The 288,358-nt window shown below is 44.3% G+C and overlaps 2 protein-coding genes across 5 annotated transcripts; both read left to right on the top strand.

Annotated features, from left to right (window-relative positions):
- The first annotated feature begins 40,572 nt into the window (after nucleotides 1-40,572).
- On the top strand, nucleotides 40,573-102,142 carry LOC140190222 (proton-coupled zinc antiporter SLC30A2-like). The gene is given in 8 exon segments (XM_072247112.1): nucleotides 40,573-40,694; nucleotides 51,623-51,789; nucleotides 67,648-67,794; nucleotides 70,195-70,348; nucleotides 71,956-72,142; nucleotides 85,639-85,744; nucleotides 91,662-91,796; nucleotides 101,997-102,142. Coding segments are annotated over 8 exon segments (1,164 nt in total).
- Nucleotides 102,143-149,819: 47,677 nt separating this feature from the next.
- On the top strand, nucleotides 149,820-287,718 carry LOC140195036 (mediator of RNA polymerase II transcription subunit 30-like). Of its 4 annotated transcripts, XR_011885345.1 has the most exons (7): nucleotides 149,823-150,048; nucleotides 185,302-185,499; nucleotides 217,467-217,625; nucleotides 238,956-239,066; nucleotides 270,694-270,821; nucleotides 276,384-276,545; nucleotides 287,132-287,718. XR_011885345.1 is itself a non-coding variant. In XM_072252642.1 (6 exons), exons 2-5 carry the CDS (start codon nucleotides 185,329-185,331, stop codon nucleotides 270,787-270,789), a joined length of 537 nt encoding a protein of 178 aa, XP_072108743.1. In that variant the 5' UTR covers nucleotides 149,823-150,048; nucleotides 185,302-185,328; the 3' UTR covers nucleotides 270,790-270,821; nucleotides 287,132-287,715. The 4 variants fall into 4 exon arrangements, 3 of the variants coding, with proteins under 3 accessions (XP_072108752.1, XP_072108743.1, XP_072108729.1); XM_072252642.1 differs by lacking the exon at nucleotides 276,384-276,545 and having other exon boundaries at nucleotides 287,132-287,715; XM_072252651.1 differs by lacking the exons at nucleotides 276,384-276,545; nucleotides 287,132-287,718 and having other exon boundaries at nucleotides 149,820-150,048; nucleotides 238,956-239,057; nucleotides 270,694-273,035.
- The last annotated feature ends 640 nt before the right edge of the window (nucleotides 287,719-288,358 follow it).

The following is a 288,358-nucleotide window of genomic DNA, read 5'->3' as shown; positions in this document are numbered from 1 at the left end:
ACTATATTCTCCCATCATATTTGACCTACCAAAATGAACCATCTCACACTTATCTGAGTTGAACTCCATCTGCCACTTCTCAGCCCAGTTTTGCATCCTATCAATGTCCTACTGTAACCTCTGACAACCCTCCACACTTTTTATACTCCTCAAGCACCTTATTTACTCCCTGCTTCCTATACATGTCATACAACTCTCTCTTCTTTATCAGAGTTGCAATATCCCTTGAGAACCAAGGTTCCTTATTCCTATTCACTTTGCCTTTAATCCTGACAGGAACATACAAATGCTGCACTCTCAAAATTTCTCGTTTGAAGGCTTCCCACCTACTGATCACATCCTTGCCAGAGAACAACCTGTCCCAATCCACGTTTTTGAGATCCTTTCTCATTTCTTCAAATTTGGCCTTCTTCCAGTTCAGAACCTCAACCCTAGGACCAGATCTATCCTTGTCCATGATCAAGTTGAAACTAATGGTGTTATGATAACTGGAACCAAAGTGCTCCCCTACACAGACTTCCGTCACTTGTCCTAACTCGTTTCCTAACAGGAGATTCAATATTGCATCCCCTCTAGTTGGTCCCTCTATATATTGATTTAGAAAACTTTCCTGAACACATTTTACAAACTCTAAACCATCTAGACCCCTAATAGTATGGGAGTCCCAATCAATATATGGAAAATTAAAATCCCCTACTACCACAACTTTATGTTTCCTGCAGTTGCCTGCTATCTCTCTGCAGATTTGCTCTTCCAATTCTCGTTGACTATTGGGTGGTCTGTAATACAATCCCACTAATGTGGCCATACCTTTTCTGTTTCTCAGCTCCACCCATAAGGACTCAGTAGACAAGCCCTCTAATCTGTCCTGCCTGAGCACTGCTGTAATATTTTCCCTAACAAGCAATGCTACTCCCCCACCTTTCATTCCTCTGCCTCGATCACATCTGAAACATCGAAACCCTGGAATATTAAGCTGCCAGTCCTGCCCCTCCTGTAGCCAAGTTTCACTAATTGCTATAACGTCGTAATTCCACGTGTCAATCCACGCCCTCAACTCATCCGCCTTCCCCGCAATACTCCTAGCATTGAAATATATACACCTCAGAAGATTTTTACCACCACTCACAACCTTTCTATTAGCAGATTTGCTTGAACTTTTAACAACATTTATTTTCACCCCAGCCACACTGTCAGCTCTGGCACTCTGGTTCCCATCTCCCTGCAAATCTAGTTTAAAGCCTCCCCAATAGCACTAACAAACCTCCCTGAAAGGATATTGGTCCCCCTGTAGTTCAAGTGTAACCCGTCTCTCTTGTACAGGTCCCACCTGCCCCAGAAGAGGTCCCAATGATCCTGAAATCTGAACCCCTGCCCCCTACACCAGTTCCTCAGCCACCTGTTCATCCTCCAGAGCATCCTATTCCTACCCTCACTGGCACCTAGCACAGGTAGCAATCCTGAGATTACCACCCTCGAGGTCCTGCTTTTCAACTTCCTACCAAGCTCTCTATACTCACTCTCCAGGACCTCCTCACTCTTCCTTGCTATGTCATTGGTACCGATGTGCACCACGACATCTGGCTGATCACCCTCCCACTTCAGAATGTCATGCAATCGATCAGAGACGTCCTTGATCCTGGCACCCGGGAGGCAACAGACCATCCTGGATTCTCTGTCACAACCACAGAACCTCCCATCTGCACCTCTAACTATCGAGTCCCCTATCACTACCGCTCTCCTCTTCTCCCCCCTCCCTTCTGCACTGCAGAGCCAGACTCAGTGCCAGAGATCCGGCTACTGCAGTTTGTCCCAGGTAAGTCATCCCCCCCCAACAGTATCCAATGTGGTATACTTGTTCTTGAGGGGAATGGCCACAGGGGAACCCTGCTCTGCCTGCCCTTTCCTCTTCCCTCGCCTGACAGTGACCCAATTTCCTGTCCTCTGCTCCTTTGGCGTAACTACCTCCCTGTAGCTACTATCCATAATCTCCTCATTCTCCCGAATGATCCGCAGGTCATCCAGCTCCTGCTCCAGTTCCCTAACGCGGTTTGTTAGGAGCTGCAGCTGGATGCACTTCTTGCAGGAGCCGTTGTCAGGGACACCGGAGGGCTCCCTGACTTCCCACATCCTGCAAGAGGAGCATTCCTACATCCTGCCTGGCATTCTCTCTACTCTAAACAATCTAAACAAAAAAAACTTACCGGAACCTACCCTGGCCTCTGCCTGTTCTCGCCGAAGCCTGTTGAGCCAAAGCCGTCCCACTCTGACTCAGTCCACTCCGACGATGGCCGCTACAACATTTATATATATATTTTTTCTTTTTATTTCTTTTTTTTTCTTTATGACTAATTTTATTATGAGTTAGGAAGTCTATTATACCTATGTTACTTAAAATCCTTTCTGTATATGCTTATTAAGATTATTCCAATCTCTTTGTATCAACTTTGTTATTGAGTTTATAATTTTGAAAATTAATGAAAAGATTGAAAGACTATATGTTAGTGACAAAAAGCTGTATATATATAAAAAAGCTGTATGTGTATATATATAATATGCACATACCTGAACAGCTATTGAAAGAATATCTATGAAGAAAAGGTTGTAAAATCCTTAAATATTACATCGATACCTACTTTTAATCAGCCCTTGATTAATTATTTAAAACAAATCACCATTGGTGGTGATTAAATGTGTCTGTAGCCACTAGAAATCATGCCTGCTCTGCTTTGCCAACATTCCTTCTTTAGAATGTTCTGCCTGTTGATGTGTGACAGAGGGAAGGAATGGGTGAAAAAGTCTGGCAAAGTGACTCCGAGCATGTGAAAATACTCTGTCTATTAAACATACGCATTCTGAGTCTGCCATGGCTGCATTCTGCACTGGGCTCCTAGATACCAGCATGAAGCTCTATGAATCGCTTGATAATCAATCGGTCAAAAGAGTGTATTTCCATTTGTAAAGATTTCGAGACGTAGTTGAAGTCGCTGACAAAAGTCTCTTTGTATAGAAATTTTGTGGAACTGCTATGAACATAAAGCTGTTACCAATGAAATGCAGAATCAGCAGAGCAGATTAATTTATCAGGCTGCAATAGCCCTATGAAGTAGGTCACTGTATGACAGTCATTTATATAAATTAATTGATCAATATTCACTCCAACCCTTGAGCTGAGGCTGTTACAGGCGCACACACGCTGAGGCTTTCTGCGTTCACAATTTTCTTTCTTGCCACTTTGCTTTGAGTTCAATGCCAAAGTTCTGCCCTTCTTTGACACGTCAACATCAAACTACACAAAAATAATCAAGTCTTCACTGAACTTTTTACCCTGTTATCAGTAGTACTGCGGTTTGGTGGGGGCAGGGAGCGAGTAGCTGGAGGGCATGGGGGGTGGGAGCATCAAGGGACAAAACACAAGAGATCCTACAGATGCCAGAATTCTGGAGCAAACACACACAAAATACTAAACTCAGCCTGACCTGCTGAGGTCCTCCAGCACTTCGTGTGTGTTGAACACAGGACAGATCTGCAGCCCCTACCTCTACCATCAATACTTTATCATTTCCTGTCAGACTCACCCGTACAGACACTACTGTGCCCAGTGTCACATTATGGATAGACAATCAATCTATGTATATAGGTTATCTTATCTATTTATATTTATTGTATGTTTTTATTACTGTGCTCTTTATCTTACTGTGTTTTTTTGTGTTGCATCAGATGCTGTTCATTGACTTTAGTTCGGCATTCAATACTGTGATCCCCTCCAAGCTGATCACCAAAATTCGCCGCTTGGTATCAGTATATCCCTCTGCAATTGGACCTTGGACTTTCTGACTAACAGACCCCAATCAGTTAAGTTAGACAACCTCTCCCCCTCCACTCTCACCCTGAACACCAACGTGCCTCAAGGCTGTGTGCTGAGCGCTCTTCTGTACTCCCTTTTCACCTGTGACTGCGTTCCTGTACACAGTTCTAACTCCATAATCAAGTTCGTAGACGACACCACGGTGGTGGCCTGATCAGAGGGGATGATGAGACGGCCTACAGGGACGAGGTCCAGCACCTGGCTGTGTGGTGTGCCGACAAAAACCTGGCCTTTAACACCCAGAAGACCAAGGAGATCATTGTGGTCTTCAGGCATGCCAGGAGTCACACTCACGTCCCCATCTACATCAACGGAACTGTAGTGGAGCGTGTATCAAGCTTCAAATTCCTTGGTGTCCACATTTCCGAGGATCTCACCTGGTCCCCGAATTCCTCCATCCTGATCAAAAAGGCGCAATAGCGCCTTTATTTCCTGTGGAGCGTGAAGAAAGCTCACCTCTGTCCCGGGATACTGACGGACTTTTACCACTGTACCATTGAGAGCATACTCACCAACTGCATCTCAGTGTGGTATGGCAATTGTCCTGTATTGGACCGCAAAACACTCCAGAGTGTGGTGAAAACTGCCCAGTGGATTATCGGCACCCAATTGCCCACCATTGAGAACATCTACAAAAATGCTGCCTGGGCAGGGCGAAAAGCATTATCAGGGATGCATCTCACCCTAAGCATGGACTTTTTACTCTCCTCCCATCCGGTAGGCGCTACAGGAGCCTCCGCTCCCGCACCAGCAGGCACAGGAAGAGCTTCTTCCTTGAGGCTGTGAGGCTGTGACCCTGCTGAACCTCACATCACAGCGCTAAACAGTATTGCATCCGTATTGTACTGTCTCAGTACTTTTATATTTGTGTGCTGTAGCACTTTTTTTATTCGCAGTTATTTTGTCAATAACACTATTCTTTGCATTTCTGGTCAGATGCTAACTGCATTTCATTGGCTTTGTATCTGTACTCGGCACAATGACAATAAAGTTGAATCTAATCTAATCTGAAGTAAAAATTATTTCATTCTCCTTTACATTTAAGTATTGGAAATGATATTAAACAATCATGAACAGGAACATAGAACATAGTACAGGCCCTTCAGCCCACAATGTTGTGCTGACCTGTTAACCTACTCCATGAATAATCAAACCCTTCCCTTCCTCATAGTCCTCTATTTCCCACCCAGGATCAATAAGGTATTTCTTCTTCTTCTTATTATTATTATCATCATTATTCTTTAATCCATGTACTTATCTAAGAGTCTCTTAAATGTCCGAAATTATTTACCTCTACTACCACACCAGTAGCATGTTCCATGCACCCATGACTCTCTACCTGTGACATCCCCCCTATACTTGTCTCCCAACACCTTAAAGTCATGGCCCTTTGTATTAGGGATTTCCACCCTGGGAAAAAAGTCTCTGGGTGTCCCCTTGATCTATGCCTCTTATTACCTTGTACACCTTTATCAAGTCAGTTCTCCTCCTCATTCTCTCCAAAGAGAAAAGCTCTAGATCACTCAACCTACCCTCATCTGACGTTCTTTCTAGTCCAGGCAGCATCCTGGTAAATCAACACTCACAACACGCTGGAGGAACTCAGCAGGTCGGGCAGCATCCGCGGAAACGATCAGTCGACGTTTCGGGCCGGAGCCCTTCATCAGGACTGTAGGGGGAGGAGGCAGAGGCCCTATAAAGAAGGTGGGGGGAGGGTGGGAAGGAGAAGGCTGGAGGGTTCCAGGTGAAAAACCAGTAAGGGGAAAGATAAAGGATTGGGGGAGGGGAGGCAGGGAGGTGATAGACAGGAAAGATGAAGAAGGAATAGGGGAAAACACAATGGATAGTAGAAGGAGGCGGAACCATGAGGGAGGTGATAGGCAGCTGGAGGAGGGGGCAGAGTGACATAGGGATAGGGGAAAGGAGGGGGAGGGAATTACTGGAAGCTGGAGAATTCTATGTTCATACCAAGGGGCTGGAGACTATCCAGATGGTATACGAGGTGTTGCCCCCTCCAACCTGAGTTTAGCCTCATCATGGCTGTAGAGGAGGCCATGTATGGACATATCCAAATGGGAATGGGAAGCAGAGTTGAAGTGGGTGGCTACTAGGAGATCCCGTCTGTTGTGGCGGATGGAGCAGAGGTGCTCAACGAAGTGGTCCCCCAATCTGTGTCGGGTTTCACCGATGTAGAGGAAGCCACACCGGGAGCACTGGATGCTTCCCATTCCCATTCGGATATGTCCATACATGGCCTCTTCTACTGCCATGATGAGGCTAAACTCAGGTTGGAGGAGCAACACCTCATTTACCTTCTAGGTAGTCTCCAGCCCCTTGGTATGAACATAGAATTCTCCAACTTCCGGTAATTCCCTCCCCCTCCCTTCTCCTATCCCTATGTCACTCTGCCCCTTCCCCCAGCTGCCTATCACCTCCCTCATGGTTCCGCCTCCTTCTACTACCCATTGTGTTTTCCCCTATTCCTCCTTCACCTTTCCTGTCTATCACCTCCCTGACTCCCCTCCCCCAATCCTTTATCTTTCCCCTTACTGGTTTTTCACCTGGAACCTACCAGCCTTCTCCTTCCCACCCTCCCCCCACCTTCTTTATAGGGCCTCTGTCCCTTCCCTCTTCAGTCCTGACGAAGGGTTCCGACCCGAGACGTTGACTGATCGTTTCCACAGATGCTGCCCGACCTGCTGAGTTCCTCCAGCGTGTTGTGAGTGTTGCTTTGACCCCAGCATCTGCAGAGTATTTTGTGTTTACGATCCTGGTAAATCTCCTCTACACCCTCCCTAAAGCTTCCACATCCTTCCTATAATGAGGTGATGGGACACGATGTCACCTTTACCTCTATGATGCCATCTATCACAGTGGAAAATAAGCTTAAAGAAATTGACAGCAATTAGGGGTCAGTGGGTACTCAGGATATTCAGAAAATCCCTACATCTTCCCACCTGTAAATCTCTGGACCCTGTAGCAGGATTGGATTTTTAATGGATTGAATCCCCAACAAATAAAAATCACCCTATACTGTAGGAACATAAAGAAATGTTACGAATTTTCTTGTGTTGCTGCCTTCCGCTTTTTAAAGATCAGCTTTATTTGCCACATGCACATCAAAACGCACAGGAAATGCATCGTTTGCGTCTGGTGAGGGCAGCCGGTAAATGTTGTCACGCTTCCGGAACAATGCCCACAACTCACGAACCCTAACCTGTACGTCTTTGGAATGTGGGAGGAAACTGGAGCATCTGGAAGAAACCCACATGGTCAAAGGGAGAACGTACAAGCTTCCTACGGATAGTGACAGGAATTAAGTTCCAATCAGAGATCGCTGGCAACGTAAAGCGATTTTGCTAACTGCTAAGCTACCATGCCACATGTTATTAGCTTTTAACTTTAACGTTTGGAGGAGGGAGGAGAAGATGGTGGCGTGACGCAGCGCGCGTAGCCTTTCCGGTGAAATAATATCGTATTTGTAAGTAGGATGCCGTGCACAATCCTAATTTGATGGAGACAGCCGTGAGAGCACGGAGGAACATCTGGAGTAACTTCTGAAATGCCTGGTTTGCTGCCGCTGCTACTGTGCGATCGAGAATCTCCGGAGGGAAGGCCCCAAAATCCTCGGCTTTGCCTGCTGCTGGCGACTGGGGTGGGGGTTGAAGCGTTCAGCAGAGATGGTGCTCGGTGCTCGGTGTCGGAGGGCTGGTCGGAGCTCGAAATTTTCGGACGACTCAGAGTCGGACTGTGGTCGGGTATGGCAGGGAGAGCTTTCTTCCTTCTCCCTTCTGCGTGAGATGTGGGACATTCGAGAGACTTTGAACTTTCTTACCGTGCTCACGGCCTGTTCTTTATCAAGTTACAGTATTGCTTGCACTGTTGTAACTTTATGTTATAATTATGTGGTTTTTGTCAGTTTTTCAGTCTTGTGTTTCTGTGATATCACACCGGAGGAATATTGTATCATTTCTTTATGCATGCATTACTAAATGACAATAAAAGAGGACTGCGTGTCCTCATAACCTAATCTAATCTAATCTTCTGTAATTACTGCTTCCATGTTGTCAATCTTGCCTCTCAGGTGGTTCTTGCATTACAGGATGGTGCTTCAACTGCATCGTTTTTGAATAACATTTTATTTGTATCGGTTATCCTGAGTGTCAAGATCTCAGAGGAGCCTTCCTGGGTCCAACACGTTGATGTAATCATGAAGGTACACTTATTCATTAGGAGTTTGAGGAGATTTGGTATGTCACCAAAGAGTCTGGCAAATTCTGCAGATGCATCGTGGAGAACAATCTGCCTGGTTTCATCACCATTTATAATGGAGGCTGGGGTGTATGGGGTGTCAGGGAGGGGTAGCACCTCTGGTGGGGGAACATGCCGCGTCCTTTTCAAGGCAGTTAGCCCACCTTTGGTCCCCACCTGGCACTCAGCTCTCACCTGTGGCTCCTCGTAGCTGTTTGCATGCGACAGTGGCCACACCCCGGGCAATGGCTTCGACAAGCCGGCTAAACCAGGTGAGGGTAGCCGACAGGTCTCAAACCCTCGGTGAGATAGGGAGTTGTCTATCCCAGCATGTGACGACAGACTCCGGCGGATTGAGTGGACGAGACCAATGGAAGGTCCAACGGTCAAGAAGGCAGTCTCTGCAAGCGTCATGGAACGTGTAGAGCAGGACTAGACACAGAAGATGTCCCGGTCATCCACTGCATCTAGACCCATCTCCAGCTGTCTCGACTCTGTCTTGCCACTGGATCCAGACGGGAATTGGGAAGAGAGAGTGAGGCTGACACTGCGCAATTCTCCCTCACTTAAATCCAGATCAAGCGCTAGTCTCAACACCGTCATAAAAGCCAGCTGGTAGTGCAGTGACATCAGTGCTGGACTCCGGGAGTGAAGGTTCCCGAGTTTGAATCCAGTCGAGCCTGTGGAATGTGAGGGTTTTCTCCCACAGTCCAAAGATGTACTGTCCCATGATCCGGATGTTTGGGGGTTGCTGGGGCAGTGTGGCTCGAAGAGCCTGCTCTGCGCTGTATCACCAAATAAATAAAACCCTCCCCACCATCGAGAACAGCTTCACGAGGCCTTCCTCAAGAAGGCAGCATCCATTATTAAGGGCCCTCACCATCTTGTTCCCACCATTATGGGTGGGGCTGGTACAGGAGCCTGAAGGTCTACACTCAGTATTTTAAGAACAGCTTCTTTCCCTCCACCACCAGATCTCTGAATGGACCATGAACTCATGAACATGAGATCGCAGTGAAGTCTGTGCCTCCTCCTCCTCGATGGAGACTGCAGCTCGACACCATCTTGAGTTCACTATATGAGAACGTGCCAGTTGCCTCTGGTGCACGGGCCGCCAGCGCTACAAGAGAAAGGGCGTGTCTTGCGAGCAGGCTTTGGCAAGGATGTCGTCGAGCAGCACATTCTGCAGGAGTCTGAGACTTCACGAACCCAAGGGAGGCATGTGGCAAGTGAGGAGAAAACTAATCTTCCGTTGTGCAATTCACAGTAATTTATGGAGTAAAATAGTACAAGATAGAAAAAAAGAGCACCGTTTAAAGAGATCAGAATACTGTAGCATCTAATCTCAGAATCCGGTTCGTTATCCCAGACAAATGATGTGAAATTTGTAGCATTGTGGCAGCGGTACAATGTAATACATAAGAAGTTACTTTGGGTTACAATAAGAAATATAATAATTAATAAATAATGCAAGATAGTGAGGGAGTGTTCATGATTCACGGAACATTCAGAAATCTGATGGCGGAGGCAAAGAGGCAGTTCCTAAAACGTTGAGCGTGTGTCTTTCGGCTCCTGTACCTCCTCGCTGATGGTAGTGATGGGAAGAGGGCGTGTTATGGATGGTATGGGTCCAAAAGGCTGCATAAGCTTTCACCAAACGAATCGGTGCACCAACATCCCAACACTGCACACGCTTGCCCCAAACAGTTCGGTGCACGAACGCCCAAACGCTGCACTCTAACACTGCATGCCTCGGCCCAAACAATTCCAGGGCATGGGTATCTTAAAGCTGTGTACACGTGCCCCAAAATATTCCAGTGCACCGGACTCCTAACGCTGTGCACACGTCACACTATGGTACTCCGGCCTCCTAGCATTTACACATGCCATGAAAGGGGAGAGGGGATAGAGAAAGGGAAAGGGAGGAGAGGAAGGGGAGAGGGGGTAAAAAGGGGAGGGGGGAGGGAAGCGGGGACAGGAGGAAGTGGAGCTAAGATGGTGTGAGAGTGGTGTAGATGGTGAGAGAGGGGAATAGAAGGGCAGGAGGGAGAAAGAGGGGATAGATGGGGATAGAAGGAGGACTAGTGGGAGAGGGGGGTGAGAGGGGAGTGGGAGAGGGTAGAGAGAAGAGGGGGGAAAGTGGGGCTAAGATGGGGCGAGTGCGGTAGATTGGGAAGGGATGATGGGGAAGAGGGGCGTGTGGGAGAATGGGAAAAGGGTGAGGGGGATTGTGGGGAGAGGAGGGAAGGGGGGTAGTGGGTGGAAGTGCAAAGGGGAGAGGGTGAGGGCATGTGGTGAGGGAGGAAGAGGGGGCAGATGGGAAGAGAGCAGTGGAGGGGGATTTGCGGGAGAGAGTGGGTGAGAATGGTAGAATGCAAATGATGGTGAGAGGGGACAATGGGGAGTGGGGAAGGGTTGAAAAGGGAGAAAAGGGTGAGAGAGAAAGAGAAGGGGAAGAGTGTGGAAAATGGGAAGAATGTGGGAAAGAGGGGAGTGGGGAGGGGGGAAATAGGGAAGAGGCTGAAGAGGGGAAGGGGAAGAGGGGAGGGGGACAGGGCTAAGAGGGTTGTGAGGGGGAGAAGGGGAAGAGGGAAGAAGGGGAAGAGAGAGGGGAGGGTGGAGGGGCAAGAGGGGAACACGGATAGAGGCAAAGAGGAAGAGATGGGAGAGAGGAGGAAGACTGTGGGAGAGCAGTGGAAAGTTGAGGAGTGGGTGAGAGGGTGGAAAAGAGTGGGGTAACTATCGAGGTGGGGAAGGGGGAGAGAGGGAGAGACGGGCAGAGGGAGCAAAGGAGGGAAGTGGGGTGAAGGAGGGATAGAAACATAGAAACAGAGAAAACCTACAGCACAATACAGGCCCTTCAGCCCACAAAGTAGTGCCGAGCATGTCCCTACCTTAGAAATTACTAGACTTACCCATAGCCCTCTATTTTTCTAAGCTCCATGCACCTATCCAAAAGTCTCTTAAAAGACCCTATCGTATTGTAGGTGGGGAAAGGGGAAGAGGTGGGGTAGGAGGAAGAGGGAGGAAGAGGTTGGGAGACAGGGTAATAGGGGAAGTGGGGCGGGGCAGAGTGGGAATGAGTGAGAAGAGAGGACTCCTCCCACTGTCCAAAGACGTATCATTGGTAGGTTAATTGGTCATTGTAAATTGTCTCGTGATTTGGCTCGGGTTAAATTGGGGGATTGCTGCGCAGCAAAGCTTGAAGGGTCAGAAGGGCCTATCTGGTGCTGTAGCTCTAATAAATAAATAAATAAACAAACAAACAAATGAGACCCTGCTGGTCTCCTTGGCTGCGTAAATCTAGGGAAGACACACTCTGGTCCCGCCAAACCTGTGAAATTGTGTTGGCTCTCCCACCCCAAACCCCGGTTTGTGTGGATGCTGTGTAATTTGCTACCCTGTTACAACCCAGTGCCAAGAAATAACAGACAGCACACTGCATAAGATTAAAGGAATTATATTTATGAGTCTTAACTAAATGGTTAGTAAAGGAAAGAAAGAAAAAATAAGAAGAGCCCATTATAGTTAATGTGCATCAGTTGGAGCTCAGGTCTCAGTTGATCTCACTGTCCGGCTCCATTGAATCATAATGTCCCCACCGGGTCGTATCCCTCGACCAGTTCTCTCCAGCGTCTTCCCTCTTCATCTCCCGCCGAACAAAGGAGCCAGCTCACATTCCAAAGCACCTGCTACCTCCAACCACAACCCAAACAGTGCTTCTACAGCAAGACCATTACGTTAGCAATGAACCCCTTGCCAGGGGGTTACACAAACCAACATTCAGAACTGAAGATGACAAAAGTGAGTTCACAGCCATGATGCCGGTCAGCCCTGCAGCCGGTCCAGGAGCCCGTTGGTTGCAGGCCACAGCTTCAGTTCAGTGCGGAGACGAGTAACCCTCGCCGAGCAGTGAGCTGGTCTGAAACAGAGTGCTGATACTTCCAGTTCAAGGCAATGTACAGGGCGTGAGATATTTTCACAATGACAGTTTTCATAACTTCGATTCATCTTGAGTTGCTTTTGTTTCACTTGTTGTCTCTAATATTCTGCTCAAATCAGAGGGAACAGGTTTGGAGACTGGCACGGAGAGAGGCCTTAGAGTGATGAAATAGATTGCAAACAATTTCTGTTTGGGAAATAAAGCAAGTAATCCAAGTGATGTAATTAAAAGCAAACCGATGAAAGATCCCAGAACAGCCATCAATCTCTGAATTCCAGCTTCCGGGCTGAACTCAGCAGGTCAGGCAGCGTCTATGGAGGGGAATAAACAGCCAATGTTTTGGTTGGAAACCCTCCATCAGGTCCTGAAACAGCGACTATTTTTTTCTCTCCATCGGTGCTGCCTGACTTGTTGAGTTCCAGAATCAGATCAGGTTTAATATCACCAGCCTGTGTTGTGATGTTTGCAGCATCAGTACAACGCAATACATCATAGAAGATAAAATGTGAATTACAGTATGTGTGTTTATATATATATGTGTGTGTGTGTATATATATATATAATGGTTACATTAAATAAGTAGCGCAAGAATAGGAATTAAAAAAGTAGTGTTCATGGGTTCAATGTCCATTCAGAAGTCAGATGGCAGAGGGAAAGCTGTTCCTGAATCATTGAGTGTGTGCCTTCAGGCTCCTGTACCTCCTTCCTGATGGTAGCAATGAGAAAAAGGTATGACCTGGCTGATGGGAGTCCTTAATGATAGTGCCCCCTTTTTGAGGCATCACTCCTTGAGGGTGTCCTGGATGCTACGGGGACTAGTGCCCTTTGATGGAGATGACTGAGTTCTTCAGCATTTTGTGTGTGTTGCTTAAGATTTCTGGCATCTGCAAAACCTCTTATCAGGCAGAACTTGCAGATTGAGTAGTGCCAGGTGAAGATTGATTATTGAGCACCATCTAGTGGTTGCATGCACTGCAGTTAATAAAATGTGCTGTTTGGGCAAAAATGGTTCAAAAAATGAAGCCAATGATTTCTCTGATTTCATGGCTTCTTGCATATTGTCACAGTGGAATCTTAGCAATATAAAGCTACAACAATGTAACAAAATTATCAGAACCATTGTGATAGGCTACCAGCTAGAGAAATCAAAGTAAAGAAAACTGACTTGTTAAAACCAAATGGAAAACCTCAATATTTACAACATTACTCAAATATTAATGAAAGGAGTATGCCTTGTGTACCTGTGGGCCAGGTAATGGTGCATGGATCAGACTAGTTTCGGTACATTTATGTTTATTTCATTTTTTTTGTCCATAAAGTGTTATGCTTTGTAACTCCAGAACATAAAACTAATCAAAAGAAAAACACAGAGCAGGGATGCATATCTACTTCACTTTTTACTCTAGTGAGGCACACACTAATGACATGGTGGTGTAATGACATATGCCATTCACATACTTCTACATATAACTGTAATGAATTATTTAAACAAAGAAAGCTCGATCAAACAATATATTTCGTCGTGTTGGTGGCTATCCCTTGAGGTCGAGGATGATGGTCTTCGTCCTGTTGATCTACTTATGGGCTCTCAAGTGGCTTATGAGTCCAATCTTGGCTTTGAAAGTTCTTCCGTATTCAGGACAGGTAATTCCAGATGGCAGATCGGGCTTTGGTTGTTGCTGCCTCTCTTTCCATTTTCTTCTCTTTTCTTCTAATTCTGCACATCTGTTGGCTTCAAAAGTTGCTGATTCTTCTCGGATGATGACTTGCTAGAGTTTCCTGTCCTTGGCATTGGTTTCCCAATTGTTGATGTCGATGTTACATTTCTTCATGTTGGCTTTTAAGACGTCTTTGATTCCCTTCTGTTGTCCGCCTCTTTTACGTTTGCCTTCTTTAAACTGGGAGTAGAAGATTTGTTTCAGCAGACATTCGTCTTTCATCCGAACAACATGACCGCTCCATCTTAGTTGGTTCTTGATGACGTAGGCTTCAATGTTTGTTGTTTTTGCTTCATTTAGCACGCTGACGTTGGTTCTTCTATCTTCCCAGCTGATATTTAAGATGTTTTGAAGACAGCTTTGACAGAACTTTTCAAGTGCCTTCAGATGTCGTCGGTATGTTGTCCAGGTTTCTGATGCATACAGGAGCATTGGGATCACCACTGCTTTGTACACTAACATTTTGGTGTCTGTTCGGATGTCATGATCATGAAAGACTCTTGTTTGGAGATGTCCAGAAGCTGTTCGAGCGCATTTAAGACGATGTTGGGTCTCGTCATTAAGATTGACATTGGAGGAGAGGTGACTTCCAATATACGGAAAGTGGTCCACGTTTCCCAGGGTTGTTTTGCCAAGTTGAATTGATGGTTCTATCTGATTTGTCTCAGTTGGTGATGGTTGGTAGATGATCTGGGTCTTCTTGGAATTGATGGTAAGTCCAAGTCTCGTGTGTGCACGGTTGAAGGCAGTCAGAATCTGTTGTAGGTGGTTTTCTGAGAGAGCTGCAATACTGTTGTCATCTGCGTTTTGGAACTTGATGAGGGAACCCGTGGATGTCTTGTTTTTGGACTTGAGATGGGCAAGATTGAGAAGTCTGCCATCTGTTCTGCAGACAATTTTGATTCCTGGGGGTAGGTCGTCCTTGATGATGTGGATGATTGCCGCAGTGAAGACGGTGAACAATGTTGGGGAAATCATGCATCCCTGTTTTACTTCTGATCTAACTTGAAGAGGCTCACAGTTACTGTTGCTGACCATGACTGTGGCAAGCATGCCGTCGTGGAGGAGTCTCAGGATTCAAACGTACTTTTCAGGGCATCCATAAATGGATAGGACATCCCATGGGAGTTCCCTTGATACCGAGTCAAAGGCTTTAGTGAGGTCGATGAATGCCATGTACAAAGGTTGAAGTTGTTCACGACATTTTTCTTGTAGCTGTCGCATTGTGAAGATCATGTTGATTGCTCCATGTGATGGTCTAAAACCAGCTTGTGCCTGCGGAAGGATCTTCTCGGCTAAAGGCTTGAGCCAATTGTTCATGATGCGGGTGAGGATCTTTCCTGCTGTTGCTAACAGGGAAATTCCACGATAATTTCCGCATTCGGATCGATCGCCTTTCCTTTTGTAGATGGTAATGATTGCTGAGTCTCTAAAGTCTGCTGGTACATCTTCATTTATCCAGATCTTGATGAGAAGTTGATGCAGTTGGTAATGAAGCGAGTTACCTCCAATTTTGTAGACCTCAGCTGGTATTCCATCGAGTCCACCGGCCTTGTTGTTTTTCAAGGTTTTGATGGCTTCCTTGACTTTTTCAAGTGTTGGTATTTTGCTTAGGGAGTCACCAACAGGCTGTTTTGGAATGTTGTTAATCACTTTCCTGTCAAATGAGATGGTTTGATTTAGAAGATCTTCAAAGAGTTCCCTCCATCTAGAATTGATGTCAGCATTGATCTTCAGGATGGTTGAACCATTTTTGCTTTTGAGAGGGGCTTGACCGTGGGCCGAAAATAGCTTTAGTTGTGTTGAAAAAGCCTTGAGTGTCGTTGGCATCTGCTAGTTGTTGGATTCCCTGAGCTTTCTTCCTCCACCATTGCTTTTTCAAGTTTCGGGTGCTCTTCTGGACTGCCGCATTGCATTCTTGATAGCGTTTCCTTTTGGTAGCCGATTGTTGGTCATTTTGTAAGGTGATGAAAGCTTTTCTCCTTTCATCGATGAGTTCTTGGAGTAGTTTATCATTTTCATCGAACCAATCCTGATGTTTTTTCGTCTTGAACCCAATAGTTTCTTTGCAGGAGGTGATGATAGTGTTCTTCAATTGATTCCAGTGTTCTTCTACAGATGGTGGGATTTGTTGAGGCAGTTGTCCTTGAAGATTTTGTTGGAACTTCTGTACATGATTGATGTCTTGAAAGATGTCAACATTGAATTTCTTAATAGTGTTCTGATTTTGGTGTTTCCTTTTGGGCCAAATCTTCATTCTCATGGTGGACGAGATGAGTCGATGGTCTGTCCAGCACTCGTCGACACCAGTAACAACTCTTGTTATCAGTACATCTTATTGGTCCCAAGATCGTACGATGATGTAGTTGATAAGGTGCCAGTGTTTGGAGCATGGATGCTGCCAGGAGACATTGTGCCTGTTTTTCTGGCGAAATAGGGTGTTTATAATCACCAGGTTGCGTTCAGCACATTTGGTGAGGAAGAGTGTTCCATTGGCGTTGACCTTGCCAACTTGCTTATTATTCCAGTCCAGAGCCGATGATAGTTACAATATTACAGAAATATTAAATATGCAACACAAAGATGCTGATAGTTGAAGCTAACATCAAATTCACCTCAAGCTCCTTATGAAATATAGCCTATGATGTCTTCATGATTACATTACTAATATGATTACATTATTATTAGCCCAGGACTAATCCTCAGAGATGTTGATGCCCAAGAACTTGAAGATGTCCATCCTTTCCACCGCTGACCTCTCTATGAAGACAGGTCCCGACTTCCCCTTTCTGAAGTCTGAGGATCAGATCTTGGGGTCCGAGGCCATAGGACACTCAAAGCTGCTGCTTCAGGACTGGAGAAGGGGGAAGATGCCAGAATAAAAAGATGGGGCAAGGGGAAGGAGGGTAGCTGGAAGGCGACAGGTGAAGCCAGGTGATCCTCCACACTGCCAAGAGTCTTATCATTAATACTATATTCTGCCATCATATTTGACCTACCAAAATGAACCACCTCACACTTCTCTGGGTTGAACTCCATCTGCCACTTCTTGGCCTAATTTTGCATCCTATCAATGTCCCGCTGTAATCTCTGACAGCCCTCCACACTATCCACAACACCTCCAACCTTTGTGTCATCAGATTTACTAACCCATCCCTCCACTTCCTCATCCAGGTCATTTATAAGAATCACGGTCCCAGAACAGATCCCTGAGGCACACCACTGGTCACTGACCACTATGCAGAATATGACCCGTCTACAACCACTCTTTGCCTTCTGTGGGCAAGCCAGTTCTGGATCCACAAAGCGATGTCCCCTTGGATCCCATGCTTCCTTACTTTCTCAATAAGTCTTGCATGGGGTACCTTATCAAATGCCTTGCTGAAATCCATATACACTACATCTACTGCTCTTCCTTCAGCAATGTGTTTAGTCACATCCTCAAAAAATTCAATCAGGCTCGTAAGGCATGACCTGCCCTTGACAAAGCCATGCTGACTATTCCTAATCATATCATACCTCTTCAAATATTCATAAATCCTGCCTCTCAGGATCTTCTCTATCAACTTACCAACCACTGAAGTAAGACTCACTGGTCTATAATTTCCTGGGCTACCTCTACTCCCTTTCTTGAATAATGGAACAACATCCGCAACCCTCCAATCCTCCAGAACCTCTCCCATCCCCTTTGATGATGCAAAGATCATTGCCAGAGGCTCAGCAATCTTCTCCCTCACCTCCCACAGCAGCCTGGGGTATATCTCGTCTGGTCCTGGTGACTTATTCAACCTGATGTTTTCCAAAAGCTCCAGCACATCTTCTTTTTATATGACAAGCCATTCAATCCTGGAATCATTTTCGTGAATCTCCTTTAGGCCCTCTCCAATGTCAGCACATCCTTTTTAAGATAAGGGGCCCAAAGATGCTCAGTTTTCCAAGTGAGGCCTCGTCAGTGTTTTATAAAGTCTCAACATTACATCTTAGCTTTTATATTCTAGTCCTCTTGAACATGCACATGCATATTTGCAAATTAATAATTAACATTTCATGTCAATTTAGCTGTGCCCACCCATGGAATGAATTGGGCAATAAAAAGAACAAGAAATTGAACACATTGTTCTGTGTTTTTTTTTGCTTTCATGAGGTACTAAGTGCAAAATATTGTACAACAGCTAAATATAGTACAGTCTTTATTCCAGCCTTTTCAATAATCAGAATGAGGAAAGTCAACTTTGAACACCAAAGAAATTAGGCCAGCTGCTCGGACTCTTTGAGAATATGGAATGGACTTTCATATATCAATCTGCGCAGCAATATATTGAACCACTCCTGATGAAGGGTCTCAGCCGGAAATATCAACTCAGTAGGTCAGGCAGCATCTATGGAAATGACGTTTTGGGGCAAGACCCTTCTTCAGGACTGGAGAAGGGGAAAGATGCCAGAATAAAAAGATGGGGCAAAGGGAAGGAGGGTAGCTGGAAGGTGACAGGTGAAGCCAGGTGAGTGGGAAAGGTCAAGGTCTGGAGAAGGAGGAATTCGATCGGAGAGGAGAGTGGACCATTGGAGAAAGGGAAGGAGGAAGGGACCCAGGGGTGGAGTGATAGGCAGTTGAGAAAAAGTAAAAGTTCAGAGTAGGGAATAGAGGATTGGGGGCATGGGGTGGAATATTTTTTTACTGGAGGGAGAAATCAAGGTTGGATGCTACCCAGATGGAAGGTAAGGTGTTGCTCCTCCACCTTATGGGTGGTCTCATCTTGGCACAAGATGAGGCCATGGACTGACATGTCGGTATGGGAATAGGAAGCGGAATTAAAATGTTTGGCCATCGGGAAGTCCTGCTTGTGGCAAATGGAATGGAGGTGCTTGACGAATGGTCCCCCAATTTACAACGTGTCTCACCGATGTAGAGGAGGTTGCAATGGGACCATTTTAAACTCGATTCTAGTAAACATATCAGTGTACGAGATGATAAGAAGCATAGATCCAATGGATAGTCAGAGACTTCTTTCCCAGGGTGGAAATGGCTAATATGAGGAGGTATAATTTTGAGGTGATCGGAGGGGATGTCAGAGGTAGGTGGGTGCATGGAATGCCCTCTCAAGGTAGTGGTAGAGGCAGATACAGTGAGAGAATATAAGAAACTCTTAGATAAACACATGGGGGCTAAAATAATGGAGGACTATGTAGGAAGGAGGGGTGGTGCCACGGTAGCGTAGCAGTCAGCGTAACGATGTTACAGCTTGGGGCATTCTGGAGTTTGGAGTTCAATTCTGGTGCTACTCTGTAAGGAGACTCTGTGCGTCCTCCCTGTGGGATGCATGGGCTTTCTCCAGGTCCTCCGGTTCCCTCCCACAGTCCAAACCCTGCTGGGTAGGTTCATTGGTCATTGTAAATTAATCGAGCTTGTTGGAGGGTTGCTGGGGCAGCGTAGCTCAAAGGTCCTGCAGGGCCTACTCATTAAATAAATAAATTAATGTACTTATAAATTAATGATAATAGGTGAAGAGACAGTACTGTGTTGCCATGCCCTATGTTCCATGGATCATGGGAAGCAGAGGGGTGACCTTATAAGGTGAATGGTCACAGTTCTTTTCCCGGGGTAAGGAAGTCAAAAACTAGAGACCATAGTTTTAGAACCGCCTCGGAGCTAGATCTTGGCACATGTGACAATAATAAACCAATGCCAATTAGATCAAATATCATTCTTCTAATCTCCTAAATTGATATATGCCTCTGATTAACCTCTCTCCATTGCAGGAATTAATCTGGTAAATTGAACAGAGGTGGTCTTTAGGGATTAAAAATGACCAACGTATTAACCATGAGAAAATTGTTAATCCACTACAATTTGGACATGGAATGAGCAGAGATTGCTCTTATCAGTGTGATAGTATTGGGTTTGCTATCTGTGAAGTTCTGAACTTGAAAGTACACCTTAAGCCCCATCTGGTATAGATAGCTACAGGTAGACTCTCTAAAAGGAGGTTATACAGTAGCCACAAACACTTCAAAGGTGAGTTCACTTCCCTGTTTATCGTCCTTGGTGAGTTTAGCTGCCATTGATAAAGTTTAAGGGAATGGGGGATTCTCAGATCCCTGTAAACAATAGATTAAGTACTGACTATGTCTGTGACTGCAGTGTGTTTGAATAATGTCTCACAGTTGCCTTCTTTGGAGCAAGATAATTAAAGTTTGCCCAGATCCACATCAGACGTCTCTGGGCTTTTCACACCTTTTGATTTTGACGAAAAGCAGTACCTGATGGAAATTAGACAGAACATTCCTTTCTTAATTAAAGCATAAATTTGACGGATGTTCTTAACTTTGTGATTAAGTTGTGGCTCCAGCAAACCAGGTAGGACATTCCTTTCTTTCATTAAGGTGGCTGGAGTGTCTGACAAATTGATTGTAGTTTTGTATCAATAATCCATTGACTTGACTGGAATAGTTATCAAACTGATTGTTCTTTTGTATCGGTGGCCTTATAACTTCTGACAATTCTGACATCGGGCAGTGAACTTGTAGAACCGCCAGGGAGATGAGAACGGGTCTCTCCCTGATGTCGAGTCCAAATTCACTTGCCGGCTGAGCTCGAAGAAATAAACGGGTGAAAAGATAAGTAATGATCTTTTTGTGCTGTCATTATTTGATCTACCAAAGTTATGTTTACACCAATACCTGCTATTTGAGCAGTCAGCCTCCCTCTCTACCAAGGAGGAGATACCTCCAGCTAACAAACTATTTTAATTCATTTATTTTTAGTGACGGACATTTAAATTTAGATACAATACTTAACTCACTTTTAAAATTCACAGAGGATTTCTATCAAAAAGAAAGATTTCCAAATTGCAAACAATTTCCAAAACACAGGTAAAATCTCTATAAGCTAAAAAGACATACCAACAGTTTGCAGACAAATGAATCATCTATTATAGAAATTGAAGGCAGAGGAATGGATTCTAGTCGTTCCACCTTTCTGTCATTCTTCTTGTTGTCCCTTGACCATTCCTAACAAGCCTGACTGCTCTCTAACATTTATACTGTTTTTTGCTACTTGATGACTTCACGTTCATACAATATTTTTTAGTTACATTTGTCAGGCCATCTGAATGCACTGTTTAATTAAATGGAAGTAGACCCCATTGTTTTCCCTAGATTAAATAATGGGCCAACCAAGACCCTATAGTTCACCTGTTTACAAGAGGCTGAGCAACAACTATTGTTTGGAAGTTTAACTTGCTCAGAACCAACTTTTTGACCCTTGTAAGTGTCAGCTGCAGTGTTAGATTCAAAGATACAAAGTACATTTATTATCAAAGTATGTATGCAGTATACAACCCCAAGATTTGTCTTCCCACAAAGAGCTGAGATTGGTAAAAAGGCCACTCCCCCCCCCCATGCCCTGGAGTGTGAATATCCATCAGATTAGGATGAAATATCAACTGTTTATTCCTCTCTATACATCAGTGGTTCTCTGCTTCAGCAGGTTTGTGTTGAACTTGACTGGAACTAAGATACTGAAGGCAGAACTGATGTCAATAAATAGTAATCAGATGTTGGTACTGTCCAAATGCCCTTAGGGAGAGTGTGTCTGCTGTGGACCTGTTTTGGCTGTAGGCAAAGTGCAGTGGGTCAAGGCTACCTGTCTGGAAAACCTCTTTAAAATTGTGAGAGACAATGGGCACCAATCAATCATCTTCCTGCCTTCCTGTGATGTCACACATTGATTATTTCTCCCTTACTTTTCAAACTTTTGCTTTGGGTTACTGCTGTTGGAGCCCCTCAGTAACTCAATCCCACTTTTCCCCTTAAAATGTTACCTTTCTCTTACTTCACACAGTTCACAAAGCACAGCCCCTCCCAGCTGTGTTCCTGCTTTACCCCGTACAATTGGACTGTGTGTATGTTGATCTGTCTAGCTCTGCTTGTACATCCTGTCCCTTTCCTTGTGTTGCTCTGTTATTTGTGCACGACATGATTCCAGCTGAGCCTGATCCTTCATTTTCTCCTATAATTACACATCTAGCCCCCCTGGCCAGACTCAGGGTCGCTCGGCTCGCTGTCGTCTAGGGAAACAGCCCTCGGCCCCGCCAAACTGGGTAATAAGTTTCTGTGGATGCTGTGTGATGTACACCACCCTGCCCAAATAACAGACAAATAAAAGGCGCCACACTTATCGAAGTTCAATCTCTTCGTGCACAAACATTTGGAGCTCGGGACCCTGCTTCTTCACCCTGCGATACCCTCGGACCACCTCAACCGGCCGCCTGGGACCAACAATGGTGGTCGACCAGACACTCCACACGAGTCCATCTCCATCTCCTCTCCTCGCCGAACTCCCTGGATCTCGGACTCCTGCTCGGGGTCTGACCCTGTTAGCAGACTCACAGCGCCTTGTCCATCCTCTGTCTCTCTCTCCCGCCTTCTCCCCAAAAACCCGCGCATCACACTAACTTACAGACACACAGGAAGAATAACATCTATCCCAATTGATTTGTTCACCCTCTTATCAGTAACATAATCAAAATAAACTGCTAGCAGGAGGACTTTCTCAGCAGTTAACATAACAAATAAGCCATTTCAATTATAACATAACAAAGAAGCCATTTTAATTAGACTACGCAGTAACATAAAAGAAGAAACCCCTTACACACACAACGTAAAACATCTGTTGCCTCAACCCCACTACTCTTTGATTCCCTTTTCCATCATTCTTCCTGACTCCAGGCATTAACCTACCTGGTTTGTCCAGTCCAGCTTTCTCTCGCTGATGAATTATATGTTTACTCACAGAGTTTTCACCTTCACACAAATGAACTCATTATACCTGCCACTAATTCCTTTATTGCCCCTCCTGACCTTGGTTCTAAGGTTTGGGTTCACACACACACAGAGTTACAAGAATCACCCTTTGTAATAATAGACAATAGGTGCAGGAGTAGGCCATTTGGCCCTTCGAGCCAGCACCATCATTCACTGTAATCATGGCTGATCATCCACTAGCAGTATCCAGTTCCTGCCTTATCCCCATAACCTTTGATTCCACTATCTTTAAGAGCTCTATCCATCTCTTTCTTGAAAGCATCCAGAGACTTGGCCTCCACAGCCTTCTGGGGCAGAGCATTCCATATATCCACCACTCTCTGGGTGAAAAAGTTTTTCCTCAACTCCGTTCTAAATGGCCTACCCCTTATTCTTAAACTGTGGCCTCTGGTTCTGGACTCACCCATCAGCAGGAACATGCTTCCTGCCTCTAGCGTGTCCAATCCCTTAATAATCTTACATGTTTCAATAAGATCCCCTCTTAGCCTTCTAAATTTTAGAGTATACAAGCCCAGTCACTCTAATCTTTCGACATATGTCAGTCCCGCCACCCTGGGAATTAACCTTGTGAACCTACACTGCACTCCCTCAACAGCTAGAATGTCCTTCCTCAAATTTGGAGACCAAAACTGCACATAGTACTCCAGGTGTGGTCTCACCAGGGCCCTGTACAGCTGCAGAAAGACCTCTTTGCTCTTATACTCAATTCCCCTTGTTATGAAGGCCAGCATGCCATTAGCCTTCTTCACTGCCTGCTGTACCTGCATGCTTGCTTTCAGTGACTGATGTACAAGAACACCTAGATCTCATTGTGCTTCCCCTTTTCCTAACTTGACTCCATTTAGATAATAATCTGCCTTCCCGTTCTTACCACCAAAGTGGATAACCTCACATTTATCCACATTAAACTGCATCTGCCGTGCATCTGCCCACTCACCCAGCCTGTCCAAGTCACCCTGCATTCTCATAACATCCTCCTCACATTTCACACCACCACCCAGCTTTGTGTCATCGGCAAATTTGCTAATGTTACTTTTAATTCCCTCATCTAAATCATTATTATATATTGTAAACAGCTGCAGTCCCAGCACTGAACCCTGCGGTACCCCACTGGTCACCGCCTGCCATTCTGAAAGGGACCCGTTAATCGCTACTCTTTGTTTTCTGTCAGCCAGCCAATTTTCAATCCATGTCAGTACTCTGCCCCCAATACCATGTGCCCTAATTTTGCCCACTAATCTCCTATGTGGGACATTATCAAAGGCTTTCTGAAAGTCCAGGTACACTATATCCACTGGCTCTCCCTTGTCCATTTTCATAGTTACATCCTCAAAAAATTCCAGAAGATTAGTCAAGCACTATTTCCCCTTCGTAAATCCATGCTGACTCGGACCAATCCTGTTACTACTATCCAGATGTGTCATAATGATCAGTGAAGCACAGAGAATCTGTATTTATTGACAAGTACTTTTATTGTCGCAACTAAACAGCACGTAGGTTTCACAAACTGTCTCCATGTGCACCCCACTAGATTCCCTGACCTTCCATGAGCAGTCAGTGAAAAGAAGAAGTATTACCCGGGAAATGAGTCTATGCTGGCCAGGCGTTCCTCATGGTCCCGATCTCCATGTGTCTGTGGGGACCTCCTTATTCACGATAGTTTGCTGGAGAGTTATCGCCCCTATGTGTTTGGAGCTCCTGACTCTTATCGTGTTCCTCGTCAATTGAACTGGTGGATCTCCATTTCATTGGCTCGAGGTCACCTGACCTACCTGGGTCACCTTTTCACTGGTCATTGTAGAGGGCTACAACCAACATTGTTTTATAGTTCTGCCTGCGCCCCCCCCCCCCACCCCAGCCTTGTGTATTTGTGTCTTTCAACTCTGACTGGTCCAAACCAGTTAAATGAGGCAACCCAGACAGAGTCCAATGAGATTACAGATTGTTTCTTCGGTAGGCCTGGCATTTATATAATAAGTAGATACTCATCTGAGAATAGTCTCAGGTTTAGCAGGTTATTACCTGAAGTTCATCGGGTTCCACATTCAGTTGCTCTGATTAGATTATCCAAGAGAAAGGATCAGTTCAGAGTCCACAAAATGGGGGGAAACAGAAACAACTGGTTTGTCTGCTTCCCCTGTCTGTGATTAGACTGCAGTTTCTTCTGGCCAACAACACACACACACACACACACACACACACACACACACAATTTTACAAACACACTTCTATGAAGGTATTGTGAACAAGTGTACACCGCACCTCCCGATATCCAAACCAGTAGGACAGTCATCCTGTCACGCTGAATTTTCCTGGAAGCTGATCTGTTTGCCTGTACACCCAGATACAGACTTTATATCTGCCTCTTCCTACGTCCACTCTGTTCTCATTTACTGTGTATGCCACAAACCCATGGTCATTGGATCAAAATGATCCAATTGCAGGGGCAAATTTCAAAAGAGTTAGTTATGTTACAGTGAAGATTCATAAACTGACCACAGTATTTGTAAATTGAGGACTTAAGGTATTGTGTTGACGTCATGTCTCCTGATTTAAGGAAGGATGTAATTATATTCACCTTAGTAAAATCACCCCTTCATTCTCCTAAGCTCCAATGTAGGTAATCCAAAGCTGCTCATTATTTCCTTAAGACATGGGAGCAGAATTAGGCTATTCAGCCCATTGAATCTGCTCCACCATTCTATCATGGCTGATTTATTATCTCTCTTAACTCCATTCTCCCGCTGTCTCCCTGTAATTTTTCACGTCCTGACTAATCAAGAAAGGTATCAACCTCCGCTTTAAATATGCCCAATGACTTGGCCTCCACGGTCACCAGTGGCAATGAATTCCACAGATTCACCACCCTCTGGCTAAAGAAATTCCTCCTCATCTCTTTTCTAAAGGGATGTTCCTCTATTCTGAGGGGGTACCCTCTGGTCCTAGACTCCCCTGCTGTAGGAAACAGCCTCTCCACATCCACTCTATCTAGGTCTCCTTGTTCTACAATACTCTGCAGGGTCCTACCACTCACTGTGAAAGTTCTTCCACCCTTTGTCTTCGCAAATGCAACATCTCAGACTTATCTGAATTAATTCCATATGTTAACCAGCTGTTCAAGATTTTTCTGTAGATCCTTATATCCATCTTCACTGTTAATGATATCACCTATTTTAGTGACATCTGCTATCTTACTAACCATGCCCTGCACCCAAGTCATTGATATAGATGTAATAGCTTCGCCATAATATTCACTGCTGAGGTAACGGTTTCTCTGTAGCAGCAATGTTTGGGTTATGGCTGAAGATAACAGGACTCTACTATGCATGTTAACCAATTGGGGATTGTTGTTTTGTCTTGGGTATCTGGAAGGATATTGTTTTCGCGGTCTTTTGTGAGGAGAGATGAAGAGGGAAGGCACGTGTGGTGAGAGCTGGTAGACCACCGGATGGAGTTAACTGGAATCTGAGGGTCCAAAGGTCGGTGACGTTCGGAGGAGACCAATGGTGGAAGAATGAATTCTGAGTGAGCTCCAGTGTGACTTTGACTAGACTTGGGCCCTTTGTTCTGTTTATTTTCATTACTAACCTTATATTCAGATTAAAATTAATAAAGTTCTATCATTTAATTGCATATGGTGTACTGTCTGATATTTTGTGTTGGGGGTTTGTAACTGGGGAGTACATTACACAGCATCCACACAAACGTGATTACCCAGCTTGGTGGGGCGGAAGGCTGTTTCCCCTAGACGAACACGAGCTGGGCGAGCCTGAGGGTTACAATTGTGGGGGCTCATCCGGGATTGCCAGTAATTACTGTGTGTGTGTTGAGTGGGGTGGATATTCGTACCCCAGATGAATTGTTAATTCAATTTTTGAGTATGGTTAAAGCTGTTGGCAAAGTTGAAATCGTAGTGTGAAAGTTTGATAAAATGGCGGGCTCAGACCTTGTTTTAGTTCAGACTAGCGCTGACATAACGGCAGTGGGACTGCCAGCATCTATCAGTGCCCCAGGTGAGGCGGGGCCTTGGCCTGTCCATACTGTCAGGGAGGAGGAGAAGGGAGCCCAGCAGGCTGGGTCACTAGCCGAGTTGCCCGCAGTTGGGGGCGGAGATTTCAGAGACAGGGTTCTATCATTTCTGAGGAGTGAGGGGAAAGAGTGGTCGGATTTGGAAAGTTTAATTAGTCCCCGTTCCCCAGAGAAGAGTGTGGGTTCTGAGTTGGCAACAGCCCTTACCTCTCTGGTGAATAAGTGGCCCAGTGCACAGGCAGCAGGTCCTCACCGGAAGCTGAGAATTTTCTCTGGAATTACGTCCTTCCCCGAGGGGGAAGAGGAGCATGAGACGTGGGTGGAGAAGACCTTTCAGTTGTTAGATGAGTGCCAGTGCTCTGATGACGAAAAGCGACAGAGATTGTTTGAAAGTTTGAAGGAGTTGGCGGCTGATGTAGTAAGAGGCGTGACCATTAACCAGCCCTCTGCTCCCCTTGCTGAGTACCTAGACACATTAGAGAACGCTTTTGGTATGACAGGGAGCCCACTGGAGCTCCTGGTGGGGTTTCAAAACATGCATCAGGAGAACGGGGAAAAGCTTTCCGAGTACCTTTATCGGCTGGAGAGGCAGCTAAATTGTTTGCGGCGCTGGGGGGTTATTCAGACGGCTGAGGTGCATAAGTTAAGGATGGACCAGATAGCCAAGGGCACCCAGACCCAGGACATGATTGCTTGGGGTCTCCAACTGTCCCGTAAAATGCGCCTCCTTCCTCCTTCATTTGTTCAGCTGATCAGAGAGGTGCGGGAGGAGGAGAACGTGTGGGGACCATGAGAGGACTCCGTCAGCAGGGTACAGTCCTTGGTAGTAGCCCCTTGTGGTGAAGTGACCGGGGCCAGCCCAAACCGGGAAATGTAAAGGAGATGGTGGCAGAGCTGAGAATTGAGATGTCCTGGGTGTTAACAGCGAGTGTGGACCCCCTGTATGATAAGACTGGTAGAGAGGGCCCCCCCATAAGGGGACGGACTACGCAGAAGGCTGCGGGTGGCTGGGGTTCTGCGAGAAGAGGGGCGGCCGGTAGCGTGTGCTATAACTGTGGGAAGAGGGACACTTCCGGCGGGAATGCGAGTGGCAGGAAGCCCCTCGGAGAGCGAGCCCCCGGGTATCTAAGCAGGGAGGGGTGCTGGGAAACCCAGTGAGGAAACGGTCTGGTGTCTCTGAGGGAACACGTTCCCAGCAATGTTCCAAGGAACTCCCGAAAGCAAAAGACCCTATTCCTGAAGGCTTAGTGGGACCATGCTCCAGTGTGTCACTACGGATAGAAGGATTATATGCTAAAGCCATACTCGACACCGAATCGCAGGTCACGTTACTGTACTGTTCGTTTTACAACCGGTATCTGAAGCATTTACCCTTGACACCATTCAGCGCATTGGAGATTTGGGGTCTCAGTCTGGTGATTATCCATACGACGGTTATTTGTCAGCGAAACTGGAGTTCTCGGAGGCCGATGTGGGAGTGTCTGAGGTTCTTGATACATTAGTACTGGTTTGTCCGGACCCTGTTGAGATGGGCGGAGTTTCAATTCTGGTGGGGACCAACACCCCTCTTGTGAGGTCTCATGGGGGCCTGCAAGGAGAAGGCGGGTGAGAGCTTTTTGGGGACAATGTCCGTGCATCCGGTGTTTCGGGCTGCTTTTGAGAAGTGTGTGGCCGCACTGGGCTGGGTACCAAATTTAAACGAGGGACTGTGTGGTTCACCCAGTCGAAGCCAATGGTGGTACTGCCCGAGGAAGTAGCGAGAGTGATGGGGACCCCCAAATTTCCAGGAGTGCCTGAGGGTGAAGCCCTCTTAGTGGACGCTCCGGAAGACCTCGAAGGGGAGTCGAGATTTCCGGCTGGGGTTCTGGTGAGGTCCGAATTGCAGAAGCCCTCGGTTGTACAGGTGAGCAGGATGGCAGTGATTGTCAGGAAAACTACGAAGAGGGAGGTCACCTTCAAGCGGGGGATGCCCCTGGCGCATTTGTTCCCAGTGACGGTAATGTCAAGTGCCCCCGTGACGACCGCAGGGGGGAAACTATTGGAAAAGGGGGGAAAGTTGACTGCTGAGTCATTCAACTTCGGGGACTCCCCAGTGCCACTGGGTTGGAAAAGGAGGTTGGTAGAGAAGATGTTGAAGCTGGAAGGTGTCTTTTCCATTGGTGAGTTTGATGTGGGTTGTTCCAAGAGCACTCGTCACACTATCTCGGTGACCGAGGGCACCCCATTTAGAGAGAGGTCACGGTGACTGGCCCCTGCAGACGTGGAAGATGTGCGGCAGCATTTGTGTAAGTTGAAGGAAGCTGGGATCATCACCGAGTCCCGAAGTCCCTATGCGTCTCCAATAGTAGTGGCCTGGAAGAAGAACGGGAAGATATGCATGTGTCTGGATTATAGGACCCTGAACAGAAGTATCGGAGGATTGTGTTGAAGTCACTTCATGATGACTCTGCACATTTGGGGGTGGAAAAGACCTATGGATTGCTCAGAGAATGGTTTTACTGGCCCCGAATGAAGTTGGAGGTTGAAGAATACTGCAAGTCGTGCATTCGCTGCATATGGTGGAAGACACTGCCTACGCGGGCAGCTCCTTTGTCCCACTTGCAGAGTGCAGGGCCCCTGGACCTGGTGTGTATGGATTTCCTGTCCGTAGAACCCGATGCCAGCATCACGGCGAATGTCTTAGTTATCATGGACCACTACACCAGATATGCTCAGGCTTTTCCTACCAAGGACCAGAGGGTGACTACGGTGGCAAAACTGTTATGAGAGAAGTATTTTGTTCATTATGGCTTTCCCAGGTGGATACATAGTGACCTGGGATGGGACTTCGAGAGCAAACTCACCTCTGAGTTACTGGGCATTCTTGGAGTTGAGAAATTGAGGGCCACGCCCTACCACCCGCAGGGCGATCCCCAGCCTGAGAGGTTTAATCGGACCTTGCTAGACATGCTCGGGACCCTGGAGATCAGCAAGAAGAGCAGGTGGAGTCAACATATTGGGCATCTGTTTCACTGTTACAACTATACTCGAAATGAAGCTACTGAGTACTCGCCATATTATCTGATGTTTGGGCGCGAGGCGAAGTTGCCCATTGACCTTCGTTTTGGGACTGATGAGGGTGACTTACCACCAAAGCCTTATCTGAAGTATGTGTCTGATATGAGGGGAGAGCTGAAAAGGGCTTTTGAATTGGCTGGGGTCGCAGCAGCCAAGCAGAATCAAGGAAATAAGAGGAGATATGATCAAAAAGTGAGGTTCTTCCAACTCCTGCCGGGAGACCAAGTCCTCACAAGGAATTTGGGGCTACCTGGAAAGCACAAGTTGGCTGACCACTGGGTGGCCACACTCTATGTGGTGGAGAGTCAGATGCCCAACCTACCAGTTTTCCGGGTGAAACCAGAGGAGGGGAATGGGTCTGTCAAGATTCTCCATCAGAATCACCTGTTGCCCCCGGGACAAGAGGTGCAGGTAGGCCCAGAGCCCGACTTGGAGCCGACACCTAGTAAGAGCATCTGCGAAAACGCAGGGTGACTGCAGGGCCCACAGTGGGAGAGGCTGGGCAGGGTCCCGCCCATGAGAGAGATACTGATTCGGAGGATGATGGTCTGGATGTGTGGTACACGCTGCCTTTCGCTAACTCCCCATTGATTGAGGAAGAGACTCCTGGCCCTTCTCCTACTGAGTCAGGTGAAGTGAGCGGGGGGGCGGCTATCTGTGGGCAGCCTGGGTTACAGCAGGACCCTGAAGGAGAGGAAGCGGGGCCTGGACACGGGACAGGGGGCTCCGAGTTGCAGGGGGACACGAGTGATAGATCGGGGGAGGACTCACCAAGTAGACCCGAACTATCCCCAGTAGCATCTGAGCCTGAAGAGTTAGGTGAGAATGTACAGAGGTCTCAGAGAATTAGGAGACCACTGGATAGGTTGGCCTATGTAGCGCCTGGAGAACAGGGCGTGATCTCTACTGTTTTGGAGAGCTATGTCACTGCTTTTTGCACCTGGATTGGGCTTTGTGTTTTGCAGGAAGGGTTGGCAAATTATCTCAATATCATGAGGACATGACCAAATTTGGTGGGGGGGGGGAGAGTGTAACGTGTTGTAAGGTGTCACTGCTAATGTAATGGCTTCTCTGTAATGTTCACTGCTGAGGTAACGGTTTCTCTGTAACAGCAATGTTTGGGTTATGGTTGGAGATAACAGGACTGTGGTTATGCATGTTAGCCGATTGGAGATTGTTGTTTTGTCTTGTGTATCTGGAAGGATATTGTTTTCGCAGTCTTTTGTCGAGAAGAGATGAAGAGCGAAGACGTGTGTGGAGAGAGCTGGTAGACCACCGGACGGAGTGGACTGGGATCTGAGGGTCTGAAGGTCGGCGACGCTTGGAGATCAATGGTGGAAGAATGACTACTGAGTGAGCTTCAACGTGACTTGGGCCCTTTTTTTGTTTATTTTCATTACTAACCGTATATTCAGATTAAGATTTATAAAGTTCAATCATTTAATTGCATATGATGTACTGTCTGATACTTTGCGTTGTGGCGTTGTAACTGGGGGTACATTACACAGCATCCACACAAACACTACTACTCAGTTTGGCATGGCCGAAGGCTGTTTCCCCTAGACGAACGTGAGCTGGGCAAGCCTGAGGGTTACATAGACAACAAATTGCACTAACCATGGGGAACACCAGTAGTTATGGGCTTATGGGCCTCCTACTCCGAGAAACAGTCTTCCACCATCACCCTCTGCTTCCTGCCATCAAGTTAGCTCCGTACCCAAAAAAAATATATCCGCGGCAGCACGGCACCCTAGAGGCTAGTCGTACCAATGACCTGAGTTCAATTCCCACCACTGCCTGTACCATGTGGGTTTCCTCTGGGTGCTCTGGTTTCCTCCCTCGGTTCAAAGACTGAGCAGTTGGTAGGTTCATTGGTTGTTGTAAATTGTCCTGTGATTAGGCTAGGATTAAATCGGGGGATTGCTGGGTGGCGTGGCTCAAAGGGCTGTTACACACTGTATCTCAATAAAATTAAAAAATTAAAATAAAAAGAGCTCAATCTCTCTGAATCCCATGTGATTCTACTTTCCTAAGCTGTCTAACAAAGTTCAAACTAAATTTATTACCAAAGTACACAGAGTATATGTCACCATGTACTACCCAGAGAGTCATTGTTTTGCAGGACAAGATCAATGAAACACCACACACAAGTGAAGGCTAGCAAGCAACCAATGTGCAAAAGAAGACAAACTGTGACAACCACATGGAACCTTATCAAAGGCCTGACTGAAGTCCATATGGTTCACATCTACCATCCTGCCCTGATCAACCTCCTTAGTTACTTCAAAAAACTCAATCAGATATGACCTCCCATGCTCAAAATCATGCAGATCATGTCTAATCAACACCTGTCTTTCCAAATGTCTGCATATCATATTCCTCAGGATCCAATCTAATAACTTAACCACCACGGATATTGGTCAAGTGTTCGAAGTTTTTCTATACAGCTCGGTTTAAATAAAGGTACAACATTAGTTACCCTCTGGTCTTCCATCACTTCACTTGTCACTCACGGTGAAGCAAATACCTCAGCAATTTCTTCTCTGGCTTCCCACAGAGTTCTTGGGTATATTACCTGATCAGATCCTGGAGGTTTACCTACATTCATACATTTTAAGATATTCAGTGCCTCTTCCGCTGTAACACAGATTATCCCCATGACTTCTTCACTAAGATCCAAAGTCTTTATGTCTTTCTTACACTTAAAACAGAGGACAAATGCTCATTATCCACTTTTTCCATCTCTGGTAATTCCACACAAAGACATTAATTTTCATCTTTGAGTTCCTTGTTTTCTCCTTAATTATTCTTTTCCCTTTAATATCCTTAAAAAATCACTTTTGATTCACCTTAATCTTCTCTGCCAACGCTATCTCATGCTGCCTTAGAGTCATAAAGTGAAAGGTAGAAAAGCAGGTCGTTCGGCCCACATAGTCCATGCTCAATTATTAATCTGCCTAGTTCCATCTGCCTGTACCCGGACCATAGCCCTCCGTACCCCTCCCATCCATGTACATCCAAGCTTCTCTTAAATGTTGAATTCAAACCCACATCCATCACTACCGCTGGCAGCTCGTTCCACACTCTCACCACCCTCTGAGTGAAGAAGTTCCCTCTCATGTTCCCCTTAAACATTTCATCTTTCACCCTTTACCCATGACCTCTAGTTCCAGTTTTACCCAACCTCAGTTCGAAAAGTCTCCTTGCTTTTACCCTCCCTAAACCCGTCATAATTTTGTATACCTCCCTGTGCCATGAACTAGTGAGGGTAAGAAGAGGAGGATATGGCAAATGAATAAGTGGTGGAAATGTTAGTGTAGGCGGCATGGATTCATATTCGTGGACCATTGGGATCTCCTTGGGTTCTCCATTGGGCTTCATTACCCAGGACATGTCCTCTTCTCATTGCTACCATCAAGGAGGAGGTACAAGAGCCTGAAGACGCACATTCAACATTTTAGAATCAGCTTCTTCTGCACCATCATTAGATTTCTGAATGGACAATGAACCCATATCACTCTATTTGTTTCTAACTTTGTTCTCTTTTTGCACTACTTAGAGCCTCAGGGCCCATGACACTATTTTCAGGAACAGTTATTACCCCTCAGCCATCAGGCTCTTGAACCAGAGAAGTTAACTGCACTCAGCTTCACCACCCCATCACTGACCTGTTCCCGCAACCTATGGATGGATTCACTTTCAAGGACTCTTCATCTCATTTATTGATTTTTAAAAAATTTGCACAATTTGTTGTCTTTTGCACATTTAGTCATTCACCTGTCCTGTTGGATGTGGTCTTTCAACAATTCTATCGAGTTTCTTGGATCTACCGTGTATTCCGTAAAAGAACAAATTTGAGGGCTGTATATGGTGAGAGATATATATACTTAGATAATAAACTTACTTTGTACTTTACTTATTTAATTATATGTGTGCACGCGCGTGCGTGTGTGTGTGTGTGTGTGTGTGTGTGTGTGTGTGTGTGTGTGTGAGAATGTACAGCTGAATCTGAATCTGAGCAAGAAAAGACCATTGGATTAAATTGCAATCTGAATGCAAGAAGACTAATAAGTAAGGCAGATAAATTCACAGTGTGTATAGTTACCTTGGACTAGGATATTATAGCCATTACAGAAACATAACTAAGGACTTGTTACAGGAGGTGTAAGTGAGAAAGAGGTAGATGAAAGCAAGGATGGGGATGGCTCCTCCCACCTCCTTCAAACCAAAGCTGTAGCCATGGTTCCTCACTTTGGTCCCAGCTACGCCTGCCTGCTTCTCAGCAATGGGGAACAGTCCATGTTAGACAGATAGATAGATAGATAGACTTTATTAATCCCAAGGGAGATTTGGTTTTGTTACAGCCGCACCAACCAAGAATAGAGCGTTCCAGCCTACAGCACTATAGCTTCCTAGCTTTTCCTGCGCTACATCGACAGCTGCTTTGGTGCTGCTTCCTGCACTCAGGCTGAGCCTTTCAACTTCATCAACTTCGCCTCCAACTTCCACTCTGCCCTCAAATTTACTTAGTCAATTTCTGACACCTCCCTCCCCTTTCTTGATCTCTCCGTCTCCATCTCTGGACACAGTCTATCTACTGATATCTTTTATAAACCCACTGATTCTCACAGCTACCTGGACTATACCTCTTCCCATCCCATCACTTGTAAAAAAATGTCATCCCCTTCTCTCAGTTCCCTTGTCTCTGCCACATCTGCTCTCAGGATGATGCTTTTTATTCCAGATCAAAGGAGATGCCTTCCTTCTTCGAAGATAGGGACTTTCCTTCCTCCACTATCAACACTGCCCTCACCTGCGTCTCTTCCATTTCACACACATCTGCCCTCACCCCCATCTTCCCGCCACCTCACCAAGGACAGGGTTCCTCTTGACCTCACCTACTACCCCACCAGCCTCTGCATCCAACACATAATTCTCTAAAACTTCCGCTATTGTCAACGGGGTTCCACCACCAAACACATCTTTCCCTCCCCTGCACTTTACACTTTCTGCAGGAATCGCTCCCTTGCCCACTCATCCCTTCCCACTGATCTCCCTCCTGGTACTTATCCCTGCAAGCAGACCAGGTGCCACACCTGCCCCTACACCTCCTCCCTCACGAACATTCAGGGCCCCAAGCAGCCCTTCCAGGTGAGGAGACACTTCACCTGTGAGTCTGTTGTGGTCATATACTCTATTTGCTGCTCCTTTTGTGGCCTCCTGTATACCAGTGAGACCTGACGTAGATGAGGAGGCTGCTTCAGCGAGCCCCTACGCTCCGTCCACCAGAAAAAGCAGGACCTCCCAGTGGCCACCCATTTCAATCCTTCGTCCCATTCTAATTCTGACATGTCAGTCCATGGCCTCCTTTAGTGTTGCGATGAGGCCACACTCAAGTTGGAAGAGCAACACCTTGCGTTCCGTCTGGGTAGCCTCCAATCGATGGCATGAACATCGATTTCAAAACTTGCAGTAATTGCACCCCCCCCCCCACCATTCCCCATTCCTGTTTCCCTCTCTCACTTTATCTCCTTACCTGCCCATCACCTCCCTCTGGTGCTCCTCCACCTTCCCCTTCTTCCATGGTCTTCTAACCTCTCCTATCAGATTCCCCCTTCTCCATCACTTTATCTTGTTCACCAATCAACTTCCCAGTTCTTTACTTCACTCCTCCCCCCTCCCAGTTTCACCAATCACCTACCACCTTGTACTTCTTTCTCCCCTCTCCATCTCTTGCTTTGAATTTTCATCTTTTTCTCAGCCCTGAAGAAGGGTCTCGGCCCAAAACGTCGGCTGTTTATTCATTTCTATAGATACTGCCTGGCCTGCAGAGTTCTTCCGCATTTTGTGTGTGTCGCCATGGGGAGCTGCATTTCTGATTCAGGAGAACATCACTGCAGTAGCTCAAGGTGAAATTACAAAGCAATCATCCAGTCATGCTTTACGGGTGGAGTTGAGAAATAAGAAGATTATACTTTAGTTCCCTAGTGGAGGACTGTGCTTGCCTAATTTCAATGGCAATTAGAGGAACAAATATGCAGGCAGATTACAGAAAGTTGCAAGAATATTAGAGTTGTCATCGTAAGGGATTTTAACTTTCCTAATATAGACTGGGACTGCAATAGTATTAAGATGGGATGGAATTTGTTAAGTATGTTCAGGAAAGTTTCTTCACTCAATATATTGAAGGCACTACGAGGGAGAGAGAAACATTTAACCTACTGTTGGGAAATGGAGGTGATAATAGGGGAGCACCTTGGGTCCACCACTATTCGTTTTACATTAGTTACGGAAAGGGACATATTTGGTCCGCATGTTATTTCTCTAAACTGGGCATCGCAAATTTTGATGATGCTAATTAGGACCGAGTAAAAATTGATTAGAGTAGGTTGCTAGCAGGCAACGGGACATCTGACTTTTAAAAGTGAGATATTGAGAGTTCAAGATCTACATGTCCTGTTAGATTGCAAGGCAGGGCTGGCAATGGTAGGGAACCCTGAATGACAAGGGACATTTAGACTCTGGGTCAGGATAAAAGGTGTCATCAGTCAGGTACAGGCAGCTGGGATCAATTGAAAAATCTCTTACTAGCTCTTCCTTCAGTTAGTCCTGACAAAGGGTCTCGCCCGAAACGTCGACTGTACCTCTTCCTAGAGATGCTGCCTGGCCTGCTGCGTTCACCAGCAACTTTGATGTGTGTTGCTTGAATTGCCAGCATCTGCAGAATTCCTTGTGTTTGGGATCAGTTGAATTCCAGGAGGCGGTTAGGGGTTGCGGGACTGTCACATAAAGGAAATCAGAAGGACAAAAGGACCTGGCAGGTGTGGATAGGGACAGGGTGTTTTCTGGCAAAGGTGTACTTGGTAAGTGGGAGGTCTTCAAAATTGAAATTTTGGGAGTACAGAGTTTGTAATGCTCCTGTCAGAATAAAATGCAAGGATAACAGGTTTTGGGAACCTTGGTTTTTGAGAGATAGTGAAGTTAGCAGGTAGAGGCAGCTTGGAACAAATTGGGTATTTGAGGAGTACAGTATAAGAAATGAAACAGAACACTTGAGAAAGAAATCAGGAGGGATAAAACAAGGCACGAAGTTGCTCCAGCAGACAAGGTGAAGGAGAATCCTCAGGGCTTCTACGGGTATATTAGGAGCAAGGGACAAAATTGGTGGTCGGGAAGGTCAGTGTGGTCATTGAGGCATGGAGCCAAAGGGGTGGGGGAGATCTGAAATGGATTGCTTGTATCCTTGTTTGCTCTGGAGACGGACACAGGGTCTAGAGAAGTGAAACAAAGCAACAGTGAGGTCATGCGCTGTATGGATTACAGAGGAGGGGGTGTTTGCTGTCATGAGGCAAATTAATATGGATAAATCTCCAGGGCCTGACAAAGTGTTCCCTTGGACCTTGCGGGAGGCTAGCAGGGGCTGAGGCAGAGATATTTAAAATGTCTTTAACAACAGGTGAGGTGCCAGAGGATTGGAGCATAGCTAATGTCATTTCATTGATTAAGAAAGGTTTTAAGAATAAGTCAGAAAATTATAGGTCAGTGAGCCTGACATCAGTAGTGGGTAAATTATTGGCAGTTATTCTAAGTGACCTGATATATAAATATTTGGCTAGACAGGGAGTGATTCACGATAGTCTACATGGAATTAGAAACATAGAAAACCTACAGCACAATACAGGCCCTTCGGCCCACAATGCTGTGCCGAACATGTACTTACTTTAGAAATTACCCAGGGTTACCCATTGTGTGTGGTAGGTCATGTCTAACTAACTTCATAAAATTCATTGAAGAGGTTACCAAGAAAGTTGATGAAGGACAGCCATTACGTGTTGTCTACATGGACTTTACATTCCCATGTAGGACCTCCTTTGACAAGGTCCCACATGGGAGGCCGGTGAAGAAGGCTCAGTTGCTTGGCATTCAGGATAAGGTAGTAAATTGGATTAGACATTGGCTTTGTGGGAGAAGCCAGAGAGTGGTAGTAGATGGCTGTCTCTCAGACTGAAGACCTGTGACTAGTGGTGTGCAGCAGGGATCGACCCTGGCTCCATTGCTGTTTGCTATCTACAGTATATCAGTGTTCTGGATAACAATGTAGTAAACTGGATCAGCCAAGTTGTGAATGATACCAAGATTGGGGGCATACTGGACAGTGAGAAAGGCTCTCAAAACTTGCAGTGGGATCTGGACGAGCTTGAAAAAAGGGCTGAAAATGGCAGAAGGAATACAATGCCGACAAGTGTGAGGTGTTGCCCCTTGGGAGGACAACTAAGGTAGGTCTTACATGTGAGTGGCAGGTCACTGAGGAGGGTGATAGAACAGAGGGATACATATCCATAATTCCTTGAAAGTAACGTCAGAGTGTCATGAAGAGAGCTTATGGTACATTGGCCTTCATAATTCAAAGTATTGAGTACAGGAGTTGGGATATTGTGTTGAAATTGATTAACACATTAGTGAAGTCCAATTTGGAGTATTTGGACACCAGACCTAACCAGTTCCCCTCCACCACCACTCTCTGCCTAATGGAACGTTCTCATTGACAATAATTTCTCCTTTGGCCGCTCCCACTTCCTTCAAACAAAGGGTGAATCCATGGGTGCTCACCTGGGTCGAAGCTATGCCTGCCTGTTTGTCGGCTACGAGGAACAGTCTATGTTCCAAGCCTGCACTGGTGACCGTCCCACACTTTTCCTGCGCTACATCAATGACTGCATTGGTGCTGCTTCCTGTGAACTCATCGACTTCATCCACTTTGTCTCCAACTTCCACCCTGCCCTCAAACTCACCTGGCCCTTTTCCAACCCCTCCCTTCCCTTTCTCGATCTCACTGTTTCGATCTCCGGAGACAGCTTATCCACCGATGTCTATTACACACTCACGGACTCTCATGGCTATCTAGACTACACTTCGTCCCACCCTACTACTTGTAAAAACCCCATCCCCTTTTTCTCGACTCCTCTGTCTCCGCCGCATCTGCTGTCAGGATGAGGCTTTTCATTCTAGAACGAAGGGGCTTCCCTTCCTCAACCATCAACGCTGCCCTCAGCCGCACCTCTTCCATTTCATGCACTTTTGCTTTTACCCCATCCTCCCACCACCCTACCAGGGATAGGGTTCCTCTTCTTCTCATCTACCACCCCTCCAGCCTCCGTGTCCAGCACATAATTCTTCGAAACTTCTGCCGTCTCTAACAGGATCCCACCACCAAGCACATCTTTCCCACCCCCCACCTTCTGCTTTCCGTAGGGATCGCTCTCTACGCGACTCCCTTGTCCATTTGTCCCTCCCCACTAATCTCCCTCCTGGCACCTCCATGCAAGCGGAACAAGTGCTACACCAGCACCTACACCTCCTCCCTCACTACCGTCCGGGGTCCTAAACAGTCCTTCCAGGTGAGACGACACTTCACCTGTGAGTCTACTGGGGTCATTTACTGTGTTCGGTGCTCCCGGTGTGGCCTCCTGGATATCGGTGAGACCTGACGTAGACTGGGAGACCGCTTCGCCGAGCATCCGCCAGAACAAGCGGGATCCCCCAGTGGCCACCTATTTTAATTCCACTTCCCATTCCCATTTGAATATGTCCATCTATGGCCTCCTCCACTGTCGTGATGAGGTCACACGTAGTTCGGAGGAACAGTACCTTACATTCCGTTTGCGTAGCCTCCAACCTCGATTTCTCAAACTTCCGATAATGGCCCCCAACACCCTCTCCATTTCCCATCAGGCAGAATAATGGTTCAGCATGACTAGATGGGCTGAAGAGCCTTTTTCTCTGCTGTAGTGTTATTTGACTGAATGAGTAGCCTGGAGATCAGCACCCTCGAGGTCAGACAGCATCTATAGAGAGGAATAAGCAGTCGATGTTTTGAGCCCAGATTCTCCATCTCGACTGAAGGGTGCTGATAAAGGGTCTCGGCCTGAAATATGACCGTTTATTCCTCTCCACAGATGTTGCCTGGCCTGCTGAGATCCTCCACCATTTTGTCTGTATTGCTCCGGATTTCCCACAAGCTTCTGCGTCTTTAACTTCTTTTCTAACTCCTCATATTCAACCTGTGGGACCTCATCCCTTGGTCTATCTGTGACATTTGTGCCAGCGTGCACAATGACTTATGGGTGCCAGCCCTTCTCCCCTTTGACAATGTTCTGAAATTAAAAGATATATATATTTTGAACCCGTGACTCAAGACGGCGTAAATGCTGGAATCTGCCGGAGAGACTCCGCCGGTCTGGTAGTATCTGGTGGGGGAGTGATGTGCTCGTATGTTGGGGTGGGGAGGGGATGTAGGAATTGTCGACATTTCGCGTCGAAACCCTGAGTCGGGACTGTCCGAGGCTCTCGATCCGAAACGCGAACAATTCTGTCCCGCCACCTTCACAGACGTTGCCGGTCCCGCCAGCAGGTTGCTCGCTGTGTACAGGTTTTTTGAGCTTTGATAAGTATATAAACCAAGCTGAGAAGAAATGTGATGAACACGGGGGAGAATAAACGGGGAGGAAGAGAATGTCAGCTTTAATCGGCGTGTAATTCGATCTGTCTTTCTTGTACAAAACAGCCTTGAAAATTTCCGAATTAGGTTTTGCACACCGTCGCCCAGAACTTGGAGTTTTTTCTCTCCTCGCTTGGCGTTGCGCTCAGCGCCATTCGGGCTCCTCACACATATACATACACACACACACACACACAACTAGCTCACTAACGAGCCTCGGAGGATCGAGAAAACTCACCTGAACATAGTAAGAAAGCCGAACAGTTCCCCCCACATCCCCCTGGCAGATTCGAAGTAAAGTTCCGAAAGATAGCGACCGGCAGCGGGGCAACGTCGGGGAGAAGATACTTCGCGTTCGGTTCATTTCGATGCTGAGTTAGCGGCGATGGATTGATTCGCTGCGATGAACCCTAACAGTTTAAAACTGATGTTCACCAAAAAGAACGGGGAGAAAACTCAGCTGGTGATGGACGTGCCGAGCAATAAGTATACCTCAGCGCAAGAAAGGTAAGTTTTACACCTTCCCCTCTGCCATTCTTTCGGTACTTTTGCCGGAGTCGCCGCTGAGAGGGTACTCCCGAGGTGGGTGGGTTTGGCGGCATTTCAGCAGGAAGCTGTGCAGTCTGCCCCTGCGAGCGGACACAAGTGGCTACTGCGCTCGGCTTCAACTGAATGCGAGTGTTTCACTGCCTCCGTTCAACATTGGTGTGCTGGGGACGGGTGTGTGGAGACGGAGCCAAAGAATAGATCGACCCATTCTGTAAGAAACCGACAATAACCCCGGGGAGATTCGGGAGCCTAAAACTAAACCCTGAAGTCACAGATCAAGACTCTGAAGCGTTGACGCGAGGGGACGTCTGCAGAATGGGTGGTGATCGGGGTTCAGTCAAATTGGATCTCTTTCCTGCGAATAAACGACTTTAGATTGGGCGCGGATGCGGATCGCCGCCTGATTTGTTGTTCGGTGTAGCCAGACAAAGAGAGCTTCAGGACCAAACACAATCCCAATTTGTCCGCGTGGGACCTCTGCTTTTGGATGCAGATCCAGATGGGTGGGTTGGTAAACTTGCGGATGACACAAGAATTGGTGGAGTTGAGGATAGTGTAGAAGACTGCTGAAGAATACAGCACGAAACCGATCAGTTGCGGATATGGGCTGAGAAATGGCAGTTGAAGTTTAACCCAGGTAGATGTGAGGTGTTGCACTGTGGTAGGGTAAAGGCAAGGAGACAGTACACTATTAAGGGCAGGGTCCTTAACTGTGATGCTGAGCAGAGAGATCTCGGGATCCAAGTTCATAGCTCCTTGAAAGTGGCGGCACAGGTCGGTAAGGTCGTTAAGAAGACTTATGGAATGTTTGAACTCTATGTCGAGGCACAGAGTTCAAAAGTCAGGAGGTTACATTGTAACTTTATATAAAACTGGTCAGGCCACATCTGGACTGTTACATACTGTTCTGGTTGCCCCACTGTAGGAAGGATGTTGGGGCTTTGGAGAGGGTGCAGAAGAGGTTTACCTGGTTTAGAGGGCAGGTGCTATCACTAGAGGCTGGATAAACTTGGGTTGTTTTCTCTGGAGCAGCAGAGGCTGAGGGATTTATAAAATTATGAGAGGCATAGAGAGAGTGGACTGAGAGTATCTGTTTCCCAGGGTCGAAATGTCAAACACCAGAGGGCATACGTTGAAGGTGAGAGGGGGTAGGTTTAAGGGGGATATGAGGGGTAAGCTTTTTTACTCAGAGAGTGGTGGATGCCTGGAGGGAGAGGCAAATACATTAGAGGCTTTTGAGAGATAATTGGATAGGCAGGTGGATGTAAGGAAGATTGAGGGATAGGAACATGGTGGAGGTAGGTGGGATTAGTGTTTGGGTGTTTTTGATTTGCTTTTTGGCTGGTTTGGCACAACATGGTGGGCTGAATGGCCTGTTCTGTGTTCTATATCTGCCACCTCAGGGGTCACTGCCCTCCCAGTACTTGGTCAAGTTACATCAGCGGCCCAGGGCACTGAAGGAACAGCACCAAAAAAGTGCTTTACAGTGCCACCTGTAAGATTGGGGTTCGATTCCCACTGGTGCTTGCGAGAAGTTCATGTTCTCTCCGTGACTGCATGTGCTTCCTCCAGGCGCTCCAATTTCCTCCCACAATCCAAAGATGTCCGAGTAAGGGTTAGGAACTTGTGGAAATGCTATGTTGGTGCCGGAAACATTGTGACACTTGCCCCCAGTACATCATGGACTGTGTTGATCGATGACGAAAGCAACGTGTACTTTGTTGTATATGTGACAAATCAAGCTCATCTTCTCTTCAAATCTTCTAAATTCATTGGCAGACCAGGCAAGCCAACGTCAGTGGACTCTCCCAGGCCAACATCAATGATCAACGGTCCTGGTGGTTAGATTACATAGATTAGTAAATTGTGGGCATACTGTGTTGACACTTGCAGGCTGCTTCGGACTGTGTTGGTTGTTGACGCAAACCATTATTCACTGTATGGCTTGGTATTTCAATGTGTCAGCTAAGACCTTAAGACACAGGAGCAGAATGAGGCCATCAGCCACAAAACAAAGAAACCCAAAGAACCCATTCAAAAAAAGACCCAATGTGCAGAGAGGAAAAAAAGCAAATTGTGCAAACAATATAAGTAAGCAAATAGCATTCGGAATTGAAGTTCATAAAAGTGATTCAACAGCCAATTCAGAAGCCGGTTCCACTGTGGCCACAGCCACAGTTCGGAGCAGGGTCGAGTAAAGCTCGTGGAGCAGCAAGCTGAACCGGCCCAGCCGTGACACTGTGTATTTTCAATATTTCGATGCACACGTGGCAAATAAAGCTGATCTTTATCACTGGAGTTTATTTATAATAAAATAAGTAACTGGGTTGGAGAATCAGGTTTATTACCACTGACATATGTCGTGAAATTGCAGTAGCAGTACATTGCAATACATAAAACATTACTACAAGTTACAGTTAGAAAGATATCAAAATAAATAAGTAGTGCAAAAAGAGCAAAATAGTGAGGTATTATTGATGGGCTCATTTTTTATTGATTTATTGATACACTGATTGATTTATTGAATTTATTGATTCTGTAACCTATTCATGGGACAACTTACAATAACTAATTAACCTACCCAGTACATCTTCGGACTATGGGAGGAAACCAGAGAACTGGGGAAGATGCACGCGTTCCACAGGGTGGACGTACAGAGACTCCTTACAGAACGGTGCCTGAATTGCATTCCAAACTCCGGAATGCCCCAAGCTGTAATAGTGTCACACTAATGGCGACGCTACTCAGAAATTTTATGACAGAGGGGAAGAAGACATTCTGAAGATATTAAGGTTGTGTCTTGCTCCCTGATGGTAGCAATGAGGGCATGTCCTGGGTGGTGGGAATCCTTAATGACGTACATGATAGGTTAATTATCGGGGTTGAGTTATGAGAAGAGATTGGAAATACCGGGTCAGTTTACCATGGGCAGAACAGGTTGAGAGGTGACACACACAAAACGCTGGAGGAACTCAGCAGTTCATATAGAATCTATAGAAATGAATAAACAGTCGATGTTTCAGGCCAAGATCATTTTCAGGACTGGAAAAGGAAGGGGGAAGATGCCAGAAGAAAAAGGTGTGGGGGGATTGGAAAGAGGCTAGCTGGAAGGTGATAGGAGAAGCCAGGTGGGTGGGAAAGGTCAAGGCATGGGGAGGAAGGAATCTGATAGGACAGGAGAATGGACCATAGGAGAAAGGGAAAGAGGAGGGGGACGTGGGGGAGATGATAGGCAGGTGAGGAGAAGAGGTAAGAGGCAAGAATAAGGAATAGAAGAAGAGGGAAGTGGTGAGGAAAAAAAAGAAAAAAATTTACTGGAAGGAGAAATCGATGTTAATACCATCAGGTTGGAGGCTACCCAGACAGAATATGACGTGTTGCTCTTCCACCCTCATCATGTCAAAAGAGGAGACCATGGACCAACTTATTGGAACGAGAATGTGTTTAGAAATTAAAAATGCTATCACGATGGAAGTGCACAATATTATGAGATGTGGTAATAGGTTGGATAGCCAGAGTTTGCTTCCTATTTTAGGAGTGTCTAGAATGAGTGTCCTTAGGTTGAATGTGAGAGGGAGGAGAGTTTTCTCCAGGTCCTCCAGTTTCCTCCCATAGTCCGAAGACATGTCTGTTAGTAGGTTAATCGCTCATTGCAAATTGTCCCGTGATTATGCTGTGGTTAAACCTGGGGTAAATCAAGATTGCTTGTTCATGTGGCTTGAAGAGCTGAAAAGGCCTATTCGCTGCTGTATCAGAATCAGAATCAGGTTTATTATCACCGGCGTGTGTCAAGAAATTTGTTAACTTAGCAGCAGCAGTTCAATGCAATACATGATAATATAGAAATTAAAAATATATAAGTCAATTACAGTAAGTACATATACGTATATTAAATAAATTAAAAATAGTGCTAAAACAGAAATAAAATAATAACAGTGAGGTAGTGTTCAATGTCCATTTAGGAGTCGTATGGCAGAGGGAAGAAGCTGTTCCTGTATCGCTGAGTGTGTTCCTTCAGGCTTCTGTACCTCCTTCCTGATGGTAACAATGAGAAGAGGGCATGTCCTGGGCGATGGGGGTCCTTAACAAAGGACGTCGCCTTTCTGAGGTACCGCTCCTTGAAGATGTCTTGGATACTGCGGAGGCTTGTACCCAAGAAGGAGTTGACTAATTTTAACTTATTAAAATTAATAATAAATTATTAATTACATAAGTTTCTGTAGCTTCTTTTGGTTCTGTACAGTAGAACACCCACCCCAGACCAGACAGCTATGCAGCCTGTCAGAATGCTCTTCACAGTTTCAGTGTTTTAGATAACACCTCAAATCTCTTCAAACTCCAAATTAAATATAGCCGCTGTCTTGCTTTCTTTATAGCTGCTATATGTTGGGACCATGTTAGATCCTCAGAGGCCTTAACACTCAGGAAATCTCTAAAAAAAAATAAATAAAGTTCCTTCCCGTGCCTTGTTTGGTGCTTCTGGCAGCAACCTTGCCACTTTAGCGTTTGTCTGTTTTACGAGGCCAATTTGCCAGCTCGATGCTCAACAGCAGCACAGATGGAAGGCGTGCAAGGGGTCGGCCAGATTCGAACCCGGGACCACTTGTTCCGAAGTCTGGGCGCGGGTGCCGTTACACCACCGGCACAGCCAAAATAAAAGAAGTTACCTAATCTTCAGCCCTGACTTCTGCATTCCAACGCACACTTGTGGAGATCACAGGTGGGTTGATAGCAGGCAGAGGATAGGAGGCAGCCACCTGCAGAACTGCTGACCACGGCTAAATGCAATTATCTTTGACACAGTTCGAGTATTCTGCTCCCTGCGAATCAGGTACAAAGGAACATAAACGGCTTGCTTTCGTGTGTGAGAAAAGGCCACCTGTTCAGCCAGTTGGCATGACAGTATTGCTGTTGACTCATTAAGTCCAAAAGCAACACCTAAGGCGGTTGGGCTTGGCTGTCCAGTGAGATCAAAGTTTAACTGTTTCACACTATCACCGTATCTAGGAGAAAAGTACTTTTTACTAAATACGCAGTTACTCAGTTTTTCACTGGAAAGACTGAGGAAAAAGACTTAAAAGTTCAAGTTTGAGATGTAAGAAGCAAATTATTTAGCAGAGAGGGTGGAGGAGGGAATAGGTGGGAAAAAAAAGAAATTTCTCTGTGACAAACAAGAGAAAGTCTGCAGAGGCTGGAAACCCGAGCAACACACACAAAATGCTGGAGGAACTCAGCAGGCCCGGCAGCATCTATGGAAAAAAGAGCTGCCGACGTTTTGGAGCGAAATTTCTCTGTGAGGTGAGACTGGACAACCTGCCGTGGCAGATAAAATCAGATTAAGCTCCTTTGATTGCGTAAGATGGCACTGATGGTGGGGCCAGGGAAGATTTAAACAAATGGGAAAACTTGGCCAAAGGAGGGATATCTGAGGGGTAAATACAAGAAGGCTTTTTTCCAGTGACAGACTAGAACTAAAGGTCAAAGCTGAAAGGTGAAATACAATGCCTATAAAAAATACTTAACCCCCCCCAGAAGTTTTCATGTTTTATTGTTTTACAACATTGAATCACAGTGGATTTGATTTGTTTTTTTTGTCACTGATCAACAGAAAAAGACTTTCATGTCAAAGTGAAAACAGATCTCTACAAAGTGATCTAAATTAATTACAAATATAATACAAAAATAATTGATCGCACAAGTATTCACCCCCCCCCCCCTTAATATGACACACTAAATTATCACTGGTGCAGCCAATATATTTTAGAAGTCGTATAATTAGTTAAATGGAGATCTATGCACAGTCAAGTTCTTTCAATTGATTGTGGTAAAAATACACCTGTATCTGGAAGGTCCAACTGCTGGTGAGTCAGTATCCTGGCAAAGTACATCATGACGACAAAGAACATGCCAAGTAACTCTGCAAAAAGGTTATTGAAAAGCACAAGTCAGTCGATGGATACAAGAAAATCTCCAAGTTACTGAATATCCCTTGGGGTACAGTTAAGTCAACCATCAAGAAATGGAAAGAATATGGCACAGCTGTAAAGCCAAACACCGCACATCATCGAAAACACACCAGCCCTATCGTGATGTATGTTGGTGGCTGCATCATACTGTGGGGATGCTTCACTGCAGCAGGCCCTGGAAGGCTTGTGAAGGTAGAGGGTAAAATGAATGCAGCAAAATACAGGGAAATCCTGGAGGAAAACCTGATGCAGTCTGCACGAGAACTGTGACTTGGGAGAAGACTTATTTTCCAGCAAGACAATGACTCCAAGCATAAAGCCAAAACTACACAGGAATGCTTTTTAGACAACGAAGTTAATGTCCTGGAGTGGCCAAGTTAGAGTCCGGACCTCAATCCAATTGAGAATTTGTTGCTGGACTTGAAAAGGGGTGTTCACTCATGATCTCCATGCAAACTGACAGAACTTAAGCGGTTTTGTAAAGAAGAATGGGGAAAATTGCAGTGGCCAGATGAGCAAAGCTGAGAGAGACCTATCCACACAGAGTCAAGGCTGTAATTGCTGCCAAAGGTGCATCCACTTGAAGGGGGTGAATATTTATGCAATCAATTATTTTGTGTTTTACATTTGTAACTAATCTGTTTCACTTTGACATGAAAGAGTCTTTCAGTTGATCAGCGTCAAAAAAAGCCAAATTAAGTGCACATTGATTCAATGTTGTAAAACAATTAAACATGAAGACTTCCAAGGGAGGTGATTACTTTTTATATTTAAGGGGATCATGAGAGAGAATTTCTTCATTCAGAGGCTGGTGAGAGTGTGGAATAGGCTGCCATCAGAATTGGTGTATGCGGGGTCAATCTCAACCTTTAATAGATGGGAGGAGTATGGTGTGGTTGCACGTCTATGGGACTAGACAGACTAATAGTTCAGCATGAACTAGATGGGCTGAAAGGCCTGTTTCTGTGGTAAAGTGCTTTCTGACTCTCTGACTAATTGACGGAAGGCAAAGATGCCCATTTGTCTCAGGTATTACGGTTGCCAAGGATGAGTTCGGCTGATGGCACCTGTTCCTGTGTGATGAAACTCAATGGCTCCATCAGAAGCCATCTTGGTCACTAGGTAACTGAATGAATGTGGGAGCTGGAACCATTCTCAGCAGCTTAGCTTTCTGCTTGCTATGCCATTGGTGTTTAAGGCAGCAATGAAGATCCTCCATCTCTGGCGGTGTTCAGGTCTTCCTTCATCATGCCAGTAGTTTCCACTCTGTTTTCATTACTGTCAGTCATGCAAGTCCCGGGTGTAGACTCTGGAATACCATCACACTCAGTTGTAGAAGGATTTTTCATTGCTGTTTCCATAACTGATTTATTTTACCAGTCAGGGTTGTTAGCCCTACACTGAGTCCTTGAACTGAACTCCCGAACCTAGAGAACTAATGGACCTCTTTTAGTTTGGTCTCTACCCTTTGACCTGTTTGGCATGGGTGACCCTACCAAGAGCAGAAACACAAAACCCTGACTCCAGCCAACATAGCTCTCCAGATCATTGAGGCACGCAAGCCTCCAAACCACAAAAAGGTTGTGGTCCGCCTGGAGGATTCTCAGCAGAGACAGTGCCAATTATACAAGGGTAGACATTTAAGGTGATGGGCTAAAGACCCAGAGGCAATATGGGGAAAAATGTTCTTTTACACAATGCATGGTTTGTCTTTGGAACATTATGAAACATTTAAAGCGGAAGTTATAAAACATTTCAGGGTTTTTAGGATAGGGCAATGGTGCGGCAGCTGTTGGATAACTCCTGAACAATCTAATGCAGATTTAAAGGGCTGAAAAGGCATACAGGAGTGAGTTAGATCAGCTCGTTGAGTGGTGTCACAGCAACAATATTGCACTCGAAGTCAGTAAGACCAAAAAATTGGTTGTGGATTTCAGAAAGGGTAAGATGAGGGAACACACACCAGTCTTCATTGAGGAATGAGGAGTGGAGAGAGAGGGAGCAATTTCAAGTTCGTGGGTGTCAACATCTCTGAGGATCTCTCCTGGGACCAACACATTAGATTATGAAGACACGCAGTCCTCTTTTATTGTCATTTAGTAATGCATGCATTAAGAAATGATACACTGTTCCTCTGGTGTGATATCACAGAAACACAGGACAGACCAAGACAGAAAAACTGACAAAAACCACATAGTTATAACATATAGTTACAACAGTGCAAGCAATACCGTAACTTGATGAAGAACAGGCCATGGGCATGGTTAAAAAAGTTCAAAGTCTCTTGAAAGTCCCATCATCTCACACAGACGGGAGGAGGAAGAAAACTCTCCCTGCCATGAGCTTCCAGCGCCGCAAACTTGCCGATGCAGCATCCTGGAAGCACCCAACCACAGTCCGACTCTGAGTTGTCCGAAAACTTCGAGCCTCCGACCAGCCCTCTGACACTGAGCACCGGGCACCATTTCTGCCGATCGCTTCGACCCCAGCCCCGGCCGCCAGCAACAGGAAAAGCCAAGGATTTGGGGCCTTCCCTCTGGAGATTCTTGATCACACAGTAGCAGTGGCAGTGAACTGGGCATTTCAGAAGTTTCTCCAGATGTTCCTCCGTGCTTCTCACGTCTGTCTCCATTAAATCAGAATTGTATTTCATTCAAAGCTTGAGAAGATTTGATATGTCACCAAGGACACTTGCAAATTTCTACAGATGTACCGTGGAGAGCGTTCTGACTGGCTGCATCACCGTCTGGTGTGTGAGGGTTGGGGCACTGCACAGGATTGAAATAATTTGCAGAAAACTGTGAACTGTGTCAGCTCCATCATGGGCTCCAGCCTCCTCAGCATCCTGGACATCCTCAAGGAGCGATGCCTCAAAACATAGCATCCATCACTAAGGAGTCCCATCACCCAGGATATGCCCTCTTCTCATTGCTACCATCAAGGAGGAGGTACAGGAGACTCCAGCAATATTCCCTACATGATAATCGTACGTAATCATAATGATTCCAACTCCTAAGAGCAGCCTTTCATCCTTGGTTGCCCCTAAGAGAAAAGCCTTAGTCAGCTCAACCTTTCCTCATAAATACTCTTTGATCTAGGCAGCATCCTTGTAAGTCACCTCCATATCCTCCCTAAGCCTTCCACATCTTTCATATAATGAGATGAACAGAACCTGAACACAATACTCTAAGTGTGATCCAACCAGAGTTTTATCGAGCTGTAATGTTACTTTGTGGCTCTTGAATTCAATCCCCTGATTCATGAAGGCCAGGACATCATACGCCTTCTTGACAATCCTATCAACTTGTGCGGCAAATTTGAGGGATCTATGGACCTGGACCCCAAGATCATTAAATATCTAATCTGACATTTTTGACATCTCTGTCTGTTGCTGTTCTTAGGAGTTGGAATCATTATGGCTATGTATAATTATCATGTAGGGAACATTGCTAGAGGAACAGGCTCAGTCTTTAGAGTGCTATGTGATGCCGCTGTAAACTAGAAGATAAAACTCAAGAGCTCAAATTTTAAAGTACATTTATTATCAAAGTATGTACACTTTATACAACCTTGAGGTTCATCCCCTTACAGGCAGCCACAAAACAAAGAAACCCAATAGAACCAATTAAAAGAAGACATCCAATATGAAACATCCAATATGTAGAGAAAAAGTAAAAGTCAATGGGGGTGAAGTTGATTTGAATGGGAAGGAGGGAGGAGGGAACGCTGACTCAGACCATGGAGGCCTGCGTCGGACATTTTCGTGCCTTTACAAGGCACAGATTGGAAGTCTGTGTGGGGCACCACTCCTCGCACAGACACTAGAGCAATGTGTGGTTAAGTGCCTTGCTCAAGGACACAAACACGCTGCCACAGCTGAGGCTCGAACTAGCGACCTTCAGATCACTAGATGAACGCCTTAACCACTTGGCCATGCGTCCAACATGGGAAGGGAGTATAAAGTAATCATCCTTCACATATTAACATTCAATGCCAAACTTCAGACACCAGTACCAACTACTAATTCAGAATTTACTGTGGTGATCGGTGAAATATTGTTTCTGCCATTACATAGTGAAAACAAGACTATTAAATAGTTCCCTGGTAAGGTAAGTTGCATTCCTTACCCAAAATCTACCTCGTTATGATATTGCACCTTATTGTTTACTTGTTCCGCACTTCGTCTTACACTTTATTCTGCATTGTTGTTGTTTTACCGTGTTCTACCTCCATGCACTGTGTATGAACAGTATGCAAGATAAGCTATTCACTGTATTTTGGAACAAAAAAAAACAATTCAAATTCCAGTTCCAGGCTGCAGGACTCAATGACTCTATGACTGACGGACCACACGAAAAAGATTGAAGCATTCTGATTAATTAGTCCCTGCTCACTGACCGATGCCTTAACAAAACTGGCCATAAGATGTACTAGACAACTCACCAAGGCTTGTCAACACCACCTCCTGGTCTAGTGACCACCGCCCCTGTGATATGTCTCTCACTGAACGAGATGGTGAGCATATTACATGAAATTTCATTACAATAGTGCAATATGTAGACGCTCCTTCACACATTATGTGATGGCCTCTTTCTTATGCAGCCTCCTACCCCATCCACAGACAGCCCTTCTTCTAATTGCACTGCCCTTTCTCTTCAAGGCCTGATCTCTTTCCCCAGCCACATCGTACTCACCCCTCACTGATCCTGTTGCCTTTGGGCCTAGGTGTGGGTACCTGGTTGGTTGGTTCCCTGAGCCTTCCAGATTCTGCTGCCAGATTTTGGTGCTGGCTGCTCCCTCTACTGACAACCTAGCACCGAGAGGGATTGGTGGATCAGTGATTCATTGCTTCCACACCCCAGCTGGTGTGAATCAACAGGGATGCTATCTAACTCCTTGCTGACCTGTGACTTCCCACAGCTGGTCGCCTCAACCACTCAGTGCTGTCGTCAGCTCCCCCGCCATCTCTCATTGCCACTACAAGAGCAACGCTCACGAGCGGAGACAGGTTGAGCAGAAGCAAGCTAAAAGGAGGCTGATCATAGCCTTGGTCATCTGCACCCTCTTCATGGTCGGAGAGGTGGTTGGTGAGTACTAATCTTTCCATAAACTTCACACTGGGCGTAGGCCCAATGGGCAGTGAGGAAGACTATCATAGCTTGCAAAGGGATCTGGGCCAGCTGGAAAAATGGGCTAAAAAATGGCAGATGGAATTCAATGCAGACATGTGATGTGTTGCACTTTGGTAGGACAAGCCAGGGTAGGACTTACACAGTGAACAGTATGGTACTGCGGTAGGACAGAGAGATTGGAATGGTACCTGGTGTGGAGGGCCATGTTCCATGTGTGAATCGATAGAACTAGGCAGAAAGATAGTTTGGCATGGACTAGATCAGCAGTCCCCAACCACCGGGCCACAAAGCATGTGCTTCCGGGCCGTGAGGAAACGATATGAGTCAGCTGCACCTTTCCTCATTCCCTGTCACGCACTGTTGAATTTGAACATAGGGTTGCCAACTGTCCCGTATTTGCCGGGACATCCCGTATATTGGGCAAAATTGGTTTGTCCCATACGGGACCGCCCTTGTCCCGTATTTCCCCCGCTAAGGTAGAGCGTTCTGTGAAACCTTTCGTGCCGAAATGGCGTGAAGCGAAGAAGCAATTACCATTAATTTATATGGGAAAAATTTTTGAGCATTCTCAGACCCAAAAAATAACCTAACAGATCATACCAAGTAACACAAAAAACTGAAAATAAATAACACTAACCTCTAGTAAAAGCAGGAATGATATGATAAATACACAGCCTATATAAAGTAGAAATAATGTATGTACAGTATAGTCGGGAAGACGAAAGCAAAACCTATTTGTGGGGAAAAAATCGGCACGTACGTGCATGCACACATCATATGCACACGTCACGCATGTGCACACAGGTGCCTGCACAAGGCTTCATGGTTATGGTAGTCTTTCCTGGGGTAAAGTGTCTTGGGACTTGACTGCTACTTTTGTCCCTTATTTGGGAGTGAGAAAGTTGGCAACCCTAACTGTAAAAGACATGTTGAGGTGAGTTTAACCCGACTTGAACACCATCCTCTCCCCCTAGTCAGCTGGTCTGCAAGAATATTGTCAATATTAAACCGGTCTGTGGTGCAAATAAGTTTGGGGACCCCTGGACTAGATGGACCAAAGGGCCTGTTTCTGTGCTGTAGTGCTCTGTGACTCAGTAACTATCTGCTGCCTTATATCAAGGTGGGTATCTACTGACACTAGAAGGGGGGAGGTTCAAGTTATAGCACCAAATGGGGCCATATATGGGCATGTACAGTAATCTGCAATTCTTGTTCAACTCCATTTCGTCGATTAAAGCTTCGATTGTTCGCAATCAAAGCAATGAGAGAAATTGATACATCAAGGTGCATGTGGACGGTGAGCACTGGCTGCTCGTCTTTTGATCACTCGCTGCCGGAGAGGGAAAGGCTTGCCACTGTGCCTGGAGAGTGTTACCCAGGTTTTCTGCATTTTGGATGTGGACCTGGACTATAGACTTTTTTTTTCCAGTCTTATAGTTTTTTATGTTCTGTGTTTTTTGCCCAATCTTTCTCAGTTTTATTTGTGCAGAGAGATTTGGGGATTGATGTGCCTATTCAGCTTCATTTGTTTTTTTTTGTGTGGGAGGAGTTATTAGGGATTGATGCAGCTGTTCTTTTTTAGTGCGGGAAAGGGGGAATTTGGGGGATGGCGATTGTGCTGCCTTTCTTTGCTTCCTTGGTTTCATGGCTACCCAGAAAAGAATTTCAGGTTTGTATACTTTGATAATAAATGAACTTTTGAACCTTTGAACTTGAGGGACACAGAGAGTGAGTTTGTAAATCTGGCGGGAGCAAAGGATGTTGGGAATAATGAGGGTGGAGCACCGCAGGAGGAGTGTGGAACAGGTGTCGGAGAAGGAGTGCTGGGGCAGTGGTGGTGTTGGTGTAGACACACCCAGCCCTGCGACATCAGGCAAAGTCATTCGGTTCCAAACAATTTGTTACTGATGACTATAGAAAGTCTCTCTGGTGCTTCCCACTCCCTCCCCTCTCCCTTCCCCTTTTCCCAACCACGATTCCCCTACCCCTGCTCCCTTCCCACTCTCAGTCACAATAGAGACCCATGTCAGAATCAGGTTTGTCATCATTCACATATGTCATGAAATTTGCGGCAGCAGTACAGTGCAATACATACATAAAGTCCTGTGCAAAAGTCTTAGGCACCCTAGCTATATATATGTGCCCAAGACACTCTATCTAAGCACGATACTCTATCTAGTCTGTCCACTCTCCTTTTCATGATGAGTTGCGAAGTGATGTTGAAGAGTTGAGATGTTATCTTGAAGTTGAATAAGACTTTGGTGAAGTCAAATTTGGAGTATTGTGTACAGGTCTGGTCACCTACCTATAGAAAAGATATAAGTAAGATTGAAAGAGAATCTTTACAAGAATGTTGCTGGAACTTGAGGACCTGAGTTATAGGGAAAGGTTGAATAGATTAGGACCTTATTCCCTAGAGTGTAGGAGAATGAGGGGGGATTTGATAGAAGTATACAAAATTACAAAGGGTATAGATAGGGTAAATGCAAATACATTGAAGCTGAGTGAGACTGGAACTAGAGGTCATGGGTTAAGAATGAAAGGAGAATATTTAAAGTCAACTTAAGGGGGAACTTTGCAACTTGAGGGGGAACTAACAAGGCATTTGATAAGGTACCCCATGCAAGGCTTATTGAGAAAGTAAGGAGGCATGGGATCCAAGGGGACATTGCTTTGTGGATCCAGAACTGGCTTGCCCACAGAAGGCAAAGTGTGGTTGAAGACAGGTCATATTCTGCGTGGAGGTCGGTGACCAGTGGTATGCTTCAGGGATCTGTTCTGGGACCCCTACTCTTTGCGATTTTTATAAATGACCTGGATGAAGAAGTGGAGGGATGGGTTAGTAAATTTGCTGATGACACAAAGATTGGGGGTGTTGTAGTTAGTGTGGAGGGCTGTCAAAGGTTACAGCGGGACATTGATAGGATGCAAACCTGGGCTGAGAGGTGGCAGATGGAGTTCAACCTAGATAATTGTGAGGTGGTTCATTTTGGTAGGTCAAGTATGATGGCAGAATATAGCATTAATGGTAAGACTCTTGGCAGTGTGGAGGATCAGTGGGATCTTGGGGTCTGAGTCCATAGGACACTCAAAGCTGCTAGCAAGTTGACTCTGTGGTTAAGAAGGCATACGGTGCATTGGCCTTCATCAATCGTGGGATTGAGTTTAAGAGCCGAGAGGTAATGTTGCAGCTATATAGGACCCTGGTCAGACTCCACTTGGAGTACTGTGCTCAGTTCTGGTCGCCTCACTACAGAAAGTACGTGGAAACCATAGAAAGGATGGAGAGGAGATGTACAAGGATGTTGCCTGGATTGGGGAGCATGCCTTATGAGAATAGGTTGAGTGAACTCAGCCTTTTTTCCTTGGAGCGACAGAGGATGAAAGGTGACCTGATAGAGGTGTACAAAATAATGAGAGGCATTGATCATGTGGATAGTCAGAGGCTTTTTCCCCAGGGCTGAAATGGCTAGCACAAGAGGGCATAGTTTTAAGGTGCTTGGAAGTGGGTACAGAGGAGATGTCAGGGGTAAGTTTTTTACGCAGAATGGTGAGTGCATGGAATGGGCTGTGGGCAGCGGTGGTAGAGGCGGAAATGATAGGGTCTTTTAAGAGACTCCTGGATGGATACTTGGAGTTCAGAAAAATAGAGGGTTATGGGTAAGCCTACGAAGGGTGATTGATAAGTTCGTGGCCTAAGTAGAAGGAGTCAATTTTAGAAACCCTAGTACATTTATGTTTCAGCATAGTCCCCTCCTACATTTACACACTTAGTCCAGTGGTCGTGGAGCATACGGATCCCTTCTTTGTAGAAGTCGGCGTCTTGGACCTCCAGGAAGTGGTCCACAGCAGGGCTGATTGATAAGTTTGTGACCTAAGGTAGAAGGAGATGAGTTATTAACTTCAAACTTCCTGCATAATCACTCAAAGAGTTGAACTGCACATACATGTAATGAGAGCTGTATAACTCATCTCCCTCTACCTTAGGCCACAAACATATCAATCACCACTGCTGTGGACCACTTTCTGGAGGTCCAAGACGCCGACTTCTACAAAGAAGGGATCTGTATGCTCCACGACCACTGGACCAAGTGTATAAATGTAGGAGGGGACTATGTTGAAAAATAAATGTGCTAAGTTTTCTAAAATTGACTCCTCCTACCTTAGGCCACGAACTTATAAATCACCCCTCGCAGGTAGCTCTAAGGTAAGGACATTTTCGGCACAGCTTTGTGGGCCGAAGGGCCTGTATTGTGTTGTAGGTTTTCTATGTTTCTATGTAACCTGTTCACTCAGAGGGTGGTGAAAGTGTGGAACGAACTGCAAGTGTGAAGTGGTGGATGCGGGTTCGTTTAAGAGAAGGGTGGATAAGTACACGGATGAGAGGAGTATGGAGAGCTATGGTCCACATGCAGATGGAGGGAGCATGGTAGACTAACAGCTTGTATGTGCTCGGTGTGTCAAAGGGCCTGTTTCTGTGCTGCCGTGTTCTATGACTCCATGACAATGAAGCTTGGATCGAATCTGGATGGCCAGCTGATATCCTATTGGGACTTGCCAACTGTGCAGCTGGATGAAGTCTCTGGGATGGGCAAGCTGAGTAACCTGATAATCAGGATATTGCCTCTATGCAGTGACCTTGTCCAGGTCAGACAGCACAGGTAGCTTTGGCAGATAGGACGTGTTACAGGTTGGGAGTGCAGTGGTTGAACTTAGATGTGCACACCTTTGTGAAGGGGAAAGAAGGGAAGCTGCCCAAGAAAACATTCGTACATTGAAATAGTCTGGTCATCCTTGATGTAGATGGGTTTGGTCATGGGGCCTGCCTTAAAGTCTTTGTTCAATACATTTTTGACCCCATGGTGCTACAAGTATGAGCTGATCACGCTGCGACAAGATCTATGAAATCTGGGATGAAAGTGGGACATTTCTGTTCAATCTAAAGCTTTGCTGGGCTGAATGGTAGGTACAGAGGGGGTGGCAAATGGAGGGCTGGTTCTAGCAGGCTAGTAATAGGGCTTTTCTGAATATGCAGAATTCATTTGGGGATGGGTGCAATTTGCAGGTGATGCAAAACTTAGAGGTGTAGTAATCTTGATGACGGGGAAAATTCCAGAGACAGAACTAAATGTCATTTGGACAAAATTAGATTCACTTAAGGAAACCAACATGGATTTCTTCGAGCCATATTTTGCCGAACAAACTTGATCACATTGTTTGAAGAAGGTACAATGGAGTACAATGAGATATGTAATGAAGGGACCTCCTAAAGGAGAGGGTCCAGAGGAGGTTCACGAGAATGACCCCAGGGATGAAGAGGTTAATGCATGAGGTGCATTTCACGCCTCTAGTCCTGTACTCACTGGAGTTTAGAAGAATGAAGGGGAATCTTGTTGAAACTTATCGAATAATGAAAGGCCTTAATGAAGTGGATGTAGAGAGGATATTTCCTACAGTGGGAGAGTCTGGGACCAGAGGGCTCAACCTCAATAGAACAGGGGTCCAATAGCCCCTCGGTTAATGGGAAGGGTCCTTGGTATAAAACAGGTTGGGAACCTCTGAAATAGGACATCCCTTAAAGGAGGAATGCCTTTAGCCAGAGGGTGGTGAATCCGTGGAATTTGTTACACAGATGGTTGTCAAGGCAACGACATTGGGTATATTTAAAGGGGAGGTTGATAGGTTCTTGATTAGTTAGGGAGTCAAAGGTTATGGGGAGAAGGCAGAAAAAAAGGGGTAAAGAGGAACAATAGATCAGCCATGATGGAATGGCAAAGTAGAAAGCTCTAATTGTGCTCCTATGTCTAATGGTTTTACGTCATTTGAGAAGATGTCACATAATAGGCTTAGCATCAAGCTTGAAGGCCAAGGAATAAAGGGACTGTATTAGCAAAGACAGAGAATTGCCCAAGTAACAGGAAATGGTGACCACTGCCTAAGCATTTCACCTTTCACTAAAGCTTTGCTGGGCTGAATGGTAGGTACAGAAGGGGTGGCAAATGGAGGGCTGATCTAGCAGACTAGTAATAGGGCTTTTCTGAATATGCAGAATTCATTTGGGGATGGGTGCAATTTGCAAGTGATGCAAAACTTAGAGGTGTAGTAAGCTGTGTGAAGCACATTAATAACCTTAGAAGAAATATGGACAGGTAGGGGAATGGGCAGGTAGAAGGCAGATAAAATTTTAATGATGAGGAATGTGATGTATTACATTTTGATAGAAAGGATGAAACATGGCAATGTAAATGAAGGTGTAAGTCACAGATGTTAACATGTAAACATCAAAGAACGAGGGTTCCCTTCCTCCACCATTGATGCTGCCCTTACCCACATCTCCTCCACTTCCCCAACATCCGCACTCACCACATCTTCCCGCCACCTTAACAGTGATAGAGTTTCTCTTGTCCTTACCTACCACCCCATGAACTTCCACAAACAACACGTCATTCTCCGCAACTTCTGTCATCTTCAAAGGGATCCTACCACCAAATATATCTTTACTTACTCCCCATCTCTGCTTTCGGCAATGATTGGTCCCTCCATGATTCCTTTGTCTGTTTGTCCCTCCCCATTAGTCTCCCTCTGGGCAATTATCCCTGCAAGCAGCCTAATTGCTACACTTGCTCATTCACCTCCTCCCTCACCTCCACTCAGGGCCCCAAACAGTCCTTCCAGGTGAGACAGCACTTTGCCTGTGAATCTACTGGGATTGTCTATTGTGCTCCGCATGTGGTCTTCACTACGTTGGTGAGACCTGACATAAATTTGGGGACTGCTTCGTAGAGCACCTCAGCTCCATCAGCCAAAAGCGGAACTTGCCAGTGGCAGTGGCCAAAGATTTTTGTTCCCATTCCCATTCTGACATGTCCATGACCTCCCTTTGTGCCATGATGAGGCCACCCTCAACGTGGAGGAGCCACACCTTATGAACACCTAAAAGAACACTGGCAGGGATGACAGCAGAACAGCAATGGCTGGAATTTCTGGAAGCAATTCGGAAGGCACTGGATATATACATCCAAAAGAGGAAGACATATTCTAAAGGCAGGATAACATAACCATGGATAACAAGAGAAGTCAATGCCAACATAAAAGCCAAAGAATGAGCATATAATAGAACAAATATTAATGGGAAGTTAGAGGGTCTCAAAGCTTTTAAAAAATGACAGGAGACAACTAAAAAAAATGTCATTAAGGTAAGGATGGAATACGAAAATAAGCTAGCCAATAATACTAAAGAGGATACCAAAACTTTCTTCAGATACATAAAGTATAACAGAGAGGCAAGAGTGGATATCGGACCACTGGGAAACAATGCTGGAGAAGTAGTAATGGGGGACGAGGAAATGGTGGACGAACTGAACAAGTATTTTGCATCAGCCTTCACTGTGGGAGACACTAGCTGTATGGTGGAAGTTCCAGGTGTCAGGGGACATAAAGTATGTGAAGTTACCTTTACTAGGGAAAAGGTGGTCTGAAGGTAGATAAGTAAACTGGACCAGATGGAATGCACCCCAGGGTTCTGAAAGAGGTGGCTGAAGAGATAATGGAGGCATTAGTAATGATCTTTCAAGAATCACTAGATTGTGGAATGGTTCCAGAAGACTGGAAAACTGCAAATGTCACTCCACTCTTCAAGAAGGGAGAGAGGCAGAAGAAAGGAAACTGTAGCCCAGTTAGTCTGAATTCAGTGGTTGGGAAGATATTGGAGTCAATTAAGGATGAGGTCTTAGAGTACTTGGATGCACATGATAAAAAGCCCAAAGTCAGCATGGTTTCCCCAAGGGAAAATCTTGCCTGACAAGTCTGTTAGAATTCTTAGAAGAATTAACAAATAGGGTAGACAAAGGAGATTCAGTTGATGTTGTGTACTTGGAATTTCAGAAGGCTTTTGACAAGGTGCTACACGTGAGGTTGCTTAACAAACTACGAGCCCATGGTATTACAGGAAGGATGATAGCATGGATAGGGGAATGGCTGACAGGCAGGAGGTAAAGAAGGGGAATAAAGGGAGCCTTTTTTGGTCAGCTGCCGGTGACGAGTGGTGTTCCACAGGGGTCTGTGTTCGGATCAATTCTTTTTACAGATTGATGATCTGGATGATTGATGGCTTTGTTGCAAAGTTTGCAGATGATAAGAAGATGGGTGGAGGGGCAGGTAGTTTTGAGGAAATAGAGAGGCTACAGTAGGACTTAGACAGATTGGGAGAATGGGCAAAGAAGTGGCAGATGGAATGCGGTGTCAGAAGTATATGATCATGCACTTTGGTAGAAGAACTGAAAGGGTCGACTATTTTCTAAATGGAGGGAAATGTAGAAATCTGAGGCACAAAGGCATTTGGGAGCGCTTATGTAGGAGACCCTAAAGGTTAATTTGCAGGTTGAGTCTGTGGTGAGGAAGGCAAATGCAACGTTAGCATTCATTTCAAGAGGACTTGAATATGAAAGAAAGGATGTAATGCCGAGACTTCATAAAACACTGGTGAGGTCTCACTTGGAATATTGTGAGTAGTTTTGGGTCCCCTATCTTAGAAAGGATGTGCTGAAACTGGAGAGAGATCAAAGGAGGTTCATTAAAATGATTCCAGGATTGAATGGCTTGTCATATGAAGAGCATTTGATGGCTCTGGGCCTGTATTCACTGGAATTTAGAAGAATGAGTGGTGTTCTTTTTGAAACCTATTGAATGGTGAAAGCCCTTGATAGACTGGATGTGGGGAGGATGTTTCCTATGGTGGGAGAGTCAAAGACCAAGGACATAGCCTCAGAATAGAGGGGCGTCCTTTTGGAACGGTGATGAGGAGGAACTTCTTTAGCCAGAAAGTAGTGAAACAGGGAAATTCGTTGCCACAGGCAGCTGTGGAGGCCAAGTATTTATGTATATGTAAGGCAGAGGTTGATAGAGTCTTGATTGGTTGGGGCATGAAGAGATACGGGGGGGGGGCGGAAAATCAGAGATTGGAGCTGGGAGGAAAAATGGATTAGCCATGATGGAATGGTGCAGCAGATTCGATGGGCCAAATGGGTTAATTCTGCTCCTATAGCTTATGGTCTTAACTATATTGCGTCCAGGTAGCCTTCATCTGATGGAATGGATATTGATTTTTTATTCTGGTAAAAAAAGATTCCCTCCCCCTCCCCTCTTCTTCTATTCCCCACTCTGGCCTCTTACCTTTTCTCACCTGCCTATCATCTCCTCCCTGGATCCCCTCCTCCTTCTCTTTCTCTCATGGTCCACTTTCCTCTCCTATCAGAGTCCTTCTTCTCCAGCCCTTTATCTTTTCTATGCACCCAGCATCACCCAGTTCCTTCCAGCTGCTCCCCCTTCCCCTTCCCCCACCTTTTTTTCTGGCATCTTCCCCCTTCCTTTCCAGTCCTGAGGAAGTGTCTCAGCCTGAAACATTGGAACTGTTTATTCGTTTCCATAGATGCTGCCTGAGCTGCTGAGTTCCTCCAGCATTTTCTTTCTTTCTTTTCAAGTCTTTTAATAAATTTTCAAAATTATAAACATAACAATAATATTGATAAACAGAGAATGGGATTACATTATTAATAGCTAACACTTGCAAATATAAAATTGCTGATAATACAAGTATATTAGATCACCCCAACTCTAACTATAATTGAACATGGTAAAAGATAAATGGCAAAAAAAACAAAAAAAAAACACCAAACTAGAAAAGAAAAAAAAAACACACTAAATTGAGCTAAGCAAAACTAAAGTGAACAAAACTAAAACAAAGTTGGGCTAACCTATTACATTGGATACAATCATTGATGTCGTTAACTCCTCTATCCGTATATTTTTAGTTAAAAAAAGGATTCGACAAAGGTCAAACTACATCATATGAAAATGTTGAATAAATGGTCTTCAAATTTAACCGGAGGATCAGAGGTGCCACTTCTGATTGTCTCTAAATTTATACAAGATATAGTTTGAGAAAACCATTGAAATGTAGTAGGAGGATTGACCTCTTTCCAATTCAGTAAGATAGATCTTCTAGCCATTAATGTAAGGAATGCAATCATCCGGCAGGCTGAAGGGGATAGTTCCATCATCGGTAATCCAAAAATTGCAGTAATAGGGTGAGGTTGTAAATCAATACACAAAACTGTAGAAATAATATCGAATATATCTTTCCAATATTTATCCAAAAAAGGGTAAGATCAGAACATAGAAACATAGAAACATAGAAAATAGGTGCAGGAGTAGGCCATTCGGCCCTTCGAGCCTGCACCGCCATTTATTATGATCATGGCTGATCATCCAACTCAGAACCCAGCCCCAGCCTTCCCTCCATACCCCCTGACCCCCGTAGCCACAAGGGCCATATCTAACTCCCTCTTATATATAGCCAATGAACTGGCCTCAACTGTTTCCTGTGGCAGAGAATTCCACAGATTCACCACTCTCTGTGTGAAAAAGTTTTTCCTAATCTCGGTCCTAAAAGGCTTCCCCTCTATCCTCAAACTGTGGCCCCTCGTTCTGGACTTCCCCAACATCGGGAACAATCTTCCTGCATCTAGCCTGTCCAATCCCTTTAGGATCTTATACGTTTCAATCAGATCCCCCCTCAATCTTCTAAATTCCAACGAGTACAAGCCCAGTTCATCCAGTCTTTCTTCATATGAAAGTCCTGCCATCCCAGGAATCAACCTGGTGAACCTTCTTTGTACTCCCTCTATGGCAAGGATGTCTTTCCTCAGATTAGGGGACCAAAACTGCATACAATACTCCAGGTGTGGTCTCACCAAGGCCTTGTACAACTGCAGTAGTACCTCCCTGCTCCTGTACTCGAATCCTCTTGCTATAAATGCCAGCATACCATTCGCCTTTTTCACCGCCTGCTGTACCTGCATGCCCACTTTCAATGACTGGTGTATAATGACACCCAGGCCTCGTTGCACCTCCCCTTTTCCTAATCAGCCACCATTCAGATAATAATCTGTTTTCCTATTTTTGCCACCAAAGTGGATAACTTCACATTTATCCACATTAAATTGCATCTGCCATGAATTTGCCCACTCACCCAACCTATCCAAGTCACCCTGCATCCTCTTAGCATCCTCCTCACAGCTAACACTGCCACCCAGCTTCGTGTCATCCGCAAACTTGGAGATGTTGCATTTAATTCCCTCATCCAAGTCATTAATATATATTGTAAACAACTGGGGTCCCAGCACTGAGCCTTGCAGTACCCCACTAGTCACCGCCTGCCATTCTGAAAAGGTCCCGTTTATTCCCACTCTTTGCTTCCTGTCTGCTAACCAACTCTCCACCCACACCAATACCTTACCCCCAATACCGTGTGCTTTAAGTTTTCACACTAATCTCCTGTGTGGGACCTTGTCAAAAGCCTTCTGAAAATCCAAATATACCACATTCACTGTTTCTCCCCTATCCACTCTACTAGTTACATCCTCAAAAAATTCTGAGATTCGTCAGACATGATTTTCCTTTCACAAATCCATGCTGACTTTGTCCGATCATTTCACAGCTTTCCAAATGTGCTGTCAACATATGAGTCAAGGAAACAACTTCAGAATGACATCTATTGCAAATAGGGCTTATATGAGAATAAAATCGAGCTAATTTATCTTTAGACATATGAGCCCTATGTACCACATTAAATTGTATCAATGTATGTTTAGCACATAAAGAGAACAGGTTAACTAATTGAGATTTTTTCCCATTTTTCTGTAGGTAAATGAAGTTGAAATTCCCTTTCCCATTCAGTCTTAATTTTATCAGATATACCTGAATTTATTTTCATAATCAAATCATAAATGATTGCTATTAAACCCTTCTGATAAGGATTTAATCCTAACATTTTTTTCCGTGATATCAAATGGATATGAAGTTGGAAACGTAGGTAGCTTAGTATTTAAAAAATTTCTAATTTGTAAATATCTGAAAAAATCAGATTTAGGCAAATTATATTTATTAGATAACTGTTCAAAAGACATAAAGCAGCTATCCAAAAATGAATCACGAAAGCTTAATATACCCTTCATTTTCCATACCGAATAACAGATGGTTGAAAGAAAAAGTTAGATATAATAGGGCTTGATAAAATAAATTGGTTCAAACCAAAAAATTTATGAAATTAAAACCATATTCATACTGTATGTTTAATTATTGGATTAATCATTTGTTTATTTAATTTAGAAAGAACAAATGGAAGAGAAGTCCCTAAAATGGAGGTCAGAGAAAACCCTTGCACGGATTTACATTCCAGGTTTACCCATTGTGGGGTTAAAGTTATATCCAAATCTTGTGTCCAAAATATTAAATATCAAATATTAATTGTCCAATAGTAAAATCTAAAATTCGGCAATGCTAAACCACCATCCTTTTTAAACTTATGTAAATATTTTTTTACTTAATCTAAGGTTTTTATTTTGCCATATATATGAAGAAATTTAAGAATCTAAAGTATCAACAAAGGATTTAGAAAAGAAAATTGGTAATGCTTGAAACAAATATAAAAATTTAGGTAGGACAATCATCTTAATAGCATTAATTCGACCAAGCGTTGATAGAAACAATGGGGACCATTTAATAAACAATTGTTTAACCTGATCAATTAAAGGTAAAAAATTATGCTTAAAGCATTTTGTATGTTTTGTAATGTAAACCAAGGGAACCCTTCTAAATGGGATACAGACAGATGTGTGGTATGTGTTGAAAGAGCCAGGGTGGGTTGAGAAGGTGATTAAGCTGCACATGGGATCTAGTAATTTATAGAAAGAGACATAGTACAAGAGTAGGCAAATCATAATAACCCTCCATAAAACACCAGCTTGATCAGGCTGGGAATATTGGGTACCGAGCTCAAGCAAACAGGTAACAGATTAGGCAAGGATGCGGAAGAAATTCACCAAAATGATTCCAGGAGTTTAGATTTCTAGAGGGTTTTAAGCAGTATTTGAGGAACATGACTTCAATCTTTCCAGTGTTCAGTTGTAGAAAGGCCCGTTCACTCAGGTACACCCACAACATGCTGGAGGAACTCAGCAGGTGAAGCAGTGTCTATGGAAATTAACAAACAGTTGATGTTTTGGGTCGAGACCCTGGTGAAAGGTCTCTGCCCGAAATGTCGACAGTTTATTCATTTCTATAGATGCTATTTATTCATTTCTGACCTGCTGGGTTTCTCCAGCATCTTGTGCACGTTGCTCTGTGTTTCCAACATCTGTAGTATCTCTTGCGTTTAGGTGTCAGGTAAATGGTATTAGAATTCCAGACAGTGGAAAGATGGAGATTTGTTATGGTGAGTTAGATCAAGTATCAACAGTCTCAGGTGAACCCAATATGGTCATATCTTATGGAGGTATAGAAAATTATGAGAGATATCGATTGGGTGACATTTTCACCTCAGTTTGGGTGAGATTAGAACTAGAGGTCATAGTTTATGTGTGAAAGGTGAAATATTTAAGGGGAATCTAAGAGAGAACCTCTTTACTCAGAGGGTGGTGACAGCGTGGAATGAGCTGCCAGTGGAGATGGTAGATGTTGGTGCAATTGTAACTTTCAAAGAAATTTATATACAGTACTGCCCAAGTCTTAGGCACATATATGTATATAGCTAGGGTGCCCAAGACTTTTGTATAATACTGTAGTAATGTTATATATTGTACTGCACTGCTGCCACAAAAAAGCAAAACTTCATGGCATATGTACGTGATGATTCTGAAACGGGTCTCTGTTGTGGACTGAGAGTGGGAAGGGGGCAGGAAGAGGGGAATCATGGTTGGGAAAAGGAGAAGGGAGAGGAGAGGGAGTGGGAAGCACCAGAGAGACATCCTGTAATGATCAATAAACCAGTTGTTTGGAATCAAATGACCTTGCCTGGTGTCTCAGGGCTGGGTGTGTCTGCACCCACACCACCTCCTGCGCCGCCCCCTGGAACTCTTTCTCTGCCAACCATTCCACATCCCTCCCACGGTGCTCTACCCTCGCCATTCCCAACATCCTTTGCTCCCTCCAGATTTACAAACTCGCTCTCTGCTCCATGTTGACTAATACAAAAGACTTAGGTACCCTAGCTATATATATGTGCCTAATCCTTTTGTGTAGTTATGTAAGTACATGGATGGAAGGAGTTTGGAGGGCTATGGTCTAGGTGCAGGTAGATGGGACCAGGTAGAAAAATCAGGTAAGCACAGATTAGATGGGCCAAAGAGCCTGTCTTTGTGCTGGAGTGCTTTATGACTCAGTGATGCTCCTGATGCGGTATGGCCATGTCTCCTCCTGTTGCTGTAGTCTATCCTCTCTCACATGATGTTCTTTTCCACCTGGTATACATCAACTGCTTGAATTGTTTCAGATCTGGTAGCTGTGTTTTGCCTTCCCTCCCCTAAGCTACTCTGTAAAATGTATCACTTTGACTAACCTATTGGGGATCGCCATATGAAATTTTGTTTAAGTTTCATTTACAAATGCTCCTGTGAAACTATCTTGAACGCGTCTCTTCACTTCAGCTGCTAAAAATGTAAGTGTTGTAAACGATGAATAAAATAATGTACTATATCTGCTGTAGTAGCATCAGCACTGGACTTCAGGGTGAATGGTCCTGAGTTCGAATCCAGCCAGCTCCTTGCACGCTTTCCATCCATGCTGGATTGAGAGTCGAGTCAGCAACTCAGCCCTGTTTTAAAAAAAGACAAAATGCTAAAGAAATTGCAAGGTATCTGCCCGATGCGCCACAAGGAGCAGGAAGGAATAACAAAGTAATATATAGAACATAGAACAGAGAAAACTCTAGCACAGTGCTTTTAAGCTACTCTACTTACCTTCTGCCTAAATGCCACAGGCATTTAGGGCAGCAATGAAGGTCCACCATCTCTGTCTGTACAGAAGGATTCTTCATTGCTGTTTCCATAGCAGGACTTTCCATGCATTCACCACTTTCTAAATCCACTCCTCTGACATTCCCTCTATACTTTCCTCCGATCACCTTAACATTATCCCCCTGCATATTAGCTATTTCCGCCCTGGGAAAAAGTCTCTGACTGTCAACTCAATCTCTGTCTCTTATCATCTTGTACAATTCTCTCAGGTCACATCTCGTCCTCCTTCACTCCAAAGAGAAAAGCCCTAGCTTGCTCAACCTACCCTCATGAGACATGCTCTCTAATCTAGGTGGCATCCTTGTAAGTCTCCTCTGCACCCTCTCTAAGTCTTGCACATCGTTCCTATAGTGAGGCAGTCAGAATTCAACACAATATTCCAAGTGTGTTCTAACCAGGGTTTTATAGACCTACAACACTACCCTGAGTATCTTGAACTCATTCCTTCAGCTAATGAAGACCAACACGCCATACACCTTCTTAACCACCCTATCAACTTGTACAACAGCTTCGAGAGATCTATAGATTTGAACCCCAAGAACCCTCCGCTCCTCCACACCGCACAGATCCTTGCCATTAATCCTGCATTCTGCCTTCAAGTTTGACCTTCCAGACTGAATCACTTCACACTTCTCCGGATTGAACTCCACCTGCCTCTTCACAGCCCAGTTCTACATCCAATCAGTGTCCCGTTGTAACCTATGATGACCTTCTACACTGTCCACAACCCCACCGACCTTTGTGTCATCTGCAAACTTACAAACCCACGCTTCCAATTCCTCATTCAGCTCATTTATAAAAATCACAAAGAGCAGGGGTCCCAGAACAGATCCCAGCGGAACACCACTGGAAGCTACAAGTAAGTTAAGTCTGGTATTTACCTGATGGTGATGATTTTTGTTGAGTCCACGTGGGACATGGCATTGTCTGACAAACCTTTCCCTTCCTTTTGCTCTCGAAGGTGGATATCTGGCAGGGAGCTTGGCTGTCATGAGTGATGCAGCACATCTTCTAGCAGACATCACGAGTTTTCTGATTAACCTGTGCTCATTATGGTTATCCTCAAGACCGGCCACCAAGAGATTAAATTTTGGATGGTACAGAGCAGGTAGGAGTTTCAGAAGAAAATGCAGCTTTCCCTGTACTTCAATTGAAGCATTTGCAAAACTAAAAAACAAAGATCACTTCTTTTTTGAAATTTTCCAAAAATAAATGAAATGGAATGATTTTTATTTATTGACATATAGCGAGGAATAGGCCCATCCGATCCTGTGAGCCATTCCACCCGATTTAACCCTAGCCTAATCGCTGGACAATTTACAATGACCAATTAACCTACCAACTGGTGCATCTTTGGGCTGTGGGGGAAAACCAGAGCACACAGACAAAACTCACAGGGAGAATCTACAAACTTCTTGTAGGGCAGCGGTGGGAATTGAACCCAGGTCATCTGCACTGTAAAGGGTTGTGCTAACCACTGCGCTGCCGTGCCACCCTGATATGTTGATTTAAGGATGTTAAAGGTTATGGGGAGAAGGCAGGAAGAATGTTGTTGATGCAATGGTGAGTAGAAGTCTCAATGGGCTGAATGGCCTGATTATGCTCCTACGACTTATGGTCTTATTGTGGCCACATGAGCTAAAACTGTGAAGCAAAAGTATACCCAGATTATTTATTTTTTAGTGTGACAAATAGTATTAGCTTAACCACAAATTATACAGCCTGACTTTCCTTATTTTTACTTCATAAAAGCATGTGTTATACAGTACTGTGCAAAAGTCTTGAGCACATGTGTATAACTAGGGTGCCAAAGACTTTTGCACAGTACTGTAGTAACTTTATGTGTTGCACTGTACTGCTGCCACAAAAAAAAAATCATGATATATGTGAGTGATGATAAACCTGATTCTAATATGGGTCTCTTGGACTGAGGGTGGGAAGGGGGCAGGGAGAGGGGATTCACGGTTGGGAAAAGGGGAAAGGAGAGGGGGAGGGAGCAGGAAGCACCAGAGAGACATACTGCAATGATTAATAAACCAATTGTTTACAATCAAATAATCGTGCCTGGTGTCTCAGGGCTGGGTGTGTCTGCACCCATGTCAACCACCTCTCCTGGCACTCCTCCTGTGCCACCTGTCCCACACCCCTCCCATGGCACTCCACCCTCACCTTTCCTCCCTCCACACCTACAAACTCGCTTCCAATCCTCCTGTGCCTCCTGTCCAACACTCCTCCCATGGCACTCCACCCTCACCTTTCCTCCCTCCACTCTTACAATCTTGCTTCCACTGCATGTTGACAAATACAGTACTGTGTGAACGTCTTAAGCACCTCAGCTATATGTCCCCAAGTATTTTGCACTGTACTGTATATCCAGGAATTTGCAAAGATCATTTGTCTCTGGTTTGCCATGAAGTGAGGCGTTTGGTCAATTTTTTATCCTTTAATATTTAGATTTTTCTCTCTCTCTTTTAGGTTTCTGCTGTTCATAGTATAATAAGAGGAAGGACTGTGTAGTTGGACATGTTCTACAGTGAAAAAAATCTCTTCAGAATCAGAATCAGGTTTAATATGACTGGCATACGTCATAGAATTTGTTGTTATGTAGTGGCAATACATTGCAATGCATAATAATAAAACTGTAAATTACAATATTTATGTTAGGCATCCATTAGTCTTGCGAGACCATGGACCTGTGCCTGGAAAGTCTTCACTCTCCAGGGCACAGGCCTGGGCAAGGATGTATGGAAGACCAGCAGTTGCCCATGCTGCAAGTCTCCCCTCTCCATGACACCAATGTTGTCCAAGGGAAGGGCATTAGGACCCATACAGCTTGGCACCGGTGTCGTCGCAGAGCAATGTGTGATTAAGTGCCTTGCTCAAGGACACAACACGTTCCCTCGGCTGGGGCTCAAACTCACGACCTTCAGGTAGCTAGTCCAATGCCTTAACCACTTGGCCATGTGCCCACACAACAATACTTATATGAAAATGTTAAACTAAATAAGTAGTGGAAAAAGAGAAAAAAAAGTAATGAGGTAGTGTTCATGGGTCCAATGTCCATTACTTGCTATCAAACCAATAGATTTCCTGTTGTTTCAATGTACCTGAAGCTTCTCTAGTTCAAAATTATGAATGAGTGTAAATAGGGTAAGCACAAGCAGGCTTTTTCCACTGAGGTTGGGTGGGGCTACAACTAGAAGTCATGGGTGAAAGGTGAAAAGTTCAAGGGGAACATGAGGGGAAACTTCTTCACTCAGAGAGCTGTGCGACTGTGGAATGAATTTCCAGCACGTGTGGTGCATGCGAGCTCAATTTCAACTTTTAAGAGAAGTTTGGATAGGTATATGGAAGATAGGGGTATGGAGGGCTATGGTCCCAGTGCAGGTCAATGGGAGTAGGCAGTTTAAATGGTTCCGCACGGACTAGATGGGCCAAAGGGCCTTTTTCTGTGCTGTACTTTTCTATGACTCTAGAAATAAATTCCCACTTAATTTGCTTTTACCAGAAATACTTGGAGCATTGTTTTCGGTGATCATAATTTGGATTGTAACAGGAGTCCTGGTCTACCTCGCCGCTCAACGATTGATCCATTCTGATTTTGAAATTGATGGATTGGTTATGGTTACAACATCTTCCATTGCCGTGGTAGTAAACATAATGTAAGTTAATTTTTGAAATTCACTTGGTATTTCTTTCTACAGGCCACCTTTTAAATAAATCAGACTTAGTTGTATTCTTGCCTTAAAAATGGTGTTCATCGAAGTTACACACAAAATGCTGGAAGAACTCAGCAGGTCAGGCAGCAACTGCGGAGGAGAATAAAAAGTTGATGTTTCAAGTCCTTTCATCAGGACTGGAAAGGAAGGGGGGAAATGGGTGTAGAATCTAGAATAAGGAGGTGGGGGGGAGGAGGACAAGCTAGCAAGTAATAGGTGAATCCAGGTGAAGGGGAAAGTGCAGAGGTGGGGGGGGGTGGTGAGAAGCTGAGAGGTGAAAGGTGAGAGCTTTCTCCATCCTGGTTCCCCTCTCACCCCTACTCTTCTCCTCATCTGTCCATCACCTCCCCCTGGTTTCCCTCCTCATTCCCTTTCTTCCATGGTCCACTGTTGTCTCCTATCAGATTCCTTCTTCTTCAGCCCCTTGCCTTTTCCACCTATCTTCTCTCACTTTCTCACTTCATTCCCCCCTCCTCCACCCACCCACCTTCCCCCTCACCTGGTCTTACCTATCACCTGCCACCTGTAGCCCTTCCCTTAACCCCACCTTCTTATTCTGGCATCTTCCCCTTTCCTTTCAAGTCCCAATGAATTATCTTGGCTCGAAATGTCGACCGTTTAATCCTCTTCAAGAGGCTACACTATGTAGATCTCGCAGCTGAAGTTCAGCGACGGGGCTGGAAAACCAAAGTTTGTCCTGTGGGGGTGGATTGTAGGGGATTTATAACCACATCCACCATCAAATTGGTGAAGGAGCTGCGTCAGAATCTACGTCAAACCAGCAGAGCCACATCAGAGGTGGTGGAAAGAAGCAGTCAATGGCTTTGGATCAAGTGAAAGGACTTCTCCCGGGCTCCAAGATAGCATCAAGAGAGTGCGAAGGCACAATGGTGTGGGGGGTAACTCTGGGGTGCCAGAAGTTATCGTTGAGCCCTCAGGAGATGTCATGGCCTAATCGATGAAACATCGAGGTAGGAGGGTGCCCACTTGAAAACCCCTGCGTGTTGACCCTGTGCCACTCCCAACACCAAGGCAGCCTCGAGCAAGTGCTCACGACCCATTGGCACAAGAGATAGTAACATTTTATCCTGTGACTTTTTAAAAAATTTTCACTTCTGCATCCCTTCCTTTCCAGTCCCAATGAAGGGTTTCAGTCCGAAGTGTAGACTGCTTATTCCCCTCCATAGATGCTGCCTGACCTGCTGAGTTCCTCCAGCACTTTTGTGTTTGTTACTCTGGATTTCCGGCATCTGCAGAATCCCTTGTGTTCAAGATTTTAGAATGAGGGGTGACAGTTGCAGGTAATGGGATCGTCCTCCCAGGATTGACTTGGAGATGAAATTCCTTCACATACTTTTTTTAGAAAATTTTCGAATATTTTGCTTGGCAAGGTTCTGTATATTCTGTCACAGGGTGTGCTCTAGATTGAAACCGATAGAGCTTTGGGTACGAAAGGAATCAGGAATGGAGAGAAGTGTGAACTTTTTGGACAGCAACCATGTGGCCTTCTCCAGGATGATGTTTTCTGAATGTAACTTATCTTTATGCAGAATGGGTTTGACACTGTATCAGAGTGGCCATGGTCACAGCCATGGTGTGCCCTACCCTCAACACTCAAAGGAAGTTAACCACAGCCATCAGCCAAATGCCAGCATACGCACGGCCTTCATCCATGTTGTGGGAGACTTCTTACAAAGCGTTAGTGTGTTAATCAGTGCTCTTATAATTTTCTTCAAGGTTAGTTCCCATGTTATAATTTGCTTATATATTGTTGTTTATTGCTTATATATTTGTTTTTAATTATATTTGTTTGTTCAAAATACATTTATTATCAAAGCATATATACTTTGTACAATCTTGAGATTTACCTCATTATAGGCAGCCAGAAAACAAAGTAACCCAATAGAAGTCATTTATAACCATATAACAATATAATAATTACAGCACAGAAACAGGCCACCTTGGCCCTTCTAGTCCGTGCCGAACTCTTACGCTTACCTAGTCCCACCGACCTGCACTCAGCCCATAACCCTCCATTCCTTTCCTGTCGATATGTCTATCCAATTTAACTTTAAACGACAACATCGAACCTGCCTCAACCACTTCTGCTGGAAGCTCGTTCCACACAGCTACCACTCTCTGAGTAAAGAAGTTCCCCCTCATGTTACCCCTAAACTTTTTCCTTTAACTCTCAACTCATGTCCTCTTGTTTGAATCTCCCCCACTCTCAATGGAAAAAGCCCATCCACGTCAACTCTATCTATGCCCCTCATAAATTTAAATACCTCTATCAAGTCCCACCTCAACCTTCTACATTCCAAAGAATAAAGACCCAACTTGTTTAACCTTTCTCTGTAACTTAGGTGATGAAACCCAGGTAACATTCTAGTAAATCTTCTCTGTACTCTCTCTATTTTGTTGATATCTTTCCTGTAATTCGTTGACCAAAACTGTACACAATACTCCAAATTTGGCCTCACCAATGCCTTGTACAATTTCAACATTACATCCCAACTCCTATACTCAATGCTCTGATTTATAAAGGCCAGCATACGAAAAGCTTTCTTCACCACCCTATCCACATGAGATTCCATCTTCAGGGAACTAGATCCCTCTGTTCTACTGTATTCTTCAATGCCCTACCATTTACCATGTATGTCCTATTTTGATTAGTCCTACCAAACTGCAGCACCTCACATTTATCAGCATTAAACTCCATCTGCCATCTATCAGCCCACTCTTCTAACTGGCCTAAATCTCTCTGCAAGCTTTGAAAACCTATTTCATTATCCACAACACCACCTATCTTAGTATCATCTGAATACTTACTCATCCAATTTACCACCCCATCATCCAGATCATTAATATATGTGACAAACAACATTGGACCCAGTACAGATCCCTGAGGCACACCACTAGTCACCGGCCTCCAATCTGACAAACAGTTATCCACCACTACTCTCTGGTGTCTCCGATCCAGCCACTGCTGAATCCATTTAACTACCTCAATATTAATACCTAACGATTGAACCTTCCTAACTAACCTTCCGTGTGGAACCTTGTCAAAGGCCTTACTGAAGTCCATATAGACAACATCCACTGCTTTACCCTCGTCAACTTTCCTAGTAACCTCATCAAAAAATTCAATAAGATTTGTCAAACATGACCTTCCACGCACAAATCCATGTTGACTGTTCCTAATCAGACCCTGTCTGTCCAGATAATTATATATACCATCTCTAAGAATACTTTCCATCAATTTACCCACCACTGACGTCAAACTCACAGGCCGATAATTGCTAGGTTTACTCTTAGAACCCTTTTTAAACAATGGAACAACATGAGCAATACGCCAATCCTCCGGCACCGTCCCCGTTTCTAATGACATTTGAAATATTTCTGTCAGAGCCCCTGCTATTTCTACACTAACTTCCCTCAAGGTCCTAGGGAATATCCTGTCAGGACCCGGAGACTTATCCACTTTTATATTCCTTAAAAGCGCCAGTACTTCATCTTCTTTAATCATCATAGTTTCCATAACTTCCCTACCTGTTTCCCTTATCTTACACAATTCAATATCCTTCTCCTTCATGAATACCAAAGAAAGGAAATTGTTCAGAATCTCCTCCATCTCTTCGGCTCCGCACATAGCCGTCCACTCTAATTCTCTAAGGGACAAATTTTATCCCTCACTATCCTTTTGCTATTAATATAACTGTAGAAACCCTTGAGATTTATTTTCACCTTACTTGCCAAAGCAGCCTCATATCCTCTTTTAGCTTTTCTAATTTCTTTCTTAAGATTCTTTTTACATTCTTTATATTCCTCGAGCACCTCATTTACTCCATGCTGCCTATATTTATTGTAGATATCTCTCTTTTTTCAAACCAAGTTTCCAATATCCCTTGAAAACCATGGCTCTCTCAAACTTTTAATCTTTCCTTTCAACCTAACAGGAACATGAAGATTCTGTACCCTCAAAATTTCACCTTTAAATGGCCTCCATTTCTCTATTACATTCTTCCCATAAAACAAATTGTCCCTGTCCACTCCTTCTAAATCCTTTCGCATCTCCTTAAAGTTAGCCTTTTTCCAATCAAAAATCTCAACCCTGGGTCCAGACCTATCCTTCTCCATAATTATATTGAAACTAATAGCATTGTGATCACTGGACCCGAAGTGCTCCCCAACACAAACCTCCGTCACCTGACCTATCTCATTCCCTAATAGGAGATCCAACACTGCCCCTTCTCTAGTTGGTACCTCTATGTATTGCTGCAAAAAACTATCCTGCACACATTTTACAAATACCAAACCATCCAGCCCTTTTACAGTATGGGCTTCCCAGTCTATGCGTGGAAAATTAAAATCTCCCACAATCACAACCTTGTGCTGATTACAAATATCTGCTATCTCCTTACAAATTAGCTCCTCCAATTCTCGCTCCCCATTTGGTGGTCTATAATACACCCCCATAAGAGTTACTACACCTTTCCCATTCCTCAATTCCACCCAAATAGCCTTCCTAGACGAGCCCTCTAATCTATCCTGCCAGAGCACCGCTGTAATATTTTCTCTGACAAGCAATGCAACACCTCCTCCTCTTGTCCCTCCGATTCTGTAACACCTGAAGCAATTAAATCCAGGAATATTTAGTTGCCAATCACACCCGTCCTGTAACTACGTTTCACTAATAGCTACCACATCATACTTCCAGGTATCAATCCACGCTGTAAGCTTTAAATAAAAAGAACACCATTAAACATTCAGTGTGAAGAGAGGGAAAAAAACAAATTGTGTAAACACCAGGGGTGCAGTGTTAATTTTTTAGGTGCCGGAGCTGACAAAATGCTTGCCATTTCCTATATCCTTTCTATATATATGTCACACCCAATTTGTGTACCTGCTCATTTCATGTACTTCCTTGCCCTATTCATGTAATCAGCAGGTACACAAATTGGGTGTGACATATATATGTGAATAGGGCTTCTTATAATGTCAAACACTAAACCAAGATGAAAGAAATATATGAATTCCAGAGCTCCACAGAAATACAGTGATAGTTAAGACATTAACAAGATTATAGCCTATCACTACATTTCAGTGTATAACTGGTACAATAAAACATATAATATTTAATTTAATAATATAACAAGTATTGCATGGTTGCACTCACTAATTATCATAAAATATAATTATCAAGCAAGTGGAAGAAAAAGACAGTAATCATGTATTTTACCAATTTAAAAGTAATTACCTACTTACCAAATGCCACCAATGAGAAATTTCACAATAATTTCCACAAAGGGTCAGGTGTAATATATGTTCGGGGGTCTGAAGCAACTCTTGTCCTGGTGTCATCTGCTGATCTATGGTACCGCAGCCATGATGTGACATACGGCTCAGGATTCCACTGAACTAGAGGAGGTCCGTGTAGTTTAACAAACATAAGCGTTGATACATGATTTATGAGAATCCTTGAAGGTGTTGTTGTTAATATCAAGTTCTTGTGACTGAATCCTCTCTCACACTTAGTTGTACTAAAAGGAATAACTTGTGAACAGCTCAGTAATGGGCGTAAATCTTGGGGGATGCGGCGTCCACGATCCTCCATATAATCTCTGAAGGCATTTATTACAGAGGAAGAAGAAAGCTTAAACCTCTTAAAGAGAGATGATATTGCAGCTTCTCCATAATTAGGTGGTATTTCAGCAGCCCAGTTATCTTTATCAAGGACACACATTTCATTTAGCAGGGATTTATATATACTTTGAGGTTTAGAAGTTTGAGAACCTTTCAAGGATGTTGTCGTGAACATACAGTGCTGCAAATTGTTTATAAAACTAGTAAGAAACTGTAGATAATTAATGGAGACAACTTTGTTGTTGCTTGTTAAGGTAATTTCTCCAAACTTCCCCTTTTCAACTGCCTCTTGAGCTTCTAGAGTTTTTGTACCAGGTTGCTCTTTCACTCCATGCAGTGATCTTATGCTCTGTTGGATCAGTTTGTCTGCGTAAACAATCGAAGTAGTACATTTCTGTAAACATGCTGACAGTAAACCAAGTTCATGCAATGTGTCATACATTAGAGCTAAGTCCAATAGAAACTGTTCTGAAGAGAGTCTTTTCAAAGACCTTCATAGGTTTTTCTGTCTCTCCCAGATCTTGTTTCACCCTTCATTGCTTTTTCAAAATGAAAACACAGTGCTTCATAATTTTGCCACACTACTGAAACTGTTCGAAACAAGCTAGCTACCCACCTGGTGCCCAGAACACGGCCTATTTTGCAAATTTTTTGTTCTAGTTGAGAGGCACATTCAGACAGTTCCTTCTTATTTAGAGGCGATCTACTGTAAACAGAGTAAAATTTGTCCATAAATGATAGAAAATGGTTTATTCCATGAACTTCTCTCACTGAATCACCTACTGCAAGTTCTAATCTGTGATTAAGACAGTGCCAAATTATCACATCAGGGTAATGTTCCTTGAGAATTGTAGCAGATTTGACACCAAGCATTACGCTTGCCCCATCACTAGCAAATGCTGCAAGGTTCTGTTTCAACTAAGAGTCATTAAACCCGTGGTTATTGAGACAGTTCAACAGATGCTTAGCAATAGTTGTAGCTTTCTGATCAGGCAGTTCAATTAGATCTAAAAACATAAAATGGGGATCATCTTCCTTATCGCTTTCACATTTCAAATAAATTATTAGGGTGGTCTTAATGCTCAGGCTTGTTGATTCATCAATGAGAACAGAAAATTTGCCACTTATCTGCTTGATATGCTGGCAAATTTTCTTTCTCATATTACTGGCTATGTGATTCCTTATCTCTGTTGCACTAGTGCAGGAATGCAGTCCAAATCCAATGTCAATACCACTTTTTTCTGAAGTTCCAATAAGCCAAAGTGATCAGAGTATGGTCTGTCATTCTGAGCTAAATAATATGCAGAATAAAAAATTGAACAAGTTGCCTTTAGATGCGAAGCATTCATGGTGTCACATAATTTTCCAAGAGCATCTTCACTAGCTATATTTTCAACACTTGGAGCAGCAGTGTGAGCTTTTGATAGTTTGTGATCAGCAATTTTTTTTTCTGAGAGACTTCAAGCGTGTACTTCGATCGGCTCCATAATAGGATACTTGGTACATCTGCCATGCTGATTCTCCCGTGATCTTTAAGTTCTTGAGGCTGTAGCACTTTACATAGCTAGCCAGCCATCCCTTACTAGCCTCACACTCCTTCCACTCGCTCTCCTCAACCCTGTCTCATAGTGCTCACAGAGGCTAAGTGGTTTTTCACGCATAATTTTGCCATCAACAGGGATATGCTTCTGTGACATATCCTCTAGCCACACACTTAATGCTTTCTCAGTCTTTGCAAGCACTTTATCACGAACCAGAGAGCCCATTTTTGCCATTGTAGGGGTAGCACTAACACTTCCACGAAGTTCAGCTTCTTTCTGCTTTATTGTGCGAATGCTCGATTCGTTCTTACCGACCTTCCGGCCCACTTCGGCATGCGACATGCCACTTTTCAAAAGATCTAAGATGTTTATTTTCTCGGCGAACAATGCTCAAACGACGAGCGCTGGAGAGAGACTGAGGATCTGTGAAATGGCGGGAGGCTACAGCAGGGTATGCTGGGACAACGGGTCGAGCGAGGAGGAATTTCACGAAACAGTCACAGCTCCAGGACTTCACCAAAAACAATCAAATATCAATAGGCAATAGACAACAGACAATAGACAATAGGTGCAGGAGTAGGCCATTCGGCCCTTTGAGCCAGCACCACCATTCACTGTGATCATGGCTGATCATCCACTATCAGTATCCAGTTCCTGCCTTATCCCCGTAACATTTGATTCCACTATCTTTAAGAGCTCTATCCATCTCTTTCTTGAAAACATCTAGAGACTTGGCCTCCACAGCCTTCTGGGGCAGAGCATTCCAAATATCCATCATTCTCTGGGTGAAAAAGTTTTTCCTCAACTCCGTTCTAAATGGCCTACCCGTAATTCTTAAACTGTAGCCTCTGGTTCTGGACTCACCCGTCAGCGGGAACATGCTTCCTGCCTGCAGCATGTCCAATCCCTTAATAATCTTATATGTTTCAATAAGATCCCCTCTCAGCTTTCTAAATTCCAGAGTGATAAAGCTCAGTCACTCCAATCTTTCGACATATGACAGTCCCGCCATCCCGAGAATTAACCTTGTGAACCTACGCTGCACTCCCTCAATAGCAAGAATGTCCTTCCTCAAATTTGGAGACCAAAACTGCACACAGTACTCCAGGTGTGGTCTCACCAGGGTCCTGTACAGCTGCAGAAGGACCTCTTTGCTCTTATACTCAATTCCCCTTGTTATGAAGGCCAGCATGCCATTAGCTTTCTTCGCTGCCTGCTGTACTTGCATGCTTGCTTTCAGTGACTGATGTACAAGAACACCTAGATCTCGTTGTGCTTCCCCTTTTCCTAACTTGACTCCATTTAGATAATAATCTGCCTTCCCATTCTTACCACCAAAGTGGATAACCTCACATTTATCCACATTAAACTGCATCTGCCCACTCACCCAGCCTGTCCACGTCACCCTGCATTCTCATAACATCCTCCTCACATTTCGCACTGCCTCCCAGCTTTGTGTCATCGGCAAATTTGCTAATGTTACTTTTAATTCCCTCATCTAAATCATTAATATATATTGTAAACAGCTGCGGTCCCAGCACTGAACCCTGCGGTACCCCACTGGTCACCGCCTGCCATTCCGAGAGGGACCCGTTAATCGCTACTCTTTGTTTTCTGTCAGCCAGCCAATTTTCAATCCATGTCAGTACTCTGCCCCCAATACCGTGTGCCCTAATTTTGCCCACTAATCTCCTATGTGGGACTTTATCAAAGGCTTTCTGAAAGTCCAGGTACATTACATCCACTGGCTCTCCCTTGTCCATTTTCATAGTTACATCCTCAAAAAATTCCACAAGATTAGTCAAGCACGATTTCCCCTTTGTAAATCCATGCTGACTCGGACCAATCCTGTTACTGCTATCCAGATATGTCGTAATTTCATCTTTTATAATTGACTCCAGCATCTTTCCCACCATCGACGTCAGGCTAATCGGTCTATAATTCCCTGTTTTCTCTCTTCCTCCCTTCTTGAAGAGAGGAACAACATTAGCCACCCTCCAATCCACAGAAACTGATCCTGAATCTATAGAACATTGGAAAATGATTACCAATGCGTCCACGATTTCTAAAGCCACCTCCTTAAGTACCCTGGGATGCAGACCATCAGGTCCCGGGGACTTATCAGCCTTCAGACCCAGCAGCCTATCCAACACCATTTCCTGCCTAATATAAATTTCCTTCAGTTCATCCATTACCCTAGGTCCTTTGGCTGCTATTATATCTGGGAGATTGTTTGTGTCTTCCCTAGTGAAGACAGATCCAAAGTACCTGTTCAACTCGTCTGCCATTTCCTTGTTCCCCATAATAAATTCACCCGCTTCTGTCTTCAAGGGCCCAATTTTGGTCTTAACTATTTTTTTCCTTTTCACGTACCTAAAGAAACTTTTACTATCCTCCTTTATATTCTTGGTTCGTTTGCCTTCGTACCTCATTTTTTCTCCGTGTATTGCCTTTTTAGTTACCTTCTGTTGCCCTTTAAAAGTTTCCCAATCCTCCGGCTTCCCACTTATATTTGCTATGTTATACTTCTTCTCTTTTGTTTTTATACTGTCCATTACTTCCCTTGTCAACCATGGCCTTTCCTTACTCCCCTTAGAATCTTTCTGCCTCTTTGGAACAAACTGATCCTGCACCTTCCACATTATTCCCAGAAACACTTGCCATTGCTGTTCCACTGTCATCCCTGCTAGGGTATTGTTCCATTGAACTTTGGCCAGCTCCTCCCTCATAGCATCATAGTTCCCTTTGTTCAACTGTAATACTGACACTTCCCAGTTTCCCTTCTCCCTTTCAAATTGTAGGTTAAAACTTATCATATTATGGTCACTACCTCCTAATGGCTCCTTTACCTCGAGGTCCCTGATCAAATCCAGTTCATTGCACAACACTAAATCTAGAATTGTGTTCTCTCTGGTAGGCTCCAGCACAAGCTGTTCTAAGAATCCATCTCGGAGGGACACCACAAACTCCCTTTCTTGGGGTCCAGCACCAACCTGATTCCTCCAGTCTACCTGCATGTTGAAGTCCCCAATAACAACTGTAGCATTACCTTTGCGACATGCCAATTTTAACTCTTGATTCAACTTACACCCTACATCCTAATGTTCTTAGTGGTATTTTCCCCACCAGCCACCACCCCTCTCCCCAACCCCTGCTTCCGTAAAATTCCCTCTATTTAATATGCGGCCGCTGTTAAATTCCCCACTTGTTTATTTTGACTTTTGTTTAATAGAGGTGCTGGAGCAGTGCTCCGGTGAGCTCTGCACCCCTAGTAAACACTAAAAGTAAGCAAATAGCATTCCGAACGAAAATGAGTGAACAGACGCAGAGCCAGGCATTGTCGCAGCCACAGCAGACCACAGCCTCAGTTCAGCGCAGAGCCAAGTAAACGTCGTGGAGCCGCAAGCAGAACTGGCCCGAGCTGTGCCTCCAGCCTCAACTCCCTGACCTTTTAAATCTGGCCCACCACTTAATTTGTTCAAACCTCGAGTGACTCCTCACTTCTGGACCGGGCCCTCCCTGCCATTTCGATGTGCACTCAGCCCAGTGCCCAGCCGCCTCAGTTCGGCTCGCACCCAACCCATCCAATTCAGCCTGGCGCTTAAAACGATCAGGCCTTGGATCTTTCCTGGCCCCGTCTTGACTCTGCCTCGCCTCAGTTATGCCGCATCGAATCGGCTCCAAGTGTGCTCCAGTAATGGCCAAGCATTGGCTCATTCGCCACTCTCCGGCACAGGCCCCACAGCCTATACACGCCACATACAAAATTCCTTGATTTCTATCACAGTTGTTATATTTTGCTATAAGATCGGGGTGGAATGGTATCATAGCAGTTACCTCAATTCTTTTATAGCGCCAGGGATTGCCAATCACCAGTTGGGATTGGATTTCCACCCTGTCTGTAAGGAGTTTGTATTTTCTCCTGGGTTTCCCCCGGGTGCTCTGATTTCCTCCCATATTAAAAAAGACATCTGGTTAGGGTGAGTGAGTTGTGGGCATGCTCTGTTGACACCTCTATACAGCTCTATCACTTGCATTTTGTAACCCTAGGATTATCTGTGCTAATACTTAGAAACAAAAGAAAATCTCAAATTAGAGGTCAATTTTTATTTCTTGATATTAGTGTCTGTAGAATGACAAAGGCAGATTTTTAAAAACATAAAATAGATAAACAGAATAGTTAAGAATTTTGTTACAATACCTACAAATTGTATTCATTAAATGAGCTAAGGTAGTTTCTGTGCATCTAGGGAAGGTTTACCTGTAAAATAAACATTGGCTTTCAATTATTTAAATAGTAAGTATATATGGACACCTTAACAATCACTTAATTCCTTCCTCTAGTTCTCTGTATTATTCAAAAGTTTGGTGAATTTTTACATTCATGAAAGGTGAAGGGGGTAATTTTAAAGGAAATATGAGGGGTAAATCTTTTTCCACAGAGGGTGGTGGGTGCCTTGAATACGCTGCCTGGGGCGGTGGTGGCAGGTAGGTAATGGATTTTTAAGAGACGTTTAGATAAGCACATGAATGAAAGATTGTGTAGGCAGGAGGAATGAGCCATTTGATTACAAATTTAATTGGTTCAGCATAGCATTGTGGGCCAAAGTGTGTGTGTTCCTGTGCTTACTGTTCTATGTTCTGTTACCATGGCGATTAGAAGTTAAAGATTAGCTGCATTTGTTAAATGTACATTTGAAACACGCAGTGAAAGGCATTGTTTGTGTCTCCGACCTGCACAGTCCGACATATGTTGGGGGCAGCCTGCAGGTGTCGCCATGCTTCTGGCACTAACATAGCATGCCCACAACTCACTGACCTGTACATCTCTGAGACGTGGGAGGAAACCTGAGTACCCGGAGGAAATCCACGTGGTCACAGGGAGAACGTACAAACTCCTTTTTGACAGCGGGGATGGCAATTGAACCCAGATCACCAGCACTGTAAAGCGTTATGCTAACCACTCCAATACCGATTCTGTAGCAATGCTGGATGGGCACGTCGCCAAGCGGTTAAGGCATTGGACTAGCTACCTGAAGGTCGTGAGTTCGAGCCCCAGCCAAGGGAATGTGTTGTGTCCTTGAGCAAGGCACTTAATCACACATCGCTCTGCGACGACACTGGTGCCAAGCTGCATGGGTCCTAATGCCCTTCTCTTGGACAACATTGGTGTCGTGGAGAGGGGAGACTTGCGGCATGGGCAACTGCTGGTCTTCCATACAACCTTGCCCAGGCCTGCGCCCTGGAGAGTGAAGACTTTCCAGGCGCAAATCCATGGTCTCACAAGACTAACGGATGCCTTTACCATAGCAATGCTGAAATGCTCATAAACTGGAGATAAATTGAAAGTTAAAGTTCACCACCACTGCTTACGTTTTCTCAGAAAATTGCACTCTGATGTGACTGAGTAAGTTTTTTGGCTATCTCAAACTCAGAATCGGATCAGACTCAGATTCATTTATTTATCACGGATACATCGAAGCATACAGTGAAGTGCGTTAACAATGAGCACGATCTAAGGATGTGCCGGGGGCAGCCCACAAGTGTTGCCACACATTCCGGCACCAACATAGAATGCCCACAATGTTGAGCAGAGCAACTCAGAACACACAGGCAACAAAATAATAACACCAAAACAAACCTCTTTCCTCCCTTCCACCCGCACGTCCACATAGAGTCCTCCAGCCCCAGGACAAGTTGCTGGGCCCCTAACCTCCATTAGACTTGCAGACTCATAGACAACGGGCCTCTGACTTCCCCAGTTGATTTCAGACAGGTAGATCCAGAGCCTGGGTCACCAGGCTTCAACTTCTGGACTTCAGATCAACCATCGGGCTTCGAGCTTCGGTATTGACCCCAGGTCTAGCCCCGAACTCCAGGCCATGAACTCCGGGCACACCGACTCCTGTGCCTAGGGTCACGGACGGACATCCAATCCGGTGATCCACTGACCGGTCCTCGCAGTACCCCTTCTGCACTTGACCGTCGGCAATCAGCGACCGCAGTTCGATTCCCGCTGTTGTCTGCAAAAGAGTTTGTGCGTTCTCCCACATGAGTTTCCTCTGGGTGCTCCGATTTCCCCCCACATTTCAGACACATATGGGTTAAGGTGAGTTAGTTGTGGGCATGCTCTGTTGGCACCAGAAGCACAGTGCACTTACACACACATCTTCAGACAGTGTTGGTTGTTGATGCTAATAACGTACTTCACTGCACATTTCAGTGTTTTTCTGTACAGAGCTGTGCAAATGTCAGTGGCACATATATATAGCTAGTGTGCCTAAGACCTTTGCACAGTTTGTAAATCTGGCGGGAGTAAAGATATTGAGCATAGTGAGTGTGGAGCGCCATGGGAGGGGTGTGAGTGTTGGCAGGGAAGGAGTGCCAGGGGTGGGGTGTGGCGTAGGTACAGACACAGACAACCCTGAGACACTGGACAAGGTCATGTGATTCCAAACAATTGGTTTATTGATCACAACAGAATGTCTCTCTGGTGCTTCCCGCTCCCTCCCCTCTCCCTTCGGCTTTTCCCAATCATGATTCCCCTCTCCCTGCCCCCTTCCCACTCTCAGTCCACAACAGAGACCCATATCAAAATCAGGTTTACCATCACTCACATGTCATGAAATTGGTTTTGTTTTTGTGGCAGTAGTACAGTGCAATACATAAAATTATGACAGTATTGTGCAAAAGTCTTAGGCACCCTGGCATTATATTGAGTCATAGAGTAATCGAAAGGTATGGCACAGAAACTGGCCCTTCAGCACATCTAGACCATGCCAAACCATTTAAGCTGCCTACTCCCATCGACCTGCTCTGGGACCACAGCCCTCCATACCCCTACCATCCATATACCTGTCTAAACTTCCCTTAAACATTGAAATTGAGCTCGCATTCACTACTTGCGCCGGCAGCTTGTTCCACACTCTCACCACCCAATGAGTGAAGAAGTTTCCCCTCAATTTCCCCTTAACCTTTCACCTTTGAGCCTTAACCCATGACCTCTGGTTGTGGTCCTACCCAACCTCAGTGGAAAAAGGCTACCTGCATTTACCCTATCTATACCCTCCATAATTTTGCATATCTTCATCAAATATCCTCTTGATCGTTTTCATTCAGGTAAATAAATTCCTAACCTATTCAATCTTTCCTTATTACTCAGGTCCTCCAATCCAGCAACATCCTTGTAAACTTTCTCGATAATTTTTCAACCTTATTTACATCTTTCCTGTGGATAGGAGACCAAAACTGCACACAATACTCCAAACTAGGCCTCACCAATGTCTTATACAGCCTCAACAAACATCCTATCTCCTGTACTCAATACTTCGATTTATGAAGGCCAATGTGCTAAAACTTTCTTATATCTGTTCCTGTCTTACATCAGTTCTGTACAAGTGACAGAAAAGCTGATCTTTAATCATGTCTTCACACCTTTTAACCTGAGTCCTCTAGTTGCCAATTGTAAGGATAGATCAGGAGCATCTCCACAAGAACGAAAGATACATGCCTATTGGGCCTCTTGGTGCCTTATTAGGGTAGTGAGGTGGAGATATGTCTCTACCAAAGGCGGTGTAAGGTGCTCCTTCCCTCCAGTAGCCCACAGGTCACCCTAACCACTTGCTTAGCCCTCCGGACAGGGTCACGTGAAGCCGTGGGATCAGGTGGTGGACGGTCGTATGAGCAGCCGGTGCATATCACAAGTCCTGGTTCTGCGACCACTGATGCCAAGCAATCTCTGAAGAGTATTGGTAATGGCTGGGGTCACCTGTCTTGTAAAGACACTGACCAGAAGAAGGCAATGGCAAACCAACTCTGTAGAAAAACTTGCCGAGAACAATCGTGGTCATAGACTATGATCACCCATGTCACATGACATGGCACATAATGATGATGGTGGTGGTACCTTTTGACCAACAATAAGAGGAGGCCCTATTAGTGGTTCAGAGATCAAAGCAATTTGAAGCATACAGTTGTAGTGAGAAATGATATACTTCATAGAAACATCCAATAATCATCGTGAATTAACATTTTCCTTGTCTTTTCCAGCCGGAATACAAAATAGTGGACCCTATATGCACCTTTATTTTCTCAGTGTTAGTGTTAGGAACAACTATCAAAGTCCTGCGGGATATCTTGTTGGTGCTGATGGAAGGTAATTCTCAGTTCTACCATTTTCATTTTTGTTCAATTCGTTGTAGTAACAAGTTTAAATCTGAGCAACACACACACACAAAATGCTGGAGGAACTTAGCAGCCCAGGCAGCAACGTTTACAGACCGCCTGCTCTCCTCCAACACTATGTGTTACGAACTGTAACGTTTTAGAAATAAACCAGCAGCAAGAGATTTCACACTGAGTCAGGTTTTAATGCTAAAACCACTATCTTTATTAACATCTACTTATAATATCATAACTTAACCAAGATAAACAAATGTTGACAGTGTTACGTGTATGTATGTGTGTAATATAGCTCCCAATCTAAGTTAAGCTTGGGGAAACAAAGCTTAGAGTCTTGAGATGGTAAAGTAGGAAAGTTCAGTTCATCCGCGGAATGTATGATAGGAGAGAGATAATTGTAATCCAGGGTGAAACGTAGAGAAAATGTGGTTATGAAGTATTCCACAGATTCCACGATGGTAAAACAAGATAACAGTCACTGTAGATCTTGTCCATCGTGTCGTTCCAAATCCACATACAAATTATCACCGAAAGTGATCTGTCACAGGGATATCGTCTTTAAGGGATTACCACACAACATACCCAGGCAAGGGTTAACACATAATTGGTCTCAACAGGATATCCCGAAAAATCCACTCCTTTGGATTATACGAAGTGACAGACACACGTTCTGTTATGCACTCCGTGCCGATGTTTAACCCACCCTTGTGGGCATAAGAGAGTTCCAAGCCCCAGCTGCGACGGGCTGAAGCTACCAGCTTCCCCAGTCTCTCTCTCTCTCTCTCTCTCTCTCTCTCTCTCTCAACTGATTTCTGACCGTGACTGTGTACTTGTTTTAAAGTTAAACAAGCTGCAAGTCAGTCAGTGAACAACAACGTAGTCCCGCCTCACTTAGGCGCTCTTAAAATGACAGTCCACAGTAAATGAAACCTGTGGGTTCGTAACATATGTGTGTGTTGCTTTGTATTTCCAGCACCTGCAGATTGAGCTTAAAATCCAAACCGGGGATGGTTTAAGGAGTTACCAAACATTTAAACTAAGGGTCTAAGGATTAAGATGACAATTAGATTCTTTTTCAGTAATTTGTCAGGCGAACTCATTCAAACAAATCCGTAAATGGACCCAAGATGCAAACAAACGTGTATTTGGAGAGCAAAGGAACTGGAGAAAAGATTGAGAGGATCAATCAAATTACAATGAACTTTTGAGCTAAATTCTCTAAATCTCTTTCCTGTCTTTTTGGTTGATGAATAGTTGAAACGTTGAATGGTCCTGTAGGCCGGTGGTCCCCAGCCACCGGGCCGTGGACAGGTACCGGGCCGCAAAGAATGTGCTACCGGGCCGCGAGGAAACGATATGATTTGGCAATATGAGTCAGCTGCACCTTTCCTCATTCCCTGTCACGCCCACTGTTGAGCTTGAATGCACGCGAGGTTATTACCCACATGTCATCCATGTCAGCGCGGGCTGAAACGTATGTTTCACATAACCTCTCTGCCGGCATTCTGAATCAAAGTCAAGGCTGAATATCCTGAGATAGCCACGAAAACACTGAAAACGTTGCTTCCATTTCCAACATATCTCTGCATTGAATGCAATGAAAACTAAATTGCGGAATAGACTGGACATAAGGAACCTCCTTCGCGTATCGCTGTCTCCCAGCACCCCTTGATAGGACCGTCTTGTTGCAGGGAAACAAGCCCAGGGCTCCCACTGTTTCAGCGATATTGGTGTGTTGCAATGATTTTATATGTTCATACGGGGAAAATATGTGCTGTGTGTTTAATATCCAAATGTTACTTAAAATGTTATGATGCTATTGATTTAGAAGTGACTTATATAGCCATATCACCATATAATAATTACAGCACGGAAACAGGCCATCTCTGCCTTTCTAGTCTGTGCCGAATGCTACTCTCACCTAGTCCCACCGACCTGCACTCAGCCCATAACCCTCCATTCCTTTCCTGTCCATATACCTATCCAATTTTTCTTTAAATGATAATATCGAACCTGCCTGTACCACTTCTACGGGAAGTTCGTTCAACACTTACTTCAAGCTCCCCTGTCCTCCCCTGATAATTGACTTATCACTATATTCATGCGAGGAAAGTATGCACTGTGTTTAATATTAAACTCATTAGATAAACCCTTTTAGAAACGAAATTTAGTGTATTAGCCACTTATCACCTATGTTCCGGTCGTGATTAACACCCCCACCCCTGAGCAGAATTGGCAAAAATGATTTGTAGAAAAAAAATTGGCACGTATGCGCATGTGCACTGGTGCCCGCGCAAGGCTTCATGGTCATGGTAGTCTTTCTCGGGGTAAACACACCGTATTTGACTGCTACTCTTGTCAGTTGGCAACCCTACACCCCCCCGGGTCGGCTGGTCCACAAGAATATTGTCAATATTAAACCAGTCCGCAATGCAAAAAAGGTTGGGGACCCCTGCTGTAGGCATCAGGATATACGAGATGAAGTGTCAGATAAACATGTTTTATATTTTGTTAATTATAACAAAATATATATAAAGTGTATAAGGAGTCATAAATTTCAAAGTAAATTTATTATCAAAGTATATATATATGTTAGTGGTGCGTGGCCAAGTGGTTAAGGCATTGGACTAGTGATCTGAAGGTCGTGAGTTCAAGCCCCAGCTGAGGCAGCATGTTGTGTCCTTGAGCAAGGCACTTAACCACACACTATTGAATAATAATCATAACAAAATCAATGACAACTGTCCCACTAGAGCGTTCAACCAGAGTGCAGAAGATAACAAACTACGTAAATGCAAAAAGAAAGAAATTATACCATTAAACAAATAAGCAATAAATATCGAGAACATGAGATGAGGTGACCTTGAAACACACACAAAGTGCTGGATGAGCTCAACAGTCCAGGCAGCAACAATGGAAAAGAGTACAGTTGACGTTTCGGGCTGAGACTCTTCAGCAGGAAGGATGAAGGGTCTGTGCTTGAAACGTTGACTGTTTACTCTTTTCCATAGATGCTGCCTAGGTTGCTGAGTTCCTCCAGCATTTTCTGCGTATTACTTTGATTTCCAGCATCTGCAGATTTTTCTCTTGTTTGTGATATTATTGGATTGGCCACTTCTTTGTTTTCACTAATTACATTACAGTGGAAAATTGGATGGGAAATATTACAGAGCATTCTGTTCAGAATTCAATGAGGAATAAACTGTTCAAGTTCAACTTTAAATTGTCATTCAGCCGTACATGAATACCCATGAATAGAGCCAAAAGAAATAGTGTTACTCCAGGGCCAAGGTGCAAAACACAGTACCAACAGTCGTGCACAGCACAAAGCACATATAGCACACATAAAATAGCAGTAAGGTCTCTCTCTCTCTCTCTCTCTCTCACACACACACACACACAAAATATATATAGTTCCAGTCCCTGAGTCCATAAATGTTGTAGCAGTCCTCAGTTGAACACAATTCAGCTTGCCTTCTGCTGAGCCGAACACTGAGCAGCATCTCCAGCATGGACCCTGCACCACACCATCTCCAGCACTGTGGTGGAGTGCCCAATCCTGCCTCCCCCGGGTGGCTGCTAACAGGCAACATATCGGCATTTGACCTGGCCCTCGCTACAGCCAGGGCCATGTAGCTCCCCCGCCGTCATTCACCAATAAACCAATGAATTGGACTTGCAACCTTCCACACCACCAATGCCCAAGCGGGTCCTGCGATCACAAGAAAAGCGACTAAGACGATCACTTACTGTTAGACTGCACACCTTCTTCGTGCACCAATGGCTCTCTGGCAGCTTCATGGTCCGCACCAGTTCCGGCTCCAATAACACCTTTGGGTGACCCCACAGGAGCTGCTGCATTCAAGCACCATGTAATCTTAACAGAATCGGCATCTTAAACTTTAATGATCCAGCATTCTGTGTGTGTTGCTCTAGAATTTCAGCATCTGTAGAATCTTTTGCATTTAAAATTCACGCCTGAGACGTTTTTATGGAGCTATTTAGCATTTAAAATATTGGTTTAAGGATTAATTGATAGTTGTATTTTTTTTAGTGATTTGTCAGGTGAATTCATTCAATCAAATATATAAATGTACTCAAGATACAAATGTGTATAGTATTTGGAGAAAGAAATGATTGGAGGAAAGCTTAACAAGATTAATCAGAATATAATGATCTTTTGTGCCTACGCTTATTTCCTGAATTTTCTAAACTGTGTTTCTTGTGTCTTTGGTTAAGAAACAGTTGATTAGCTTTATTTATCACATGTACGCTGAAACACATTGAAATACGTCATTTGTGTCAAATCAAATCAGCGAAGATAATGCTGGGACGGCCGCAGGTGTCACCACAGTTCCGATGTTGATATGGCATGGCCACAAATCACTAATCCTAACTATGAATTTTCAGAACATGGGAGGAAGCAGGAGCACCTAGGGGAAACCCACGCGATCACAGGGAAAATGTACTAACTCCTTTCAGAGAGTGGCAGATTTGAGCCCCGATCAGTGATCACTGGCACAGTAAAATGATTGCACTAACCACTATACCACATACTGTATATGTAGGAGCATGGTGAAAGGTAACTCTGGACTTCAGTGAGGCAGGAAGCTGATCTCACAAACAAGAGAAAATCTGCAGGTGCTGGAAATCTGAGCAACACACACAAAATGCTGGAGGAACTTAGCAGGCCAGGCAACATCTACGGAAAAGGGTACAGTCCACGTTTCAGGCTGAAACCCTTCTGCAGGACTGGAGAGAAAAAGCTGAGGAGTAGATTTAAAAGGTGGGGGGGGAGGGAGAAACACAAGATGATAGGTGTAACTGGGAGGAGGAGGAATGAAGTAAAGAGTGGGGAAGTTGATTGGTGAAAAAGGCAGAAGACCATGGAAGAAAGAAAAGGGGGGAGGAGCACCAGGGGAGGTGATGGATGGGCAAGGAGATGAGGAGAGAGAGGAAAAAGGGATGGGAGCTGGTGAAGGGGGTTGGGGGGGGGGGTCATTACCGGAAGTTTGAGAAATCGATGTTCATACCAGCAGGCAGGAAACTGATGTTATTAGATTGGCCTCCTCTCTGCTTTCACTGACTACAATACAGTGGGATGTTTAATTCTTTAGTTCAGAATTGGATGGGGATTATAATGGGCACTTTAAACTTTAATGCTTCATTTCAGCTACCACACATCAGAAGAGAGTTTTGGAAAAAGGCAGTTGGCAAGGGAAGGTAGCATCTGCAATGATTTTTCTTGCCAGCTTCATTGTCCTGGACAGTTTGCTGTAGTTTTTGCATACCATGAGAGGATGCTGCACCAAACTAGATAGTAATAGCTGATGTGCCAATGCGCTCTACGATGTCAGTGTGGAATTGCACCAATATGTTCTGGGGAGGATGGGATTTTACCAACTGCCACAAGAAGTACGTCCTCTGCTGAGCCTTTTTGTTAATGAAGGAGATGTGCTTTTCCTGCATGAGTTTCTGTGAAATAATGATGCCCAGAAACCTGAACGTTGAAACAGTGCTAACTGTAGAGTTGTTGATGATGAGTGGGTGCAGAGGAGACACATTCCTCCTGAATTCAAAATGCATCTTCACAGCTTTTGAGGGCATTCAGCGCCAAGTTTACTTCCTGCTATTACTTGGATCTGTCACTTCTGCTGATTAGTTGAATGACAGTGATGTAATTTAAAGGATTTAAAGTACATTTATTATTAAAGTACAGATGCACTATACAACCCAAAGATTCATCTTCCCCACAGATAGCCATGAAACAAAGAAAACCATGGAACCTGTGGTCATTTGCATGTTTGTGTATTAAATACTTCTATATCATGTAGTATACATTCAGATGATGAAAACATTTTAATCACAAATTTTCTGTTGCCTTTAACTAGGTGCACCGATTGGATTGAATTATAATGCGGTGAAAGAAGAAATCCTGGCGGTGAATGGAGTGAGAACATTACACAGTCTTCACCTCTGGGCTCTGAGCATGAACCAGATTGTTCTCTCAGTTCATGTTGCTACAGGTCTGTATCATGCATTTCAATTTGATGACTTGGCTTCATTCACTCAGCAGGACCTGCTGTCATTTCAGTCCAACTCACCTTCTTATTGATTTACTTAATCCCATCACCCCTGCTGGGGCATCAGCCACCAACAGCAGCTCTCCGGATTCCTCTGTCCTGAGCCGGTCGTTCAGGTTGTCCCCAGGTATGGCCCATCTTCTTGGGGTCAGCTTCAAGGTCATGTCACCAGGTGTTCTTTGGCCATCCTCTACAGAAGGTTGATCAACTTTGAGGCTTTCACCACACGACTTCATAGATCTTGGTAAAGATCCTTCCTCTCCCAGGCATGAGGTCTTTGGAGTTTTTAGATTAAAGTCTGTCACGAGCCTTGTGGCCCATCAGACCTGTGCTTACGCCGGTTTCTGTGGCATGAAGCGACTGAGAGTACGAGACTCCCCCCCGGATAGGATGCCAGTCTATCGCGAAGTTAACCCCCAGCATTTTTTTTTTGCCGGTACCCATTCTCAGCTGGGTAGACTGGAGCATTGTGTGGTTAAGTGCCTTGCTCAAGGACACACACACTGCCTCGGCCGAGGCCCGAACCCACGACCTTCAGATCGCTAGTCCAATGCCCTAACCACTTGGCCACGTGCCACACCACATAGCTCATATAGTTACGATATATTTCACTTTTCACCCTAAACTATAACCTATAATTCTTGTCTCACCCAACCTGAGGTGGAAAAGCCAGCAAGCATTTACCCTTTCTATGCCACTCATGAGTGGAACTTGGGTCTTCGTTAATAGTGTAAAATTCCTGACTGTGTCCCCACCCAAAACCGTCGTGAACTTCTGTTTTAACTCTTTATCTGCATTGTATAGACATTGGACTGTAGCTCAACCAACTGCACAACTAGTCACAATAGAATCAAACTCTCAACCACAATTACGTAGGTCATGTGCTGTGTTTAACCCAGACCAGGTAAAAGCCTCACATGTTCTATCCTGGGGATTGTTAATAAATTACACATACTTTTGTGATAACTAGTGGTTTCATGGTTACCATTACTGTGACTAGTATTTTCACCCATGATTTCGGGATCAGAATCAGGTTTAATATCACCCGTATATGGCGTGAAACTTTTTGTTATGTGGCAGCAGTACTATGTAATACATAACAATAAATACTGTAAATTACAATAAGTATATATACATCTTAAAAAGTTAAATTCAATAAGTAGTGCAAAAAAAGTAGTGAGGCAGTGTTCATGGGTTCAATGTCTATTTAGAAATGTCCATTTCCTCGCTGAGCTGAATTTAATTTCCCATTTGCTGTGATGGGATTTCAGTTTAGTAATCTATTCTTAACAATCATAAACACAAGAGATCCTGCAGATGCTGGAAATCCAGAGGAACGCACAAGAAATGCTGGAGGAACTCGGCAGGTCAGGCAGCATCTATGGAAATGAATAAACAGTCAAAGTTTCGGGCCAAGACGCTTCATCAGGACTGGAAAGGAAGGGGGAAGGCAAATGACCTGGGGAGTTCCTCCAGCATTTTGTGTGTGTTGCTCTAAACAGAGGTATCAGTGAAACGAGCAGCCAGACCCTGTCCCAGGACCCAGTAACACCTATCATTAACCACCTTGTCCTCCTTCCCATTCCCCCAGCTTTTAATTCTGATGTCTTCTCCTTTCCTTTCCAGTCCTAAGGAAGGATCTAGGCCTGAAACATTGATCGTTTATCCCTCTCCATAGATGCTGAGTTCCTCCAGCATTTTGTGTGTGACATTCTTTACAAAACCACATCGTACTAGTAGCAGAAAACTCACCACAAAGTTGTCACTAAGAGGAAGCTCAGGACTTTTACATTTATCAGGTCTACAGATAGCTGTTACTAACACGTTATGCCCACATACTGTGGACTTATCAAATTATTTAAATTTAGATTTGGATTTATTTATCACATGTATATCGAAACATATGGTGAAATGTGTCATTTGCATCAAGAACCAACATAACCTAGGTATGTACAGAGACAGTAAGAATAGGAAGTCATCTTAATCCATTTCCTTTCTGTCCACTCTGAACCTCACCACATGCTTTATCTACTTAAAGATAAAGATTAAAAGATTTCCCACATGTACCTCGCAACATACAGTGAAATGTGTCGTTTACATCGAGGGTGTGCAGGGAACAGCTTGCAAGTGTCGCCATGCTTCTGGCGCCAATGTAGCATGCCCACAGCTTACTAACCCTAACCTGTAAGTCTTTGGACAGTGGGAGGAAACCAGAGCACCCGGAGGAAATCCATGGGGAGAACATATAAACACCACTCATTAAGGCAATATCTACACTGTTAGCCCTACATGAGCACCATAAGACTATAATACCGTTGACTCTTCTGTTCCACTCAATCACGGTTGATTTAACACAGAACATGGAATAGTACAGCACAGTACAGGCCCTTCGGCCCACAGTGTTGTGCCGACCCTCAAACCCTGCCTCCCATATAACCCCCATCTTAAATTCCTCCATATACCTGTCTAGTAGTCTCTTAAACTTCACTAGTGTATCTGCCTCCACCACTGACTCAGGCAGTGCATTCCACGCACCAACCACTCTCTGAGTGAAAAATTATCCCTTTCAACCCCATTCTTCTGCCTTCTCCCCATAACCTTGGATGTCCTTACTAATCAAGAACCTATCAAGCTCCGCTTTAAACATACCCAATGACTTGGCCTCTGCAGCCGTCTGTGGCAATGAATTTCACAGACTCACCACCCTCTGGCTAAAGAAATTCTTCCTCATCTCTGTTCTAAAGGGACGTTCTTATATTCTGAGACTGTGCCTTCTGGTTCTAGACTCCCTCACTATAGGAATCATCCTCTCCACATCCACTCTATCTGGGCCTTTCAATATTCAGTAGGTTTCAATGAGATCCCCCTCTCATTCTTGTAAACTCCAGTGAGTACAGGCCCAGCGCCATCAAGCGCTCCTCGCATGTTAACATTTTGACTCCTGGAATCATTCTCGTGAACCTCCTCTGGACCCTCTCCAATACTAGCACATCTTTTCTTAGAAAACTGCTCATAATACTCCAAGCGTGATCTGTCCAATACTTCATAAAACCTCAGCATTACATCCTTGCATATTCTTCTAATCCTCTAGGAATGAATGCTAACATTGCACTTGCCTTCCTCACCACCGACTCAACCTGCAAGATAACACTCTCTGAATAAATGAATATTTGATCTTTTTTTTTATAGCGAACTTCAAATTGCATGCAAAAATCCACACTTTTCACTTAGTTCCTCTGTCAGAGGTTTTGCACAATTTGTCCTGTCATGCAGCCGCCTATTCCTACAGCTTGTGACAGGATAATGTTGGTTAATGTTGACCCACCACCCAGGCCATGCTCTCTTCTCACTGCTGCCATCAGGAAGCAGGCACAGGAGCCTCAAGTTCCACACCCATCAGGTTCACGAACAGTTCTCACCCCTCAATCATCAGGATCTTGAACCAGAGCGGACGTCTTCACTCACCTCAATAATGAACTGATTCCTCAATCTATGTAATCACTTTTAAGGACTCTACAACTTATGTTCTTGATCTATGTTGCTGATTTATTTATTATCATTACTATTTTTTGTATTTGCACAGCTTGCCTTTTGCACATTGGTTGTTTGTACATCCCAGTCATGTGGAGCTTTGCATTGTGTTGCTGTGAATCCCTGCGAGAAAATGAGTCTCAGGGTAGTATATGTACTTTAAATTTACTTTGTACTTTGAACATGAAAAGACACTGGGAACCAATCTTATTCTGTCTGTAAATAAGTTATTCGGTAGGTTCAGATCTTTTTTTGTCAGGTGATGATTCCTCTCAGGCAGAGAAATCTCATTTGACATCAAAGACAGGAGTGTGGGAGGAGATGTGGTGAGGTGCTGCCATTGACTATGTGGTGATGGCACTCCGCTTTGTGGCGTGTTTCAGACAAGTCTTCTGGTGTAAGAAACAGGTCGTTTTTAAAAGATTATTTCCCCAGGCAATTTAACCTGATCAACCATTCTAGTTAGCACCCCATGTCCCCCTCTATCTGTAAACGCCCCCCCCCCACCATCACTGCACTATAAACACCTCAAGCCACTTTTCATAATGTTGTTCATGTTGTTTTACATAGTCTCAGTCTGGAGGAGCAACACCTTACATTCTATTTGAATAAGCACCGACCTGGTGGCAGGAACATTGATTTCCTAACTTCTGATAATTTTTCCTCCTCCCACTTCTCTATTCTTCCATTCCCTACTCTACCCTTCTCCTCACCTGCCTATTACCTCCCTCCGGTGCTCCTCCTCCTTCCCTTTCTTCGATGGTCCACTCTCCTCTTCTTTCAGATTCCTTCTTCTTCTTCAACTCTACCTTTTCCACCAGTCATCTCCCAGCATCTCACTTCATCTCACTTCATCCCCCACTCTCTGTCACCCATCTACCTTCCCCCTCACCTGGCTTTACCTATCATCTTCTAGATTGTACCCATTCCCCACCCCCCAACTTCTTATTCTGGCTTTTTCACCTTTCCTTCCCAGTCCTGATGAAGGGTCTCGGCACAAAATGTCGACCGTTTCGGAAGGTGCTGCCTGACCTGCTGAGTTCCTCCAGCATTTTGTACGCGCTGCTCTCCATTTCCAGCATCTGCAGAATCTCTTATGTTTACTTTGTAAGTATATCATCATCATCATGTGCTGTGTTGGATGACGTGGGCGATCATGGTCTCGCGATTGACCACGGTTGTTCTTGGCAAAATTTTCTATAGAAGTGGTTTGCCGTTGCCTTCTTCTGGGCAGTGTCTTTACAAGGTGGGTGACCCCAGCCATTTCAATGCTCTTCGTTGCTGCATGGCATCAGTGGTCGCACAACCAGGACTTGTGATCTGCACCGTCTGCTCATAAGACCATCCACCACCTGCTCCCGTGGCTTCACATGACCTTGATAGGTGGGGTGGGGGCACTAGGCAGGTGCTGCACCTTGCCCAAGGGTGACCTGCAGACGAGTGTAGTGAAGGAGTTCCTTACACTTTTCAGGAGAAAATGTATCTCCACCCCACCTTCCAATTGTAAATACATGCTGATATTAGGTTATTCCATGTCTGTACTTTAACCTCTAACTTTACTTTTTATATAGTTCTTGAATGTTGTTTCTTTTGTTGTATGTCGTGCCCTGACCAACACTCTACAACAAACTCCTAATTCATGCAAATCTACACCAAATAGGAATAGAGTTGATCCCTGGTGCTTGATGGTCCCATTCAGAAACATAACTAGGTGCTCGCTTAACATCTTGGAGAATGTATGCAAGCAATTGTAATTGCCTGAAGCCTTTGCTGATGTAGAAAACATGATGCTGTGTCTCTGCTTCCCAGGGATGATAGCAAAGGGGCTGAATTCAAACTGGTTTATATTAGAAAACATTATTAAGTGTGGGAGCAGTATTAGGCCATCTGGCCCATTGAGTCTGCTCTTCTATCATACCCCTGTGCACTGTTGTTATTTTCCCTTGAACCAATGAGGCAGTTCTAAAAATTGGCAGAAATAAGACCATAAGACATTGGTGCAGAATTAGATCATTTTGCCCATTGAGTCTGCTCTACCATTCTATCATGGTTGAGTTATTATCCCCTTCAACTCCATTGTCCATCCTTCTTCCTGTAACCTTCAATTCCAGGAATACAATTGGACAGATCAAGCTCTGGTGTTAATTATCATCAACTGATCTCGGTTAGGAGATCCACCACACAACTCTTAAATAATCAAATCTTGCACTTTATTGTCTCTGTGCCAATATCAGCTTAAGTATGTTGACGCCCCACCCCACCCCAGCCAACAGCTTAAAACATAAATTCCACTGTTCCCTCTGTACCAATACTGACTCAGACCACTTCTCCAATTTACAACACTGTTGGAGAGGATCTCCTGTTGACCAAACAATTGATCCATCTTTTCCAGCCCCTGGCACGGGTGTCTTCCTTGCGATTGTATGCCTCAGGAGTTCTCCCTGCTTTGCATTCAAAGCCCCCCATTCTTTTACCCTTCCTTATCAATTTAAATGTTGTTTCGACCTTGTTGGCTCTGGACTATCTGACTAGCACGTCTTAGCTTACCATTGGCTCTGGTCCAAACCAGTGTCTTATTGCACTTCTTGCAAGCGACAACCTGTAATTAATGTCTCTTTCCTCAGAATCAGAGCAGATCAACCAGTTATCCGCTGGATGTGCTGCCTCCCAGGTGCCAGGGTATGGGATGTCTCGGGTTGGGTTGGGTTCAGAGTATTCTGGTGAACAGCCAGAAGTCTTGGTACACTTTGGTACCAATGACATAGGTAGAAAAAAGGAGGAGGTCCTGAAGATAGAATTCATGGAGTTGGGTAGGAAGCTGAAAAGCAGGACCTCCAGGGTAATAATCTCAGGACTGGTGCCTGTGCCACGTGCTAACGAGCGCAAGAATAGCATGATCAGGCATATTAATGCATGGCTGAAAGACTGGTGTAGGGGGCAGGGCTTCAGATTCCTGGATCATTGCGGATCCTTCTGGGGGAGGTACGAACTGTACAAAAAGGACGGGTTGCATCTGAATGCAAAGGGGTCCAATATCCGAGCAGGCAGGTTTAATAGAGCTGTTAGGAAGGGTTTAAACTAGTTTGGTAGGTAGATGGGAACCCGGAGTGATAGGGCTGAGGAAGGGGAAAACAGAAATAAATCAAACATAGCGTGCAACAGAGATGATAGAAAGGACAGGCAGGAGATAAGACCATAAGATATAGAAACATAGACAATAGGTGCAGGAGTAGGCCATTCAGCCCTTTGTGCCTGCACCACCATTCAGTATGATCATGGCTGACCATCCAACTCAGAACCCTGTACCTGCCTTCCCTCCATACCCCCCGATCCCTTTAGCCACAAGGGCCATATCTAACTCCCTCTTAAATATAGCCAATGAACTGGCCTCAATATATAGGAGCAGAAATAGGCCATTTGGCCCATCAAGTCAACTCCGCCATTCAATCATGGGCTGATCCAATTCTTCCAATCATCCCCACTCCCCTGCTTTCACCCCATATCCTTTGATGCCCTGGCTAATCAAGAACCTATCTATCTCTGCCTTAAATACACCCAATGACTTGGCCTCCACAGCCCTCGTGACAACAAATTCCACAGATTTACCACCCTCTGACTAAAGTAATTTCTCCACATCTCAGTTCTAAAAGGACATCCTTCAACCCTAAAGTTGTGCCCTCTTGTCTTAGAATCATTTGATGCCTCTTTGCCCATTCCTCTGAAACTATCCAAGTCTCTCTGCAGGCTCTCTGTTCCCTCAACACTACCCATTCCTCCACCTGTGATGAGGCATAATCACAGCTGGTGGGATGAGTTACAGGGCAATAGAGGTGTGGTGCAGTTAAAACAGAAAGCAACAAATAGTGGACTGAAAGTGTTATATTTGAATGCACGCAGCATAAGAAATAAAATGAACGATCTTGAAATTCAGCTACAGATTGGCAAGTATGACATTGTGGCCATCTCTGAAACTTGGCTAAAGGATGGCTACCACTGGGAGCTGAATGACCAAGGATATACAGTGTATCAGAAAGATAGGTTGGTGGACAGAAGGGGTGCTATGGCCCTATGTATATCTTTAGTCAGAGGGTGGTAAATCTTTGGAATTTGTTGCCACGAGCAGCTGTGGAGGCCAAGTCACTGGGTGTATTTAAGGCAGAGGTAGATAGGTTCTTGATTAACCAGGGCAGCAAACGGTATGGTGTTGTAAGTGAGGAAACAGATTCAGTAGGGTCTCAAAGGCAAGGACTCTGGACACGCAGCCTTGGTAGTAAAGGATTTTATTTACAGAAGGCAAATGCGGGAAAATGACAACAGAAGCAACATGCACACGCGCACAATTTACAGCAGTCGGATCGGCAATAAAACACACGCAGACAATTAATAACGAATGTGGGAAAATTGCGTGGGAACAAAGTACACCACACGCGCATACAACCAAGGGAAAAGTCAATACGATACCCGCCACCCCTTGACTCTGTGCGGGCCCGGCTCTCTGCTTTTAGGGACAATAACCAACGCTCTCAACCCTATTCAATGCACAGCTCACCAATAATTTCTCCAGCGCTGTTCCACGGTTCTCAGCCTGGAGTGAAGCAGGGTGGTCCCTCAGATGGCAAAGAGAGAGAGGGTCCAGCACACGTGGCACCCTTTATGATGCAGTAGGGCTGGAGGGTCCTGCCCAGGTAATTCACAGGGGGGGCAATGGCTCGGTGCCAGCCGAGTTAAACTGATTGCAAAGGCCAATTGCCCGAGGCCAAGTACAAGGCTAATTAAAGGGGCCAATGGTTAGGTGTGCACTGATGGGTGAGGAGGGTTCAAACCTTGATTGGCAGGTGGCGTGTCTTTCGACCAGGTAATGGGCAGTGCTGTCACCTGACTGTCACGACCCCTCCAATACATATGGGAAGAAGGCAGGGGAGTGGGGATGACTGGGAGAATTGGATCAGATCATGATTGAGTGGCGGAGCAGACTCAATAGGCCGATATTGTGTGAGCTACATTTTCCAAGTTCAAAGTTCAAAGTGAATTTGTTATCAAAGTACATATATGTCACTATATACTACCTTGAAATTAATTTTTTTTTGCAGACATTTACTGGAAAATATATGAAAAACTATACATAAACAAAGACTGACAAACAACCAATGTGCAAATAAAAAACAAGAGAAGATCTACAGATATTGGAGATCCAAAAATGCACACAACGTTCTGGAGGAACTCAGCAGGCCAGGCAGCATCTATGGAAAAAAGTAAACCGTCGATGTTTCCGGTCAAGACCCTTCAGCAGTCCTGAAGAAGGGTCTCCGACCAAAATTTTTACTTTTATCCATAGATGCTGCCTGGTTCCTCCAGTGTTTTGTGTGTAATGTAAGGCAAATTGTACAAATAATAAAGAAGTAGATAAACAATAGAACATAGAATATTACAGCACAGTTCAAGCCCTTTGGCCCACAATGTTGTGCTAACCTTTTAACCTTCTCTAAGATCCATCTAACCCATCTTCCTACATTTTTCTCTCATTCATGTGCCTCTCTAAGAGTTTCTTAAATGCCCCTATCTACATTTATCACCATCCCTGGCAGTGCATTCCATATGCCCAGCACTCTCTGAATAAAGAATTTACATTTGGCATCCCTTCCATACTTTCCTCTGATCGCATTAAAATTATACCCCCCTTTGTATGAGCCATTTCTGCCTTGAGAAAAAAGTCTTTGGGTGTCTACTCTGTCTGTGCACACCTCTATCAGGTCACCTCATCCTCCTTTGCTTCAAAGAGAGAAGCCTGAGCTCGCTCAACCTGTTGTCATAAAACATGCTGTCTAGTCCAGTCCTGGCAGCATCCTGGTAATCATCCTGTGCATCAGGGTTCCCAACGTGGGGCCCATGGACCCCTCGATTAATGGGAGGGGTCCATGGCATAAAAAAGGGTTGGGAACCCCTGCTCTGCATCCTCTTTAAAACTCTAAATAATATTGAGAACATGAGTTGTGGAGTCCTTGGAAGTGAGTCTATAGGTTGTGAAATCAATTCAGTGTTGAGGTGAGTGAAGTTATCCACACTGGTTCAGGAGCCTGACGGTCATGGGGTAATAACAGAGTGGATGTGGTAGGGTAATAACAGAATGGACAGAGTGGATGTGGCAAAGTTGTTTCCCATGATGGGGGAGTCTAGTATGAGAGGGCATGACTTAAGGATTGAAGGGCGCCCATTCAGAACAGAAATGCGAAGAAGTTTTTTTACTCAGAGAGTGGTGAATCTATGGAATTTGTTGCCATGGGCAGCAGTGGAGGCCAAGTCATTGGGTGTATTTAAGGCAGCGATTGATAAGTATCTGAGTAGCCAGGGCATCAAAGGTTATGGTGAGAAGGCGGGGGAGTGGGACTAAATGGGAGAATGGATCAGCTCATGATAAAATGGTGGAGCAGACTCGATGGGCCAAGTGGCCTACTTCTGCTCCTTTGTCTTATGGTCTTATGGTCTTACAATTTTTCCTGAACCTGGTGGTTTGGGACCTAAGGCATTTTGTCTGCCAGCCTGCTCTGAAATAATTATTGGTAAATACTTAACGCATCGATGGAACTTAATTAATCCTTCTCCTGTTCTCCGCAGTAGATACAGTGGATCCTCAACAAGTTCTCAAGGAAATTACCCAGATGGTACACGACACTTTTAACGTGCACGCTGCCACAATTCAACTGGAGCAGTATTTGGATCAAGAACCAGATTGTGCTTTCTGCCAGGAACCCAAAGATTAAAATTATATTAAGCACCTATGTCTTTTTCATAAGCTTATCTATATTTAGTAAAGGCAGTTAAATTGACCTTCAGGGCATCCACTGTCCGTTAACAAATTCAAGAAACTGCATGTGATGGTTATCTAGAATCTAGCAAACAATAGTTAATCTATTTGCATAAAAATTGTTTGTATTATTTTACCTTAACAATATACACTTAGTGGCTATTTTATTAGGTACACCTGCACACCTGCTTGTTAATGCAATTATCTAATCGGCCAATCACGTGGCAGCAAGTCAATGCATCAAAGCATGCCAACGTGGTCAAGAGGTTCAGCTGTAATTCATACTAAACATCAAGAATGGGGAAGCAACGTAGAATACTGCAAGTCTGGTTCACTGTTTCAGAGGTGAAGCTGATGGCAGGGGAGCTGCATTTATTTATTTACTGAGATAGAGCACAGAACAGGCCCTTCTGACTTTTTGAGCCACACTGCCCAGCAACCCCCAATTTAATCCCTGCCTAATCGTGGAACAACCTAACAATGGCCAATTACCCTGTCTACCGGGACATCTTTGAGGTTAATGTAAACTAACCAGGAGCCAGATGGTGTAGGGGTAATAACTGTTCTGAACCTGGTTGTGTCGGACCTCAGGCGTTTTGTCAGCTAACATGCTCTGTGTTTAATAAGCCTGCATATAACACGAAAGCTGCTGGTGCGCAGAGGATTGAAGACTAAAGTTACAGGAAAAAATGATCAGCCGGTAAGTTCGGTAGAGCAATGGCAGATGGAAGTTAATGCTGATTCAAGCTGACATGAGGAAACTTAATAAAAAGTGGTCACTGGGTGCATGCATTCTACATTGGCTGAGGTTTGTGTCAGTAAAGATGTCACACAAGTGAACTCCAAGACTGCTACATCAACGGCTGTTGTTTCAACCAATCACACTGTACTTACCTAAAAAGCGCACTCCATTACATTTTTTATTTCTGACCCAAATGAACGTGTAGTGAAACTTGATTGAATTTTTCAAAGATCTTTCTAAGTACGTGAGTGCAGTTCTTTCTGAAGATATTTCAGTACGTAGCGGCAGTGTTTTCCAAAGGTATTTCTCAGTGCATAAATGCAGCGTGGTTCATGTATGTAGATTGCTTGGGTTTCGTTAAGACAATTGACAAATCTACACGTGGAAGGCTGATAAAAGGTTGGGGCTAATGTGATTCAAGGTAAGTTGGCAAATTGGATTGGTAACAGGAGACAGAAAGTCATGGTGGAGTTTACTTCAATGACTAGAAGACTGTGACCGGTGGTAAACCACAGGGATTAAACATTGGACCATTGTTATTTTATACATTCACTAATGACTTGTAGAGGTTAAAATGAGTTATCCAAGCCAGTTCAGGAGCCTGATGGTTGTAGGGTAATTACTGTTCCTGAATCTGATGGTGTGGAACCTAACGCATTTTGTCAGCTAACATGCTCTGTGTGTGCATATAGGACAAAACTTGTGGATAACGGGTATTATAGATTCAATTTACAGAAAAAATGATCAGCTAGTATGTTAGGAAGATTAATGGCAGATGGAATTTAATGCAGAGAAGTGAAAAATGATAGATTTTGGAGGTCAAATTAGGGTAGGACATTCATAATGAGTGGTATGATCTTATGGAGACAGAGTGGACTTTGTCAAAAAGCCCCTGAAGGTTGGTAAAGACAGCACACTGGCATCCAGGGCATAGAAGCATAGCGGCTAGCATTTTGCTTTTCAGCCTCAGCAATCAAATGCATGTTCCCCCCACCACCACCCCCTACATTCTTCCGGGTGCTACTCTGTTCCTGTTTCTTCCCATATTCCAAAGACCTGTGGGCTATTAATTTGCGGGCATGACCTTCAGTAGCGTAGTGGTTAGCGCATTGATTTACAGTATCAGTGACCTGGGTTCAATTCCCGCTGCTGCCTGTAAGGAGTTTGTACGTTCTCCCCATGACTGCGTAGGTTTCCTCCGGGTGCTCCAGTTTCCTCCCACGGTCCAAAGATGTACTGGTTGGTAGGTTAATAGGTCGTTGTAAATTGTGCTGTGATTAGGCGAGGGTTAAATCGGGGGAGTGCTGGATGGTTCAGCTCGAAGGGACAGAAGGCCCTAGTCCACGCTGAATGTCAATAAATAAGTAAATAAATAAATAGTTGGCGCCAGAATATGTAGGCTGTCCCAGCGCACTGTATTGGTTGTTGACATAATGCATTTCACTGTATGTTTTGATGTACATGTGACAGATAAGCTAACCTTTAGTCTTTGGCGATAAAGATAGGGAAGTTATGGTGTACCTTTATAAAATATTGGTGGAATGCTGCGTACAGTTTTGATCATCGCAGCAAAGGAAGGTTGTGACGTACTGCAGAGGAGATTCACCAGGACGTTGGATGTTGCTTGGATGGGATCTTCCACCTGCGGCTCGACGGAGTAGTACATAAATTTTGCGTCTGCCTTTAATTCCTCCTTTTCCCCAGTTTAAACCTTGAATTTTTATTTCTTTTATTTCTTGGATCTTAGAGGGAAATACATTTGTAGTTGTCATGATGTCATATCCTTTAAGAAGTGGAAAACAGCCTTTTGAACCCAGCAATGGAAAGGGGAAAAACTTTGAATGAAAAATTGTAAGATATGCCTGTCTGGGCTGAGCGTTTGGAATGTGTGTTGATGGCTCTCGACAACAAAGTAGACAATAACACTTCTGAGTTGAAGTCGTTCCGACAGAGTTCTCAGACTATTGAGGAAAATATTATTTCCTTGAATACTGAGTTTAAAGAATCGAAACGTCAGATTGTGGATATTTCAACCCGCTTGGAACAGGCTCGACGTAAAATTGTCGATTTAGAGGCGAAGTCTGGTTGGTATAATATACGAATTATCGGACTGAAGGAAGGCTCTAACAGTGGGAATTTATTGGACTATTTTGCCAATTTGTTTCAATCTTTGTTTCCGGATATTCTACCTCAACCTCCCGATATTGAAAGAGCTCATAGAATTTTCATATCGAATTCTCAGATTTCAGGTAAACCTCGGCCTATTTTGGTCAACTTCCTTCTCTTTAAAGTTAAAGACCAAATCATAAAATGTGCAAGGAAACAGAGAGTTTTTAAATTTAACGGTTCCGAGATCTATTTTTACAAAGACTATCCACGGGAAATTATGGAACAGCAGATCAAATTTGCCCCAGCGATGAAAACTGCTGATGCAAAGGGACTTTTTCCATCGCTCTGCTACCCGGCTTGATTAAAATTATTTCCTAAAGATTCTACACCTCGTGTGTTTTTGGATTCCCAAGCGGCATTAGACTTTGTTAATTCTATCGTGGAGTTGGCTGAAGCATGAAGGATATTTCGGTTGCTGAATAATTTTCGGAAAGAAAACAGGCTTTGAAGACTTTTGATATGCTGAAGATCTCCTTTGATCGATGAACTATTTAAAGAAGAGGTGAACTTCTTGGTTTGACTAATGAATGACTTTTTTGAAGTCTGTTTGGTATATGGAGTGAACTAACACAGTGGACAGATTATTAACTGGTTTGATTATCTGCTTCTTTCTTCCTTCTATTAATAAAGTGATAGCGTTTGTAGTTTATACAGACTCTTTCTTATATAGTGAGGAGTGTTTAGAATAGATAATTAGCTTTAGTTTTAAGCTAAAGGAATAATGGTGTCTTTTTCTTGTTAGAGATTGTATTGTTTAGGTTTAATAGCATCGTTTTGACGCTCCTGGAGACTGTTTTTGCATTCCTAGTTTATTTTCAATGATTAGCTATAAACATCTTTTTTTCTGCTTCTCTGCTGGGCTTTCTTATGATAGGGTCATGTGATTTCTTTGTAAAGGGGAAGGGGGAATTGGGAGAAAAACTTTTAAATCACTATTTATATTGAGCTGCACGCGGAGTTCTGCGTTTCTCTTCTCCTTGGGGAGGCATTCCGGCTTTTTCCTTCCTTTTTTGCCGGATTTCTACCTTTTGGGATGGGGGGAGGATTCGGGGTTTTCTTTGCATTTTGGGGTTTATTATAGGATTTTTTTTCCAGGTTTTTTCCCATTATGGATTTCCGGAGCATGCGTGTTTTCTATATGGTTATATTCATCACTGCCATCTTTGATTAGCCCATGATGGAATGCGTGTTTTTTCATGTTTAAAACAATATTCTATGGTTATTAAACAGATAAACGTTATTAGTTGGAATCACCCTATCAAGCGAAAGAAGACTTTTAAAATTATTAACCGATTCCAGCCTGATATTATTTTTGTTCAAGAAATGCATATCAGAATGGGCAATCAAAATAGATTTTTTAAAACATGGAAGGGCCTTCAATATCATGCTACTTGTCAAAATAAAACAAAAGGAGTACCTATTTTTATTAAAGCTAATATTTTATTTATCCAAGAGGATATCGTCTTAGATATCAATGGTAGATCTTTAATTATTAAAGGAACAATTTGTAATTGAAAAATTGTCGGTTAATTTATATGGATCTAATGTAGATGATCCGTCTTTTTTTAAAAATATATTTGGTTTATTACCAGTCTTAAATGAATATATGCTGCTGATGGGAGGTGACTTCAACTGTTGTTTAAACCCTTTGATTGACAAGATTTCAACCAATCAGCAGCTTCCGAGTTGATCAGCATCACTTATTATTTCCTTTTTAATTGATTATGCTTTGATAGAAATCTGGAGAAATCTACATCCTAATGATAGAGATTATTCTTTTTATTCACATGTCCATAAAAAATACTCGCGAATTGATTATTTTATAGCTGATTTCCAATTTTCATCCAATGTCCAGGAATGTGAATATGATGCTATTGCTCTCTCGGATCATGCACCTTTAAGCTTAACTTTTGAATTGAATGATGTTAGTAATGTAAACTTGCCTTGGTGTTTTCCAGAAAACTTATTACAAAGTTCAGACTTTGTCAAATTTATAGCTATTCAAATAAAGATTTTTTTTCTTTTTAATAATATGAAATTGATTATATGGGATATACTTAAAGCGTATTTGCGAGGTCAGATAATTTCCTATTTGTCTAAGCTTAAGAAACAGACAAAAATAGAGTTAGATAGGATTTCAGAACAAATTAAAGACTTCTGCAGTTTCTCCTAATATTGATTTATTTAAACAAAGGGTTGAACTTCAATCACAATATAATTTATTATTAACTTATCCTATTGAAAGAAATTTGCTTAAATTAAAAAGTCAATTTTATGTGTTTGGAGATAAAAGTAATAAGCTGCTAGCATCCCAACTAAAAGCAGTTAGAGCTAAAAGACAAATTTTAAAAATCCGTAAGGGAGATGGTAGTTTAGCTTGTAACTATGAAGATATTAATAAAATTTTTCAAGACTATTACAGTGAACTCTATAAATCCCAATTTCCAGCTGATCCTTCTAAAATGAATGCCTTTTTGCAAAAGATTGATTTCCCTAGAATATCTGTTGAAGATCAACAAATTCTTGATACTCCTTTTACTGAAAGAGAAATTCAGAAAGCTATTTTTTCAATGCAATCTGGTAAAGCTCCTGGACTAGATGGTTTTTCTGTAGGATTTTATTAAAAAATTTGAAAATTTGCTTACTCCTTATATGTTGTAAAAGTTTAAAGATTGTTTTTTGTTAGGAGAGTTACCTTCTGCATTTTATGAAGCTTCTACTTCTATAATTCTTAAAAAAGATGAAGACCCTACGGATTGTGCTTCATATAGACCTATCTCATTATTAAATGTAGATGCCAAAATTCTTTCAAAAATAATAGCTAATCGGTTGGAGAATATACTAGCTAAAATTATTTCTCAGTACCAAACAGGTTTTATAAAAGGCCGTTATTCTTTTTCTAACACTCGGAGACTGTTAAATGTTATATACTCATCCCCCTGGAAAACTTCCCAATGTGTTGTTTCTCTTGATGTTGAAAAGGCATTTGATAGAGTTGAATGGAAATATTTATTTAACATTTTAGAGAAATTTAGCTTTGGTACTAATTTTAATAAGTGGATTAGAATGATATATAAAAGTCCTATTGTCACTGTGATTACTAATAACTGTAGATCCCCCTTTTTCGACTTTCGCGGGGCATGAGTCCTTTGTTATTTAATTTGGTGCTGGAACATTTGGCTATTGCACTTTGTGAAGCTAAGGATATTCAAGGAATTTCCATAATGGGATTATTCAAAAGATTTCCCTTTATGCTGATGATCTCTTAGTTTATATTTCAAATCCTGAAGAATCTATTCCTAGTTTATTGAAATTATTAAATGAATTTGGAAAGTTTTCAGGATATAAACTAAACCTGCATAAAAGTAAATTATTTCCTTTAAATGATTCTGCTTTTATATATAATGATATACCTTTTAAAGTTACAGATTCTTTTAAATATTTAGGTATTATCATCACTAAAAATTATGGAGACCTTTATAGAGCTAATTTAGTTCCCTCAGTAGATTTTATGAAGCAAGTATTTTCTCAATGGAATCCTCTTACACTTTCGTTAGTTGGTCGAATTCATGCAGTTAAAATGATGATCTTACCAAAATTTTTATATGTATTTCAAAATATTCCTATTTTTTTAACTAAGAAGTTTTTTGATCAGGTTGACTCTATTATTTCATCTTTTTTTTGGAATAATAAAAAACCAAGAATTGGAAAATGTCACTTACAAAAATTAAAAAAGGATGGAGGTCTTGCCTTGCCTAATTTAAGAATGTATTATTGGACGGTTAATATATGCTATGCGTGTTCTTGGTTATAGTGGACCGATAAAAATGAACGTCCACTGTGGGTTGACTTGGAATTGGAAATTGTGAAACAATTTTACTTAAGTTCATTATTAGGAGCTTCTTCACCTGTACAACTAGCCAAAATTTCTATTTTAAATATTAATCTTATGATTAAGCAGTCATTACGAATTTGATACCAGTTTCGTAAGTTTTTTAGTCTTAAAAAATTTAACCTTCTTAGTTTAATTTATCAAAAACTATTTATTTAAACCTTCACTTAGCGATCCTACCTTTTCCCTTTGGAGGAATAAAGGAATTTTTCCTTTATGGATTTGTTTCAAGAAGGCCGATTGATGTCCTTTGAGAAATTAGTAACTGAATACTCAATTTCATACTCACCCTTTTGGAATATCTTCAGGTCAGACATCTTTTACAAGAATATTTAAGTAATTTTCCATATATACAAGATTCTGACCTGTTAGACACTATTTTAAAAATCAACCCTTTAGTGAAAGGTTTTAGTGGGAGAATTTATAATTTACTATTACAACAGGATAATTATCCTCTATTTAAGATTAAGCAAGATTGGGAAAGAGAGCTTAACATGACCTTGATAACTGAGGATTGGTTGCGAATTTTGAAGTTGGTTAACTCTTCTTCGATTTGCGCCATTCATTCTTTGATTCAATTTAAAATTGTACATCGTTATTATTTGACAAAGGAGAGACGGTCTAAAATATTTCCTAATGTTAATAGTTAGTGTGATAGATGTAAAACTGAGACAGCTACATTGACACATATGTTTTGGTCGCGTTCTGTACTGAAACAGTTTTGGAAATCTATTTTTTCTACAATTTCTAAAGCTTTAAAAATTAATTTACAACCTAATAAATTGACAGTTTTGTTTGGTATAATTCCTCAATATATTCATGGTATTTCTATATCAGACCAATATGTTTTTGCATTTGTTACATTATTGGCTAGAAGGGCTATTTTATTAAAATGGAAAGATGCCTTGGCTCCCACTTTGATACAATGGTTCTCTCAGGTGATGCTATGTCTTAGTTTGGAGAAAATCAGAAATTGAACTTTTGATCCTCGATTTGACTTTGAGAAAAGGTAGGGCTCTTTTCCCTGCTACTATCATTTGATTGAGTTAATTAAGATGGTTCCCTTCTGATTCTTGGGTAAATGGATTTGGTTGGCGGATTGATGTCTTTTTTTAATAGAAGCTTGTATGGCGTATAGCTCCGGGTTTGTGCTCCAAATGGTTTTTTCTTTCTCATTTTTTTGTTTGTTAGCTGGTTTTTTTTTGTTTTAGTTAGTAGGGGTTCTTTCTCCTTCTTTCTTTTTTCAAAAAAAAAATAGCTTTAACATTTTGTTTATTTTTATTATTATTATTGATATACTGTTTAGCTTGGTTAATAGATGGACTCTTATTATACATATTGATATACTGACTTGATTATTTTAATGTATTTTTTGTTGTCAATTTTCAATAATAATTAATAAAAAGTTTTAAAAATGGATGTTGCCTGGATGGAGTGTCTGAGAACCTGTCTGAGGAGAGACCGAACAAGCTAGGTTGTTTCCGCTGAAGTGGAGGAGGCTGAGAGGAGACCTGAAAAGGGTGTATGGAACTATAATAGCTAAAAGAGGGCAGATAGCCCTAAACCTTTCCTCAGAGCAGAGGAAAGTCGATAATCAAATTGCATAGTTTAAGGTAAGATGTAAAGTGTTTAGAGGGGGACCAAAGGAAGTTTTTTCCCCTGAGGTGGAGAAAGCCAAGACCTTCAGAATATCTAAGAAGGTCTTAGAAGATCACTAAAAGCATGGTAGGCAATGGGTCAAGGGCAGGTAGGTGGGATTATTTTACTGGGGTTCTATAGACAAGGTGGACTGAAGGACCTACTCTTCTGCTGTATGATTCCATCACTCAAACAATTGACATGTATAAAACAAAATCTCAAAAAATCGATTTCTTCTCAAACTCAGGAAACCGAGGGAAATTCTAGATCAGCAGCATGAATGCAGTTACCAAAGTTATGGCAGGTGGCCCCGCTGAATTTGCAGGTCACATAACCTGCAAACATTTCATAAACACAGGAAGTTCTGCAGATGTTGGAAATCCAGAGCAACACACACACGCACACAAAATGCTGGAGGAACTTGTCAGGTCAGGCAGCGTCTCTGGAGCGGAATAAACTGTTGACATTTTGGGCTAAGACCCTTCATCAGGTTTGGAAAAGAAGGAGGCAGAAGCCAGAATAAAAAGTTTGGGGGAGGGGAAGGGTACGTGGGTAGGGGGATAGATGAGACCAGGGGAAGGTGGGTGAGTAGGGGAGTGGGGGATGAAGTAAGATGCTGCGAGGTGATAGGTGGAATAGGTAAAATGCTGAAGAAGAAGAAATCTGATACGACAGAACAGTAGACCATGGATGAAAGGGAAGGAGGAAGGGCATCAGAGGGAGATGATGGGCAGGTGTGGAGAAGAGAAGGATAAGACCATAAGACATTGGGGCAGAATTAGGTCATTTGGCCCATTGAATCTGCTCCACCATTTCATCATGGCTGATCCATTTTTCCACTCAGCCCCAATCTCCTACCGTCTCCCCGTATTCCTTCATGCCCTGACCAATCAAGAATCGATCAAACTCTGCCTTGAATATCATAAGGACTTGGCCTCAATAGCCGCCTGTGGCAGTGAATTCTACAGACTCACCATTCTCTAGCTAAAGAAATTCCTCCTCATCTCTGTTCTTAAAGGACACTCCTCTAATATGAGGCTGTATAAGGGGGGAGCCAGAATGGGGAAAATAGTAAAAGGGAGAAGGGGGAGATGGGAGAAATTGCTGAAAGATAGAGAAATCAATGTTTAGCCCATCAGGTTGGAGGCTACCCAGTTGGAATGACGTGCTGCTCCTCCAACCTGAGTATGGCACCATCATGGCAGTAGAGGAGATGGACCGACGTGTTGGAATGGGAATGGGTGATCAACAGGAAATCCCACTTTTTGTGGGTGATGGAACACAGGTACTTAATGAAGTGATCCCCCAGTCTATGTCAGGGTAATTTTTCCCCTTTGTGCGTGTCCCGCTGATAATATTGATCTCCTCATATCATGTCCTTAAATAACTAGAAAGACTGAGGAGTAATCTTCACGCCTGCGGTTTTGTTTCTGTGCTTGGCTGTTTGCCTCTCTTACAAAGTGTCAAGGTACTTATATCAGAGTAGGTATACAGTATCCAGTCTGAAATTCGTCCTTTTCACAGACATCCACAAAACAAAGAAACCCCTTAGAATGATAGAAACGTTGAATCCCTGAAGCCACCATCTCCCTTCACACAAGCAGCAGCAACAGCATCAAAGTTCAAAGTATCAAAGTATTAAAGTTCAAAGTTCAAAGTACACATAAATTATACAACCTTGGGATTCTTCTGCATACAGGCAACCACAAACAAGAATCTGAAAGAACACTGTTTACAAAAAAGACCAACACCCATTGCAGGGATTGGGGGGTTGAAGAGAGACAGAGAGACACTGTACAAACAATAAAAGCAAGCAACCGCATTCAGAACCAATTTGAGTCCACAGACCGGGAGCCCAGAGCATGACAATCCCTCAGTCCCCACCCACATCAGCAGACGCATTGACAGCCCCCCCCCTCAAAACCCCACCATGCAGGCAACAGTAGAAGCACCAAAGAGTCCATTGATCCAGGACCCATCAATGAACTCCATTGTGGATATGAACACTCTGTCTTCATTCACCACGATTAACAAATCTCTGACTTTCCATTCACAGGTCTTTTCTCAGTCTGGTCTTGGATTACTTCAGACAAACTATTCCCACTTCATCCTTCCCCCGTGAACGTCAGCCTGATCTTCATTACGTGTGCTTTCCGGTTAATGATGGCTACCAGAGTCAGCAATAGCTTAAAGTTTGGTGATTTTTTTTTTAAAAAACCTTTTTTTTAGTATCAGTTAGGAAACGGTAGATTGAGCACATAATATACTTTATACTTTATTGTCGCCAAACAAATGATACTAGTACGTACAATCATCACAGCGATACCTGATTCTGTGCTTCGTGCTCCCTGGAGAACAAATCGATAGTAAATATTAAAAATTTAAATTATAACTCATAAATAGGAAATAGAAAATGGAAGGTAAGGTAGTGCAAAAAAACCGAGAGGCAGGTCCAGTGCTATGCTGACTCAGATTTATAGCTGGAGACGTCATCTTCCCTTGGAGAATTATGAATTATGAATTTTATTTGACACCTTTTTTCAATCCCAATGGCAAAAACTTGCATTCAGCAGCAACTTGCATTTATATGGTAGTATGTCTCAAAGTGCATCACAGGGGCATTAGCAGATTCTGACACTGAGCCACACCAGCGGATATCTCGACAGCTTGACTAAGTCTGGTCAAGGATCAGCAAACATAGTGTGTGGGAGGAACTCAGAAGGCCAGGGTGCATCAATGGAGAGGAATAAACAGTCAACGTTTGGTGTTGAGACCCTTCATCAGGACTGAAAAGGAAGGGGGCAGACGCCAGGAAAGAAGGTGGGGAGGGAGGAGAAGGAGTCCAAGCTGGCTGGCGATAGCTGAAACCAGGTGAGGGGGAAAGTGAGGAGGGGAGAAGGTATTAAAGAAGAAATTGATCAATTTTTCAAACTTACGGTAATTTCCCCTCTCCCCCACCCTTTTCTCTTTTTTCATTCCCCACTCTGGTTTCATTCTCACCCTTTCCCTTCTCCTCACCTGACAATCACCTCCTTCCAGTGTCCCTCCTCCTTCCCTTTCCTCCATGGTCCATTGTCCTCTCCTATCAGATTCCTTCTTCTTCAGCCCTTCACCTCTTCCACCTATTACCTTCCAGCTTCTTACTTCATCCACCCTTCCCAGCCTTTTCTAAATACTGAAGGAGAGGTGGGAAGTTGGTGAGGTGTACCCTTCTTAGGAGTTCCCACCTGTGGTGGAGCAATTATACTCTGGTATGAGCGTAGACAGAATAAAGATCACAAGATATAGGAGCAGAATTAGGCCATTTGACCCCTCGAGTCTGCTCCGCAAGTTCATTATGGCTGATCCATTTTCCCTCTCAGCCCCAATCTCCTGCCTTGTCCCCGCATCCCTTCATGCCCTGAGAGATCAAGAATCGATCAACCTCTGCCTTAAATATACATCATGATGTAATTTGACCTTTCCGAATCCTTCTTATTAACTTAAAATATATGAATAGAGGAGCGGAGTTGACGACATTACTGAATGTGTTCGATTTAAGATATTGGTCTAGCCTTGTTTTGTTCCGTTTGCTTTTTTTTTGGGTTTAGTATTTAGTTTTACAGTTTTTTTTGTTTTTTGGGGGGGTTTTCTTTGGTTTTTTTTTCTTTTTTCTCTATGATTAATTATATAAAGAGTTTGGAAGTCATTTACTTGTATTATTTGAAATCTTTTTTGTACATGCTTATCAACAATAAGATTATTCCAATCTCTCTGTATCAACATTGTTATTCTGTTTATAATTTTGGAAAATTAATAAGAAGATTTAAAAAGAAAGAAATATACATCAAGACTTGGCACCACAGCTGCCTGTGGCAAAGAATTCCACAGATTCACCACTCTCTGGCTAAAGAAATTCCTCCTCTTCTCCAATCTAAAAGGACACCCCTCTATTCTGAGGCTGTGTCCCATGGTCTTAGACTCCCACCATTGGAAGCATCCTTCCACATTCACTGTATCAAAGCCTTTCACCATTCAATAGGTTTCAATGAGGTCACCCCTCATTTTTTCGAATTGTAGTGAATACAGGCCCAGAGCCACCAAACACTCTTCAGAAAGTCAGAAGGCATGGGATCCAGGGAAGTTTGACCAGGTGGATTTAGAATTGGCTTGCCTGCAGAAAGCAAAGGGTCGTGGTGGAGGGAGTACGTTTGGATTGGAGGGTTATGACTAGTGGTGTCCCACAAGGATCAGTTCTGGGACCTATACTTTTCTTGATTTTTATTAACGACCTGGATGTGGGGGTAGTAGGGTGGGTTGGTAAGTTTGCAGATGACACAAAGGTTGGTGGTGTTGTAGATAGTGTAGAGGATTGTTGAAGATTGCAGAGAGACATTGATAGGATGCAGAAGTGGGCTGAGAAGTGGCAGATGGAGTTCAACCCGGAGAAGTGTGAGGTGGTACACCTTGGAAGGACAAACTCCAAGGCAGAGTACAAAGTAAATGGTAGGATACTTGGAAGTGTGGAGGAGCAGAAGGATCTGGGGGTACATGTCCACAGATCCCTGAAAGTTGCCTCACAGGTGGATAGGGTAGATAAGAAAGCTTATGGGGTGTTAGCTTTCATAAGTCAAGGGATAGAGTTTAAGAGTCGTGAGGTAATGATACAGCTCAATAAAACTCCGGTTAGACCACACTTGGAGTACTGTGTCCAGTTCTGGTCGCCTCACTATAGGAAGGATGTAGAAGCATTGGAAAGGGTACAGAGGAGATTTACCAGGATGCTGCCTGGTTTAGAAAGTATGCATTATGATCAGAGATTAAAGGAGCTAGGGCTTTACTCTTTGGAGAGAAGGAGGATGAGAGGAGACATGATAGAGGTATTCAAGATATTAAGAGAAATAGATAGAGTGGACAGCCAGTGCCTCTTCCCAAGGGCACCACTGCTCAATACAAGAGGACATGGCTTTAAGGTAAGGGGTGGGAAGTTCAAGGGGGATATTAGAGGAAGGTTTTTTACTCAAAGAGTGGTTGGTGCGTGGAATGCACTGCCCGAGTCAGTGGTGGAGGCAGATACAATAGTGAAATTTGACTACTAGACAGGTATATGGAGAAATTTAAGGTGGGGGGGGGGTTATATGGGAGGCAGGGTTTGAGGGTCGGCACAACATTGTGGGCCGAAGGGCCTGTACTGTGCTGTACTATTTTATGTTCTATGTTCATATGACAAGCCATTCAATCCTGGAATCATTTTTGTGAACCTCCTTTGAACCCTCTCCAGTTTCAGCCCATCCTTTCTTAAGATAAGGGGCCCAATACTGCTCACAGAACTCCAAGTGAGGCCTCACCAGTGCTTTATAAAGTCTCAACATGACATCCTTGCTTTTATATTCTAGTCCTCTTTAAATGAATACTAACATCACAGTTGCTTTCCTTACCACAGATTCGACCTGAAAATTAACCTCCAGCGAATCCTGCTCAGGGACTCCCAAGTCCTTTCGCACCTCAGATTTTTGTATTTTCTCTCCATTTAGAAAATAGTCAACATTTTAATTTCTACTACCAAACTGCATGACCATACACTCCCTGACACTGCATTCCAACAGCCATTTCTTTTTCCATTCTCCTAATCTGTCTTAGGCTACGTCCACACTAGACCAGATAAATCCGTAACCGAAGTTTTTTCTCTTCGTTTTGACCCTCCGTCCACACTGAAATGGCATTTTCCTTCCCCGAAAACGGAGATTTTCTAAAACGCCCTCCAGAGTGTGTAAATTTGAAAACGTCGATTGTGCAGAGCAGTGTGGATGGGATAAACAGATATTTTTAAAAACGCTGTCATGACGTGCCGAACAGTTGGCGGCAGCGCGGCATTTCATTGTTTTCTTGAACGCACAACCTAACAATTTCAGAACAGACAGCAACAAGACTGAAGCCAGAAGAGTTAGAAATGTACTCACCAAGTACTTTGACCCATAGCTTACTGAATAAATAAGTATACTCACTTTGCCCTGTTTTCTGTCCTTGCTTGTATGAAGGTGGTTTACCTATTTATGCAAGTACTTCGCTGACAATAGATGTGTAACCTTGTATGGAAATACAAGATAATTCTGATGCAGACATGTTTTATACATTCAACAAAGTGCTTTATTAATGCAACAGAGTTAGTCAGTTTTTCATTGTTCGTCGTCAGCTGGGTCATACTGTCCGTGAACTCCCTGTCGGTTGCTTCCATACGTTCCAGTATTTGTGTCTTTTTAGTTTTAAGTCCTCCTGCGTGACAGCCAACAACAATTCCTTTTAAGTTTTTCTAGTCTGTAACTGGACAAACATGCACCAAGTATACTGTTTCCTCTTCGCTTGTTTTCTGTGTGTCCTGCGCATGCCCAGTAGGAGGAGATTCATTCAAATATCCGTTCTAATGTGGATGGAGATATTTTTAAAAACGCCTGGTGTGGAAGCCTATCGTTAAGGTTGTGGTTTTTGTGGACATGCTGTATTTTTTGTTGTTTTTTTTTTGTAATAAAAAAAGAATATTAAAAAAAAATTTCTACAAAAAAAACCTTCTTTTCCTCATAAAGGGTCTTGGCCCAAAGCGTCAGCTGTACTGTTTTCCAGCATTTTGTGTGTGTTGCTCTGGATTTCCAGCATCTGCAGATTTTCTCTTGTGTTTCATTGAATGTTTGCTGTTTTCTGGTGGCTTTGACTGATTATAAAGAATAAAATGACCATTAAGTTCCACTGTAATTTACCATTGATACTTAACCTCTCACTGAACTTAGAATAATCAATTTTTAACTGGAGCATCTCAAGGAAATCCATGTGTATACTGGAAGAACATACAAACTCCTTATAGAGGACACCAGAATTGAACTCCGAGCTCTGAGACCCCGAGCTGTAATAATGATGCACTAATCACCAAGCTACCATGGCACCCCAATAAAAGTTAGAATAGGTTTCAATAGGTGCATTTATTCGGAGGTGGGAGGAGAAGATGGCAGCGCGACATGCACGCGCAGCTCTCCAGTGAAAATGATATTGTTTCTGTTAAATAGGGGCCATGGACAATTCTGATTTGATGGAGACAGACGTGAAAGCACAGAGGAACATCTGGAGAAATTCCTGAAACGCCGGTTCGCTGCCGCTGTTACTGCGCGATCGAGAATCTTCCAGAGGGAAGGCCCCAAAATCCCCGGCTTTGCCTGTTGCTGGCGACTGAGGCTGAGGTCGAATCATTCCGATAGAGATGGTGCTTGGTACTCGGTGTCGGAGGGCTGATTGGAGGCTCGAAGTTTTCGGACGACTCAGAGTTGGACTGTGGTCGGGCATGGCAGGGAGAGTTTTCTTCCTTCTCCTGTCTGCGTGAGATGTGGGACATTTGAGAGACTTTGAACTTTTTTACTGTGCTCATGACCTGTTCTTCATCAAGTTATGGTATTGTTGCACTGTTGTAACTATATGTTATAATTATGTAGTTTTTGTTAGTTTTTCAGTCTTGGTCTATCCTGTATTTTTGTGATATCTCACCGGAGGAATATTGTATCATTTCTTAATGCATACATTACTAAATGACAATAAAAGAGGACAGCGTGTCCTCATAATCCAATCTAATCTAATTTAATGTTGAAGAAATCTATACAATATACATCCTAAAATTCCTTTTCTTTTTCTTTGCAAACATCCACGAAAACAGAGGAGTTCCCTAAAGAATGAATGACGGTTAAAATATTAGAACCCCAAAGCCTTCCCCACCCAGCTTACCCATCCCACACACAAGCAGCAGCAAAGCAACAAACCTCCCACCCCCAAAAAAAAGCATCAGCATCCTCTCCCGAGCCCTCAAGCATGCAGTAAGCATCAGTAAAGAGACAGACTTGCAGTACGTCAAAGACAACTCACTCACCCAATAATACGACATACCACAGGCTCTCTCTCCCTAATAAGGGAATAAAGAGAAGTTCAAAATAAATTTATTATCAAAGTACATGCATGTCACTATATACAAGATTCATTTTCGTCACTTTATAAATCTGTAGAATAATAACCATAACTGAACCAATGAAACACTCACCCAACATTGGCGTTCAACCAGACTGCAGAAGACAACAAACTGTGCAAGTACAAAAATAAAGTAATAATAATAATAATAATAATAACAACAATAAATAAATAAATAAGCATTAAGAAATGATACAATGTTTCTCCAGAGTGATATCACAGAAAACAGGACAGACCAAAGACTAACACTGACAGAACCACATAATTATAACATATAATTACAGCAGTGCAAAGCAATACCATAATTTGATGAAGAACAAACCATGGGCATGGTAAATAATGTCTCAAAAGTCCCCGAATCAATCGACTCCTGAGTCCCGGATAGCAGGCGGAAAAAGGGAGAAGCTCCCTGCCATGAACCTCCAGGCACCGACAACTTGCCGATGTCTTGGAAGCAGCCGACCACAGCCGACACTGAGTCCATCCGTCCGAAAACTTCGAGCCTCTGACCAGCCGCTCTGATACAGCCTCACGAGCGCCATCCTCTGCCGAGCGCCTTCGACTTCGCCCCGGCCGCTGAAACATGCAAAGCCGAGGATTTCGGGGCCTTCTGCTCCGGAGATTCCGGTTACCACACAGTAGCAGCGCCAACAAAGCGGGCATTTCAGAAGTTTTCCAGATGTTCCTCCATACTCTCACGCCCGTTTCCATCAAATCAGGATCGTGCACGGTCCCCTACTTGACAGATAACAGATATTCATCACCGGAGAGGTCGTGCACGCTGCCCTCGCGCCGCCATCTTCTCCTATGCAAAACAACGTCGGATTTAAATACCACTGTATGTGAGTTGATGTGGGAAATCATGGTCTTTTCATGACTGATTTTTCCTGGCAAATTTTTCTACAGAAGTGGTTTGCCATTGCCTTCTGGGCAGTGTCTTTACAAGATGGGTGATCCTAGCCATTATCAATACTCTTCAGAGATTGTCTGCCTGGCATCAGTGGTTGTATAACCAGGACTTGTGATCTGCACCAGTTGCTCATACGACCATCCACCACCTGGTCCCTTAAGGGATGACATACGGCACATAATGAATGAATGTATGTGAGTTACATCGATAAACACAAGAGATTCTACAGATGCTGGAAATCCAGAGTAACCCCACACAAGATGCTGGAGGAACTCAGCAGTCAGGCAGCATCTATGGAGAGGAATAAACAGTCGGCTTCTTGGGCTAAGACCTTTCATCAAGACTGGAAAAGAAGGGGGCAAAAGTCATAATAAAAAGGTGGAGGGAGGGGAAGGAGAACAAGCTGGCAGGTGATAGGTGAAACAAGGTGAGGGGGAAGGTGGGTGGGTGGGGAGGGAGAATGAAGAAGCAGGGGGCTGATATGTAGGAAATGTAAAGGGCTGGAGAAGAAGGTACTTGAAAAGAGAGGACAGTGGGCCATGGAAGAAAGGGAGTGAGCTGATGCGGAGGTGAGGACATGAGAAGGGATGAGAAGAAAACCAGAATGGGGAATGGGAAAAGAGAAAACAAGGGAGGGAGAGAAATTACTGGATGTTGTGGAAATCAATATTTTTGCCATCAGCTTGGAGGCTATTGAGAAGAAACATAAGGTGGTTCTCCTGCAACCAGAGAGTGGCGGTAGAGGAGGCCATGGGCTGACATGTTGGAATACATCATAGTCTGATACAGCAATTTTCATGTCCAGGAACGTAAGAAGCTGCAGAAAGTGGTGGACTCAGTCCAATAGTTCATGGTCACTTCCCTGATAACATCAACAGCAGGGGTTCCCAAACTTTTTCTATTCCATGGACACTGAACCCAGGGGTCCATGGACCCAAGGTTGGGAACCCCTGATCTACAGGAAGCAGTGCCTCAAGAAGGCAACATCTATCATCAAGATCTCCACCATCCAAGCCATACCGTCGTCTCACACCTACCCTTTGTGAGACGATGGCATGGTACAGAAGCCTGAAGTCCTGTGGCACCAACAGAAAGCTAGAAGCAAACCTCTTACTCCAAAAGCAGGCAAACTACAGGGTTTGAATTTCACAGTTCATAGGTCACTAGGACAGAAGTATTGTCACGGAGTTGCCCAGTAAATTTAATGGTAAGAAAATGACAGCAGGTACACACCTGTACTTGGAAATGGGACCAAGTATGTCAAGCTCCTATTATGGGGAATTACGCTGTCCACTCATGCCCATAATTCCCTGTGAACAAAGTCTTCTATTCATCCTGACTGCTCTGGAGCTCAGGTTGCAGGGGTGAAAAGGCCGCATTTTAAATCAGAGTGAGAGCCAAGCTACAAAGACACTAATCTTTAAATATGAGCTGCAAAATGCAACTCAGACAGAAGCATGATTGTATCTGACTGACCTAAAGCTTCACCAAGTTATTTTCTAATAGAGGGTAATTCTTTTTTTCGAGATATTGCTTCCAATCCTGAAACGTTAAATCATCCAAAATTGTGATGAAAGTGTAAAACAATACAACTGTTGTCCATCTGACTTTTACAGAAAGCATATCTCAGGCGAGTAACTGCAGCTTTTGTTAACCATAGCTTACTGCCACGACCATTGATTGCAGTTGATGAAAAATTAATCATGCCATTGGTCATTAAACCTGCAATGTAGTTCAGAATTTTTGTCCCATAAAGATCAGAATCAGAAGCAGGTTTAATATCACCGACATATGCTGTGAAACTTGTTGATTTACGGCAGCAGTGCATTGCAATATATACTAAAACCTGTAAATTACAGTAAGAAGTATGTTTATTCCATGTGTCCAGTCTCATCTATTTATGGTTTGTTTCAGTAGCCAATCTATCGTCAGGTGGTCCCCGTTCCCCAACCATTGGCACGAAGCTTGTTAATCTGGGCAACATCTGAGCTGGCATGACTCTTCTTGTTCTCGTCACTCTCATCCAAAGGTTTTTGTGGGCAGATGTAGCGTGAGCGCGAGGAGTCCATAGATGGGAGAGTGGCTCCAACAGATCCTGGGAACAACATCTGAGATCCTGGTCCAGGAGACCGCACTACTAGAAACAAGGATAGCGTGCTGAACGCTCGAGATCCTAGGCCGCTGGCAGAGGACTTAGACTTGAGGGAAAAATACACATGCACACCACCCATAAGGGGTGAGGGAAAAATATATAGATATCAAAAATTTTAATTAAGTAAGTATTTCAAAAAATGAAAAAAACATAGTGAAGTACTGTTCACGGGTTCATTTCCATACGCTAATCTGATGGCAGAGCGGAAGAAGCTGTTCCTGAATTGTTGAGCATGTACCTCCTCCCTGATGGTAACAATGGGAAGAGGGCATGTCCTGGGTGATGGGGATGACTAATGATGGATGCCACCCTTCTCCTTGAAGATATCCTGGATGCTGGGGAGGCTTATTCTCATGATGGAGCTGACTGAGTTTACGATCTTCTGACCCTGTGTGGTGGCCCCTCCATACCAGACGGTGACGCAGCCAGTTAGAATGCTCTCCATGGTACACCGGTAGAAATTTGCAAGTGTCACTGGTGACATACCAAATCCCCTCAAACTCTGAATGAAATACGGCTGCTACTGTGCCTTTGTTGTGGCCGTGTCAATATGCTGGGTCCAGGCTAGATCCTCAGAGATGCTGACACCCAGGAACTCGAAATTGCTCACCCTTTCCACTTCTGATCCCTTGATGAGTACTGGTATGTGTTCCCTCCTCTTACCTGTCTGCAAGCAAGTGAATTGCAGTAAACAATGTAAAAATTTCTAGTTGTGGTTTACTTCTTCAGTTCCAATGGCTCCATGCACTCAGTGGCCACTTTATTAGGTACAGGAGGTCCACACCCTGGTTGGATGCGTTGTGCGTTCAGAGATGCTCTTCTGCCCACCACTGTTGTTCCATGTGGTTCTTTGAGTTAATCTCGCCTTCCTGTCAGCTTGAACCAGGACGGCCATTCTCCTCAGACCTCTCTCATTAAAAAGCATTTTCGCCCACAGCACTGCTGCTCACTGGCGTTTTTGTTTCCACCATTCTCTGTAAACTCCAGAGACTGTTGTGAACCAGAATCGGGTTTAATATCATCGATGTATGTTGTGAAGTTTGTTAACTTTGTGGCAGCAGTACAATGTAATACATGATAATATAGAAAAAACTGTGAATTTAAGTATATATATGTATATTACATAGTTCAATTATCAGAATCAGAATCAGAATCAGGTTTATTATCACTGGCAATGTGACGTGCAATTTGTTAACTTAGCAGCAGCAGTTCAATGCAATACATAGTCTAGCAGAGAAAAAATAATAATAATAAATAAAATAATAATAATAATAAATAAACAAGTAAATCAATTATGTATATTGAATACATTTTTTTTAATGTGTAAAAACAGAAATACTGTATATTAAAAAAAAGTGAGGTAGTGTCGAAGGGTTCAATGTCCATTTAGGAATCGGATGGCAGAGGGGAAGAAGCTGTTCCTGAATCACTGAGTGTGTGCCTTCAGGCTTCTGTACCTCCTCCCTGATGGTAACAGTGAGAAAAGGGCATGCCCTGGGTGCTGAAGGTCCTTAATAACGGACACTGCCTTTCTGAGACACCGCTCCCTGAAGATGTCCTGGGTACTTTGTAGGCTAGTACCCAAGATGGCGCCGACTAAATTTACAACCCTCTGCAGCTTCTTTCTGTCCTGTGCAATAGCCCCTCCATACCAGACAGTGATGCAGCCTGTCAGAATGCTCTCCACAGTACAACTATAGAAGATTTTGAGTGTATTTATTGACAAGCCAAATCTCTTCAAACTCCTAATGAAGTATAGCCGCTGTCTTGCCTTCTTTATAACTACATCGATATGTTGGGACCAGGTTAGATCCTCAGAGATCTTGACACCCAGGAACTTGAAACTGTTCACTCTCTCCACTTCTGATCCCTCTATGAGGATTGGTATGTGTTCCTTCGTCTTACCCTTCCTGAAGTCCACAATCAGCTCTTTCATCTTACTGACGTTGAGTGCCAGGTTGTTGCTGCGACACCACTCCACTAGTTGGCATATCTCACTCCTGTATGCCCTCTTATCACCACCTGAGATTCTACCAACAATGGTTGTATCATCAGCAAATTTATGAGCTGTGCTTAGCCACATAGTCACGTGCTTTCAGAGAGTAGAGCAGTGGGCTAAGCACACACCCCTGAGGTGTGCCAGTGGTGATCGTCAGCAAGGAGGATATGTTATCCTCCTTCTGTACTGATCCGTACAGATTGTTGTCTTCCGGTTAGGAAGTCGAGGATCCAATTGCAGAGGGAGGTACAGAGGCCCCGGTTCTGCAGCTTCTTGATCAGGATTGTGGGAATGATGGTATTCAATGCTGAGCTACAGTCGATGAATGGCATCCTGACGTGGGTGTTTGTGTTGTCCAGGTGGTCGAAAGCCGTGTGGAGAGCCACTGAAATTGTGATTGACGTTGGCCTATTGTGGCGATAGGCAAATTGCAATGGGTCCAGGTCTTTGCTGAGGCAGGCGTTCAGTCTAGTCATGACCAAACTCTCAAAGCATATATAGTAATTAATAGCGCCTACCGGATGGGAGGAAAGAAAAAGGTCCATGGATAGGGTGAGATGCATCCTTGATAATGCTTTTCGCCCTGCCCAGGCAACATTTTGTGGTAGATGTTCTCAATGGTGGGCAATTAGGTGCCGATAATCCACTGGACAGTTTTCACCACACGCTGGAGTGCTTTGCAGTCTGATACGGGACAATTGCCATATTACACTGAGATGCAGTTGGTGAGTATGTTCTCAATGGTACAGCGGTAAAGGTCCGTCAGTATCCTGAGATAGAGGTGAGCTTTCTTGATGCTCCGCAGGAAATAAAGGCGCTGTTGTGCCTTTTTGATCAGGATGGAGGAGTTCAGGGACCAGGTGAGGTCCTCGGAAATGTGGACACCAAGGAATTTGAAGCTTGATACACGCTCCACTACAGCTCCGTTGATGTAGATGGGGACATGAGTGTGGCTCGTAGCATGCCTGAAGTCCACAATGATCTCCTTGGTCTTCTGGGTGTTAAGGGCCAAGTTGTTGTCGGCACACCACGCGGCCAGGTCCTGGACCTCGTCCCTGTAGGGCATCTCGTCATCCCCTCTGATCAGGCCAACCATCATGGAGTCATCTGCGAACTTGATTATGGAGTTAGAACCGTGTACAGGAACGCAGTCATAGGTGAAAAGGGAGTACGGAAGAGGGCTCAGCACACAGCCTTGAGGCACGCCGGTGTTCAGGAGGAGAGTGCAGGAGGAGAGGTTGTCTAACTTAACTGATTGGGGTCTGTTGGTCAGAAAGTCCAAGGTCCAACTGCAGAGGGATGAGCTGATACCAAGCTGGCGAAGTTTGGCGATCAGCTTGGATGGGATGAGAATATTGAATGCCGAATTAAAGTCAATGAACAGCATTCTGATGTAAGAATTGGGGCTGTCCAGGTGGGTCAGGGCAGAGTGAAGTGCTGTGGAGATGGCATCCTCTGTAGATCTGTTAGTGTGATAGGAAAATTAATGGAGTTCCAGCTCTTCTCAATCATTAGGAATAAAGACATGTCTGTGGCAGCATTATTACTCTCTAAAGTTCAAAGTAAATTTATCATCAAAATACGTAAATGTCACTGTAAGCAGTACCGTGCAAAAGTCTTAGGCACATGTATAGCGACTGTACCTAAGACTTTTGCATGGTATCGTAGTAATTTTAAGTATTGCACTGTACTGCTGCTGGAAAAAAAAACAAATTTCATGACATGTGAGTGATGATAAACCTGATTCTGATATGGGTCTCTATTGTGGACTGAGAGTGGGAAGTGGGTAGGGAGAGGGGAATCCTGGTTGGGAAAAGGGAAAGGAAGAGGGGAGGGAGTATGAAGTAACAGAGAGACATTCTGTATTGATCAATAAACCAATTGATTGGAATCAAATAACCTTGCCTGGCATGTCTCAGCGCTGGGTGTGCCTGCATTCGCACAACGCCCACCGCTGGCACTCATTCTCTGCCACCTGTCCCACACCCCTTCCACGGCACTTCTCCCTTACCATTCCCAACGTCCCTTGTTCCCGCCAGATTAACAAACGCACTCTGATCCACATTGACAAATACCGTATCGTGCAGATGCCTTAGGCATCCCAGTTATGTATATGTGCCTAAAAATATTTGCACAGCACTGTACTAACTTGAAGTTCATTGTCTTGCAGGCAATTACAGGAAAAGAAAAAAATACAATAGACAATTTATGAAAAATGGTACATAACGTAAGCAAACAACCAAATATGCAAAAGAAGTCAAATCGTAAAAATAAGTTTTAAAAAGTAAATAAATAATCCTGAGACCATGAGTGGCAGAGTGGTGGAGTCAGTCAGCGTAGAGATGACTGTAGTTATCCACGCCAGTTCACGACCTTGATGGTTGTCGAGCCTACTTTATGATGTTCCTTGCCTGCTGGCCCCTGGACAGATTCTCTGATGAGATAATGCTAAGGACTTTAATGTTATTCAAGAGTTACAAGTAAAATATGTTTTGATTCAGATTCATTTATTTACCGCATGTGCATCAAAGCACACAATGAGATGCGTCATTTGACTCCCAGAAGGTTAGTGTACAGGCTGAGTCTGTGGTAAAGAAAACAAATGCAGTGTTGGCATTTATTTCAAGAGGAATAGAACATAAAAGCAAGGAGATAATGCTGAGCCTTTATAAGACACTGGTCAGGCTGCACTTGGAGCATTGTCAACAGTTTTGGGCTCCATATCTCAGAAAGGATGTGATCTCATTGGAGAAAGTTCAGAGGAGGTTCACGAGGATTTTTCTGGGAATGAAGGGGTTAACATACGAGGAGTGTTTGGCAGCTTTGGGCCTGTACTCACTGGAATTTAGAAGAATGTGGGAGGGTCTCATCGAACCCTACCGAATGTTGAAAGGACTAGATAGGGTGGATGTGGAGAGGATGTTTCCTATGGTGGGGGTGTCCAGAACTAGAGGGCACACCAGCAAAAATGAAGGGTGACCTTTTAGAACAGAGGTAAGGAGAAAGTCTTTTAGCCAGAGAGTAGTTATTCTGTGTAAGGCTCTGCCACAGACTGTGGTGCAGGCCAAGTCCGTGGGTATACTTCAGACAGAAGTTGATCGTTTCCTGTTTGGTCAGAGGATCAAAGGATATGGCGAGAAGACGGGTGTATGGGGTTGAGTGGGATCCAGGATCAGCCATTATGGAATGGTGGAGCAGACTCGATGGGCTGAATGGCCTCATTCTGCTCCTGTGTCTTATGGTCTGATGGTCTAATTTGTGTTAATAATCAACACAACATGAGGATATGTTTGAGGCACTCCACAAGCGTCACCACACAGTCCATTACCAACGTACCTGCCCACAACATTCAGCAGAACAACTCACGCCACTTGATTAATACCCAATCCAGAACCTTAAATATTGATTTATTTGACCATGGTGCACAGAATGTACCATCTACAAAAGCTGCTTGTTGCTCACCTAAGCTACTCCGCCAACACCTCATATATCCGCAAACTCTCCTAGCAACAAAGTTTTTACTCAAACATTATAATTCAATTCACTTACATCCAAATATTATTTAAGATCATTAACATGGAACATGGAACAGTACAACTCAGAAACAGGCCCTTTGGCCCACAATGTGCTGATCCAGCTAAAAAGTAAATCAGAAAGCACCCAAGATCTAATCCCTCCTACCGACACAATCCCTCTATCTTCCTCATATTCATGAGCCCCTTAAAAGCTTCTTCGATCATACCAGGCAGTACATTCCAGGGATCCACCACTCTCTGAGAAAAAACTTACCCCTCACATCCTTCTTGAACCTACCCTTCTCACCTTCAATGCATGCCCTCTGGTATGAGACATTTCAACACTAGGAAATAGATATTCCCGATGTGGCCTTCTATATATTGGCGAGACCCGACGCAGACTGGGAGATCGTTTCGCTGAACACCTACGTTCTGTCCACCAGAGAAAGCAGGATCTTCCAGTGGCCACACATTTTAATTCCACGTCCCATTCCCATTCTGACATGTCTATCCACGGCCTCCTCTACTGTAAAGATGAAGCCACACTCAGGTTGGAGGAACAACACCTTATATTCCCTCTGGGTAGCCTCCAACCTGATGGCATGAACATTGACTTCTCAAACTTCCGCTAATGCCCCACCTCCCCCTCGTACCCCATCCGTTATTTATTTGTATACACACATTCTTTCCCTCTCTCTCCTTTTTCTCCCTCTGTCCCTCTGACTATACCCCTTGCCCATCCTCTGGGTTTCCCGGCCCTCCCCCTTTTCCTTCTCCCTGGGCCTCCTGTCCCATGATCCTCTCATGTCCCTTTTGCCAATCACCTGTCCAGCTCTTGGCTCCATCCCTCCCCCTCCTGTCTTCTCCTATCATTTTGGATCTCCCCCTCCCCATCCCACTTTCAAATCTCTTACTAGCTCTTCCTTCAGTTAGTCCTGACGAAGGGTCTCAGCCTGAAACGTCGACTGTACCTCTTCCTATAGATGCTGCCCAGCCTGCTGCGTTCACCAGCAACTTTGATGTGTGTTAGTAGATACTCCCTGTCTACTCTATCCATGTCTCTCATAATCTCATAAACCTCTATCAGATCTCCCCTCAGCCTCCGCTGCTTCAGAGAAACAACTCAAGTTTGTCCACCTCTCCTGTTAGCATCTGTCCTCTAAACCAGGCAACATCCTTCTGCGCCCTCTCCAAAGCCTCAACATCCTTCCTACGGGTGACCAGAACTGTACACAGAACTCCAGGTGTGACCTAACCAGAGTTCTATGAAGTTGCAACATAGCCTCTTGATTTTTGAAGTCAATGCCACGACTAATAAAAGCAAGTATTCCTTAAGCCTTTTTAACCAGACTATCAACTTGTGTAGCCACTTTCATGGAGCTATGAACTTGGACCCCAAGATCTAAACATAGAAACATGGAAAAACTACAGCACAATACAGGCCATTCAGCCCACAATTCTGTGCCGAACATGTACTTACCTTAGAAATTACCTGGGGTTACCAATAGCACTCTATTTTACTAAGCTCCGTGTACCTATCCAGGAGCCTTTTAAAAGACCCTATCGTATCCGCCTCCACCACCACTGTTGTCGGCAGCCCATTCCACGCACTCACCACTCTGCGTAAAAAACGTACCCCTGACATCTCCTCTGTACCTACTTCCAAGCACCTTAAAACTGTGCCCTCTCGTGTTAGCCATTTCAGCCCTGGGAAAAAGCCTCTGGCTATCCACACAATCAATGCCTCTCATCATCTTATACACCTCTATCAGGTCACCTCTCATCTTCCGTCGCTCCAAGGAGAAAAGGCCAAGTTCACTCATCCTAAGGCGTGAGAGGGCTGATCTCTCTGCTCAGCAACACCCTGTCTCATCTGGTTATGCTGATGCCAAGGTTTATTATGTTCCCTTGTTTACACAATTGTATTGCAGCGTATTCTATGTTGGAGGAACTCAGCAAGTCACTCAGCATTCGTGGAGGGAATTAAACAGCCGATGTTTCGGGTCGAGACCCAGAGATGCACTCAACTGTTTATTTCCTGCCTCCGATCCCCCATAGCTGCTGCCTGACCTGCAGATTTCTCCAGGACATTGTGTGCATTGCTCTGGATTTCCAGCATCCCTTGTGTCTCTGAGAGTTAAATCTGATTGGGTTATCTAGTTCCTGAGGATTGGAGGGTGGTTAATGTAACCCCACTTTTTAAAAAGGGAGGGAGAGAGAAACCGGGGAATTATAGACCGGTTAGCCTGACATCGGTGGTGGGGAAAATACTACAGTCAGTTACCAAAGATGTGATAATAGCACATTTGGAAAGCGGTGAAATCATCGGACAAAGTCAGCATGGATTTGTGAAAGGAAAATCATGTCTGACGAATCTCATAGAATTTTTTGAGGATGTAACTAGTAGAGTGGATAGGGGAGAACCAGTGGATGTGGTATATTTGTATTTTCAAAAGGCTTTTGACAAGGTCCCACACAGGAGATTAGTGTGCAAACTTAAAGCACACGGTATTGGGGGTAAGGTATTAGTGTGGATAGAGAATTGGTTAGCAGACAGGAAGCAAAGAGTGGGAATAAACGGGACCTTTTCAGAATGGCAGGCAGTGACTAGTGGGGTACCGCAAGGCTCAGTGCTGGGACCCCAGTTGTTTACAATATATATTAATGACTTAGATGAGGGAATTAAATGCAGCATCTCCAAGTTTGCGGATGACACGAAGTTGGGCGGCAGTGTTAGCTGTGAGGAGGATGCTAAGAGAATGCAGGGTGACTTGGATAGGTTAGGTGAGTGGGCAAATTCATGGCAGATGCAATTTAATGTGGATAAATGTGAGGTTATCCACTTTGGTGGCAGAAACAGGAAAACAGATTATTATCTGAATGGTGGCCGATTAGGAAAAGGGGAGGTGCAACAAGACCTGGGTGTCATTATACACCAGTCATTGAAAGTGGGCATGCAGGTACAGCAGGCGGTGAAAAAGACGAATGGTATGCTGGCATTTATAGCAAGAGGATTCGAGTACAGGAGCAGGGAGGTACTACTGCAGTTGTACAAGGCCTTGGTGAGACCACACCTGGAGTATTGTGTGCAGTTTTGCTCCCCTAATCTGAGGAAAGACATCCTTGCCATAGAGGGAGTACAAAGAAGGTTCACCAGATTGATTCCTGGGATGGCAGGACTTTCATATGATGAAAGACTGGATCGACTAGGCTTATACTCGTTGGAATTTAGAAGATTGAGGGGGGATCTTATTGAAACATATAAAACCCTAAAGGGATTGGACAGGCTAGACGCAGGAAGATTGTTCCCGATGTTGGGGAAGTCCAGAACGAGGGGTCACAGTTTGAGGATAGAGGAGAAGCCTTTTAGGACTGAGATTAGGAAAAACTTCTTCACACAGAGAGTGCTGAACCTGTGGAATTTTCTGCCACAGGAAACAGTTGAGGCCAGTTCATTGGCTATATTTAAGAGGGAGTTAGATATGGCCCTTGTGGCTAAAGGGATCGGGGGGTATGGAAGGAAGGCTGGTACAGGGTTCTGAGTTGGATGATCAGCCATTATCATACTGAATGGCGGTGCAGGCTTGAAGGGCCGAATGGCCTACTCCTGCACCTATTTTCCATGTTTCTATCTTCTGCCCTCTCATGCCCTCTAGGGGTTGAATGTCACATTACACTATTGTGCTGAGATAACATCAAGAATTAGAATCAGAATCAGATTTATTATCACCAGCATGTGACGTGAAATTTGTTAACTTAGCAGCAGCAGTTCAGTGCAATACATCATCTAGCAGAGAAAAAAATAAAAATAATAATAATAATAAATAAACAAGTAAATCAATTACATATATTGAATAGATTTTTTTAAATGTGCAAAAACAGAAATACTGTATATTTTTCAAAATAGTGAGGTAGTGTCCAAAGATTCAATGTCCATTTAGGAATCGGACCTCAGAGGGGAAGATGCTGTTCCTGAATCGCTGAGTGTGTGCCTTCAGGCTTCTGTATCTCCTACCTGATGGTAACAGTGAGAAAAGGGATGTCCTGGGTGCTGGAGGTCCTTAATAATGGACACTGCCTTTCTGAGACACCACTCCCAGAAAATCTCCTGGGTACTTTGCAGGCTAGTACGCAAGATGGAGCCGACTAGATTTACAACCCTCTGCAGCTTCTTTCGGTTCTGTGCAGTAGACCCTCCATACCAGACAGTGATGCAGCCTGTCAGAATGCTCTCCATGGTACAACTACAGAAGTTTTTGAGTGTATTTGTTGACATGCCAAATCTCTTCAAACTCCTAATAAAGCATATCCACTGTCTTGCCTTCTTTATGACTACATCAATATGTTGGGACCAGGTTAGATCCCCAGAGATCTTGACACCCAGGAAGTTGAAGCTGCTCACTCTCTCCACTTCTGATCCCTCTATGAGGATTGGTCTGTGTTCCTTCATCTTACCCTTCCTGAAGTCCACAATCAGCTCTTTCGTCTTATTGATGTTGAGTGCCAGGTTGTTGCTGCGACACCACTCCACTAGTTGGCATATCTCACTCCTGTACGCCCTCTCGTCACCACCTGAAATTCTACCAACAATGGTTGTATTGTTAGCAAATTTATAGATGGTATTTGAGCTATGCCTGGCCACACAGTCATGTGTATATAGAGAGTAGAGCAGTCGGCTAAGCACACACTCCTGAGGTGCGCCAGTGTTGATCGTCAACGAGGAGGATATGTTATCACCAATCCACACAGATTGTGGTCTTCTGGTTAGGAAGTTGAGGATCCAGTTGCAGAGGGAGGTACAGAGGCCCAGGTTCTGCAACTTAGAATTAGAATTTATTTTATTTTTTACGCCCATCTCACAAGATGAGGGAGTAAAAATCTCTATGTTGTGTCTCAGTTGCAATGTACAAGCAAAAGGGAAGGGGAAATGTATGAAGATATTGCCCAAACACTAATATTGTCTCCAGAATTGTTTTGTATACATGTATGTACAGTCAGATATCCAATCAGATCAATGTGTACTGATAAATCTGATGGCCTGGTAAAAGAAGTTGTCCCGGAGCCTGTTGGTCCAGGCCTTAATGCTGTTGTACCATTTGCTATATGGCAGCAGCTGAAACAGCTTGTGGTTGGGGTGGCTGAATTAGGGCCCTCCGGGTCCTTTTTACACACCTGCTAGTGTAAGTGTCCTGAATAGAGGAACATTCACATCCACAGATGCACTGGACTGTCCGCACCTCTCCCTGCAGTGCCCTGTGATTCAGTTTCCTTACCAGGTGACACAGCCAGTCAGGATGCTCTTCATGGTGCCCCTGTAGAAAGTCCTGAGGATTTGGGAACTCATGTCAAGCATTTGGCTGCAGAATCGGTGTACACGTGATAAGTAAACGGATCCGAATCTGACATTGTGACATCAAAAATGGGGATGCTCACTGATGTTTCCGCGATGTACAGATCTGATCCCAACTCCTCAGCAAATGAAGCAGGACACACTGACCTGAACATCATTCAGACAAAGGCTGAAAAGAACCAAATTTCAAAGTAAATTGATTATCAAATTACCTACGTATATGTCACCATATACAACCCTGAGATTCATTTTCTTGGGGGAGGTGGCGCAAACTCAATAAATCTATAGAATAACAACCATAGCAGAATCAATGAAAGACCATACCAATTTGGGTGCTCAACCAGCGTTCAAAAGACAGCAAACTGTGCAAACACAAAACGTAATAACTAATAGTAATAAATAACAATAATATCTTCCTGCCCCTCATTGGTCCATTGGATGGCAACCTTGATGCTTCTTCAGCATTTGTCTTCCTTCTAACAAGGCCGAGTTGCCAGTTCAACACTCAACCCGGTACGGATGGAAAGCAGGCAAGGAGCTGGCCAGATTCGAACCCAGGACCACTTGCCTTGAAGTCCAGTGCTGATGCCACTGCCCACCAGCCAGCTGATAATGAATATCAAGAAGATGAGGCCAAGGGTCCTTGATAGTGAGTCCATAGGTTGTGGGAACATTTTAGTGCTGGGGCAAGTGATGTCGAGTGAAGTTAACCCCTTTGCTGCAAGGTTGAGGGGTAATAACTGAACAGTATTTGAGGCACAAAAGTACCAGAATCAGAATCCAGTTTATTGTCACTGACAAGAGTCATGAAATGTGTTGTTTTGTGGCAGCAGTAAGTGCAATGTGTAAAAATTCACTCTTACAATGAGAAATAAATAAAGAAGTTGAATTAGTAGTGCAAGAGAGTAATATAGTGAGATAGTGTTCATGTGTTCATGGACCATTCAGAAATCTGATGGCAGAGGGGAAAAAGCTGTTCCTAAACTGGTGAGTCTGCGTCTTCAGGCTCCCTGTACCTCCTCCCTGATGGTAGTGGTGAGAAGAGAGCAAGTTCTGACTGGTGGGATGCTGTAATGATAGATGCTGCCTTCTTGAGAAATCCTCAGTGGTGGGGACCCTAGTGCCCATGACGGAGATGGCTGAGTCTACAAACCTCTGTAGCTTTTTGCCATCCTGTGCATTGTCGATGACCAGCTCCAACACAAGAAACCAACCGCCTACCTTGATATTCAACGGCATTCTTGTTCAATGTCCCATCAACAACACCCTGGCAACTCAACTGGGTGCTCTGGTTTCTTCCCATATTCCAAAGATATACAAGCTAGTAAGGGTTAGTAAGTCATGGGCATGCTATGTTGGTGCTGGAAACATGGTAACACCTGTGGGCTGCCCTCGGCACATCCTCGGACCGTGTTGGTCGTTGATGCAAACTACAAATTTCATGGTATGTTCTGGCGTTTTGGTGTACATGCGACAAATAAAGCTAATCTTTATGCTTATACAATTAAGAGGGACATGACAGCCAATATGTTTTCCCCAGGTCAAAATATCTGATACTGGAGGCTGTGCATTTAAGTCGAGAAGGGGAAAATTTGAAGTAGGTGTGCGGGCAGGTGCTTTACCCAGAGAGTGGTGGGAGCCTGCTGTGTTGGAGGCACAAATGGTTTTCATTTTTTTATTTAGGCCCTTCTGGCCCATTGAACTGTGCTGTCAGCAGCCACCGATTTAAGCCCAGTCTAACTTACAATGACCAATTAACCTACTAACTGGGATCTCTTAGGGATGTAGGGGGAAACCAAAATACCCCGAGGAAACCTACGCGGCCACGGGGACATACAAACTCCTTCCGAAGAACGTCGGAGTTGGGCTGAAATGCCGTTGGACAAACCACTACGCTTCACCGTTCAGTGAAACTTTTTCACTCAGAGGATCGTGAGAGTGTGGAATGGGTTCTCAGCACAAGTGGTGCATATGAGCTCGATTTCGACGTGGAAGACAAGTTTGGAAGGTACATGGATGGTCAAGGAATGGAGGGCTATGGTCCAGGTCCAGGTCAATGGGGGTAGGCCGCTTAAATGGTTTAGCACAGACTAGATGGACTGAAGGGCCTGTTTCTGTGCTGTAATTTTCTATGACTCTATGGTGTTGTCGTCTTTTAAGAAGGTCTTAGAAAGGAAAATAAATATGCAGAGATTGGAGAGATGTGGACCATATGCAGGCAGAAAGGGTTGGGTGGCATTAGCCTAATTATCTTGGCTCACCACTCAGGGCTGAAAGATTGTTAAAGACAAGAGATTCTGCAGATCACACACAAAATGCTGGAGGAACTCAGCAGGTGAGGCAGCACTTATGGAAAAGAGAACACTCGACATTTTGGGCCGAAGCTGGTTGAAGAAAGATGGCTCACTCCTGCCCCCATCTGGACAATGACAGAAGGACAATAAAAGCTTTGCTGATAGTTCCCACATCCTGAAAAATACACAACAGAAAACAGCATTAGCCACTTTGCTTCACCACAGATCATCACAAGACGACTAGATTGAGAAAACTGTGACAAACAATCAGGGACTTCAACTGAACTTGTTGCAAGGGGAAAATATAAACCATAGTGGATTGGGAGTAAACGTTGGGGTAGAGTTTTCACAACTGCGGGCTTCTAAATCATTTGAGGATATTTTTGAAGGTTCTTATAGAGGGGTTCATGGAAACCACAGCAAGCCCCATAGATGGCAATGAGAAAAATGATCAAATGGTAGCATAGTAGCTAGTACAACATTTTACAGTACCAGCAGCCCAAGTTCAATTCCCGTCACTGCCTGTAAGGATTTTGTACGTTCTCTCTGTGGCCCTATGAGTTTTCTCTGGGTGCTCTGGTTTCCACCCACAGTCCAAAGGTGTACCGGTTGGTAGGCTAGGATTAAATCGGGGGATTGCTGGGAGGAGTGGCTTGAAAGACTGGGGGGTTTATTCCATACTATATCTCAATAAATAATCAATATTAAACATGTGCTGAACAGGATGAAGGCATTGGCACTTCTTTGAATAATGGCGTGAGAGTTTAAATATTGAAGAATGAGGGTTGTTGGATTAGGTTTCAAATTCAGATTCATTTACTTATCACGTGCACATTGACACATACTGTACAGTGAAACGTGTCATTTGCGTTAACGACCAGCACACCCAGGATGTTCTGGGGCAGCCCCTAGGTGGCACCACACATTCCAAAATCGGAAGCGGAATCAGATTTAATATCACTGGCATATGTCATGAAATTTGTTAACTTAGTGGCAGCAGTAAGCTGCAATACCTCATAAAAAAGCTATAAATTACAATAAGAAATATATATATATTTAAAATAAATTAAATCAGAATCAGGTTTAATATCACTGGCATATGTCGTGAAATTTGTTAACTTAACGGCAGCAGTACAGAAGCGATTCAAAGACGTCTTAAAAGCCAACATGAAGAAATGTAACATTGACATCAACAATTGGGAAACCAATGCCAAGGACAGGAAACGCTGGCAAGCCATCATCCGAGAAGGAGCAGCAACTTTCGAAGCCAACAGATGTGCAGAATTAGAAGAAAAGAGAAGAAAATGGAAAGAGAGGCAGCAACAGCCAAAGCCCAATCTGCCATCTGGAGCTACCTGTCCTGAATGCGGAAGAACTTTCAAAGCCAAGATTGGACTCATAAACTACTTGAGAGCCCATAAGTAGACCAACAGAACGAAAACCATCATCCTCGACCTCGAGGGATAGCCACCACCACACATGATAATATAGAAAAATAAGTACGTACATGCTCATTAAATAGTTAAATTGAAAGTGGTAGTACAAAAACAGAAATAATAAAAAAGTAGTGCAGAAAGAGAGCAAAAAAAAAGAAACAGAAAATATATATTGAGAAGTAATGTTCATGGGTTCGTAGTCCATTCTGAATTCTGATGGCAGAGGGGAAGAAGCTGTTCCTAAAATGTTGAGTGTGCGCCTTCAGGCTCCTGTACCTCCTCCCTGATGGTAGCAATGAGAGGAGGGCATGACCTGGGTGATGGGAGTCCTTAATGATGGATGCTGCCTTCTGGATCAGAGGGCATTCCGGATGGCATAGTAGTGCCAGCATCCCAGGATCAATTCCTTCTGCTGTCTGGAGGGTGATTCTACGTTCTCCCCTGACTGAGGGGCTTTCCTCTGGGAATGTGGAATGTGGGAGGGAAGGTTTTTGTTGCAACACCACTCAAATGGTGACAAGGAGGTATTCAGGGGTGATGCTTACTTACTGCCCGTTGCTCCGCTGGCTCTTAGGGCAGCAATGAAGGTTCTCCATCTTCATTGTTGTTTCTGTAATGATCTTGTTTTACTAGGCGGGGTTGCTAGCCCTGAGCTGGATCATCGAATCTGGAGGACCAGTGAACCACTCTTAGTCTGGCTTCTACCCTTTGACCTGTTTGGATTCTATCAAGAATCAAAGCACAAGGCCCGGACTCCAGCCAATGTAGCTCTCTGGGTCATTGAGGCACGCAAGCCTCCAAACCCTACGACAGGAGTGACGTGACACTAGTCAATCAGTGGGTCTATGTCACTCCTGTACATCTCCTCATCAGCTTCTGAGGATCCCAATCAAGTGTGCACTTTGGTCCTTGCCGTCAAAATAAAAATCAAAGGGCTAGTAGGTTAATTGGTCACGTGGTTGTAATTGGACAGGGCAGGCTCATTGGGCCAGAGGGGCCTGCTACTGTGCTGTATCGCTAAACAAAGATAAACATATAAACTATTGGTTTGGGAGGACCAATCAACATATTTCCAAGTTTGCTGATGATACCAGATTAGGTGGGGTTATGAGTAGGAAGGAAGATATAACGCTGAGTGAGTGGGGAAAAACGTGACGAATGGGATATTAGAGGAAAAATGTGAAATTATGCACTTAGCACAGTACTTTTTTGCTATGTCTTGTAACTCCAAAATATAAAACTAATTGAAAGAAAAACACGGGATCCAGAGATAACTCATGTACTTTTAGTTTTGCTTTAGTGAGGCGCGTACTTATGACATGGTGGCATAACGCTGTATACCATTCACATACTTTTACATATTAAACCATAATGAATTCTGAAAACAGCAATGAATGCTTAATGAAACAACGTATTTACAATATTACTGAAATATTAAATACACAACATTTTTGAATAGAGAGAGACTGGTACTGTTGATATTAAAAGCTATCTAGGTGCCCTTGTATACAAGCCAGTGAAAGCCAACAGTCAGGTACTGTAGGCTATTGGAAGGCTGGCCTTTATGATGCTAGGATTTCATTTCAGGAGTATTGATGTATTTATAGAAGGCCTGGAGTATTTTAAATACAGGAATACTTGTGTTCACAACACTCCACACCACTGAGCACATCTACATGAAGCATTGTCGTAGGAAGGCAGCATCCTTCAACAGGGACCCCCACCACCCAGGTCAGGCTCTCTTCTCACTGCTGCCAGCAGGAAGAAGATACAGGAGCCTCAGGTCTCACAGCACCAGGTTCAGGAACGGTTATTACCCCTCAACAATCAGGCTCTTGAACCAAAGGGGATAACTTCACTTCCCCATCACTGAAAAGTTCCCACAACCTATGGACTGACTTTCAAATACTCTTCGTCTCATGTTCTCAATGTTTATTGCTTATTTATTTATTATTATTTATTTTTTTTTGTATGTGCACAGTCTTTCGCACTCTGAACCCCCAAGTAGGTGTGGTCTTTCATTGATTCTATTATGGTTATTATTCTATGGATTTATTGAGTATGTCCACAAGAAAATGAATCTCTGGGTTGTATATGGTGACGGTGGTGTACTTTTGATAATGAATTTACTTTGAACATCATCTGTGAGTCTGTTGAGGTCACCTACTGTATCTGGTATTCCCAATCTGGCACCCTCTACTTCAGTGAGACCCGACGTAGAATGGGTCCACTTTGTCGAGCACCTTTGCTCCATCCGCAGCAAAAGGCAAGATTTCTTGGTGGGCTCCCACTTCAATTTGACTTCCCATTCCCATTCCGAATGTGGTCCATTGCCTCCTCTACTGCAACTATGAGGCTACATTCAGGTTGGAGTACATACACGTCACCACAAGAAGAACCTCAGGGTTGTATGTGGTGACATGTATGTACTCCGATAATAAATTTTACTTTGAACTTTGATCTTTAGAGGAGCAATACCTCATATTCCATCTAGGTAGCCTCCAACCTGCTTGCATGAACATGGATTTCTCTAACCTGATAATTCCCCCCCTCCTTCCTTCTTTCTTTATACATTCCCCATTCTGGCTCCCCTCTTACCCCTTCTCTTCTCCTCACTTACCTATCACATCCCTCTGGTTCCCCTCCTCCTTCACTTTCTTCCGTGGTGCTCTGTCCTCTCTTATTATTTTCCCTTTTCTTCAGCCCCTTACCTCTCCCACTTATCCCCTCCTAACTCTTTCCTTCACGCCCCCTCCCCTATCCGCCCATACTCTCCCTCACTTGGCTTCACCTATCATCAGTCAGCTCGTGCTCCCCCTCTCCCCTCGCTTCCTTATTGTGGCTTCTTCTCCCTTCCTTTCCAGCCCTGATGACGACTCTCTGGCCAAAATGCTCCCGCAGATGCTGCCTGACCTGCTGAGTTCCACCAGCATTTTGCCTGCGTTACTCTGGTGTATTCTATATGATGTTGATCTTTTCACCTTAAAATGGACATACTTGCTGTGACAGGGAGCACTCAGTAGACGCCGTCCTTACACACAAACATTGTCTTGTCATAATGCTGTGTGTGCACTCCAGTGCCTTTCCCAGTATATACTCATAACAGGTCCTAAATCGAGCTGGTGTCCTCGGGTTGGCTTTATGGTGCCTTTTCCACCACGCACGGTAGAATATTCCATTTCTTTAGTAATGGGGATGTGTAAATGTGTCCTCGTCGTCATGGCCATCCCTCGAGGTCGAGGATGATGGTCTTCGTTCTGAAGAGGTGGCCCACAGAGTGAAGACGCCTGTGCGTGTATTTGTTTAACGTGTACTTGATGTTGCACTCCAAGAAGCACACGATACCTCACAAATCAACCAACTGATTCCAATGGCATGGAAACCACGACGACTGGAGCTAATGGATTTGATGCAACCTTCATCCATCTTCACAGCCGTTGAGTTCGAAGTAACTTCGTCCGCCTGTTCCACCGTTGAGGTCTTGGTTGGATTGTTCTTTGTTGGGGACCTCACCCTCGACCTTACAGCCATGGGTGACCCTACCAGGAGCATAGCTCCAGACGGCCTTGCTCTTGGGATCACAGGACCACACAAGCTTCTCCACCGCGACAAGATGACAATCCATGGAGAAGGTAAATGAGTATATGTTGTTTGTATACTGTATTTAAGATAGAAACTTCTGTTTATTTTGTAATATGATTGTAACTACATTGTGGAATACATCATATCCTAATTCATGTGTAGACTTAGGTTAACTTTGTTGGTAATTAAAGATAGTATGTGTTGGAGCATAGGCCATCTCCATCGTCCTCTGATCTGAGCCAGTTTTTCAAGGGTAGACTAGGGGTGTTCCCATCGTCTAATTTCAGCCTCAACGTCTCTCCTCCATGTGTTCTTTGGATATTCTTTTTCCCTCTTTCCTTGAGGATTCCTTTTTAACACCTGCCCGGTGGTGGTGTTGGTTGGCTTCCTCAAGGTGTGATCTATCCACCTCCATTTCCATTTTCATTTTTGTATCCCTATGAACTCTTGCTTGGTGTTGTCCCACGGTGTCTTGTTGGTTGCTTTGTCAGTCCATCTGATACTTAGGATCCTTCTCAGGCACTGGTTGATGAAAGCCTACAGCTTTTGTAACGTCTTTGTTGTTCTCCAGGTTTCAGAGCCAGTTAGAGGCACTGTTATGTCTTGGTGCCTAATTAATGGCACTAATCACCCTCAGTATGGGAGGAATCAAGAGTTTACACTGGGTCGGAATAAGTATGGAGCTATTATTGTGTTTACTGGTAGATATCATTTTGTAAATATCGGCAGCTTTCTTTTCGTCATTTTTGCAAATTTTTGTAAGTTCGATTTTTGACACACTTAGCACTTGTATGAAGTGACTCCAGCCATTTTCCCTTTGGTCATAACCCGTGTATGTAACTCTTGCCATAGAGAGTGTGCAACAAAGAATCACTAGACTGATTCCAGGTAAGTCAAGTTTGTTGTGCATAAGTACGGTGAGGTACAGGTACAGGGAGACACTTATTCGCAGCAGAATTACAAGCACATAAGAACAGATGATATTCAGAACGTAAATTATACAAACATCTGATAACCTTATGGTTGTAGGAAAATGGAGTCATAGTAAAGAACAGCACAGAAACAGGCCCTTCAGCCCATCTTTGAGCATAAGACCATCAGATATAGGAGCAGAATTGGGCCATTTGTCCCATCGAGTCTGCTCTGTCATTGCACCATGGCTGATCCAATTTCTCTGTCAGCCCCAATCTCCTGCCTTCTCCCCATATCCCTTCATGCCCTGACCAATCAAGAATCTATCGACCTCTGCCTTTAATATACATAAATACTTGGCCTCCACAGCCACCTGTGGCAACGAATTCCACAAATTCACTACTGTCTGGCTAAAGAAATCCCTCCTCAAATCTGTTCTAAAGCCACACTCCTCTATTCTGAGGCTGTGTTCTCTGGTCTTAGACTCTCCCACCATAGGAAACAGTCTCTCTGCATTCAATCTTCAAGGCCTTTCACCATTTAATGTTTGAATGTCACCCCTAATTCTGCTGAATTCCAGTGAATACAGGCCCAGAGCCATCAAACGCTCTTTATATGATGAGCCGTTCAATCCTGGAATCATTTCCATGAACCTCCTTTGAACCCTCTCCAGTTTCAGCACATCCTTTCTAAGATAAGGGGCCCAAATCTGCTCACAATACTCCAGGGAGGCTTCACCAGTGCTTTATAAAGTCTCAACATTACATCCTTGCTTTTACTGTATATCCTAGTCCCCTTGAAATGAATGCTAACATCACATTTGCTTTCCTCACCGCAGACTCAACCTGCGAATTAACCTTTAGAGAATCCTGCACAAGGACTCCCAAATACTGCCAGTGTCTTCCACAGTGAAGACTGATGCGAAATACTTATTCAGTTCATCTGACATTTTCTTGTCCCCCATTACTACCTCTCCAGCATCAGTTTCAAGTGATCGACATCCACTCTCGCCTCTCTTTCACACTTAATGTATCTGAAAAACTTTTGGTATTCTTTTTAATATTATTTGCATGTTTTCTTTCATAGTCTATCCTTAATGACTTTTTAGTTGCCTTCTGTTGGTATTTAAAAACTTCCTAATCCTCTAACTTCCCACTAATTTTTGCTTTATTATATGCCCTCTCTTTGGCTTTTATGTGACTTCCCTTGTTATCCATGGTTGTGCCACCTTGCCTTTAGAATCATTCTTCCTCTTTCGGATGTATACATCCTGTGCCTTCCAAGTTGCTTCCAGAAATTCCAGCCATTGTTGCTCTGCCATCATCCCTGCCAGTGTTCTTTCCCAGTCAATTCTGGCCATCTCCTCTTTCATGCCTCTGTAATTCCCTTTACTCCACTGTAATATTGATACATCTGACTTTAGCTTCTCTTTCTCACATTTCAGGTAAATTCCATCATATTCTGATCACTTTCCCCTGATGATTCTTTTACCTTAAGCTCTTTAAACAATTCCGGTTCATTGCACAACACCCAATCCAGAATAGCTGATCCCTTCGTGGGTTCAACCACAAGCTGCTCTAAAGATCCATCTCGTAGGCATTTGAAAAATTCTCCCTCTTGGATTCCTGCACCAACCTGAATTTCTCAATCTGCCTGTGTGTTGAAATCCCCCATGACTATTGTAATGTTGCCCTTTTGGCATGCATTTTCTATCTCCCGTTGTAACTTGTAGACCACATCCTTACTACTGTTTTGGGGTCTGTATATAACTCCCATCAGGGTCTTTTTACCCTTGCTGTTCCTTAGCTCTATCCACAATGATTCAACACCTTCCAACCCTATGTCACCTCTTTCTGATGATGTGATTTCATTTTTTGCCGACAGAGCAACACTGCCCACTCTGCCTTCTTGCCTAACCTTTCGGTACAACGTGTATCCTGGGACATTAAGCTCCCAGCTATAATCTTCATGACTCAGTGATGCCTACATCATCGTACTTGCCCATCTGTAACTGTTCTACAAGCTCATAGACCTTATTCCATATCCTGCATGCATTCAAATTTTATACCTTAAGTCCTGTATTCGCCCTTTTCGATTTTGCCTGCCTCTTACATCGCAGCTTATCCTGTGGACTGCAACTCTGCCTCATCATCGGCCTCTCCCTGCCAGAAGTCTCATCAAACACTGTCCCTGCTTGTAAACCAACAACCTCATCTTCAGCACTATTGCTCTGGTTTCCATCCCCCTGCCAAATTAGTTTCAACCCATCCAAACAACTCTAGCCAAGTTGCCTGCAAGGATATTGGACCTCCTTGGGTTCAGGTGTAACCTGTCCCTTTTTTTACAGATCATACCTTCCCCAAAAAAGATGCCAATGATCCATAAATCTGAACCCCTGTCCTCTGCGCCAGTTCCTCAGCCACGCATTCACCTGCCAAATCATCCTATTCTTGCCCTCTCTGGCACGAGGCACAGGCAGAAATCCAGAGATGACTAACCTGGAGGTCCAGTTTCTCAGCTTTCTACCGAGCTCCCTAAATTCTCTTCTCAGGACCTCCTCACCTTGTCTACCTACGTCATTGGTGCCCATATGCACCAAGACTCCTAGCTGTTCACCCTCGTTCTTGAGAATGCCATGGACATGATTCGAGACATTCCTGGTCCTGGCACCAGGGAGGCAAGGGGCAATCCAGGTGTCTCTATTGTACCCAAAGAAACTCACCTCTGTTCCTCTGGCTGTGGAATCTCTTATCAACACCGCAGTCCTCTTCACTTCTCTGGTCTTCAAGCCAGGATACCATACTCAGTGCCAGAGACCTAGTCACTGTGGCTCCCCGGTAGGTCATCCCCATCAATAGTATCTAGAGTTACATCCTTATTATTGAGGAGAATGGCCACAGGTGTACCCTGCACTGGCTGTGCATGTCCCCTCTTTCTCTTGACAATTATCCATTTACCTGTCTCCTGCAAGCAAGGGTTAATTACCTCTCTGTAGCTCCTGTCTATCACCTCCTAATTCTCCTGTGTGAACCAAATGTCATCGAGCTGCAGCTCCAGTTCCTTAATGCATTCTCTCATGAGCTGCAACTTGGTGCAGACTGGAGGTCTCCCAGAATTCCCACATCCCACACACACGCACACACACACACACACACACACACACGCACACACACACTACAAAACACTGCCTCTGGATCCATTCTCACTAAACTATGCACATCTTGTCCATGTTGAACTACTTAAACAGCCTACTCCCATCGACCTTCACTGGGACCATAGCCCTCTATGGACCTACCCAAACTTCTCTTAAATGTTGAAATCGAGCTCGTATGCACCACTTGCGCTGGCAGCTCGCTCCACTCTCTCACCACCTTCTGAGTGAAGAGGTTCCCCCCCATGCTCCCCTTAAACTTTTCAGCTTTCTCCATTAACCCATGACCTCTGGTTGTAGTCCCACCCAACCTCAGTGGAAAATGCCTGCTTGTATTCGATTTGTAATTCAGGGAGTGGGAAGCACAGAATCAAATATCGTTGTGATGATTGTACGTTCTAGTATCAATTGTTTAGCGACAATAAAGTATGAAGTATTTACCCTATCTATGCCCCTCATAATTTTGGATACCATTCTCAATCTTCTATACCCTTCTATACCCTTCAATCTTCTATGTTGCAAGGAGTGATGTCCTAACCTATTCAATCTTTCCTTATAACTCACGTCCTCCAGATCCGGCAACATCCAGTTTGTAGGAAAATAGCTATTCCTGAAGCTAACAGTCCGCTGCTTCAGATTTCTGTACTTCCTTCAAACAGCAGCTGTGAGAAGGGTGCATGATCGGATGGTGCGAGTTCTTGGTGGCAGATGCAGCCGTCTTGAGACCGTGACCCCTGGAGCTGCTGTCAGTGGTGGGAAAGGCATTGCCCACGACGGACTGGGCTGCATTCACAGCACTCTGCAGCTCCTTGTATCCCTCTGCATTGGAATGGCCGCAACAGGCTGTAACGGTTATCTCGAAGTGAACAAAGACCACTGGGAGTCTAAGCAGGGGGTTGACAATGGATGACGCAATAAACCCAGTAATGAAGTTCCAAGTCAAAGGAAGTATGTTTGATTCTTTGTTAAGAAACCAGCAAAGACGAACAATTTTACAACAGTGAAAAAAATTAATGAAACTAAAACCAGCAATATTACAAAATATCAATATTAGCAGCAAGTGTTCCTAGGCAGTCAACAAAAAGTATCATTCCGAGGCTCCCTGGCTCTACCCAGACTAAACTTGACCCAAGACAAAGTGTGAATAGAACTACACCCTTTGCTACCACCACACCCCGATCCATGTGACAAATTTCCCATAATAAACGTGCAATGCAAAGTACCGCACAGTCAGACAGAAAATAGATACGTGGTTTTTACACAGGCTATAATGCAACCAGTCAGGATATTTTCAACAGTGCTTCTTTAGAGGTTTGTTAGAGTACTTGAGGACATGCCAAATCTTCTTAAGCTTCTCAGAATGCAGAGCCTGCTTTTGTGATTGCAGCCTCATGTTGGGCCAACGGCAGATCACTACTCAGATATCTGAAGCCACTTTTCACCTCTGACTCACCAATGAGAACCGGCGTACGGTCTGCCAACTTCCCCTTTCTGAAATCAACTGTCAGTTCCTTGGTTTTGTTGACGTTAAGCTTGATGTTGTGACACCACTCAACTGAATTTTCTATCTCACTCCTCTATGCTGACTCATTATAAGACCATAAGACATAGGAGCAGAATTAGCCATTGAGTATCCTGCGTCATTCCATCATGGCCGATTTATTATCCCTCTCAACCCCATTCTCCTGCCTTCTCCCCATAACCTTTGATTCCCTGACTAATCAAGAACCTATCAAACTCCACTTTAAATATACCCAGTGACAGGGTCTCCACAGCCCCACAGCCGTCCATGGTCATCAGTTCCACAGACTCACCACCCTCTGGCTAAAGGAGTTCTTCCTCATCTCTGATCTAGAGGGGCGTCCTTCTATTCTGAGGCTACGTCCACACGAGACCAGATAATTTTGAAAATGCTGGTTTCACGTAAAAACGGCAGGCGTCCACACCAAGAGTTTTTGAAAATTCCTCCGTCCACATTAAAGCGGGTATTTGGACGAATCTCCTCCTACTGGGCGTGCACAGGACACATCTACAGAAAACAAGCGACATGTTTGGTGTCGAATCTCGCTGTGAAAGTGCGCGCTTGTGCAGTTACAGACTAGAAAAACTTAAAAGGAATTGCTGTTGGCTCTCGCGCAGGAGGACTTAAAACTAAAAAAAACCAAATACTGGAGCGTATGGATGCAACCGACAGGGAGTTCACGGACAGTACGACCCGGCTGACGACGAATATTGAAAAACTGACTAACTCAGTTGCATTAATAAAGCACTTTGCTAAATGTATAAAGCATGTCTGCATCAGTGTTATCTTGTATTCCCAGACAATGTTACATTAGGCTGTTACACATCTATTGTCAGAGAAGTACTTGTATAAGTAGGTAAACCACCTTCATACAAGCAAGGACAGAAAACAGGGCAAAGTGAGTATACTTACTTATTCTGTAAGCTATGGGTCAAAGTACTTGGTGAGTACATTTCTAACTCTTCTGGCTTCAGTCTCGCTGTCGTCTGTTCTGAAATTGTTAGGTTGTGTGGGGGGTTGCGTTCAAGAAAACAATGAAATGCCGCGCTGCCGCCAACTGTTCGGCACGTCATGACAGCGTTTTAAAAAATATCCGTTTACCCCGTCCACACTGCTCTGCACAATCGGCGTTTTCAAATTTACACACCCTGGAGGGCATTCTAGAAAATCTCCGTTCTCGGGGGAGGAAAATGCCGTTTCAGTGTGGACGGAGGGTCAAAACGAAGAGAAAAAACTTCAGTTACGGATTTATCTGGTCTAGTGTGGATGTAGCCTGAGACTGTACCATCTGATCCTAGACTCCCCCACTTGAGAAAACATCCTCTCCATGTCCACTCTACCTAGGCCTTTCAATATTCGATAGGTTTCAATGAGATCCCCCCTCATTCTTCTAAATTCCAGTGAGTACAGGCCCAGAGCCATCAATCTCCCCTCATACTTTAACCCTTTCATTCCCAGGATCATTCTCTTGAATCTCCTCTGGACCCTCTCGAAAGCCAGCATATCCATTCAAAGACTAAGGGACAAAAGCTGCTCACAATACTTCAATACAGCGCTTATAACTCATTACCCATGGTTCAGACAACAACAGTGATGTCATCGGCGAACTAATAGATGCGTTGTCAGAATCAGGTTTGTTATCACCAGCATGTGTCGTGAAATTTGTTAACACACGTTGTGTACACACTTGTGGGTGTAAACGGAGTAAAGAAGTGGGGGGGCTAGACAAGAAGTCTTGAGGTGCACCTATGTTAATAAGGAGAAGATATTGTTACTAATCCGTACAGATTCAGATCTGCCGATGAGGAAGTCAAGGCACAAACAAGAGAAAATCTGCAGAGCAACACACATCAAAGTTGCTGGTGAACGCAGCAGGCCAGGCAGCATCTCTAGGAAGAGGTACAGTCGACGTTTCAGGCTGAGACCCTTCGTCAGGACTAACTGAAGGAAGAGCTAGTAAGAGATTTGAAAGTGGGAGGGGGAGGGGGAGATCCAAAATGATAGGAGAAGACAGGAGAGGGAGGGATGGAGCCAAGAGCTGGACAGGTGATTGGCGAAGGGATATGAGAGGATCATGGGACAGGAGGCCCAGGGAGAAAGACGGGGGAGGGGGGGGACCCAGAGGATGGGCAAGGGGTATAGTCAGAGGGACAGAGGGAGAAAAAGGAGAGAGAGAGAAAGAATGTGTGTATATAAATAAATAACGGATGGGGTACGAGGGGGAGGTGGCGCATTAGCGGAAGTTAGAGAAGTCAATGTTCATGCCATCAGGTTGGAGGCTACCCAGATGGAATATAAGGTGCTGTTCCTCCAACCTGAGTGTGGCTTCATCTTTATAGCAGCGAAGGCCGTGGATAGACATGTCAGAATGGGAATGGGATGTGGAATTAAAATGTGTGGCCACTGGGAGATCCTGCTTTCTCTGGTGGACAGAGCGAAAGTCTGCAGATGCTGGAAATCCAAAGCAACACACACACAAAATGCTGGAGGAAGTCAGCAGGCCAGGCAGCATCTATGTGGAAAAAAAAGTACAGTTGACTTTTCGGGCCGAGACCCTTCGGCAGGACTGGAGAAAAAAAAAGCTGAGGAGTAGATTGAAAAGGTGGGGGGAGGGGAGAGAGAAGAGAGGTGATAGGTGAATCGTGAAGGGCGGAGGGATGGAGTAGCGAAGGATCCACTTGAAAAGGGAGGCACAGAGGCCCAGGTTTGGGAGCTTGCACGAGTACGTGCTGAGGGACGCACAGAAGCTCCGTGCAGCCACCGCGAGGGCTCGGTGAGGGAGTGCCATGGCACAGGGTTCTTCTACTCGACAGGGAGGCATTGCGTTGGGTGAGAAAGCCCCTGGATTATTGTAATGGTGTGCCACCTGAGGGGGCCACTGGAGTATGGAAACCCATTCATAGTGTGGAAACTGCACTGCAGCGGACAGGAAGGCTCCTGAGTGGGTGGTCAAAACTGTCCAATGCATCATTGGCACCGGCCTACTCTCCACCAGGGGCATGTATATAGAAAGGTGCCAGAAAAGGGCCAGTAATATCATGAAGGATCCCACCCACCCTGCTCATGGACTGCTTGTCCCACTCCCATCAGGGAGGAGGCTACGTAGTCTCCACGCCAAAACACCAGACTCAATAACTGTTACTTTCCCAAGCAGTAAGGTTAATCAACACCTCCACCCACTGACCCAGCCCTCCACACCCCCAACCACCACTACTTTATCATTTCCTGTCAGTCACCTTATGTACAGGCACTCCAGTGCCCAGCGTCACTTCATGGACATACAATTGATCTATGTACATAAGCTATCTTATGTATTTATATTTATTGTGCTTTTTGTTCGTGTGTTTTTATCTTATTCTGTTTTTTTTCAGTCTTGTTTACACCTGTGTACTGGAAATAACATTAGGCAATTATTGAAGCTTGAACAGTCCTGTTAGTTTTAAGGAGTGTAATTGAGGGCGATGGGGTGGAGACACGTCCCTACCTAAGGAGGTGTAAGGCGCTCCTTCCCTCCGCTAGCCTGCAGGTCATCCTTGGACAAGGTGTAGCATCTGCTTAGCCTAACCCACCCCGATCTGGGTCACGTGAAGCGATGGGAGCAGGTGGTGGATGGTCGTACGAGCAGCCGGTGCAGATCACAAGTCCCAGTTATGCCACCACGGACACCAGGCAGACATTCTCTGGTAATGGCCGGGGTCACCCATCTTGTAAAGGCACCGCCCAGAAGAAGGCAATTGCAAACCACTTCTGCGGAAAAATTTGCCAAGAACAGTCCTGGTCATGGAAAGGCCGTGATCGCCCAAGTCAGTACATAATGGTGATGAATAGTAATTTAATGCACAGATTGAAAGTATGAATGGAAGGTATTGCAAGGTTTGTTCTTCTAATTTTATAATATTATGGACAAAGTATATTTTGAGTTAAAAATAGGCCAGGCTGATTTAGAGGCCGTTTATCTTTATTCCTCTCCATTGATGCTGCCTAACCAGCTGAGTTCCTCCAGCACTGTGTGTGTGTGTTACCCTGGGTTTCAAAGTTCAAAGTAAATTGTATTATCAAAGTCATATATGTCACCATATACAACCATATTCATTTTCCTGTGGGCATACTCAGCAAATCTATGGAATAGTAATTCTTAGCAGGATAAATGGAAGATCAACCACAGTGCATAAGACAACAAACTGTGCAAAATGCAAGTAAAAATAAAATGCAATAAATAATGAGAACACGAGAATCTCTGTGTTTGTCATTTGCATCTCTCCCGGATCACTGGGGGCCGTGCACGATCCGGATTCCGCACGTCACCTGGGACCCGTGCACGATCCGGATTCCGCGCGCCCCCGGCCGGACCCGGACGTCACCTGGGGCGACGGGGAGCCGTGCACAACCCGGCGAGCCGCACATACTGTACGGTACTCCGCCGGCCGGGCCACGCAGCGCCCCTCCTCCCGGGGAGCCCGGGAACCGCCTGTCACTCAAGCAGCTCTCGCGAGGCCGCGCAGGTTGCGCGGCGTCTGCTCCCGAGTGCCGGCGGTGAGGGTCCCGGCACTCCGCGTCCTGCTCGATGGTCTGCGGTCCGGGCTCCTTCGCACGATCCGCTGAGCTGGCATGAGGAACAGCCGTGAGTATCCAGAGCGAGTGCTACTTTGCATGGAGGCGGTGCCTGAAGGAAGGTTCCCTTTCCTTCCTCCAGGCTGGAGATATAATTCCAACCTTGCATGATTTGCAGGAGTGACATTTCTAGCAATGACACTGTTAATTAGTTTTGCAAAGTTGCAAGTTGCATTTACTTTGTGAAATGTGGCTGTTGCTTTATGAAATGAACTGTGTCATTGAGAGAATGGTTGCGTCCTTTTATAATCCAACACCCAAAGGTCTGGATTATGGTTTTAAAAGTTGGCGATTTACTTTTAAAAAGCATTTTTTTTCACGTAAGGGGAGCAGTGTCACAGAGGACACTTTATTGTGCCTATGGAGTTCTCGCCCTCCGTGGACTCCCCAATCTCTCGCCCAACAGCTGTCTGTCTGTGTCTCTTCCATTCTGGCCCCTTGATCTTCCGAGAATGCAATCGTTCCTCTACGGATGACTGTTCATTTTGCTCGCCCTGGTCCGAGGTTCATGAATTCTCTCCCTGAAGATTTCCACTCTCTTTCTTGTATAAAATGCTCCTCTCCATAATGCGTCGCTACGTGACCCTAAGCCAATTGATAACACTTCTGAGTAACGTGCAAAATGCTGGAGGAGCTATCAAGTCATGCAGCATCTTTGCAAAGACATAAAGCGCCGACGTTTCGGGCCGAGACCCTTCATCAGGATATTTTATGAAATATCTGAGGACATTGTTATGTTAGAGACGCTATATATATAATAAGTTATTGAGGTTCTGAGGTCTTGAATTGAAATTTCATTGTTAGTCATTTTTTGGTAAACGTTTCCAAGCCACAAGTTCTCACCTTTTAAGTAGAATAGAAAGATGTTATTTAGCAAATTTTAATAGCCTCCTAAGGAATGGACCAGGAGGGTGGAGTCAGAATTTATAATCTTTGGATAACAACAGTCACTGTATCCTCCAAGCAGTGACTGAAATGCACCCGTGCACATAGCCTTTGTTGCCATGCAGCTAGAATTTTCTTTTATATGATGTTAATATAAGATAAAAAAATTTCCTGCTCGGAGCAAGGTTTGATAGGCACAGCTGGAGAATGAATCGGAGGGAGCGTCGACAGCAACCCGAGGTTCCTTTTATCAAAGTAAACTTTTATTCATAATTTAAAATGAATATGCTGTGTGATGCCTTTTCAGAAAAGGTACCAAAGTAAATTTATTGTCAAACTACATATATGTCACTTTATACTACCCTGAAATTCATTTTCTTGTGGGTATTCATAGTAGAGCAAAGAAATACAGTAGAACCAATAACAAATTGCAAGCAAACAATGTACAAAAGAAGACAAACTGTGTAAATATAATAATAAATAATTCTGAGCCCATGAGTGGTAGAGTCCGTGAAAGTGAGTTCATAGTTTCCCTGAGATTAAGAAACCAGTCCTTGTTAGAATGACATATGTACAGTGTAAACATTATTATTAAACCATACTGCTTTTTTTTCTAACCCCCTTGTAAGCGTAGGTGGCCTAAGAGGTTACAGCTCTGATTTCAGTTAGGTTTCTCGGGCAACAGTAAACCCTTTGAGGAATGCCTATTGTGTATCCTCAATGCACAGCGTAACAAAACAAGTATGAGCTTGGCATCTGCCGTCTCCTACCTTTTCTTTAGAGGACATGAAATCCTCCTGTTTGTTTTATTTACTAGTCTGCACATTTAAATGTAGTTTCTGGAGCAGCCAACAGCACTTTTATTTATTGTTGTTTTGTTTTTCTCTCTGTATTTGCTGAATTTTTCTTTTGTGCATTGGTTATTTACCCGTCTTTGCGTGTAGTTTTTCACTGATTCTGTTGTGGCCTCTTTGTATCTGGTGTGAATGCCTGCAAGTAAATGAATCTCAGGGTGGTACATGGTGACATATCTGCACTTTCAGAACAAATTTACTTTGAACTTCAATGTGTTTTAGAAACAGGTGTATAAGAACAACTGTGCATTAATTCCTTTTTGACTCAAATTGAAAGCAAGTTCAAGAATGGTGCAGAAAGGTTGTTATTTTAGGCATCAGTGCTGTTCTTGCAAGAATATATTTCTTTAAATACTTTCCAGAAAAGGAATGCACATCAAGCAAGGAGTAAAAGGGATTAAGTTTTTTTGAAGGCAAGAGACAGGTGGTTGGGGGGATGGAAGGGAAAGAGACAAAGCAGAATAGGAAAAGAATAGCAAAGGAAAGGGAAATGGTTTAAACATTGACCAAGCATGGGATAATAAGGGGGATGCGAATGGCAGGGCTCAAATTAAAACAGAATAAACTGGATCTGAAGGGTCAAAGGATGGCAAGAAAAGTTTGAATCACAATCGGTTTATTATCACTGATGTATGTTGTAAATTGTGTTGTTTTGTGGTTGCTATACAGTGCAATACATACATATATCATAAAGTACCATAAGAAATGTATATATAGTAGTTTTCCATGATAGAACGGGAGGGATTAAAGGGGGAGGGGTGACATTACCGGTCAGGGAAAGTGTCACGGCAGTGCTCAGACAGGGACAGACTGGAGGGCTCACCAGTGAGGTGTTTTGGGTAGAACTGAGGAATAAGGAAGGTATGATCACGTTAATGGGATTATATTATAGACCACCCAGCAATCCGCAGGATTTAGGTGAGCAGGTTTGTAGAGAGGTCGCAGGCTTTTGCATGAAACATAAGGTTGTGATAGTAGGTGATTTTAACTTTCCACACAATGACTCAGGCTCCCAGATTGTAACAGGGCTGCATAGGAAAGAGTTTGTCAAATGTGTTCAGGAAAGTTTAGAGTCATAGGGAAGTACAGCACAGAAACAGGCCCTTTGTCCCCTCTAGTCCATGCCAATGCATTTAAACTGCCTACTCCCAGCTAGGTCCATAGCTGTCCATATCCCTACTATCCAACGACCTATCCAAACTTCGCTTAAATGTTGAAATCGGGCTCGTGTGCACCACTTGTGCCTAGCTTCCTTAATCAGTACATAAAAGTCCAAACTAGAGAGTGTGATACTGTATTTCCAATAACAGAATGAGACCATGAGACATAGGAGCATAATTAGGCCATTTGGCCCATCAACTGTAGGCCAGTTAGCTGAACATCTGTAGTTGGGAAAATGCTTGAAGCTGTCATTAAGGAAGAAATAGCGAAACATTTAGAAAGGAGTGGTTCCATTAAGACAGATGCAGCATGGATTCAGAATGGCAGGTCCTGTTTGACAAACTTACTGGAGTTCTTTGAGGACATAATGAGTGCAGTGGATAGAGGGGAACAGGTGGATGTCATATACTCGGATTTCCAGAAGGCGTTTGATAAGGTGCCGCACAAGAGACTTATAAATAAGATACGGATGCATGGAGTTGGAGGAAGTGTATTGGCATGGATAGTGGATTGGTTAACCGATGGAAGGCAGAGTTGGTATAAATGGACGTTTCTCCGGTTGGCAGTCTGTGGTGAGTGGGGTGCCACAGGGGTCGGTGTTGGGCCTGCAGCTGTTTATCATTTACATTGATGATTTGGAAGAGGGGACTGAGTGTAGCGCAGCAAAATTTGCTGATGACACTAAACTGAGTGAAAAAGCAAATTGTACAGAGGATGTGGAGAGTCTGCAGAGGGATAGAGATAGGTTAAGTGAGTGGCCCAAGGTCTGGCAGATGGAATACAACGTTGGTAAATGCGAGATCATCCACTTTGGAAGGAATAATAGAAGAGCAGATTATGATTTAAACGGTGAAAGATTGCAGCATGCTGTTGTGCAGAGGGACTTGGGAGAGCTTGTTCATGAATCGCAAAAAGTTGACTTGCAGGTATAACAGGTTATTAAGAAGGCAAATGGAATGTTGGCCTTCATTGCTAGAGGGATTGAATTGAAGAGCAGGGAGATCATGCTGCAACTATACAGGGTACTGGTGAGGCCGCACCTGGAGTACTGTGTGCAGTTCTGGTCTCCATACTTGAGGAAGGATATACTGGCTTTGGAGGCAGTGCAGAGGAGGTTCACCAGGTTGATTCCAGGGATGAAGGAGTTAATCTATGAGGCAAGATTGAGTCATCTGGGACTATACTCTCTGGAATTCAGAAGAATGAGAGGAGATCTTATAGAAACATACAAAATTTTGAAAGGAATAGTTAAGATAGAAGTAGGAAAGTTGTTTCCATTGGTCGGTGAGACTAGAACTAGGGGACATTGCCTCAAGATTCAGGGGAGAAGATTTAGGAAGGACATGAGGAGAAACTGTTTTTCCCAGAGAGTGGTGAATCTGTGGAATTCTCTGCCCGGGGAAGCAGTTGAGGCTTCTTCACTAAATATATTTAAGATACAGTGAGATAGGTTTTTACAGAGTAGGGGAATTAAGGGTTATGGGGAAAAGGCAGGTGGATGGAGCTGAGTTTACGGACAGATCAGCCATGATCTTACTGAATGGCGGGGCAGGCTCGAAGGGCCGGATGGTCTACTCCTGCTCCTATTTCTTATGCTCTTATGTTCTTGTATCTGGTCTGCCATTTCATCATACTGATTTATTATCCCTCTCAACCCCATTCTGCCTTAAGTATACCCAAATGACTGGGCCTCCACAGCCATCTGTGACAATGAATTTCGCCGATTCACCACTTTCTGGCTATTAAAAAAAAATCCTCATCTCTGTTCTAAATGGATGCCTCTCTGTTCTGAGGCTGTGCCTTCTGGTCCTAAACTATGTCGGCCTTTCAATGTTCGTTAGATTTCAATGAGATCCTCCCTCATTCTTATAAACTCCAGTGAATACAGGCCCAGGGCCATTAAGCGCTTCCCGTATGTCAACCCTGTCATTCCTGGGATCATTGTGATCTTCCTCTGAACCCTCTCCAATGTCAGCACATTCTGTCTTAGATCAAGGGCCCAAAGCTACTCACAGTACTCCAAGTGTGGTCTGACCAATATTTTATAAAGCCTCAGCATTACATCCTTGCTTTTGTATTCTAGTCCTCGTAAAATAAGTGCAAATATAGCATTTTCCTACTTGTGAATGACTCAACCTTCATGTTAACCTTTAGGGAATCCTGCACGAGTACTCACAAGTCCTCCTGCACTTCTGAGTTTTGAATTTTCTCCTCATTTAGAAAATAATCCATGTCTTTATGCATGACCAGACTATGCACTTCCCTATACTATATTCCATCTGCCACTTCTTTACCTCCCAATCTGTCTAAGTCCTTCTGCAGACTCCCTGCTTCCTCAAAACTATCTGCCTCTCCACCTGCCATCGTATCATCTGCGAACATGACCACAAAGCCTTCAATTCTATTCCAAAATCATTGACATGTACAGCGAAAAGAAACAGTGCCAACACTGACCCCTGCAGCACACCACTAGTCGCTGGCAGCCGACCAGAAAAGGCCCTCTTTGTTCCTGCTTTTTGCCTCAATCTTATAACCATGCTAGAATCTTTCCTGAAATAGCATGGACTGTTAGCTTGTTAAGCAGCCTCATGTGTGGGACCTTGTCAAAGGCCTCCTAAAAATCCAAGTAAACATCATCCACTGACTGTCCTTTGTCAACCCTGCCTATTATTTCCTCTAAAGAGTTCCAACAGATTTGTCAGGTGGGATTTCCCCTTGAGGAAACCATGCTGACTTTTGCCTGTTTTATCACATGCCTCCAAGCACCTCGAAATCCCTTCCTTAATAATAGAATCCAAAATCCTCCCAACCACTGAAGTCAGGCTAATTGGCCTATAATTTCCTTTCCTCTGCCTCCCTTCTTGAAGAGTAGAGTGACATTTGCAGTTTTCCAGTCCTCTACATCCATTCCAGAATCTAGTGATTCTTGAAAGTTCATTACTTTTCAGCTTCTTCTTTCAGAACCCTCGGGTGCACACCATCTAGTTCAGGTGATTTATCTACCTTCAGACCTTTCAGTTTCCCAACAACTTCCTCCCTACTAATGGCACTTCTGACTCCTGACATTCTTGCATTTCTAGGCATTCTGCAAGTGTCACGGTGAAGACTGACACAAAAATACTTACTCAGTTTGTCCACCATTTCTTTGTCCCCAATTACTACAGCATTTTCTAGCGGCCCAATATCCACTCTTGCTTCTCTTTTACACTTTATGTATCTGAAAACCTTTTTGTATCCTCTTTTATGTTATTGGCTAGCTTACATATTTCATCTTTTCTCTCTTCATGACTTTTTAGTTGCCTTCTGTAGGTTTTTAAAAAGCTTCCCAATCCTCTAATTTCCCACTAATATTTGCCGTATTATATGCCCTCTCTCTGGCTTTTATGGTGGCTTTGACTTCTCTTGTCAACCACGGTTGCCTCATCCTCCCTTTAGAAAACTACTTGATCTTTGGGGTCAACAACAGGAATTCTGCAGATGTTGGAAATTCAAGCAACACACATCAAAGTTGCTGGTGAACGCAGCAGGCCAGGCAGCATCTCTAGGAAGAGGTACAGTCGACGTTTCAGGCCGAGACCCTTCGTCAGGACTAACTGAAGGAAGAGCTAGTAAGAGATTTGAAAGTGGGAGGGGGAGATCCAAAATGATAGGAGAAGACAGGAGGGGGACGGATGGAGCCAAGAGCTGGAAAGTTGATTGGCAAAAGGGATATGAGAGGATCATGGGACAGGAGGCCTAGGGAGAAAGAAAAGGGGGAGGGAGGGAAAACCCAGAGGATGGGCAAGGGGTATAGTGAGAGGGACAGAGGGAGAAAAAGGAGAGAGAGGAAAAGAATGTGTGTGTATATAAATAAATAATGGATGGGGTACGAGGGGGAGGTGGGGCATTAGCGGAAGTTTGAGAAGTCAATGTTGGTGCCATCAGGTTGGAGGCTACCCAGACGGAATATAAGGTGTTGTTCCTCCAACCTGAGTGTGGCTTTATCTTTACAGTAGAGGAGGCCGTGGATAGACATGTCAGAATGGGAATGGGACGTGGAATTAAAATGTGTGGCCACTGGGAGATCCTGCTTGAGAATCCCTTTTGCCAATCACCTGTCCAGCTCTTGGCTCCACCCCTCCCCCTCCTGTCTTCTCCTATCATTTTGGATCTCCCCCTCCCCCTCCCACTTTCAAATCTCTTACTAGCTCTTCCTTCAGTTAGTCCTGACGAAGGGTCTCGGCCCGAAACGTCGACTGTACCTCTTCCTAGAGATGCTGCCTGGCCTGCTGCGTTCACCAGCAACTTTGATGTGTGTTGCTTTTTCCACTGAGGTTGGGTGAGGCTGCAACCAGAGGTCATGGGTTAAATGCGAAAGGTGAAATGTTTAAGGGGAACCATCTTCACTCAGAGGATGGGGAGAGTGTGAAACAAGCTACCAGTGCAAGTGCTGGATGTGGATTCGTTTTGAACATTTGAAAGAAATTTGGATAAGTACATGAATGGTTGGGGAATGGAGGGCTGTGCTCTGGGCTGTGTTAACGGGACTAGAGCGATTAATGATTTCGCGCAGACTAACTGAGCCGAAGGGCCTGTTTCTATGACTAGTGCAGACAGAGAGCAAAAATAGTGTGGTGGTGGTCATGGGTTTATTGTCCATTCAGAAATCTGGTGGTGGAGGGGAAGAAGCTGCCCCTAAGACACCGAGTGTGTGTTTTTAGGCTCCTTACCACCTCCCTGGTGGTAGTAATGAGAAAAGGACATGTCCTGGATGGATTGGTTCATTCATGATGTAGACTGCCTTTTTGAGGTTGGAGATCTCCTCGATGGTGGGGAAGCCATTGAGTGGGTGAAAATAGAATTTGGAAAGTATTGTGAAGTTGATTTCCTGGAGCACAAGACCACAACGTCGCTGTACGGGGATAGTGGAGGTGTTGAACTGCAGAGTCATGCACAATGACATTTTTGAAAGTTTTAACTGGGAATGATGGCAAAGGAATCATTGAAAAAATTTGAAACTCCAAGATAATATCTGTGTGTGAGAGTGACACTCTGTGAGGAGCAGTTGGAAGACAATTTTACTAAGCACTCAGATGTTGAATTCAATTTGGGTCAATGTTCATGATTCAAGGTTCAGAGTCGAGATTGTTTAATATCATTTCCAGGGCATGCGTAAAGGAAAATGAAATAATTGTTACTCTGGATCTGATACAGCATGAAAATCAACTCAATAACGTAAAGGATACAAAAATAGAAAAATAACACAAATGTAAATACATAAGAGAACTTATATACGTAGATTGGTTGTATGTCTATAAAGATACATGAGGCACAACAATATCTGTACTTAACGTGACCGACAGGTGGCGTTTGGGGGTGTGGGTGGGTGGGTTTGTGGGTGAAGATATTGATCAGCCTTACTGCTAGGGGAAGATAACTGTGGGTAGAGGAAAATAACTGTTTGTGGGTCTGGTGTTGCTAAGTAGCCTCCTCCCTGATGGGAGTGGGACAAAGGGGGTGGGTGGAGTCTTTCATGATGGTATTGGCCCTTTTCCAGCACCACCTTTCCATAGATGGGTGGTGTGCTGGTGATGTGTCGGGCTGTTTTGACTACCGGTTGTGCAGTTTCCATACCATGTAGTGATGCAGTTTGTTAGATGCTCTTCACTGAATCGGTAGAATGACACAAGTGTAGACGTGCATCAGCCAGATCCCTTCAGCCTCCACAGAAAGAGTCATTGGTGAGTTTTCCTTATTCCTGATTTGTTGGATGTGATCTGGGACGATGAGAGGTTGTGTGAGATGTGTACTTCCAGGAGTGTGAAACTGTTAACAGTTTGCACTGCTGTGCTGCCGGCGTAAAAAGGAGGTGAGTTCTGAAGTTAATAACCATTTCCTTTGTCTTGTTGACATTGAAGAGGAGGTTATTTGCCTGGCGCCAGGCCTCGAGCTCTTCCACCTTCTCTCTATAGGTCGTCTCGTCGTTGTCAGTGATGAGCCCCACCACCGTTAGGTCATCAGCAAACTGGCAATGTGGTTGCTCCGGCGTTTGGCCGTGCAGACATGCGTGAGCAGAGTGTACAGCAGTGGGCTCAGCACGTAGCCCTGGGGTCACCAGGGTGAGGATGTTGGAGAGGGAGGAGGGGTTGTGCATCTCAACTACCTGGGATCTGCTGGCTAGAAAGTCCAACAATCAGCTGCACAAGTGGTGTACTTCAAGATTCAAGATTCAAAGATTCAGAAAACTTTATTGTCATTTTAACCGTACATCAGCTCTGCAGGGCAGAATGAGACAGCGTCTCTCAGGGGCAGTGCAATCATAACATAACAAACACAACACTAAATAATAAACATAACAATAAATAGTAAAACACAACAGCCGCATGAGAGTTAAAATCAAGTTATAAGTGTCCAGTGCAAGTTAAAAGTGTCCAAAGCAGAGTCAGGTAGAGCAGCTATTTAGCAGTCTGACTGCCTGTGGGAGGAAGCTGTTTAGTAGCCTTGTGGTTTTAGTTTTGATGCTCCTGTAACGTTTACCTGATGGCGGAAGAACAAACAGTTCATGGAGAGGGTGTGAGGGGTCTTTAATGATGTACCGTGTCTTCTAGAGGCATCGACTCTGAAAGAGGTCTTGGACAGAAGGTAGGGAGACCCCAATAACCTTCTCTGCTCCCCTAACCACTCTCTGCAAGGCTTTTTTGTCGACAGCACTGCAGCTGGAGTACCAGGTTGTGATGCAAAAGGTCAGCACACTCTCAACCACACCTCTGTAGAATGTAGTTAAGATGTTAGTGGGGAGTGATGCTTGTTTAAGCTTCCTCAGAAAGTGCAATCTCTGTTGGGCCCGTTTCACAATCCCAGTGGTGTTCCTGGACCAGGTGAGATTGTGAGACCGAGAGTTAGGAGTTCGATCACTGAGGTCTGTGGGGCAGTGGTGTCAAATATCAAACTGAAATCCAGACACAGCATTCTGACAGATGTGTCCTTGCTTTGTAAGTGTGTCAGGGTCAGGTGCTATGGCATCTGCCATAGAGCGGTTCTGTCAATAAGCATATTGGTGAGTGTCCAGAGTGGCAGGAATGGAGCTTTGGATGTGTGTCATTGCCAGCTGTTCGAAGCACTTCATGATGATTGGCATCAGTGCTGCCAGGCAGTGGGTATTTAGTTCTGGAGGTGCAGGGATAGTGGTGGATGATTTAAAGCACATGGGGATAACAGCCCAGTTGAATGAAGTGCTGACGATGTCCTTGAAGACGGTAGTGAGCTTGTGTGCCCACTCCCTGAGTACTTGGCCTGGAATGTTGTCTGGCCTGGATGCCTTAAACTTTGAATAAAACTTTAATCTTGTGCAACATGGAAGTGGCCTTGGTTAGCAGACAGGAAAATAGAAGAGATAAAGATTAGCTTTATCTTTAGAGTAGAACGGCATGCCTGAACAATCTAGATCTCTGGTTTAAAAATGGAGCTTCATAATTCAATATTGTTGATGCTGAAATGTTGGAAATTAAGGCATACGAAATGTCCCATTTCAAGGCTGGTTGTTATCAAAACGGGATGTTATGACTTGAATTAGATGTAATGGGCAGTAATATCATAGAGCATTACAGCACAGGAACAGGCCCTTGGCCCATCTCGTCCATGCTAAACTTTTATTCTGTTAAACTGCATCGGGACCATAGCCCTCCATAACCCTTCCAACCATTAACCTATCCAAGCTTCTCTTAAAGGTTGAAATTGAACGTGCATCCACCTCTTCTGCTGGCACCAATTGCACCACCCTCCAAGTGAAGATGTGCTCCCTTATCCAGCTAAATAATTCACTTCTCACCTTTAACCTCTTTTTCTAGTCTCATCCAGCCTCAAATATTGAAATATAAAATCCAATAATTTTCCAGCAATTTTGGAATTGATGAAGATGAAGGGAATTTAAACTAATTTGGCAGGGGGATGGGAACCGGAATGATAGGGCTGAAGAAGGGGGAAAACGGAAATAAATCAGAGCTAGCATGCAGCAGAGATTATAGAAGGAACAGGCAGGAGGTGAGGCTTAATCACAGCCAGTGGCATGAGTTACAGGGCAATAGAGGCGTGGTGTAGTTAAAACAGAAAGCAACAAATACTGGACTGAGAGTGTTGTATTTGAATGCATCCAGCATAAGGAATAAGATGGACGATCTTGAAATTCAGCTACAGATTGGCAAATATGACGTTGTGGTCTTCTCCAAAACTTGGCTAAAGTATGGTTACCATTGGGAGCTGAATGTGCAAGGATATACGATATATCAGAAAGATAGGTAAGTACGCAGAGGAGGTGGTGTGGCTCTGTGTATAAGAAATAATATTAAATCATTGGAAAGAGATGACATAGGATTGGAAGGTGTAGAGACTCTATGGGTTGAATTAAGAAATGGCAAGGGTAAAAGGACCCTAATGACAGTTGTATACAGGCCTCCAAACAGCAGCCGGGATGTGGCTTACAAAGTACAGCAGGAGATAGAAAAGGCGTGTCAGAAAGGCAATGTCACGATAATCGTTGGGGATTTTGATGTGAAAGTGGATTGGGAAAACCAGGTCGGTACTGGACCTCAACAGAGAGAATTTGTAGAATGTCTAAAGGATGGCTTTTTAGAACAGCTTGTTGTTGAGCTCACTAGGGGATCAGCTGTGCTGGATTGGGTGTTGTGTAATGATCGGGAGGTGATAAGAGAGCTTAAGGTTAAGGAACCCGTAGGGAACAGTGAACACAATATGATCTAGTTCACTTTGAAATTGTAGAGGGAAAAAATAAAATCCACTGTGTCGGTATTTCAGTGGAATAGAGGAAATTATAATGGCATGAGAGGGGAACTGGCCGAAATTGACTGGAAAGGGACATTTGCAGGAAAGACAGCAGAGCAGCAATAGCTGGAGTTACTGCAAAAAATGAGGGAAGTGCAAGACAGATATGTTCCAAATAAGAAGAAATTTTCAAAAGGAAGGACACTACCGTCGCTGACAAGTGAAGTCAGAGCCAAAGTAAAGCAGAAGAGAGGGCATACAAGGAAGCCAAAGTTAGTGGGAAGATAGAGGACTGGGGAGCTTTTAAAAACTTGCAGAACGAAACTAAGAAGGTCATTTGGCAGGAAAAGATGAATTATGAGAGGAAGCTGGCAACTAATATCAAAGAAGATACTAAAAGCTTTTTTAAATATATAAAGGGTAAAAGAGAGTCGGGTGGATATAGGACCAATAGAAAATGACACTGGAGATGTTGTAATGAGAGATGCAGAGATGGCAGAGGAACTGATTGCGTATTTTGTATCAGTCTTCACAGTGGAAGACGTCTGTAGTATACCGGACATTCAAGAGTGTCAGGGAAGTGAAGTCTGCACAGTGAAAATCACAACTGAGAAGGTGCTCAGTTCCAAGTTAGCCCTTTGCTTTGCTTTTAGTTAGTTGCACGGTGGTTTTTTTTTGGGTTTTTTTTTTCCTTTTCTCTATTGATATATATATATAAAAATTAGTATACTATTATGTTGCCTTAGTATGTTACGTCTAAATTACATTGTTTGTATCACTTTTTTTGCTGTATTAATATCTCCTGTAATTTTATTATATTCTAACAGTGTATTAGTGCCTATATGGCTTACCTTTTTGTATACTTATTCAATAAACAGATTTAAAAAGGAAAGGAGAAGGTGCTCAGGAAGCTTAGTGGTCTGAGGGTGGATAAATCTCCTGGACCTGATGGAATGCACCCTCGGGTTCTGAAGGAAGTAGCTGGAGAGATTGCGAAAGCATTAACAATGATCTTTCAAGAATCGATAGAGAGGCATTGATTGTGTAGATAGTCAGAGGCTTTTTCCCAGGGCTGAAATGGTTGCCACAAGGGGACACAGGTTTAAGTTGCTGGTGGGTAGGTACAGAGGAGATGTTAGGGGGAAGTTTTTTACACAGAGAGTGGTGAGTGCGTGGAATGGGCTGCCGGCAACGGTGGTGGAGGCGGATACGATAGGGTCTTTTAAGAGACTTTTAGATAGGTACTTGGAGCTTAGAAAAATAGAGGGCTATGGGGAAGTCTAGTAATTTCTAAGGTAGGGAGATGTTTGGCACAACTTTGTGGGCCGAAGGGCCTGTATTGGTTGTAGGTTTTCTATGTTTCTATTCTGGCATTATATCGGATGGCTGGAAAATTGCAAATGTTACTCTGCTATTTAAGAAGGGTGGGAGGTGGCAGAAAGGAAACTATAGACCTGTTAGCCTGAGATGGGTGGTTTGAAGTTGTTGGAATCGATTGTTAGGGATGAGATTATGGAGTACCCGGAGGCACATGACAAGATAGGCCAAAGCTAGCATGGTTTCCTGAAAGGAAAATCCTGCCTGACAACCCTACTGCAATTCTTTCAGGAAATTACAAGCAGGGTAGACAGAGGAGATGCAGTAGACATGGTGTACTTGGATTTTCAGAAGGCCCCTGACAAGGTGCTGCACATGAGGCTACTTAGCAAGATAAGAGCCCATGGAATTATAGAGAAGTTACTAGCATAGGTGGAGCATTGGCTGGTTGGCAGAAAACAGACAGTGGGAATAACGGGATCCTATTCTGGTTGGCTCCCAGTTACCAGTGGAGTTTCACAGGGGTCTGTGTTGGGACCACTGCTTTTTATGATGTATGTCAATGATTTGGACTACGATATTAATGGATTTGTGGCTAAATTTGCTGATGATACAAAGATAGGTGGAGGAGCAGGTAGTGTTGAGGAAACAGAGCCTGCAGGGAGACTTAGATAGTTTAGGAGAATGGGCAAAGAAGTGTCAAATGAAATACAGTGTTGGAAAGTGTATGGTCATGCACTTCGGTGGAAGAGATAAACAGGCAGACCATTATTTAGATGGGGAGAGAATTCAAAATGCTGAGATGCAAAGGGACTTGGGAGTCCTTGTACAAGATACCCTAAAGGTTAACCTCCAGGTTGAGTCGGTTGTGAAGAAGGCAAATCCAATGTTGGCATTCATTCAGAGAAGATTCACGGGAATGATTCCAGGAATGAAAGGGTTACCGTATGAAGAACGTCTGGCAGCTCCTGGGCTGTATTCCCTGGAGTTCAGGAGAATGAGGGGGGATTTCATAGCAACATTCCGAATGTTAAAAGGCCTGAACAGATTAGATATGGCAAAGTTATTTCCCATGGTAGGGCATTCTAAGACAAGAGTGCATGACTTCAGGATTGAAGGACTTTCATTTGGAACAGAGATGCGGAGAAATTACTTTAGTCAGAGGGTGGTAAATTTGTGGAATTTATTGCCACAATTGGCTGTGGAGGCCAAGTCATTGGGTGTATTTAAGGCAGAGATAGATAAGTTCTTGATTAACCAGGGCATCAAAGGGTATGGGGTGAAGGCAGGGGAGTGGGGATGATTGGAAGAATTGGATCAACCCAAGATTGAATGGCGGAGCAGACTCGATGGGCCAAGTGGCCTACTTGTGCTCCTATGTCTTGTGGAATTTGATATTATGTGGGATATTCAGGATCTTGATTTAGACTATATTTCAGACACAGTGTGACCTGTCGCATCAGTAAACAGCAGACTGCATCCTCCTTGCAAAGAAGGAATCTAAGTTGGGTCAGAGAGTGGAAGGGTGTGCAGGTGGGTAGAGCTACACAAATCTGCAAGGGTAGGGATACCAGATTAAATTTGAGAAATAAACCACTGTGCTAGTTTTAAGCTCCAGGTGAATATTGAGAGCATCCTGATGAGCTGTATCTCCATCTGGTATGGGAGCAGCTGAACATCAGACTGGAAGTCTCTACATAGGACTGTGAGAACGGCCGAGAGGATCATGGAGGTCTCCCTACCGTTCGTCATGGACACTTATCAGGAGCGCTGCGTACGCAGGACCCTTAGTATTATTAAGGATCCCACCGCATCCATTCAGCATCCTCTTTGACTTTCTACCATCAGGCAGGACGTCTGATGAATAAAGAGAAGAATAGTCACGATGGGAAGCAGTTTCTTCCCTCGTGCCTTTAGACTTCTGAACTCCCCGCCGTATTGCATTCGAAGTGCCACCGGCTAATATGTTTTGTATTCCAGAATATTTAATTTATGCACTTTACCTTTGTGGATTTAATTCTTACTTTCCCAAGTTATTGTGTGTTATATGTGTGTTATGTGTACACTGTGCTTTACACCCTGGTCCGAAAAAACAGTCTTGTTTTTCAGTATACGTAAATAGTTAAATGACCACAAGACCACAAGACAAAGGAGCAGGTCGGCCATTTGGCCCATCAAGTCTGCTCCGCCATTTTATCATGAGCTGATCCATTCTCCCATTTAGTCCCACTCCCCCACCTTCTCACCATAACCTTTGATGCCCTGGCTACTCAGATACCTATCAATCTCTGCCTTAAATACGCCCAATGACTTGGCCTCCACTCCTGCCCGTGGCAACAAATTCCATAGATTCACCACCTCTGACTAAAAAAATTTCTTCACATTTCTGTTCTGAATGGGAGCCCTTCAATCCTTAAGTCATGCCCTCTCATACTAGACTCCCCCATCATGGGAAACAACTTTGCCACATCCACTCTGTCCATGCCTTTTAACATTCGATATGTTTCTATGAGGTCTCCCCTCATTCTTCTAGACTCCAAGGAATACAGTCCAAGAGCGGACTAACGTTCCTCATATGTTAACGCTCTCATTCCCGGAATCATTCTAGTGAATCCTCTGTGTACCCTCTCCAACGTCAGCACATCCTTTCTTAAATAAGGAGACCAAAACTGCCCACAGTACTCCAAGTGAGGTCTCACCAGCGCCTTATAGAGCCTCAACATCACATCCCTGCTCCTATACTCTATTCCTCTAGAAATGAATGCCAACATTGCATTTGCCTTCTTCATTACAGACTCAACCTGGAGGTTAACTTAAGGGTATCCTGTACGAGGACTCCCAAGTCCCGTTGCATCTCAGAACTTTGAATTCTTTCCCCATTTAAATAATAGCCTGCCGGTTTATCTTTTTCTGCCAAAGTGCATAACCATACACTTTCCAACAAATGACAGTAAACCTCAGTTGAATAGAACTGTATGAGATTGTGCTGCGCCCAAGGGAGGCTACGTTTATTTGAAGTATTGTGCATGGTTTTGGGAGATAAAAGATTCATTGTAGAAATTGCTGAAGAGAACTGATACGGTGGTGTAACGACTCAGTTGTGGCGTCAGGAAAGATTGAACAAGGCCTCTCTCCAGGAAAAGGGGTTACTTCACGCCACTTTACTTGCCCCATTATTGGAATGTCCCCACAACCAATGGACCCACTTTCAAAGGACTTTTCTTCTCACATTCTCGATATTTATTGCTTGTTTATTTATCATTGTTGTTTCTTTTTGCATTTGCACAGTCTGTTGCCTTTTGTACTCTGGCTGAACGCCCAAGTGGGACAGTCTTTCAGTGATTCTGTTATAGTTATCCTGTAGATTTGTTGAGTGTGTCCATAAAAATTGAATCTCAGGGTTGTATATGGTGGTATGTATGTACTTTGATCATAAAATTTGCTTTGAACTTTCAGAATATTCAGTTGTGACTTATTTGAGGTGTCTGACTGTTTGATTGGCTGAAGAACAAGGCCAGCAGTAGATTCGTAAATAACTTGATAAGGGAATTGAAGAGAAAATTATTTATCCAGAGGAAGGAGCTCATTATCACAAGGAATAGTTGTAATGGCACAATTTTAAGGTGATTGGAAGAAAGTATCAGGGAAGTTAGAGGTTATTTTTACACGGAGTGGTGGGTGCACGAAATACCCTACCAAGCGTGGTGATCATCATTATGTGCCATGTCATAGACATGGGTGATCATGGTCTTCCATGATCATGATTGTTCTTGGCAAATTTTTCTATAGAAGTGGTTTGCCTTTGCTGCCTTCTGAGCAGTGACCTTACAACACGGGTGACCCCAGCCATTATGCAGAGATTGCCTGGCGTCAGAAGTTGCGTCACCAGGACTTGCGATATGCTCATACGACAATCCACCACCTGCTCCCGTGGCTTCACGTGACTCTGTTCGGTGGGAGGGTGGAGGGGGACTAAGCGGGTGCTACACTTTGCCCAAGGGTGACCTGCAGGCTAGTGGAGGGAAGGAGCGTCTTGTACCTCCTTTGGCAGAGACGTGTCTCAACCCCCGCCGCCCATGGTAGTAGAGGCAAATATATTAGGGACTTTTAAGAGACTCGTGGATAGGCACACGAATGATAGAAAAATGGAGGGTGATGTGGGAACGAAGGGTTGGATTGATCTTAGAGTAGGTTAAAAGGTCAGCACAACACTGTAAGCTAAAGGGTGTATGAATAGCTGAGCTCAGTATCATAGGCTAAGAGGGGAGCTGGTAAACACACACAAGATGGAATTGGAATTAGAATCAGGTTTGATATCAATGGCATATGTGGTGAAATTTATTAACTTTGTGCCAGCCATACAATGCAAAACATAATGGAAGAAAAAGCCCTGTGAATTACAGTACAGGTCCACAATCCCTTATCTGAAATCCTTGGGGCCAGTTGCATTTTGGAATTCTGAATTTTTCAGATTTCAGGCCCCCCCCCCACCCAATACCAAAAAACATGTATGCTCAAGTCCCTTATTTAACCTGGCTCAGTGCGGTGGACTTTAGGACCCGGCGGCACACCAAACCTGCGCACATCCTCCCGTATACTTTAAATCATCTCTAGATTTATAATACCTAATAGCTACTTGTAATACCTAATACAATGTAAATGTTATGTAAATAATTGTTATACTGTATCATTTAGGGAATTATGACGAAGAAATTTTATTTCCAACAAAAATATTCAATAAAACATAAAAATATACAGCTTCAAACGAACCGAATCAAACACATGGTAAATGACTTATTGGGATAAATGTAGAACGTCACAGTCACTGTCACTATAAAACTTCAGTAACTTGTCTTTCTGTTTATTTAAATCATATACAGTGGCAGTTCGGACCTATTTTCTTCAGTAAGACGCTGCACAGACACACCACGATCAAGCCTCTGCAATAACTCCACTTTCTGCGTTATTGATAGAGAAGATTCCTTCTCTTTTTCTCATTGTTATCCATAGGGGTATCTGCAGCTCTTTTTGACATTTTCACAGTGAAATTAAACACAAGGTCAACAATGAACACAAAATATCAGTGAACAGCAAATGCACGTGTAACCAGTACGAGCGCTGAGCCACAACTGACGTCTGGCGGCCTCTGCTAGTGCTGCCACGTCACACCTGAGTGACGTCAGCTGTTGACAAAAAAAAAACTAAGGTCTTCGAAGCTTTTTGGATTTCAGAATTTCAGATAAAGGAATGTGCACCTGTAATATGTTTATGCAAGTAGTGCAAAAATAGAAATGATAAAATAGCACAGAAGCAGGCTCTTTGGCCCATCATGTCTGTGTTGGTCATGAAGTATCCTTCTCTACTAACCCCATTCTCCAGTTTCTGGCCCATGCGAGACTGTTGCAGCTCAGGTGCCTGTCTCAATAATGCAGTAAGTATTGCAGGAGAGAATCATTTTGGTTTATGTTGTGCATGATAATTAATGGAGTGAGTCACTCAAGTATCGTTGTTGTACAGATTGAACTAAGTGAATTCGGTCTTAACTAATCCCTGTATGTTTATACTTAAATGTACTGAGAATATCTGCCTGCCCCTCTGGCAGTGCACTTTGTTGGAGCAGAAGATATCTTGTGCAGATCTTAAGCGTTCTATGGATCAAAAGTCAAAGTAAATTTATTAAAGTATTGGGCGGCAGGGTGGAGATGGGCCTTTATCAAAGGAGGTGCAAGATGCTCCTTCCCACCGCTAGCCTGCAGGTCACCCTTGGGCAAGGTGTCGCACCTGCTTAGCCCCCCCCCCCCCCCACCTTTGACTTTGACTGTGGAATGATTGTTGGCGCCAGATGGTGTGGTTTTGAGTGTCTCAGGAGCTGTTAATCTCCTGGATTTTCACAAACAACAGTCTCTATATTGTACAGAGAAAGGTGCCAAAAAAAACAAAAAAAATTTGAGTGAGTGGCAGTTCTGTGGGTGAAAATGCCTTGATAATGAGAGAGGTCAGAGGAGAATGGTCAGACTGGTTCAGGCTGACAGGAGGGTGACAGTAACTCAGATAACCAGACATGACAACATGGAGTGTGGAAGAGCATCTCTGAATGCACAACTCATCGAACCTTGAAGTGAATGGGCCACAGCAGCCAAAGACCACGGGCATACACTCAGTGTATATGTCGCCAAGAGCTACCTTGTGATTCATTTTCTTGCTGGCATTTACAGGAAAATAAAGAAATGCAATGGAGTTTATGAGAACTAATCATGGACAAAGACTGAGAAATAGCTGCAACGCACACAAAATGCTGAAGGAACTCGGCAGGCAGCATCTATGGAAAAAAGTACAGACAACGTTCCGGGCTGAGGCCCTTCAGCAAAACTTTTTCTCCATAGATGCTGCCTGGCCTGCTGTGTTCCTCCAGCATTTTGTGTGTGTGTGTGTGTGTGTGTGTGTGTGTGTTGCTTGGATTTACAGCATCGGCAGATTTTCTTTTGTGACTGACAAATAGCTATTGAGCGAAAGAGGGCAAATATTGCAAATAAAAATCAAATGAACAGTGCTAAGAACATAAGGTGCAGAGTCCTTGAAAGTGAGTCTGAAGGTTGTAGTATGTAAATAGTATGTAAATGAGCATTGAATCATGTGAACAATTGGTTTAAAGGAGGTTTGTTTATTTCCTAGTGATAGCTATCTGCTGTCCAGTTGTTTGGAAATCCTGGTAATTTGACATCTGGTTCTTCTGCACTCGCTCCTGACTCACTTGGGCCTGGGTTCCTGTGTTCTTTTCAAACTGACTCAGACACACATTCCCAAACTCACCAAGTTCACTGGGGAATTTATTGTAACTTCTTTAAAAAGGGTGAACTGAAACAAATTCTGCAGATGCTGGAAATCAAGAGCAAAGATCTCAGTAAGTCAGGCATCACCTATTAAAACCGCATTTTGGGTATTAATAGGAATAATTTTTAACGATAACAAAGACGAAATTTTTTGCAGATGTACTGTGGAGAGGATTTTGACTGGTTGCATCATGGTCTGCTTTAAACTCCAATTGATGGGTATCGAATTAGTCAGGGATAATCAAGGGATATGGGGAAAAAGCAGGAAATTGGAACTAGATGGGAGAATATTTTAGCTCATGGTGGAGTGACGGAGCAGGCTCGATGGGCCGAATGGCCTACTTCTCCTTTGCCTTGTGTGAATATATAAAGATGGTGATGGGGACCTGTAGAAGGGTGAGGTAGATCAGCTGATTGAGTAGTGTCACAACAGCAACCTTGGATGCAGCATTAGTAAGACCAAGGAATTTCTTGTGGACTTCAGGAAGGGGAAGACAGGAGAACACATACCAATCCCCATTGAGGGGTCAGCGGTGGAAAGGGTGAGCAATTTTAAGTTCCTGGGGTTCAATATCTCAGAGCGGTGGTCCCCAACCACCGGGCGCAAAGCATGTGCTACCGGGCCGTGAGGAAACGATATGAGTCAGCTGCACCTTTCCTCATTCCCTGTCACGCACTGTTGAACTTGAACATAGGGTTGCCAACTGTCCCGTATTTGCCGGGACATTCAGTATATTGGGCTAAATTGGTTTGTCCCATACGGGACTGCCCTTGTCCCGTATTTCCCCCGCTAAGGTACAACGTTCCTATGAAACCGTTCGTAAGCGGAAATGGCGTAAAGTGAAGAAGCAATTACCATTAATTTATATGGGAAAAATTTTTGAGCGTTCCCAGACCCAAAAAATAACCTACCAAATCATTCCAAATAACACATAAAACCTAAAATAACACTAACATATAGTAAAAACAGGAATGATATGATAAATACACAGCCTATATAAAGTAGAAATGTATGTACAGTGTAGTTTCTCTTAACAGAGCCAGGAAGATTAAACCAAAACCGATTTGTAGAAAAAATGGCACGTCACGCATGCGCACACAGGTGCCCGCGCAAGGCTTCATGGTCATGGTCTTTCTCGGGGTAAACACGTGTCCCAGGATTTGACTGCTACTTTTGTCCCTTATTTGGGAGTGAGAAAGTTGGCAACCCTAACTGTAAAAGACATGCTGAGGTGAGTTTAACCCTACTTGACCCCCCCCCCCCCCCCCGTCGGCTGGTCTGCAAGGATATTGTCAATATTAACCGGTCCGCGGTGCAAAAAAGGTTGGGGACCCCAGTCAGAGGACCTACATCCCTAGTCCAACATTTTAATGCAATCAAGATGAAGGCAGTAATGGCTATACTTCATTTACAGCTTGATATAGTTGCAGTAAGACCTTTACACAAAACTCCACTTGCAATGAAGACCACTGCCATGAAAGGTTAACTACCTCTCCCATGATGTTGTCAGGCATGTTTCCAGCACTTTTTTGTTCCTATTTCTACCTTACACCACCTGACAAAACTAGGCGAAACAGTAATGAAGCGATTAATATAACACAATGATAGCACCAGCAGTCAGTGATGGGGGTTCAATTCCCGCCACTGTCTGTAAGGAGTTTGTACGCTGTCCCCATGACCACACGGGTTTCCTCAGGGCACTCTCGTTTTCTCCCACAATTCAAAGGCGTACGGGTTACGGTTGGTAAGATGCGAGCATGCTGTGCTGTGTCAAAAGGATATACTTAAAGCAGAGGTCATTGGGTATATTTAAAGCGGAGGTTGATAGTTTCTCGATTAGTAAGGATGTCAAGGGTTACGGGAGAAGGCGGGAGAATGGCGTTGAGAGAGATAATAAATCAGCCACGATGGAATGGTGGAGCAGACTCGATGGACCAAATGGAGCCTGCTCCTATATCTTATGGAAAGCACGATGATATTTGTGGGCTGCCCCGCAACACATACTTGGTTGTTGAAGCAAAGGTGCATTTCCTGTATCGATGCCAGAGTATTTAAATGAACATGTGACAAATAAAGTTAATCTTCAAGCTTTACCTCAAAACTGGCCGGCTGGTGGCGCAGTGGCATCAGCGCCGGACTTCGGAGTGAAGGCTCCCGAGTTCGAATCCAAGCCGGGTCACACCCTGAGCACGCTTTCCATCCGTGCTGAGTTGAGCGTCGAGCTAGCCACTTAGCCCCATTAAAAAAAGACAAGGGTCAAGTCAGGAATGTTCATATCGTGACCTGGTTAAACCGAAAGGAGACCAATCCTGACACTACGCACCAGACAAGAACGGCTGACTGACTGGTGCGACACGCTAGGAAGGATCTCAAATCTAGTTTCAAAGGCTGGTAATAAGACCACAAGATATAGGAGCATAAATAGGTCATTCGGCCCACTGAGTCTGCTCTACTAGTTCATCATGGCTGATCAAATTTCCCCCTCAGTCCCCATTTCCTGACTTCTCTCTGTATCCCTTCATGCCCTGACCAATCAAGAATCTATCAACACAATATACACAAAGACTTGGAGTCCATAGCCGCCTGTGGCAACAAATTCCACAGTTTCACCATCCTCTGGCTGAAGAAATTCCTCACCTCATTTTAAAAGGATGCCTATCTATACTGATGCTGTGTTCTCTGGGCTTAGACTCCCCCATCATAGGAAGCACCTTCTCCACATCCACTCTATCAAGGCCTTTCAACATTCTGCAATGATGCAGAGCAAGGGAAATAAATGTGGAAGTCTTTTCTACGAGGATGCAGGGAAGTTCAGATTACATGGGAATAGAGGAGAAAGGATATTGCATGATCAGGCAGACTTGTCAAGAGTTCAAATCAAAAGCTTGAACTGGCATGTTTTGGCTTGACGCAACAGTAATAATATGAGAGATTTAGAAGAGTCATTTAGTTTCAGCCATGCGAGATAACTTGTGGTGATTGATTGTGGTAACATCATTATACAAAGACAATTTATACTAGCTGAATTAAGTGTATTCAGTCATAACTAATCCCTGTGTGTCCATGTCTAATAATATTGAACAGCTAAATATCTTGATCTAGCCTCACCACATCAACAGTTTTCTTACTCTACTGCAAGAGAAAGAAGAAAGCCTATTAAAGAAATGAGTATCTAGCTGTGTATTCACAAAGCAGTACAATTGCTACATCGGTTATATTTGCATAATCAGAAGCGGTAAAATTCCAATTAGCTGCAATCAGCTTTAGCAGCTTTGCCAGAATTGGCGTGGCACGGTAGCCTAGTGGTTAACACAACGTTTTACAGTATTAGCGACCCAGGTTCAATTCCTGCCGCTGTCTACAAGGAGTTTGCACGCTCTCCCCATGAATACGTGGGTTCATCCGGGTGCTCCGGTTTCCTCCCATATGCCAAAGATGTACCAGTTGGTAGGTTAATTATAAGTTATTCTGTGACTGGACTTGGGTTAAAATCAGGGATTACTGGACGGTGTGGCTCAAAGGCCCAGAAAGGCCTACTCCTTGCTGTGTCTCAATAAAGTAAATAACATCAGAATCAGGATTACTGCCACTGACGTTAGTTGTGAATCTGTTGTTTTGTGGTGGCAGGACAGGGCACCCCTAACAATTACCGTAAGTTACAATAAACAAGTAAATAATTCAAAGAGGTATAGCGAGGTACTGTCCATCGACCATTTATAAACCTGACAGCGGATGGGAAGAAGCTACTACTGAAATGTTGAATGTGTGTCTTCAGGCTCCCGTACCTCCACCCCAATGGTAGTACTCAGAAGGTGGGTCCTAGATGTGAGGACCCTTAATGATGCATGTTGCCTTTAGAAGATGTCCTTGATGGTGGGGGTCGTGATCGTAATGGGGATGGCTGAGTCCACGAGGCCTCTGACAATCCTGTGCATTGGAGTCTAAACCAGGCCATGATGCAACTAGTCAAAATGCTCTCCGCAGTACATCTGCGAAGAATTTCTTGTCTTTGGTGACACACCTTTCCCAAACGTTGCCTGGATTAGAGAGCATGTTTTACGAGGAAAGGATTAAGCGAGCTGAACTGTTCTCTTTGGAATGAAGGAGAATGAGAGGTGATTGGATAAGATGTTAAGATGCACAGATCAGGTGTCTTTTTCCCAGTGTGAAAATGTCTAATGCAGCAGGCCATCATTTTAAGGTGATTGGAAGAATGTATAGAGAGGATGTCTCTTTTACAATGGGGGTGGGTGTGTGGAAGGGGTGGTGGTAGACAGGTGGATCCATGTGGCAGATTTAAGAGACTCTTCAGTAGACACACAGATGAAAGAAACTTTAGAGCCATTTGGGAAGGAAGGGTTAGATTGATCTTGGAGTGTGTTAAAAGGATGGCACAACATCATGGTCCAAAGGGCCTGTGCTGAGCTGTACTGTTCTAAATCTTACCATCATCCATCATTGCAGTAGTTTCAACATTCGTAACAGCTTCAGCTGTCACCAGTACCACTCTTTATGTGAAATAACACTGAAACTCTTCCACTCCTTAAGAAAGGAAGAATGCAGCAGAAAGGAAATTATAGACTGGTTAGCCTGACCTCAGTGGTTGGGAAGATGTTGGAGTCAATTGATAAGGATGAGGTGATGGAGTACTTGGTGACACAGGACAAGATAGGACAAAGTCAGCATGGTTTCCTTAAGGAAAGATCTTGCCTGACAAACATGTTGGAGTTCTTTGAGGAGATCACAAGTAGGATAGATAAAGGGGATGCAGTGGATGTTGCATATTTGGACTTTCAGAAAGCCTTTGACAAGGTGCCACACATGAGGCTGCTTACCAAGTTAAGAGCCCATGGTATTACAAGGAAGTTCCTGACATGGTTGGAATATTGGCTGATTGGTAGGAGGCAGCGAGTGGGAATAAAAGGATCTTTTGCTGGTTGGCTGCCGATGACTAGTGGTATTCCACAGGGGTCTCTGTTGGCTTCTTTTTGTGCAGTATATCAATGATTTATATGGTGGAATAGATGGCATTGTTGCCAGTTTGTAGATGATATGAAGATTGATAGAGGGGTAGGTAGTGTTGAGCAAACAGGTAGGTTGCAGAAGGACTTAGATTAGGAGAATGGGCAAGAAAGTGGAAAATGAATTACAATGTTGGAAAATGCATAGTCATGCACTTTGGTAGTAGAAGTAAATGTACAGATTTTTTTCTAAATGGGGAGAAAATCAAAAAATCTGAGATGCAAGTAGACTTGGGAATCCTTGTGCAGAACACCCTAAAGGTTAACTTGCGGGTAGAGTAGGTGGTGTGGACGGCAAATGCAATGTTAGCATTCATTTCAAGAGGTCTAGAATACAAGAGCAGGGATGTGAGCTGAGGCTTTATAAGGCACTGGTGAGACGTCACCTTGAGTATTGTGAACAGTTTTGGGGCTCTCATCTAAAAAAAAATGTGCTGGCATTGGAGAGAGTTCAGAGCAGATTCAGAAGGATGATTCCAGGATTGAAAGGTTATACGAGGAACGTTTGATGGCTCTGGGTCTGTACTAGCTGGAATTTAGAAGGATGGAGGGGGGATCTCATTGAAACCTTTCACATGTTGAAAGGTCTAGACAGAGTAGATGTGGAAAGGAAGTTTCCCATGGTGGGGGAGTCTAGAGCAAAAAGGTACAACCTCAGGATAGAGGGGCACCCATTTAAAACAGAGATTCTGAGAAATTTCCTTAGCCAGAGGGTGGTGAATTTGTGGAATTTGTTACCTCAGGGAGCTATGAAAGCCAGGTCGTTGGGTGTATTTAAGGCAGAGCTTGATCGGTTCATGATTGGACATAGATTCGAAGGTTACGGGGAGAAGGCCGGGGACTGGGGCTGAAGAGGGGAAAAAAGGATCAGCCATGAATGAATGGTGGAGCAGGCTCGATGGACCAAATGGCCTGATTCTGCTCCCATGTTTTATGGTCTTATGAAAACCTATAAAGAATGCTTGACTAGACATCATGGTTTGCACAGACCTACACGAAGGTGTGTCACTGAGCTTTGAATGTTGAGGTGATGTGGCAAAGGTTTTCTCTGGGCCTGGCAACCATTGTCAAGATCGTGAGCCAGCTTATATGAATAATTCGTGATTAACTTCGAGCCATTCTAGCTCTTAAACTTTTAAGCGATAGAATTTTAACCATCGAGACAATAATTAAGCCAAGGACCTTTTTCCGGGGTGGAAATGGCTAATACCAGGGGCATCATTTAAAGGTGATGGGAAGAAAGTATGGGGGGGGGGGGTGTCAGAGGTCATTTTCCTACACAGAGCAGTGAGTGTGCAAAAAACCCTGCCATGGGTAGTGGTTGAGGCAGTTACATGAGGGGCATTTGAGAAACTCTTAGATGAAGGAAGAATGGGGAGCTATGGTAGGAGAGAGAGCTAGATTGAACTTTGAGTAGGTTCAGGGGTCGGCACAACATCGTGGGCCAAAGGGCCTGTACTGTGCTGTAATGTTGTATATAAAGCAAATGGATTACTCCAAGTGAGGTACTTCAAGGCCTACAGAAAGGTTTTGTTTTTTCTGAAGAGTGCTGCCATAGACAGGAACGTAGACTCAATGGCCACTTTATTAGGTACACCTGAATTCCCCATTAAATTCGAAGTACATATACCATACACAACCTTGAGTTTCATCTTCTTGCAGGCAGCCACAAAACAAAGAAACACAATAGAATACACAAAAAACCCACAACAAACAGCGTCAAACATCCAATGTGCAAAAACAGAACAACACACATCAAAGTTGCTGGTGAACGCAGCAGGCCAGGCAGCATCTGTAGGAAGAGGTGCAGTCACGTTTCAGGCCGAGACCCTTCGTCAGGACTAACTGAAGGAAGAGTTAGTAAGAGATTTGAAAGTGGGAGGGGGAGGGGGAGATCCAAAATGATAGGAGAAGACAGGATGGGGAGGGATGGAGTCAAGAGCTGGACAGGTGATAGGCAAAAAGGGATACGAGAGGATCATGGGACAGGAGGTCCGGGAAGAAAGACAAGGGGGGGGCCCAGAGGATGGGCAAGAGGTATATTCAGAGGGACAGAGGGAGAAAAAGGAGAGTGAGAGAAAGAATGTGTGCATAAAAATAAGTAACAGATGGGGTACGAGGGGGAGGTGGGACCTAGTGAAAACAGAACAAACCTTGTAAACAATTTAAAAAAATAAGCAAATAACACACAAAGCATGAACTGCAGAGACACTGAAAGTGGATCCGCAGCCTCTAAGCCTGTTGAGTCCTGAGACGGGTAAGGCCTCACGGAGAATTGAGCTGAACGCCAGTTTGTCCTTTGCCCTCAGTCTTAATCTTTTAGATCTGGTTCAGAGCTTAAATCAATTAGACATCAGTTCATTTCTCGCTCTCAGGCCCGGGCTCCACCACTTCAGTATGACCTGGTCTGCTCCAGAAATGGCTGATTCGTCTGTACCTGCATTCTCGATGGTCTAGTTGGCCGACTCCTTCAGGGTACCTCAAAAATGGCATGTCGCACAGACAGTTCAAAAGCACGGCTCCCAAAGGGAAATCAGAGGCTGCGGATTGCAGTGGTTGTAGTCCAGGAAAGGTTTATTTAGTAGGATAGCTAAAAGTTTTGTTAGCTGCTTGCAAAACATCACCGTGTCACACCAGTGCTGTCTTGCAGGTATTTCATCAGCCAATCATGTAGCAGCAACTCAATGAATAAAAGCATGCAGACGTTGTCAAGAGGTTCAGTTGTTGTTTGGACCAAACATCAGAATGGGAAAGAAATGTGATCAGAGTGACTTTGATCCTGGAATGATTGTTCCAGGCAGGGTGGTTTTGAGTATCTCAGAAACTGCTGATCTGGGGTTTTCCATGGACAACAGTCTCTAGAGATTATAGAAAATAGTGCGAAAAGCAAAAAAGCATCCAGTCAGCAGTAGTTCTAGGGGTGAAAACACATTGTTATTGAAGCGACATTGCCTCAAGATTCAGGGCAGAAGATTTAGGACGGAGATGAGGAGAAACTTTTTTCCAGAGAGTGGTGAATCTGTGGAATTCTCTGCCCAGGGAAGCAGTTGAGGCTTCTTCACTAAATATATTTAAGAAACAGTTGGATAGGTTTTTACATAGTAAGGGAATTAAGGGTTATGGGGAAAAGGCAGGTAGATGGAGCTGAGTTTACGACAGATCAGCCATGATCTTATTGAATGGCAGGGCAGGCTCGATAGGCCGGATGGCCGACTTCTGCTCCTATTTCTTATGTTCTTATGTAGAAAAATAGCTAGAATGGCTCAAGCTGACAAGGTGGCAGTAATTCAATTAACTGCGCATTACAATAGAGGTGTGCAGAAGAGCATCTTGGAATGCACCACCCTTCGAACCTTGAAGTGGATGGGCTACAGCAGCAGAAAACCAAACTGGGTTCCACTCCTGTACCTAATAAAGTGGCCACTGAGTGTATATAACAAAAAGGCTTTTGCAAGCTACTTGGTTAGGCGTGACTTAATAAAGCTTTTCACGTGGTTATCTACATTTATAAAGGTTGAGGTAGTCAGAGTTTAATTGAGCAAATGTATTTGTGAACAAGAAGTGATCACCAGTGATGCATTAAGGAGGATGAATTGCACAAATGTCCTGGGCTGCAACCAAGATTTAAAGAAATATTACCAAGCAGAAGTAACCGTGTTTGGAGGCTTGCGTACCTCAATGATCCGGAGAGCTAGATTGGCCGGAGTCAGGGCTTTATGCTTTGGCTGTTGGTAGGGTCACCCATACCAAGCAGGTCAAAGGGTAGAGGCCAAACTAAGAGTGGTCCACCGGTCCTCCAGGGTCGGGGGGTTCAGATTGTGGCTGACGACCCTGGTGGTAAAACACAATCATTATGAAAACAGCAATGAAAAATCCTTCTACATCTGAGTGTGACGATATTCCTGAGTCTCTACCTGGGACATGCACAACTGACCATAGTGAAAACCGCGAGGAAGCCCTGACCACCACCAGAGAGGGAAGGCCTTCTTTGTTGCCATGAATGCTGGTGGCATAATGGGCAGTAAGTGAGTGAATAGGATGTGCTGCAAATGCTGGTCGAGATGTTGTGGTCTCTGTGTGGAGGCTACAGGATCCTCCTGGGAGCAGGGAGAAGATGGCAATGCGACGACAGCACGTGCGGCCACTTCGGTGATGAATATGTTATTTGTCAAGTAGGGGACCGTGCACAATCCTGATTTGATGGAGGCAGACGTGAGAGCACAGTGGAACTTCTGGAAAACTTCTGAAGTGCCCGCTTTGCTACCGCTGCTACTGTGTGGTAACCGGAATCTCTGGAGCTGAAGGCCCCGAAATCCTCGGCTTTGCGTGTTTCAGCGGCCGGGGAGAGGTCGAAGGCACTTGGGAGGCTGTATCGGAGGGGCTGCTCGGAAGCTCGGAATTTTCGGACGGATGGACTCTGGGTTGGCTGGGGTCGGCTGCTTCCAAGGTATCGGCAAGTTGACGGTGCCTGGAGGGTTATGGCAGGGAGTTTCTCCCTTTTGCCGCCTGCTGTCCGAGACTCGGGAGTTGATTGACTCGGGGCTTTGAGACTCTTTTGACTGTGCCTATGGACTGTTCTTCATCAAATTATGGTATTGCTTTGCACTGCTGTAACTGTATGTTATAATTATGTGATTCTGTCAGTGTTAGTCTTTGGTCTTTCCTGTTTTCTGTGATATCACTCTGGAGAAACATTGTATCATTTCTTAATGCATGTATGCATTTCTAAATGACAATAAAAGAGGACTGAGTGTTCTCACAATCTAAAAAAAATTATGGTTTCTAGAGTGGGGTTGGCAATCCGATTTACAGCTCGCGCTGTAAAGCAATGAGCTAAACGCTATGTTACCATGCCACCTCTATGCCAAGAAGCTGCTGGATGGTTGGTATGGTTGCGTTAGACTTTTCATGAATTTAGGATTAAGGCAAAGTGAAATCATCTTGTACTGGGAGATGCTGTGTGCCAAAACACAAGGGTTGACTATTTTCTAAATGCAGAGATAATTCAAAAATCCAAGGGAATCCTTGTGCAGGATTCCCTAAAGGTTAATTTGCAGGTTGAGCCAGTGGTGAGGAAGGCAAATGTGATTTTAGCATTTGTTTTGAAGAGGTCTAGAATACAACAGCAAGGAGGTAATGTTGGGGGGGTTTCTAAAGCACCGGTGAGGCCTCACTTGGAGCTTTGTGAACAGATCTGAGTCCTTTGTGTAAGAAAGGAGGTGCTGACATTGGAGAGGGTTCAAAGGAGGTTCAAGAAAATGATTCCCTGATTGAAAGGCTTATCATATGAGGAGCGTTTGATGTCTCTGGGCCTGAACTCACTGGAATTCAGAAGAATCTGATTGAAATCTATCAAATAGTGAACGGCCATGATAAGAGTGGATGTGGAGAGGATGGTGGGGAAGTTTAAGACCAGCGGTCACGGCCTCAGAATAGAGGGAGGCCATTTGGAATGGAGATGAGGGGGAATTTCGTTAGTCGGAGAGTGGTGAATCTGTGGCATTCATTGCCACAGGCAGCTGTGGAGACCAAATCATTGGATATATTTAAGGCAGAGGTCGATAGATTCTCAGTTTGTCAGGGCATGTAGGGATACGGGGAGAAGGCAGAAGAATGGGGCTGAGAGGCAAATGGGTCAGTCATGATAAAATGGTGGAGTAAACTCGATGGGCCAAATGGCCTAATTCTGCTCCTATACCTTGTGGTCTTAGGGTCTTTAAAAAAAAAGGGCCATCTTTTCCACATACCTATCTGTCCCTTCACTTCTTTGCTACTCTGCATCCCTGAGAGCAAGTGCTTGTGAGCATCTGTCTGGTAGATTCTTGTACGGCTCATTTGCTTTATGACATCCTCAGAACTTTTCACAGTCTGAGTTCACGTTCAATTTATTGTTGTTCACTTGTACACATGTGAACTGCAAAAGGAAGCAACAGCCCTCTAGACTGCGTTGAACAGCACAGCACACGTAACTCACACATATAGCACAGAAAATAATATTATCGCAAAATAAATCAACAATAAGTTGCATTTACCTCTCACGTTTAAAAAGTAAACAGTATAATGTTGCTGCGCTTGATAAGTTTGCTGATGACACAACAATTGTAGGCCGTATCTCGGGTAATGATGAGTTTGAGTACAGAGAGGAAATTAAGAACCTGGTGGCATGGTGCGAAGACAATAACCTATTCCTCAATGTCAGCAAGACGAAGGAATTGGTTGTTGACTTCAGAAGGAGTAGCGGACCGCACGACTCCATTTACATCGGTGGTGCGCAAGCGGAACAGGTCAAAAGCTTTAAGTTCCTCGGGGTCAATATCACAAATGACCTGACTTGGTCAAACCAAGCAGAGTCCACTGCCAATAAGGCCCACCATTGCTTTTACTTCCTGAGAAAACTAAAGAAATTTGGCCTGTCCCCTAAAACACTCACTAATTTTTATAGATGCACCGTAGAAAGCATTCTTCTAGGGTGCATCACAACCTGGTATGGAAGTTGTCCTATCCAAGACCGGAAGAAGATCGTGAACACGGCACAGCACATCACACAAACCAATCTCCCGTCCTTGGACTCACTTTACACCGCACGCTGTCGGAGCAGTGCTGCCAGGATAATCAAGGACACGACCCACCCAGCCAACACACCTTTCGTCCCTCTTCCCTCCGGGAGAAGGCTCAGGAGCTTGAAGACTCGTACGGCCAGATTTGGGAACAGCCTCTTTCCAACTGTGATAAGACTGCTGAATGGATCCTGACCCGGATCTGGGCCGTACCCTCCAAATATCCGGACCTGCCTCTCGGTTTTTTTTTTGCACTACCTTACTTTCCATTTTTCTATTTTCTATTTATTATTTATAATTTAAATGTTTAATATTTACTATCGACTTGTAACCCAGGGAGCGGGAAGCGCAGAATCAAATATTGCAGTGATGATTGTACGTTCTAGTATCAATTGTTTGGCGACAATAAAGTATAAAGTATATGGAATGAGACCTAGGTGGTGGCAGAGAGTTCAGTGGTCTTACAGCCCAGGGAAGAAGCTGTTTCCCATCCTAACAATTCTTGTCCTAATGTAACGGTACCTCCTACTTGATCGTAGGGAATCAAAGAAGTTGTTGGATGGATGGGAGGGATTATTGACAAATTATTAAGTTCAGTCAGTCTCGGTATGAGAACAAATACAGACTAGCATGAAATATTTAAAATAAATTTATTATTAAAGTACATATACATGGAAACATAGAAAACCTACAGCACAATACAGGCCCTTCGTCCCACAGAGTTGTGCCGAACATGTCCCTACCTTAGAAATTACTAGGCTTACTTATAGCCCTCTATTTTTCTAAGCTCCATGTACCTATACAAAAGTCTCTTCAAAGACTCTACCTTATCTGCCTCCACCACCGTTGCCGGCAGCCCATTCCACGCACTCACCACTCTGCGTTAAAAAACTTACCCCTGACATCTCCTCTGTACCTACTCCCCAGCACCTTAAACCTGTGCCCTCTTGTGGCAGCCATTTCAGCCCTGGGAAAAGCCTCTGACGATCCACACGATCAATGTCTCTCATCATCTTAAACACCTCTATCAGGTCACCTCTCATATGTCACCTGATACTACCTTGACATTCATTTTCTTGCAGTCTTTTACAGGAAAATAAAAAAATAGTTTATGGAAAAAGAACAAAACATATCATAGGGTGACAGTGTGGTGATATGTCTCTACCAGAGGAGGTATAAGGTACTCCTTCTCTCTGCTAGCCTGCAGGTCACTCTTGGGCAAGGTGGAGTACCTGCTTAGCCCTCCGGTTAGGGTCATGTGAAGCCGTTGAAGCAGGCGGTGGATGGTTGTATGAGCAGCTGGAGCATATCACAAGTCCTGGTTATGTGACCACTGACGCCAGGCAATCTCTGAAGAATATTGATAATGGTTGGGGTCACCTGTCTTGTAAGGACGCTGGTCAGAAGAAGGCGATGGCAAACCACCTCTGCAGAAAAAATTGCCAAGAACAATCGTCGTCATGGATAGAGACAGATGGGAGATGATTGATTGCCCACGTCATACGACATGACACACAATGATGATGATCATAACAAGCATCCAATGTGCAAAAGAGGACAATCATGTCAATGATAAGTAAATAAATTATATCAAGGACATAAGTTATTGAGTCCTAGAAAGTGAGTCCGCAGGTTGTGGAATCAGTTCACTGTTGACATGAATGAATTTATCTACACTGGATCAGGAGCCTGATAGTTGAGGAGTAATGGACGGAGGGAGGAGAAGATGGCGGCGCGACGTAGTGTGCGCGGCTGTTCTGAATGATATCGATATGTGTTAACTAGGGGGCCGTGCACAATCCTGATTTGATGGAGACAGCCATGGGAAGCACGGAGGAACACCTGGAGAAACTTCTGAAATGCCTGCTTCACTGCCGCTGCTACTGTGCGATCGAGAATCTCTGGAGACGAAGGCCCCAAATCCTCGGCTTTGTGTATCGCCTGTTGCCGGGGCCGGGGTCGAAGCGCTTGGCAGAGACGGTGCTCGGTGTCGGAGAGGTGGTCAGAGGCTCGGAGTTTTCGGACGGACTCGGACTGTGGTTGGATGCTTCCAGGATGCTGCATTGGCAAGTTGGCAGCGCTGGAGGTTCACCGTCTGTGTGAGATGATGGGACTTTCGAGAGACTTTGAGACTTTTACCGTGCCCAGTGCCCATTGCACTGTTGTAATTATATGTTATAATTATGCGGTTTTTGTCAGTTTTTCAGTCGGTTTGTCATGTGTTTCTGTGATATCATTCTGGAAAAACGTATCATTTCTTAATGCATGCATTACTAAATGACAATAAAAGAGGACTGCGTGTCCTCGAAATCTAATCCAATAACTGTACCTGAGCCATTTGCTGTCTAGAAGTGGAAGCAGCTTCACTCGTTGCTTTCAAAGGTAAATGGAATGACTGGCTCCTTAAATGAGGAAGTATTACATAGCTGTAGGAAAGGAACTTGGGATTGAGGGGATTGTTCTCGCAGAAAGCTGGTGTTGGCCTGTTTGCTTTTGTTCATTTTTGGTTATCAAAGTTCAAATTAAATTTTATTATCAGAGTACATGTATGTCACCACATATAACCCTGAGATTCATCTTTATGTGGGCATACTCAGCAAATCTGTAGAATAGTAACTATAACAGGATCAATGAAAGATCAACCAGCGTCCCCTTTTGTTCAGGAACCTGATGATTGTGAGATAGTAAATGTTCTTGAACCTGGTGGTGCGAGAACTGAGGCTTCTGTACCTTCTCCCTGAAGGCAGCAGTGAGAAAAGAGCGTGGTCTGGGTGGTGGGGCTCTCTGGGTGCTGCTTTCCTACAACAGCGTTTCGCGTTGATGCACAGTATATCACAGTATATGCACATTAGCAAATTTGCCGATGACACAAAGCTGGGTGGCAGTGTGAAATGTAAGGGGGATGTTATGAGAATGCAGGGTGACTTGGACAGGCCGGGTGAGTGGGCAGATGCATGGCAAATGCAGTTTAATGTGGATAAATGTGAGGTTGTCCACTTTGGTGGTAAGAACAGGAAGGCAGATTATTACCTAAATGGAGTCAAGTTAGGAAAAGGGGAAGCACAACGAGATCTAGGTGTTCTTGTACATCAGTCACTGAAAGCAAGCATGCAAGTACAGCAGGCAGTGAAGAAAGCTAATGGCTAAGGGGAATTGAGTATAAGAGCAAAGAGGTCCTTCTGCCGTTGTACAGGGCCCTGGTGAGACCACACCTGGAGTACTGTGTGCAGTTTTGGTCTCCAAATTTGAGGAAGGACATTCTTGCTATTGAGGGAGTGCAGTGTAGGTTCACAAGGTTAATTCCTGGGATGGCGGGACTGTCATATGTTGAAAGATTGGAGCAACTGGGCTTGTATACTCTGGAATTTAGAAGGCTGAGAGGGGATCTTATTGAAACATATAAGATTATTAAGGGATTGGACACGCTGGAGGCAGGAAGTATGTTCCTGCTGATGGGTGAGTCCAGAACCAGAGGCCACAGTTTAAGAATAAGGGGTAGGCCATTTAGAACGGAGTTGAGGAAAAACTTTTTTACCCAGAGAGTGGTGGATATATGGAATGCTCTGCCCTAGAAGGCTGTGGAGGCCAAGTCTCTGGATGCTTTCAAGAAAGAGATGGTTAGAGCTCTTAAAGATAGTGGAATCAAAGGATATGGGGATAAGGCAGGAACTGGATACTGATTGTGAATGATCAGCCATGATCACAGTGAATGGTGGTGCTGACTCGAAGGGCCGAATGGCCTACTCCTGCACCTATTGCCTATTACCATATTCATTAATGTAGTGCCTGTAGACAAGTTTTAATTTCTTTACTGAGTTATCATCTTTGGAAACGTTCGTGCCTTCTCACTTTTGAAAATCCTTTCTGATATTACTTTCAGAAAACTGACGTGTCGACAGAAAGAGTCATGGCGACACCCCCTGTCCCTGGTCCAGGGATGCCTGGAGCATTTTCTGCAACTCAGAGCCAGGCGGGACGTGAGGTTAATACAGCTTCTCTCTGTCGAATCGGCCAAGAGACGGTACAAGACATTGTTTCGAGAACGATGGAAATCTTCCAGCTTCTTCGAAATATGCAGGTCAGTCTCTGAGTAGCCTTTATATGGATCAAATTATTGATCGTAGGTGCTGTGACCGTCAGCATCGTGGAACATGTACAAAATATTCTTTAAAGGTTAGCTTTATTTGTCAAATGTACATTGAAACATACATTGAAATGCGCTGTTTGCGTCAATGATCGTCACCGCCCAAGATATGCTGGGACAGCCCATAATTGTCGTCAAGCTTCCGGCATCAACATAACATGCCCACAACTTCATTGGCTCTCCTCTATTATGTCCTGTTTAAGTTTAGAGAAAGTAAGAAGTCAGACTCCTTACAAACCGTGGCGGGAATTGAACCACAATCTTCCGATTGCTGGCTCTGTAAACAGCTACACCATCGTGCCACCCTGCTAAAATGCCCAAAAGCATGATTGATCAATAAATCAGTGGCATTTTATAGGTTTTTTTGTAAGCTAAATCAAATTTGATATGAAAACAAAAGAATAGAAACGGTGCTTATCATCTTTTAAAAGACTCGTGTGTTTTTCAGTTTTATTATTGCTGAAACACATTCGGTAATAAAAATGGGATTTTACAGTGCACTGAAGAAAGATCTTGGCCTGAAACGTCAACTGTTTATTCCTCTCCATAGATGCTACCAAACCTGATGAGTTCCTCCAGTGTTTTGTGTGTGTTACTCTAGTTCTCTGGTTCCCAACCTGGAGTCCACGACCCCCCGGTTAATGGTAAGGGTTCATGACATAAAACAGGTTGGGAACCCCTGGTCTAGATTTTCAGCATGTGCAGAATCTCCTGTGTTTGGGAATTTATGTTCTGTGGCAAATGAAGCTTGCTACTTACTTCTGGTTAATAGAACTGGTGTTTCGGGCAGAGATGAAGGTCCTTCATCTCTGGCGGTGTTCAGGGCTTCCTTCATCGTGTCAGAGCTTCCTCTTGCCACTCATGCAGGTCCCAGGCAGAGACTCAGGAATACCGTCGCACTCAGTTGTAGAAGGATTCTTCATTGCTTTTTCCGTAACAGTTTGGTTTTACCACTCAGTACAAATGAACCTTAGGATATAGAAACATAGAAAACCTACAGCACAATACAGGCCCTTCGACCCACAAAGTATTGCGGAAGATGTTGTCCCTACCTTAGAAGTTAATAGACTTCCCCATAGCCCTGTATTTCCCTAAGCTTCATGTACCTATCCAGAAGTCTCTTAAAAGTCCCTATCGTTTCCGCCTCCACCACCGTCGCTGGCAGCCCATTGCACACACTCACCACTCTCTGCATAAAAAACTTAACCCTGGCATCACCACTGTACCTACTCCCCAGCACCTTAAACCTCTGTCCTCTTGTGGCAACCATTTCAGCCCTGGGAAAAAGCCTCTGACTATTCACAAGATCAATGCCTTTCATCATCTTATACACCTCTATCAGGTCACCTCTCATCCTCCGTCGTTCCAAGGAGAAAAGGCTGAGTTCACTCAACCTATTCTCATAAGGCATGCTCCCCAATCCAGGCAACATCCTTGTAAATCTTCTCTGCACCCTTTCTATGGCTTCCACATCCTTCCCGTAGTGAGGCGACCAGAACTGAGCACAGTACTCCAAATGGGGTCTAACCATAGTCCTATATAGCTGCAACATTACCTCTCGGTTCCTAAATTCAATTCCACGATTAATGAAGGCCAATACACCATTTGCCTTCTTAACCACAATGTCAACCTGCGCAGCTGCTTTGGCGTACTATGGACTCAGACCCCAAGATCCCTCTGATCCTCCACACTGCCAAGAGTCTTACCATTAATACTATATTCTGCCATCATATTTGACCTACCAAAAAGAACCACTTCACACTTATCTGGGTTGAACTCCATCTACCTCTTCTCAGCCCAGTTTTGCATCCTGTCAATGTCCTGCTGTTACCTCTGACACCCCACAACACCTCTCATCATTTTATACACCTCTATCAGGTCACCTCTCATCCTTCGTCACTCCAAGGAGAATCCACAACACCTCCAACCTTTAAGTCATCAGCAAACTTACTAACCCATCCCTCCACTTCCTCATGCAGGTCATTTATAAAAATCACGAAGAGTAAGGGGTCCCAGAACAGATCCCTGAGGCACACCACTGGTCACTGACCTCCATGCAGAATATGACCCGTCTACAACCTTTGCCTTCTGTGGCCAAGCCAGTTCTGGATCCACAAAGCAATGTCCTCTTGGATCCCATGCCTCCTTACTTTCTCAATAAGCCTTGCATGGGATACCTTATCAGATGCCTTGCTGAAGTTGTTGCCAAGGTCTTCTTGTACATCAGTCACTGAAAGCAAGTATGCAGGTACAGCAGACAGTGAAGAAAGATAATGGAATGCTGGCCTTCATAACAAGGAGAATTGAGTATAAGAGCAAAGAGGTCCTTCTGCAGCTGTACAGGGCCCTGGTGAGACCACACCTGGAGTATTGTGTGCAGCTTTGGTCTCCAAATTTGAGGAAGGACATTCTAGCTATTGAGGGAGTGCAGCGTAGGTTCACGAGGTTAATTCCTGGGATGGCGGGACTGTCATATGTTGAAAGATTGGAGCGACTGGGCTTGTATACACTGGAATTTAGAAGGATGAGAGGGGATCTGATTGAAACATATAAGATCATTAAGGGATTGGACACACTGGAGGCAGGAAGCATGTTCCCGCTGATGGGTGAGTCCAGAACCAGAGGCCACAGTTTAAGAATAAGGGGTAGGTCATTTAGAACGGAGTTGAAGAGAAACTTTTTCATCCAGAGAGTGGTGGATATGTGGAATGCTCTGCCCCAGAAGGCTGTGGAGGCCAAGTCTCTGGATGCTTTCTTAAAGATAGCGGAATCAAAGGTTATGGGTATAAGGCAGGAACTGGATACTGATTGTGGATAATCAGCCATGATCACAGTGAATGGTGGTGCTGACTTGAAGGGCCAAATGGCCTACTCCTGCATCTATTGTCTATTGAAATCCATATACACTACATCTACTGCTCTTCCTTCATTAGTGTGTTTAGTCGCATCCTCAAAAAATTCAACCAGGCTCGTAAGGCACAACCTGCCTTTGACAAAGCCATGCTGACTTATTCCTAATCATATTATGCCTTTCCAAATGTTCATAAATCCTGCCTCTCAGGATCTTCTCCATCAACTTACCAAGCACCGAAGTAAGACTCACTGGTCTATAATTTCCTGGGCTATCTCTACTCCCTTTCTTGAATAAAGGAACAACATCTGCAATTCTCCGATTCTCCGGAACCTCTCCCGTTCCCATTGATGATTCAAAGATCATCGCCAGAGGCTCAGCAATCTCCTCCCTCGCCTCCCACAGTAGCCTGGGGTACACCTCATCGGGTCCTGGCGACTTATCTTACTTGATGCTTTCCAAAAGCTCCAGCACATCCTCTTTCTTAATATCTACATGCTCAAGCTTTTCAGTCCACTGCAAGTCTGCACTACAATCACCAAGATCCTTTTCCATAGTGAATACTGAAGTAAAGTATTCATTAAATACCTCTGCTACTCCTCCGGTTCCATACACACTTTCCCACTGCCACACTTGATAGATCCTGTACTTTCACGCCTTATCCTCTTGCTCTTCACATACTTGTGGAATGGGGGTTTCCTTAATCCTGCTCACCAAGGCCTTCTCATGGCCCCTTCTGGCTCTCCTAATTTCATTCTTAAACTCGTACCTTCTAGCCTTATAATCTTCTAGATCTCTATCATTACCTAGTTTTTTGAACCTTTCATAAGCTCTTCTTTTCTTCTTGACTAGATTTATAACAGCCTTTGTACACCATGGCTCCTCTACCCTACCATCCTTTCCCTGTCTCATTGGAATGTACCTATGCAGAACTCCACACAGATATCCCCTGAACATTTGTCACATTTCTTCCGTACTTTTCCATGAGAACATCTGTTCCAAATTTGTGCTTCTAATTTCCTGCCTGATAGCCTCATAATTCCCCTTACTCCAATTAAACACTTTTCTAACTTGTCTGTTCCTATCTCTTTCCAATGCTATCGTAAAGGAGATAGAATTATGATCACTATCTCCAAAGTGCTCTCCCACTGTGAGACCTGACACCTGACCATGTTCATTTCCCAATACCGTATCAAGTATTATACGATAAATCAAACTTGTGAAATGAATTTTGTTTTTAATTTGCGCACACAGTTATTAATGAGTTTAAAATTGGGTAACAGTGGATAAAAGTGAATTGATTGTGGAATGATTGATTTGTCCTTGCTACTGTGTCTGTAATATAAATCAAGTCAAGTTTGTTGTTATTTCACTATATACATGCAGAACGTCAAACGAGACGTTTCTCCGGACCGGGGCGTAAAGCACAGTAGTACACATCACACACATGTCACACACAGTAACTTAGGAAAGTAAGGATAAAATCTACAGATGAATTACACATAAATAAACAAATTAAAGTGCATAAATTAGATTTTGTAAGACACAGAACAGATTAACCAGTGACACTTCGAATGCAATGTACCAGGAAGTTCAGAAGCCTAATGGCCTGAGGGAAGAAGCTGTTTCCCATCCTGACCGTTCTTGTCTTTATGCACCGAAGTCTCTGCCTGATGGTAGAAAGTCAAAGAGGATGCTGGATGGATGGGTGGGATCTTTGATGATGTAAAAGGCCCTGCTGTGCTTCTGTTGCTGAGACAGTTCCACACTTTGTCTGGGTTCCTTTTAGACACGTTCAATTGAAGTAGAAGAGTTGATGACAGAGTAGCAGCAGAATTGTGCTGCACATTCTCATTTACAATCATAAATCAGACTCTTGAAGATATAGTTTTAATATTTCGTAATTACAAAGTCTTAGTGATTTTTGCTTCCATTGAAATGAGTAGTTTTTGGGATCTGAAGAAATTATCAAGGTTATGAAAGCACTTGGGATGATCATTGGCAGAGGATGATGTAGACAGGTTAGAAAATCTGTAACAGGGCTTTGGCTTGGAATTAGTACCAGAAGAATGATACAGATTCATTTATTTATCACATGTACTAGATATCAAAACATGCAGTAACATGCTGTTTGCATTAACAACCAACATATCCCAAGGCCAGTAAGTGCCATGCATTCAAAGTTCAAGTGCATTTATTATCAAAGTAGGTGTAAATTACAGGCAGCCGTAAAGTGAGAAACCCGGAAGAACCCAGTTTAAGAAAAGACCAGCGCCCAACGCGCAGGGAGAGACTGGGAGAAATCACAAATCACGCAAACAACAAAAGCAAGCAACGGCTCGAGGCCCGAAGCAGCTGGAGTAGGCCCACAGCCTCTTCTCAATTCATCACGTGGTGGGGCAAATCGCTGAGAAGCCTGCAGGTATGGAGCAAGCGGAGCAGTCTCACAGCCTCGGTGCCGCGGAGGGAGGAGCAGATGTGGCAGAAGAACGAGCAGAATTGGCCCAACCCTCGTCTCCGGTCCCGATGTGCTGCCTTTTCAGTCCATCTGGAACGGCCCCCGCACAGGAACCTAGGCACCGCCACGTCAATACCCTGCCGCCACATTCTGGCCTCTACTCGACCTTTCCAAATTGGCTTGGCGCTTAGATTGATCCAGCCTCGCTCAAGTTAAGGTGGATGCGCTCTGAAACTCTTCCGCTCTGACTCCTCTCCGATTTGTTCGGTCCAACTCCGATACCGTCTGGAACGGGCCTCGACCTTGCTCCGACCACTTCCGGTGCCATCTTAACATACCCACATTACTTGGCAGAGCAACACAGAATAGAGCAAGCAACAATAACAAAACAAGCCCCGTTCCTCCCACCCACCCTGACTTCTGGGTTTCCGATTGGCTTTTGGGTTTCAATTTCCAGTACCAAACCCCAGTCTCGCTGATGACAGGGCCCTGAATGCCAGGCTCGAATTCCGTGCTCGCCGACTCACTGACCCTTGTGCCTCTGTCTCACGGGGACATCTGACCCTGACACCTGGAATATCCAATCTGGAATATGCATCTCCAACAGGTCCCTGAACCGAAATTCCGTATCAGTGTGCGGTTGTTTCAAATGATCAGGCTGTACAATCAGATTGTCATCTTGCCATTCTATTTTAAGGGTGGTCAGTGAAGGAAATTGTATAAACTCAGAATGTCCAATATTGCTGCTGAAAACTTTGCTTTCCAAGGAAAGTGGTAATTGCATCCTTGCATGATAGGAGATTGCAGGTTTTTTCCTTGTAACTATTTTTTAATAAATATATCTGACAGGTTTTTCAAATATATCTTGACAGGTAAAATGCGTCAGACCAGGCAGCGGCAATATGTTCTCCGTTGCTTATCACTTAGAAGTGCTACTATACTATCAAAAAAAAGCAAATTGAACTTGCTTTCAAAATAAGATGAGTATCAGGGATTTAATGGAAATTGTAGTGGTAGAAAGTGATACAGTGGGAGACATTACACATTCTCACCTCTTGGCAATTTAGCAGTTTCTGGCATATGACCCCACTGCAGTACCTGCAGCCACGTTGCAAGTATTATGACACGCATGGGTCAGTGGAAGACAAACAGAACCAACCTCCGGCTGCATACTTGCTGATTGGCTTTACTGCAGACAGCCCTGCCCAATCTGCAGTGTGTGATTTGGGGGTGGATGTGCAGCGAGGATCAGTGGGCCATCCTGCAGGGTGTGAACATTGATTGGTGGTGGGGGGGGGAATGTTGAGGTCAAGTAGCAGCAGAGATAATGATTAACATGCCACACTCCCCCCACCCCCCCCCCACCATGCACACAGGCTAAAGCGAGGGCTTCTCAAACTTTTTTACACCATGGACCTCGACCATTAACCAAGGGGTGGTGAATTTGTAGAATTGGTTGCCACGTGCACCTGTGGAGGCCAGGTCATTGGATGTACTTAAGACAGAGATTCTTGATTGGACACGGTATCAAAGGTTATGGGAAGAAGGCTGGGAACTGGGATTGAGGAGGAGATATGACAAATGTACGGTTGTACATTTCAGAAGAAGAAATAATCGGGTAAGTTATTATTTAGATGGGGAGAAAATTCAAAAATCGGAAGTGCAAGGGGACTTGGGGGTCCTCGTGCAGGATGCCCTAAAGGTTAACCACCAAGTTGGATTGGCGGTAAGGAAAGCGAATGCTATGTTGGCATTCATTTCAAGAAAAATACTGTATAAGAGTAAGGAGGTGTGATGAGGCTCTATGAGACCTCATTTGGAATACTGTGTGCAGTTTTGGGCCTCCTATCTTAGAAAGGATGTACTGATGTTGGAGAGAGTTCAGAGAAGATTTACGAGGATGATTCCTGGAATGCAGGGGCTAACATATGAGGAGTATTTGTCGGCTCTTGGATTGTATTCATTAGAGTATAGAAGAATGAGAGGGGATCTCATAGAAACATTTCGAATGTTGAAAGGGTTGGACAGAGTAGATGTGGAAAGGTTGTTTCCCTTGGTGGGTGAGTCCAGGACAAGAGGCCATAGTCTTAGAATTAGAGGGTACCCAGTTAAAACAGAGATGAGGAGAAATTTTTTTAGCCAGAGGGTCGTGGATTTGTGGGATTTGTTGCCACGTATGGCTGTGGAGGCCCGATTATTGAGGGTGTTTAAGGAGGAGATTGACAGCTATCTAATTAGTCAGGGTATCAAGGGATATGGGGAAAAAGCAGGAAATTGGAACTAGATAGGTGAATTGTTTAGCTCATAGGGGAGCTGCAGAGCAGACTCAATGGGCTGAATGGCCTACTTCTGCTCCTTTGTCTTGTCTTGTGATAACGATTGAACCTTCCTAACTAACCTTCCGTGTGGAACCTTGTCAAAGGCCTTACTGAAGCCCATATAGACAACATCCACTGTTTTATCCTCGTCAACTTTCTTAGTAACCTCATCAAAAAATTCAATAAGATTTGTCAAACATGACCCTCCACGCACAAATCCATGTTGACTGTTCCTAATCAGACCCTGTCTATCCAGAGCTTCCAGCAGAAGTGGTTGAGGCAGGTTCGATGTTGTCATTTATAGTTAAATTGGATAGATATATGGACAGGAAAGGAATGGAGTGTTATGGGCTGAGTGCAGGTCGGTGGGAATAGGATAGGGTAAGAGTTCGGCACGGACTAGAAGGGCCGAGATGGCCTGTTTCTGTGCTGTAATTGTTATATGGTTATAGAAAAAAAAGGATCAGCTATGTTTGAATGGCGGAGCAGACTCGATGGGCCAGATGGCCTAATTCTGCTCCTATGTCTTATGGTCTTATGGTCCATGGATCTCAGTTTGAGAATCCCTGAGCTAAACCACTTTGCTGCTTCATTTGCATCATTACCCTATTTTTCCATCATTTCACTCAGGGTTCCAATGAAATTACATATATTCATTTCTTTTTTATTAATGTAATTTAGTAATATTTCATTAAAACGGTAAAATTAATCACGGTCCATTCAGAAACTCCTGTATCCCTTCTGTTCTTCCTTTTCACTTGTGGCCCCTATGAAATCTGACATGGCCCCCTAGAAGGCCACGTGGCCTATGCTGAGGATCCTGATCCTGATCCTGGAACCTGGTGCAAGTTTCAGTATCAGAACTAGGTTTATTGCCACTGACAAATGTTGTAAAATTTGTTGCAGTACAACCCAGTACCTAAAAATTACTATGAACCATAATGAGGATGTATTAAAAATAAATAAGTGGTTTGGAAAGGGAGGACAATAGTGAGGTCGTGTTCATGGACCATTCAGAAGTCTGATGGCAGAGGGGAAGAAGTTGTTCCTAAATCGTTGAGTGTGTGTCTTCAGGCTCCTGAACCTCCCCACTGATGGTAGCAATGGTGAGAGGGCATGTCTCGGGTGATGGGGTCCGTAATGATGGATGCTGCCTTTTTGAGGCATCGCATTTTGAAGGTGTCCTGTATGTTGGGGAGGCTGACCCATGATGGAGCTGACTGAGTTTGCAACTTCCTGCAGCGTTTTCTGATTCTGGGCCTTGCTGCCTTCCTACCCAGACGGTGATGCAACCAGTCAGAAGGTTCTCCTTGGCACGTCCATAGAAACTTCCTGGAGTCCTTGGTGACGCTTCAGCATCCACTGATTTTTGTGACATCAGATTTGCTCGTTTTGCCATCTACCTTCTCATCCAAGCCATAAGACCATAAGACAAAGGAGCGGATGTTGGCCATTCAGCCCATCAAGTCTGCTCCACCATTTTATGTTCTGTAAGCACAAAGAAAGTCTACAGATGCTGGAAACCCAGAACAACACACACAAAATGCTGGAGGAACTCGGCAGGTCAGAATTGAAATCGGGTTTAGTATCACAAGCATGTGTCGTGAAATGTGCTAAATAGTTAAAAATAGTGCAAAAACAAAAATAATTAAAAAGTGAGGTAGCGTTCATGGGTTCAATGTCCATTTTGAAATTGGATGGCAGAACGGAAGAATTTATTCCTGAATCATTGAGTGTGTGCCTTTAGGCTTTTGTACCTCCTTCCTGATGGTAACAATGAGAAGAGGGCATATCCTGGGTGATGGGGGTCTTTAATAACGGACGCCGCCTTTCTGAGGCACTGCTCCTTGAAGATGTCTTGGATATTACAGAGGCTAGTACCCATGATGGAGCTGACTAATTTTACAACTTTCTGTAGCTTCTTTCAGTCCTGTGCAGTAGCAACCCCGCCCCCCCCCCCCCCCCCCATACCAGACAGTGATGCAGCCAGACAGAATGCTCTCTGTGGTACATTTGTAGATATTTTCAAGTGTTTTAGCTGACAGACCAAATCTCCCCAAACTCCGAATGAAATATAGCATTTGTCTTGCCTTCTTTAAAGCTGCATCGATATGTTGGGCCCAGGTTAGATCTACAGAGGTATTGACAGGAACTTGCAATAGCCACACAGTCATGGGAATAGAGAGAGTAGAGCAGTGGGCCAAGCACACAACCCTGAGATGCTGAGATGTGCCAGTGTTGATTGTCATCAAGGTAGAGATGTTATTACCAATCTGCACAGGTTGTGGTCTTCAGCTTAGGAAGTCAATGATCCAGTTGCAGAGGGAGGTATAGAGGACCAGGTTCTGTAGCTTTTTGATCAGGACTGCAGGAACGATGGTGTTAAACGCTGAGCTATAGTCAATGAACATCATTCTGACATGGGTATTTGAATTATGATTATGAAGACACGTAGTCCTCTTTTATTGTCAATTAGTAATGCATGGATTAAGAAATGATACATTATTTCCTCCGGTGTGATATCACAAAACACAGGACAAATCAAGACTGAAAAGACTGACAAAACCACATACTTATAACATATAGTTACAACAGTGCAACAATATCATAACTTGATGAAGAAGTCCGTGAGCACAGTAAAGTTCAAAGTTTCTCAAATGTCCCACATCTCACGCAGACAGGAGAAGGAAGAAAAACTCTCCCTGCCATGCCAACCACAGTCCGACTCTGAGTCATCTGGAAACTTTGAGCTCTGATCAGCTCTCCGACACTGAGTACTGAGCGCCATCTCTGTCCGAGCGATTCGACCTCCTTCTCAGTCGCCAAAAGCAGGCAAGGCCGGGGATTTTGAGGCCTACCCTCCGAAAGATTCCCGACCATGCAGTAGCGACAGCAGTGAACGGGCGTTTCAGAAATTTCTCCAGATGTTCCTCTGTGCTTTCACGTCCATTCTCCATCAAATCAGAATTGTCCACAGCCCCTATTTAACAGATACGATATCATTTTTCACTGGAGGACTGAGCACACGCAGGCACGCCGCCATCTTCTCCTCTCGCCTGGTCCAGGTGATTAAGGACATTTGGAGAGCAAATAAGATCGCATCTCCTGTAGATCTATTGAGGCGATAGGCAAATTGCAGTGGGTCCAGATCCTTGCTGAGTCAGGAGTGGATTCTGGCCATGACCAACCTCTCATAGCATTTCATCACCGTAGATATGAGTGCTACTGGATGATAGTCGATAAGGCAGCTCACACTACTCTTTTTGGGCACTAGTATAACTGTTGCCCCTTTGAGGCAGGTGGGAACTTCCGACTGTAGCAGTGAGAGATTGAAAATGCCTTTGAATTACACCTGCCAGTTCTTTGCACAGGTATTCAAAGCCTCACCAGGTACTCTATTGGGGCCTGATGCCTTGCAAGGGTTCACCCTCCTGAAAGACAGCCTAACGTCGGACTTCGAGACAGAGATCACAGAGTCACCGGGATCCTCACAGCTGTAGTTATATTCTCCCTTTCAAAGGAAGCATAGAAGGCATTGAGCTCATCTGGTAGTGAAGCGTCACTGCCATTCATGCTATTGGGTTTTGCTTTGTAGGAAATAATGTCTTGCAAACCCTGCCAGAGCTGATGTACATCTGATATCGCCTCCAACCTCGCTTGGAGTTGCCTCTTTGCTCTCGAAATAGCCACCTGCAAGTCATACCTGGTTTTCTTGTACCGACCTGAGTTGCCAGATTTATATGGCACAGATCTAGCCCTCAGCAGATGTCATACCTCCTGGTTCATCCACGGCTTTTGGTTTGGAAATGCTCAAGTTTTTGGAGACACACACTCATCCACTCAGGTTTAAATGAAGTCAGTAACAACTGCAGCATACTCATCCAGATTCGAGGACGAATCCCTGAATACAGTCCAGTCCACTGATTCAAAGCAGTCCTGTAGGCGCTCCTGTGCTTCCCTTGTCCATACCTTCTTGGTCCTCACTGTTGGTGCTGCAGTCTTCAGTCTCTGCCGATACTCAGGGAGTAGAAGTACAGCCAGGTGATCAGACTTCCCGAAGTGAGGACGTAGAATAGCACAGTAGGCATTCTTGATGGTGATGTAACAGTGGTCCAGTGTGTTGTTTCCTCTGGTGCTACAAGTGATTTGTTGATGATAATTATTTCATGGCTTTTTCTATCTGGCCTGGTTAAAATCCCCCAAAATGATGGGGAAGGCATCACGAGGTGCTGCTTCATGTCTGTTGTTCCCATTGCTCAGATTGTCTAGAGCCTGTTTGAGGGAATGTACACTGCTACCAAAATGATCACTGAAATCTCCCGCAGCAGGAAAAATGGATAATACTTCATTGTAAGGTACTCCAGGTCTGGACAGCGATATTGGGAAGTCGCTGACACATTTGTGCACTGAGGGGTGTTGATCATGAGGCACATACCTCCACCTCTGCTTTTGGGAGACTTAACAGTCCAATCCTGACTGTGTACAGTGAACCCGTCAATCTGAATTGCTGCATCTGGTATAGAAAGGGTTAACCAGGATTCCGTGAAACAATGGACGCAGGTGGTCCTAATGTCCCTCTGATACAGCACCCTAGCTCTGAGGTCAATGATTTTAATTACCCGAGACTGTATGTTTGCCAGCAAGATTGGGAGTCGAAAACTTTTTTTTTTAAACGCTCTGGTAACCCTGAGTGACAGCCTCATTTCCGCCAAGGTCTCCTTACGAGAATAGTACGGTCACACTTGGCATTACTTCTGTCGGTTTTAAGCAGCGATAGATTGTTCAATCTCATTAAAACATCTTTATTAACTGTATGGACTTTGGATACCGTTGTGGTTCTCAGCAGTAGCGGGCTGAAACGGGAATATTTAATCGTGTCCGTTGAGCTGCACTGCCACGAATTTGTCCATGAAGATGCTCAGAAGTCAGGCAGCATCTATGGAAATGAATAAACAGTCGAAGTTCTCAGCCCAAAACATTCTTCAGAACTGGAAAGGAAGTGGGAAGACGCCAGGAAAAATAGGTGTGGGGAAGGGAAGGATGTTAGCTGAAAGGTGATAGGTGAAGCCAGGTGGGTGGGAAAGATAAAGGGCTGGAGAAGAAGGAATCTGATCGGAGAGGAGAGTGGACCTTCAGAGAAAGGGAAGGAGGAAGGGAACAAGGAGGAGGTGAGAGGTAGGTGAGAAGAGGTAAAGAGGCAGAGTGGGGAATAGAAGAAGAGGGGAGGGGGAGATAATTTTTTTCAAAGGAAGGAGAAATCAATGTTCATGCCATCAGATTGGAGGCTACCCAGTGGAATATAAGGTGTTGCTCCTCCACCCTGATGGTGGCCTCATCTTGGCACAAGAGGACTGGCATGTCAGAATGGGAATCAGGATTAAAAAGTTTGGCCACCAGGAAGTTCCGCTTTTGCCGGAGTTGCCCGACGAAGCAGTCCCCCAATTTATACTGTATATGACAAAACAACATGATACCCTGCACTGCTCCCTGAGGCACACCACTGGTCATAACTCCCCATCTCCATCCTCTTACTCCTTCCACAAAACCAATTTCGTTCCCAATTGCCTAGATCACCCTGGATCCTCTGTGATCTCATCTTTTGCCGTGCGGAGCCTATCAAAAGCCCCGCTAACATCCGTGTCATATCCTACTTCCCTACCCTTGTCCATCTGAGTCACCGCTTCAAAGAAATTAAACTTGTGCCCATGCATTGTTTTTTATTCATTATTTAAATGTGCGAATTTATAAACTGTCCTCTTTTATGCCAAGCTATGGACAGTTGTATCTCCAGATTAATTTTACAAGAATGTTTTATATGGTACAGTCCTATAGCTGACGGGATTGGGGCAGGGATTGAGTGAGATATAAAAGGGAGACACGGTAGCATAGTGGTTAGCACAACGCCTTACAGTGCAGATGACCCAGGTTCAAATCCTGCCACCGTCTGCAAGGAATTTGTACGTTCTCCCCACCCCCCAACCGTGTGTTTTTTCCCCAGGTGCTCCAGTGTACTCCCACACTGATAGGTAATGGTAGGTTAATTAGTCAGTGTAAATTGACTTGTGAGTAGGCAAAGGTTAGAACGGGGTTGCTAGGCAGCACGGCTTGATGGGCCAGGAGGGTCTATTCCATGCTGTATCTCAATAAATAAATAAATATTTTTAAACACGAGAAAGCCGGCGGCTGCTGGAAATCCAAAGCAACACACACGAAATGCTGGAGGAGCTCAGCAGGTCAGGCAGCATCTCTGGAAATGAATAAAAACAGTCAACTTTTCAGCCCAAGTCCCTTCATCCGGACTGCATGAGATAATTCTTGTGTAGTTTTAGTCCTAGACACTAGGGTGTGTTAAACAACAGCTTAAAATGTACAGCATTTGCAAGGAATTGCTGGTAGTTCTCAGTCGATGTGTCAAGGCCTTGTGGATCTTGTTGATAATTCCCAGCATGTTTGCAGTGCAATCTACACTCTGATTCTTCATGAGATTTGATTTGAAACAGGTTCCTCAAGCTCAGTAATTTGATTGAGGATTGCGTGGGCTCTGGGAAGACGGAAAATTGGATTTCTTTAAAATTTATTTCTAGTTTGTTTTAAATCACAAGTTCTTACATGTTTCACCTTTCAAATGTAATTGTCATTTTTATATCTGTTAAATATATGTGAATATCAGATTCATTCTGTAAAATTTGGATGTGATTTTAAAAAACAGAAAATTTGGGGCAGTGCTTGCAAAGGCTTTAAAGATTAGTTTTATTTGTCACATGTACATCAAAGCATACAGTAAAAGGCATCGTTTGCGTCAATGACCAACACTGCCCAGAGATGTGCAAGTGTTGCCTTGCCATCCCTACACTGGCAACATAGTGTGCTCACAACTTATTAACCCTTAATAACCTGTGCCTGTTTTGGACTGTGGGAGGAAACCAGAGCACCCGGTGGAAACCCCAGCTGTCAAGGGGAGAACGTAATAACTACAAACCGTATCAACATATTCACTCCCCCTTGGGAGGTTTCATGTTATATTGTTTTACAACACTGAATCACAGTGGATTTAGTCTTGGCTTTTTTGACACTAATGAACAGAAAATACTCTTGTGTCAAAATGAAAATAAATCTCTACAAGTTGGTCTAAAATTATTATAATTATTAAACACAAAATAATTGATTGCATAATTACTCCCCCCACCCCCCCCCGCCAAGTCAGTAGATGCACCTTTGGCAGCAATTACAGCCTTGACTCTGTGTGGATAGGTCTCTATCAGCTGTGCACATCTGGACAGTGCAGTTTTCCCCATTCTTCTTTACAAAACCGCTTAAGTTCTGTCAGTTTGCATGGGGATTGTGAATGAACAGCCCTTTTCAAGTCCAGCCACGAATTGACTCTGACTTGACCACTCCAGGATATTAACTTTGTTGTTTTTAAGCCATTCCTGAGTAGCTTAGGCTTTACACTTGGGGTCATTGTCTTGCTGGAAAACAAATCTTCTCCCAAGTCACAGTTCTCTTGGAGACTGCATCTGGTTTTCCTCATGGATTCTCCTGTATTTTGCTGCATTCATTTTACCCTCTACTTTCACAAGCCTTCCAGGGCCTGTTGCAGTGAAGTATCCCCACAGCATGATGCAGCCACCACCATGCTTCACGGTAGGGATGGTGTGTTTTTGATCATGTGCAGTATTTAGTTTGCGCCAAACATAGCATTCAAACTGATGGCGAAAAAGCTCAATTTTGGTTTCATCAGACCATAGAACCTTCGTCCAGCTGACAACAGAGTCTCCCACATGTCTCCTAGCAAAATCTAGCTAAGATTTCATGAGATTTTTTTTCCAACAGTAGCTTTCTCTTTATAACTCTTCCATAAAGCTGCAACTGATGAAACGCCCAGGCAACAGTTCTGTGCGCAGTCTCTCTCTTCTCAGCCACTGAATCTTGTAACGTCATAAGATATAGGAGCAGAATGAGGCCATTCAGCCCATCGAGTCTGCTGCGCCATTCCATCATGGCTGATCTCGGATCCCACTCAACCCCATACACCTACCTTGCCATACCCTTTGATGCCCTGACCGATCAGGAAATGATCAACTTCCGCCTTAACTATACTGATGGACTTGGCCTCCACTGCAGTCTGTAGAGCATTCCACAGATTCACCATTCTCTGGCTAAAAAAATACCTCCTTACCCCTATTCTAAAGGGTCACCCTTCAATTTTGAGGCTGTGCCCCCTAGCTATTGAATTGAATTTTTATCCCTGACATCCTTCACAGACATGCGGAGTAAAAATCTTTATGCTGCATCTCCGTCTAAATGTACAATGTGCAATCATAGTAATTTATAATAAATAGAACAGGCAATGTAATATGGAGTACACTCAAATCAGCTTGAGTTCATCAGTCTTGATAGCCTGCTGGAAGAAGCTGTCCCAAAGCCTGTTGGTCCTGGCTTTTATGCTGCAGTACTGTTTTCTGGATGGTAGCAGCTGGAATAGGTTGTCATTGGGGTGACTCGGGTCCCCAATGATCCTACAGGCCCTTTTTACACACCTGTCTTTGTAAATGTCCTGAATCATGGGCAGTTCACAACTACAGATGCACTGGGCTGTCCACACCACTCTCTGCAGAGTCCTGCGATTAAGGGAGGTACAGTTCCCATACCAGGGAGTGATGCAGCCAGTCAGGATGCTCTCAATTGTGCCCCTGTAGAAAGTTTTTAGGATTTGGGGGCCCATACCAAACTTCCTCAACCGTCTGAGGTGAAGGAGGCGCTGTTGTGCCTTTTCCACCACCCAGCTGGTGTGTACAGACCACGTGAGGTCTGATACCCCCACCATAGGAAACATCCTCTCTTGCAGAGTTGTCAGAGGTTTCCTGGGGCCTCCCGCACTAAACGCTTGCACGGTCACTCAGTTTTTGAGGACGGCCTGCTCTAGGCAGATTTACAGCTGTGCCATGTTCTTTCCATTTCTCAATGATTGAACTGTATTCCAGGGGATATTCAGTGACTTGGAAATTTTCTTGTACCCATCTCCTGACTTGTGCTGTTTGCAGAGTTGCTTGGAGTGTTCTTTTGTCTTCCTGGTGTACTGACTCACCAGCAGTTGGGCCTTTATAGATACAGATGTATTTTTACTACAATCAATTGAAACACCTTGACTGCATACTGGTCTCCAGAAACAGATCTCCACTTAACTGAATATGTGACTTCTAAAACCAATTGACTGCGCCAGTGATAGAAACATAGAAAACCTACAGCACAATACAGGCCCTTCGGCCCACAAAGTTGTGCCGAACATGTCCCTACCTTAGAAATTACTAGGCTTACCTATAGCCCTCTATTTTTCTAAGCTCCATGTACCTGTCCGAAAGTCTCTTAAAAGACCCTATCACATCCGCCTCCACCACCGTCGCCGGCAGCCCATTCCACACACTCACCACTCTCTGAGTAAAAAAAAACAAACAAACAAACAACTTACCCCTGACATCTCCTCTGTATCTGCTCCCCAGCATCTTAAACCTGTGTCCTCGTGTGGCAATCATTTCAGCCCTGGAAAAAAGCCTCTGACTATCCACACGATCAATGCCTCTCATCATCTTATACACCTCTATCAGGTCACCTCTCATCCTCCGACGCTCCGAGGAGAAAAGGCCGAGTTCACTCAACCTGTTTTCATAAGGCATGCTCCCCAATCCAGACAACATCCTTGTAAATCTCTTGATGATTTGGTGTGTCTTAACAGGGGTGAATGCTTATGCAATCAATTATTTTGTGTTTTATATTTGTAATTAATTTAGATCACTTTGCAGAGATCTGTTTTCGTTTGACATGAGAGTTTTTTCTGTTAATCTGTGTCAAAAAAGGTAAATCCACTATGATTCAATGTTGTAAAACAATAAAACATGTAAACTTTAAAGGGGGGGGTAAATACTTTTTATGGGCACTATACTTACAGACAACAGCTAGAATTGAGCCTCGATATGAGTTCTGAATCAAAATCACAAATTAAAACATCAAATACATTAACATGTTGGATGACCTGTCCGGGGCCCAGCACATGGATGTAATCACAAGAAAGGTGCCACAGTGTCTCGTCTTTACTTAGGAACTTGAGGGGGTTTGTCTTGTAAATGAACACTCTAGCACAGTAGTGCACAGTGAAAGTAACCTCGTGGTCTGGCATGGCAATTCAAATGCATGGGAGAGTAAGAACCTCCGCCCAGTACATCATGGTAGTGTCTACAGAAGACGTTAACTCATAAAGGCAACATCAGTCATCGAGGTTCCTTACCACTGGGCCCACAGTAGTGAGTACAGAAGTCTGAAGTCCCACACCATCAGGTTCAAAGATTCAGTTCTTCAACCAACTGGGAAAGTCCCTAATTATTAGAGCCACAGAAAAGTACAGCACGGAAACAGGCCCTTTGGCCCATCTGGTCCATTCAAAACCATTTAAACTTCCTACTCCCATTGACTTGCACTGGGACCATAGCCCTCCAAACCCCTACCAACCACCCAGCCAACCTCAGCGGATAAAGCCTGTTTCCATTTACCCTATCTATACCCCTTATAATTTTGTATATCTCAAATTTCCTCTCAATCTGCTATGTTCCAAGGAATAAAGTCCAAACCTATTCAATCTTCCTTGTAATTTGGGTCCAATCTGCTAGTTGAATTTGCAGATGATAGTATACTGATTGGCCTTATCTCAATAACGAGGTGACCTACGGTGAAGAAATCATCACCCTGACACTGTGGTGGCAAGCAAACAACCTCTCCCTCAATGTTATAGAAACAAAGGAGCTGATTGTGGACTACTGGAAGAATTGAGACAAGCTCACACCTATTGACATCAATGGATCCGGGGTTGAGTGGGTGAACAGCTTTAAGTTCTTCGGCATACACATCACAGAGGACCTCATTTGGTCTGTAAGTACTGGCTGTGTGGTGAAAAAGCACAACAATGCTTCTTTCACCTCAGACGGTCGAAGAAGTTCAGCACGAGCCCCCAAATCCTAAAGACTTTCTACAGGGGCACAGTTGAGAGCATCTTGACTGGCTGTATCAGGGCCTCGTATGGGAACTGTACTTCCCTCAACTGCAGGATTCTGCAGAGAGTGGTGCGGACAGCCCAGCACATATGTGAATGTGAACTTCCTACTATTCAGAACACTTACAGTGACAAGTGTGTAACAAGGGCCCGAAGGATCATTGGGGGCCTGAGTCACCCCAACCACAAACTGCTCTAGCTGGGAAACGGTGCCGCAGCATAAAAGCCAGTACCATCAGGCGCCGGGACAGCTTCTTCCACCAGGCCATCAGACTGATTAATTCACACTGATATAATTGTATTTCTAAGCTATATTGACTGTTCTGTTGTATATCTTATTGTACATACCGTTGGTTACAAATTACTATAATTTGCACATTGCACATTCAGATGGAGACTTAACCTGTAGATTTTGGCTCATGTATGTGAAGGATGTAAGAAATAAAGTCAATTCAATTCCTCAAGTTCCAACAGCGTCTTTGGAAATTTTCTCTGCACTCTTTCAACCTTATTTACATCTTTCCTGTAGATAGGTGACTAAAACTGCAAACAATACTCCAAATTGGGACGGCCAGCGTCTTAAACAACTTCAACATCTCCTGTACTCAATACATTTAGTTATGAAGACCAATGTTTTGATAAATGGCTCCATTTACTGTTTGAGAATGTAGTCCCTGCATTGTGGTAGTTCTTCTAAAGGTATTTTAATTTATTGCTATTTTATTAATTGATACAGCAGTGTAGTGGCTAACGTAACAATATTATGGAGCCAGCCGCCCAGGTTCTATTCCTACTGCAAAGTTATGAAGGGTATAGATAGCGTCAGTACAAGCAGGGTTTTTCCACTGAGGTTGGGTGGGATGACAACTGGAGGTCATGGGTTAAGGGTGAAAGGTGAAAATTTTAAGAACATGAGGCGAAACTTCTTCACTCAGAGGGTGGTGAGAGTGTGGAATGAGCTGCCAGTGCAAGTGGTGCATGCGAGCTCAATTTGGACATTTAAGAAAAGTTTAGATAGGTACATGGATGGGAGGGCTACGGTCCTGGTGCAGGTCGATGGGAGTAGGCAGTTTAAATGGTTTCGGCATGGACTAGATGGGCCGAATGGCCTGTTTCTGTGCTGTACTTTTCTATGATTCTGTGCTGTCTGTGCGTTTTTCCCGTGAATGTGTTTGCGTTTCAGGTGCTTTGGTTTCCTCCCTCATTCCAGAGTCGTACGGGTTTGTCGGTTAATTGGTCATGGGTGTAATTGAACAGCTCAGGCTCATTGGGACGGAAGGACAGAAGGGCCTTTTGCTGTTCTCTAAATAAAATAAACTTGTTAGTGCAACTCTAACTGTTCTACTGAAATTGACCTAGTAAATACTGTTTATAAGATATGCAGAAATGGCTCTGAAATTCTCTCACTTTCTTGCCCTGCAATTGAATGGGACCAGAGCTAGAGGTCAGGGGTTCAGGGTGAAAGGTGAAGAACCTGAGGTGCAGCTTCACTCAGAGGGTGGTGAGGGTGTGGAATGAGCTGCCAGTGGGAGTGATGGATGCAACATTTAAGAAAGGTTTGGATAGGGACGTGGATGGGAGGGGGTTGAATGGATATGGTCAGTGGTGATAGGTAGATCAGTTCAGTGATGGGCCAAAGGGCCTGTGCCGTAGTACTCTGACTCTATTTGTGGTGAGTAGGTGCCATGTTCTAGGTTCTCTCTAGCCAAGTCAACAGGCCTGCAATGAAACTAGAAGCAAGCTATTCCTTTTGTCTCCTATATGTCTCATACTTTTGAAGGGTGAAAAAAGACTTTCCAGAATCTTTTGACCTCAGACCTGCTACTAGTGCTGTGGCACGGCATTGACTCCCATGTGTCCGGACTGCTTCTGCATTTGTGTACCTTCCGTTGGAGTGGCCGAATCCAGAAGCTGATAATTGACGCGGAGGCACCAAATTATGAGATCTAGCGTTGGAGGTTACTCGGAGCGTAGCGCTGCCATAGCTCGGAGCATTCCGGAACTCTGCCGTTGCCTGTGGAGGAGTCTGTGCACGAGTCCCCGTGGAATATGTGGGTTTCCCCTCGATTCCCCAGTTTCCTCGCACGGTCCAAGTGCGTACCAGGTAGGCAAATTGGTCATTGTAAATTGTCCCACAATTAGGTTCGGGGTAATCGGGTGCATCAGAGAGTTGCTGGGGTGGAGAACCAGGAGTATCTCTAAATTTTAACTAAACTTTGTACTTCCTTTCATTGTGCTTTGGATTCCTTAATGGCACTCTGGGAAGTGAGCAGAAGAACATTTCCTTTGGAGACATGGAACATGTCCTGCTAATAAACATAGAAATAAATCTTTCACGTTTTCTACCGATTGTCTTTGCCAGGAATCTACAGAACATTTTATTGTGCATCACTCAGCAATCTGTTCTTTTGTTCGTTGCTTGTTTATCTAATCTCCCTCTTTGAACTTCCACCAAGTTCAGTGAGTGTCTTCCAGATGTCATTTGAGTCCTTCAGCAGACAATAATGGCAGAAATCCTATGTAGTCTCTTCAGTGCAGTAACGTTAGACTGCAAATTCCAGTGGTTTTTACTGAAATAAGAAATAGGCTAATTGGGTTTATTGGGTTGGATCCTCTTTCACTGCAATTTGCTACTTTTTTTCACAAATTCCTTTCTACTTTCTTTGCAATGTATCCACTTCTCTCTTGCTTAAGCCCATCCCCCCTTCTGGGGTATTGGCTGCCAACAGCAGCTTGCCAACAGTCCTCTGTCCTGGGCCTGTCAAGTTGTCCCCAAGTGTTAGCTCATCTTCCTGGTGTCCTTCCTCTCCCAGGGATGAGGTGTTTGGGCTGCCTACAGTAAACCAGCAGGTACTGGACTACCCTGACCTGACTGCATTGTCAGAGTTGACGTGGATAGGTTTTTTCCATTGAGAGTAGGGGAGACTCAAACAAGAGGATATGAGTTGAGAGTTAAGGGGCAAAAGTTTAGGGTTAACACGAGGGGGGAACTTCTTTACTCAGAGAGTGGTAGCTGTGTGGAACGAGCTTCCAGCAGAAGTGGTTGAGGCAGATTCGATGTTGTCGTTTAAAAAGAAAAATTGGATAGATATATGGACAGGAAAGGAATGGAGGGTTACGGGCTGAGTGCAGGTAGATGGGACTAGGTGAGAGTAAGCATTCGGCATGGACTACAAGGGCCGAGATGGCCTGTTTCTGTGCTGTAATTGTTATATGGTTATAAGAAGCACTGCAGGTTAATTCTACATGCTTTCCCTGTGCTGTTTTATTTGGGGACGGTACTGGGGGTGGGCGTGTCATCACTGTTAAATTTGGAAAATGTTTTTAGCATTCCATTAAGTTATTAAGTTTCTAATATCATTCACATTCAAAACTAAAGTTATGAAGTTTTTAATTTGCAGATACCTGAATAAACTTACTTTTAAGTTTATTACCCCTACTGGGGCATAGGCAGCCAACGGAAGCTCACCACAGTCCCCTGTCCTGCTCCATTCTTTCAAGCTGCCCCACGTTTAGCCGCTCTTCTTGCCATATCCTTCCTTTCTCAGGGATGATGTCTTTGGAACTTTTGTTGGTGTTTCTATAGCTCTGGGTTTTTATGGGAAGGGCTTGTGAGTCCATAACAGTAATGTTTTGTCGCTTTTTTTTTTGCATGGGAGGGGCTTGGGGGGTTAGGGGTTTGATGTTTCATCTACCGTGTCCGGGTTAGTTTTTGTGCAAGGGAGGGGTTGGGGGGGGGGCCTGTGTGGTTTGTGAGTTTTGTTTCTTTTTTTCTTTTCCGTGTGGGAGACGGAGAGGGGTTGATGCCTTTTCTTTCAATGACTCCGTGGTTTTTCTGGATGTCATGGCTATCTGGAGAAGACGAATCTCAGAGTTGTACTCTGTGAGCATACTTTGATAGTAAAATGAACCTTTGAACTGTGCTCAGCCTTCCTCCTTCCACAGCTGGGCTAGGGATTCTCCATGGTGGAGTTACCCATTTCTTGTATAATTTTTTCTTCTCAGTTTCAATTTTGAACCTTTTTTATTAGCAGTAGATGCTAGTGATGAGGCTGCAGGAGTAGTGTTACTCCAAAGTGATGAGGATGATGAGGTCAATCATCCAGTAGCTTACTTTTCTTAGAAATTTAATTTGCACCAAAGAAATTATTCAACCACAGAAAAGGAATTATTATCTTTCGCTTTGGCTTTACAACATTTTGACTTGTATGTTGGTACTACTCGGAAACCACTCATAATTTACACCGATCATAAGAGGGGGAGCTTCTTTACTCAGAGAGTGGTAGCTGTGTGGAACGAGCTTCCAGCAGAAGTGGCTGAGGCAGGTTCGATGTTGTCGTTTAAAGTTAAATTGGATAGGTATATGGACAGGAAAGGAATGGAGGGTAATGGGCCGAGTGCAGGTCGGTGGGACTAGGTGAGAGTAAGAGTTCGGCACGGACTAGAAGGGCTGAGATGGCCTGTTTCCGTGCTGTAATTGTTATATCGTTATATGGTTATTGGTCTGCATTGGAGTGCATTCCATGTGGAAAAGTATTTCACATACATATACGGAGAGGTTAAACAGACACGAGTTAAATTCACTGAGATTACTGGATTTTTTCGTGCAGTTGACGTTCTAATGCTGTGAATGGGATCATGTGATGTGGTCCCGAACTGCTGAGCAATGCCTTTATCTAATCCTTTCGTTAATGCAATAGACATCTGTTTTTTTTCCCCCTGGAGGTGAATTGTAATCGACCATTCTGGGGGTGGGGTGGGGGGGGGGCCATCTCAAATCATTCAAAAAATATATAGTTAGGAATTCCTCAATCATAAAATGCTGGAAACATTTCAAAGTTCAAAGGCTTGGCACAGTAGTGTAGTGGCTAGCACAACACTTTACAGTACAGGCGACGCAGCTTCAATTCCCCCCAGTGATTGAATTGAATTGACTTTATTACTTACATCCTTCATATACATGAGGAGTAAAAAACCTTTGTTACGTTTCCATCCAAATGTGCCTGTAAGGAGTTTGTACGTTCTCCCCGTGATCGCATGGGTTTCCTGCAGGCGTTCCGGTTTCGTCCCACAGTCCAACGATGTACTGGTTGGTAGGTTAATTGGTCATTGTAAATTGTCCCGTGATTAGGCTAGGGCTAAATTGGGGAGTGCACCTTGAAGGGCCTTTTTTTTTTCAAGACTAAAAAACTTTATTGTCATTCTAACCATACATCAGCTCTGCAGGGCAGAATGAGACAGTGTTTCCCAGGAGTAGTGCAATCATAACATAACAAACACAACACTAAATAATAAACATAACAATAAATAGTAAAACACAACAGCCACATGTCAGTTAAAATCAAGTTAAAAGTGTCCAAAGCAGAGTCAGGTAGAGCAGCTATTTAGCAGTCTGACTGCCTGTGGGAGGAAGCTGTTTAGTAGCCTTGTGATTTTAGTTTTGATGCTCCTGTAATGTTTGCCTGATGGCAGAAGAACAAACAGTTCATGGAGATGGTGTGAGGGGTCTTTTATGATGTACCGTGTCTTCTGGAGGCATTGACTCTGAAAGAGGTCTTGGACAGAAGGTAGGGAGACCCCAATAATCTTCTCTGCTCCCCTAACCACCCTCTGCAAGGCTTTTTTGTCAATAGCACTGCAGCTGGAGTACCAGGTTGTGATGCAAAAGGTCAGCACACTCTCAACCACGCCTCTGTAGAATGTAGTTAAGATGTTAGTGGGGAGTGATGCTTGTTTAAGCTTCCTCAGAAAGTGCAATCTCTGCTGGGCCTGTTTCACAATCCCAGTGGTTTACGCAGTGTACCTCAGTAAATAAATCAATTTCAGCATTCAGCAGGTCAGGCTGCATCTTTAGGAAGAGAAATGAAGTTAACATTTCAGGCCAAAGGCTTTTCATTATCTTAATGGCTCCATGTTTCAGCCTGCTCGCCTGTCTGATATCAGTTCAGTTAGTTTAATGCTCATTTTTAAGCATTAAGGAGTAAACAGAGCAGACCAGAGCAAATAAGTATGTTTGCAAAAAACCTTTGCGCTTGTCAGAAAGTCTCGACTTCAGAGTTGTTTATTTTTAACTTTTATCAGAATCAGAAACTGGTTTATTCTCAGAATCAGGTTTAAAATCACTGACGTGTCATGAAATTGGTTAACTTTGTGGCAAACATAGCAAAAAGGAAATTTTTAAAAAAAGTAGTGAGGTAGTGTTCATGGGTTCAATGTCCATTCAGAACTCTGATGGCAGAGGGGAAGAAGCTGTTTCTGGATCATAGAGTGTGTGACTTCAGGCTGATGGTAGCAGTGAGAAGAGGACATGTCCCGAGTGATGGGGGTCCTTAATGATGGACGTCACCTTTTTGAGGCATCACTCCTTGAAGATGACCTGGATACTATGGAGGCCGTGATGGAGCTGACTAACTTAACTCTCTGCCTCGATCCTGTGCAGTAGCCCCCGCCCCCCCCCATACCAGACGATGATGCAGTCAGTTCATTGGTCAATAAAACCATAAGATATAGGAGCAGATTTAAGCCATTTGGCCCATCGAATCTGCTGTGCTGTCTCATCACAACTGATCCACTTTCCCTCTCAGCCCCAATCTCCTGCTCTCTCCGTTACCCTTCATACCTCAACTAACCAAGAATCCATTAACCTCTGACTTAAATACACCCGATGACTTGGCCTCCGCAGCCGCCTGTGGCAATGAATTCCACAGATTCACCACCCTCTGACTAAGGAAATTCCTCTGTCCGCAACAAGCAGGATTTCCCAGTGGCCAATTACTTTCATTCCTGTCCTCGGTCCTGTTCTGACAGGTTTGACCACGGCCTCCTGTGCTGTGAGGATGTGGCAATTCTCAGGTCGGAGGCATAACATTTCGTATTCCGTCTGGGTAGCCTCCAACCTGAAGGCAGGATCAAGTTCTCTAACTCCTGGTATTTTCCTTTTCTTCTTCTTCAATTCCCCACTCTGACTCCCTGCTTAACTTCTCTCGGCTTCCCACCTGCCTATCACTTCCCTCAGGTGCCTCTTCTCCTTCCTTTTCTCCATGGTCCACCCTGCACTCAGATCAGATTCCTTCTCCAGCCCTTTACCATTTCCAAACATCACTTCCTGGCTTCTCACTTCATCCCCCCACCCTGCCCAATTGTCTTCACTTTCACCTTCTAGTTTGTCTTCCTTCCCCTTCCCCTTCCCCCACCCCCCCACCTTCTCATTCCGGCTTCTCACTTCCAGTCCTGATGAAGGGTCTCGGCCCGAAATGCCGACTGTTTATGCCTCTCCATACCTGCCGGCTGAACCGCTGAATCCCTCCAGCATTTTGTGTGTGTACCTCGGTCTGGAGCTGTATGTGTAGGCAAAGCCACCTGTGTGTTGTGAAGCCAGATATTGATCAGAAGAATGTAACGGGACAACAAGCTATGCGGGTTGGAGGCTCTTCCCCCTCCAGTGAACGCTCCATGGAAGACGAGCTGGGTTGCGTTCACCTGAGGCTGCGCTGGCGCGTGATGAGGAACCGCTGGGAGTTCGTTACTGCAGAAACCTGGCTGCAGGACAGCATTCCATCAGTTTTCAGGCCATGAAACTCGGAGACTTGGGCTAATATTATTCCCAGTGGCCAAACATTTTAATTCCCATTCCCGTTCTGACCTGTCGGCCGATGGTCTCCTCTTGTGCCACGATGAGGCTACCCTCAGGGTAGAGGAACAACACCATCTAGGTAGCCTCCAACCTGATGGCATGAGTATCAATTTCTCCACCCGGTAAACAAATTCCTCCCCCCACCCCATTCCCCACTCTGACCTTTTACCTCTTCTCACCTGCCTGTCACTTCCTCCTGGGTCCCCCCTGCCTTCCCTTTCTCCTGTTGTCCACTGTCCTCTCCTTTCAGATCCCTCCTCCTTCAAGCCTTTGAACCTTCCCACCCGCGTGGCTTCACCTGTCACCTTCCAGCTAGTCTCTTCCCTTCCCCTCGCCTTTTCATTTTGGCATCTTCCCCCTTCCTGCTCAGTCCTGAGGAAGGGTCTTGGCCCAAAACATCGACTAAATATTCATTTCCACAGATGCTGGCTGACCTGCTGAGTTCCTCTGGAATTTTGTTTGTGTTGCTTCGGGTTTCCAGCATCTTCGGACTTTCTCATCTTTATTATTATTATTTGTTTTTTGTGACCGTATGCACTGTTATAACTGTATGTGCAGTGTGCAACTGCACGTGCTGTGTCAGATACAATGCCGATTAGGCCCTCCTGGCCTTTCAAGTCACGTTACCCAGCAATCCCCGATTTAACCCTATCCAAATCATGGGACAGTTTACAAAGACCAATTAGCCTGCCAACTGGTCAAATTTGGACACTGGGAGGAAACCCAGGTGGTCACGGGGAGAACGTGCCAACTTCTTAGAGACAGCAGCGGGAATTGAACCGGGGTCACTGGTAACTGTAAAGCATTGTGCCATTTTGCACCTTTACTCCAGAGGGAGGCGGTTTCATTTAGCCGTTAGATTGAATGACAATTGATCTTGAACTTGATCAGAAAGGAATTGCTGAGCTCGAGCTCTGACTTGTTTAGATTGTCAACGGTAATCAGAGCATGTCAAAAAGAAATGCAAGTATGTAATCATTCAAATATAGTGCAGGCATCAGGTGAATGTTGGCATGTGATTGTAACACAAATGATCTGACGTTAATCAAAGCTGTTAGCTTTATATCAAAATTATCAGCGGGTGTGGATCCAGTGCAGCTTCGTGCAAATATTGATTGGTGCAAGGGAAGTTAGCAGCACAAGGAAAAAGAACAGGAGTTGGCCATCGGGTCCTTGGCCCCTCCACTGTCACTCGTTATGCTCATGGGTGCTGTTCAACCTCACCAGCTTGTACTTCATACAAGATCATAAAACATCGGGGCAAAATTAGGCTATTCAGCTCCCTGAGTCTGTTCCATCATGACTGATTTATTATCCCTCTCAACCCCATTCTTCTGCCTTCTCCCCGTAACCTTTGGCATCCTTACTAATCAAGAACCTACAAACCTCAGAGTCAGAATCAGGTTTGATATTACCGGCAGATGTCATGAAATTTGTTGTTCCTGGAACAGCAGTACAATGTAATACATAATAATAAAAACTGTGAATATAATAGTTAAATTAAATTAGATTAGATTATGAGGACACGCAGTCCTCTTTTATTGTCATTTAGTAATGCATGCATTAAGAAATGATACAATATTCCTCTGGTGTGATATCACAGAAACACAGGACAGACCAAGACTGAAAAACTAGCAAAACCACATAATTATAACATATAGTTACAACAGTGCAACAACACCATAACTTGATGAAGAACAGTACACGGCACAGTAAAAAAAAAGTTCAAAGTTTCTCGGAAGTCCCACATCTCACGCAGACGGGAGAAGGAAGAAAAACTCTCCCTGCCATGCCCGACCACAGTCCGACTCTGAGTCGTCCGAAAACTTCGAGCTCTGATCAGCCCTCCAACACCGAGTACCGAGCACCATCTCTGCCAAACGGTTCGACCTCAGCCTCGGTCGCCAGCAGCAGGCAAAGCCGGGGATTTTGGGGCCTACTCTCAGGAGATTCTCGATCGCACAGTAGCAACAGCGGCGAACCAGGCATTTCAGAAATAGTGCAAAAAAAGTAGTGAGGTAGTGTTCATGGGTTCAGTGTCCATTCAGGAATCAAATGGCAGAGGAGAAGATGCTTGTTTCTTCTTAATTTGTGTTATGTTCTTTCTCTGCTTTAAGTATACCCTGTGACTGAGCCTCTGCAGCTATGGCAAAGAATTCCACAGATTCACAGCCCTCTAGCTAAAATTGCTTGATTATTACTTAATATCCAGAAATCTATTGATTTCTGTTTTGAACTCTTAAATGTCCCTCATGTATTTGCCTCTTCCACCGCCCCAGCCGCACATTCCACACACTCACTGCTCTCTGTATCAAAACTTCCCTCTGCCACCACCTCCCCCCATCCCCCCAATACTTTCTTTACAAATGTATACCTGGGTTCAGTGGGCAGACTTTCAGCCTGATAGCCCAGAAACACTCGAGATTGTGCAGATGCTGGAAACCTTGAGCAACACACACAGAGAATACTGGGGGACCTCAGTAGGTCAGGCAAAATCAGAAGAGCGTTTGACAGCTCGTGGCCTGTGTTCACTAGAGTTCAAGAGAATGAGGGGTGACCTCAATGAAACCATCAGAGAGTGAAAGGCATCAGAGAGGATGTTTCCGATGGTGGGAGAGTTAAGACCAGAGAGGACAGCTTCAGAATAGAGAGGCGTCCTTATAGAGTGGAGATGAGGAGGAATTTCTTTAGCCAGACAGTGGTGAATCTGTGGACTTCTTTGCCACAGGCAGCTGTGGAGGCCAAGTCTTCATGTGTATTTAAGGCAGAGGTTGATAGATTCTTGATTGGTCTGGGCATGAAGGGATACGGGGAGAAGGCAGGAGATTGGGGCTGGGGCCGAGAGGAAAATTGGATCAGCCAAGCAGAAGGAGACTTGATGGGCCAAATGGCCTAATCCTGCTCGTATATCTCATGGTCTTCTGGTCATTCAACATCTCGGGCCAAAACCCTTCATCAAGAATGGAAAGAAAGTGGGGAAGAAGTGCGGGAATCCTCTGGTCTAGCACGGGGCAACAGGACGGGGCCTGAATCCTGCATCAGCACTTGGGCTAAGCCTTGAGCGTTCGACTAACCGTAGATGTTTGGCAGATGTGGCTGGCGCCAGGGCGGGAGCTGTGAATCTAGTCTGATTGGTCTGTCCTGTGGGAAAAGACAGAACTGTTTGGATTGTCATTGGATTTCCTGCTGTCCTCGACTCAGCAAAGTAAAACATCCTGCTCTTTTGGCAAGCAAAATCTTGCGTGCACATTTGACCTTCAGAACTGTCTCTCTGAGGTGTGTGCTTAAACTCGGCTAAAGCCCAATGTCAGTGTGATCCTAAGAGAAATGTTAGTCAATAAATAACTTATAAAGAGGTATAGCAGATTAGCTCTGTTTGTCACACGTACATTGAAACATGCAGTGGAATTTGTCAATGTGCGTCATTGACCAATGCAGTCTGAGGGGTTTTTAAATACATTAAAATACATATGGGATGGCCCTGTAGCGTAGTGGTGAGCACAATACTCTGCAGTACAGGTGACCCAGGTTCAGTAAACACAAAATAATCTGCAGATGCTGGGATCAAAGCAACACTGACAGCACGCTGGAGGAACTCAGCAGGTCAGGCAGCATGTTTCCATGTTTCCACTGATGCTGCCCAGCCCGCTGAGTTCCTCCAGCGTGCTGTGAGTGTTGCTTTGACCCAGGTTCAATTCCAGCTGCTGCCTGCAGGGAGTTTGCACGTTCTCCCTCTGAACATCTGGTTTCCTCGGGGTATCCTCCCACAGTCCAAAGACGTTCCAGTTAGTAGGTCAGTTGGTCATTATGAATTGTCCCGTGATGAGGCGAGCATTAAATTGGGGGGGTTGCTAGGTTGCGTGGCTTGAAGGGCCAGAGGGGTCTACTCTGCTGCAAAGTGCTGGAGGAACTGGACAGGCCAGGCAGCTGCCTCATCTGCTGAGTTCCTCCAGTATTCTGTGTGTGTTGCGTGCATTTCCAGCACCTGCAGATTTTCTCATCTTTGCCCTACTCCACACTGTATCTCAATATTAAAAAAAACTTTATTCATAATGAAAAAACTCAAGAATAAATGGTACAAATCCTTTTTCATTCTGCGTTCTGTAGACTGTGTGTTAAGTGGTGTTCTATAATAACCAATAGTGCTGTTGCCACTGGTGATTCCCGCAGGTGTCACACTATTACAGTGATCTTGGGGATAGGGTGCAGAATAGGCACCCCTGTCCCTTTGAGTCCCGATGCTCCAGCAATCCCGATTCAGCCCGAACCTAATCAGGGGACAATTTATAACAGCGGTCCCCAACCACCGGGCCACAAGGCATGTGCTACCGGGCCACGAGGAAACGATATGAGTCAGCTGCACCTTTCCTCATTCCCTGTCACACACTGTTGAACTTGAACATAGGGTTGCCAACTGTCCCGTATTTGCCGGGACATCCCGTATATCGGGCTAAATTGGTTTGTCCCATACGGGACCGCCTGTATTTCCCCCGCAAACGTAGAGCGTTCCTGTGAAACCTTTTGTGCCGAAATGGCGTAAAGCGCAGAAGCAATTACCATTAATTTATATGGGGAAAAATTTGAGCGTTCCCAGACCCAAAAAATAACCTAACAAATCATAATAAAACCGAAAATAAATAACACTAACCTATAGTAAAAGCAAGAATGATATGATAAATACACAGCCTATATAAAGTAGAAATAACGTATGTACAGTATAGTCAGGAAGATGAAGGCAAAACCGATTTGTGGGGGAAAAAAATCGGCACGTACATGCATGCACACACAGGTGCCCGTGCAAGGCTTCATGGTCATGGTAGTCTTCCCTGGGGTAAAGTGTCCCGTATTTGACTGCTACTTTTGTCCCTTATTTGGGAGTGAGAGAGTTGGCAACCCTAACTGTAGAAGACATGTTGAGGTGAGTTTAACCCTATTTGACCCCGCCCCACCGGTCGGCCGGTAAGCAAAAATATTGTCAATATTAAACCGGTCCGCGGTGCAAAAAAGGTTGGGGACCCCTGATTTATAATGACCAATTAACCCACCTACTGGTATGTTGTGGAGTGTGGGTGGAAACCAGAGCACTCGGAGAAAACCCACACAAGGAGGACGTCCATATAGCTGACGTCAGAATTGAACTCCAAACTCCGATGCCCCAAGCTGTATAACTGGGGTGGGGCTTCCTCACCCAACCTGTCCTGCAGCGGAAGAACCCTATTCTGTGGTCCTTCCCCACACAGTCTGGGGACTGATTGTGCTGGGCAGTCGGCAAGTGTCACTGGCTTCCGGCACCAATGCAGCATGCCCACAACTCTCCAACCCCGACCTGCCACCTTTGGAATGTGGGAGGAAGCTGGAGAGCCCGGAGGAATCCAATGCATTCACGGGGAGAATGTACAAACTCCTTACAGGCAGCGGAGGGAATTAAGCCCAGATCGGAGATCGCTGATGCTGTAAGGCCTTGGACTAACTGCGACGCTACCCTGCAATGATGCCCAATAGTACCCTCTGGAATTGTTCAAAAGATTTACGTAGTATGACTGATAATGTGACAATTTTCATTATGGTAAAGGTGTCAATTTGTGCTCTGCACATTTCAGTTGCCCAATGGTGTGTCGTATCATACAGCCACGCATCAGGACAGGCAGGGGAAACTGCAAGAGCACCTCCGCCAGCTGTCTGTTCTCTTCCGGAAATTGAGACTGGTCTATGACAAATGCAACGAGAACTGTGCCGGCTTAGATCCCGTCCCAATGGAGGTAAGACGCAAGTGATTCAGGGAGGTGGAGGTGGGTGGTCCCAAAGCATGCCAACAAGATTAGATTTTAAAATTACTTACTGCTTGTTATGCTGTATGCATTTAGGGCAGCAGTGAAGGTCCTCCATCTCTATCTCTCTATCTATCTATCTCTCTCTCTCTCTCTCTCTCTCTCTCTCTCTCTCCCCCCCCCACCCCCCCATACTGTCACTCACACTTGTAGAGGAATTCTTCATCGCTGTTTCCGTAACAGTTTTGTTTTACCAGTCAGGGTTGTTAGCCCTGAGTTGAACCACCGACCCTGGAGGACCGGCGGACCACTCTGAGTCTGGCCTCTGCCCTTTGACCTGTTTGGCATGGGTGACCCCACCAAAGGCCCTGACTCCAGCCAGCGTAGCCCTCCGGGTCATTGAGGCACGCAAGCCTCCAAACCACGACTAGGTTGTAGACTGCCTGGAGGATTTTAAAATTAAGTTTTAGCTTTTTTTTGTCAGATGTAGATCAAAACATTGAAACATACAGTGAAGTGTGTTGCTTGCATCAGCAGCCTGGAGCCTGAGGGTGTTCTGGGGGCAGCCCACAAGGGTCGCCATTGCTTCCGGTGTCAACATGGCATGGCCACAACTATGAAGCAAGGGGTATGTGGACTCCCAGTTGGGAACCATTGCCCTAACCTGTGTGTCTTTGAAATTTGGGAGGAGACTGAAGGAAACACGCACAGTCATGGGGAGAATGTACAAACTCCTTACGGACAGTGGTGGGAATTGAACCCTGATTGCTGGTTCTTCAAAATGCTGAGCTAACTAAGCTCTCCGCGACCATGCTGCCCCTGTAGGAATAATATAGAGATATAGGAACAATATAGGGTGGAGCACCGCCTCATATTGCTTCCTTCTAATCATCCCTTGTTCCAAACGAACGTGAGATTCAGATAGCACACACGAAATGTTGGAGGAACTCAGCAGGCCAGGCAGCACCTATGGGGGAAAAGTGCAGTCGCCGTCTCGGGCCGAGACCCTTCAGCAGGACAGGAGAAGGAAGGGTGAGGAGTCAGAGTTAGGGAGGGGAGGGAGAAACACAGGGTGATGGGTGAAAGCGGGAAGGGGAGAGGAGGGGTGAAGTGAAGAGTTGGGAAGTTGACTGGTGAAAGAGATACAGGGCTGGAGAAGGGGGAGTCTGATAGAGGACAGAAGGCCATGGAAGATAGAAAAAGGGGGAGGAGAACCAGAGGGAGGCGATGGACAGGCAAGGAGATAAGGTGAGAGAGGGAGAAATGGATGGGGAATGGTGAAGTGGGAGGGGGTGGCATTCCCAGAAATTTGAAAAATCAAAGTTCCTGCTGTCAAGTTAGAGGCTACCCAGATGGAATATAAGGTGTAGCTCCTCCAATCTGAGTGTGGCCTCATCATGACAGTGGAGGAGGCCATGGACTGACATGTCGGAATGGGAAGTGGAATTAAAATGGGTGGGCACTGGGAGATCCCACTTTTTCTGGTGGAGGGAGTGTAGGTGCTCGGCGAAACGGTCTCCCAACCTATGTTGGGTCACACCAATAAACAAGAGGCCCACCGGGAGCACTGGTTACAATAGATGGCCCCAGCCGACTCACAGGTGAAGTGTCGCCTCACCTGGAAGGACTGTTTGGGGCCTGGAATGGTAGTGAGGGAGGAGGTGTAGCACTTGTTCTGCTTGCAAGGATAAGTGCCAGGAGGGAGATCAGTGTGGGGGGGGCGGGGGGAGGATGAATGGACAAGGGAGTAATCCCAGTAGAAAGTGGTGAGGGAGGGAAAGATGTGCTTGGTTGTGGAGTCCCATTGGAGATGGCAGAAGTTATGGAGCATTATGTGCTGGATGTTGGAGGCTGGTGGGGTAGTGGGTGAGGACAAGAGGAACCCTATCCCTGGTGGGGTGGCAGGAGAATGGGTCGAGGACAGACTTGTGTGAAATGGAAGAGATGCGGTTGAGGGAAGTGTTGATGGTGGAGAAAGGGAAGCCTCTTTCCTTGAAGAAAGAGGACATCTCCTTTGTTCTGGAATGAAAAGCCTCATCATGAGAGCAGGTGCAGGAATTGAGAGAATGGGATGGCATTTTTACGAGTAACTGGGTGGGAAGGGATATAGTCCAGGTAGCTGTGAGAGTCCGTGGGTTTATAATGGACATCAGTGGATAAGCTGTCTCCAGAGATAGAGGCAGAGGTCGAGAAAGGGGAGGGAGGTGTCAGAAATGGACCAGGTGAATTTGAGGGTAGGGTGGAAGTAAGCGGCAAAGTTGATGAAGTCGACGAGCTCTGCATGGGTGCAGGAAGCAGCACCAATGCAGTCATCGATGTAGTGCAGGAAAAGTGGGTGCGTGACACCAGTCCCAGTGGGAACTTGGACTGTTCCACGTAGCTGATAAGCGGGCAGGCGTAGCTGGGGTCCATGCGAGTACCCATGCCTGCACCCTTTGTTTGAAGGAAGTGGGAGCAGCCAAAAGAGAAATCATTAAGAGTGAAGACAAGTTCCGCTAAACAGAGGAGAGAGGTGGTGAAGCGAAACTGACTGGGTCTGGTGTCCAGCTTTGAGGCCTTCCTGGTGGGGGATGGAGGTGTATAGGGACATCCATGGTGAAAATAAGGTGCTCAGGGCCAGGGAACTTGAAATCATTGAAAAGATCCAGAGCGTTTGAGCATAATGGATGTCAGTAGGAAGGGACTGAACTGGGGGGATAAAACTGAGTCGAGGTATGTATGTGTCTCTGAAATTCAGAGTGACAATTGATTCTGCAGATGCTGGAAATTTTGAACAATGCACACAAAATGCTGGAGCAACACATGCAAAATGCTGCCTAGGTCAGCACAGTGGTGTAATGCTATTGCTGTGTATGTGACCTGGGCTCAGTTCCCACTACTGACTGTAAGGATTTGTGGTCATGTGGGTTTCCTCCCAAATTTCAATGATGATGGGGTTCTAGGTGAATTGGTCACACGGTGTAATTGGGCAGCACAGGCACGTTGGGCCAGACGGCCCTGTTACCATGTTGTATCTCTAAAGAATGGAAAATCATCAGGGCAACATCCTCCACAGATGCTGCCTGACCTGCTGAGTTCCTCCAGCATTTTGTGTGCGTTGGACACGAAATTCCTAAATCTGCCTATGGTGATAAACCACGCGTTTAAAATTCCAGCGTTTAATTTGTACAAGGAGCGTGCTTGATCCACTGTTGGTCACATTGTGGTAGTAATCCCTTTAAAGCAGCCTTCGTGATTAATCAAGTTGGTGAATTATTGTCCCAGTGCTCAAGATAGTAGAAGTGAGGCTGCGTTTTATGTGCACGTGTCTGACGTGAGCAGAAACCCAAAGCGGTTGGATTTGCAGATTCAGAAATTCAGTTTATGTTTAATTTGTCCATTGTTTTTATTTATGTATACTTCATTCATCATTTTTTAAGTCATGTATACTGTGGATACCACTGAATTTGGACACATCGGGACCAATGCATTTTGGTCTAGTTAAGCGGCTGCCACAATTAACCGAAGCTTCATGGAAACGTATAAAAAAGACAATCTACTGTTTAACTGAACGAATAAACTCTTCTTGGGCTTCCAGCTGGGTACAGGTATCGATTATAAACGACGTCTCAATGACAAACTCTGCCATCTTCATTAGAGATACGGTTTAACTGAGTAACAAATGATGTATTTATATGAAATACAGGACAAATTAGAACACTACCAATACTACTACAGGACTATAAAACGGTATTTTATTTCAGAATCAGAATCAGGTTTATTATCACTGGCATGTGACGTGAAATTTGTTAACTTAGCAGCAGCAGTTCAATGCAATACATAATCTAACAAAGAAAAATAATAAATAATAGTAAATAAACAAGTAAATCAATTACATATATTGAATAGATTACAAAAAAATGCGCAGAAACAGAAATACTGTATATTTTTTTTATATAAGTGAGGTAGTGTCCAAAGTTTCAATGTCCATTTAGGAATCAGAGAGCAGAGAGGAAGAAGCTGTTCCTGTATTGCCGAGTGTGTGCCTTCAGGCTTCTGTACCTCCTGACTGATGGAATTAATCCAGTGTAAATGGACTGGCTAATTTTGTTCATTTACAGTCAATCAGAAGAACACGGCAGGTGTTGGCTGTCCATCATTTCAGGCGATGACAGTGTGTGGGAGAGTTTTTAAAGTGGAAAAGCTGTGCGCTGGGGCAGTTCCTGTAATTCAACCTTGGAAGTCCAGGTCCAGTGGTACGAACAAGTGTCACAAACTGGGGACTTCCCTGCTTGCTGTGGATGTCCATGACTTATTTGATGCCTCGTCCTGCCCTTCGCTCTCCCTGGAGCGCCGTGGAGCCGTCTTTCTGGCGTGGGATCTCACTGTAGATCTCATCTGCCCAGACCGCTGGAGCTGACTACGTGTGCTAGGACAGGCAAGTCCCTATCTCACCAGGGTATGAGGCCCAACGGCTACCCTCACCTGGTTTAGCCCACCTATTGAAGTGGCGTACCGCGGTGTGGCCGCTCTGGCAAGCAAACAGGCCGTACTTGGAGCCACATGTGAGAGCTGAGTGTCTATTGGGGACTGAATGTGAGTGAACTGCCCCAGAATGGACACAACAAGCCCCTTCAATAAAGCTGCTACCTCTCCCTGGGCACTCCAGATGTACTGTATTCTTCAAGTAAACATCGAGATTTGACTGCCTTTTCTTAAGTTTCCTCTCATGAAGCAGTTCTCGGTAGCAGGGAATCAAGTCGAGAACACCTCTCTTTGTCTTATTGCTTCGCTCCCAGTCAGGGTCATTATCGATCAGCTGGTCCATGATTTGAGTGATCGTGGTGATGCCAGTGCTGAGGAATTTTGTGCTGAGGTTTCTTGCTGGTATTTCCTCTTCTCCATCCGTGTCCTCATGCATTACTCTGCCAATTCTCGAAGCACCTTCGCCGAAATGTCGACTGTACCTCTTCCTAGAGATGCTGCCTGGCCTGCTGCGTTGACCAGCAACTTTGATGTGTGTTGCTTGAATTTCCAGTATCTGCAGAATTCCTGGTGTTCACATCCATGCTAATGCTTTTCCCAGCTATCTTAGGCTACGTCCACACTACGCCAGGTAATTTTGAAAACGAAGCTTTTTCTCTTCGTTTTGACCCTCCGTTCATATTGAAACGGCGTTTTCATCCCCCGAAAACGGAGCTTTTCTGAAAACACTCTCCAGAGTGTGTAAATTTGAAAACGATTGTTGTGCGTTGTAGTGTGGACGGGGTAAACGGAGATTTTTAAAAACGCTGTCATGACAACACCACAACAGTGCTTTTTCTGCTTCCGCTTGGTACTGCGTGAGCACTGCCGGATGCGCAGTCGGTGTGAACAGCGTGAGAGTTAAATTGTAAAGTGAGCTCTTTTGACTATTTAAAAACGCTGTCATGACGTGCCGGAACGGCGCGGCATTTCATTGCACCGTCTCGGATCGCAAGACCCTGCAGCGGAGAGTGTCAGCTGAGAAGATCATTGAGGTCTCTCTTCCTGCCATCACAGACATTTACACCACACGCTGCATCTGCAAAGCAAACAGCATTATGAAGGACCCCACGCGCCCCTCATATAAACTCTTCTCGCTCCTGCCATCTGGAAAAAGGCATTCGGGCTCTCACAACCATACTATGTAACAGTTTCTTCCCCCAAGCCATCAGACTGCTCAATACCCAGAGCCTGGACTGACAACAACCTACCGTACCCTCTACTGTGACTACTGTCTTGTTTATTATTTATTATTATTTATTGTAGTGCCTGCACTGTTTTGTGCACTTTATGCAGTCCCGGATAGGTCTGTAGTCTAGTTTAGTTTTTGTGTTTTTTCTTACATAGTTCAGTGTAGTTTTTGTATTGCTTCATGTAGCACCATGGTCCTGGAAAACGTTGTCTCATTTTTACTATGTTCTGTACCAGCAGTTATGGTTGAAATGACAATAAAAAGTGACTTGACTTGATTTGACATTGTTTTCTTGAACACAACCCCCCACACAACCTAATAATTTCAGAACAGACAGCAACGAGACTGAAGCCAGAAGAGTTAGAAATGTACTCACCAAATACTTTGACCCATTGCTTACTGAATAAATAAGTATACTCAGTTTGCCCTGTTTTCTGTCCTTGCTTGTATGAAGGTGGTTTACCTATTTATCCAAGTACTTCTCTGACAATAGATGTGTAACAGCCTAATGTATGGGTGACAGACACCAACAGAATCAACAAACTTATTCGAAAGGCCAGTGATGTTGTGGAGATGGAACTGGACTCTCTCACGGCAGTGTCTGAAAAGAGGATGCTGTCTAAGTTGCATGCCATGTTGGTCAATGTCTCCCATCCACTACATAATGTACTGGGTGGGCACAGGAGTACATTCAGCCAGAGACTCATTCCTCCAAGATGCAGCACCGAGCGTCATAGGAAGTTATTCCTGCCTGTGGCCATCAAACTTTACAACTCCTCCCTTGGAGGGTCAGACACCCTGTGCCAATAGGCTGGTCCTGGACTTATTTCATATTTCTTGGCATAATTTACATATTACTATTTAACTATTTATGGTTCTATTACTATTTATTATTTATGGTGCAACTGTAACGAAAACCAGTTTCCCCCTGGGATCAATAAAGTATGACTATGTAACATTGTCTGGAAATACAAGATAACACTGATGCAGACATGTTTTATACATTTAACAAAGTGCTTTATTAATGCAACAGAGTTACTCAATTTTTTCAATGTTCGTCATCAGCCGGGTCATACTGTCTGTGAACTCACTGTCGGTTGCTTCCATACGCTCCAGTATTTTTTTTAGTTTTAAGTCCTTCTGCGCGAGAGCCAACAGCAATTCCTTTTAAGTTTTTCTAGTCTGTAACTGGGCAAACGCGCACCAAGTATACCGTTTCCTCTTCGCTTGTTTTCTGTGTGTCCTGCGCATGCCCAGTAGGAGGAGATTCACCCAAATACCCATTCTAATGTGGACGGAGATATTTTGAAAAACGCTTGGTGTGGACACCTGCCAATTTTACTCAAAACTGGCATTTTCAAAATTATCCGGTCTAGTGTGGATGTAGCCTTAAGGCTGATTTATACTTGTGCGTCAACTCGACGCTGTAGGTACGACATCGCTGCAAACCCTACGCAGAGCCTACACGGATCCCTACGCCGTAGCCTGACGCACACCTCTCCCAAAATGTAACTACGTGTCGTGGCAATGTAGACCACAACAACTGTGATTGGTCCGCTTGGTAGCGTCGCAGTTCCTCCTACGCTGCAATAGCTTGCCATTGGGCGACTGAAGGGCAGGGAAGGAACTCTGGCTGCCTTGCTTTCCATAAAGCTTTACAGACCTCCGAAATTATGGAGGACACATTTTACTTTTATGAAAAAAGACGCTTGCTTTAAACTTGTTCACCCTGAGAAAGACTACCATGACCATGAAGCCTTGCGCGGGCAGGTGTGCGCGCATGCGCGACGTGCCCGAATTGCAGAGTGATGCAGACAAACCAAAGCACAAGTATACATGCTCACAACGCACGTGGGCCACTTGCATAGGTTACAGCGTCCATTTGACGCAGAAGTATAAATCAGCCTTTGGATGTACTACTCTCACTGGAAGTTGCAGGCCGTTTTCCAGACATTATGGGTGGGTGAAACAAATGGAATAAATCGGTGAGGGAACAAGAACGCTTCCACACGTGCGGGGGCGGCAGAGCGCGAACTAATATGTGATTGGCTGTGAGTGGCTCAGAGCGTATGTAAAGCATTCTCATTGACTGATTGAATGTTTACTGTAATGGCAGCTGCTTTTGAGAAGTGTTTAGAATGAATTTTTGTCATTTAAAAGAATTTCAGTGAAGAATTGTGTAATGCTATGCAGGGTCAGAGTGTACTGATGGATGGCTTCCTGAATATACAGCTAGTGAGAGTGTTAAGTGATAAGACAGACCTGTGGCAGGGATCTACCTGTAACAATGTGTTAATGCAGGAAATGGCCAGATAATGCCTTCCCTGATCTCATGCTGAGGTTGTCAATGACTACCAGTTAACACCAACAGTGAGTTATTGTCTTCCCCTGTGTAGTTTCAGTGGTACAGAATCAGAACGTCCCACATCCAGTGAGTCATTTCGATGACCCCAAAGCATCATTAAACACGAGATTATGGCGATGCTGGAAATTTTCAGCATCACAGAGGGAATACAGGGGAAGCTCAGTAAATCAGGCAGTATTTGTAGAGAGGAATAAACAGTCATTGTTTTGGCTGTGAAAGAAAGGTTTTATTTCCTGAAGGCTGTTTCGCATTTTAATTTATATTTTTCACTCAACTTCAAGTGCCACATCATTGAAATGTTCCCACAACCTATGGTCTCACTTTCAAGGACTCTTCATCTCATTCTCAATATTTATTTAACCAATAAATAGCAATGCGAGGCGCTGAGTTATAAGGAAAGAGTGAATAGGTTGGAACTATATTCCCTAGAATGTAGAAGAATGAAGGGAGGTTTGATAGAGGTATACAAATTTAAGAGATATAGATAAATACAAGCAGACTTTTTGCATGGGTTGGGTGGGACTACAACTAGAGGGTTAAGGGTCATGGGTTAAGGGTGAAAGATAAAAAGTTTAAGGGGAACATGAGGGGAAACTTCTTCACTCCCAGAGTCGTGAGCCTGTAGAATGAGCTGCCAGTGCAAGTGGTGCATGCTAGCTCAATTTCAATGTTTAATAGGTCAGATATATGGAAGGGAAGGGTATGGAGGGTTATGGTCCTGGTGCAGGTCAATGTGACTAAGCACTCAGCACAGACTAGATGGGCCGAAGAGCCCGTTTCTGTGTTGTAGAGTTCGATGACTTTATGACTCTATTTATTTTGTTTTGTCTTTGCACAGTTTGTTGTCTTGCACGCTGGTCTTTCATTGATTCCATTATGATTATTGGATTCATTGAGTATGCCCGCAAGAAAATGAATCTCAGTGTTGTATATGGTGACATATGTACTTTGATAATAAAACTACTTTGAACTTAGAACATATTCTGGCTCCATTTGGGGGGAAAATACAAGCACTCTGAGGGTTTGCGCTCTTTCAATATTAACTTTCAAGATGCTTGAGTGTTACTGTGCACTGCTAACTCTGGTCCGCCTTAGATTTGTACAAGTGCATTCACTAACTGTTGAGAAGCTAGAGAAAGTGAGAGTAGTTGTTAAATAGATTTTAAATGTAAGGTTCTATTTATTACCAATAGCAGTAGAAAATGGTGGAGGGTTGCAGCCTCTGCAAACATTTGGATTTTTCCATTTGTTAGTGTTCTTTGATAAAGAGTCAATTCTTCATTAAATCCTCAACTCCAATCAGCTTTTGTAAAAGGAAGGTAACTAGTTTTGCAAGTACATTGAGACACTTCTAATCATTGAACTTAAAATTTGTTCAATGAAGGTGAATAAACAGCTCTCTGTGGAAACTTTCTTTGCTTATTAGTGATCGGTTTGCCTCAGCAACCAAGAATTTCAAGGAATCAGAATTTGGTTTATTTTTGCTGACACATGTCATGAAGATGCTGGAAATCCAAAGCAACACACACAAAATGCAGGCCTTTTACTTCTTACCTGCCTATTATATCCTTCTGGTCCCTCTATCCTTCCCTTTCTCCTGTGGTCCACTCTCTTCTATTAAATTCCTTCCTCTTCAGCCCTCTACCCTTCCAACCCATCTGGTTCACCTAGCACTTTCCAGCTAGCCTCCTTCCCCATCTTTCTCCCCCCCCCCCCCCCCCCCCACCGTGCCACAAATTTGTACTCTGGTGTATTCTCCCTTCCTTTCCAGTCCCAAAGTAGGATCTTGGCCAAATTGTTGACTCTTTGTTCATTTCCGTAGATGCTGCCTGACCTGCTGAGTTCCTCCAGCACTTCCTGTGTTCCTTCCCAGATCAGAATTGTGTGTGGTGTGGAGGGAGCTTACAGATGGCGGTGTTCTTGTGTCCCTGAAACTCTCTCCTTGGCGGTAAAGATTACCGATTCTGTTAGAGCAGTTTGGACAAGTAAGTGTGTCAGTGTTTTAGAGAGGATGCAGAGTAGCCATGGTGTACCAGTGTTGGAGGGAATGTAGGCTACCAATCAAACAGGCTCTTTTGCCTTTAATGGAGATAACTTCTTAAGTTTTCTCCTAAATCTGCTTTCCCACAAACCAGGACCAGGTTTATTAATTCTGTTTTCGGGAGATGAAAACACCGCTTTAGTGTGGACGGAGGGTCAAAACGAAGAGAAAAAGCTTCGTTTTCAAAATTATCCGGTGTAGTGTGGACGTAGCCTAAGTTGATTTAGATGAGACATGATGTCACACAAAAAAAGAACAGGTGCCATCACCTTGTTGTCACTTAAAAACCTCTTAAAGCCTTGGGCTTTTTGGCTCTGCAGGCTGGATAAAAATGACATAAGCTCATGGTGCAGGTCGCGCACCCTCTCCAACACACGGCCTTTGCTCAGCCAGCGAACATCGTTATGCAGCAAAAGATCTTTGTGTTCCGCTGACATTTCCTCCAGCAATGCTCTGAAAAGGTGATGTTGCAGACTAGAACTGTCATGAACGACATTTACCAGTCTCGTCACAGTATCCATCGTCTCTTTCGTTTCCCCACACAGTTCAGTGCCCAACACTGATTTGTGAATAATGCAATGAAATGCCAAGAGTGCTGGGTTAACAGCGGCAAGCCTGCTTACCAAGCCCTTGTGTTGTCCCACCATCGACGGAGCCCGGTCGGTGGCAACGGACACAATTTTGCTCACATCCAAGCCATTCTTCTCAAAGAACTGTGTCAATTTGTTAAAAATTATTTCCCCTGTTGTGCGCCCAGGCAGAGGAAGCAAACAAAGTAGCTCTTCCTGAAAGGTCTTCCCATCAAAAAATCTTGCGAACACAGATAGCTCTTCCATATCGGTTCAGTCACAGGATGAGTCTATGGCTAGTGATATGGCTTCAGCTTTCACCAAATCGGTGAGTAGATTGGGATAACACTTCTCCGCTAAAACTTCTACTGTTCTTGTTACTGTGTTAGCCGACACTGGCATCGTCTTTAAAAGCTTCACAATCCATTTTCTTGGTTTTCTCATCATGACTTAAAACTTTGCCAACCTTATCAATTGCACACGTTTTAATCAACTCGGCATCGCGCGCTCTACGGGGGTGTAGGTCAAGTGTATGGTGTGGAATGAGGTTAAAATAAGAGCAGCGTGCACTTTATTTACATGTTATGACAGGTGCGTTCGCGTAAGTGCCAGTGGGTCCAGACATCTGGTTCTCGCGGTCCGGACCTGGCCCGCGGTCCGCCTATTGGGGTTGTCTGCTATAGAGGCTAGTACTCGTGATGGAGCTGACTAATTTTACCACTTTCTGTAGCTGCTTTTGGTCCTGTGCAGCAGCCTCCCCCACCCCATACCAGACAGTGATGCAGCCTGTGTTGTTTTTACAGGATATATGTCCAATAAAAAAATAATAGCAACCCCTCCCTGCTTCTATTCCACACTCTGGCATTTTACCTCTTCTCACCTGCCTATCACCTCCTTGTGGGTCTCCTCCTCCTTCCTCTCCCACCCCCCCTACCTTTTATACGGGCGTCTACCCGTTACTTTTCAGTCATGAAGAAGGATCTTGGCTCGTAACGTGAACTGTTGGTGTTCATTTTCATAGATGCTGCCTGACCTGCTGAGTTCCTCCAGCATTTTGGGTGTGTTGTCCTGAAGTATGTTGTTTTGCAGCAGCAGTACATCACAATACATAAAAAAATATAAATTACAATGGTACAGCACTGTGCAAAAGTTCTGGGCACATACAGTGCCTGTAAACAGTACTCATCCCCATTGGAAGTTTTCATCTTTTATTGTTTGACAGCATTGAATTACAGTGGTTTTAATTTGGCTTTTCTTGACACTGATCAACTGAAAAAGACTCTTGTGTGTCAAAGTGAAAACAGATCTCTACAAAGATGAGATAAATTAATTACAAATATAAAAAACATGAAATAATTGATTGAAAGTATTCACTCCCTTTAATATGACACGCCAAGTCATCATTGATGCAGCCAGTTGGTTTTAGAAGTCACATAATTAATTAAATGGCAATTTTCTTTTCAAGTCCTGTGTGCTGTCAAGGTGTTACAACTGACTGTAGTAAAAATACACCTGTACTTGGAAGGTCCAACTGCTGGTGAGTCAGTATCCTGGCAAAAACTACACCATGAAGACAAAACACTCCAAGCAACCCTACGAAAAAGTTATTGAAAAGCACAGGTCAGGTGATGGATACAAGAAAATTTCAAAGTCACTGAATATCCCTTGGAGTACAGTTAAGTCAATCATCAGGAAATGAAAAGAATATGGCACAGTTGTAAGTCTGCCTAGAGCAGGCCGTCCTAAAAACCGAATGACCATGCAAGAAGGGGACTAGTGAGGGAGGCCACCAAGAGACCTATGACAACTCTGGAGAAGTTACAAGCTTCAGTGGCTGAGATGGGAGAGACTGTGCAAACAACTGTTGCCCAGGTGCTTCACCAGTCGCAGCTTTATGGGAGAGTGACCAAGAGAAAGCCACTCTTGGGGAATAAAAACTCACACAATATCTCGGCTGGATTTTGCCAGAAGGCATGTGGGAGACCCTGAAGTCAGCTGGAAGAAGGTTCTATGGTCTGATGAAACCAAAATTGAGCTCTTTGGCCATCATACTAAATGCTATGTTTGACATTAGCCAAGCACTGCACATCATCAAAAACACACTAACCCTACCGTGAAACATGGTGGTGGCTGCATCATGCTGTAGGGATGCTTTACTGCAACGGGCCCTGGAAGGCTTGCGAAAGTAGAGGGTAAAATGAATGCAGCAAAATATGGGAAATCCTGGAAAAAAACCTAATGCAGTCTGCAAGAGAACTGCGACTTGGGAGACGATTTGTTTTCCAGCAAGACAATGACCCCAAGCATAGGGCTAAAGCTGCACAAGGATGCCTTAAAAACAACAAAGTTAATATTCTGGAGTGGCCAAGTTGGAGTCCAGACCTCAATCCAATTGAGAATTTATGGCTGGGCTTGAAAAGGGATGTTCACCCATGATCCCCATGCAGTCTAACAGAGCTTGAGCAGTTTTGTAAAGAAGAATGGGGCAAAATCGCAGTGTCCAGCTGTGCAAAGCTGATAGAGACCTATCTACACAGACTCAAAGCTGTAATTGCTGTCAAAGGTGCATCTACTAAATACTAACTTGAAGGGGGGTGAGTAATTATGCAATCAATTATTTTGTGTTTAATAATTGTAATAAATTTAGACCAATTTGTAGAAATTTGTTTTCACTTTGACACAAGTTTTTGCTGTTGATCAGTGTCAAAAAAGCCATATTAAATCCATTGATTCAATGTTGTAAAACAATAAAACATGAAAACTTCCAAGGGGGAGTGAAAACCTTTTATAGGCACCGTATAGGTGGCTAGGGAGCCTAAGCCTTTTGCACAGTACGGTAGTAATTTTATGTATTACATAGTCCTACTGATGGGAAAACAATTCATGATATATGTGAGTGATGATAAACCTGATTCTGATATGGGTCTCTATTGTGGACTGAGAGTGGGAAGGGGGCAGGGAGAGGGGAATCATGGTTGGGAAAAGGGGAAGGGAGAGGGGAGGGAGCAGGAAGCACAGAGAACATTCTGTAATGATCAATAAACCAATTGTTTGGAATCAAATGACCTTGTCCGAAAATGACCTTGTCCGATGTCTCAGGGCTGGGTGTGTACGCACCCACACCACCCTGTTTGAACATTAATAACATTTTGAGAGATAAAGCAGAATGCACCGGATGATACCTGTTGTCATGCACTGTGCGCCTGTAGCTTTCCTGAAATAAACTGTTCCTCAAGGTCCGGTCCGGAAAGAATGACTATTGTTTTACATTTACAAAAACCCAGTGAGAAAAGGCTGTCAAGTTCCACCTTTATCTGCCATTTTAAATGCCTGCAGCCATCAGTCACTGCACATTCTCTGGAGCTGTTACGCTTCTGCATTCTGTTACTGATTTACCTTTTTGTACCTTAGTGCATTGTGCAATGGACTGAATGCTCATTTACAGCACTGCTCACCGTGATTCAAATAGATCAACCGTGATCGAGTAGCGGAGCAGGCTTGGTGGGCTGAATAGCCTAATCTTGCTCCTGTTTTATGGTTCCTGAACTGGCATGGATAACTTCACTCACCACAGCTGATTCTGCAACCTACAGATGCTACAACATCTCATGTTCCCAGGGGTCACAGTAGCTTAGTGATTAGCGTGACACTGTTGCACTTTGGGGTACAGTCGGCCCTCCGTATCCACGGGTTTCGCATCTGCAGATCCAACCAACCGCGGATCAAAAATATTTGGGGGAAAAAAAAATTCCAGAAAGTTCCAAAAAGCAAAACTTGAATTTGCCGCGTGCTGAGCACTACGCTGAATCCACGTGAATGAGGTGATGTCTAGGCATACCCTGCTGTAGCCTCCCGCCATTTCACAGATCCTCAGTCTCTCTCCAGCACTCATTGTTTGTCTCGCGTCTCGTTCGTTTGCTATTTGTGTTCTGAGCGAGAGGAAGGAGTTTAAGGCTAGTGAGGGATGGCTGGCTGCTATGTAAAGTGCTACAGGCTCAAGAACTTAAAGATCACGGGAGAATCGGCGTCGGCTGATGCCGAGGCAGCACCAGTGTTCCCAGAAGAGCTACGATGGTTGCGTTTGTACTGAACATGTACAGACTTTTTTTCTTGTCATTACAGTATAACAACTATTTACGTAATATTTACATTGTATTAGGTATTATAAGTAATATACAGAGGATTTAAAGTGTATGGGAGGATGTGCGTAGGTTATATGCAAATACTACGCCATTTTATATAAGGGACTTGCATCTGTGGATTTTGGTATCTGCGCGGGGTCCTGGAGCCAATCCCCCGTGGATATCGAGGACGACCTTATTTGGAATTCAGAGTTCATTTCTGGCTCCATCCATGAGGAGCTTGTACGTTCTCCCCGTAATGGCATGGATTTCCTCCGAATGCTTTGGTTTCCTCCCAGACTGCTCTGTAGGTTAATAGATCATTGTAAATTGTCCCGTGATTAGGCTAGGGTTACATAAGTGGGTTGCTGGGCAATGTGGCTTGTTGGGCCAGAAGGGCCTGTTTAGAGCTGTATATCTAAATAAAATTAAATTATTCTTTTTATTTGCATAATTTTTCTTCTTACAATGGTTATTTATCAGTCACTGTTTTTAGATAGATACTTTATTGATACAAAGGACAATTCCATATTTACAAAGTAGAGACAATGCTTTCTTTTGAAACTACATACAGACTTCACACCTCCTGATTCGTATCCATCCCACAGTATCGTCTGGACTGGGATTCACAGCTTTCAGGAATGCATTGTTCCAAATTAAATCCACAATACATTTTCAAAGATCAGAAGACTGGCAGCCAAAGCCATTTGCTAAATGTAAATAACTTACACCCAAAAAAAACACTTTAACAGTAAGAATGACCTCACATAGCGCTCTTTGGAGCAGCACAGTTGTTTAGTCTATTACTAAGCCAAGATGGCATGCAGAGGGTTGGAAACATTGTCCAGAAATGCCATGATTTTCTGTAGGGTCCTTTGTTCTACCACAGCCTCCAGTGTGTCCAGTTTGACTCATAGAAACATAGAAAATAGATGCAAGAGTAGGCCATTCAGCCCTTCGAGCTTGCACCGCCATTCAGTATGATCATGGCTGATCATCCAACTCAGAACCCTGTACCAGCCTTCCTTCCATACCCCTCCGAACCCTTTAGCCACAAGGGCCATATCTCACTCCCTCTTAAGTATAGCCAATGAACTGGCCTCAACTGTTTCCTGTGGCAGAGAATTCCACAGATTCACCACTCTCTGTGTGAAGAAGTTTTTCCTAATCTCGGTCCTAAAAGGCTTCCCCTTTATCCTCAAACTGTGACCCCTCGTTCTGGACTTCCCCAACATCGGGAACAATTTTCCTGCATCTAGCCTGTCCAATCCCTTTAGGATTTTATACGTTTCAATAAGATCCCCCCTCAAACTTCTAAATTCCAACGAGTATAAGCCTAGTTCATCTAGCCTTTCATCATATGAAAGTCCTGCCATCCCAGGAATCAATCTGGTGAACCTTCTTTGTACTCCCTCTATGGCAAGGATGTCCTTCCTCAGATTAGGGGACCAAAACTGCACATAATACTCTAAGTGTGGTCTCACCAAGGCCTTGTACAACTGCAGTAGTACCTCCCTGCTCCTGTACTCGAATCCTCTTGCTATAAGTGCCAGCATACCATTTGCCTTTTTCACCGCCTGCTGTACCTGCATGCCCACTTTCAGTGACTGGTGTATAATGACACCCAGGTCTCGTTGCACCTCCCCATTTCCTAATCGACCACCATTCAGATAATCTGTTTTCCTGTTTTTGCCACCAAAGTGGATAACCTCACATTTATCCACATTAAATTACAGCTGCCATGAATTTGCCCACTCACCTAACCTATCCAAGTCACCCTGCATCCTCTTAGCATCCTCCTCACAGCTAACACTGCCGCCCAGCTTCGTGTCATCCGCAAACTTGAAGACTCCTATAACAGAGCCAGGCTTTCTCATCAGTTTATTGAGCCTGTTGGCATCACCTGTGTTGATGTCATTGCCCCAGCACACCATCACATAGAAAATTGTACTGGTGACAACAGACTGGTAGGACATTTGAAGGAGAGGCCTGCATACGCCAAAGGACTTCAGTCTCCTCAGGAAGTAGAGGCAACTCTGGCCCTTCTTGAACACAGCCTCTGTGTCTGTGCTCCACTCAAGTCTGTCATCCAGGTGCACCCCAAGCTACTTGTAGGTCCTCACCACATCCACGTCCTCACCATCAATAGTAACAGGAGCAGTGCAGGCTTAGTCTTCTTAAAGTCCATCACCATCTCTTTTGTCTTACTGATGTTCAGCTGCAGGTGATTTTGCTTGCACCACTTGACAAAGTCCTCCACCAGGGCCCTGTGTTAATGAATTTGCCTTTGATTTACTGAGCTTGCAAAGGGACAATTCACAAAGGATCTCCAAAACACACTGAAGACTGTTTATACACCTACAATCTACTAGAGTTGAAACTAGTAAGGATCACTTTTTTTTTAAACTGCAGAGGAATTGTTTTGAATATCTTGGTTGTTGTCAGTCCCCATGTAGGTGCTGAGAACCTTCTCTGAATAAGTGAGTTGCCACAAATCAGAGACCTGCCCTTTTCTGAGTGGCTCATATAGTTTCTGCTTTAATAAAGAAGCTGCAGCAAACAATCTTTTTATTATAAGTATGTTGTCTTCTTCTTTATGTGGGTGAAACTGTCTGATTGATTGTGGACTTTGGGAAGGGGAAGTTGGGGGGAACACACACCAGTTCTCATCGATGGGTCGACAATGGAAAGGCTGAGCAGTTTCAAGTTCCTGGATGTCAGTATATCTGAGGGTCTTTCCTGGGCCCAGCATATTGATGCAATTGTGAAAAATGCATGTCAGTGGCTATATTTCAATAGGAGTTTGAGGAGGTTTGGTATTTCACCCAAGACTCTAGCAAATTTCTACAGATGTACTGTGGGGAGCATCTTGACTGGTTGAGTCACCGTCTGGTGTGGAGGTACCAATGAACAGGATTGGGGAAAGCTGCAGAGGGATGTAAGCTGAGCCAGTCCATCATGGGCACTGGCCTCCCCACCTCTGAGTACATCTTCAAAAGGTGATGGCTCAAGAAGGCAGCATCCATCCTGAAGGACACTCACCATCCAGGCCATGTGATCTACTCATTTCAAGGCACAGGAGCTTGAAGATGCATTTTCAACGTTTCCCTTTCCACCATCAGATTTCTGAACGGTCCATGAACACTATTTTGCAGTCTTTTTGCACTAATTTTTATATATTCTTGTTTATAATGATTTTATGTATTGCACTGTACTGCTGCTGCAAAACAACAAATTTCACAACAGTGATAATAAACCCGTTTCGGCCCAAAATGTCGACTGTACTCTTTTCCATAGGTGCTGCCTGGCCTGCTGAGTTCCTCCAGCATTTTGTGTGTGTGTTGCTCAGGTTTCCAGCATCTGCAGCTTTTCCCTTGTTTGTAATAAACCTGATTCTGATTCTGTGGGTTGTTCGTAGTATAGAAAAGTGTGTATCTACATTTAAGAACAATTTTTTTTTATATATAAGAGTTAGGCAAGTCTAATTACATCAAGCATCGCAGCATTGCTCGATGTTGTGTGAACCCTCGTGCACCTCATTCACCAGCTCTTCAGCGCCTTTCAGAAAACCTTGGAGCTCTTCATCAACTCCGCAGCTTCTGTCTCCTGCGTGGCGGCAGCTGTTCGACTGCCATACAGACTAAGTCATCAAGAGATGATACCCCTTTCTGATTGCTGAGCAGCAAGGTAGTAGCATCTGGAATAAATTGGGAGTATTCCTATTGACCCAGCCAGATTACACTGTCAAAGTCAGAATCAAGTTTGTCATCTGCATAAATACATGTATGCGCAGGTGCAATGAATAACTTAGGGGTGCTAGAAAGTTTGTGAACCCTGTAGAATTTTCTGTATTTCTGCATAAATATGACCTAAAATATGATCAGATCTTCATGCAAGTCCTAGGATAAAGAGAACCCAATTAAATAAATAACACAAAAAATTATAGTCGTTCATTCATTTATTGAGAAAAATGATCCAATATTACGTGCATTTGTTGGAAAAAGTATGTGAACCTTTGCTTTCAGTAACTGGTGTGACCTTGTACAGCAAAAAATTCAACCAAACATTTCTGGTAACTTGATCAGTCCTGCACACCGACTTGGAGGAATTTTAGGCCATTCCTTCTTACAAAACTGCTTCAACTCTGGGATGTTAGTGGGCATCCCATAGTTGCTTTAGGTCATTCCACAGCATTTCTTTAGGATTAAGGTCGGACTGTGACTCGGCCATTCCAAAACACAATTTTTCTTCTTTTTAAAGCATTCTGTTGTTCATTTACTCATGTCTTTCGGATCATTGTCTTGTTGCATTACCCAACTTTTAAGCTTCAGGTGACAGACTCCTATCCTGATAGTCTCCTGCCAGATGTCTTGATACAATGTTGAATTCATTGTCCCTTCAACAATTTTAGGTGTCCAGGTCCTGAGGCAGCAAAGCAGCCCCAAACCATGAGGCTCCTTTCACCATGCTTCACAGTTGGGATGAAGTTTTGGTATTGGTGAGCAGTGCCCTTTTTTCCTCCAGACATTGCAAAATACATTTCTGCCTAAAAATTCAACTTTTGTCTTATCTGTCCACAGAACATTGTCCCAGAGGCACGTAGAACATCCAGATGGTCTTTTGCAAACTTGAGTCATGCAGTATTTTTTTTGGAGAGCAGTGGTATCCTTCCATGAACACCATTCTTGTTCAGTGTTTTTTTTATATAGTGGACACATGAAGAGAGACTTTAGCAAGCTTCTGAGATTCTGTGGGGTGCCGACTCCTAGGGAGAGTAGCAACAGTACTGAGTTTCCTCCATTTGTAGACAGTTTCTCTTACTGTGGACTGATGAACACTCAGGTCTTTAGAAATACTTTTGTAGCCTTTTCCAGCTTCATGCATCTCTACAATTCTTCTTCTGAAAGTTGTTTTGATCAAGGCTTGGTGCAGATGAACAGATCTTTCTTGAGAAGAGCAGACTCCATCAGTAACCTGACCTTGCCTTTTTTTATAGGGCAGGGCACTTCTACAACCCACACCTCCAATCTCATCTCATTGATTGGAACACCTGACTCCAAATAGTATTTGTAGAAGGCATTTTCCCAGAGATTCACACACTTTCCAATGGGTACATATAATATTGGGCCATTTTTGTCAAATAAATGAACAAGTTTGTGTTATTTATCTAACTGAGTTTTCTTTATCTCGTTTTAGGACTTGCACGAAGATCTGACCACATTTTAGATCATCTATACAGAAATAGAGGAAATTGTGCAGGGTTCACAAACTTTCCAGCACAACTGTAACTGCAGCAGCATCACAGGCAAATAGTTTTGCAGACGTTTTGGAGGAACCTAATCTGACATGAGTATAGTGCACATACTATATACTACACCTACTATATAGTAGATAGAACAGGAGGGCTCTACAACCAGTTGTTTAAACTGCCTAATACATCACTGGCAGCAGGCATCCTGATATCATGGATTTACTGTATATACAGAAATCATCATAATTATCTGCCGTGTCATAGGACATGGGTGATCAATGTCTTTGACCATGATTGTTCTTGATAAATATATCTACAGAAGTGGTTTGCCTTCTGGGCAGTATCTTTACAAGATGGAGGGGACCCCAGCCACTATCAGTACTCCGCAGAGATTCTCTGCCTGGCATCAGTGGTCACATAACCAAGACTTGTCATATGCACCAGCTGCTCATATGACCATCCACCACCTGCTCCCATGGGTTCACTTGACTCTGATATTTGGAGGGGGGGGGGGTTGTCTGAGTAAGCTACTACATCTTGCCGAAGGGTGACCTGCGGGAAGGAGCGCCTTACACCTCCTTTGGTAGAGATGACTATCCACCCGTCACCCTATATAGAAGGTGCTGGATGAAGGGGAACAGTTTCATGAAGGATCCAACCCACTCTGCTCATGGACTGCTTGTCCTGCTCCCATCAGAGAAGAGCATCCACGTCAGAACCACCAAACTCCTAGAGAGTTACTTCCCCCAAGCCATCAGGCTGATCAACTCCTCCACCCATTAACCCACACAGCGCTCCACCACTCCCTCCCACTACATCCACACCAGCCACTGTCAGCGTTGCATTAAGTTCAGATACTCTTGCACTTAGAACACTTTATGTGCATGCAATTAGTCTATGTATATAAACTTAATCTTACAGTACTGTGCAGAAGTCTCAAGCACATATATAAAGCTAGGGTGCCTGAGACCTTTGCACAGTGTTGTTGTAATTTTATGCATTGCATTGCTGCAAAAAAAGAAATGTGGCATATGAGAGTTCAGCGGTTCCGTTTAATATCAGAGATTACAACCTGAAATTCTTACCCTTCACGGACACTCACATAACATAAGAAACCCCCAAAGAACAAATGACAGAAAAATGTTAGAACCTCAAAGCCCCTCCCTATGTACCAGCAGCAGCAACGCATCAACCCTCCCTCCTCCTCCTCCCACTACCCCTTCCTGCCTCAGCAAAAGCATCAGCAATTATTATTATTATTATTATTATATCTCCTTAGCAATTGATTCCCTACGTGGAGGATGAAAGTACGAAACACGAAGATCACAGCTTGGCAAATCAATTCCGTTTAGCAAATGAAGAGAGGCGAGAGATTGTCGAGGTAAATAAGGTACAGAAACATTTTTGAACATTTTATTAAACTATATATTTAATTGTTTAATACTTATGAATGAAGTCAGATGGATCGTGCACTCAGTGGCCTCTGTTTTTGGATATAGGACTGGAAGCCGGTGTGGCCATCCACTGCCAGCTTCGACGTGTCGTGCATTGAGAGTTTTGATGTGTCGTGCATTAAGAGATGTGCTTCTGTATAGTACTGTTGTAACGTGTGGTTATTTGATTCACTGTCAGCTTCAACCAGTCTGGCCGTTCTCCCCTGAGCTCAAGTTTATTGCGGGAATACTCAATATAATCTTTAGAATAGTAACCATAACAGAATCAATGAAAGACCGCACCATCTTGGATGTTCAACCAGAGTGCAGAAGACAACAAACACTGCAAATACAAAAAGAAAGAATGATAATAAATAAATCAGCAATAAATATTGAAAACGTGAGATGAAGAGCCCTTGAAAATGAGTCCATTGGTTGTGGGAACATTTCAGTGGTGGGGCAGGTGAAGTTGAGGAAAGTTATCCCCTTTGGTTCAACAGCCTGATGATGGTTGAAGAGCTGGAACTGTTCCTGAACCTGGTGGAGCGAGTCTTGAGGTTCCTGTGCCACCTTCCTGATGAACTTTCTCATTAACAAGGTGTTTTCGCCCCCAGAATTGTGGCTCATTGGATTTTTCTTTTGTTTCTCACACCTTTTTCTGTAAACTCTGGAAACTGTTGTGCAAGAAAATCCCAGGAGGTCCTGAGGTACTTCACCCGGCACCAACAGACATTCCACAGTCAAAGTCATTTAAATCACATTTCTTCCTCATTCTAATGCTTGGTCTGAGCAGCAACTGAACCTCTTGACCACGTCTGCATGCCTTTTATGCACTGAGTTGCTGCCACATAATTGGCTGATGAGATATTGCCTTAACGTACAGGTGTACCTAATAAAGTGGCCAGTGGCTGTAATTTGCTGAGAAGTTTTATGCTCAATAAAATCATGACAGGAGCAGTGGGAAAAGGAATACTGCTACACTGTGAATGCTCAGAGTTTCCTTATAAAAACCAAAGCCATGGATTATTTGAATTCAGCAATGCATCATAACAGTCTTCTGTGAAGCATACTCTCCCATTGCAGCATTTTGCAGCCAAGCTGTGCAGTAATTTGAGATCATGGGTCTGAGCTTGTAGCCAGCAGAAATATAAATAGCAAGGGAGAATTCATCCTGTTAATCTGGGCTGGATTCCAGAAATAGAGGAAAATATACTGTCCCACCTGCTTCCTTTTAACTGGTGTGGTTAAAGTTTATTATGGGGCCTACAAATGGAAGGTGGGTTGTGGGAGATTACCCTTTGTTCAGAGTTTTATGGGGGGAGGGAGTAAAATCTTCTTTGATGTGTTTTACATTCTGCTTTTGCTAAAATCCTTAAATTGAATCTCCCACCACTTCAGCTGTTCCGGGACATTACTAATGAGAAGCAGCCTTTCTGTTCTGCAGCTGGAAAGAGAGACAGTTCAAATGACACTGTTGACACATTTCAATAATAAAGCTGACTTATTTTTCTAAACCCAAGCCACCAACAAATTTTTTGAGCTTCTCTTCGGGAGGACTTTCCATTAGACTAAACCGTCGAGAAGAAGCTGTTAAACTTCAGTCCTGGGCCTGTCCTTGCCGGAGTTCTAAAGAATGGGGAGGAGGGGAGAAGATGGCAGCGCGACACAGCACACGCGGCCTCTCCGGTGAATGATATCTGTAATCTGTGAAGTAGGGGACCGTGCACAATCCTGATTTGATGGAGACGGACGTGACAGTACGGAAGAACATCTGGAGAAACTCCTGAAATGCCCGCTTCGCTGCCGCTGCTACTGTGTGGTAACCGGAATCTCTGGAGCAGAAGGCCTGGAATCCTCGGCTTTGTTTGTTTTGGCGGCCGGGGCTAGGTTGAAGGCGCTCGGCAAAGGATGGCGCTCGGGAGGCTGTATCGGAGGGGCTGTTCGGAGTCTGGAAGTTTTCAGATGGACGGACTCAGTGTCGGCCGTGGTCGGCTGCTTCCAAGGCATCGGCAGTTGTCGGTGCCTTGGAGGTTTATGGCAGGGAGTTTCTCCCTTTTGCCACCTGCTATCGGGGACTCGGGAGTCGATCGGGACTTGAGACATTTTTTTACCGTGCCCATGGTCTGTTCTTTATCGGAGGGCATAGTCCTCTGGTGAAAAATGATATTGTATCCTTTAAATAGGGGCCGTGGACAATTCTGATTTGATGGAGATGGACGTGAAAGCACAGAGAAACATCTGGAGAAATTTCTGAAACGCTCATTCGCTGCTGTCGTTACTGCGTGGTCGGGAATCTTCCGGAGGGAAGGCCTCAAAATCCCCGGCTTTGCCTGCTGTTGGCGACCGAGATTGAGGTCGAATCGTTCGGACAGAGATGGCGCTCAGTACTCGGTGTCAGAGAGCTGATTCGGAGGCTCGAAGTTTTCGGATGACTCAGAGACGGATTGTGGTCGGGCATGGCAGGAAGAGTTTTTCTTCCTTCTCCCGTCTGCGTGAGATGTGGGACATTTGAGAGACTTTGAACTTTTTACTGTGTTCATGGACTTCTTCATCAAGTTATGGTATTGTTGCACTGTTGTAACTATATGTTATAATTATGTGGTTATGTCAGTTTTTTCAGTCTTGGTCTGTCCTGTGTTTTGTGATATCACACTGGAGGAAACATTGTATCATTTCTTAATGCATGCATTACTAAATGACAATAAAAGAGGACTGCGTGTCTTCATAATCTTAAAAAAAAATGACGGTATTGTTTGCACTGCTGTAACTATATGTTATAATGATGTGGTTCTGTCAATGTTAGTCTTTGGTCTGTCTTGTTTTCTGTTATATCAGTCTGGAGGAACATTGTATCATTCCTTAATGCATGTATGCATTTCTAAATGACAATAAAAGAGGACTGAGTGTTCTCATAATCTAATCTCATTGAAACCTATTAAATATGAAAAGGTTTAGATGGAGTCGAAGTGGAGAAGATGTTCCCTATCGTGGGGGTGTCCAAGACCAGAGGACACAGCCTCAGGTAGAAGGACATCCCTTTAGAACAGAGATGAGGAGGAGTTTCTTTAGCCAGACAGTGGTGAATCTGTGGAATTCATTGCCACGGATGTGAGGGCCAAGTCATTGGGAATATTTAAAGGGGAGTTTGATTAATAAGAATGTGAAAGGTTATGGGGAGAAGGCAGGAGAATGGGGTTGAGAGAGAGTAAATCAGCCATGGAGGAGACGTGATGGGCTGAATGGCCTAATTTGCTCCTAATGGTCTAAACTCTGAACTTGTTCTGGCAACAAAATTTGACGGGCGAAAGGTGTGATATGCCCACTGAGCACATTAAGCCTCATGTTAGAGGGAGGTCTGAGACAGGACGGCACAGTAGCATAGACAGGATAGAATGGGATAGCAGCGTTTGGCACAACACTTCACAGCCAGCGATCAGGGTTCAATTCCCGCTGCTGTCTGTAAGGCGTTTCTCCCTTCTCATTGTGGGATTCCTTTGGGTGCTCTGGTTTTCCCCTGTATTGCAAAGACGTATGGGTTAGGGTTAGTATGTTGTGGGGCATGCTATTATGGTGACACTTGTGGGATGTCCCCCCAGAGCAATGCTCGGCCAGAATTGGTCATTGACGTAAACGACGCATTTAACTGCATGTTTCGATGTACATGTGACAAATAAAGCTAATCTTTAAATCTACTCTTTGAGAAGAAAACTTTCCCATCAACCACCTCTGGGGGGGGGGGGAAGAACTAGTCTCTTTTCAAAAATGCAGACTAACCCTAAAACATACAGATATGTCTTTCCTTCTACTACTGTGGCAATTCATTCAGGTGAAAATGGATGTAGGGGTGATTTCTTTAGCCAGAAGGTGGCGAATCTGTGGAATTCATTTCCATAGATGGCTGTGGAGGCCAAGTCATTGGGTATATTTAAAGCAGAAGTTCATAGGTTCGTGATTACTCAGCGTGAAGGCAGAAGAATGGGGTTGAGAGGGATAATAAATCAGTTACGATGGAATGGTGGAGCAGACTCAATGGGCCAAATGGCCTAATTCTGCTCCTATGTCTTATTGGTATAGATTTTTCAATCTCCTGATCTAATTTTAGAAACATAGAAAACCTACAGCACAAAACAGACCTTTCGGCCCACAATACCGTGTTGAACATGTCCTTACTTTAGAAATTGCTAGGGTTACCCATAGCCCTCTATTTTTCTAAGCTCCATGTACCTATCCAGGAGTTTCTTAAAAGACCCTATTTGTATCCTCCTTCACCACAGTCGCTGACAGCCCATTCCACATGATCACCACTCTCTGTGTAAAAGAAAAACTTACCCCTGACATCCCCTCTGTACCTACTTCCAAGCCCCTTAAAGCTGTACTCTCTCGTGTTAGCCAATTTTGTATAAAATGTTTAACTTAGCAATGCTTATCTTGGGGATTGTTCTTCCCACAGTTTGTAGGTGAAGGTGCCAGAGATGTTTTTCTCCAAGAATTTAGTATTTTTCATATCTGTTGTGATGGAATTGATAGCTTGTTGGTTTTTGAAATTTGTGGATAACTTTGGTCTTGCATGCATCATCTCCCATAACGTAAAGGTGTGTGGAATTCTTAACGTGCAGAATATCACATTTCACCTGCCTGTACACAAAGAAAATCGCAAGAAGTCTGACAGTAATAGAAAACAAGTAAGAGAGAATTTATTGAAAATACTGATACAGATTATATTCTGCTTCATTCATCCGAGAATGTCATGAGATTACTCTCAAGTATAAATTGAATCTTCTTACTTCGTCGAAGTGAAATTTGTGAAACCTTGGTGAGGTCTTTTCATCAGCTCCTAAATTGCTTTAAGTACATGTGAAATGCTGAGCGTCTTTTGTATCGCTAAGCAATAGGAATCCGCTGTATTTACTTATTGAGATCCTAAAGACTGCCGTGATTTCACAAGACGTTTTAAGTTGTGCTGAAGAAACCATTACAAATTTTCTATCTTAAATGCATTTCCATAACTTTGCTGACTTGCAAGCCAGGTCTGTAAATTCACGATTGCATGAAATGTTGGATATGTCGTTAATTTTCATGGCGTGATGTAACTTGCTGTTCTGTACCTTCTTGAAAGAGAATTATAGTGCTGGGCCTGAAACTTCACGGGTGAGTGCTTGTAAGCTACGTAGTTTCTGAATTGCCAAGAATTTGTCCAACTCATTCCAAGAAATGTTCCAAATTGTAGTTGGAACTTTAGGCTTCCAACCTTGAAAATGCTAAAGTTTGAGAATGCCTTTAGGAAGGATGCACGGCAGCGCTTCTGCTCCCTTAGAAGTTTACGAAGGTTTGGTATGACATCTAATACTTAGAGAAACTTCTGTAGATGTGTAGTGGAGAGTATATTGACTGGTTGCATCACAGCCTGGTATGGAAACACCAATGCCCTTGACCGGAAAGTACTACAAAAAAAAAAGTAGCGGATATGACCCAGTTCATCTCGGGTAAAGCCCTCCCCACCATTCAGCACATCTACGTGGAAAGCTGTCGTGACTAAACAGCATCCATCATCGGGGACCCCCAATACCCAGGCCATGCTGTCTTCTCACTGCTGCCATCAGGAAGGAGGTACAGGGACCTCAGGACCCACACCACCAGCTTCAAGAACAGTTATTACTCCTCAACCATCAGGCTCTTGAACCAGAGGGGATAACTTCACTCGGCGTCACTCACCGCATCACTGAAATGTTCCCTCAGTCTGTGGACTCACTTTCAAGGACTCTTCATCTCATGTTCTCGATATTTATTGCTTATTTACTTCTTGTTATTTGCACAGTTGTTGTCTTTTGCACGCTGGTTGTTTGTCCGTCTTGTTGAGTACAGTCTTTCATTGACTCTATTGTGTTTATTGGATTTAATGTGTATGCCCGCAAGAAAACAAACCAAGATTGTATGAGCTTTGATTTTAAACTTACTTTGTACTTTAAGGTTTTCTATCTGCCTGGAACTCTGTGATGTTATGGATGATGCTGTTGTTGGCTGCACAACAGTGAAGTTGCTCACTGATCCGTAGAACTTATTATATATCATTTCCTGTGACTGTTCACAAAATGTTTGGTGCCTCTCTTTTTGAAGTTAATCCCTTGCAGGCGTTTAAGGTACCATTTCTGTGTGTCAGTCCTTCGTTGCGAACTGGGACACATCTATCAAACAGTGTAACAATTAGATTAGCTTTTTGCAGAACTTCAGTTGTTGATAAAGGGATGTACAGGAGTGAGATAAGAGATCAGTTAGTTGAGTGGTGTCGCATCCATGGCCTTTTACTCAACGTCAATAAGACCAAGGAATTGATTGTGGACTTCCTATTCAACCTCCTGTATAACTCGTGTCCTCCAATCCCGGCAACTTTCTCCCCACTGATCTCCCTCCTGGCACTTATCCGTGTAAGCAGAACAAGTGCTACACATGCCCTTACACTTCCTCCCTTACCACCATTCAGGGCCCCAGATAGTCCTTCCAGGTGAGGCGACACTTCACCTGTGAGTCGGCTGGGGTAATATACTGCGTCCGGTGCTCTCGATGTGGCCTTCTGTATATTGGCGAGACCCGACGCAGACTGGGAGGTCATTTCACTGAACACCTACGCTCTGTCCGCCAGAGAAAGCAGGATCTCCCAGTGGCCACACATTTTAATTCCACGTCCCATTCCCATTCTGACATGTCTATCCACAGCCTCCTCTACTGTAAAGATGAAGCCACACTCAGGTTGGAGGAACAACACCTTATATTCCATCTGGGTAGCCTCCAACCTGATGGCATGAACATTGACTTCTCTAACTTCTGCTAATGCCCCACCTCCCCCTCGTACCCCATCCGTTATTTATATACACACATTCTTTCTCTCACTCTCCTTTTTCTCCCTCTGTCCCTCTCACTATACCCCTTGCCCATCCTCTGGGTTTTCCCCCCCTCCCCCTTTTCCTTCTGCCTGGGCCTCCTGTCCCATGATCCTCTCATATCCCTTTTGCCAATCAACTGTCCAGCTCTTGGCTCCATCCCTCCCCCTCCTATCTTCTCCTATCATTTTGGATCTCCCCTCCCCCTCCCACTTTCAAATCTCTTACTCACTCTTCCTTCAGTTAGTCCTGACGAAGGGTCTCGGCCTGAAACGTTGACTGCACCTCTTCCTAGAGATGCTGCCTGGCCTGCTGCGTTCACCAGCAACTTTGATGTGTGTTGTTTGAATTTCCAGCATCTGCAGAATTCCTGTTGTTAACTTTCTGTACTCTTTCAATTTTATTGATATCTTTCCTGTAGATAAGGACGCAGAGAAACAAAACCAGCAGTAGATGTTTGAAGCTAAATGAATAAAAAGCAAAAACAATTGCAAGTGGTAAATAGGGTCAGATTAACCTGGGTGAAAAGACCCAGTTTGAAAGTTGCATATGTGAACACGTGATACATCCACAAAACAGTAGATAGATTCACGTTGTATGTACTTAGAATTGGGTATGATCTAATTGTAATGACAGAAATGTGGCTGAAAAGTAAGAAAAGATGGAATTATAAACACAAGATTCTGCAGATGTTGGAAGTCTTGAGCAGCACGTGCAAAATGCTGGAGGAACTCAGCAGGTCAGGCAGCGTCTATGGAGAGAAATAAACAAACCACGTTTTAAGCTGAGACCGTTCTCTTCAGGACTGCTTTTAAAATGGTAGAGAAAGTTGTGATTGTTTTAATTGACTTACCGAAACTCAACTATCAAAGGTTCATTTATTATCGAAGTGTACAACTCTGAAATTATTCTTCTCCGGATAGCCACAAAATCAAGAAAGAAAAGACCCCCAACCCCTCCTCCCCACCCAAAAAGATGAACAAAAATGGAATAGGCACATCAACTAAAACAGCAATTCTAAATAGGCAGGGAAGGGTTATTTAGATGAATCCACTATATTCTAGATACGGGTCTTCTGGATTGTTAGTATTCATCTATTCAGTAATGCAGTTGTAAATCACAAGAGATGACAAGGCTCCCAACAATTCCAATTCTTTAGTAGAAGTTTATGTTGATTTGAATGTTTATTGATGTTTTTAAAACTGACATACATGAGTGACTATATTAATGTACAAGACAGTAGCCATCCAACAGTACTTAGATTCTGCTCCCAAAAGGATATCAACACAATGATTGTAACCTCAGCCAGCTCCATCATGGTCAATAGCCTCCCCAGTATCCAGATCACCTTCAAAAGGTGATGCCTCAAAAAGGTGACACTGTGGCGACCCACTTTTTGGCACACACGAACCGGCTCACGAAACAGCGCGCTCAGGCAGAGGGCTGGCCCCAAAAAGGGCGCCAGACCATCTTCAGCAGGGGGAAAATCCCGCACGCGGAAAGGGTCTGGGAATATGCATTCCCCACAGCAGTCTCGCCCAGGGAGGGCGGGAACGGGAAGGCTTTAAAGCGGGCTGCGAAGTTTGAATAAATCTTTTTATCGCAACTCCAACTCACCGACTCCGTGTGGTTATTCTAGCGCTGTGTGTAGCACACCGCTACATTTGGTGACCCCGACAGCCCAAACGATATTTGGACCAGAGATAACCGACGCCGCATCTGTTCACGCAGTTTCGTTAAAACTCCCAAGCTTTTGGCTGCTGAGACCCCGTCTGTGGTTTGAACAGGCAGAAGCACAATTCCACATTCGGCAGATAACCTCGGAGTACACTCGCTACTACTATGTGCTGAGCTCACTCGACCAAGAGACTGCTGCACAAGTTGAGGAGTTTATACAGTCGCCCCCGGAGGACGGCAAATACACAGCATTCAAAGCCCTGCTCATAAGGACGTTCGGACTCTCACGCCGCGAACGAGCACGCCGCTTAATGCACCTGGATGGTTTGAGAGACAGGCCGCCATCAGCATTAATGAACGAGATGCTGAAGGACACAAACCCTGCCTCATGTTTGAGCAGGCGTTCCTAGAGCAACTGCCTGAGGACATATGCCTGCTGCTGTCCGACGCAGATTTCAGCGACCCCCGGGAGGTGGTGGCCCGGGCAGATGTGCTTTGGAATGCCAAGAAGGAGAGAAGGGCATCCGTCGCACAGATCACCAAGCCGCGTGCCCAACGACAGACCAGACCAGGCCCGGCAGCAGAGCCCAACAAACAATGGTGCTTCTACCACCAGCGGTGGGGCACAGAGGCCCGCCGCTGTAGACCACCCTGCAAATTCCCAGGAAATGCCAAGGCCCAGCCGCCGCTGATGGCTACGGTGGCTGGCCATCAGGACAGCCTCCTGTACAACTGGACAAGCAGTCGGGACGCCGATTTTTGGTCGACACCGGAGCGGAAATCAACGTTTTACCTCCAACGACACCTGCAACAGAGAACCGGGACCCACCCTGAGGGCCGCAAATGGCAGCACAATACGAACCTACGGCTCCCGCACGGTACGGCTACAGTTCAGCTCCAGCCGGTTCACGTAGGACTTCACACTGGCCGCCGTGGCCCAACCACTCCTGGGGGCAGATTTTCTGCGAGCCCACAGCCTGCTGGTTGACCTGCAAGGGAAGCGACTAGTCCACGCCAAGACTTTTCAAACGTTCTTCTTGGTTGAAAGCAAAGTTGCCAGCCCCACACCTGGACTCCATCACGCTGTCGGACGACGAATTCACCAGGGTCTTGGCGGATTTCCCATCAGTACTGACACGGCAGTTCACGGCAGCCATGCCCAGACACGGAGTACAGCACCACATCCCGACCCAGGGACTACCCCTCCACGCCCGTGCTCGAAGGCTTCCCCCAGACAAGCTCCGACTGGTGAAGGAGGAGTTCAAGAAGATGGAGGAATTAGGGATCATACGACGGTCCGACAGCCCATGGGCCTCCCCCCTGCACATGGTGCCCAAGGCAACGGGGGGGCTGGAGACCATGCGGTGACTACCGCAGACTGTACGAGGCTACAACCCCAGACTGCTACCCTGTGCCGCACATTCAGGACTTCGCAGCAAACCTACACGGCGCAAGGATCTTTTCCAAGATAGACCTCGTCTGGGGATACCATCAAATCCCTGTACATCCGGACGACATCCCCAGAACAGCACTCATCACCCTGTTCGGACTTTTCGAATTCCTCCGAATGCCGTTTGGTCTAAAGAATGCCGCACAGACGTTCCAGTGGCTAATGGACGTGGTGGGACGCGACCTGGACTTTGCATTCATCTATTTGGACGACATCCTCATAGCCAGCAGTAGTCGTCAAGAACATCTCTCCCACTTCCGCCAGGACCCGGCTAAGTGTCAGTTCGGACTCGACACCATCGACTTCCTGGGCCACAGGATTACTAAAGTCGGGGCAATCCCGCTGCCCGCCAAGGTAGACGCGGTCCGCCACTTCCCCCGACCCAACACAATCAAAGGCCTGCAGGAATTCGTGGGTATGGTGAATTTCTACCACTGCTTCCTCCCCTCAGCAGCCCGAACCATGCGCCCCCTGTTCACCTTGATGTCAGGTAAGGGCAAGGACATTACCTGGGACGAAGAGGCCGCAACCGCTTTCGTTGAAACCAAAGAAGCCTTGGCAAACGCCGCAATGCTAGTGCACCCCAGAACGGACGTTCCTACTGCCCTCACGGTGGACGCATCCAACACAGCGGTCGGTGGAGTGCTGGAACAACTCATCGAGGGTCGCTGGCAGCCCCTGGTGTTCTTCAGCAGACACCTACGACCACCCGAACTCAAATACAGTGCTTTTGACCGGGAGCTATTGGCACTATACCTGGCAATCCAGCATTTCAGGTACTTCTTAGAAGGTAGGCCCTTCACCGCGTTCACAGACCACAAACCGCTTACCTTTGCGTTCACGAAGGTGTCCGACCCCTGGTCGTCCCGCCGGCAGCGACATCTGTCCTACATCTTCGAGTACACGACGGACATCCGGCATGTCTCGGGAAAGGACGACATCGTGGCGGACGCACTTTCCAGACCTACCATACAGGCCCTGTCCCAGGGGGTGGACTATGCAGCGATGGCAGAGGCACAGCAGGCAGACGCTGAGATCCCCAGTTACAGGACTACAGTCTCCGGTTTGCAGCTCCAAGACCTCCCTGTAGGCCCAGGTGAGAGGACCCTACTATGTGACGTAGCTACCGGCCAACCCCGCCCCGTCGTCCCAGCAGCCTGGCGCCGGCGGGTTTTCGAATCCATTCACAACTTAGCGCACCCCTCCATCAGGACAACTGTCCGGCTGGTCGCCAACAGGTTCGTGTGGCATGGGCTTCGTAAGCAGGTCAGTGAATGGGCCAAAACATGCACGCAGTGCCAAACGGCCAAGGTGCAGTGGCACACCAAGGCTCCGCCGCAGCAGTTCAAACCCACCCGCCGGAGGTTCGACCACATTCTTGTGGATATCGTGGGGCCCCTGCCAGTGTCGCGAGGAGCGCAGTACCTCCTAACTATGATAGACCGGTTCACCAGATGGCCAGAGGCGATCCCGCTCAGCGACACCACCTCCGAATCCTGCGCCCGAGCACTGATCGCAACCTGGATAGCCCGTTTCGGGGTACCGGCCCACATTACCTCCGACAGGGGCGCCCAGTTCACCTCCAACCTCTTGTCGGCTATGGCCAGCCTTTTAGGAACACAGCTACACCACACAACTACCTACCACCCACAGTCGAACGGACTAGTGGAGCGTTTCCACCGTTACCTGAAGTCGGCTCTCATGGCCCGCCTGGAGGGGCCTAACTGGGTGGACGAGCTTCCCTGGGTCCTGCTCGGAATCCACACGGTGCCCAAAGAGGATCTGCACACCTCGTCGGCCGAGTTGGTGTACGGCGCGCCCCTGGTCGTCCCAGGAGAGTTCATACCAGCCCCAAGGGGGCAAGAGGAAGAACCCACAGCAGTCCTGGACAGACTACGGGAGAGGCTCGGTAACCTGGCCCCCATCCCCACTTCACAGCACGGACAGAGCCCGACCTGCGTACCCAAAGACCTGCAGAACTGTAAGTTTCTTTTTGTACGATGGGGCGGACACCGGGCACCGCTACAGCGGCCCTACGAGGGGCCGTTTAAGGTGATCAGGAACAACGGGTCCACGTTCGTGCTGGACATTGGGAGGAGAGAGGAGGTTTTCACGGTGGATCAACTCAAACCGGCCCATGTGGACTTGGCGCAGCCGGTCCAGGCTCAGGCACCGTGGCGCAGGGGCAGACCTCCCAAACAGAGGCCGATCCAGACTGTGGACATTGGGGGAGGTATCGCCGGTTCCGGGGGGGGGGGGTGTGTGGCGACCCACTTTCTGGCACACACGAACCAGCTCACGAAACAGCGCGTGCAGGCAGCGGGCCGGCCCCAAAAAAGGCGCCAGGCCATCTTCACCAGCAGGGGGAAAATCCCGCGCGCGGAAAGGGTCTGGAAATATGCATTCCCCACAGCAGTCCCGCCCCAGGGAGGGCGGGAACGGGAAGGCTTTAAAGCAGGCCACGAAGTTTGAATAAATCTTTTTATCGCAACTCTAACTCACCGACTCCGTGTGGTTATTCTAGCGCTGTGTGTAGCACACCGCTACAACACCCATCACCTTGTGTCATTTGCTGCCTCATCAGGGAGGAGGTACAGTGCCTGAAGACACACTCTCAATGTTTTAGGAACAGCTTCTTCTTCCACTCCGCAATCAGATTTTTGAACGGACAATAAATCCATGAACATCACCTCAGTATTTTCCCCATCTTCTTTGCATGACTTAATTAATTTTTTATGTGTACTTAATGAAATTTATATCTTTTATTACTGTGGTATGCATTCCAATGTACTGTTGCCCACAAAACAACAAATTTCACAATATACACTGGTGATATTAAGTCTGGTTCTGACTCTGGTCAAGAGCATTATCTTTTTAAGGTGAATGATGTGATTCAGATCTATCTGAAACAATATTTTGGGTGTTTATTTTAGAACAGGACAGTACAGCCCTGTAGAAACTCCTCGGCCCATGATGTTGTGCTGGCCTAGATGCATGATCCCTCTCTCCTACGAAGCCTATTGCCCTCCATTCTCCTTTCATCCATGTGCCTGTCTGAGTGTTCCTGATGTTTCAGTCTCAACCACTACCTCTGGCATTATATTCCACACACCCACCACTCTCTGTGTAAGAAACTTACCTCTGATGTCCCCCCTATACTTTCCTCCAATCACTTTAGAATTATCCTCTTTTGTCTTAGCTATTCCCTGTGTAAAAAAAATCTACCTTTGATATCTCCTCTAAATTTTCCTCCACTCACTTTAAAGTTATGCTGCCTCTTATTAACCATTGTTGTGCTTGGAAAAAAAAGTCTCTGGCTGGCCACTTGATCCATGACTCTTAACATCTTGTACACCTCTATCAAGTCACCTCTCATTCTTCTTCACTCCAAAGAGAGAATTCTGAGCTCACTCAACCGATCCTCAGAAGGCATGGCCATGACTCAGCCTATACTCATGAGGTATGCTTTCTAATCCAGGTTTATCCTGGTAAATCTCCACTGCACCCTCTCTAAAGCTTCCACATCCTTCCTGTACTGAGGTGACCAGACCTGAACACAATACTCCCATTGTGGTGTGGAAACTCAAATGCCTCCCCACAACACTTCTTTCCAATTACCTTAAAGTTATGCGCATTTTGCACGCTAGAAAAAGAAAGTCTCTGGCTATCCACTGGATCTAAGACTCTTATCATCTTGCACATCTCTATCAAGTCACCTCTCCTCCTCCTTCGCTCCAAAGAGAAAAGTCGCAGTTCACTCAACCTATCTTCATAAGACATGATGTCTAATCCAGGCAACTTCCTGGTGAATCTCCTCTGCACCCTCTCTAAATTCGTAGAGTCATAGAAAAGTAAAGCTAGAAATAGCCCCTTCGGCCCATCTAGTCCATGCCAAAACTATTTAAACTGCCCACTTCCATTGACCTGTACCGGGGCCATAGCCCCCCCCCATACTCCTGCCATCCATATGCCTATCCAGACTTCTGTTAAACGTTGAAATCAAGTTCACATGCACCACTTGTGCTGGCAGCTCGTTCCACTCTCTCACAAGCCTCTGAGTGAGGACATTTCCCCTCATGTTCCCCTCAAGTGGGAGTAAACTTTCCATACCTTTCCAGTAATGAGGTGACCAGAACTGAACCCAATATTGAAGTGATACATCAGAAAATAATTGTTGTTTAAAGTTTGCTTATGCAGAATGCATTGTTTCCCTTTCACTGGAAATATTCTTTGTGTTCGCATGAATTTAAAGTTTGCAGAAGCTTGCACTCTGGCACTTATTACCCAATTTCTGATTTATGTGAGAGTGCCTGTTCTGTTTATTAGTTGTGACAAAGTGCATGCTTTATTCCAGACGTAGCTTTGCCTGAGTTCCTGCTGTGGGAACGGCTTTGGTAGGACGTATCAGACCAAAAGCTGTATACGATCCTGCGGCAAGATAAAATGAGTGGACAGGTCACTCTGAAGTTCTTTTGCAACACTCCGATAACTAACTAAAGAAAAGCAGTGGTAAAGGGCCGGAGACTTAATTGTGGAGGAAGAGAAAAGGAGTAAATCGAGAAGGAATAATGAATGTTATTGTTTTGTGTAGTAAAGAGAACCTGCCTGTAATCAAAGAGAATTCATTTAACTGCCACAATATGTCAGAACCAGAAGGCTAATAAACTGCTGGGGGAGGGTTAGCATGCCTGGCTCTTACTCCAACACCGAACTGTTCCCACAACCTGTGGACTCACTTTCAAGGACCCTTCATCTCGTATTCTTGATATTTATTGCTTATTTATTTATTATCATAATTTTAGGTTTTTTTTTCTTTTTATATTTGCACATTGATTGTTTTATCCACCTTGTGTATAGTTTTTCATTGATTCTGTCGTGGTTCTACTGTGAATCCCCGCAAGGAAATAAATCATGTACTTCGATAATAAACTTACTTAAAATTTGAACTATCAATCAATTCTTAACCAACTGACTAATTTGAAAGCTCTGAGTAAGTTCAGACGCTATTTTCTGGGGTGACAGAGGCTGAGCGAAGATCTCATAGAGGTTTATAAGATTATGAGAGGCATAGAAAGAGTGGACGGGGTATCTTTTCCCAAGGGTTGAAATGGTTAATATTCTGAAGGGCATGTATTTAAGGTGAGAGGGAGTAATTTCAAAGGAGAGGTGAGGGGCAAGTTTTTTTTACACAGAGTGGTGGGTGCCTGGAGTACATATATGTCACCATATAAATTCACTTTCTTATGGGCATTCAGAGCGGAACAAAGAATTACAATAGATTAATGAAAAACTACACACAAAGATTGACAAACAACCAATGTGTAAAAGACCTGTGCAAATTCAAAAAAAGAAACAAATAATAAATAAATGGATGACATTGAGAAGATGAGTTATAGAATCCTTGGAAGTGAGCCATAGGTTGTGGAATCTGTTTGGAGTTCAGGTTATCCACACTGGTTCAGGGACCTGATGATTAAACTGTTGCTGAACTTGGTGGTGTGGGACCTAACTTCAAAGTAAATTTATGATCAAAGTATGTGTATTTCACCACCTACACCCCTGAGATTCATTTTCTTGCGGGCATACTCAGCAAATCTATGGAATAGTAACTATAACAGGATCAATGAAAGATCAACCAGAGTGCAGAAGACAACAAATTGTGCATATGTAAATATAAATAAATAGCAATAAATAATGAGAACCTGAAATAACAGGATAAAGAGTCCTTAAAGTAAGATCATTGGTTGTGGGAACATCTCAATGGATGGGCAAGTGGGTGTAGTCATCCCTTTTGGGTTAGGGTTGTTACCCGAAGTGTTGCTCATGTAGGACACAATCCTGCTGCCCTCAGCGCACTCTGGTGTGAACAACAGACAGATGTAAAAGCCCACTAACTGACTTCGTGGTTTCCAGTTTCCTAAACTCTAGAACCAAAGACAGTGATCAAGATTTTTCTTTGTGTCTTTAGGTGTATCTTTTCTCGGGGTCTTCATTAGTCAGGGTTAACCATGGATGTTGTGTCCTCGCTGCCTATATACTCTGTCCAGGGCAGTACGATATGGAGAGCAAGGTGTTGCCCATGTAGCGAGCTCCCCCTCCCCCCCACAACATGTTTAATGAACCCAAAGGAACAGCAGACACCAATGCAGTTTGGTACCAGCAGTGTTGCAAGAGTTGCCGGTCTGCGTTGAACACATTGTAGGACATCCTTAGGGACTCCAGCTCTGGATTTTTCCCTCGGGGTTTACTCCTGAAGCCTCCCCCATGAGTGGGTATAGCCGCAAGACAGCGGGGGTTTGAGATCAGAGTTTGCCTTCTCCTAGATGAGCTGCCAACCACAGCTGATGAACCCTATCTGCCCGGAGCGACTGGTTTTAAGGTCAGTTACCAGCCTTTTCCCCTTCTCCTGTTAGCAGAAACAGTTCCGCTGGGCTTAGTAGCTAAGCCACATGTAAAAGCCCAGGAGCCGGGCTTGGTTGTCAGAGGCTAGTTGATATACACGCCATTGGGAACATTTAATAGGTAGTGGGAGCTTGTCCCCATTACCACCCCCTGGCTATAACAACCTTAAGGAACCATCATATCTTTTATTTACCACTCTAAGAGCTCTGAGCGTGGGGTTTCTAAAGCCTTTTGTACACTCATTGTGATCTAAGTTCTCACTTCAATGATGTAAAACTGAAAAATGTGTCACTCAAAGAATGCAAATGTTGTGGGTGTCTAACCACAGATTTTGGTGTGGTTACTCACAGGAATTAATACAGCAAACAGCTCCTTTTGTTCCTGCATCTGTGACATCTTTACAGTATAGCAGAACACAGAACATTACAACACAGTACAGTCCATTCAGCCCCTAATGTTGTGCAAACATTTTAACCTATCCTAAGCATTCCCTCCCATGTGACCTTCCACTTTTGTATCATCCATGTGCCTAAGAGGCTTCTAAATGTCCCTGTTGTTTTAAAGATCAAGATTAGCTTTATTTGTCACATTGAAATATCGCAATACAAGTCCTGTAGAACGGTCTGGGCCCGAAACGGTTGTACTCTTTTCCATAAATGCTGCCTAGCCCCGCTGAGTTCCTCCAGCATTGTGTGTGTTGTACAGAGGAAATATGTGATTTGTGTCAGCGACCAACACTGTCCAAGTATCTCCTCATGGCCCCAGACAGTCCTTCCAGGTGAGGCGACACTTCACCTGTGAGTCGGCTGGGATGATGTACTGTGTCTGGTGCTCCCGATGCGGCCTTCTATATATTGGCGAGACCCGACGCAGGCTGGAAGACCGTTTCGCTGAACACCTATGCCCTGTCTGCAAGAGAAAGCAGGATCTCCCAGTGGCCACACATTTTAATTCCACGTCCTATTCCCATTCTACTATGTCTATCCATGGCCTCCTCTACTGTAAAGATGAAGCCACACTCAGGCTGGAGTAACAACACCTTATATTCCGTCTGGGTAGCCTCCAACCTGATAGCATGAACACTGACTTCTCTAACTTCCGCTAATGCCCCACCTCCCCCTTGTACCCCATCCGTTATTTATTATTATTATGTATATTTTTTTCTCTCTCTTTTTCTCCCTCTGTCCCTCTCACTATACTCCTTGCCCATCCTCTGGGATTCCCCGCTCCCCTTTTCTTTCTCCCTACGCCTCGCGTCCTATGATCCTCTCATATCCCTTTTGCAAATCAACTTTCCAGCTCTTGGCTCCATCCCTACCCCTCCTGTTTTCTCCTATCATTTTGGATCTCCCCCTCCCCCTCCCACTTTCAAATCTCTTACTATCCCTTCTTTCAGTCAGTCCTGACGGAGGGTCTCGGCTCGAAACGTCGACTGTACCTCTTCCTAGAGATGCTGCCTGGCCTGCTGCGTTCACCAGCAACTTTCATGTGTGTTACTGTACCAAGTATGTGCTGGGCACAGCCTGCAAGTGTCACTGTGCTTTCAGAACCAACACAGCATACTTGCTAACCCTAGCCCATTTGTCTTTGGAATATGGGAGGAAACTGGAGCACCTGGAGGAAACCGAAGTGGTCGCAGGGAGAATGTACAAACTCCTTATGGACAGCAGCAGGAATTGAACCCTGATCGCTGGCGTAGAAATAATGTTACGCTGCCATGCACCCTTAGCCTCTACCACCATCCCTGGCAAGTGCAGTCCATGCACTCACAACAATCTGTGTCTGTGTAAAACAGATGGATGGAAGGGGTATGGAAGGCTATGGTCCAGGTGCATGTTGATGGGACCAGCAGAAGGTAGATGGGCTGAAGATCCTGTTTCCCTGCTATGGTGCTCTATGACTATAACTTCTTGGGTTCCCATTTCCCTGCTGAGCTAATTTAAACCCTTCTTCAAAGCACTACCGGGGTTGTTGGTGGAGGCAGATACTTCAGGGATATTTGAGAGGTTTGTGAGCTCGATTTCAATGTTTAAGAGAAGTTTTGATGGACGGTAGAGGTGTGGAGGTCTATAGTTCTGGTGCAGGTCAATGGGAGTAGGCAGTTTAAATGGTTTTGGCATGGACTCGATGGACCGAAGAGCCTGTTTCTGAGCTGTTCTTCTCTATGACAATAAATCTCATATTAGCCATTGCCTTCCTGTCCATGATATTGCACCCAGCTCTGTGGATCAAAAGCATTATACTTGGATATAAATTACATAGCATGTAAATTGTGTTTGATTTTGTTTTTGTTTGGGAACTAGCTATTTCAGATCTAGTACAGTGTAATGAGAAAGGGTTAATTAATGAGCTGATAGTTAAGGGCCTCGAGAAGAATTGACCCTAATACAGTAGAATTCCACAGTGCATATAATTTGAAAGTGATTTACTTCAGTCTGAAGCAAGTCTTAACAATATATAGCACAAGTGTTAAAGGCATGAAGTGTGATTTTGTTCTGTTGGATTTGGGGAATCAGATATCACTTGTGCATGTGGAATGAGTAAAAATTTTTTTTTAAAGTACTGAGGTTTACAAACAATACAACCCCTTTTTAGAGGAGAAAAAAAGCAACAAAAGTGATCTAGATGTGACTGTAAAGCATAGTTAAAGGTATTATCAAATCCCTGCATTGCAGCAGAGCACGATTCCAGTTGGTAAGTTAATTGGTCATTGTAAATTGTCCTGTGACTGGGCTAGGATTAAACTGGGAGATTGTTGGACAGCATGCCTCGAAGGGTCGGAATGGCCTATTCTGTGCTGTATCTCAAATAAATGCATAGATAAAGATGGTGCTACTTGCTGGTAGCTAATGAAACAAACAAAGCAAGTAAAAGCTTCGTTATTCACACTTTTTCTGGTAAACCGTTGTTGCAAACAGTGTATGGGGTGTGGCATTTTTGTGGTATGGCCAGAATCTCGCTGGGGCAGGATGGATGCAGTGTGTCTGAGGCAAGAAAGGAACTGAGGTTTGGCCGATTAGGAACCGAGCCAAATTGGAAAGGTTGAGTACTGGCCGAATTGAGGTGGCAGAGCCCAAGCCAGAGGGCAAGGAATGACCTGGGGTGTCGGGGTCGAAGGTGAGAGATGGGCTGATTCGGCTCGCTGCTGTGCGGGTTTTACTCATCTCGGCTAAACTGAGGCCGTAGCCTGTAACTAGTGGATTTCTGGATCGGCTGCAGTGATGCCTGGCTTTGTGAACTTCAGTTCTGATTGCTGTTTGCACAATTTGTTGGTTTTTTTTTCTCAGCACACTGGATGTTTGGTCATCTTATGTTTGTAATGGGTTCTATTGGAGTTCTTTGTTTTGTGACTGCCTGTAAGGAGATGAACCTCAAGGTTGTATAAAGTATACACTCTATAAAGTATAAAGTGGGTGCGTGGAATGCACTGCCAGTGAAAGTGGTAGAGGCGGATACAATTGGATCTTTTAAGAGATTATTAGATAGGTACCTGCAGCTTAGAAAAATAGAGGGCTATGCGGCAGAGAAATTCTAGGCAGCTTCTAGAGTAGGTTACATGGTCAGCACAACAGTGTGGGCCGAAGGGCCTGTAATGTGCTGCAGATTTTCTGTGTTTCTATGTCTATGCTTCTGTACATACTTTGATAATAAACTGTGCTTTGAGCTTTTGAACCTTAGTTGTTAGCACGGTCACTTTACAGCACCAGCGTTCAACAGTCGGTTTCTAAACCATAAGACCATAAGACAAAGGAGCAGAAGTAGGCCATTCGGCCCATCGAGTCTGCTCCGCCATTTTATCATGAGCTGATCCATTTTCTCCTATTTAGTCCCACTCCCCCACCTTCTCACCATAACCTTTGATGCCCTGGCTACTCAGATACCTATCAATCTCTGCCTTAAATACACCCACTGCTGCCTGTGGCAACAAATTCCATAGATTCACCACCCTCTGACTAAAAAAATTTCTTCGCATTTCTGTTCTGAAAGGGCGCCCTTCAATCCTGAAGTCATGCCCTCTCGTACTAGACTCCCCCATCATGGGAAACAACTTTGCCACATCCACTCTGTCCATGCCTTTTAACATTCGAAATGTTTCTATGAGGTCTCCCCTCATTCTTCTAAACTCCAAGGAATAACAGTCCAAGAGCAGACAAACATTCCTCATATGTTAACCCTCTCATTCCTGGAATCATTCTAGTGAATCTTCTCTGTACCCTCTCCAACATCAGCACATCCTTTCTTAAATAAGGAGACCAAAACTGCCCACAGTACTCCAAGTGAGGTCTCACCAGCACCTTATAGAGCCTCAACATCACATCCCTGCTCCTATACTCTATTCCTCTAGAAATGAATGCCAGCATTGCATTTGCCTTCTTCACTACTGACTCAACCTGGAGGTTAACTTTAAGGGTATCCTGTACGAGGACTCCCAAGTCCCGTTGCATCTCAGAACTTTGAATTCTTTCCCCATTTAAATACTAGTCTGCCCGTTTATTTTTTCTGCCAAAGTGCATAACCATACACTTTCCAACATTGTACTTCATTTGCCACTTCTCTGCCCATTCTTCCAATCTATCCAAGTCTCTCTGCAGACTCTCCGTTTCCTCAGCACTACCGGCCTCTCCACCTATCTTCGTATCGTCAGCAAACTTAGCCACAAAGCCATCTATTCCATAATCTAAATCGTTGATGTACAATGTAAAAAGAAGCGGCCCCAACACTGATCCCTGTGGAACACCACTGGTAACCGGCAGCCAACCAGAATACGATCCCTTTATTTCCACTCTCTGTTTCCTGCCAATCAGCCAACGCTCTATCCACGTATGTAACTTTCCCGTAATTCCATGGGCTCTTGTCTTGTTAAGAAGCCTCATGTGTGGCACCTTGCCAAAGGCCGTCTGAAAATCCAAATATACAACATCCACTGCATCTCCCTTGTCTAGCCTACTGGTAATTTCCTCAAAGAATTGTAATAGGTTTGTCAGGCAGGATTTCCCTTTAAGGAATCCACGCTGAGTTCTGCCTATCTTGTCATATGCCTCCAGGTACTTTGTAACCTCATCCTTTACCATTACCATTATATGTAAGGAGTTTGTTCTTTTTCCCCGTGATCATGTTGGATTTCGTCTGGGTGCTTCAGTTTCCTCCCCGGTATCAGAGATGTATGATTAGTTGGTGAGTTACGAGCGTGCCATGTCGACGCTGGAAGTATGGCTGCCCCCAGCACATTCTCAGGTTGTCCTGGTTACGACACATTTCACTGTGTGTTTCGATGTTTTGATGCACATATGACAAATAAAGCTAATCTTTTCATTTTAATCAGAGCAGAAGATGTAAAATATTGCCAAAAAATGTAGTGAAGCTGAGGATAAAGATGAAGTTATATCAGTGACCAGATTTGCAGATGATATGAAGATAGGTGGAGGGGCGAGCAGTGTTGAGGAAGCAGGGAGTCTGCAGAAGGTTTTAGACAGTTTGAGAGAATGGGCAACAGTGACAGATGGAATATAGTAACACACATATTGAAATTCCAGCATCTGCAAATTTCCTCATGTTTGCGAGATGAAATATAGTGTAGGGCCAAGAATCAAACAGCAAGGAAAAAGTAAGTTCAGAGTTCAAAGGGAATTTATTATCAAAGTACATATATGTCATCATATACAACCGTAAGATTGATTTTCTTGTGGGCATTCACAGTAAATACATAGAAGCACAATAGAATTAACTGCACATAAACAAGACAGGCAAACAATGTGCCAAAGACTAAAAAGCTGTGCAAATACAAAAAGAATAAAAAGAAAATAAAGGAGGAAAAAAAGCAATAAATACCAAGAACATCGGATGAAGAGTCCATGGGTTGTGGGAACAGTTAGGTGTTGGGGTGAGTGAAGTTATCCCCTCTGGTTGAGGGCTACTGACTGTTCCTGAGCTTGATGGTGTGAATCCCGAGGCTCCTGTGCCTTTTTCCCCGATGGCGGCAGTAAGGAGAGAGCATGGCCTGGATGGTGGGGGTCCTTGACAATGGATGCTACTTTCCTGCAATAGTACTCCATGTAGATGTGCTTAATGGTGGGGACATTGTCATTGCGTGATAGATGTTTTAAAATGTGCATAATGGAAATCAATTGAACCAGAAGGAGACCTGAGTTCATTACATATGTGAACGCATATACCAATCTGTCAGCCGATTAATTTGAGATGTTATGTTGAAGTTGTATAAGAAGTTGGTGAGGCCTAATTTGGAGCATTGTGTGCAGATTTGGTCTACCTACAGGGAAGGTGTAAGTAAGATTGAAAGAGTACAGACAACATTTACAAGGATATTGCTGGTACCAGGGGACCTGAGTTATAAGGAAAGATTGAATAGATTAGGACTTTATTCCTTGGAATTTGGAAGGTTGAGAGGAGATTTGATAGTCTCTCTGTCTGTCTGGGTACCATATCCGATGCGGACTTTGGTGACCATGGTTTTCCATATGGTTTTCCTTCGTTTTTTGGATGACTTCCGTTTCCTCGATGTGTAGCCACCTGGCCATGCTTTTGATGTACATAAGTCGAGGTCTTCCTCTAGGTTTGCTCCCCTCAATCTTTCCAGAGGGTATGAGATTTGATAGAGGTATACAAAATTAAGAGGGGTACAGTTAGGGTAAGTGCAAGCAGGTTTTTTCCACTGAGGTTGGGTGGGACTATGACTAGAGGTCACAGATTAAGGGTGTAAGGTGAAAAATTTAAGGAGAGTATGAGGGGGAGCTTCTTCACTCGGACGGTCATGAGAGTGTGGAAGGAGTGGCCTGCACAAGTGGTGAAGGTAATTTTGGTTTGAACATTTAAGAGAGGTTTGGATGGGTACATGGATGGTGGGGGTATGGAGGGCTATGGTCCCAGTGCAGGGCGATGGGAGTAGGCAGTTCAAATGGTTCAGTGTAGATTTGATGGGCTGAAGGGCTTGTTTTTGTGCTAGTTTTCTCTGACTGCATAACTCTAACGAGTGTATGGTTTTATCTGACATCTAAAAAAAAATAAAACTTAAAAAGGAGACATGAGACACTGCTGATGCCAGAATGTAGAACAACACAGATTCTGTTGGGGAAAAAGCTTATCAGGTCGAGTGGGAGGAATTAGAATTGAAAATGGTTTATTATTGTTGCACGTATTGAGATATAATGAAAACTTGTCTGGCATACTGTTACACAGATCAGATCATTACACAGTGCATTGAGACAGAACGGGGTCAAACAATATCAGAATGCAGAATAAAATGTTACAACTACCGATAAAGTGTAGTCCACGTAGACAATGAAGTGCAGTGTTGTAACAGGGTAGACAGTGAGGAAAAGATTCCAACGTATTGTACTAGGGAGCTTTGGTATCTACTGCCCAATGGAAGAGTCAACATTTTGGTCTGAAATCGCATTTTCATTCCTCTTCAAATTTATCACCCCTCCCCCCCAGCTTCTCACTTCATCCCCGCCAACCCACCTTCCCCCTCACTTGGCTTCACCTGCCAGCCTGTTCTCCTTTGCCCTCCTCCATCTTCTTATTTTGCCTTCTGTTCCCTTCCTTTCCTGCTGATTTCCCTCCAGGGGTGCTGCCTTGACCTGCTGAGTTCCTCAGGCATTTTGGCTGTGTAATAGATTGTAATAGATTTCCAGCATCTACTGAATCTTTAGGGTCTGTAATCTGCAGACAGTCCCTCCAGCTGGGGCAGCACTTCACCTGTGAGTCTGTTGGGGTCACCTACGATATGTGGTGGCTCCCAGTGCGGCCTCCTCTACATCGGGGAGACCCATCGTAGATTGAGGTGCTTCTTCATTATCGAGTAGCTGGATTTGTTTTGCACAGTCAGATCATATTTAAATAACATAGCCACATTTAGAATTGGTTTGTTATAAGAACATAAGATGTAGGAGCAGAGTTAGGCCATTTGGCCCATCAAGTCCGCTCCGCCATTTCATCATGGCTGATCCAATTTTTCTCTCAGCCCCAGTCTCCTGCCTTCTTCTCGTATCTCTTCATGCCCTGACCAAGAATCTATCAACCTCTGCCTTAAATATGCCCAATGACTTGGCCTCCACAGCTTACTGTGGCAACGAATTCCACAGATTCACCAATCTCTGGCTAAAGAAATTCCTTCTCATCTCCTTTCTAAAAAGATTCCCCTCTATTCTGGAGGCTGTGTCCTCTGGTCCTATACTCTCCCACCATAGGAAACATCTCCTCCACATCCACACCATCGAGGCCTTTCAATGAGGTCCTGCTCGTTATACTGGATTCCAGTGAATAGAGGCCCAGAGCCATCAGACAGTCTTCATATGACAAGCCCTTCAATCCCAGTATCATATGTACTGAGATACCATGAAAAAATTTGTCTTGCATACTGGTTCTTCAGATAAATTCATTAGATAGTGCATTGAGGTAGAGTAAGGTTTTTAAAAAATGTAACAGAATGAAGAATGAAGTGTAAAAGCTGCAAAGGAAGTGCAGTGCAGGTAAACAATAAGGTCCAAGATCATAACAAAGTAGATTGAGGTTGGGAGTCCATCATCAATGTGGGTAAATTTGTTAACAAAGTACTTAGATGTTCAGTGGCCACTTTATTAGGTACATATATACATCTGCTCACTAATGCAAATATCTTATCAACAAATCATGTGGCAGCAACTCAATGCATAAAAGCACGCGCATGGTCAAGAGGTTCAGTTGTTGTTCAGATCAAACATCAGAATGCGGGGAAAAAAAGATTTTGACTGGAATGATTGTTGGTGATAGATGGGGTGGTTTGAGTATCTCAGAATCTGCTGATCTCCTGGGATTTCCACGCACAACAGTCTCTAGAGCAGTGGTGCCCTGTCTTTTTTATGCCGTAGACCAATTCATTCTTTTCTTTCTTTTTAAATCTTTTTATTGAATAAGTATACAAAAAGGTAAGCCATATAGGCACTAATACACTGTTAGAATATAATAAAATTACAGGAGATATTAATACAAAAAAAATACAAACAATGTAATTTAAATATAACGTACCAAGGTAACATAATAGTATACTAATTTATCTATATATCAATAGAGAAAAGGAAAAAAAAAACCCACCGTGCAACTAACTAAAAGCAAAGCAAAGCAATAGGCTAACTTGAAACCAAACAGAGTTAAAAAACTTAAAATCACGTCCTCAATCCCGACCTCCATTAAAAACAGTAAAAAAAACAAGGGTATATATTACATTAAATGAAAATATTGAATAAAAGATCTCCAGGTCTGTTCAAATTTAAATGAGGAGTCATAAAGATTGCTTCTAATTTTCTCCAAGTTCAAGCATAATATCGTCTGAGAAAACCAAAAAAAGGTTTAAGAGCATTAAGCTCTTTCCAATGTTGTAAGATACATCTTTTCGCCATTAAAGTAAGAAATGCAATCATTCTACGGGCTGAAGGAGAAAGATTACTGGAAATTTTAGGTAGTCCAAAGATAGCAGTAATAGGGTGAGGAGAGATATCTATATTCAATACCTTGGAGATAATATTAAAAATGTCTCTCCAAAAAGTTTCCAGAGGAGGACAAGACCAAAACATATGAGTTAAAGAGGCTATCTGCCCCGGACATCTATCACAAAAAGGATTAATATGAGAATAAAAGCGAGCTAATTTATCTTTAGACATATGTGCTCTATGAACAACTTTAAATTGAATTAGGGAATGTTTAGCACAGATAGAGGAAGTATTGACTAATTGTAAAATCTGCCCCCAGTCATCCACGGAAATAATAGAACCCAATTCTTGTTCCCAATCCGACCTAATCTTATCAAATGGAGCTTTCCTAAGTTTCATAATAATATTATAAATAATAGCCGATGCACCTTTCTGACATGGATTAAGGTTAATTATAGTATCTAAAATGTATGTAGGAGGAAGCATTGGAAAGGAAGAAAGTATAGTACTTAGGAAATTTCTAACTTGTAGATATTTAAAAAAATGTATTCTTGATAAATTATATTTATTAGATAATTGTTCAAAAGACATAAGGGAACCATCTAAAAATAAATCCAAAAACCGTGAAATACCCTTAGTCTTCCAAATTTGAAAAGCACGATCCGTAAAAGAGGGAGGAAAAAATATGTTACCTAAAATAGGAATCGCTAGCCCAAATTGGTTAAGATCAAAAAATTTTCTGAATTGAAACAATTCATTAAACAAGGGGTCGATGGATCCCAGGTTGGGGAACTCAGCTCTAGAGTTTACAGAGAATGGTGCAAGAACGAAAAACATCCAGTGAGCAAAAATGTATTGTTAATGAGAGGGGTCAGAGGGGAATGACCAGACTGGTTCAGGGTGACAGTAACTCAAATAACCACATGCTACAACAGTGAAGAGCTTCTGTCGAACCTTGAAGTTAATGGGCTACAGCAGCAGAGGACCACGAACAAACACTCGTGTCACAGTATGCTACCCTGAGATTCATACTCTTGTAGGCATTCACAGTAGAACAAAGAAATACAGTAGAGTCGATGAAAAACTACACGCAAAGTCTGGCAAACAACCAATGTGCAAAAGAACACAAACTGCAAATAAAAAATACTGAGAACAAAAGTTGTATAGAGTCCTTGAAAGTGTGCCTGTAGGTTGTAGGATCATTTCAGAGTGGTAGTGAGTGAAGCTATCCGCACCAATTCAGGAGTCTGATTGGAACATGGTGGTGTGTGACCTGAGGCTCCGGTACCTCCTGCCCAATGTTGGAAGTAGTGAGAAGAGGGCATGGCCCGGGTGGTGGGGGTCACAGTGTGGAATGAAAGGAGAAATAAGTGTGAATATTCCTCATGGTTTTATGTTTTGATAAATTCTTCTTTCACCACTTCAGCATGGACATTTCAAAGTGATTTAAAATGAACAAGCATTCAGAATGATGATGGTGCAAAGGAGACAAATCCATATTAATGTTATCAAACATCCTGGCCTTTGTTTCTAATCGCACCCAACTTCTGCAGTTTACTAACGCTACTGAAGTTATTGCACTCTTCAGGAAAAATCCAGTGTTTGGCTTTGTACATAACATTATGTGCATCGTGATCCTACAATGGTAAAATGATTGTTCGAAAAGATTAGCTTTATTTGTCATATGTACATGGAAATATTCCATGAAATGTATCCTTTGCATCAAAACAAATCAGCCAGGATTGTGCTGGGTAGCTCTCCTGTTTTGTCATGCTTCCCATGCCAACATATCATGCCCAGAACTTATTTACGCTGACTGCGTATCTCTTTGGAATGTGGGAGGAAACCAGAGCATGTAGTGGAAACCCACGCGGTCACGGGGCGAATGTACAAATTCCTTACTGCGGCGGGAATGGAACCCCATTCTTACCTCTGGCACCTGTATTAGCCTGACACTAACTCTAACTGCTATGCTACCGTGCTGCGCCAAGGGGAGTATTATGTGTGGAACTGTTTCCCCATTGATTATTTGCTGGGAGTGCCGTCTACCGTGTGGGCAGTGAGTCCCTTTTGGAACGGTGCAGTCGGTGATCGTGAGATTATAGTGGTGATTGCCCGTCATTTCTGACAACGACAAGAGAAGTATGTGGGAGAGTTATTAAAGTGGAAAAGCCGTTGCACTGCGGCAGTTCCAGTCTCTTGACCCCAGAAGTCCGGGAACGAGCATCACAAACTGGGATCTTCCTTGGTTGCAGTGGATGACCATGACGTCTCCTGTGCCTTTCACTCTCCGTGGAGCGTTGCAGTACCACCTTCTTGGCCATTGGATCTCACCGGAGATCTCGGCTGCCCAGTCCGTCAGAGCTGGCTTTGCGTGCCAGGACAGGCATGTTTCTATCTCACCAGGGTGTCTCGTGCAAACAGCTACTCAGCCACAGGCGAGAGCTGAGTGTCCAGCGGGGATCAAAAGTGATTAAGTTCCTCAGAATGGATACGAGGTGCTCTCCCTCCCTGGACACACCATACACCCCATAATGGGATTATAGTAACCTTATAGTATTGCCATAATCTCAGGCCACATCTGGACTGTTACATACTGTTCTGGTCGCCCCACTGTAGGAAGGATGTCGAGGCTTTGGAGAGGCTGCGGAAGAGGTTTACCAGCATGCTGACTGGTCTAGAGGGTGTGTGCTGTCATGAGAGGCTTGAGAAGCTTGGGTTGTTTTCTTTGGGGCGGTGGAGGCTAAGGGAGATCTGATCAAGGTTACTAAGATTATAAGAGGCATAGATAGAGTAGACAGGGAGTATCTTTTTCCCTGGCTATAAATGTCTAATACCAGAGGGTGAAGGGGTAGTTTCAAAGGTGATGTGAGAGTAGAAAGCATTCTTCTAGGGTGCATCACAACCTGGTATGGAAGTTGTCCTGTCCAAGACTGGAAGAAGCTGCAGAAGATCGTGAACACGGCGCAGCACATCACACAAACCAATCTTCCGTCCTTGGACTCACTTTACACTGCACGCTGTCGGAGCAGTGCTGCCAGGATAATCTAGGACACGACCCACCCAGCCAACACACTTTTCGTCCCTCTTCCCTCCGGGAGAAGGCTCAGGAGTTTGAAGACTCATATGGCCAGATTTGGGAACAGCTTCTTTCCAACTGTGATAAGACTGCTGAACGGATCCTGACCCGGATCTGGGCCGTACCCTCCAAATATCCGGACTTGCCTTTTGGTGTTTTTGCACTACCTTACTTTCAATTTTTCTATTTTCTGTTAATGATTTATAATTTAAATTTTTAATATTTACTAAATTTTACTATTTTTAATATTTTAGATATTTAATATTTGTAATCCAGGGAGCGGGAAGCGCAGAATCAAATATCGCTGTGATGATTGTACGTTCTAGTATCAATTGTTTGGCGACAATAAAATATAAAGTAAAGTATAAGTTCTTTACTCAGAGAGTGGTGGATGCCTGGTATGGTGGTAGAGGCAAATAGATTAGGGGCTTTTAAGAGACATGTAAATGGGCACGTGGATATGAAGAAGATGGAGGAATATGGACATTGTGTAGAGAGGAGGGATTAGGTTTTGGAATCAGAATCAGGTTTAATATCACCGGCATATATCGTGAAATTTGTTAACTTGGCGGCAGCAGTACGTAATAATATAGAAAAAAAAACCGTGAATAGGTTTTATACAGTGGTGCTAGAAAGTTTGTGAACGCTGTAGAATTTTCTCTATTTCTGCAAAAATATTGACATAAAATGTGATCAGATCTTCACGCAAGTCCTAGAACTAGATAAAGAGAACCCAATGAAATAAGTAACACAAAAACATTATACTTGTTCATTTACTTATTGAGAAAGATTATCCAATGTTTACATGTATTTGTCGGAAAAAGTATGTGAATCTTTGCCTTCAGTAACTGGTGTGATCCCCCATGTACAGCAATAACTTCAATCAAATGCCCCTGGTAACTGTTGATCAGTCCTGCACATCAACTTGGAGGAATTTTAGGCCATTTCTGCATACAAAATGGCTTCAACTCTGGGATGTTGGTGGGCTTCCTTGCATGAACTGTTTGCTTCAGGTCCTTCCACAGCATTCTGTAGGACTGAGGATTAAGGATTTGACTCGGCCATTCCAAAACACCAATTTTCTTCTTTTTAAACCATTCTGTTATTGATGTACTCTTGACTTTCAGATCATTGTCGGTACCATTATCCAACTTCTATTAAGCTTCAGGTGACGGACTGCTACACCGACATTCTCCTGTAAAATGTCTTGATACAATTTTGAATTCATTGTCCCCTCAACGATTGCGAGCTGAGCCAGCAAAGCAGTCCCAAACCATGATTTCCTTTCCACCATTCTTCACAGTTGGGATGAGGTTTTGATGTTGGTGTGCAGTGCCCTTTTCCCTCCAACCATAAGAATATGCATTTCTGCCAAAAAAATCAACTTTTGTCTCATCTGTCCACAGAACATTGTCCTAGAAGCGTTGTCGAACATCCAGGTGGTCTTTTGCAAACTTGAGACATGCAGCAAGTTTTTTTGGTAGAGCAGTGATTTACTGCATGGTGTCCTTCCACGAACGCCATTCTTGTTCAACGCTTTTCTTATATTAGATTCATGAACAGAGACTTTAGCAAGTTCTAGAGGTTTCTGCACGTCTTTTCTGTTACCCCTGAGTTCTTTTTCACCTCCTTTAACATTGCATGTTGTGCTCTCGATGTGATCTTTGCAGGATGCCCACTCCCAGGGAGAGTAGTGACAGTACTGAGTTTTCTCCATTTGCAGACAATTTCTCTTACTGTGGACTGATGAACACTCAGGTCTTTAGAAATGCTTTTGTAGCCTTTTCCAGCTTCATGCATCTCTACAATTCTCCTATGGTCCTCTGAAAGTTTTGATCGAGGCATGGTGCACATAAACAGATCTTTCTTGAGAAGAGCAGGCTCTGTCAGTAACCTGACTTAGTATGTGTTTTTTTATAGGGCAGGGCACCTCTACAACCCACACCTCCAATTTCAAACACGAGGAAATCTGCAGATGCTGGAATTTCAAGCAACACACATCAAAGTTGCTGGTGAACGCAGCAGGCCAGGCAGCATCTCTTGGAAGAGGTACAGTCGACGTTTCGGGCCGGAATCCTTCGTCAGGACTCTGACTTCGTCCTGACGAAGGGTCTCAGCCGGAAACGTCGACTGTACCTCTTCCTAGAGATGCTGCCTGGCCTGCTGCGTTCACCAGCAACTTTGATGTGTGTTCCTCCAATCTCATCTCATTGATTGGAACACCTGACTCCAAATAACATTTGTAGAAGGCAAATATTGGATAATTTTTCTCAAAAATAAATGAACACGTATAATGATTTTTGTGTTACTTATTTAATTGGGTTCTCTTTAGTATTTACGTGAAGATCTGATCACATTCTAGGTCATTTTTGTGCAGAAGTAGAGAAAATTCTATGGGTTCACAAACTTCCCAGTGTGTGTGCGTGCGTATGTGTGTGCGTGTGCAAAAACAAAAATAAAAAAGTAGTGAAGTAGTGTTTCTGGTTTCAATGTCCATTCCAAAATCAGACGGCAGGGCGAAGAAGCTGAACCTCAACCACTGAGTGGGTTTTTAAAAATTTACTTTCTAGCTGGTTTGGCACAACATTGTGGGCTGAAGGGCCTGTTCCTGTGTCTATGAAATTATAGTTACTGAGGAGATATTTAACCAGATTTGTGTTGTCTTCTTCCTTGCAGAAGCTTAAACTGAAAAACCAGCAGCTGAAGCAAATCATGGATCAACTCCGCAACCTAATTTGGGACATTAACGCGATGCTGGCGATGAGAAACTGAGCGAGGCCGTGACGCCTGTCGGTGCTTTGAATGTACGTGTGTTGATGGCGCTAACCAGTGCAGCACCTAATGACCAAGGGTGCTGCCTGAAGCCCGTTTGAAGCATGAATGCAAATACTCAGTCCCCTGGGATGGGGTGCACAGCGAGCTGAATGTCACTTTGTGAGCAGTCTGTTAATTTGGGGAGCATATTTAATGTACTCGTGTAGCAGTTGCCCAGTTGGCAGGGTAAAGATGATAAGACATAGAAGCAGAATTAGGCCATTCATCCCATCAGTTCTATCATGGCTGATTTATTATCCCTCTTAACCCCATTCTCCAGCCTTCTCCCCGTAACCTTTGGCACTCTTACTAAAATAGAGGGTAGAAACACTAATCCTGAAGGGAAGCAGGGCCACTGTATAAGAGGAGAATTTAAAATATGTGGCAGCTCGTTCAGACTGGCATTCCTGTACTGAGATGCTGACAGCGAGAGGATTAGTGTGTTTACCTTTCTGCCTTTTATCAGGTTGTGTTTATTGTTCTTTTGAGAATCTGTGCTACATTTGCGATCGAGCATTTTGTTTCTTGATGCCCTGGTGTTAGAATCTGTAATGTTTACTGCGGCTGTCTTTGAAATTCCACACACTCAAAATGATTTTAGACTTTAATCGTGCCCAACCAACTATAGACTTCCAGTGCATCAGTCCTGATCTGCAAAGCCCTATTTTAGTCTAAATATTCTGCATAGAAATCCCATTCCAGTTCATTAGACCATAAGATTTAGTCGCAGAATTGGGCCATTTGGCCCATCGAGTCTGGTCCGCCATTCCATCATGGCTGTCAACCCCATTCTCCTGCCTTTTCCCTGTAATCGTTGACGTCCTTACTAATGGAGAACCTATCAATCTCTGCTTTAAATACACCCAGTGACTTGGCCTCCACAGCCATCTATGGCAGTGAATAACGCAGATTCAACACCCTCTAGCTAAAGGCTGATTTATACTTGTGCGTCAAATGTACAGTGTAGCAGCGTACCCTACACTGTACTGTACGCCATAGCCTAACGTGCACCTCTCCCAAAATGTAACTGTGTCTCGGCGACGCAGACCGAAACAACTGTGATTGGTCCGCTTGGTAGCGTCACAGTTCCTCCTACGCTGCAATAGCTTGCCACCGGGCAACTGAAGGGCAGGGAAGGAACTCTGGCTGCAATGCTTTCCATAAAGCTGTATAGACCTCCGAAATTATGGAGGACCCTGTGCTTGAAGCCAGTTTGTAGCTGCTACAGCCTGTTGACTTGCACCTGAAGCTAAAACTCGAATGCTGATTGCCAGTCTCTGAGTACACTGTGCGTACACTGATGCAAAATAAATGGTTGGAGACGATGAACCAAATCATCAAATCTACCTGCCGACATCCGAAAAGATTTGTAATGCATTTCCTCGTCCATGTCTCTCAGTGGCCGGACAAGCACAGAAAATTCACCCTCCTTCAGTTTCAGTCGCCATTGTTTGAAGTTTGAGTTTCTTCGTGTTGCGTTTCAACACGAAGAAACTCAACACAGTGGCATAGAAACCCCACCGCCAACTAGCGTTTTGGTGGTGAATTGCAGAGCGACGCAGACATGCCAACGCACAAGTATAAATGCTCACAACAGCGTAGCCCACTTGCGTAGGCTATGGCGTAAATAGTACACACAAGTATAAATCAGCCTTAAAGAATTCCTGCTTGTTGTTTAGAAATCCTAATGTTTAGGGGAATTTTTCTGGAAAATTAGTAGCTTATTGCTGGTAAGCTCCAAAGCATTATTTTGATAATTCAATATTTCACAGTTAATTTGTTTCACGGTGCTGTAAAAATATTTTAGATAATTTAAGACCTGTTTTATAAAATTAATTTTTTTTGATAAATAAAAAGTGAGCAACTTTAAACAGCTGTTTTGAAAGTTTATAGAAAATAATTCTAAAAAGTAATTACCATCATTAACAAGGCAACGTTGTTCACATAAAGGGTCACAAGAACAAGCCCAGTTAGCTTACTGTGGCTAATTATACGTGGAAAATACAGCCTTGAAAGCAGTTATATTTTATAATATATAGTTGTACTCTTATTCAGGGTCTTAGTTTTTGGAAGGCAGATGAGTGCTTGCCAATGCTGAACCTTGATGTACATAGAGGAAGATAATCTGATGAGACCTTTGATGAGTAGGGTCAATCACTGCTGTTTTATCAAGATTAAAACTTGCATTTTATTATTGAAACATTCGGAGTGTAGTATCTCTTCTGTGTCACTTTGTCCTTGATTGTTCTGAATATTAAAGGCTGCAAGATGTGACCGTGGAGTATTGCGTTCGAACTGTTCCACTCAGGCAAGATTAGCTGTACTTGTCACACGTACATTGAAATGTGCAGTGGAATGCGTTACTTGTGTTAACGACCTACACAGTCCAAGGGTTGTGCTGAGCAGCCCACGCCCACAACCTACTAACCCCAAACCGTACGTCTTTAGAATGCAAGAGGGAACTCGTGTGGTCGTGGGGAGAATGTACTCACTCCTTACAGACAGCAGGAAGTGAACTGGGCTGTAAAGCGTTACACAAACTACTGCACAGAGTCTTGTCATCTTCAGAAGTTTTCTGATGACTCTGCCATAGTTGGATGCATCAGCAAGGGAGATGAGGCTGAGTACAGGGCTACAGTAGGAAACTTTGGCACATGGTGTGAGCAGAATTATCTGCAGCTTAATGTGAAAAAGACTAAGGAGATGCTGGTAGACCTGAGGAGAGCTAAGGTACCAGTGACCCCTGTTTCCATCCAGGGGGTCAGTGTGGACATGGTGGAGGATTACAAATACCTGGGGATACGAATTGACAATAAACTGGACTCGTCTACGAACACTGAGGCTATCTACAAGAAGGGTCAGAGCCGTCTCTATTTCCTGAGGAGACTGACGTCCTTTAACATGTGCCGGATGATGCTGAGGATGTTCTACAAGTCCGTGGTGGCCAGTGCTATCATGTTTGCTGTTGTGCTGGGGCAGCAGGCTGAGGGTAGCAGACACCAACAGAATCAACAAACTCATTCGTAAGGCTAGTGATGATGTGGGGATGGAACTGGACTCTCTGACAGTGGTGTCTGAAAAGAGGATGCTGTCCAAGTTGCATGCCATCTTGGACAATGTCTCCCATCTACTACATAATGTACTGGTTGGGCACAGGAGTACATTCAGCCAGAGACTCATTCCACCGAGATGCAACACAGAGCGTCATAGGAAGTCATTCCTGCCTGTGGCCATCAAACTTTACAACTCCTCCCTTGGAGGGTCAGACACCCTGAGCCAATAGGCTGGTCCTGGACTTATTTCCTGGCATAATTTACATATTACTATTTAACTATTTATGGTTTTATTACTATTTAATTATTTATGGTGCAACTGTAACGAAAACCAATTTCCCCCGGGATCAATAAAGTATGACTATGACTAAACCACTACACTACCAAGCCACGCTCTGTACTGTGGGCGCATAGTATTCCAAAATTGTGTCTGATGCTGGAGTGCATTGCTGCCAAATCCCGAGTAGATACGGAGATTTGCTTTATTCCTCTCACCAACACCACCTCTCTCTTTAAGCAACACATGCTATTCCCCCATTAATGCTGTCCACCAGGTGGAATGCCCAATAATTCGCCTCAGATTCAAAGAAACGAGTGTAGCCAGGAACCCTGGAAAGTAAGTAACGCTGTTTAATGTGTGCATTCCAAGTCGAGCATGGCACGCCAAGTGACATCTCTTTACCGTCAACATATGAGCATAAAAACTGGTGATAGTTAAACAGCAAATCATAAATAACAAGGGATTCTGCAGATGCTGGGGATCCAGAGCAACACAAAATGCTGAAGGAACTCAGCGGGTCAGACAGCATCTTTGGCGGCATCCGTTAGTCTCGCGAGACCATGGTTCTGCGCCTGGTTAGGACGCAGGCCTGGGCAAGGTTGTATGGAAGACAGGCAGTTGCCCATGCAGCAAGTCTCCCCTCCACAGCACCGATGTTGTCCAAGGGAAGGGCAAGGGCCGATACAGCTTGGCACCAGTGCCATCGCAGGAGTTGCCAGAACGAGGTTGAAGACAATGTCGGACTGCCTTAGGGACCCCAGCTCTGGATTTGTCCTCAGGGTTTACTTCCAAAGCCTTTCCCATGAGTGGGTATGGCCGCAAGGCAGCGGAGGTTTGAAATCAGAGTTTTCTCTCTCTTAGATGGACTGCCTTCCCAGGCTGACGAGCTCCATCTACCCGATGCACTGGTTTTAAGGCCCCAGGACCCGCCATCGCCCCTTCTCCTGTCAGTAGAAACAGATCCGCCGGGCTTAGAGGCTAAACCACACGAGAAGGCCAGGAGTTGGACTTGGTTGTCAGAGGCTAGTTCAGGTGCATGCCGTGAGGAGCACTTTTAGGTAGTGGGAGCTTGTCCCCACTACCGCTTCTCGGCTTGACAAACTTGGAACCAGACAGCATCTAAAGAAATGAAAAACAGTCGATATTTCGGGCCAAGACCCTTCTTCAGAACTGGAAAGGAAGGGGAGGGGGAAGAATAACAAAGATGGGGGGGAGGGGAGGGGAGGGGAAGGAGGGTAGCTAGAAGGTGGGTGGGAGGGCAGCAGAGATCATGGGGGCAGCAGTGAGAGAGGGTCTCACTGATCTCCTGTCAAAGAGAAGATTTAAACTTCTTCAGGGTAGACATTCCTTGAAGAGGAATGGAACAACAAATCATAAACACGAGCGATTCTACAGGTGACGGAAATCCAAAGCAACACACACAAAATGCTGGAGGAACTCAGCAGGTCAGGCAGCATCTATGGAGAGGGATAAACAGTCGACAGTATAATTGTTGCTGTAATTCAAGAAACATTTGACGCTGCCAAGTTTGAGGGTTGCAGGACCGCTCGCTGGGTCCTCTTGTTCTTTTTCTTCCACTGCTGCACCCCACCCAGTCTTGGTCTCTCACAGCTTCCCCCACTTCGTCCCACCCAATTTTCCTGACCCCTCATCTTCCTCTGACCTCTCCAACCTCCTCTCCTCTCTTGACCCCAGCTTGAACCCCTACCGTGTCTTCATCGTCTCCTCTGACCTCCATTCCCTGAGGTGGGGATCACTCTGTCCTTAGCAAGGGCCTACTTTTGAACCCCTCCCCCCCCGTGCCTGCACCTCAACAAGTCCCACACCTACCATGGTGCAGAACTCTTCTTCTGTTGCCTCTCTCTGAGCTGGATGTTTTGATGTACATGTGACAAACTAAGCTAACCGTTAATCATCTTGACTTCACTCTCCCCCCCCCCACCTACTACAACCTTACCCCCTCCATTGTACATTGACAGAAATTTGGGAGAATCGATGCTGCTTGAGTTGCAGAACTCTTGCAGTATTTTGTGTGTTGTTCAACAACACATACCAAGTTGGGATTGATGTTCTTCAGAAATAATATTTATAGAAACAAAAGGGCTGCAAAGTAGCAGTCTTACAGTGGATAAATTTATTATTTGGCGATGGGAGCAATTGCTGTTTTATCTACACCAAACAATATTTTTAATGTGTTTAATCATATACCTTTGCTACAGACAGTCCTTCCCCACCAAACCCTTGCAGTGACTGCAGCGAGCTCCAGTGCATCCCTCAGAATCACAATCAGATTTAATATCACTGGCATATGTCGGAATTCATCACCTTTACAGCAGCAGTTCAATGAGATACATGATAAATATAGACAGAACTGAATTACGGTACGTATGTATATATATCAGTTAAAATAAGTCATGCAAAAAAAACTAAATAAAGTAGTGAGGTCCTGTTCATGGGTTCAATATGTCCGAGGGGAAGAAGCTGTTCCTAATTTGCTGAATGTGTACGCCCACCCCACCCCATACTAGATGGTAATGCAGCCACACGGAATGGTCTCCACAGTACATTTGTAGACATTTTCGAGTGTTTTCAGTTGACAAACCAAATCTCCTCTAACTCCAAATAAAGTACAGCCGCTGTCTTGCCTTCTTATTAACTGCATCGATATGTTGGAACCAGGTTAGATCCTGGTGGTCAAGTGCTTAAGGCGTTCGGCTAGTGATCTCAAGGTCGAGTCTCAGCTGTGGCAACGTGTTTGTGCCCTTGAGCAAGGCACTTAATCACACATTGTTCTAGTCTGTGCGAGGAGTGGCACCCCACACAGATTTCCAATCTGCGCCTTGTAAGGCATGAAAATGCCCGTCGCAGGCCTCTCGTGGTCTGAGTCGACGTCCCCCCCAGATCCTTGGAGATCTTGACACCCAGGAACTTGGAACTACTCACTCCTCCACTTCTGATCCCTCAATGAGGAATGGTAGGTGTTCCCTCGTCTTACCCTTCCTGAAGTCCACAGTCAGCTGTTTGGTCTCGCTGACGTTGAGTGCCAGGTTGCTCCTGCAACACCGCTCAACTGACTGGTATATCTCTCTCCTGTATATCCACTCGTCACCATCTGAGAACCTGCCAACAATGGTTGTATCATCAGCAAGTTTATAGATGGCATTTGAGTGGCACCTAGCCACACAGTTGTGGGTGTAGGTGAATAGAGCAGTGGGCGAAGTGCACACCCCTGTGGTGTGCCAGTATTGATGGCCAGCGAGGTGGAGATGTTATCACCAATCCACACAGATTGTGGTCTTCCCGTTAGAAAGTCAAGGGTCCAGATACAGAGGCGTGGGTTCTGTAGCATTCCGAACAGAACTGTAGGGACGATGGTGTCACATAGTGAGCTATAGTCAAAAAAGCAGCATCCCGACATAGATATTTGCGTTGTCCAAGTGATCCAAGGCTACGTGGATGGCCATTGAGATAGCATCTACTGTGAACCTATAGTGGTGATAGGCAAATTGTAATGGGTCAAGGTCCTTCCTGAGACAGGAGTTGATTGTATCCATGACCAACCTCTCAAAGCATTTTATCATCATAGATATGAGTGCTGTGGGACAATGACCTTTCTTCCTGGGCACTGGTATAATTGTTGCCGCTTTGAAGCAGGAGGGAACTTCTGACCGTAGCAATGAGAGATTGAAGATGTCTTTGAATGGCCCTGCCAGCTGGTTGGCACAGGACTCCATTAGACCCTGCCACCTTGAAAGACAGCCTAACGTCGGCCACCGAGACAGGTCGCAGGGTCACCAAAGGGCGAAGGGTCCTTGTAGCTGTGGTTTTATTCTCCATTTCATAAAAGGTGTACTCCTGCTGCCCGGACTGTGGGTGAGGGGAATTGTCTTAGTTTTGGGCCAGGACAGAGAGGAGATTGCCAATGTAAAGAGAACAGGGAGGCTTTGATTGGGGGGAAAAAGGTGAGGGAGATTATGACGGATATAGATAGAGTGAATGCAAACAGGCTTTTTCCACTGAGGCAAGGGGAGGAAAAAAAACAGAGGACATGGGTTGAGGGTGAAGGGGGAAAAGTTTAAAGGGAACATTGGCGGGGGGCTTCTTCACACAGAGTGTTGGGAGTGTGGAATGAGCTGCCAGATGAAGTGGTAAATGCGGGCTCACTTTTAACATTTAAGAAAAACTTGGACAAGTACATGGATGGGAGATGTATGGAGGGATAGGGTCCAGGTGCAGGTTGGTGGGACTAGGCAGAAAAATGGTTCGGCACAGCCAAGAAGTGCCAAAAGGCCTGTTTCTGTGCTGTAATATTCTATGGTTCTATAAGAAATGACAGACAGGTGGAGTTGGAAAAGGGTGTGGGTGGTGTAGAGGATTTGGAAGACAGACTGGAGGGCGATACATTAAGGCAGAAGGTAAATGGAGCCAGGGAGGGCGGGAACACAAAGACCGCCGGCGGTGGGATCTGATGTGAGGATTGTGATAATGCAGATCATTAGAAGATTAAAAAAAGGTGTGTTTTTTGGGGGGGCGGGTGGTGAGGGAGGTGAATTTTGTGGGTGTAATGAATGGATATAGTTGGTCAATGGGATCAGGAAGAAAGGAAGTATAGAGACTGAAATGTGAACACAGGTGATTTGGGACGGCATGGGGGATCTCAGAAAATCAGATGATGAGATGGTGTCACTCTATGTTGGGCCTCAGCACGCAATGGGAAACGTCAAGGACGGATAAGTCAGTGTGGAAATGGAAATTCATTATCATCCACCTACTGTATGTCATGAAAATTGTATTGTGGCAACAGGTCAGTACAAGACATAAAAATTGTTCAGTTATAATAAATAAATAGTGCAAATGAGGAATAGTGAGGTGGTGTTCAAGGACCATTCAGAAATCCAATGGCGGAGGTGAAGAAACTATTCCTAAAGTGCTGAGTGTTGGTCTTTGGGTTCGTGTACCTCCTCCCTGATGGTAGTAATACAAAGAGGACATGTCTCTGATGGTGAGAGATTCAATGATAGATGGTGCCGTCTTCAGACAACACCTCTTGAAGATGTCCTCGATGGCAGTGAGGGTTGTGTCCGTGATCGAGTTGGCTGAGTCTACGAGCATTTGCAGCCTCTGTTGATCCTGTGCATTGCAGGCTCGATATAAGACCATAAGATTTAGGAGCAGGATTAGGCCACTTGGCCCATCAGGTTTGCTCCACCATTTGATGATGGCTAATCCATTTCCCATTCTCCTGCCTTCTCCCCTTAACCTTTCTCACCATGACTAATCAAGAATTTACCAATCTCCACCTGGCCTCCAGAGCAGCCCGTGGCAATGAATTCCACAGATTCACCATCCTCTGGCTAAAGAAATTTCTCTGTACTTAATGGAGGCTGTGCCCTCAGGTCCTAGACCTTTTTATCATGTGCCTCCAAGTATCCCTAAACCTCATCCTTAACAATCAACTCCAACATCTTCATAACCACTGAGGTCCTTTCTTCTGCCTCCCTCCCGTCTTGAAGAGTGGAGTGACATTTCCTATTTTTCAATCCTCCAGAACCATGCCACAATCTCTTCAGCTGCCTCTTTCAGAACCTTGGGCTGAGGTTCATCTGGTCCAGGTGACTTATCAGCCTACAGATCTTTCAGCTTTCCAAGCACCTTCTCCCTAGTAATAGCAACTGCACTCACCTCAGCCCCCGGCACACTCAAACTTATGGCATACTGCTTGTGCCTTCTACAATGAAGACTGATGCAAAACACTCATTAAGTTTGTCTGCCATTTCTTTGTTCCCCCATTACTACCATTCCAGCGTCATTTTCCACGGTCTGATATCTATGCTCGCCTCAAATTTTGGTATTCGTTTTGATATTATTGGCTAGCTTACCTTCACGTTTCATCTTTTCGCTCTTCATAACAATTTTTGGTTGCCTTCTGTTGGTTGTTAAAAGTGTTCCAATCCTCTAACTTTCCACTAATTTGTGTTCTATTATATGCCCTCCTTTTGGCTTTGACTTCTCTTGTTGCCATGGTTGTGTCATCCTGCCTTTTAGACTACTCCTTCTTTAGGATGTATATAATCCTGTGCCTTCCAAATTTCTCCCAAAACTTCAGCCATTGCTGTTCTGCCATCATCCCTGCTCGTGTCTGCTTGCAATCAACTTCGGCAGTTCCTCTCTCGTGCCTCTGTAATATTAATAATCCCTTTACTCCACTGTAATACTGATACATCCAACTTCAGCATTCCCCTCACAGCATCAGAATATACGAATGTCCCTTTATAATAGAGATGAGGAGGAATTTCTTTAGCCATAGGGGGTGTAGCTGTGGAATTCATTGCCACAGGCAGCTGGGGAGGCCAAATCGTTGGGTATATTTAAAGCAGAGGTTGATAGGTTCTTGATTTGTAAGGGTGTCAAAGGTGACAGGGAATAGCGTTGGGAGAGATAATCAATCATGATGGAGTGGTGGAGAAGACTCGGTGGGCCAAATGAACTATTCTGCTGCAAAATCTTTTAAGGGAAGGTTGAATAGATTAGGACTTGTATGTCCTAGAATGCAGGAGTATGAGGGAAGATCTTATAGACGTATGCAAAATTATGAGCAGTGTCCGAGGCCTCCGTTGATCAAGGCTGCATCCTAGCTGTCTAGATACACAAGCCTGGGCAGTACAAACTGGAGAACAAGCTGTTGCCCATGTAGCAAGCTCCCCCTCTCCACGCATCTGATGAACCCAAAGAAACGGCAGAGACCAATACTGTTTGGCACCAGCAGAGTCGCCAGAGTTGTCAGTCAGTGTTGAATTCAACAGAAGACTGTGTTAGGGACGCCAGCTCTGGATTTTTCCCTTGGGATTTACTCCTGAAGGCTTCCCTATGAGAGGGTATAGCCAAAAGGCAAGGCAAAGGAGGTTTGAGATCAGAGTTTTGCTTCTGCTAGATAAGCTGCCAACCACAGCTGACGAGCCCCATCTGCCCTAAGCGACTGGTTATGAAGCGCCAGTAAGCCGCCTTTGCCCCTTCTCCTGTCAGTAGAAGTGGTTCTGCAGGGCTTAATAGCTAAGCCAAATATGAAGGCCAAGGGCTGGACTTGGTTGTCAAGGCACATTTAATAGGTAGTGGGGTCATATCCCACTAGAACAACCTGAAGGAACCATGAGGGGTATAGATAGGGTGAATCCATGCAGGCTTACTCCCCAAAAGTATGTGAACTGATACAGTAAGGCAAGTTGGAAAACCTGAAGAGAACTGATGTGAATTACAGGAGAAAATTACAGGAGAAGGCTGCTTAACAAGATAAGAACCCATGGAATTACGGGAAAGTTACATACGTGGATAGGTCATTGGCTGATTAGCAGGAAGCAGAAAGTGGGAATAAAAGGATCCTTTTCTGGTTGGCTGCTGGTTACCAGTGGTGTTCCACAGGGGTCCGGTTTTTACGTTGTACGTCAACTATTTGGATTATGGAATAGATGGCTTTGTGGCTAAGTTTGCTGACAATACAAAGGTAGGTAGAGGGGCCAGTAGTGCTGAGGAAACAGAGAGTCTGCAGAGAGACTTGGATAGATTAGAAGAATGGGCAAAGAAGTGGCAAATGAAATACAATATTGGAAAGTGTATGGTTATGCACTTTGGCGGAAGAAATAAACGGGCAGACTATTATTTAAATGAGGAGAGAATTCAAAGTTCTGAGATGCAACGGGACTTGGGAGTCCTCGTACAGGATGCCCTTAAGGTTAACCTCCAGGTTGAGTCAGTAGTGAAGAAGGCGAATGCAATGTTGGCATTCATTTCTAGAGGAATAGAGCACAGGAGCAGGGATGTGATGTTGAGGCTCTATAAGGTGCTGGTAAGACCTCACTTGGAGTACTGTGGGCAGTTTTGGTCTCCTTATTTAAGAAAGAATGTGCTGACGTTGGAGAGGGTTCAGAGAAGATTCACTAGAATGATTCCGGGAATGAGAGGGTTAACATATGAGGAACGTTTGTCCGCTCTTGGACTGTATTCCTTGGAGTTTAGAAGAATGAGGGGGAACCTCATAGAAACATTTTGAATGTTGAAAGGCATGGACAGAGTGGATGTGGCAAAGTTGTTTCCCATGATGGGGGAGTCTAGTACCAGAGGGCATGACTTAAGGATTGAAGGGCGCCCATTCAGAACAGAGATGCGAAGAAATTCTTTTAGCCAGAGGGTGGTGAATCTGTGGAATTTGTTGCCACGGGCGGCAGTGGAGGCCAAGTCATTGGGTGTATTTAAGGCAGAGATTGATAGGTATCTGAGTAGGTTATGGTGAGAAGATGGGGGAGTTGGGACTAAATGGGAGAATGGATCAGCTCATAATAAAATGGTGGAGCAGACTCAATAGGCCGAATGGCTGACTTCTGCTCCTTTGTCTTATGGTCTTATCCATCAAAATGGGATTAGTGTCCATGAGTGCATAGTAATTGCTGTGGACTTGGTGGGCTGAAAGGAAGCTTTCTACTCTATGGTTATAAAATTAGACTTCTCCAAGGATCATCACCTTGTCTTGGAGGAGAGGTGAGGTCCTGAGAGCGATGCCGCCTGAAGCTTAGCTCCTAGTAGGGTCATCCATGGTGGCTTGTCAAGGATGAAGTTTCAGAGAAAGAGCAATCCAACCAAGACCTCATCGGTGGAGCTGGTGGAGGATGATGACACATCACAACAGCAGTGAAGGTGGAGGGAGGCTGTTATAGTGAGAGTCCTCAGTCGTCTTGTATTCCATACCACTGGCCCCTGACCCCGATCTGTCAAGGACCGTGTGGTGGCTGGCTGTGCATCAGCCTCCCCGCGTTAAACAAAGACACACCCAGGCGTTCTCCATTAAGGGAATCCACCCTAATGTCCTGCTTATGTGGATCCCAGATCGGCCTCTATAGCCACCTGTAGACCCACCAATAGACAACTCCTTTGGAGAACATCACACTTGACTCGAGTGTTTGTGCTACTACAGCTACCTATAACAGTGGAGATTTCCTTCTCCGCGTAGTATTTTCAGTTTGCAATTTGAAACACACAACCCTCGAAGTAATTTTACACTTAATTGCATATTATTTTCTGAATGCTGTTAATAATGTAACAGCAGACTTATCCTGGTGATACACAAGGTTTCAATAAAATCCTAGACATTGCAATTTCTCTAATAATGAAGTGTAATTACGTACTGAAACGATGCCATCAAACTCTTGGTAATTAATGAGTGGTTAATGCAAGTAATTACAGGTACAACATTGTGTTAAATCACTGGGAAGGACTACTGAATATTTAATCTATGGACTACACGGAAAGCATTAATAGAGAGGTTAACATCAAAATTTAATAGAATAGTAGCCAAATATGGATTAAACTTAATGCTGCATGACTTTTTAAATGAGAATGATGTTATTTCTTTCAATGTTAACATAATTTCAATAATGTGCAACAAGTCTATTTAGTGAATCCTGCTACTGGATCACAGGGTTCATCTCAATTAATGTTACTGTATAAACAGTTCTGTCTGCATCTCCCTTCCTCTCTCTATGTCCACAATTTGTCATTTTTAAAACTTAAAAGGGCCGTATTTTCAGAGTCAATGTCGGGTTTAAATTTGCCAATGACACCAGTGTTGGTAAAATCTCCTATGGCGAAGATGAGGCGTACAGGAGTGAGATAGATCAGCTGGTTGAGTGGTGATGCAAGCACCACTTCAACTCAGCATCAGCAAGACTAATTGTTGATCTCAGCGAGGGGAAGTCGGGAGAATACGCACCAGATTTATTGAAGTTCAGCGGTAGAAAGGCTGAGCAGTTTCACGTTCCTGGGCGTCAACATCTCAGAGGATTTATTCTCGGCCCAGTACATTGATGCAGTCATGACAAGGGCACATAAGCAACTCCAATTTGTTTGGGAGTTTGAGGAGATTAGGTATGTCACCAAAGACTTACAGATTACTATAGATGTATGGTGGAGAGCACTCTGACTGGCATGGAGGTGCCAATACCCAGGGTCACAAGATCGTTATTTTTGTTTTTTTTTTGTATTTATACAGTGTGTCTTCTTTTGTACATTGGTTGTTTGTCGGTCTTTGCATGTAGTTTTTCACTGATTCTTTTTTATTTCTTTGTTCTGCTGTGAATGCCTGCAAGAAAATGAATCTCAGGGTAGTATATGGTGACATATGTACTTTGATGCTAAATGTGCTTTGAGCTCTGGGTTTCCAGCATCTGAAGAATCACTTGTGTTTATAATTTGCATGTTAGGTAGAGAAAGCAAAATAATGAAATGTGGGATTAATTAAGAGAGAGCAGAGACAGGAAACAAAAACATATTAAAAATCTTCAACAATAATAAAAACATGAATGAGTAACAGTCCAACATGTAAAAGTTGTTTTTCTGTTTCTGTGTGCTTGTTCGGCAATAAGTAAGACATTTCAAGTTGGTAAACTTTGGCATGAGAAGAATGGCCTTAACTTGCTGGTACGTTAAGTGGTCATACTACACCCAGTGGCCACTCTTTCAGGGTCTTCTGCTGCTGTAGCTCATTTGCTTCAAGGTTCGATGTGTTGTGAGTTCAACATGTGGTTATATGAGTTGCTGTTGCCTTCCTGTCAACTTGAAATAGTCTTGCCAAACTCCTCTGACCTCTCTCACTAATGAGGCATTTTCACCCACAGAACTGCCACTCACCAGATATTTTTTGATTTTCGCACTATCCTCTGTAAACTCTCGAGACAGTTGTGCATGAAGTACCAGAAGATCAACAGTTTCTGAGATACTCAAACCACTCAAACTGGAACCCCTGGTCAAAGTCACTTAGGTCCCATTTCTTCCCCATTCTGATGTTTGATCTAATCAACAACTGAACCTCTCGACCATGTCCGCTTGCTTTTATGGATTGCATTGCTTATGCATGATTCGCTGATTGGATACGTGCAACTTTAAGTTCCTTGGTGTTATTATTTTGGAGGACCTGTCTTGGGCCCTCGTAGGTGCAATTACGAAGGAAGTACGGCAATGTCTCTACTTCTTTAGAAGTTTGCGAAGATTCAACCTGACATCTAAAACTTTGTCAAACTTCTATAGAGATATATTGGAGAGTATATTAACTGGCTGCATCACATCCTCGTATGGAAATACCTATGCCCTTGAGTGGAAAATCCAACAAAGTGTAGTGGGTATGGATGGCCTAATCCATCAAGGGTAAAGCCCTCCCCACTATTGAGCATATCTACACAAAGTGGTGTGGCAGGAAAGCAGCATCCATCATCTGGGACCCCCACCACCGAGGACATGCTCTCTTCTCACTGATGCCATCAGGAAGAAGGTACAGGAACCATAGGACTAATACTACCAGGTTCAGGAACAGTTATTTCCCCTCAATCACCAGGCTCTTGAACCAAAGGGGGTAGGTAACTTGTACTATCATTGAAATGTTCCCATAACCTATGGACCCACTTTCAATGACTCTTCATCTCATGTTCTCAATATTTATTGCTTGCTTGCTTGCTTATTTGTCTATTTGTTTGTTTGTTTGTTTATTTACTTATTAATTATTTCTTTTTGTACTTGCACAGTTTGTTGTATTTGTTGAACGACTAAGTTGGTGCGGTTTTGGTTCTATTATGCCTATTATTCTAGTATGGATTTATTGAGAATCCCACAAGAAAATGATAAGTACTTTGATAATAAATTTACTTTGATTAATGTGTTGGTGTACCTAATAAAGCAGCCATTAAGTGTACGTCAGACCATTAAATGCTCTCTCCGAGCGCCATACGAATAACTAACAGAAATCCAGTTCTCTTTGCTGACATCTTTCACTGCTGTCATTCTCCAGTCAAGGTAGCAGGTCAATTAGAGTTAGTGACAAGCTGCATAACTTGGCCTAAGCAGAACAGAAGACTCTGTAAACTCTACTGGACTAAAATTATATTTGAAAAAGTATCCGGTGCTACCCCGGCGTATATGATGAATATACTCTTCTCGGGCTTCAAGGCAGGTACAGGTATCAATTATAACCGACATTTCAATGACAAGCTCTGCCATCCCTGATGAAGTTTGCGGAGTTTGTCATCGAAAGGTCGGGTATAATTGATACCTGTACCCAGCTGGAAGCCTGAGAAGAGTTTATTTGTCAAAATTATATTGATTATTTACTTGTGTTTTGTGTTTTACCACCTGTATCAAGGGTTCCCAACTTTTTCTATGCCATGGGCCAATACCATTAGGCAAGGTGGACCCAGGTTGGGAACCCCTGGTCTATGAGATAGTAATTACCATTCTATTGTTTCCAAAGAAATGAGTGCAAATTGAAAAATTAGAAAAACATCAATTTTCAAAATAAAAATAGAGGGAGCCAGAGTTTTAGTATAATTCTGAGAAAATTGCTCTGGAATCTGTAACTCAGTTTTGCTGTATTTGAAATTAAAATTTAAATGTAATTGTGCCATCATATAAGACTATAAATGTTATTGTACTTTTCTAGACCTTATGAGATTGGAAAGGAATTTACACATTTCTGAAGAGTTATCATGGTTGTAAAATTAGAATCATCCTCCCTAAATACACAAGAGAGACTTAACGTGCTAGCAACCTGGGTCAATTTACACACAATGCTGGAGGAACTCACCGGGTGAGGTATGCCAGGAGGGAAATTAACAGTGGAGGCCTTTGAGCCAAGACTCGGTTTACATCAATTTTCAATTTCATCAACTATGCCACCAACTTCTGTCCTGAACTCATATTTATTTGGACCATTTCCAGCACCTCTTTCCCATTTCTTGATCTCTCTGTCTTCATTCCTGTAGACCAACAGTTCCCAACCTGGCATCCACGAACCCCTCAGTTAATATAGGGGTTCATGGCATTAAAAAGTTTGAGAACCCTTGCCGTAGACAGTTTATCTACTAATATATTTTACAAACCAACTCCCTCACACATGTCTTAGCCAGAAATGTTGACTTTTCTTTCCCTTCCATAGATGCTGCCTGGCTTGCCGAGTTTCTCCGGCACTTTTGCGTGTGTTGAATAATTCTCTCCAGGTCAACATCCACAACAGTGTCATTTCAATCTCATATCTGACACTGGACCATCAAAGCACCCTGTTCTGAACCCTGAGATTATACCAACTGGGTGGAAGAGAGGATTCAAAGGTGTGGACTACCAGGTGTGTGGAAATGAGAATTCAAGAACCTTCTTGGAAAATAAAATACAACATGCCTGATGTCTCTTTGGAATGTCCATGAAAGAGAAGGTACGAACACCAAAGGAGAAGATAAGAATTCAATTCATGCAAAGCAAGTTACCACAAATAGTGACAGACAACTCAGAAATAATGATTACGTTAAATTACAATTCCTTCTTCAACTTTAATGGGCAAATTTTCTTCTCTCTTCTCTGAGGAAATCAAATGATATTCTTAAAATCTCCATGGAAAAATGCAATATCCTAAATATTTATTGGCAGTATTTCCTTATGCGCTGTGTGTGGGTTATATGCACTGTGCCGAGCACCTTGGTTCGGAGGAAAATTGTCCAATTTGGTGGATTACATGTATACTGTTGAAATAACAATAAATTTAAACTTGAACTTCATCTCCTGGGAAAGCCCAATGCTTGACTATTCGAATTGAAGGGGGAAGGCTGAGTCCACGTTTCAAGTGCACAATGTTAAGATTTAGAGATAGTAGGCTTTTCTAGCCCTGCGAGCCAGCAACCCCCGGTTCAACCCTAGCTTACTCACAGGACAATTTACAATGACCAATTAACCTCCCACAGTATTTGGACTGTGGGAGGAAACTGGAGAAAACCCACACAATCCACGCGGGGGACTTAAAGACGCCTTACAGATGATATTGGAATCGAACTCCGAATTCTGACGCTAACTGCTAAACCACTCTGGACCCCAGTTATCGAAACTTTACGGACAACTCTTTTGCCTCAACTCTATGCTAGAGCAAGATTTACCAGGATGCTGCCTGGACTATGAAGTTAGGTTGAGCTTGCTAGGGCTTTTCTCTTGGGAGAGAAGGAAGATGAGAGGTGACTTGATAGAGTTGTATAAGAGGCATCGTAGACAGCCAGCAGCGTTTCTCCGGGTTAGCAATGACCCATTACAGAGGATATCCATTTAAGGTGAATAGAGAATGGTTTTGTGGAGGTGTTTTACACAGAGAGTGGTCAGTGCATGCAACTCTGCCAGGGGTGGT

This window comes from Mobula birostris, chromosome 1 (genome assembly GCF_030028105.1).
Source record: "Mobula birostris isolate sMobBir1 chromosome 1, sMobBir1.hap1, whole genome shotgun sequence".
Taxonomy (NCBI): Eukaryota; Metazoa; Chordata; class Chondrichthyes; order Myliobatiformes; family Myliobatidae; genus Mobula; species Mobula birostris.
Note: the sequence above shows the minus strand (reverse complement) of the source record. Positions and strands in the feature narration are given on the sequence as shown.

What these genes read in the sequence shown, in the direction of transcription:
- LOC140195036 (XM_072252642.1), top strand. Translation starts at nt 185,329, where the DNA reads ATGGCGACACCCCCTGTCCCTGGTCCAGGGATGCCTGGAGCATTTTCT. An exon ending in TAGATCCCGTCCCAATGGAG is followed by an intron (nt 217,626 to 238,955) that starts GTAAGACGCAAG and finishes ATATCTCCTTAG; the next exon opens with CAATTGATTCCCTACGTGGA. An exon ending in AGATTGTCGAGGTAAATAAG is followed by an intron (nt 239,067 to 270,693) that starts GTACAGAAACAT and finishes TCTTCCTTGCAG; the next exon opens with AAGCTTAAACTGAAAAACCA.